Here is a 288,358-nt window from a genome sequence, read left to right as displayed (position 1 = left end):
CTTTTAAGGGTGAAACACCCCTTTGAAGAAAATCGGGTTTTTTCTTTCGAAGCGTGTATCGTCGAAACTATAAGAGATAAAGAAAAATGTTCTCAATGAAAGTTGAATGCATGTTTTTCTCGCATAAGATGACAAAAACATTTCGAGGACAGTCTGTGTCTAACATGAAAACGCAGATATTGAGAAAAACATTTACTACAAAATAAAACGACACTACACTAAAGAATAACAACAATTACGGTGTTGTAAGACATTAATTTCTTGTTTGGAAAATAATATGTAATTAATATAAGTTAAACATTTATTTACTGGTCTACATGATTCGACTAGAATATTTGTTCTCTTCAACATTTTATAAGTAAGGAGACTTGGATTACAAAAAATTATTACTCACACATTCCATACCTTCACTATCTAACGCCAGCTCATCAACTAACAACAAGAGAACTAACATAAAACTAATTAAAAAATTAGTTAGAAATTTCATTTTTCATACTGCATTTATACAATTCAATTAATGTGTTTATTAAATTCGATTAGTGTAGAAATATGCATAACCCCGCTACTGGTGCGTGCACTTAGGGTCATTTCCTATCTTGAAATAGAATGTTTACGTCTCGGCAGTATTGACATGTATAGATTCAAGAGTTACGTATGTAAGGAAATGACCCAAAGTACACGCGCTAGTAGCGTGGTTATGCATATTTCTACACTAATCAAATTTAATAAACACATTAATTGAATTGTATAAATGCAGTATAAAAGATGAAATTTCTAACTAATTTTTTAATTAGTTTTATGTTAGTTCTCTTGTTTTTAGTTGATGAGCTGGCGTTAGATAGTGAAGGTATGGAATGTGTGAGTAATAATTTTTTGTAATCCAAGTCTCCTTATTTATAAAATGTTGAAGAGAACAAATATTTTAGTCGAATCATGTAGACCAGTAAATAAATGTTTAACTTATATTAATTATATATTATTTTCTAAACAAGAAATTAATGTCTTACAACACCGTAATTGTTGTTATTCTTTAGTGTCGTTTTATTTTGTAGTAAATGTTTTTCTCAATATCTGCGTTTTCATGTTAGACACAGACTGTCCTCGAAATGTTTCTGTCATCTTATGCAAGAAAAACATGCATTCAACTTTCATTGAGAACATTTTTCTTTATCTCTTATAGTTTCGACGATACACGCTTCAAAAGAAAAAACCCGATTTTCTTCAAAAGGGTGTTTCACCCTTAAAAGTGTATTAGGACACGTGTAAAAAATACGTGTCCCTTATTTTAATCTGTACAACATATTAAAGGCACGTCGAAATCGAAGGGAGTCACTTCCGTAGCGCACGAACGCGCGGACGGGTGCGCGTACCGTGCGTAGAGAGAGGTTTTTAATTATTTTTGGAAAATGGGAATGTTGTATCGTAATTTTATCATATACTGTTGAATTCGTAATAAAATAAGCTTTATTTTGCTTATAAAAAAAATAAAAATTAAAAAAAAAATAGGTAAGTGGTGGGGGAAAGTATTAAAAAAAATTAAAAAAAAATTTTTTTCCGCTGTTATAAATTACTCTTCAAGCCATTCAACTTTTATTTAAAACGTTTTTTTTTATCTCTTATAGTTTCGACGGCATACGCTTCGAAAGAAAAAAACCGATTTTCTTCAAAGGAATGTTTCACCCCCTTAAAGTGCGTATGGGCATGTATAAAAAAATACGTGTCCCTTATTTTTATCTGTACTACAACATATTAAAAACTCGTTTTAATCTGAGGCGGACACTTCCCTGTGTTTCCTTGTAAGTTGAAAAAGGAGAGTTGAAGTCCATTTTTACAAATGTTTTAAAGTGATCTCATTATTATTGTTCTATCCAAAACAATAATAATGATTACTTAAAAATTCTTTTTATTTACAAATGACATGCAAGAAACTTTTACGTGTGATTTCTCGCTTGTGACGTCATGATTTCAATATGACCGCGGCAACTACTCAAGAGTTTTAATTTATTGTATATTTTATACACATAATATCACAATAATTTTTGTTAGATATGTATTATATAATTGCGTCTAGTCAATAATAGCAAATAAAAATTTTGTTATTGACAATTGTATCACAGAATCACTGAAATTACTTGAATAGTTTAATATATTTAATATAGTTTAATATGTTTAAGAAAAATATATATAATTCTAAAATCGTATAATTTATTTAGATATATAAGTAAAAAAAATTGTACTTATGAACAATTGAAATAAATGTATATTAAGAGCCTTAACTGATACTGAAATATGTGACTTTAATAAAGACAAAATACGTTTTTATTAATTTATAACTATATATTATTATTGTTATTGATATTTATTTACTTCAGCTTACAAAAAAGCCACTTGGTTTACAGTCTTTATCCTTAACTCACGCATCCATCCATACCTCGTTCCATTCCATATTAGCCTATCTCTGTTCCTACTCTTTATACGCATTTCTCTCTCTTCCTCGCGCTCGCGGTGCTAACTATACCTCCCTATACTTATTCTTTTACCTATCCTTGGTACAGCACGGCGCAACAGTCCGCCCAGGCCGACACACACCGTACCATATACAGCAAATCTGTCCACCCGAATGAACCCCAGCACCATACCGCACACATTCCTATATCTATATCTGTACCTATTCCTATGCCAATTCTGTTTCCATCTTAACTCCTAATTTACATTCTTCTTTCACGTTTCCTCACATTCTTCCTTCTTTGTACCTCCATTCCTTGGTTTCTCCTTTCCTTCTTTTTAGTTCTTCTTTCACCTTTCTTTTCTCTTCTCTCTCTTCTCTTTCCTGCTTCTTATACCAAATATCTTTAATAATTCTTATAGCTTCCCAGCCTTCCAGAGATTACTTATTGTCTCCACGCAGAAATGCAGAAATTACGCATCTTATGGAATCGTTCCAATACAACGTGACAAGAATTACCCACGGTATGAACTTGTTGCTGCAAAAGAGATCCACGGCGCACTTCCATCCCTTCTGCATCCACCTCTGCTGTCTTATTCCATACAATCCTTCTTCAACGTCTGTAAGCACAGTCTCCAAAGGCAAAAGATCCGGTTCCGTTTCTCTTTCTCCTTTAACAATCCAACAGTCTCCTTTTTTTTCCAATTCTTACTAAAATTCCGGCTCCTCTTTCCTTTCTGCTTACACCTCTGTCGCTTCCTTGTCCTATATATTTATTCTATTTCCTTTTTTTTCTTCCTGTACCTCTTTCTCTATCCTTTATGCTTCATAACTTCAAATTCCAACGGCCGGTGATCTGAGTTCTCTCGGTCTCCTTCTTCATATACCAAGCCACCCAGGATCCTTAATTAACCAATTACTTATACAATTCAACTATACCTTTACATTTCCATTTCCTTTACGTTTACTTTTACAATATCTATTTCTATACCTGGTCCTATTTCCTACCTTACATTCTAATTTTCTGTCGCTACTTCTTTCCTATAATATCACTCTTCTCACCGTCTTCGTACTTCTGTTCATTCTTTCCAATCTTCTTTCCTTTCATTCATTTCTTTTCTCATTTACAATATGTCACTCATTCTCCATAAACCATTCTGCCTGATTTCTTGCATTACCTATCGCCTTTTCTTTTCTATAGCTGTGTTGTGCCCCCGGTGATAGCTCCGGGCACGTCGGTAGGTATGTCGGGATCTTTTAGGCGCCTTAGGAGTTAGGATTCGTAGGAAGGGCCGCTCGGTGGTCGAAGATAAAAATACTTGCTTGTTCCAACGTTAAGATGATGTATTTTCTTCTGTATTGCCCTCGTTACACTTGTAATATGGTTATATATGTCACTCGTTCGCTTGCTTTTCGCTGGACGGCCCGGTATATATGGGTCGGCTGATATCTCCGGATTGTGTTACAAGCTCGACGTATAAGTCACGCACGGCGAGTAACACAACGGACAGCTGTTCGTCAAACTCTCCCGTCGCTTTCCGATTTTGTCGCGATATTTATGTGGAAATTCGTCGTTTGGTTCAGCCAATCGTGTTCCTGCAGCATGCAGCTCCCACGCTTAGCCGAAATCCGAATATCGGAAAGCGACTCAGCATTAGCTAGCTCAGCACGATGGTGTTTTGGGCCGGAAGCCCGACAAACCATCAGCGTCTTTCGATATTTCTCGTGTATGCGGAATTCAAGACTGCTACGCGTATGCATAGCAATAGAAATCTTAATTTCCTGTTGCTATGCGCGTATTTAACGTAGTTGTACAGGGTACAACACTCTTTCGCCGCCGGGAAATAAAAACGAGGAAAAGTTTTTTGCTTTTAACACCCCTTTCGCCGCCGGGAAAGAAAACGGAGGCACGTAGTTTTTTATAATTATTTATATGAAAAAAAATATATATATTAGGTTAATATTTTAATTTGTTAAGTATCTAGAAACGCGTGCTTTTTAAAATTGATCTTGGTAATGTATTGTAATGCTTGTTTTCGTATTCTAATGTTTCTCTCTTTTTGCTGCGTTTCCTTTTTACAGTATATAGTATTATCTTTATTGCTACGATTATTAACATAGTAACGCTGCTTGTTGCCATACGATAAATAAAAGTTTTCGATTGAAAATACGGAGTGTCAAGACCCTCATTTAATTTTTCTAACTTTGTTTCTAAATTTTTTAATTTTAGATGGTCTTGCACTATTTTTTCTATTTTTATTTGAGACATATTTATTTTTTCCTGTATTATTTCATTGGGTAGTGAAATATTGTAATCTGGCATGTATGCCTCAATTTTTGTCTCGTTTAATATTTTAGGTGATTGTAGTGTTACCTCGTGTGTTATTAATTTGTAATTATTTTTTAATGTGATTTTGCCTGTATTTCCAATCGTTTTCTTTATTTTTCCGTGGTCTTTACATTGGATGATTATTGATTGTTTCCTTGATGTTGAGTATAACCATGAATGCTGTTAATATTGATCGGTGCGAATTGATAGCTTGAATGATCTTTGTACGAACGATGCTTTATTCTCGCTAAAGTATACATGAGAGCACTGGGGAAGCGCGCGCGCTCTTCGTACGCAATCGCGCGTGGCAATACGAGTTTGTTCTTTCTTGTTAATGCGAACACTCCGGCCCCCTTGAAAGACTTGACTTTCAATAAAGTAATACATAATTGATATAATAACTGATACAATAAAATGGTGATTAAATGATACTGAAATTGCATACATTCGAATTGTGAATCTCTCGTGAGGGGCAGATATTAAAAAAATAAATAAATAAATAAAACGTTACTGGATGCTGGTCTTTTACATTTTCTCCTGATTGTCGTATATTGGGAGAGGACAAACATCTCTTGCAGCTCTTTTGAAGAATCCTCTTGCAGTGCGGATTGTGACTACTCTAACAAGTTCGTCTTTTCCATGGTGGATCTCGGTAATGCGAGCTATCGTCCAGTGAAGTGGTGGTACGTTTTTCTCTTTTAGCAGAACAAGTAGGCCTGGATAAAGATTGTCCGATGGATGAGCCCACTTATGTCGACGTTGCAGTTCCTGCAAGTACTCGATGTGCCAACGATTCCATATAGACTGTCTCAACTTTTGTAAAAGCTGCCATCTGGATAGTTTGTTATCTGGTGTGCCTAAAAAATTGTCCTCCACAGGTAGCAATAATGAATCCCCAACCAAGAAATGGGCGGGAGTTAGAACAGCTAGATCTTCTGGATCCTCGGTCATTGGACAAAGTGGACGCGAATTCATTATCGCCTCGATTTCAGTTAAGATGGAATAGAATTCCTCGAAAGTCAGAATCTGACCTTGAGTAACAGCGTAGAAGTGCTTCTTAACTACCTGCTGCTTCCCATAATCCGCCAAAATTTGGGGATCGTGGTGGGCATGAATTGCCACTGAATTCGCTGTTGCGCTAAATGCTGTGAAATTGCTTCGCTCTCCTTTTGAAGAAACGTATAGAGCTCTTGCAGCTGTCGGGCTGCTCCAACAAAGTTCGTCCCGTTGTCGGATAATATTTGATTGCAGAGTCCTCTTCTTGCCGTAAAACGCCGTAAAACAGCGATAAATGCCTCCGTTGACAAGTCCGTCACCAATTCTAGATGCACTGCCTTGGTAGCACAGCACACAAACACTGCTATCCATGCCTTCCTTGTGACCATCTTGCTTCTTCTGCGACTCTCTCGAATTAAGAAAGGTCCTGCGTAGTCAGTTCCGACATTTATAAAAGCTCGTAAGTTTTCGCAAACTCTCTCTTTGGGTAAATCACCCATTAGTACCTCTTTGCTCTCAGGCTTCAAACGGAAGCACTTTTTTTTTATACGACAGGCTGGCTAGACCTGACAGTGTTGGACTCGAGTCAGGACGGTGCTAACCCGGCCACGTAATTTCAGCGGCCGGGCTCGCCCTAACCCGCCTACCAACTAAAAACCTCACCGAGCCACCTCGCCCCAGATCGAAGGAAGGCCCCGGCCAGCAGTACGCTATTTCATCAGTAGCCTTCCCCCGGGGGTCGGAGCGTGAGCCCCCCGACGCGCCAGTTCGTCAGGTTGGGAGAGGACGTGCCAGGGCTGCGGCCGAGATACGTCAGCCGCCGCCTTGTCCACCCCGGGGTGGCGCCGTGAAAAACACCGCACGCCCCCCAGCGCTCCTTTAGGGCAGGAGGCGAGCGCCGAACTTACCCGTTCCGCGCCAACCCCCTACCCAAGGTCCAGTGGCCCCGAGGGGACCGACCGGGCCTACCTCCTATCCTCGCGCGGCCGGCACGCCGGATGAGCGGAGACCCCTACTCATCGGGCGGCCCAACAGCCAGGGTCCTCGCCTCCTGAGCATCCCCGAGCGCAGGGGCAGCCGGAAACGAGGCCCAGGATCGCGTGATGACCCCCCCCCTGGGGAGTCACCTCGCGGCCCTATCTCCGAGGATAGGCGACCCCGGGGGAGAGGGCGTCAACGACCTCTCCTCCCGGGGTCTCAACACCCTTCTGAGAGGCGTGCTCGAGTCTCGTCCCACCCGCTTCTCCCGTTGCGGGAGAGGGAGGGGCTCGAGCACCACCTTCGCCTGAGGGAGGTGCGTGGCGCTCGGACTGTCGAGCGCATCGCACCTCTTTTTAGTCGGCGGACTCGTCCGGAGCTCCGATGCTCCGGACGACTCCGACGATATCACTATCACTCCCGTGGTGAAGGCCTCGTCGGCTGAGGCCTCCGCCACGGGAGGGGTCTCCTCCATTTCGACATCGGCCACCGGTCCCTCCGTCACGCCACCATCCACGGCCTGAGCGCCGGGCGGGGTGGGAGGCAGAGGGGTCAGTCGCCGATCCTCCACGGCGTCTCCACCCTCCTCCCGCTGCGGAGGAGGGGGAGCCCTCTTCCCCGGTCGTGGAGCCGGGGGAACCCTGGTGCACTTTTCACCGCCTGGGCGGTGATTCGGCGCCTTGCCTTTGGAGGCACACTCCGGGCAGAACGGCCTACTCGCGCATTCTGCCTGGGTGTGCCTCTCCCCCCCACAATTGAAGCAGCACCGGGCCCTGTCGACACCGCCAGGACACCGGTGCTGCGTGTGCCCCTGGGCTAGACAGCGGAAGCATCGCTGCGGCGGTGCCTTTAGCACCTCCACGCGAGCCGCCACCCAGCCCAGGGTCACACTCCCCGCTCGAGCGAGCCTCGCAGCGGCGGCGACCGGGCACTGCACTATGACAGAGCCCAGCCCCCGCCGACTGCGCACCACTCGACCCACCTTGAGGTCCGCCACGAAGCATTCCCCGGAGTCCGCGACCGCTGTGGCCACCTCCTCCGGGGTCACCGAGTCGTCGAACCCGGAAATGCGGATCCCCACTCTCCGTAGAGGGCACGAGATCCGCACGTCCGGGCCCCCCGCGACGCGCCTCATCTCTGAGGCCAGCCTTTCCGCGGCTGGCCTGCTGTCTTCGCCGGGGATCTCCAGGAGGAGACCCCCGGTCTGGGCTCGACGGACCCGTAGCCCTTTCCCTCCTTGCGGCAGCACGTCCCCGAGGACAATCGCCTCGCGGGCCCGCCGCATCACTCCGGCGTAGGAGGCGTCGTCCCCCGTCACCGTCACCAGAATCGCCGTCGACTTGGGGACGCGCCTCCCAATCCTCTTCGCCGCGAGCGCTTGGCTTCGCGGCGGACCTCCTCCCTGTTTTCCTCCCTCCTTTTTCTTCCTGCTCGGCCCGGTCGCCGGGGGGCGGCAGATGCCACTACCCCCGACAGCCGGCCCGAGGCCGTGCCGAATCCCGGGGGGAACACCCCCTAACCACTCTCCACAGGCCGAGTGGGGGGGGCTTTACGGCCCCCTTTGTCCACCCTCCTCCTCTTCCGGGTGCCGACGACCTCGACCCAGCTCCGATCGCTCGCGGGCGTATCGGGGCCGGGCGCTGCCGCCGGCACTGCGGGGGGCGCGGGAGGCTCCTCCGGCGGAGCTCCCGTACCCCCTTTTCCCCCTTCCCCTTCTTCTTCTTTTTCCGCTCCTGGCGTCGGTGGGGACGGCGGCCGGGACAGCCCCCGTCTCCACCCGCGCCAGGCGCCTCTCCAGGCCCTCCACCGTCGCCGTCAGCCGCTCCAACGTCCCCAGCACTCGCTCCTCGAAAGGAGAAGAGCCGGGGGCAGAAGCGACCGCCGGGGGCGGCGGAGGGGAAGGAGACCTTCTCCTCGACGTCTGCGGAGCAGCCGCAGACGAGGAGGGGCCGCTCTGGAGCATGAGGGCCCTCTTGGCGACCCCCAGCTGGCCCCTCAGCTCGGCGACCTCGGCCCGGAGGGAGCGAACCTCCTCCTCCCGGGCCGCGGTCGTCACTTCCTCTTGTCCATCCTCTCGCCCGAGACGGCCCATGGCGCGGTACGCCAGCGTCATGAGCGCCTCCCGGGCGAGATGGGTGTTTAGTTTTATACGCCCCGAAAGGTTGCCCGACAGTGGGCAGCCCGTCGAGGCCTTGTTGCGCGCCCCCTCGACTTCGCGGAGCCAACCATCGGCCAAACCGGCCAGGTCCGTGGTTGTGCTCCGCGAGATCACCCCCAGTTGCCGGTCGACGTACCGGCGCTGATCCAGCGTGAACAGGGTCGGGGGGATCCTGATGCGCTGCCGAGGCCGCGCATCGTTCTCCCCCGTTCCCTCTCCCTCCGACTCAGAGCTCCGAATGACGTTAGCTCTGAGTCGGCGGGCCCTAAATCGCTCCAAGGGAACCCCCTGGAGCCGGTCTTCCGCGTCCGCCCCGTCGGACAATGGGGAGGGGGTTCCTGAAGGGTCCACTCCCGTCCAAACGGGGTCGGCCGCGGGCGCGCCTACTCCTAACGTGAGCCGGAAGGTCGGTCCCGTCCCCCGGAACATCCGGGACACGGACACGGCCCTCCGACTCCTCCAAATCGATGACCGGCTCCAGAGGGTTCCCGGCCATCGGCTCCTCCTCCTCCTCTCGCCGATCCACGTCCATGGGCTCGGCATCGAGCCGAGAAAGCCCCTGCCGCCTCCTTCGAGGCGGGTCAGCGAGGTCTTCCTCGTCCGAAGCCCCCCCACGGACGCGGATCGGCGTCGATCCCTCCCTTGCGTTTGGTGGTGGTGTGAAGACCACCAAATCAAAAAATCGGGTCCACGTGGACCCTGTGGTGCTACAATCCTGCCGACCGCCGCCCGCCTTGCGACGGCCGTCGGCCAGCAGGATCGAGTCCTCCCCCGCGGATTCGGTCAGGGCTCCGGCCCAGCGAACCCTCTCCTCCGGCGTTAATTCGCTGGGTGAGGCGTATCCCTCCCCCTGGTCTTCTGAGGAGGAAGAGGACCCCCCCGTGAATTCCCCCCCCTCCCATTCGGAGTCCTCTTCCTCGGACAGCTCTCCTTCGAGCTGCTCGAGGGCGAGGAACCGATCCATTGCGCCACGGGCCTCGGGCCCTAGGCGCTCCCGCATCCGCAGGAGCGTCACCCTACGTGATCTCCGCGGTTCGTTGGGACATTCACGAACACTTATCCCCACAGTAGCCCGTTCGTCGGCGGAGCCTGTGGGCACTCCGCGCGACAGCCCGTCGGTTGATATCGACAAGGGGGCACCCGGGACACTAGTCCCCCCTTGCCGGCCCTGGGGTATCCGACCCCCCCTGCGCGGTAAGTTGTCTTTATCATTGTCCATGCCTGTCATAATTGGGGTATTGTTTCGCGAGGGGAACCCCACCCTCGCCCCGAGGGGTACTACGGGTCGGCGTTCGGGGACCACCGACCCGAGGCGAACCTAATGGACAATACAAACATCACACACGCCGACCAGGGAAGAACAGAAAACAAAACCCAAGTGCACGCGGTTAAGCGCACACCCGGGATGACCCACGATCGACGCGCATCAGACAATGGACTGCGGCGGGCAGACGGGACCCCCGATCCCGGCAGGCACCCACAGCGATCCCCCGACCAGAGGCCTCGGCGGGAGCTAACACCCCCCACGACGATGCCCCCGCGCTAACGAGGAACATCCCCGAGAGGAAGCGCCAGTCTCACCGGTGTACGGGCTGATCCTAGGCCCGAGGGCCTGGTGCCAATGCGCCCGGGCTAGCCGGAGACATCGACAACCAGCGGGTCAACGCGCGGGATTTAACCGTCGACCGGAAGATAAAAACGGAAGCACTTCATACATCCCTTGATCACCTTTTTTATTTCTCGCCTTCCTCGAATGATCCAAAAACGTCGTCGTATGGTATACAGCAGTTGATTTATATCACTGTGCAATTGTCTCTCGTGTTCTCGCCTAATGATCAAAACAGTTAACGGATCTCCCGGCGGTATAAGTATCGGGTGCTTCTGCTCCGCAACAAGCTGTGCGTTGCGTGATCGTCCGCCGATCCTCAAAATTCCCTCATGGTCTAAGAATGGATTAAATGCCGCTAATTTGCTAGTTCTCGGAATAGATAGTCCCTTGACAAGAGTTGATATTTCCGTCATAAAATATTCTGCCTGTGTTAACTTAATAATTACAATTTCTGCTTGATTCAATTCTTGCACTGTCAATGGTCCAATTATTTTAACTTTTGATTGCTTGCAATTGTTTTTAAAACGTAGACAGTATGCACTGACTCGCAATAACTTGTCGTATGAGGAAAATCTTAAAATATCGTGTGATTGCATACTCACAGCCGCTAATGCCTTCTTCAACTCCAGCCGCTTCGTTTCTTCCTCTTGTTGCGGCAGCTGCGACCACTCTTCCGGATTAGCGATCCACCAAGGGCCATGCCATCAAAGCTTGTTGTGTTTCCATTCTTCAATTGATGACCCTCTTGACAGGACATCCGCAGGATTGATGGCACATGATGCCAAGTTGCTTTCTTCACTGCCTGTTGAATTTTCGTCACACGGTTCGCTGTATAAGTTTTCAACAAGTTGGGACTAGTGTTTATCTAATGTAACACAATGCTAGAGTCGCTCCACAAATGAATTTCTTTAATTCTGTTACCGAATGCACGTATAGCCGTAGTAGTTAACTTAGCTAGCATGAGCGCAGCATTCAATTCCAACCTTGGTAGTGAGATAGTTTTCAAAGGAGCTATTTTACTCCTTGAACAAATTAAAAAAGACTATGTATTACCTTCCTTATCTTTTGATACAGCATAGAGGCACGCTCCGTACGCTTTTTCGGAGGCATCTCCGAAACCCATGACATCAAACACCTGAGATTGGTTACCTGGATTTAAATTTAGCATGACCCTAAACTCATTGAGTTCTTGCAAAGCATCATAGAACTCTTGCCACTGCTCCTGCATCATATTAGGTAGAGGCTCATCCCATCCAACGGGAATTTGCCAGGTCTGCTGCATGATGTGTTTGCCCTTTATTAAAATTGGCCCAAGAAGACCCAACGGGTCAAAAATTTGTGCGACCTGAGATACAATGCTTCTTCGTGTTATAGTGGCTGGCCCTGATATGTTCACTGAGTACTGTATCGTATCTGTTGTTGCATCCCATAGTAATCCGAGAATCTTTAGTGCTTCTTCCTTGTCTAGTTTTAAAAACTTATCGTTTTCATCCTCTTCTTTAATATCTTCCAAAATTTTCTTATGATTCGTTTGCCACTTTCTTAGTCGAAATTGTCCTTTTTTCAATACTTCTGTCTCTTCTTTGCGTAGCTGGATAGCTTTTTCTTCTGTAGATGCTCCTGACAACATATCATTCATATAAAAATCGTGTCTTACAACGTTTGCTGCTTCTAACAAATCATCCTCTTGCTGTGCTAATTTGCGTAGACATCTTATCGCCAAGAAAGATGCGGCAGTTGTTCCATAAGTCGCGGTGTTTAAGCTGTAGGCTTGCATCGGTTGCGTTGATTCAGATCTCCACAATATTCTCTGGATGTGTCGATCTCTTTCTGTCACTAGAATTTGTCTGTACATGGCCTCAATATCTGCACTAAATACAAACTGATGTATTCTAAATCTTAAAAGGATGTCAAACATCTCATTCTGCAAGTTTGATCCTGCTTGAAGTTTATCATTCAATGACTTACCGTTTGACGTCTTGGATAATGCGTCGAAAACTACCCGAATTTTGGTAGTCAAGCCATCCGTCTTAAACACTGCCTGATGAAGCAACCAACATATCTCCTCCGGTTCCTTCGTTGATGCTAATATCCGTGACATATGCTCCTTGCTTTCATAATCTGCCATGAATTTTATGTATTCCTCTTTACAGTTTGAATCATTCTTGAATTTCCTCTCTACTGCTAACAATCTTCTTTCTGCTTGCTCTTTTGACTCTCCTAAGTAAACGTTCTGCTTCCTTGGTAAACTTACTATGAATCTTCCGGATGATGTTCTTTCTACTGTTTTCTTAAAATGCTCCTCGCATTCTGCTTCTTCTTCCGTAGGCTGACAAATTTCCGATATCTCTTCCACCTTCCAAAATCGTTCTAACTGCTCCTTCAGGGTAACATCCGCTAATATCCCACATACCCTATGATCAGAAAGTACCGGGAATTTTTAAATAAAACAAAATAGAGTTAAATTTCAGGCAAATTTATTTTATCTCCTTCAAAATATGATCCATCTGAAGCAACACACATGTGCCAACGCTTGACCCAGTCCTCCATGCATCCCTGGTAGGCCGAAGGGATGGCCTTTAGTTCCCTCGTCGCATTCTCTTTGATCTCCTCGATCGACTGAAATCTCTTTCCACGAAGTGGCAACTTTAACTTGGGGAACAAAAAAAAGTCGCACGGGGCCATATCAGGTGAATACGGTGCTTGCTTGATGGTATTTACTTGATGTTTGGTCAAATAATTCAGTACAATTCGGGCTCTGTGCGATGGTGCGTTATCATCATGCAAAATCCAAAAATTGTCGGCCCACATTTCCGGCCGTTTGCGACGTACAGCATCTCTCAAACGCTTCAAAACGGATAAATAATATTCTTTGTTGACTGTCTGGCCCGGTGGAAGGTACTCATAGTGCACAACGCCTTGGCAATCGAAGTAAACAGTCAACATCACCTTCACTTTTGAGCGGCTTTGACGCGGTTTTTTTCGGTTTCGGTTCGTCTTCGAAGCGCCACTCGGACGATTGTTGCTTTGTTTCCATGTCAAATTCATAGACTCATGTCTCGTCGCCCGTAATTATCCGTTTCATGAAGGTTGGATCACTTTGGGCTTCAGAAATCATCTCTTCAGCAACTGTCTTTCGGTGGTGTTTTTGCAAGAAATTCAGATCCTTCGGAACGAGCCTGGCTGCCACGCGTCTCATACCCAAAACATCAACCACAATATGCTGTGCCGTTCCATATGCAATGCCAAGTTCACTAGACATCTCTCTTAAGCTAGTATGACGATTTTCAAGCACCATTTCTTTCACTTTCTTCACGTTTTCATCGGTGTTCGACGTCGATGGACGTCCGGAACGAGGGAAATCTTCCACCACTGTACGACCACTTTTAAAGTCTTTATACCACTCGTATGCTCTTGTTTTTGATAGAGCAGATTCGCAAAATGCTTTTTGCAACATTTTCAGTGCATCGGCACACAAAATTTCGTTCGCAACACAAAATTTCAAACACTCTTTGTTCAACAAAATTATTCATGGTAAAATGCGGCAAAATGAAAAAAGTTGACTGATGTAAACAAACGCCAGGCAGACATTAATGATCGGATGGCACTAAAACCTGACAGATGTGCGTCTTAAGGTCGTACCAACATAAGAAAAAAAAATAAACCGGTTCCCGCATGCGCGGTACTTTTAAATAAAAAATTCCCGGTACTTTCTAATCATAGGGTACGTTCTCCGTTTTTGTAACTTTTCCTATCTGCAGCTTTCCTCCGATGATCCAACCAAACAATGTTTTCTGCAAGCTCGGTACCCCTGTTTGCTGTGGCATGGATTCTCTACAGAAGATGCGCCAAAATAAGCCAGCTCCGATGAGCAGATCGATGCTATTCGGCTCGTGAAACTCTGGATCTGCTAATTGCATGTTTTTAGCTATCGATATAAGTTTCTTGTCCAACTTAACTTGAGGTAGTTGTCCAACTGTTCAATAATCGTCGGCGTAATGACGCATTCAATTTCTGTTTCAAATTTGGTGTGTACTGATTTTATTTTGACTCTCGCCAATTCCGTATACTTAACTCTTTCACTGTTTATGCCGCTGATCATCTGGCTTGTTTTGATTGGCTTCAATCTCATTTTATTGAACAATGATTTTGTTATTACATTTGTCTGTGCTCCCGGATCCAATAGTGCTCTGCAGAGATGCCTTTCTCCATTTATGTCTTCTATTAACACTTGAGCCGTAGATAATATGACATGTGATTGTTCGCTCTTGGCAATGTGAATATTGAGCTTGTTCTCCGTACTTGCTTTGTCCTGAATGAGTTGATCTGAATTTTGTTCTATGTAGACTGTCACTGTGACTGCTGATGCATCCGATGTACCTTGAGACGTCTTCTTACCTTCGTCTGCCTTGGCACTGGTTTCTTCCCTATGCAGTAGCGTATTATGCTTTGCACCGCATTTCTTGCATGCTCCCGAATAGTATTCTTTTGAAAAATGCTTCTTACCAAAGCAATTTAAGCATAATCTTAATTGTCGTGCTTTGTCGGCTCTCATCGGTATTGATAACTTCAGAAATTCTTCACATTTAAATAAGCGATGTAGACCACTGCAATTGTCACATGTTTCCCTTGACGTTGTTGCCACGTTCACTCTCTTCTCCATCTTGATCATCCTCGCGTTCGCGGTAAGCTGCTTAGCTGCTTCCGGTTTGAATCTGCCATTATCGATTAACTCCATTGTTTGTGCATATTCGGATAAAAATCGAAGAAAATCCTCTAACGTAGGCCTACTTTCTTCTGCTCTTCGACTTGTCTCCTCTTCCCAGCTTTTCTGTGTTACATAATCTAGTTTGTCCATCAGATGAATCAACAATTCATCCCAATGCTCAACAGGTAATTCTAGCATGTTGAGGGCTTTTATATGTGTTCGAACATGAATTATTATTTGCTTAATAGTAGCATACTTGCTTTTCTCTACCGTTGGAAAAGTTAATAATCTGTTCATATGCGTATTTATCAACAATCTCTTATTGTCATACGTGCTAGTTAATAATTCCCACGCTGGTTCATAATTCTCTGACGAGATCTCAAATCCGCCAATAATCTGTAAGGCTTCGCCCTGCAATGAGCTTTTCAAATATTGAAATTTCTGTACGCTTGTTAACTTTCTGTTTTCGTGAAACATAGATTTGAATAAGTCTTTAAACGTTAACCACTGGTCATAGTCTCCTCTGAATTCCGGTATCTTGAGTATTGGCAATTTTACATTGTGTTCTTCTGCTCGAGGCTCAGCCGCCACTGCTACAGGTACCTGTCGTTCTTGTTCGTTCCGATTTTGAGCCATCTCCACAATTTCACGAATTTTCGCTGCTGCTTCATAGTACACAGCTTCAACAATTTCCCTTTCCGCGTAGTTTATCAGGTATATTTGCTCTTGCGTTCTGTCTTCTGACGGCTGCATTTTCATCTCGATCTCCAATTGAAGGTCCTCAAAATGTTTCCATAATTCTTCTAACTTGAGCTGTCGAGCTTCTGCTTCGTATTTAGATATTCCTTCTTCGCTCTGTACTCTATCTCTGTTTAGAGAAGTCTGAGATAATTATAGCAAGAAAAAGATGAGAGAGAGAAAACATGGAATGACGATAGAGAGTTAAAGCACTGACTTTATTAAATTGCAAATTTACAAAAGCGTGCTGAGATGCGAGAGGTAATAACTTTTACACAGAGCGATAGCGAGTGATTGTCTGCACGCCGAATAGCGATAGACTGGCGCGCTCCGGAATGCGAGCAGCGAGAATCTGCGATTTTGACGGCAGGCAGCAGCGCGCGGAACCCGCTGATTGGCTCTGTTTGAAGCAGATCACGCGAACATGAGCGTATTTGCGCGTGATGTTTTCGTGAAGCAACGCGGCAGGCAGGAATGCTCCGAGTCAATATTCTAACTAATAATACATGCTGAAATTGAGAAAAGACCGATTTTGCTCTGAACATTTCCGCCCGCCTCGGGATCTGCAAGACACCGAAACTAAGCACGATAAATGAATGAATGAGTTGCTCGTCCTGCGGCAGAGACAATGGCAAGCTCGAAGCGCGTTTAAACATTGCTGGAAGCTTCGGTCGGTATGGGTAACGGGCAGAGTTTTGCAATGGGTCGCTTGAAGATCGAAGTGGCTGTGCGCACGGTCACGACGCGGATGAGTCCATCGGCGCCAGCGTGCGTCTCAAGGACTCGTTCGAGTGGCCACTTGGCAGGTGGATAACGCTCGTCCCTAATCAAGACAAGGGATCCCACCTTGATCTGTCGGGAGGAATGTTGCCATTTAGCGATGTTTTGCAGCCGTTGAAGGTACTCGGTGGACCAACGCTGCCAAAATCGTTCGACCATAAGTCGAACCTGTTGCCACCGGGAGAGTCGACCGAGCGGGACGTCCGTTAGCGATGGTTCTGGAACTAGCGTAAGCGGGTCATCCGTCAAGAAATGAGCGGGCGTGAGCGCGTCGATGTCCGATGTTTCCTCAGACATTGGACAGATGGGGCGAGAGTTAAGCACGGCCTCGACTTGAACGAGAACGGTGGTGAACTCCTCGTAGGTGAGGAGAGTGTCACCGATAACTCGCTTCAGGTGGAACTTTGTCGATTTGACGGCCGCCTCCCACTTGCCGCCGAAATGCGGCGCGGCGGGAGGGTTGAAAATCCACGGAGTGCCGTCGGAGGCTAAGAGGTTAGCCAGTTCACCCACATCTTTGGAGGCGGAGAACATCCGTCGCAATTCCGCATCTGCCCCAACGAGGTTGGTGCCACAGTCGCCTGCTAGTGTGGCACAGATCCCACGACGAGAGCAGAATCTCTTGAAGGCGGCCAGGAATCCAGCTGTTGAATAGTCGGTGGCGAGCTCTAAATGCACGGCGGAGGTGGCCATGCAAACAAAAAGGACCAGGAAGGCCTTGTAGCGACGAGCACAGCGACCAGGCCACGATTTCAGCAGGAACGGTCCGGCGTAGTCCACCCCGGCGTTGGTAAAGGGCCGTGAAGGAGTAACTCGGGAAGGAGGAAGTTGACCCATAAGTTCCTCCGCGGCGGCGGCCCGATAACGAGCACATCGGACGCAACGCCGAATGACTTTGCTAATGGGAGCTCGACCGCCGAGGATCCAAAATTTACGCCTCAGAGTGGCGAGGACGAGTTGGACGCCCCCATGTAGTGTGCGGCTGTGGGTCTCCTCGATTATGAGGTGCGAGAGGAACGAATCGCGCGGCAAGAGGATGGGATGCTTAGCGTCGGGATCGAGCTGAGAATTCTGAAGCCGCCCGCCAAGCCGGAGGATGCCTTCAGGATCGAGGAATGGAGTAAGGCGCAGGAACGGATGTGAGCGAGAAAGAGCGGAGCCTTGAGAGAGAGAGTGGCAAGTTCAGCTGCGAAATGTGCCTTTTGAATGTGCAGCACCCAAAACTTCTCGGCGACTGCTATTTCCTGCGGTGTAAGCGCGAGGGCGTCGGAGTCTGGAAGGCGTCGTCGAAATCGAGCGGCAGCCCGAAACAGCCAGGCAGTGATACGGATCAAGCGCATGAATTTGGAATAGTGGAAGACGAGCTCCCAGAGAGCGCCCGGTCGAGTTACACTGGCATGGCACGGTCGAGCTGGTCGCTCCTCCAAATCGACTGTACCATCCGGAGGCGGAGCTGCGGTGTTCCAGGACGCAAGGTGAGAGAAAAGCCAAGGTGAGCCATCCCACCAGAGTCGATGCGTGAGGAACTCTCGAGGAGAGAGGCCCCGCGAGGCACAGTCCGTGGGGTTGTCTGTCCCGCTGACGTGATGCCAGGAAGCGAGATCGTGAATGGCGACGACTCTGTTCGCCACGAAGTCCTTCCATCTGGAGGGGTGGCCTTGCAGCCATGCCAGGACCACGCTGGAATCAGTCCAAAGATGCGCCGGCGTATTCGAGAGTTGAAGAGTCGTACGGACTCGAGACAGAAGGCGAGACAAAAGCAAGGCTGCACAAAGTTCGAGGCGCGGTATCGTCGGACGCTTGAGCGGAGCAACCTTACTTTTTCCGGTGATCAGTGACACCGTTGTTTGACCTTCGATCGTGGTACATCGAAGGTAGAGCACAGCTTCGAGGGCTGCGTTCGAAGCATCCGAAAACCCGTGGATTTCCATGGAGGCGGATGGATGGATGCCGAGCCAGCGAGAGAGAGAGATAGACGAGATGGCATTTAGTTCCGCCTCGAAATCCAGCCATCGTTGAGCCCACGGTGCAGAAAGTGGCTGGTCCCACGGCAGTTGAAGCTTCCACAGACCTTGGAGAAAGATCTTCGCCACGACGATGATGGGAGCGATCCACCCTAGAGGATCAAACAGTTAGGCGAATCGTGAGAGTACCACTCGCTTAGTCAACGTGTTGGACGCCCGCGGCAAGTTCAACTGAAAGACAAAGAAGTCATCACGAGGGTTCCAGGCGAGACCGAGAACCCGGGGCAATGCGTCGAGCGAGAACGCTCTTGGTGCAGTAGACTCAATGCGAGCATCCTCGACTTTGGTAAGGACGGCGGGATCGTTTGACACCCATTTGTGAAGGCGAAAGCCGCCCGCCATGAGCAGATTGTTCAACTGTTCAGCCTTGGATTGCGCGAGAGATAGCGTATCCGCTCCGGACAGGACGTCGTCGACGTACATCTCGCTTTGGAGAACTGGGGCAGCCAATGGAAATTGAGGGCCGTCATCGGCGGCGAGCTGCGACAATACGCGCAGGGCGAGGTACGGAGCGCACGACAACCCATAGGTCACCATACACAATTGATACTCCTGCGGTGGCCCGTCTCTGCTCCAGAGTATCCGCTGGAAATGGCGGTCGTTTGGATGGACCTCGATCTGTCGGTACATCTTTTCTACGTCGGCGAGAAACACGAAGTTGTACCGACGCCAGCGGAGCAAGACATCGGCGAGATCCTGTTGGAGCTTTGGGCCGACGTGCAGGCATTCGTTGAGGGAGACCCCGGACGAGGAAGGTGCTGAGCCGTTGAAAACGACGCGCAATTTGGACGATGAACTGCCGGGTCGCAGCACCCCGTGATGCGGCAAAAAGAACGACGCGTCAGAATGCGTGTCTGCTGGCGACGTCTTAACCATATGGCCGAGAGTTTCGTATTCCTGGAGAAAATCGGCGTAGAGTTGCACGAGTTCCTGATTGGACGCGAAGCGCTGTTGCAGTCGACGGAGAGCACGTTCCGCGCGTGAGAGAGAGCTACTGAGAGATGAGACAGAGGTTTTAAACGGTAGGCGGACAATGTATCGGCCTGATGCAGAGCGCCGGTGGGTGTCATGAAAATGCGCCTCGCAGTGAACTTCATCCTCCGTGAGTGCGGATTGGGACGCGGGTGCGACTTCCTCCTGCATCCAGAATTGGCAAAGTAGAGTCTCGAGCTCCCGTTCTGGGCAATTGCTAATGCCATGCGACGGCGATGCAGTGGGCGTAGACAGGCTCGGTACCACGCCAGACGGGCCGTATATTACCCACGGGTTGTCGCGGAGCATTCCAAGCTCGGCTGGGTAATATATGGCCCGTCTGGCGTGGTACCGAGCCTGTCTACGCCCACTGCATCGCCGTCGCATGGCATTAGCAATTGCCTAGAACGGGAGCTCGAGACTCTACTTTGCCAATTCTGGATGCAGGAGGAAGTCGCACCCGCGTCCCAATCCGCACTCACGGAGGAAAGTTTCGCCGAATAGATGGCCAAGGACGTCCGAGCCAAGGATGAGGTCCACTGGTCCAGGCTTATACCAGGTTGGATCAGCCAGAGGCAGATTGCCCAGATGGCTTCATGCAGTCGGATCCACCTCCTCTCCTGGCGCCCGGCTCATCACGCGAGGCATAACATAAGCAGCAGCGTCGAACTCAAACGTGGGATCGACGCAGGACTGCAATCGGAAAGCAAGTGCGCCACGCGTGGTGTACGATGGTAATGATCCGACTCCGAGTAAAGGAATACTCGCGCGATGACGAGGAGCGCAGGAGCTGCGCGAACGATTCACGGACAAGACTGAGCTCCGCGCCGAGATCAAGAAGAGCGCGCGCTTCAATTGCCTGTCCGGAGCGACTCAACACGCGGACGCGAGCGGTGGGCAGCAACGCGGGCGCATCCAGGCGACAATCGGACGCGTGGAGCGAGATAGCGCCCGAGCCCGTGGCGACAGCAAACGCTGCAGCGGAGGATGAGGCCTCGCTCGCGGCACTTTGACCGGGCTGCATTGCAGCACTCGAGGTCACGGACGCACGATGAATGAGAGTATGATGGTGCCCACCGCAGAGCCAACATCGTTTAGCGGATTTGCATTCGGTTAACCAGTGATTGCCGAGGCAGTTCGCACACAAGCGTTTTGATACAACGAACTCGCGTCGGTCTTCCGTCGGTTTGGCAGCGAATTCGTTACAGGAGGCTATGAAGTGAGAACCGTCACAGAAGGAGCACTTGAGCGAGTAAGCGTTGGCGGCGTTAACGCGCGAGGCGGGCTTCGTAGCGAGCGTTTTAGCGGCTCTGGCATTCTTGCTGGAATTCCCGGGAACGATCACCTCTAGAGCGCGAATGCGCCCATCCAGAAAGTCGTCGAGCTCGCGGAACGTTGCCGGATCCGTGGCTGTACCCTGACGCAGCTCCCACGCGCGTCTCGGGATCGAGTCGACGAATAATAAAGTGAACCAAGATGAAATTCCACGAATCAATAAACGCGCCGAGAGCTCCGAGCCCACCGAGAGCTTCCTTAACGGTAGATACCAAGCTTTTCAAATCATTGATCGATTTGCGCGCGATTTGGCCGATAGCGGAAAACTTGTCCAAATGAGCACTAACGATAGCACGTTTGTTCTCGTACCGAGCTACGAGAGCATCCCACGGTGGACCGAAATTGTCGGCGGTAACCGGGACGTTCGCGATATGCCGAGCGGCATCCCCGGTGAGGCTGCTCTTGAGATGATGGAATTTTTCCACCGCAGGGATGTCGTCGTTGGAGCCGACCATGGATTGAAAGAGATCGCGAAATGACGTCCACGACTGGTAATTGCCCGAGAATTTCGGGAGCGTGATTTTCGGGAGAGATCGCGCGGTGCTAGAGACAGAGCGAGAAGTGTCACTGTCGAGAGAAGTATTTAACGCACACGGCGAAGCCGCGCGATCGCGCATCCGAAGCACTTCCGCTTTGACGTCGATGTAGGCGGTCTCGCACTGATCATACAAGTCGTCTTGAAAATACTTGTGCGAATCGAGCTCTTTCGTTCGCTTACCGAGAAGAGTAGAATGAGCGTCAGCAAACTTTTTTCATTTGGAATCGAGAAGCTCGATCGTGGCGAGCTGCCGAGTCAGGTTGTCCTTCCCCCGCTTTTTGAGATTCTCCACCGTACGGTTGATTCGGTAGAAGATATCGTTCTGTTGCAGGACGGTGGACTCGAACTCGGCCATGACGCTTGCGTGGAGCGGAATGAAACAGTCGATTAGCACTCGGAGTCACAGTTCACGGAGATCACTCAGTCCGAAATTGGTCAGTCACACGATATGAGAGATTCTCGTCGAGTTTTGGAGTCAGAAGATAAGCGCAAACTCGCGAGTGTCTGAGCGGCGGCGAGATAGCAGTCACTGATACGGCCGCGCGCGAATACGCGATCGATCTCACTCGCGAATCCGGCTCGAAGGACCAGAAAATGTTTAGAGAAGTCTGAGATAATTGTAGCAAGAAAAGGATGAGAGAGAGAAAACATGGAATGACGATAGAGAATTAAAGCACTGACTTTATTAAATTGCGAATTTACAACAGCGTGATGAGATGCGAGAGGTAATAACTTTTACACAGAGCGATAGCGAGTGATTGTCTGCACGCCGAATAGCGATAGACTGGCGCGCTCCGGAATGCGAGCAGCGAGGATCCGCGATTTTGGCGGCAGGCAGCGGCGCGCGGAACACGCTGATTGGCTCTGTTTGAAGCAGATCACGCGAACATGAGCGTATTTGCGCGTGATGTTTTCGTGAAGCAACGCGGCAGGTAGGAATGCTCCGAGTCAATATTCTAACTAATAATACATGCTGAAATTGAGAAAAGACCGATTTTGCTCTGAACAATCTCTCATCCTTGTTATATTTCCCTTGGCTCTGGCACGCTTTTGTTTCAACGTCCTTATCTCTGACATCTTTTCCTTCAATCAAATTTTTGCTTAATGTGACTGTATATCTGACTCACCTGCTGTGAATGTCGCTAAAAGCTTGTTGCTGCTTATGATACTTAACGTCTCGATGCTTGCTTTCCTCTGCTGCCTCGACACGACCTGTTTGGAGGTTAGGTTAGGTTAGGTTACGCTTTCGTCGCTTCTAGCCGCTTGCACTGACCAATTCTATTTCCACTCTTGTCTTCCGAGCTTCACAACGTTGGGCGCCAAAATGTTAATGTTGATAGGTGCGAATTGATAGCTTGAATGATCTTTGTACAAACGATGCTTTATTCTCGCTAAGGTATACATGAGAGCACTGGGGAAGCGCGCGCGCTCTTCGTGCGCAGTCGCGCGTGGCAATACGAGTTTGTTCTTTCTTGTTAATGCGAACAAATGCGGATTACTTAGTGGTATCCAAATCGTATTATTGGAAGTTACGTATTCTATTTCGCAATTATCGTATTGTATTTTATTTTTCACGTACCCTATGATCAGAAAGTACCGGGAATTTTTTATTTAAAAGTACCGCGTATGCGGGAACCGGTTTATTTTTTTTTTCTTATGTTGGTACGACCTTAAGAGGATGCTATACTGACGGAAATTACCGACCATTACAGTATTCATTAATTTTTGAATTGGCTTTACACATCACAAAATCCTTTTGCAAAATAAAAGTACGCACCAAAACAAAGTCTGCTCTGGTAAATTTAATGAGAAAATCGAACAAAAAGTTAAAAATTCATTTATTTTCGACTCGTGGATCTGTCAACCAAGGTTAATTTTTGTTATTTACTGACGTTCTGTAGTTCGTATGTATAAAATGAGACCAGGGCGAACTTCAGAAAACTCTAACAAACAACACTGACTGTGTATCGTTTCAGTCGACAACCTAACAAAAAAGTTTAATAGGTGAACAGCTGTACGTGTTCAAATTTCGCTTAACGCACGTAAACGATGGCAAGAAGAGCAGTGGCTGTAGTTGATAGGTCTTTTTGCAGATGGCGAAATAATCGAAAAACAAAGACAGATCTATGCGTTGGACAAAGAGCGATAGCCTGGTCTCCCTCGAAAAATAATCTGCAATGCCGACGTCGAGGAAGTTCTTCGGTCACTATAGCATCCTCTTAAGACGCACATCTGTCAGGTTTTAGTGCCATCCGATCATTAGTGTCTGCCTGGCGTTTGTTTACATCAGTCAACTTTTTTCATTTTGCCGCATTTTACCATGAATAATTTTGTTGAACAAAGAGTTTGTTTGAAATTTTGTGTTGCGAACGAAATTTCGTGTGCCGATGCACTGAAAATGTTGCAAAAAGCATTTTGCGAATCTGCTCTATCAAAAACAAGAGCATACGAGTGGTATAAAGACTTTAAAAGTGGTCGTACAGTGGTGGAAGATTTCCCTCGTTCCGGACGTCCATCGAACACCGATAAAAACGTGAAGAAAGTGAAAGAAATCGTGCTTGAAAATCGTCATACCAGCTTAAGAGAGATGTCTAGTGAACTTGGCATTGCATATGGAACGGCACAGCATATTGTGGTTGATGTTTTGGGTATGAGACGCGTGGCAGCCAGGCTCGTTCCGAAGGATCTGAATTTCTTGCAAAAACACCACCGAAAGACAGTTGCTGAAGAGATGATTTCTGAAGCCCAAAGTGATCCAACCTTCATGAAACGGATAATTACGGGCGACGAGACATGGGTCTATGAATTTGACATGGAAACAAAGCAACAATCGTCCGAGTGGCGCTTCGAAGACGAGCCGAAACCGAAAAAACCGCGTCAAAGCCGCTCAAAAGTGAAGGTGATGTTGACTGTTTACTTCGATTGCCAAGGCGTTGTGCACTATGAGTACCTTCCACCGGGCCAGACAGTCAACAAAGAATATTATTTATCCGTTTTGAAGCGTTTGAGAGATGCTGTACGTCGCAAACGGCCGGAAATGTGGGCCGACAATTCTTGGATTTTGCATGATGATAACGCACCATCGCACCGAGCCCGAATTGTACTGAATTATTTGACCAAACATCAAGTAAATACCATCAAGCAAGCACCGTATTCACCTGATATGGCCCCGTGCGACTTTTTTTTGTTCCCCAAGTTGAAGTTGCCACTTCGTGGAAAGAGATTTCAGTCGATCGAAGAGATCAAAGAGAATGCGACGAGGGAACTAAAGGCCATCCCTTCGTCGGCCTACCAGGGATGCATGGAAGACTGAGTCAAGCGTTGGCACATGTGTGTTGCTTCAGATGGATCATATTTTGAAGGAGATAAAATAAATTTGCCTGAAATTTAACTCAATTTTGTTTTATTTAAAAATTCCCGGTACTTTCTGATCATAGGGTATATTTCTATTTCGCATGTTGGGTTTGTATTTATGCGTTGTATTGAGAAGTTTTCTTTGCATAAGTATTTTTTATCTATATTTTTACATGTGTTTAAATTGTTTCGCGAGATTGTAATATATGAGCGCTTTTCTGTGCTAATTGCTATTACCTGATTTTTTATTTTAATGATAGCAAATTGGTTTTTATTTCTTGATATAGGTAATGCAATTACGTTTAATATGCTATACTCTGCGTATGAGATTAACGGAAATTTTAATATCGTAAATATTTTACCGTTATTATAATATGCGTTTATTGTGGTTATTTTTTCGATTTCAAACCATTTATGTATATTAATTCAAAATGGAAAATAAAGTCCTTCTGGTAATTGCAAGTTTGCTTCCTTTAGACTATCCATTATACTTGTTACCGGCGTTAATTGTGGGTGTAGTATCCTTTGTTTTATTAATACTAAATAATCTGCTATATCTTTTGTGTCACGCTTTAAATTACCTAATATTGCGTTAATTACTAGAAAGTGTTCGTATATGTTGTTTTGTCTATCATTGAATTTTAATTGTTGTCTTAAGTTTTTCGTTACATTCCCGAGCAGGTCTTCATTTTTTTGTATTGTTTCCTCGGTTTTATCTATGTGGGCTATTGTTTCTTGTAATATCCTAATTTGGTTTTTTGTCGCGTGCTGTATCGTCTGTTGTTCATTTTGTAATAAAGTTAATTGTTTATTAATTAGTTTTTCGTCATTCGCGTCCATTGTACCAAATAGGAATTTCGCGATAGTTCCTATTCCGTCAATAATACCTCTTTTTTCTATTCGTGATGGTTGATACATTAATTTTATTTTTTCCATAGTTTTTATTTACTTCTTCGAAATCTCTTTTTGCTATTTCATAGAAGTTGTCGCATGTTTCTTTGTACGCAAATGCAAGTAGTTGGCATATATTTTTAGTTTTATGCATGTAATCCTGTAATTGCTCTTGTTGTTTTATCAGCGTGGTAAAATCTATTTTTATAACTATCTTCCATGTCGATTCTAATGGATATAATTCTCCTAATTTTTCATAATATATTCCTGGATGGTGGGTAAATTCTTCCACTTCGTACGGCTCGTTGCTCGTTAATTCTTTTACTTCTTCTGATAAAGTGGGATTTGATTTCGTTCTGTATGCTGGTCCATATAGAATATAACCTGTAATCATCCCGTTACATATTATCGTATTATATTCAGCGGATTCTCTTCTTGGCACTGGCTGTGCCATCTTTATGTTTTACTCGGTTTATCAGTCTTCTCGTCGCTTTTGTCGAGTGACTGGGAAAAAACAATGTCTCGTCTCCCGTATATTGAAGCAATTTCAGTCGTTGAAGAGTAATATCCCATTAATATATGGGATCGGTTTGCTCTTTCCGATATAGTTTATGACTGTTATGAGGAGCCTTTTGAGTTTGACGAGGTTCCTGGCTTGCTTCCGGAGCCAGGGCCGGAAGTGCTCTTAGATGACGATAGGTCATCTGATGATACTTGTTCTCTGCATTCTGCAGAGACAATTTTGCTGGATGACTTCGATTTTGGAGGAGCTCCTTCTGGCAGGTCCTGAAGAGGTTGTGGTGAGTTTCTCTGAAGTCTCTGAGCCCTCTCTTTTCGACTATCAGGTTCTTTTACCTGGTGTCGCTTTCTTCTGATAATTTGTATTCTGCTGGTTTAGCTTTTGATTATCTTTTCTCTCTGTGACTTCTATTCTTTATTTCTTCTCAGTCTCTTCTTGACTGTTTGTCGCTGTGTAAGGCTGTCTAAATATGTTATTTTTAGTGCCCGATTTCCCGGAGGTGGACGAGTCGGTGGCCACAGGGGATTTTGGTGATGACCTTGATGTTAACCCCGAGTTGCTTGAGATGCATTTTGGGGCTGATAAAATGGTTCCCCTCGCCGCTGCGGATGATGAGAATATCGTTTTTATCGATGGTGATCTTAATCCCCCCTCCGATGACGAGATCGAAGATGCGGATGATCCGCTCGAAGCCGCGCTTGAGGAAATGGCAGTTTCCGATGACGAGGGAGCGGGCAACTTGATAGACTTATTGATGGACCCTGATTTTCCTCTACTTTTCGTGTATCATAATGAGAATGCAATAGAGGAGCAGGAGGAGGAGGAGTACGATTAGTAGTTTAATAGTTATAGTGTTAATGTAGTTGTAGTTTTTAATTGTAGTATAATTTAGTGTTTGCTGACTATCTTGATCGTTTCTTTGGGATTACCTCACTTGGAGTTTTGGATTATGATTTTTCACGGTGAGTTTATAAATTTTATCTTATCTCTTACCTATACTTTTACTTTATTCTTTTTTCTGTTTTTGTTTATTCTATGTAGTGTGCGTATAATAGTATATATTTGTATATATGTATATAGTTGTATATATGATTATATAATTTTCCCCCTTTTCCCTATTATTATTATTATTATTATTATTATTATTATTATTATTATTATTATTATTATTATTACTATTATTCCGTATATTTTTTTTGTTGCTCACGTCGCGTTAATGATTTATAAATAATTTTAATCTGTTTGCGTGTACGCGTATTTTCTTTCGGTCTTTCTTTATCGTGAGGTTTACGTCACTGTGTTTCTTGATCACAGTGTACAGCCCTGTCCACTGGGACTGAAGTTTTTTCGATCTTCCCCGTCGTAGAGTTTCATCGAATAGCAAAACTTGGTCTCCTACTCGGAATTGTTCTTCGTTCGATTTTTATCGGACTGGATTTTTGCTTTTTGTTTCTTTTCTTTTAATTTTTTTTGCCACTTGGTTTGTGACTCGTATTCTCTCTCGCATTTTTTGCGCATAGTCGTCGTATGTATAACTTTGTTTAGGCGGTTTCGTTAATGCCGTAAGTATGGTTGCTTGATATCCGTATAGTAGCTCAAATGGCGTAAAATCTGTGGCTGTGTGAGGCGTGGTATTATACGTAAACATTGCGTATGGTAACCATTCGTCCCAATCTGTTTAATCTTCATCAATATAATGCCTTAGATATTCTGCTAAGGTTCTATGCGATCGCTCTAACGCTCCATTTGTCTCTGGGTGATAAGTGGTCGTCTGTATTTTCTCAATTTTCAATAGTTTACATGTGTTCTTAAAAATTTCGCTCGTAAAATTCGTACCCCCTGGTCTGTTAAAATTTTTTCGAGCATTCCGTGCTCCAGTACGATCTTTACTACGAATTTCTTCGCTATTGTATTTGCCTCTTGGTTTTCTATTGGGATTGCCTTGCTAAATTTTGTCAAGCTTGGAATGTCAGTGCGTATCTATGTCCTAATGTAGTGACTGTCAGAAGTCCTACTATGTATAACGCACATTTCTCAAATGGCTTTTTAGTCGTGTCCGTAATTACTAACGGCATTTTTGTTTTTGGTCGCAATTTATTTTTCTGGCAAAATTCGCATCTCTTAATATGTGTCTCGATATCCTTCTTCATTCCTCGCCAGTTATATTTTAATTTTATTCGGTTTAGAGTTCTTTTAATTCCTTGATGTCCTCCGAGGGGGGCATCGTGATACTCGTATATTTTTTCTTTCTCTTCTTTTGTGCACTCTTTTAGTTCTCCTTCTTGCTCTTCTTCGTCTTCCTCTTCTTTGTCTTCGTTGTCTTTTATCGTATTTATCTATCCGTCCGTATAGATCGGCTTTCGACTTAGGGCATCGGCATTCTTATTTATTTTTCTAGCCTTGTGAATTATTTCATAATCATATTCCTCGAGTTTAAGTCATCATCTTATCAATCGTGAGCCCGAATCATTTATATTAAATAGCCAAACCAATGCCTTGTGGTCCGTGATTATTTTGAATTTCGTGCCGTATATGTATGGCCTGAAATGTTTTACGGCCCATGCTATGGCTAACAACTCTTTTTCGGTTGTGTTATAATTTCTTTCTGCTTGTGTTCATACCCAACTCGCGTATGCAACCGGTTGATCTTGACCTACTATGCCTTCAGATAACACGGCTCCTATTGCAAAGTCTGACGCATTCGTTGTCACGATGAACTCTGCGTTGAAGTCCGGGTATTTTAATACAGGTGCAGTTATTAATTTATTTTTTAGCACGTCAAACGCATTCTGTTGCTCAGTAGTCCACACAAATTTTTCCCTCTTCTTTATTAACTTTGTGAGTGGTTTGGCGATCTTAGAGAAATTTTCGATAAATTTCCTGTAATAGCCCACTAGGCCTATAAAGGCTTGGATATCTTTCATTCTGCGGGTAGTCGGAAATTTACTTACTGCATCTAGTTTAGATGGATCTGGCAAGATTCCATTTTCTGTGATTATGTGTCCTAAATATATTACCTCTTTTCTGAAAAATTTACACTTATTTGGCTGTAATTTTAAATTGTTTTCTCGTAATTTTTTAAATATTTCTATGATTTTCTCTGAGCTGTTTGCTATGTTCTTCTAAGCTTAGCCTATATATTACTATATCGTCCAAGTATACGAGGCATTTGAACCTTTGCAGTCTGATCAAAATACTGTTCATCAAGCGTTGAAAAGTTGCCGGCGCGTTTTTTAGACCAAATGGCATTTGATTGAATTCGTAATGCCTATGGTCGAGAAAGCCGTTTTTTGCTTATGGTTTTCTGCCATCGGGATTTGATGGTATCCTGCTGCAAGATCTAATGTTGACAAGTATTTCGCGTTGCCTAATTGGTCTAAAATATCCGTAATATTGGGTATGGGGAATGAATCTCCGATTGTTAACTCGTTTAGTTTACGGAAGTCTACGACAAAGCGTAGTTTTGGCTTGCCCGATGCGTCCGCTTTCTTTGGGACAAGTAGCGGAGCGTTCCACTGGCTCACACTATGTTGTATGATCCCTTGATCCAGCATTTCCTTTATTTGTCTGCTTACTTCTACTTTATGTTTTTCGGGGAGATGGTATGGTCTCACATTTACGCTCGCTGCGTCTGAGTGAATATTGATTTCGTGCAATATTTTTTGAGTGCACGTCAATCGTTCTCCTTTTAAATGAAATACTACTGTGTCCAAAAAGTAAGGTGACATTGCATTTATTTCGAAAATTCTTTATTTATTCTTGCAAATCAATTTCGTCCCCTTCAAAGTAATCCCTCCCTGATATAATACACTTATTCCAACGGATTTTCCAATCTTCGAAACAGTTGTAATAATCGATTTCAGGAATGGCCTTTAGCTCCTTCTTCGCAGCGGCTTGAATCTCTTCTATCGACTTGCTTGAGTTTGCTGAATAGCCAGAAGTCGCATGGAGCCAAATCAGGTGAATACGGTGGTTGTGGAACGATATTAGTCGAATTTTTGGTTAAAAAATCACGAATCACCGTTTCGAGTCGATAAAAGAGATTCAAGCCGCTGCGAAGAAGGAGCTAAAGGCCATTCCTGAAATCGATTATTACAACTGTTTCGAAGATTGGAAAATCCGTTGGAATAAGTGTATTATATCAGGGGGGGATTACTTTGAAGGGGACGAAATTGATTTGCAAGAATAAAGAATTTTCGAAATAAATGCAATGTCACCTTACTTTTTGGACACAGTAGTATATCGCTGAAATTTTCACATATGCGGATCAAAGTTTTCTTTTCTTCATTTAAATGGCTCATCCTGAGCAGGTTTCGTATTTGTTCCTGTCATGAAGTTTTCAATGTATTCTCACCATTTTCCGCAATATTATTTATTGTTAGTTCCACTTCGTTTTCACTTGTCAATTTTTCTATAGTTACTTGCGGTGTTTGTATCTCGATTTCTTCCTCTGTGGTATTAATTATACTCGCAAGGCATGCAAACTCGTTAGGTTCCACAAGGCAGCATCCGATAAAGACTCCTGGTCTCAATTTTTCCGGTTTAACTATTCCGGTTTCATTTTTATTTGTTGCTACTTGAACAATAGTTTCGCTGCGAGGTTTTAATATTTTTCGGTAAGGGTAAGTCAATTTAAGTTCGGTAAGTCAATTTAAAGCTCGCCTTACCTATGGTTACTTTTCTGGATCCATAACTGCACGTGACGTTATTTTTCCTAACGAAGTCAGCTCCGAGTATCCCGTCGTACTCTAGAGGTTCGTCATCTTTTATCACATATACTGGGTGATTTATATTTCCATCTGGCAAGTACACATGAATGTCTGTCTTTCCCCGTATCGTAATTGAATGGCCTGTTATGCCAGTTAATTTAATTTTTTCTTCTTCCATTCTTACCTCGTCTCTCAATGTTCTGAGTTTTACGATAGAGATGGTCGCCCCTGTGTCAAACAGAAATGTTATTCGATTTTTCTGTGCCTCTTTTACGGGCAGAGTTATTATGTCCAGCCCAATATCTTTTCTCGGCGCGTGTCGCACGTGAGCCATCCAATACGACGCGACGGAGCGCGTTGCCTTTTTATTTCCCTTCTCTCTCTCTCTTCTTCGTCTTCGCTACTCCGTGCGTCCGAGCTCTTTAACGCTCGTTTTTTCTCCGGCCTTCCTTCGGTCTTGTTGTACTTATCATTTCGATAATTTTTTGCCTCTTTATTTAGCCACCAGCATTCTTGGCAAATATGGCTCCTTTTCTTACAATTATTACAGAATTTTTCGTACGTGCTTATGTGAGCGCGTCCCTCAGGCTTTGGTAGTGTGAAACGGTTTGCGTAACAACTACTACGGCAGTCTTGCCCGTAGTGTCCCATTTTTCTACATTTTTTACAGTACGGTATCCCTTGGGAGGGGGACCGTTTCTGGGTTCCCGTCCTGTTCCATTTTTCATATGTCGGACTTTGATAATTTGCCCTCTTTATTTTTTTTTCTGCAGTGGCACCCGTTATTGCCGCTGCTAGCGTTAAGTAACGCTGAGCGCGTACGAGGAGTTTAATATCCTCGCACAGCCCCGTTCGGTAATTATGCAGAGCCTGTTCCTTTATGCTTTCTAGGATGGCCTGCTGTTAAGCCTGGGTATGTTCCTTGCCCTTTGCTATCGATTCGTACAGGTCATTTGCCAAGATTTCTACTTGGCGACCAAAATCTTGTGCGCTCTCATTATACTTCTCTTCTAAAGAATTAAACTCTAGTTGTAAGTGTCCAGTATTCCGCTTCCCTAAATATTCTCTTTCTAATTCTCTTTTTAATTGCTCGTAATTCTGGATGTCTCGTGTTTGTAAGTCCGTCATGGCCTTTCCTTTGAATTTCGTGCAAAGTACTGCCTCGAGTAGTGTTCTTCCGCAGGATGCACGTTTTTCATTGCAAACAAACTTGCGTTTAAAAATTCTTTTACGCGGTCTCACGATGTCCTATCTATATCCGGAATCATATTACGAGCATTCTTTAGTGTGAGGAAGCTGACAGTCGACCCTCTCTGATTTCTAATATCATGCATCGATCGTCCGTAGGAATGATCGAGCGCATGATTGTGAAAGCTTACCGACTCTCGCGTCGGTTCTTTAGGCGGAGCTTCTAATTCTGGCGCATTCCCTGCGAGCGATACCCGCAGTTCTCTTATCTCGCGCAATAATTCATGCATTAGAAAATTTTCTGTTATGGACAAATTGTAATTTGTTCTTTGCGTTACTTCGGGCTCGGTGTATTATTGAAGTGTATTATTTTCTGCTACATTGGCAGTTAGATTTCTTGACATTCCGACGGGAGAGCGTGCCGTTGTGGCGTCGGTCTGTTGTGTCAAGGTACCGTGTCGTTGTCCGTCCATGTTTAGTAAACTAAAATCGTGCAATTTTATTGGGAATTCTCTAGTTGTTATAACGAAGTCTGTGTCGTTTGTTTCGCTCGCCGTTTCGTTTAATACTCTATTAACCGCGTCGCGAATGTTTTCTAACGCGGTTGCCGCGGTTTCTATCGAGGACGATGATGAGTCTGACCTAACGTCGTTTGTTTTTTCGTCGCTATGTGTCCCTTCAGGAGCGCGGCTCCTTCTGGGCATTTACAAGAAAATTTTCTAACTTACAATAGAATCACTGTGGTCGCTCGCATGTTGTCGAGTCGCGCTGCTTATCTGCCTCTCCTCAGCTGGCTCGGTTTACGGTGCGCTGGCTGTTGAGACAGGTCGGCGGTCCGATGTCTCGGTCTCGTTGACGTTCTCTGTGGTCCTGGGTCCTCTGCTTCTCGTTGTGGCCTTACAGGTGTTGTCTCCGTTGTTGGGCGTGCTGCTTCCTGGCGCTTCAGCTCGGTTGTCGTCGTCACGACTTGCGGATGTACCGTCTTCTTGAGCGTGATCCCACCGCTGCCACCAAAATAATGTGCTCCCGGTGATGGCTCCGGGTACGTCGGTAGGTATGTCGGGATCTTTTGGGCGCCTTAGGAGTTAGAACTCGTAGGAAGAGCCGCTCGATAGTCGAAGATAAAAACACTTGCTTGTTCCAACGTTAAGATGATGTATTTTCTTCTGTATTGCCCTCGTTACACTTGTAGTATGGTTATACAGGGTGTCCGTCCATAAATGTCCGAGCAAATATCTCGTAACTGGTTGAAGTTAGAAGAAAGTTTAATAAGGAAAATTTACATGGTTTTTAGTCGGCTACAAAATGCACGTAAAGAAATTTTTTTTACTCGTCACCTTTTTGAGTTATGAAGGTCAATGTAGGTTTTTTAAATGGGTACCTATAATTTTTTTTGCATATTTACATAGTAGAGGTAATTTTCAATCAAAATTATATTAGGAAAAAAATTGCTACGACGCATCGTTTACGAGATAATCGGCATGCAAAGTATTAAAGTAATAATTTGGATCGAGTATTGTTGAACAAATTTGGAATATCAAATAGGTTGAGAAAGTAAACATTGTTTTTTCATGAAATATTTATTAACAAATTAATTAAGAAATGGTTCGAAATTGTTACCATCATGATCGATACAGCATTCAACGCGTTTTATAATGTTTCTTATTGTTAACTGCAGCATTTCTGTTGTAATACTTTCAACAGCTCTAGTGATTTTATGTCGTAAATCTTCTTCATTTTCAGGAATAGTTGCATAAACAATATCCTTAATATACCCCCAAAGGAAAAAATCGCAAGGTGTCAAGTCCGGAGATCTCGGTGGCCATCGTACAGGACTATTAGTACCCATCCAACAATTAGGAAATCTATTATTTAAAAAGTTAATTACAGCACGTGTATTGTGTGCTGGAGCACCATCTTGTTGAAAAATAATATTTCGAAAAACTGATAATGGAAGATCGCGTAAATAATCTGAGAAAGTTGTTTGCAAGAATTCCAAGTATTTGTCACCATTAAGATGACCATGGAAAAAGAAAGGTCCAATAATTTTTGTTCCGATTATTCCGCACCATACGTTCACCGAAAATCTGCGTTGGAAACCTTTATCTCTTTTCGCATGTGGATTCACATCGGACCAAGTATGCACGTTATGTCGATTTTCCATACCACAATTGGAAAAACAAGATTCATCAGACCATAATATTTTATTAAGAAAACCAAAGTCAGTGCGATAATTAACTCGAAGCCAGTGGCAGAACATTAATCGGCGATCTGCATCTCCTTCATGTAAAGCTTGTACTAAATTATTACGAAACGGTTTGAATTTGAATTTTTTTAGTACAGCGTGTACGTAACTTTTCGATAATTCTAAATTACGTGCTACTGTTCTTATGGATGTACGTCTGTTTTCAATAAAACTTAATAGCACACTTGTCTCTTTTTCTTCATCTGTTTTGATTGTACGTCGTTGTCTTGTTAGCGATCCTGTTTGATGCAATTGATCTTCAATTCGTCGAAATGTACGATTATTTGATATTCTTCGTTCTGGATATTTTTGTTGATAAAGTAATCGTGCTTCATTTTCATTACGCATACTTAAATACCAGATCTCGAGCATATCACACTTTTCCGTAATTATAAACATTGTTCTCACGCGCTCGTATGTAGACGATTGACTAACAGACTCATACTACCCTGTAATTCATATTACATGCTATACAAATACTTTATTTACAAATCAAACAGTCGTGTATTTTGAAAAGTTGAAGGTCAGCGATCCTGTTCGATATAACAGACTTCATACGAGCGCGTGAGAACAATGTTTACAATTACGGAAAAGTGTGATATGCTCGAGATGTGGTATTACAACAGAAGTTGGAGGTATATTAAGGATATTGTTTATGCAACTATTCCTGAAAATGAAGAAGATTTACGACATAAAATCACTAGAGCTGTTGAAAGTATTACAACAGAAATGCTGCAGTTAACAATAAGAAACATTATAAAACGCGTTGAATGCTGTATCGATCATGATGGTAACAATTTCGAACCATTTCTTAATTAATTTGTTAATAAATATTTCATGAAAAAACAATGTTTACTTTCTCAACCTATTTGATATTCCAAATTTGTTCAACAATACTCGATCCAAATTATTACTTTAATACTTTGCATGCCGATTATCTCGTAAACGATGCGTCGTAGCAATTTTTTTCCTAATATAATTTTGATTGAAAATTACCTCTACTATGTAAATATGCAAAAAAAATTATAGGTACCCATTTAAAAAACCTACATTGACCTTCATAACTCAAAAAGGTGACGAGTAAAAAAAATTTCTTTACGTGCATTTTGTAGCCGACTAAAAACCATGTAAATTTTCCTTATTAAACTTTCTTCTAACTTCAACCAGTTACGAGATATTTGCTCGGACATTTATGGACGGACACCCTGTATATGTCACTCGTTCGCTTATTTTTCGCTGGACGACTCAGTATATTATGGGTTGGCTGTTATCTCCGGATTATGTTACAAGCTCGACGTATAAATCACGCACGACGAGTAACACAACGGACAGCTGTTCGTCAAACTCTCCCGTCGCTTTCCGATTTTGTCGCGGTATTTATGCGGAAATTCGTCGTTTAATTCGGCCAATCGTGTTCCTGCAGCATGCAGCTCCCACGCTTAACCGAAATCCGAATACCGGAAAGCGACTCAGCATTCGCTGGCGTAGCACGATAGTATTTCGGGCCGAAAGCCCGACAAATCATCAGCGTCTTTCGAAATTTCTCGCGTATGCGGAATTCAAGTCCGCTACGCGTAGCAATAAGAATCTTGCATAGCAATAAGAATCTTAATTTCCTGTTGCTGTGCGCGTATTTAACGTAGTTGTACAGGGTACAACAGCTGTTTCTGCCTTTATTTCTAACCTTTTATTCCTCTAACCTATTTTCCTAACACTCTTTCCGTTTTCCTTACCTTCCATGTTAAATTCCTACCTTACCAGCCCTTCCGGATTCTCCCGCCTCATTGTCCGCCCTAACCTATTCCTGTTCCTTCCACCTATGTCTTGCAATATCTTCTCAATTTCTTTTCCCCTACATCCGCCTCCAATTCCCCGTCTTCTCTACCTTCTTACCTCTCTAGTTCGTACCTCTTTACTTTCCAATAATTCCTAATATACCACAAACACTCATACTTAGCCTGACTCTATCTCCATCCACATCCATACATCATCGCGCCACCTTACCGAGTCCCGTTATTATTGTTACTGACAAAATATTATTAAAAACAACGCTCTTATGAAAGTTTGCGTGACTGTTAAAGTTACGTGATTAAGACTAAAAAATTAAGACTAAAACTGATGAAACAGTACTAATTTTATAACTTATTATTCGAATGTTTCGTAGACATGTATTTATTTAAAACTTAATAATATTCGATTTTTTCTATCTTATATAACAATGCACTTTAGTAATGCATCGTTCCCGATGATCATCAATCGAAAACCAGCCTAGCTAAAAAGTGTATAATGTGGGTACGGTGCGCCATTGTTAATTTCACTAATAAAAAATGCCGCTTAACGGTTGTCGATCGTTAGAAAAAGTACGCACCAAATGTAATAAGTCGGTGCATATGCACACTTCGTACGAGGAATAAAGCGCGGAACTAGATTCTTTGACCAAGAACTAAAACGGTTAAACAGTTTTGGTCGCAGCCCAGTGTTTTCAGGTCCTCGATCCGATCTTCGCAAATCCTTCGCTCCGTACAAGCCGGACGATTTGCTCTAAACATCTTAAGCCCTCGCAGCCGCAATCAAAGGGTAATCGCCATGTTCGAAATTACCCATTCAGGGTTCTGAGTGGCCGCTGTGAATCCTTACCTATTAATGTACTTCGCGCCATCAAAACGTTGAATGAACTGAACATGTCGGACTAGCCCGCGTTTCGCGTAACACGCCTACCAAAATGGGAGCTAAGTTTACGCCGCGATATTCTTGCATGCTGCGTATCATACCGATCCCGGAAGCTAATGCCGCGTTTACGAAACCACATTTACTAATCTACTAGATAACTACTTCAATTTCGCCCAACCCGCTCAATAGTCTGTTGTAAATCTTATTGTTTTTACACATTGTTTATTGTTATGAGAATGTAAGCATAGTTCTTACCAGATTTCTTTTATAATAAATTTATTTGGTTATTAATCGAATCACGTTCAAGTTGGCATAATTTTCCTCTCTTACGCAAACCACTTATCCGTTCCACGTCCAATGAATTAATCCACGCGCGGAAAATACGGTTGTTATATGGCGTCCAAATAGGGATACGACTAAAAAAAAATTCCTAATAGAAATTATGCAATTTTCCTATATACTCACCCAGTTACTAATATTATTGTATTCTCATTAATTGTAACAATAGTGCGTAGGAAATGAACAAGAATTAGATAAAATTTTATTCAATAGCTGAAATAGTTTTCCCAGTAAAAATATATGTAGATACCTTCCCAGTTATTATCTAATATTAATAGATAGCTTAGGTTGAGTTTTCCAATTGCTGTCATTAATTAATTGAATAATTCATTTATTGTCCAGTTTTTGTTCAGTACATATTGTAGATTCCAATTTGACACACTTTTTGTGCGTAACAGTCTAATTTCGTTTTTTCTGAAGACTGAAGAAACCAGCAGATGTATATGTGAGAGATGTTCTACAGCAGCGCTCGTTATATCAGTTAATATGCGTATCGAACAGACCACTTTATGACTATTTTTCATTCGACCCTTCCTTTCCCATTCGATATCTTCCTAGATACAGAAGGTGCGTTTAACACTCCACATGAAGTAGTGTGCAGTGCTGCCAGAACGTACAATTTGGGAACCCCCACTCCGTGACTAACTAGGCACTATCACATTAAATACAGCCTATGCATGCGGCAGTGACATATAACGCCAAGCCGCCGAAGCGGTGGTATGTACAGAAGTGTTGCACAAAGGTATACCAGAGAAACTCCGAAACATGTTTGGGCAATATAATCTCGCTAGGAGCAAAAACGGTTTGTAAATAGTTGAAGAGACCCTCTACCCACAAAGAGGAGTGTTCTCTTTACTCTTACATAGTGCTTGGTAGTAGATAGACTGCTAGAGGCATTAAATAATAGGAGTTTCTTTGTGTAAGTCTATGTCATCGATCTGGCTATGCTGCTACAATTTTTTCTTGAATTACTTTTAGGGCTCATGCAAAGTGCACTAAGAATAGTAGAGAAGTGATGTAGAGAGATCGGCTTGTCAGTGAATCTGCTGAAAACTGGACTTGTCATTATCATTTGCAACTACAAAGGAAGGAGCATTTGACAGTCATTGCAGGAGCGTATGTTTCTACTTCTGGGCGTGCAGAAAAATCTTTAGCCATGGGATTTAAAACCTAATATAATCCATTGACTCTACATGAATATTCCGGCTTAGGCTGACATACATAGCAATTGTGGTAACCTAAAGTACAGAAGCAAACTGCCAAACTGGCAACTCTAAAGCACATCAAAGCTCTAATTTTAAAAAGAGCTTTGGGTGCTATGCAAATTACGCCAATAGCAGCCGTTTTATATTGAATTGCTTCATCAAGAACTGACAGCTGCTGCGTACAGACTTGCATGTGAATTGAGAAACTGGGGATCAGTCACGAGGCTTCCTAAAAGCATTTTATTTAACCTCTTTTAAGATGAGACGAGACAGAATGTCAGCAATTCGAGCCTAGGATAAGCGTTTCAAAGTACATATCACAAGTCGCAAAAACTGGGAAAGATCGAAAGCACCAGTCTCGCACTCGGAGCAAAGACGTCTAGTTTATAGATGGTTCCAAGATGGATACGGGCTTTTGTACAGGTTAGATCTCTAATGTTGTCAAAAGGATGTAGGAGAGAGTCTAGTTCTTGACGTCTGCGTTACGGTCTTTCAAGCAAAGATCATAACGATTTTAAGATGTATCCAATCTGTTCTAGAAAGAAGAATAAGACCCTATTCTTGGGTGACAAATCGAGATTTACTCGGATAGCCAACCTGCGATAAAGAAACTTAGCGCATCAATTTTTAGTTTGAAACTGCAAATGTCTATTGAAAAAACTGGCGAGATACAACGATGTCATTTTGAGTTAAGTCTTCAGTTATTAGGGAAGCCATGCTAAGAAAATTGCCAATCAGTTCGCTAAAGCTGCATCGGGGATGAAGATGATTAGACTGGGATCGACGTAAAACCCTTTTTGTCTATGTAAAAGGAAAATTGGGGCCTAATTGCGGAACGAACATCTTAATTATTGAAAGAGTGAAACAAGTGCCAAGTGCCAGACGACAAGCCAAGGCTTTGATGGGGGAGACGCTATATAAGGACCTGGAGTAAAAGGTCTTTGAACAGGAGAAATGCTAGGCTAGCAATGCAGATACTGACTGGTCACACCGTTAATTACCACATGCACAGGCTGAAACAACAGAAGGATACGGCCGAGTATAGAGCATATAGGGGGGAGTGGGAAAAGATACAAGTCTTCATGTACTTGGCACTTGTTGAGCTGAAGCTAGAAATATTGGGTTCGGCTTTTTTCAAACCAGAGCAGATAGTTCCACAGATAGGCAAGCTATCGGTGGAACTTGATTTTCTTTTGGAGAATAAGACTCTGATAAGTAGTGAACAACTAGGGAGAAGGCATAATGGACGACAGACACCACAGGCGGATCTTCAGTAATGAAGACCGCCCCCTCTTGTTTATAATAATAAACAATAATCTTCTCTCTACTCTCTTCTTTTCTTTCCATCCCTAGATCTTTACACCATATCCTATGACTGTCGATACCAATTTGTTAAACCGCACGCACGCACGCACCCTTTTTTTCGAGTCCTTCTTATATCTCCTTTTTCCTACAATTACAATCAAAAATATAAGGGAATGCTGAAGTGACACTTGAACTTTCTCGACGTCGGTATTATAGATTCTTTTTTTCGAACAAGAGTCGAGCGGCACGTTGCCGCGCGGGGGAGGGGAAGTAAGGAGAATAGCGCTAAGGCTAGGCAAATAGGCTAATGCTCTTTGTCCAATGCACTCATAAATATATAATCTGTCCTTGTTTTTCTACTTTAGCACCATCCAATGCAATTAAGATCTGGCACCTACTGTGTCCCACAATAACTGCTCCATTTAGCATGATTCATCTTCGTTGCATGCACAAATGTTCAGGTACGCAACATAGCATGCACACGTACACAAATATTTTACGTTAATCTTTTATACAATAGTGTATAAGTCGAGAATTCTATTTTCTCACATCATTCGCAAACCACATTATCCGCATTTTGTAAATACAAGTTAAAACTTTTATGCAAAGTAGTTGGCCGTTAATATAAACGAGTCAAAACATCATAATGTCATATAGATGCTTAAGATTAAAAATTAATAAAAATCTAATTTTTTGAATTTTTTTCATCTTCGACATAAATCAATCTTTCTGTGTATGGATTTTAATGCATATATTTTAATTATAGGAAAAAATTTCTTAATTTGTATAAACAATAAAATAAACTACGCAAATAAAAAATTTTTGTCAGTAATACAAACAAGTTCAGCATCCTTTTAATACTTTTATGTGGTTTAAAAATCAGATGCAGTATAAAGGAAAAAGAGAAAGAGAAATAGAGAATTAAGCTAATCATAGTTTTTAGATCAATTCATTGGGATTATTGAATAAGTCATGTAGAAAATATATCGTATTTGCAAAAATTTATATATGTAAATAACAGATTTAAATACTGCTACATTTATTTTGTACCTGTAAACAAATTTTTTTTAAGTAATATATTAGGCATCAGACAATTTTCTTAAAAAATGTTAAAATTGAGATGCAGTTAACATTTATTTTCCAACTATAAGAAAGACTGTTACGAGAACTCATTTTTACTGAGGATTTTCTTCATAGTCTTTTCCAAGGTCGGCAGTAATTCGCAATAAGAATCTACACATTTAGTGGCACACTTTTCAAATTCTTCGCTATACCTGTCCACATCAGTCTGAGTTGGGCTTGGTCCCATTTTGTCTTTTATATTATCATTGCACTCCATTATACACCTTTGTAAGCGATTCTGTAAAATAATGTACTTTAAAAATTAAGTAAACATGTTTATTTGAAATTGAAATCTTTTGCCTAAAGTATGTCTATTAACCTGAATATTTAACACGTATATGTTGTTATAGGAAAAAGCCTATTTGGTCGAAATGGAGTTAGCATCAAATTCAATAATGAATTAGAGACCAGTATAAAATACCATTTAAATGCAGCATTTTTGAAAAAATCAAGTTGAAAGTTTAAACTCCTTTAAATCGCTGTAACATAAATCAAATCATCCGAATATGTTGAAATTTCTTACAATACATTTTTATAGTCAAATTAACATCAGATGAAACACACTCCAACCTTTTTTACCTGAAAACTATTTCGTAATATACGGTCTGGACTAAATGGGCCATTTTAAAAAAACAAGAATTTCAAGAAGTAATTCATCAGTAAATTATCAGTAAAACATTAAAATAAAGTTATTTGATGGAGACTGTTAATGAAGTGCACACAATAAAATAATTGTAAATTAGAATTAGAATTATAAAATTATTTAAAAAAAATTGGATTATAAGTACCGACTTGTATTGTAATTAATATCAAAAACAATTTTAGTAAAAAAAAAAATAATATATTTCAACAATTTACTTACAGCACACAAACGCGTTCGATCATGTCACATTATCATAACGACCAAATGAGTCCTTTTTGCTCAACAATAAATCGCATTTATCATCTTAATATAATTTATTTAATACAAAAGATTAACGTCAGAAGTTAGATCTCGGATTTCTTTATATGAATGATGAAACTTTTTTTCGATTATCTTAACCGAAATTGACAAAACAATGAATATCTTAGAAACTAGAATCGACCAAATGGGCCTTTTCCTATAATAACGGCACAGATAATCCTGATAATGTATGTACATGTTTGTATGTGCAAATACAACCATCTCTTTATATATCTGGTGGAAAAATTTTAATGTTTTGACCTTTACTACATGCTACTATGGTGGCTTTCCTCTAAATGATCATTTAGAATAAAGAGCCACTATAATGGTTTTTTTCCTATTTCGATATGTTTGTTGATTATGTATATACAAGGTAAATCATTATGATTGCCTCAAGGTTTTACCATAAAGGATGACTTATCGACTGCAACCGAGACCGTATACATATACATGCATACAGGGTGAATCTTATAGTTGCAGTCGATAAGTCATTTCTTATAGTAAAACGTTGGGACAATCATTATGATTCACTTTGTATACACAAGTTTATTTAGACACTATGTCTCTTAATAATAATAACCAAAGATGACAAATTCTCTTTCCTTGTCCATCTCTTTTTGCAGGTGTATTTAATATTGTTCCACGGTAGAGCTGTGTTCAGTTCATTTATAATAACATTTGATAAAATTTCAATATTTTGTTAAAATTTATGTTAAGGAAACGGTAGTAATATGGCACTCATTTACATTTTATTCAATAACTTTGTTAATAATCAATAGGGTAATTCCATTTTGATAGTAGCATTTTGAAGTAGCCGTATAAGATATTTCCAACATATTTGCGAAGAAATGCCTATGCAAAGAACTCAAGAGCTATGTACTTGTATTTTATTTATAAGGTACCCGAGCCGAATAAGGCCCCCCTAATTTATTTTATTTTTTATAAATTCTATTTACAAAGATATTGAAATAAACTAAATAAGAATGTTTATTTTAACCACTCGCCAAAATAAAATTATCTTCTATATAAAACATTTTTAAGTAAAAAAAAAAGAAATGTTTTTAAACTCTGATATTGGGCCTTATTAAATTCTTCTGCTTTTAATAAGGGCCAAATTAAAAATAAATTGAAAATAACAAAGGAATTAAATATTATTTTCCAACTCACTGTTAAAATGATTATTAATCACAAATACGAAATCCTTTAAAATCTATTTTACTAGTAAAACATCACAATTATTTTTAATTTTGTCTATAACTGATACTTTAACTTTAAGAAATTCTGGCTATTTTAGTGGCAAATTTAGCTTATGGAAAGTTAGTATCATTGAAAATCGTTATTCTGTTGCAAGTCACATACATAATAAACAAATGATAATGGCTATAACAATAAATGTACAAGTGAGCCTTATTTATTAATACATTATTTATAAAAAAGTATATTTATTCCAAAAAATTGATATACATATTTGTTTTTTCCTATAGTTAGAAAGTTGAATAATATTATAATATGTTGTAATAAACCATAAAATAATGTATACTTATTAAATTTACAACACATTTTTATAAAAACGACTAATTTACTCACTTTGTTACAAGCTTTCGTTGCACTGAATAAACGTGTTGCCACTGGTATTAATTTCCTATTCAGTTTTTATCTACTTCCTATGAAATATCTTTTAAGCATATATTTCAAACATAAAGCGGGTTTTTAAATGGTAAATTTAAAAGTGGGCCTTATTTAGTACTGGGCCTTATTCGGCTCAAGTACCTTACGAGGGTAGGCTAAAAAGTAATGCACACATGCTTGTAGAGCGAACAAAAACAAATAACAAGATTGGGCAAAAAGTACATTAAAGTACAATTCTAAGATTCAAAATCATATATTTATTTTTGTCATTCCGTTCATCCAGTATATTTCGAGAAGTAGAAGTATGGAGACGTGTTCTAGTGCTACATCAACGCGAATTAAACAGCGTGCTGTTATCTAACTTTTAACTGCTGAAAAAGTGACTCCTATTGAGATTCATCGTCGTTTAAAGGATGGTTATGGTGACGATACTATTGATAGGTCTACTGTAAATCGATGGATAATAAAATTTCTGGTTGACTGGAAAAGCCATGATTGTTGATGAAACATGCAGTAGACGTCCGATCACTGCCACAAACAATAATCATCGCAAACTCGTCAACGATATGATTCAAAATGACCGACGAATCACTCAAAAGCGTGTTAGAGGCAGCCTGGCCCCAATAATCTTGCAACATGACAACGCTCGTCCACACACCTTGCGCGCAACTGCAGAGACTCTGCAAAACCTGAAGTTTGAACCGATTCCACACCCTTCTTACTTCCCCGATCTTGCGCCTTGCGATTCTTATTTTTTTCCTCTACTTAAGAGACACCTCAAAGGTAATCATTACACCTCAGACGATGAGGTGAAGGCAGCTATGAAGTCCTGGATTCGAGAAAAATCGGAAGAATTTTTCAGTGACGGAATGAAAAAACTTGTTACACGTTGGGAGAAATGTGTTAGCCTTAACCGTGACTATGTTGAAAAATAAATATATGATTTTGAAGTTTAAGAAGTGTACTTTAATGTACTCTTTGCCCGATCTTGCTATTTATTTTTGTTCGCCCTGTACAAGCATGTGTGCATTATTTTTCAGCTTACCATCGTATTTAGATCTTTACTATCGCTCTACACTTACATATGAAATAATCATTAAACTTTTTACATTCCCTATAATAATCATTTTACGTAAGTTGTAATACATGATCGCGCTATTTAGTACATTAAAAAATCGATTCAACTTATGATATTTTCGTTAATTAAGAGTAAAGAACTGAAATCACAATACAATATTAATATAACATAAGGCATATAACAGAGTTGTGAACAAATTACCTTCACTCTTATTTTTTTCTAACTTTTGCGGAGTAAATCCTCGCGTGGTATAAATATCAGAGTTACCCTATTTATATTAAAACTTGAAGGATTACAATCGTTAAAATGCTGTTTAATAGATTCTGGATTCAAAGTTATGAAATATTCGTTGCTTAAATGATTTATAAAAATGCAACAGTACTGCCTAATAGGTGGAAGAGGAAACAGAGTGGTAATATGGTCACCTCAAAAATAAATTAAAAAAATTAATTTTGATATAAAAATATCACTTAAGTAGCCGTATTAATAAAATGCTATGCTATTGAATTATTTTGCATAACTCGAAATGTGTATAGCCAAATAACAAATTAAGTAACAAAAAAAACAATTATACAGTCGTTCGTATGATAATTTAACGTTCAAATTTAAAAATAATGAGGAAATAATTAAATGTTAAAATGTAACTCAAAAAAATTTTCGAAATGCTGAAAAATAAAATGTCTTATAATAATTATTGTCTATTGTGTATTGGCATATTAAACCCATTAATCAGGCTACTAAACAAATGATTCAATATATAAGCAATTAGAATTCGTTACTTAATAACAAAGATAATAAGGACAGCCATAATGCTTACAGTATAATAGTCATAATACTATTCCTTTTCTATATTTGAAATATTTTGTTCAATAATTTCATCAAAATTTCATCAAAAATTTATTAGTTTCTATAAAATATAATTAATTTACCACAGATTTTTTGTTGCAATTTTATAAAAAAATTCCTCACAATTTCAATAAAATGTAGTTAGTTTTTTATTACAGAATATCTGCATAATTATTGTAATTCATCAAAGATTTATTATACATTCAATTAAATTTCCTCACTGTTTCATTAAGCAGCATTAATAATTTTTATTAAAGTTTCATTACATTTTCATTGATTTTCATTAAATTAAGCGAACATCAAGTTTATCAAAATTTCATCAAAATAAAAATCAAGGATATTTCAATGTTTCTTAAACAAAATGTTACAACATGCATAAGCAGCCAGATTACAGAACTGAAATAAAATTATACAAGCTTGATTACCTGCACTCGTTCAAATTCTCCTTGAACATATTGTTGTGCTTTAATCAAAGAAGAATTACAATTCTCCACGCAGGTGTGTACTTTTTGTATGCTATATGATTCATTTTCACAACATTGTGCAGCACATTGATGCATATTTCTCTAAAATTAAATATGATATTATGTATAATAAGTATTGTATATAATGTAAAACTGTTACATACAGGATGGTTCCTAAGTAAGCACAAAAAATTTAAGAGTTCCTTGACTTTAAATATTCCATCACTTATTTTATTTTATAAAAAAAAATTCTAAAAAAAGTACGTCCTAAAGTGCTTTATTTTTAAAATATAGGATGAATATCAATTGAGAAAAAAATTATGAAAACTTTAAAAATATAGAAAACGCTTCAAGATATTTTATACAAATTTGATGTGATATTAAAAATCATTTCCAGTATCATGAAATATTTTTATATTCATCATCCACCAAATGCATCCGTAATCATATTAAGATTTTTTAGTAGAAGAATGGTACACCTTACAATTAGTCTTTTCCTAAGTTTAACAACGTTCTTTAAAATCCGGAATTAAAATTATACACAAATTGAAATTAAAACTAATAGTCACAAAATATTGACACAAACTTTTTATTGACTCGACTTTTTTATATACTTGTCGCGACGCTACTGTATCACTTGATAGTATTGCGTAAAAAAAAGCATTTGTGTTGAAAAAACTATAGAGAGTCTAAACGTCATCCCGTAGCTATTCAGCCATTTAATAGCAATCAAACGTAATTAGTTCTTAGTTTTAGAACTTATAGAACCAATAAATTAACGCGTCAAAAAACAGTCTAATAATATTGTCCAGCTGTTGAATTTATTGAATGCGACAACTTTCAACACGACTAGTAATATGACTAGTAACACATCCGTAAGCGAGCGCAGCTAATATCGAAACTGTGAACTAGACAAAGGCGAGGATAACGTATTATCTTACAGGAAAAGTTCGAGATTTAGATGAGCGATAATCTTCGCTCGTAAAGTATGGAGAGAAAAAATAAAAACACATTTCTAATACAATTCACTCAATCTATTGATTGAGCCTACTGAGACCTTGATCAATTCAACCGTTACTAAGATCCGATAATCTCAGGAAGTTGTTGACTCGCATAAAGAGACACGTGCGGTCTCGTGCTGCGCGTTCCCTTGACGCGACCACTACCGTATCTCTTGATATTTAAAAATATATCTTGTAAATTTATATCTAATTTGTTTACTTGTTTAATAATCTACCCATAATATAAAGACAAGAGTATGCGCATCCGATAGTAAGCCACTGCGTAGTCTAAAAGTATACGTAACGCTCAGACAGATTCGAATGTTTCCGGAGCGATTTGGGTCAATGAAATACGAGGTGTGTTCAAAAAGTATCGCGAATTTTGTGTTTTTTCAAAAATTATTTATTTATTCATGAATATCTATTTTGTCCCCTTCAAAGTAATCCCCATGAGATATTATACACTTGTGCCAACGGTTTTTCCAATCTTCGAAGCACTTCAAAAAATCATTTCTTTTTATCTTGTTCAGCTCCTCCTTCGATGCCGTCTTTATCTCGTCAAGCGTAGCGTAACGTCGTCCTTTCATGGGCCTCTTCAGTTTAGGGAACAAGAAAAAGTCACAGGGGGCCAGATCTGGGGAATACGGTGGCTGCGGCATCATTAGTGTGTTGTTTTTGGCCAAAAAGTCGCGCACAAGCAACGATGTGTGAGCAGGGGCGTTATCGTGGTGCAAAAGCCAATTTTTGTTCTTCCACAAATCCGGGCGTTTCTGGCGGATTGCTTCGCGCAAATTGCGCATAACTTGCAGGTAATATTCCTTATTGACCGTTCTACCCTGTGGCAAGAACTCATGATGCACCACGCCCCTGCAATCGAAGAAAACTGTCAGCAAAACTTTCACATTCGACCGAACTTGGCGCGCTTTTTTCGGTCTTGGTTCGTGCGGCAGCTTCCATTGAGATGATTGAGCTTTGGTTTCCACGTCATAACCATAAACCCACGATTCGTCACCAGTTATGACCCTCTGGAGCAAATTTGGGTCGTCGCGGACAGAGTCCAACATCTCATTAGCAATGTTCATGCGATGCTGTTTTTGGTCGCAATTGAGCAATTTTGGTACGAATTTCGCGGCGACCCGTCTCATGCCCAAATCATTGATAAAAATCGAATGGCACGAGCCAATCGATATGTTTAGGTCCTCAGCAACTTCTCTAACGGTGATTCGACGATTGGCCAATACCATTTTCTCCACTTCATTAATTTTTTCGTCTGTTGTTGAAGTGCTCGGGCGTCCGGCACGCTCTTCGTCGTTCACATCTTCTCGGCCTTCTGAGAACATTTTGTACCACCGATAAACGTTGCTTCGGTCCAAGGTAGCTTCTCCGTATGCCACAGTCAACATTCGGAATGCATCCGCGCACTTAATTTCGTTTTTCACACAAAATTTGATACAGGTTCTTTGATCCATTTTTTTGAATAGGTAAAAATCGAAGACGATCCAAAACACGTGCAAGCAAAGCAGCTGTCAACAATTAAGTGAACATTCAAAATGGCCGAGCTTGTCGGCATAAGTGAGAGACATGAGTACCAACATAACGCCACAAAAAGATCGAAATTCGAATATACGTAACCCGCGAAAATTCAAAATTCGCGATACTTTTTGAACACACCTCGTATGTAAGGTAAAATGCCACTGAAATGTTATTGTAACAAATTTTATTAACTACTCATGACTTTGAAATAAACTAATTTCTCGTACGCGCATCAACTCGCTGGCACGGGCGACGAGAATGGTTCGAGTGAAAAGAAGGAAAGGCATATAAATGACGACGCGAGTTTATGGTTTCAATTGCAACGACACAAGCTTTATTTTTTTAAATCGCGATGAATGTTTTAACAATGATCATAATGCAGAATTAGAAAAAATAGAGTATCACGAGTATGTACAGAAACGGATTTATATTCGAAATGCAAAAATAACGCGAGTATTTACAGGTAACGGAATCTATATACAAGTACGTGTTTACGCGATGATGTAGTGTATGCATGATACGCCGTGCTGGCGCGGTTTCGATCGTGCATTCACGAGCAGTGTGGTGGGCGAGGCCTATTACGCAATACGCGGGCTAGCCTGAGGGCCTATTCTCGAAAAATATCGTATACAAAACTATACGAAAATACTATAGTATACGTTACATATATTATAGAGTTCCCTAGTATTTTCGTATGCGATATTTTTCGAAAACAGGTTCGCTGGTCGCGTGATTTATAGACGAATCGATTCGCGAGCGCGGTTGCTTGCGATAATTTTCTTAAAAATTTTAATGTACAAAAACTTGGCGCTGCTAGATAAAAAAAGTAATAAAAAGAAAAGAAAGAAAAAAAAATGCGACAAATGTAACAAATAGCTTGAGCGTATGTGAGCAAATGAAATAAGTATGCGGCTTTGTTGATTAAGTACAAACTAAGTTTATTAATAAAAATGTAAACTTATCCTGTACTAAGCTGCATACTTATTTAAATCGTTCACATACGCTCAAGCTATTTGTTACATTTGTCGCATTCTTTTTTATTTCTATTCTTTTTATTGCTTTTTTTTAATCTAGCAGCGCCAAGTTTTTGTACATTAATAATTTTTTATTTCAATAAAATTTTCTCATTTTGTACTATTTCTTTCTTGATTCTTTAAGATTAAATGTTATATATTCCATTAAAACTTTTTTAAATTAAATACATCCACTTGGATTAATACAGAAAGATTTTTTAATATAAACAGAGTATCATTTCAGATTTGTAGAAAAAATAAAAATTTGATACACACATCCACACCTTTCATTAACCTTTTTTTTGAAAAGGTAATTTTGTGCTGATATCACGCGTTTTGCAGTGTTAAACAATATGTAAATTTTTATGATAAAAGTGACATGATTTCAACTTACAATTAACAAAATTGTAAAAAATTAATGATATGTATCAACATGCGAAGTAAAAATGTATCACTACCATTTCTATTTTCATTTAGAATTTACTTCGCTGTGACTGAAAAGTAAAAGATTAAATGAAATACATGTTATAATATACAAAGATCGCGTTCACATACGCATATAATTTTATGCAAGCAAAATCGTTTTTTCCAAGCTTTCGATCTAAGTTTCGATGATGTAGTGTTATTCTATCACGTTGTTTGAAGGGTGGCAATATTTCGTTTTACTCAGGAAACCTGTACAACTGTCAGATTAAATTGACATTGTCGTGGCTTGACAACTCTATGGTGTGGATGAGTGCAGATGTGAATGATTATTACCAGATTTCTAAACTACACTAGATTGCTAACTTAGGTAGGGGGAAGTGAAGTAATCACTAAGTATTCCACATTGCAAATGGCCGAACTTCCGTTCGTTCAATTAATATGTTTCGTATATTTCTGTCATCGTGTTATATTGTGTGTACTAAGAAACGTGTTAAAAAAAAAAAATAGAAGGATAATCTTTAAAATGCCACAAATTTGTTGTGTAAAATACTATAAAAATATTGACAACCAGATTTATATTTTTTTACGTAAGTATATATATATCACAAATTTCTGTTCTGTACGAAACTATGTTAGATAAATTATGTTATTTGACGTTAAATTATGTTATTTAAGTTTCAATATTTTATACTTATTTATTATTTTATGACTTATGTTGTAAATATTTTTAATATGATACGTTTAGATTCCCATTTAAGAAAGAAGTATTGGAGAAATGGAATGATACAGTTCAAAATAATTTTAAGCCTGTAAAATAGCGTAATCTGTAGTGATCATTTTACCTCAAAAGATTATGAGGTAAGACCAGGTGCCTATAAACTAAGGTTAAAAGAATACGCTGTGCCAATTTGCCATAACAACAATGACGATACATCTTCTGTGAAGAAGACATACATCTTTCAATACATCTTTCGTGAAGTTGGCGCGATTGTTCGTGTCACAAATGGCTGCATATCCATCCTATCCATGCTTCAATTTTGCTATACCCCCACTACCTAAGTTAGCGATCTAATGTAGTTTAGAAATCTGTGGATTATTACTGTATTTTTTAATTTTTTGTTATTAACATAAAATTGACGTTTCCACCCAAGATTAACATATATATGTATTTTAATTGTATAAAGCATTTTTAATTTTGTAAATTAAAAATGTTGAGATTATAACGTTTCAAATTATAAATTATTAAAATTGTCGAATTGTGCGCCTAAAATTTGCAGGCTCAGGCATAGCACATAGCACAGTATAATAGTGAAGATGTCCTTGCATATTGGTTGACTCTTTACATATTAACTTAATTCTTCACGTAATGATAAGAAGTCATTTTTAAACTTTGTCTTGTTCATCAGTGATTGTTTAGTTTAAATTATTCATAAAGATTAATGTCAACTTAATGGTACGAAATAATAAGCCATACATAAATCGAACTGTCAAAATTATCAAATAAAGTACATCAACGTAATTTATTTGACAGTTTACTACGGTGCTATATACTATCCCTGAGCGCGCGAATTTTAGATGCTACAATTGGACAACTTTAATAATTTATAATTAGAAAAATATTATAACCTTAACATTTTCGTATTAGAATTTTCGACTTAGAATATTCCGAAAAATTCGCTCATTAAAAAAGACCTTTGCTAATGCTGGGACACCCTGTGTCTATATATGTAATTATATATATTTAACTAATATTTAACTTCTCTCCCCCCTCTGTATGTATGTACGTAACTGTTATTGTAACCTACTGGAAACTTTAAAACTCTTTTCGAGAACTATAGAATTTCATCATGAAAATCAATTGTTTGGTAACTTGAGGTGCGAGCAATAATTTAAAAAAATTTTTTTCAATATTTAATGACCAGAACTACAGTTTATATCTATTAGAAACTCGAAAACTTTTCGAAAACTATAGAATTTCATAGTAAAAATTAATTTTTTTTTTAAAACCCAAGGTTAGGTTAGGTGCCATAAAAAGTTAGATTAGGTACCATGCAAAGTTGGCACCTCATATTTTCAAATCATCATTTTTATTCTTATTTTGATAAAACTATTGCTGCAAACTATCAGGAACTCTAGAACAATTGTCAGTGCAAATAGAACTTGCATGAAAACTTGCAGTGTAGAAAGATGAGGTGCTAACTTCACAAAGACAAATTGAGTGGGATTTCCCAAACCAGAAAATGTGTAATTTTCCGGATCAAATGTGTTTAAGGGTTAAAAATAATGACAAATAATGACTATTGGACAGAAAGCAGAGATATGCATAACCTTCAGAAACGATATTCACATTAGCCGTTCAAAGTGACTTTGCTAAACAAGCAAAAATCGATTGCTAAGAAATGATAGCTAACAATAAGTATGACTTGTGTGAGTATGAAGAGGGTCGCTTTTATGATCCTGGCCTGACTAATTAATAATGAGTAAAATTTTCTCCATATAAACAGTATACAAAACTTTAAACGTTTTTTTCTCACAACTATATTTTTGGAATTGGTGTCTATGATATCTCAAGATTGACATGATCAATTGAACTTTTGCATACATTTTCAGCACATGTGTGATTATCACCCCTTATCACGATTATGTAAAAATATTTTATTTTTCCATTTTCACAGCCATTTAAAGATTAAAGATTTGCAAAAATCAAAACTTAATTTTCAAAGTGACATCATTTTTTCAATTTTCAATATTTTTATTTCATCCTGATACTTGATATAACCGAAGGCATATGAATTAAGAATTATTTTGACTTTTTTGTTTCTGATGAACAGAATTGGCTTAAAGGAGGGAACTTCATGTAAACAACCGTTTCTTCTCGATTTTTTTTTAATGACAAAATTTATTAAATGCAGACAAAGTATACGCTAATATTCACTATTTAAACTAATTAAAAAAATTTTTTTATTGTTGAAAAATTTCAAAATGGCGGCACAGCAGCTGCTTGAAGTTGGTTCCTTGAATTTGCTCCGGCCTACGCCGAGGTCACAAAATTAATGTTAAACAAAAATTTCGAGAAAATTTCGTTAGTTTATATAAAAATGCACAGCATATACCTAAATTATTAAAAAAATTTTTTTGAAATTAACACAAAAGGAAACTTATAACTTTCTAATGTTTTTTTTCATATTTTTGAGATAATTTCCTAACAATTTCAGCAAAAAACAGGAAACGTAAAAAAAGATCGATTTTACACGAAGTTCCCCCTTAATCATGGGGCACTATGCTTAAACACTTTTTTGCATCAATGATTTTAAGATAGTCCATTGTAGTTAATTTTCATTTTTTTTTTTGTATCAAAAAATTTATAAGCACTCTTAAAATATGAATGAATATATAGAAAAATTTTGATATTAAAAAATTTTGATTTTATAAAAAATTCCCAAAAATGCAAAAAAACATCAGTTGCACTAGAATATCCCTATAAGATTACAATAAAGATGACATTGAATAATATTAAACAAAAAAAAAATCAAGATCTCATATCCTAAAATACAACTTGATCTGGAATATGTATACAACTATATCACATTTTGCAGAGTATCATAAATTTATTTATATTGAATAAGTATACAACCGTAATTTTTAATCTATGATTGCAATAATATAAATTGAGTAAACTATTATATATTTTGTACATATGTTTCTATTACAATACATTTCATTTCACTTAAAATGTAATGTATTAATTATAAGGTCCAATGTTTAAATCTTATTTGTTTATAACACAGTGTTTAGCTTTGTTCATTAGCCCTTAACAATTTATATTGATTTTAAATATTAAATTGCTATGTATTTTAATATTTCAAAATTTTAAGTATTGATATGAAATATTTGTAATATTCATAATATTCAATTTGTGTAACTCTAATTTAAAAAAATGAAACTTGCATATTTTGGTCGCAGCTAGATCTTAGTGCCTATATTTATTCATGTAATTTTATATACACTTCTTCGAATTCAACCAGAATGTTTGCCAAATTTTTTCTGGTCATAACACAGCATATCAAATAAGAATTAGTAATATCATGATTTTTATTAAATTAATTAATTTAATATAATAATTGCTACTGATTTGCATCTATATACCCATTCCCCCCTGAAAAAACTTATTGTAAAAAATAACACCCCACCCAGGGTTCGAATCTGGTACCTCTAGAATCTCCGATCCTGGCGTCTTACCATACCACCTCGACCACTTAGGCACAGTGATATTTCTCCCAATATTCGGCACTAAGATCTAGCTGTGACCGAAGAAGGCTTTCTTATTATCATTGTGTTGTTACACTACCAAAAACACCTCTCTACTTTGAAACTTGCATATATATTTTTTAATATTTTTCCACTTAATTTAGTTTATTAAATATATCTTTTTTAGGAATTATCCCTAACAGCACACTTCATCCATGGGACATCCCAGGGACATCTTTAGGACATACGGACGTCCTATGAATGTCCCTGGGAGATTTGTGCTGTTAGGGATAATTATTTAATGGTTTACATTGATATCAACAATCTTTTTAAATGTTTCTTCATTGGTTAAAAGCTTAAACAATCCATAATTACAAACTATCATTTCAATTAAAAAAAAAATTAATTTATATTGTTTTTCAGTTTTGACCACTTCAAATACATAGAAAACATATTACAAATATACATTTTACATGCGCAGCAATTCAATATATAATCTGATATTCAAAGCACCTGCATCTTCCGTAAATACGACTTGTCAATTTCTTCGACCATTCTCGTCATGTGATCTTCGACTCGTTTTCTCTGTTCTTCCATCCTTATTTTACTTGTTTATTACAATTTTATTATATCCGTAACACGAAATATGAAACACGTGCGTCAAAGATCTAAATCGAAGGACTCCAAAATCTAACCTAACCTAACCTAACCGGCGAAATTGAAATAAACGAGATTGAACGAGATTACTCAAGCCCATTCTACATGAAATTCTTCTTCTTAAGGCCAGTTTCACAACCTTCGGTCAACTTAGGATTGGTTTATAATAGCCGTTACCGTAAGAAATTTACCAATCATAGTCGACTATTCTTCTATAAATCGACCATGATTGGTCAATTTCTTACGATTACGGCTATTATAAACTTACTTTTATAGCGTTTTTGACTGCAGTGGGTTTTAACCATTGAACTATACTCTAACTGGAATGGGCACTGCCATATAATGTCCGTAAGCGGAAAACGTGATAGAAATAGCATGATGCGAGGGGCCACCTTTCTTTTTCTAAGCGTTCTCTGCGCATGCGTCAGCATTCATCTTACATTCCTACTCAAAAAATTTCTTCTTTGTTTAAATTTCTTCTTTGTTTTCATGTTGATACAGCATGTAACGGAATTCGTGGAAACGAGGAAGAAATTAACTTTTACTTAAAAGGTTACTTAAATACTTAAAAAAATATAATACAATTTTGCTTTTGTTTTATTTATGTATGTCACTCAAGTCACTCGTTTATCTATTCTCATGTGGCGGTACTGCAAAACTTTCTAACGTGACTGTACTGACAAAGAGAGGTGGCCCTTCGAAATGGCTCTCTCTCGTCACGTTTTTTGGCGGCTAATGCCCATTCCAGTTAGAGTATAGTTCAATGGTTTTAACCCAGGCTGTGTTCCGTTTTTACTGGCAGTGCAGTAAATGTGACGTCATGACAGTACACTGTCACAACTGTTCCAATATTACTGCATTACTGCCAGCACTGCTATAGCATCGTATTTCGGAACAGCATAGTAGCCATATTGCACTGTAGCTACCTCACCTTGGAAGCTGCAGTAATCACAGTGGCAATATGGCTACCATTCATGACGTCATTGATGTTACTAGATGCTGTCGCAGTGCGCTGCGTACCAATAACGGAACGAATTTTTCACCACTGCCAGTACTGGCAGTTATATCGGAACACAGCCCCAGTATAGTTCAATGGTTCGTTGCCATTTGCTGGAATCGTCCAATTAGAACGGACGGTCGTTCGACCAATCTCGGTTAAGGGAGGGTTTCGATAGCGCACATCCCGATAGCCCACCAACCAACACTGAACTGAATACATACAGGAAAGAGCCGTGGCCGGAAAAAAGCGGTCAGAGAGAGAGGGTTACGTTATGTTATCTCTTAAGTTGCCTCTTCCTTCATAGGCCTCTTTTTTAGCGGTACAAGCATCGTCAAAAGTATGCTAACTGATGAGTTCAGAAAACGATTCAAAGACACTTTAGGAGGCATTGAACTATACTCTAACTGGAATGGGCACTAGCCGCCAGAAAACGTGACGAGAGAGAGCCATTTCGAAGGGCCACCTCTCTTTGTCAGTACAGTCACGTTAGAAAGTTTTGCAGTACCGGCACATGAGAATAGATAAACGAGCGACTTGAATGATACATAAATAAAACAAAAGCAAAATTGTATTATATTTTTTTAAGTATTTAAGTAACTTTTTAAGTAAAAGTTAATTTCTTCTTCGTTTCCACGAATTCCGTTACATGTTGTATCAACATGAAAACAAAGAAGAAATTTAACTTTTGAGTAGGAATGTAAGGTGAATGCTAACGCATGCGCAGAGAACGCTTAGAAAAAGAGAGGTGGCCCCTCGCATCATGCTATTTCTATCACGTTTTCCGCTTACGGACGTTATATGGCAGTGCCCATTCCAGTTAGAGTACAGTTCAATGTTAGGAGGTTTGACTAACTTTTAGATATAATTGTACCATCAAAAATGACAGGTTTCAAGAGCTTAAGAAGAAGAGAAACAGTCAACATAATGGAAGCCTCTCTCTCTCTGACCGGCCTTTTACACACGATTTCTATAGGACGGCTCTTTCCTGTATGTATTGAGTTCAGTGCCAACCAATCATCTTGACTTATCTAACCCAACCTACGGAAAATCTCTAGGCATCTGCCATTGTGAGTGGGTGTTTACGATAACTAATCGGATCTCGGATTGGATTGAACAATGGTACTCAACGTAGGTATAGAAAATTTCCCTAGGCTAATCGGATTGACGATTACTGTCTCAAATGTAATCCGATTGATGACGAAAGCGTGGAGACCGAGAAGCATGCTTGAAAAGTCTCTTTATTTTTTTAAATAATAACACAAAAAATCAAAGATAAAGTTAAAAAGAATGATTTGAATTTAGATTTATTGTAATTTTTTTGTCTAAACACTGGATTTCGTTTAAATTTCTGTTTGTAAAAATTAATTAATCTATTCTTAAGTTTGTGGTTATATCGGAAACAAATCAAAATTAATAAAACAATTATTAATTATTAGGTACATATTAAAGCATATAATATTTCAAGCATATCATATAGAATTCCTGTTTATTATAAACTCAGTAAAAATAACTTTGAAATTATTCAACTACATTATACATTAATCAATATTAATTTATATGTTAAAAATCAATAATGTTTCTAAAAATGTTTTTTTTATTCTTTTCCAGATCGTAAATAAACTTCAACTCCAAGAATAAATAAAAATTACTGGAAAATGGATTGACATGAAAAGGGCATTATTGAACATTATCAATTTGTGCTAACTTAAAATTTGTAAAATCTGCTATTCTTTGTTAGTTGTTCATTAGAAAGTAATAATATAAGAACGGAATATACACAAATAAAATTAAAATAATTGTATGCATATATGATGTGTATATTACATTTTTATATTATTACTCTCTAATAAACAACTAATAAAGAAAAGTAGATTTTACAAATTTTAAGTTAGCACAAATTGATATTGTTCAATAATGCCCTCTTCATATAAATCCATTTTCCAGTAATTTTTATTTATTCATGGAATTGAAGTTTATTTACGATCTGGAAAAGAATAAAAAGAACATTTTTAGAAACATTATTGATTTTTAACATATAAATTAATATTGATTAATGTATAATGTAGTTGAATAATTTCAAAGTTATGTTTACTAAGTTTATAATAAACAGGAATTCTATATGATATGCTTGAAATATTATATGCTTTAATATGTACCTAATAATTAATAATTGTTTTATTAATTTTGATTTGTTTCCGATATAACCACAAACTTTAGAATAGATTAATTAATTTTTACAAACAGAAATTTAAACGAAATCCAGTGTTTAGACAAAAAAAATTACAATAAATCTAAATTCAAATCATTCTTTGTAACTTAATCTTTGATTTTTTGTGTTATTATTTAAAAAAATAAAGAGACTTTTCAAGCATGCTTCTCGGTCTCCATGCTTTCGTCATCAATCGGATTACATTTGAGACAGCAATCGTCAATCCGATTAGCCTAGGGAAATTTTCTATACTTACGTTGAGTACCATTGTTCAGTCCAATCCGAGATCCGATTAGTTATCGTAAACACCTAACATTTTCATTTCAAAATTATCGATACTTCCCTACGTTTTTTATGCCAAGTCTAATATACATTTTTTTATAGTTATACTATAGGCTTGTTTTCTATTCCTGCACTAAACTACACTGGAACGTTCCTTCTTGCTTTCACTAACTTTCAAATATATATCTATTTCATTTTAAGTGCACACTAATTCAGAGAGTTCAGGAACAGAAAACAAACGGTATGAGTGCAACCGTACACCCAAGGACTTTGATTCTGTCCATGGGGAAATTTTCCAAACTAAGAAGTCACGACTTTCTACATACTCGCAGTTCATAATTAATGAAACGACTAGAGCTTATTGGTCGTTACGTTAATCATGAACTGTAAGTATGTAGAAAGATAGCGACTTCTCAGTTTGGAAAATTTTCCCATGGACAGAATCAAAGGCTTTGGGTGTACATACAATACAAACATTCACGTATATGATAAAAAGAGACCAATAGAATATAATAGTGTTTTTCATTGGGAAAACTAGTGCGCACTGAATGTGCACTTGCTGCAGGTAATTGGGTGTTTCCGTTGGTGCACCGTCATCGCGCGAACCGAAACGTCCAATTGCCAGCGGCGAGTGCACACTCAGTGCGCACTAGTTTTCCCAATGAAAAACGCTATTAAGGCTGTGTTCCGTTTTTACTGTCAGTACTGAAAATTTATAGTTCACGTCACATATACTATACATTTTCAGTACTGGCAGTTAATATCGGAACACAACCTAGGGCCAGTTTCACAACTTAGTTTAACCGGAGTTTAAACCTTTAAACTTGGTTTACGGTAAATATTGTGTCCCACAACTGTCTTAAACCTCGGTTAACGTTGTTAAACTGCGGTTAAAGTTGAACGGCGAAATTCGGGCGTTTAAGGTAGATAACCGAGGTTTAATACTGCAGCGCCACTGCTTTCAGTAATCTTTCGAGTATTGTACTTCATGGCTGATATCTTCACGGAATTGTAAAAAGGTTATGTTGCAAGATATGGCTCTGGAATATATGTTATCGTCATCTGACGATGAAGATTTTGTGCAAATAATAAATCGACGCCCGAGAATAATTAGAAGACGACCGTCATATTTTGAAGAATTTGATGACATTGATTTTTATGCTCGATTTCGCTTAACCAAGGAATCTGTTACTGCAGTCTTAAGAAAAAATCAAAGAAGAAATTTCTTATAAAACAGAACAGTAAAAATAGTTTTGTAATATTATTAAATTAGTACTTATAGATTACATACTATAATTACGATGACCATATATGTGTTTTTCCAAAGAACAGTTTTTTTTTATTTCGAGTGGCTGTCTTTTAGATTTATTTATTTTTTTCAAAACTCAATTTTGTCTTTCGTTCTAATCTGTTGTTCTTTATTTTATGAGAAATTTTTTTCTAATTAGTGTTCCAATGTTTAATGTACTTAATAAAGTGTAAATTTTTACAGTAACAATTGAATTTAATTGTTTAGTTCAAACTGATTTGGAAACATGTAAGAAGAAAACTTCAAAACTTTTAAATTTGTTCATTATTTTTTGCCTTGGTGTATAGAACCTGTAATATCTCATTCCCTACTCTTCGATAACAACCAATCACACTACTTGTTCTAGAAGAAAGATAAGTCTGTTGAAGTTTCTTCGCATAGATTATAGGTTTACGTAACCTAGAGTTAAAATCTGGTTGTGAATCGCGATAGAAGTTTAACCGTGGCGTTAAACTTGACGGTAGTTCAACTAAGCTTGGGTTAAACCCAAAGTTGTGAAACTGGGCCCTAGGCTATGTTCCGATATTAACTGCCAGTACTGAAAATGTATAGTATATGTGACGTGAACTATAAATTTTCAGTACTACCAGTAAAAACGGAACACAGCCCTAAATGACGTGCGTGCAACGAAGGAAATCATATTCAGTTGTAACAACTGCACAGAGTTAAACAAAGTTGGTACGACAAGGTTTTCGCGACCGAAAATAAGCGGGAGGGTAAAGAATTAGACAGAGACGCTCGAATTTGCGCACATCATGCTTACTCCCACCACGATTTCTTCCACCATGCAGCAACACTGATGACAGTACTGGACAGTACGTTAGCGGCGTTCGTTTCGAGGAGAGAATAATCGCTCTCTCGCCGTTCATTACGTTCTGATAACAATGTGGAATGATGTCATTTATGTACTACTGCTGTTGCTTTCTATAGCGATCGGGCCGTTCTATCGAAAAATACAAGAACCTCATACAAAACAATGGATCGCGACCCTCATCGGCTTCGCGTTAGTGGTCTGTGTTTCAGGACCGGCTGTTTTACATCCAGTTATTACTGTTCTCGTCAACGCTGTTATCATAACCAACTTATCATGGAAGTATGACTATATAAAGATATGTATACATATGTGTGGGTTATTATAGGAAAGGGCCCATTAAAATAAAGTTAGCATCAGCTTTGATAATTGGAGATTAAGCTACCATTTAAATTATTTAAAATGTTATCGAACCTCCTAATCTGAAAATTAATCGAAAAAAATAAATTTAACTATTGAGATTGCAAACACAGTATTTTTAAAAAAGTCAAGTTGAAAGTCCAAAGTCCTTTAAATTACTTTAACGTAAACAAAATCATCCAGATATGCTGAAATCTACAATACATCTCTGTAGTTAAATTAACATATGAAACAATCTGATCGGTTTTTTTACTTGAGAACTATGTAATATATGGCCTGGACTATAGTTTTACAAAAACTTGCTTTTTTCAAATTGCTGGAAAAAACCAGAAAAATTTCAGTTTTCTTCTGAAAAATTGCTGTTTTGTTGAATTGCTAAGGATATGCTATCTAATTTTACAGTATAAGATATTAAAATGAGACTCGTATAAGCGCTGGAATTAATATTAAGTTAATTTTTATGTTTATATTTGTAATATTACATCACTTGAGGTTTAATAATTATTAATTATTAAACAAACTGTTGTAAGAACAAATGTAATCCTAAAGAGTATAAAGACTAAGTTAATATTTATGTTGTTAATTATTTTGTGAAGAATTTTGAATATTAGCAATTATCAAGAGGCATATGTTTTATTTTATTTAAAAAATACATTAAGTCTGTTTTTATTTATTTTTGTGGTTTGCTTTTTGTTTCTCTCATCCTTACATTATCATAAATAGAAAGAAAAAAACTTTAAGGATGGAAATTTAAAGACAGAAACTAACATTAGTCTAACTTTATACGGTTCATTTTCTAGTTATTTCTTTTAATACAGATTTTTAACTCTAGTTTGTCATATCCTGATTTAGTGAACTCCTGATGTGTAATCTTGTTTCAAAGTTTACTTTTTTTTGTATAGTATTATAAATTCAATTTTGTCAAATCATTCTTTCGACCTGCTATTATTATCTTATGAGGATAGTATTTAAACTATATATTTTTTAATTATTATTACAATATGAGCTTTAAAATATTAATTAGAATAAAAGTGACAAAAAATTGAGCTGTCTCATGATGGATCGGAGAATGGTGAACTTTGGACTCGAAAATAAATATGGCGAGCTAGAGTTAAGAAATCAGATTGTAAAACAGGTAACTTTGATATTGATGAGGTACAACATTTTTTGAATTTTTCCAAAGAATTGGTCTTCTACCTTTGAGAAAAAAATCCAAAAAATCCAAGAACAAATAAAAAAAAATGAGTTTTTTTCCCAAGTTTTTAAAACTGTAGCCTTGACTAAATTAGCCGTTTTTGAAAACAAAAAGAATTTAAAAAAATAACTTATTAGTAATATCAGTAAATTATCATTAAAAATATTAAAATGTCATTTAATGGAGATTTTTAATAAAGTGTGTGCACAATGGAATATTAGAAATAGAAATCATATAATTAGAATCAGAATTTTAAAATTATTTTTTAAAAATAAGAATACCGACTTATGACCAAACGACACGTTCAATCATATCAAATCATCGTGACCAAATGAGCCCTTTTCCACAATAAATCACGTTTATCTCCACAATGGAAATTATTTAGTACGAAAGATTAACGCCAGGAGTTACATCTTGGATTTCTATATACGAATTATAAAACAAATTTTTATTATAATTTGTCAATTAAAATCAATAAAACAATAAATATCTCGGAAATTAGAATCAATCAAATGGGCTTTTTCCTATGACAATGGCGCGCGCACGCACGCACGCACGCAAACAAACGCGCGCGCTTTATTTGTGGTATTATTTTGGAACTCTTTGTTCCTTTTCTGTGCTAAAGAAAAACCATCCAAACAAGTTGGATTTGTAAAATATGCACAGTTCCACTTTGTTTATCTTAATCTAAAAATTGCTTTATGTTTTATCATGTATAAAATTTACAAATTATTCCTTCGAAATAAAATAAAACATTAGAAAAATTATAGTAAAAATATAAAAAATTGAAAAAATGAAATTATAAATTATATTAAATTATATTAAATAAACATTTACCTAGAAATTTGCCGTTGTTAATTTCGAATTATGCTAAAAAAGTGAGATTTTTGTTAAAAAATACCAAAAATGTCTTCAACATTAAAGACATTTTTAGTATTTTTTAACGAAAATCTCATTCTTTTACCATAATTCGAGCTTTCAACTTTTGATTGCAGATTTAATATTAGGAGTCTAAAAAATTCTTATGTATAAAATGTACATAAATAAGTTAAATTAAATAAGACTTGATCTTTTTAATTTTATTGAATCTATTCTTTTTGATTTTATAAATTTTGATTTCAGATTTGTACACTGTAAAAATTTGTACACTGTTAAATTTAACACATTTTGCATGTCCCAAACGGTCCACCCAAATTTTTAAGTTAATTTTACACAAGGCAAATATGTTAGTCAATTACATAAATATTATGTAATAAATTAACACAAAAAATGTAACACTCACATATTTTGTAAACATATTTAATGTCACATAGTCACATTTATAACATAAAATTTAACTGAAATAGTATGTTGTAGATCTCAGTGATATTTAACATATGAAGTACATAGTAAAAAAATGTGTCACTTTAACACATTTTACGTGTGTAATCCTTGTAATCACTTTTTTCACATCTACATGCGTGTAAATGCACATTTTCACACATAAAGTGTGTAGATTTTCAAGAAAGGTATAAGTAAATTAAAAATAATAAATTTTTTTTTACAGATCTTATTCTTATAGCTTATATCTGTATTCACTGTTTCGCATATAAGATTCTTTTATTTTACTTAATTACAATTACGCATTGTTTTACAATTTTTAAAAACGCATCGGCACGGCGGGATTTGAACCTAAGATCTTTGGAACAATAACCTAATACGCTAACACTGAGCTAATCATACGCTTGTGCTACTGTTAATAAAAAGTTATATTTAAAGTAAAATTGATTTGAATATGAAGAAATTTGCGTCTTGAATACCGCGCGAACACTCTTACTAGCCCTTTGATTATTTAGTCTTATTGTTAGAGATTTTTAATATATAAATAATTAAAACCTGTTGCTACCCATGACCAGACCAATAAAGATAGTAAAAAAATAACAATTACCGGAAATAGTACTGGAGCATAAAAAACATTATTGTAAAAAGCACGTTGCAAAAATCGACTTTGCAATTAATTGTTATAAAGAAATTGTTATAAATTGACTGTAGAGGAAAACTGATTGCGCCAATCGATTGGAAGAAGAAATTCCTAGCAGAATAAATATAAAAATATACCAATAACAACTACTTATTCATTTTTTTCAATGTTGCAAAGCTTCATGTGTAATTTCTCTGTGTAATCTTAGTGATGTGTTGTTTTTTTCTAAATGTGTTATTCAACGATTCGTGCATTAATTATACACATATTTTATGCGTTCGATTTAATATAATACACTTAATAACACATCTGTTTTTATAGTGTATGTCTATTTAACAGATGGCAATTGCAGCAGAAAAAAATAACACAAATTATTTGTATAGTTTAACTTATAAAATGTGTAATTAATGGCACGGAACATATTTCTTCAGTAAAATTAACATTTATAATATTTTAAAATAACACGTACATGTTTTTCACTTATTTAAAAGAAAATTTCTTTTAAAACTACATTATTTTTATGTTATTCATTCATTTATCTATAAATTGTGTTATTTAAACACCAAGAAATGTTGAACATCAATTCAACACAAAATTTTCAAATAACATAATCATATTATGTTAAAAGAACACTTGGATATGTTACAAATTTAACACAAAATTTTAACTAGGATTCATTTTAACACAAATACACAAATTTTTTTACTGTGTAATTATAACTCTAAAAATACTCATATATTAAAATTTAGCAAAATATTAGGACATAAAACGTAAATATATTTATTAGATTTATTCAGTTTTATTTCTGACTTAAAGACGTTTTACTTTTAAAGATCTGTGTTAATTTATTATTTTACAATGTGACGTCAATTTAAAGGGCTTGATTTAACAGTGCTGGTGAGTTTTTTGATAATTTTATTTTATAACTTCCGAGGATTCATTCATTACCACTGTTCACCACAAATTACGACATAATCGCTCGTATGTCTTGGTTATCAACATGGATGGATCATTGTTTTTTGAACATGTGGGAGCGACTTCATGGCTTGTTAATTCTCGCTCTTAAGTTGGAGACAACATTCTGAATATGAAAAGTTTTGTCAGTCAACGCGATCACTACTCGATACAGCTTTTAATATAACGGTTTTGGTAATTTTGAAGCATCATTGAGAACGATTTCAAGGGAAGTCGAAACGCTTCCGATATTTGTATGCATATTGATGTACTAAAAGCGAAATATATGTACTATTATTATTGAGCACTAACTACCGTGTTTGACTCGCATTTCCTACGTTTTATGTCCTAATTTTAATATTGCCGAGTCTATCTTAAATATTTTTATTTAGCAAAATATGTTTAACAGAAAAACTCCGCATTATTCCTATGAGAAAATGTCTTTCTGCGGATTTGGTTGCAAATTTTGGAAATGTTGTAGTTTTCATTATTCTAAACAAATGGAAATAACTTGACTATTATAACTATTTGTATGCTACAAAACTCTAGGAGGTTTAATGTAGAATTATGGGTTTTTGTGTGCGGGCGAGGTGTGGAATTGTGTAGGCGTAGGTTTATATTGGAATTTTAACTATGGCCACGTCAATAAGGATATTCCACGTCTATACTCATACTACACTCTCAAATATGGATGTGTAAGATGAACATAGACGTGGAATATCCTTATTGACGTGGCCATAGTTAAAATCCCCATACGCGAAAAAAATAAATTTTCCTTCTGCAGAAAGACATTTTCCTACAAAAATTCTTTCTAATTATATTGTATATGAATTATTAATAAAAGACTTTAAAATTATAGTTTAGTTGGAATAATAGTTCTTTAAAAGAAATTTTTGAATTTATTTCATTTTCAAGTGCTCTAAACCAAAATCCCTTCTTAATATTTATTTTTATTGCACTTTCATAATAAATGGTAATCCGGAGTAGAAGAAAACCATGGCTAATGTATTTTCAGCATTTACTCCGCAAACTTTTAATTTACAAACATTTTTATGAGATGGGATTTTACAAATCAATTCATTGAAAAATGTAAGGAACAATGTAAGAAAATTCAAGTTCTCTTAAATCCGGAATATAATATGATCATGTTTGCTACAGAATAGATTTGATAGACTTTGATCTTGCAGAAAATGCCATCTGGTTAGCCTATATTTCTCCTTTTTCTACTTACTGGTGATCTTTCGATTGGGCGACTATTTCGGTTTACCGACTCCGCCGACTCACACAAATCTCGTTGTAATGATTCTCACTTTAAAACTACCCGGACTAGCATTTGAGATCAACTCGGCAGCTACAGCGCTAGATGATGACATTCAAGGAACAAATTCCGATGCGTTGAAGAAAATTGATTTCATGGACGTGATACATTATAGCTTCGGTTATATGGGCGTGTTGACAGGTAAAATACAATGGATAAATCCCACATAGCACATAATAGCTTAGAAATATAATAATACAGTAATATTACAAATTACAATGAAATATTACGGAAATCTTAGAGAAATATTACATTTTGTTATATATCACAATATTAATGTAATATCTATATTATATTACAATATGACACATATGATTTTGCAATATTACTGCAACATTGTATAAATATTACAATGAGGCGCCGACAAATAACGTTCTATTTTTTATAATTAAAACAGCGCATTGGATAGAATAAAGAACACAGTATTATAAGTTTTTTCAGCTATGTTCTAATAAGATGATGCAACAATGGCTTTTGAAGGTAAGCTTTAAAATTGAGCTTTGAGATAAAAGTAAATAAATTTATATATTATAATTGCGATATATTTGTAATATAAAAATATTAAAATGATTTAATTCCTTGTAATATTACATAAATCTAAATCTAAATATTTAAATATTATCTATATAATATCTAAATATCATATAAATTTTACAATAGAGGAGAGAAGGCGAACATGAGATAGATATGGTGAAATATATCTCGTATAAATTTGAATTCTAGGAGCAACTGTTAAAATTACTTCGTTCAAAATTTAAATATCGCAGGATGGTTACTAATTATTAGTATTCACTGTATTTTTATAAAAACTGAATTTCAGTTTTGCAGACAACAGAGATTTTTACAGTACCGGTAAAAAATTTGGACGCATCTATGTAAAACAGCTGTAATCTACAAAAAACATAAATATATGATTGGAAAATTTATAGCAAAGACTATATTTGAACATAATTTGAAAATAATTTAAAGTTTTCCCTAAAAAAACATGCAACAAAAATTAATATTTTGTAGTAATTTAATTTTTTAACACTGTTTTCGAGTGCAGTAAATTTAAATTCAACTCGAAATAAATTAATGACGTCATATGCTCTATTCTAGGTTTTAATTAGACAATTTCAGTATAGCATCATTAATCTGATTTGGATTAAGTTGAAACCTACTGCACTTGAAAACACTATGAGTTTTGACAGTCATAGTTTATTTTTATCGATATATCTTCTTCGGGCCTTTATTACAATACTTTTTGGCAGTCTTTTTATTAGTTTAAGGTAGTACACTTGTGAATTGAAAATAACGGGAATTTTTTGAAATTGAAACTATACATTGTGCTAGAAGACGACATGATATAATTACAATGAAATTGACCAATATTGAGATTTGATACTGAGATATAAGCAATTAAAAAAACTGTATATTTTATACTTGTTGCCTATACTATACTGAACGATATTAAATAAAAATTGTAATATATTTAAATTCTATAGATGAATGTTTATGATTTATGTTTAAATTTTCCTTATCGAGTTATTTAAAGTTTAATATATGAAATTATTTTATCTTTAATTATATTCATAATATAATTAAAGATAATATAATAATATAATTAATAAGTAATATAATTAAAGACAAAATATAATATAATAATAATATAATTATATCCATGTTTGGATCGCCGGCCAATTTATTTTTTATCCAACTATTAGCATAACCAATTGCACGTTAAAATACTCAGTTAAAATCTATGTCGTATCAGTCTAAAAAAAAAGAAATATAGGTAAATTTGGTTAATCGAATCGAGTCCTTACAATGCTTGTTTTTGTTACAAGATGTTTCCTGTCGACGCGTGTGTACTGTGTTTTTGACTAAGCTTGCCTGCACGAAGCGGACGAAAACTTATCCGAGTATTTCGCCTTCCCAATGAACAGAATTTATATACAATTATGTATAGTTATATAAAATTATGTATAATTTATGTGTTTTAATATACAGGGTGTTCAAAAAGTCCCGGACCGGCGAAATATCTCGAAAACTAAGCATTTTAGAAAAAATGTTTCAGATAAAAGTTGTAGGGTTTCAAAAGATCTATTTACTGATCTTATCAGTTTAACCTTGGATGGCGTCGCCAAGGTCAGATCGAAATCACATTAACTTTTTTAAATGGAACTGCTTACTTTTTATTGCATATTCTTGTAGCTTATCTCAAGTCCTTTCCAAAACACTATAAACAAATGTATTTTTGTTAAGTATTTTTCGAGGTGTGAAGCTTGAAAGTTACAGTACATTACAGCTTTCAAGCCTCACAACTCAGAAAATACTCAACGAAAATAAACTTTTTTGTAGTGTTTTGGAAAGGTCTCGAAATCGATTACAAGAAAATGCAATAAAAAATATGCAGGATGTTCAAAAAGTCCGGGACATTCAACCGGTCCGGGACTTTTTGAACACCCTGCATATTTTTTATTGCATTTTCTTGTAATCGATTTCGAGACCTTTCCGAAACACTACAAGAAAGTTTATTTTAGTTGAGTATTTTCCGAGTTGTGAGGCTTGAAAGCTGTAATGTACTGTAACTTTCAAGCTTCACAACTCGAAAAATACTTAACGAAAATACATTTGTTTATAGTGTTTTGGAAAGGTCTTGAGATAAGCTACAAGAATATGCAATAAAAAGTAGGCAGTTCCATTTAAAAAAGTTAATTGTGATTTCGATCTGACCTTGGCGACGCCATCCAAGGTCAAACTAATAAGATCAGTAAATAGATCTTTTGAAATCCTACAACTTTTATCTGAAACATTTTTTTCTAAAATGCTTAGTTTTCGAGATATTTTACCGGTCCGGGACTTTTTGAACCCCCTGTATATGGACATATATGATGTATAATTATATACAAAATTTGTTTACCGGGCATTAACCGGAGTGGAAGTATCGTTACCGAGCGCGCAATGAGACCTAACTTAGAGATGATATTGTCATGAGTATACTATATTAAGGGGATGCTGAACCTAAGGCCGAACTTTCTCAACGTTAGTATTACAGATTTTTTTTCGAGCAACAGTCGAGTAGCACGCAGTCGGGCGCAGGGCGCTAAGGCCAAGGCGAGACCGTGAGACTAGCGCTCTTTGTCCAACGAATTCAATATATCATGTAATCTTATTCTTCGATTTTAGCACCATCTAATGCAAAATCTGTCATCTACTGTGTCCCACAACTGCTTTGTTTATCGTGGTTCATCTTCGTTGCATGCACGAAGTTTCAGATACACTTATCTTTTATATTTAACTTCTAAACCAAATTGCAAATTCTATATTGTTTTTGTGTGTAATCTGCACCTCACAATGTATACCCGTTTTGTAAAAAAAACTGTCAAATATTTGTTTGAAACAAATATTGGCACCCGTTGATAGTTTCTAGATGCCATGTTCGATTAAGATTAAATAAAAGAAATATATAAATTTAATGTTCTCGGCATAAAGTCGATCATTATGAGGTACATTAACACTTTAATTGAGGCGAGAGGTTTTTAAATCTGTAAATGCAATTAGAAAAATGGCATGCATGAAAATTAATCGCTTTGAGTCGGTAAAAAAGGACATCTTTAGCATCCCCTTAAGTAGCGTTCCACTGCAATAGCAATTTTTAGAGCTTCAAAGAGCATTGTCTTATTCTTTGGTTGGTTTTGAATGAGCTTATTTAATTTATCTTACAAAAGTTATCTATTGGGTTTAGGTTTGGAGATTGAAAAGGTCAAATCGTGTTTTTAGTGTTTTCGAGTTTTTTTCTTGATACCGTCGACAATTTTAATCCTTAGTAGCATTTTCTGCAGGACAGAATCTGCGTGCAGTTAATTGCGATAGAATTGAGTCAGATGTGCAGAAGATTATTCCCAAAAGAGCTGGCAGATTGCTAGCAGACTGCTTCAATATTCGTGCACTGTACTTGTATATGAACTGTTTACAGAAACTTGGTACAAATATTGAGCTATCTTGAAGCAGATTCTTCCCGCAACTGCAGTCTGTAAACAGTCTAGCAAAGTTTTTCAGCAGAATGTCATAAGATTCTTTTAACAGAAGTAGCGTGCAGATCTTGTGCAAATATTGCACAAATATGATCAGCAGATTTCTGTAAGTTTCTTACAATGGAAATGACGCGCAGATCTTGTGCAGATATTGTACAGATTGTGCTTAATCAGCGGCAGAAAGATCTGCTACAAGGTTTATAACAATTTCGGAATAAAATGGATTTAACAAGTGAGTGCTGGTGCCACCGCTAGGTGGTCACGCCGCGGAAGATCTTCTCGTAAGTCGAGTGCGGCCACAGGCGTTATATCTAGGCGCCGCCGCGGGCAACTGTCCAGTTCATACTTCAGTGAGCTCTTATACATATATGAGCTACTTGAAACGAAAACTTGCTCTCATTTTTTTTAAATATGATGTTTGTATGGAACGCTGTTCCACATAACATTTTATATTTTTACATATAAATAATTTGTATTGTTATTTAATCTTGTACATAAATGAAATGTTTAATTCAAATTGAATCTTTTTTTAATCCATTTTAATACTATACTAAAATATTCTGGTGAAAGAATTTTACATATCTTGCAGCAGATATATATACAAATTTCTTGCAAGAATTTGACTGCAGAATCTTTCAGGAGAATTGAACAGAATGAGGAAGCAGATCATAACGTCTTGTTGACAGAATCTTTCAAGAATCTACTGCAAGATTTACAGCAGATACATTCAAGTTTCTTGCAAGAATCTGCCAACAGATACGTGCAAGTTTCTTGCAAGAATTTTACTGCAGAATCTTTCAGAAGAATTGAACAGAATGAGAAAGCAGATCATAACGTCCTGTTGGCAGAATCTGTCAAGAATCTGCTGCAAGATTTACAGCAGTCTTGCAGAAAATTGCTACTAGGGATGTATGTTTTATATGTTTACAAACATTGACCCATATTACACGGCATTAATCGGGTTTAGTAACATCCGTAGTTATGAAATTGGCCAATCATAAGTATTCTCCTGAAAAATCCCGAGAAAAAAGGATTATATCTGTCGAGATATGATTATATCTGATTTATCAGATCAAATATACAAATTGTCTCTATCTGACAATATTCTAACCTAACCTAACCAGATCTGAAAGATAAGACCAGATATAATTATTTGCTGAATTCAGATCTGCTGAGATATAATTAAAAACGAAAGGATAAATTATGAAGGAATGTTATAAGGAATCCCTGCCGAAAATGTGCGATTAAAACCGATTAAAAAAAAAAAGTAATCAGAATCGATCGGGATTTCTGCATCGAAAATACAGTATTAAAATCGATTGAAAATAAGATCGGAATCCAGATAGATTTATGAAAACAGAATTTACATTAATGTAAACGCAATAAATGTTTAGTTTACAAAAAAATATTTCTTGTATCCTTTTTATTAAAAGGATTAAAAGAAGATTAAATTTGAATTAAATATTTAATTCATGTACAAGATTAAATAACAATACAAATTGTTATTTTCATGTAAAAATATAAAATTTTATGTGGAACGTTCCACACATACGTCGCGTTTAGAAAAAAATGAGAGCGAGTATTCGTCTCGAGGTTACAACAAGTAGCTCCTAAAATTCTCACTGAAGTATGAGCTGGGGAGTCGGCCGCGGTGGTCGGTGGCACCTAGATATAACGCCTGTGGCCGCACTCGACTTACGTGAAGATCCCCCGTAGCATGGCCACCCAGTGGTGGCGCCAGTATTCACTTGTTAAATCCATTTCAATCCGAAATTACAGGATTTCATAAATTATAATTAAATAAATCGAATTTTAATGCGATGTAACACGCTCAGACGTTGACAATTCTTGTATGCCATTTTTAAATAAAGAGATATTTTGACAACACTATAAATCACGTTAACAAATTTGTAAAATTGTCCGAAAGCTATGCTTTTTTGGCAGTTAATAAACAATCGTCAAGAAAAAAAATAGTTTTCAAACAATTTTAAAAGTTAAAATGATTTATAATGTTATTTTATCAAAATAGCGTTTTATTTAAAAATAGCACGCAAGAATTCTCAGCGTCTCAGCGTATCATTTCTCGCTACTAATGTCAGGATATCTTAAATCTCAGTTTTACTTATAATATTTCGATATGCACAATTGACCATGGTCAGATGTAAAGTATTTTGAATTGCATTTGTTTAATATGATTATATCTGAACAGATCTGACAATATTTATGATTGATTTTCAGCGATATTACAGTCATCTGGACTATTCCCTGAAATTGAATGATAGATATTGTCAGATCTGAACAGATATGTCAGATCTGGGTTATTCCCGAAAATATAGAATCACTAATATTGTCAGATCTGAACAGATATGTCAGATTTGGGATATTCCGAAAAAATTGAATCGCAGATATTGTCAGATCTGAATAGATATGATCCGATTGAAGCCATCAAAGAGTATAATATGTGCCACATATGGTTACATATTGATATACAGGGTGTTCATTAATGGTTGTACCCATTTTTTACCATAGGAGCATGATTTACCGACGGATATGTATTTCTAACATATTAGAAATAACAAATGCGTGCTCCTATGATAAAACATGGGGACTACCATTAACGAACACTCTGTATATGATTAGATCTGCGTAGATAAGTCATATCTGAGTATATCTAATCGGATGTAATTTTATTTGTCGAGATATATCCGGTCAGATATAATTTTTTTTTCCCGGGGTGGAATAACTGTAAGTGATCAGTTTCATAACTACGGATGTTACTAAATCCGATTAAAGGTGCCGTATATCAGAGGACATTGTTGTAACATACAGCCCTTACTAACTCAACAAACTCTTTTGTTGAACGAAGTGATCCCATACAGTACAGAGAGATTACAGGAACATTGCAGAATGATTTCATTGAAACATTATAATATTGCATTTTGATTGCGAAACATTGCTGCAACATTGCTGGAAGATTGCAGCAACATTAAGATGTCCACTTTTTGAAATATTGCATTGAAACATCCCATTTTTCCAAAATATTCACATAAATATTATTACATCACATAATTCCAATAAACGAAACAATATTTGTGTAACGTTTTAGAAAACATTTTTCGCAAAAAACATCTTGGGAATATTTTTTCGGAAATTTCCAAGCGGTTACCCATCCAAGTCGCGACTCCGGTGAACGATGCTTGACCTCTGTGATCGCTGCAAACTGATCCCTCATGATGACCTGTGAACACTTTATGCTGATATGTATATGTAACTGGTAGATCAGGTCAATATACGTTATCGAAAAAATGAAATATGTATAATTAAAGCACAATATTTATATAAACAAATATAAAATTATAGTTTTTTTACTAATTTTGCAAATGCAGAATAGCATCTGGAATAACTTTTCTGTTATTTGTTTAAATAAGATGCAATTAGAAAATATATATCAATATAATACAATAATTAAATTAAATATAAAAAAATTTGTATTAAAAAAACAATTAAAAAATATTGTTTGTTCATTGGGCTGTAGATCGAGGTTTCTTCATATATGGACCTATTTCATCTATTGATATAAATATTTATGTTTCTTAACAATACTATGATGCACACAGCACCACGGAACCGCATGCCTTTTTCTAGACGTCTTAGAGTCAACATTTGAAGGATGTCTGCAGACGTCTATGCAAAGTCGATTTGCAGTCAACTTTGAAAGCCTGACTTGGATGAGTCGACTTACAGTCGATATATGGACGTTATATTCTTAGGGAATGTAGAGATTCAGCGGAAAATTTAGTAACGTCGCCCGACCTTAGTTTGCTAAATGCAGATGAATAATTATGGATGAGTTAAATTAATATATTATTATACGCGAATATTCTGCTTTGGCTCTTTATTGCCACTACTTTATTAAAAAATTATGATACTGCAATGTTTTCGGAATATTACTGGCATATGCTATGCGATGTTGCAGGCATATTGTTAATTTATGTTTCTGCAATGTCTCCGTAATATTGCATTGCAATCTGCAACATTGCAACGTTGCTGCAATGTTGCTGGAATTTTCTGTGCTGTATGGGATGTATGCGAACTTTTGACCGATACTGTATCAGTGATACGCAACTTTTTATAAACTAAGAGTCATTGTCAAAAATAAACAGTCTTGTGAGCCGCATAAACACACTCGCGCACACACACGCACACACACACCCACACACATACACACACACACACACACGTGTGTGGGCGTGCGCCCACGTATGTTTATGTTTACATGAATATACAAAGTAAGTTATTTTAATCAGCACACGCAAATAATTTTTTTAGAACGCATTGTATATAAAAATGTTTCCTACAAAAGTTGTAGGATTTTAAATGATCTATTTACTGATTTTATCAATTTGACCATGGATGACGTTGCCAAGGTTAGATCAAAATCACATTAACTTTTTTAAAGGGAACACACTATTTTTGATTCCAAAATCTAAGCCTGTATCAAGAGCTTTTCAAAATACTTAAATAAATTTATTTTTGTTAAGTTTCCGAGTTTCCGAATTATGAGGCTTGAAAGTTACAGTACACTTTCAAGCCTTACAACTTGGAAAGTACTTAATGAAAAATAACTTTTTTATAGTGTTTTGAAAAATTCTCGAAATTGACTATAAGAAAATGCAATAAAAGATATAGAATGTTAGAGTATTGGTAGTTCCCTAATTAAGGGGTATCGGTACTTCCTTAACATTCCATATCTTATTACATTTCCTTGTAGTCGATTTCGAGAACTTTTCAAAATACTATAAAGAAGTTAATTTTCATTAAATACTTTCCGAGTTGTGAAGTTTGAAAGTGTACTGTAACTTTTAAACCTCATAACTCGGAAAGTACTTAACAATAATGAAATTATTTATAGTGTTTTGGAAAGCTCTTGACACTAGCTATTAAATCCTGGAATAAAAAATAGGGTGTTCCATTTAAAAAAGTTAATGTGATTTTGATCTGACCTTGGCGACGCTATCCAAGGTCAAATTTGAAAAAGTTAGTAAATAGATCTTTTGAAATCCTACAACTTTTTAAGAAACATTTTTATGTACAATGCATTCTAAAAAAGTTATTTGGGTGCGCTGATTAAAATAACTCACCCTGTATATTTGTGTATAATAGAGAAATAAAAAATGTCAACACAATTTATAAAAATTAAATTTTATAAACATATTTATTTATGAAATAAACTACATTTTCAAGTTTAAATTAAAAAAAAAAAATATTAAAAAATGCAAGAATAAAATTGTGAACATGTATTACATATTAATATGATTTTTGATATGTGACTTCATATTTTCGACTATGAGTCAGCGAGTCGCAAAAAATTCATAGACAGGCTACATACAGCCCGCGGATTGCGTATCACTATAACTGTATACTCTTTACGTAATTTTGAGAAGTACGTTAGATATTAATTTTTTAACTTGAAAGTTTTAAATATGGCTTTCAAATAATGTAATTGTGAATAATTAAAGATCATAAACGAACTATCTTAGTTATATGAATTATAACAATTTATTTTAATTTTACAATCAAAATGATTAACGGAACGTTTCGTTCTTTTGATCTTCTTTAGCCGTACATTAGTTTAACATTTCTTCTGAGAATTACATTTTTTTCTAAGCTTCTACCTATTGTGCCTATTAATTGCAATATTTCGCACGATTATGAATTCTACCCGTGTTATCAATACGTATGAGAGTGTGCATAGTTGATTCGTCGTTGCCACGCGAGAACAGTCTAAGTCCATGATGTAGAGTTGATTGTCAATAATTAAAAAGACAGTCCGTGTAAATTGTCAATTATGAGACATCCTCTCGCCATGTCGTGTTTAGATAGATTAACGTGCATATAACGTGATATGAAACAGATACACAAACGAACTCACAGTATTTATACAAGTTTCAGAGATAGAAATTTTTCTTTTCCCCATCAATCTCGCGCCTCCGTGCTTCATATGTAGTTTAAAGTTTGAAGAATTATCAAATAAAGATTACTATGAGCGCTAGGATTAGGAAAAGCAGAATTTTCTTTGATGAGATCGTCTCGAACGAGACCTTTCGTATAATTACAATCGAACTTCTTTCCTTGATATCGTTTGAGATCGTTCAATTATATTACATGCCTTGTTGTTAACGATCAATGTGTACAGTGGTGGATAGAATAGTTACACTTTTTTCCAAATGTTTTCGGAATGCAGCCTGTTCACCGAGTAATTGAACATAATTTATTCTTATCTATAGATCCAAGCAGTCACGTTCATCGCTTGATGAGCAAGACTGTGTTCTAAAATTTATTGAAAAAAAGTATTGCAACTATTCTTTCTATTACTATAGAGGTTCAAAAAAAGTAAAGTTCTTTTGTCAAATGTAGTTAGTCGTCAATCAAACTAAAAAAATAAAATTTTTTTAATTAAAATTAAAATCTTAACAGTCTCACTCATGTTTTTAAAAATAATAACATAATTGCACCTTATTATGGAAAACCAATTTGCATTTAAATTATTTTTTTACAAGAATAAATATGTTTGCAAAAATATATTTTATAAAATATGGATAATTTTATCTTATAAAACATTTTCAAAACACTACTTTTGCACAAATTATTATCGATCGAGATGTGAGGTTTCAAAGTTTACATACCACCGGCATTCGCTTTAAGTAACGTACGTACATACATTATGGAGGTTAAAATATTCTACTGTCTTATTTGTAAGAAGACAAAATCGACAAGTAATCCGATCAAAAGCAAGATCGGAGAATAATCCAATCATGTATATAATTTTAAAGCCTCATATCTTGGTAATGACTTGTGCAACAGACATAAGTGGATAGTATTTTGAAAACGTTTTGACGTCACCTAAAGGAACACATGTAATAAAAAGTATAAGTTCTTACTTTAAAAAATGGCGAAGATTATGTGAAAAGTCGATTTTTAAAAATTTATTTTAGCATTATTTGTCTCCTTTCAGATCGTACTTTGTCTTAAATTTTTGTTTAAACACTTTTCCGTATTATTTTTTTTGAGATATTTTGATGCGAAAGTTAAAATAGGATACCTGTAGATGCAAAATTAAAAATAAATGAAAGAATCAATGTACAAGTTGTATCTTAATGTTTACAGGTCCATATTATCGTTACAGAACGTATTGGGATTCTCTGCATAGACCATTCTCCAGCTACGCTGATCCGTGGCCGCTCACCTATTACAAACTTAAACAAACTGCTGCTTTCATCATACTGTTTCTAACGATAAACCATCTCTTCTCCAGCGAAGTAATGTTCATTTTATATCATAAAAAGCAAAATATATGTATAACTTCTTGTGAAAAAATTCTTGAAATATTTTATTTTTTAAGAATTTTTTGTATTTTAAATTACAATATAAAGATTTCTTTTAAAAAATTGCTTAAACTTCATCAAATATTATTAGTTTTTAGAAATTATAATAGAATGACAAATCTTGAAATACTTATACATACACTACCATCAGAATGTTTAGGACTAAAGATCTATTTTCAAAGTAGATATTGTCTAAGATAAAGAGAAGAAGAGAGAGACGCCATCCCTTCTTTTTGCGTGGGACCGTCAAAATCTTCATATACTACCGTTTTTTACAACTTGTGAAAAAATTATACCCCTACCACATGGTTTTAGCATAGACTTAAACCATTTTTATTGGCAGTGTTGTAAAATAGATGTGCCATGTAGTTCCACTTTCGAAAATGGACGTACTTGCAGTAGTATGCGGAGATACAGACAAAAAAAGCCAGGATAATCGCTCTTTGGGTCTAAAACAATATCCACTTTGAAAATAATGTCTAAAACAGCTCGGCAAAAAGTGCACATTTCAACTAATTTTCAGATCGGTTATGCTTACTGCTGTTCCTCTTACCTCGCCACCTTGCGAGCGTCTAAGTGTCGATTAATTGATACTTAGGATCGTATAACGCTTGTACAGTATGTTAATTAAAGGTTGCAACACTTTCGAGGGTTTTTAGTACGTAAAAAATTTTGATAATTTGAACCATCATCTCCAGATGCACATAGTGATCGATCATGACAGCTATCAAAATAAACATGAATTATACAAGATGAAATGTATTCCTGTTCCGTAAAAACATTCTCAAGGTATGTAGATATTGTAAGGTAAAGCTCGGTAAAAAATGCACATTTCGTCTGATTTTCAGCTAGCACTATTCTCTTTATCTCACCAACTTGCACGTAGTCTAAATGTCAACCAGCATTTGGATTGCGAGAAGTAGTGAGGTAAGGGGAAAGCTTTAAACTGAAAATTGACTAAAATGTCCATTTTTTGCCGATCCCTGTTGTAAAATAATAGTAAATTAATGAAGCAAGCTATTTTTTAATCAATTTATAATGTAAATACTGTAATGAAATATAAATGATGTAATGTTTATTATACGTATGTATATTTTTTATAAAAACTTTTATAAAATATATTTTATAAAAGTTTTTATAAAAAATATTTTGATAAAAATTTAAAAATATTTTTATAAAATATTTTTATAAAATATATTTTTTATAAGTTATTTTATATAAAAATATTTTTTTTTAACGAAAATTTGTCACGAAAATTAAATCTGGTGTTGATATGAAGGCTAAGTTTAAGAAAAATCGCATTTTTTAAGCATTTTATTACTGCAGTGCTATCTATCAATAAATGTTAAAGTTTCTATATATCATAGTAGATACTCCATTGAACAAGGAAACCAATACCATAAACGATTTTGGACTGCAATTGGTCAAAATAGGTTTTTTAAGCCTTTAACTGTTCATTTTCATGAAAATTCAAATTTTGAAGGATTAAATAAATGACTTACTGTCAGTATTTTTGGCCACAAAAATTCATGCTTATATATTTAAATCTTGGCAACAATAGCTCAATGATCAGCTCAACAGGATATGCCTCAATATAATTTTAAAAAATTAACTTACCATGTTACGTCGATTTTCCTGTTTAAACGACTACAGCGACCTCTAAAACATTTTTTAAAAATCTGAACAAAAAACGAAATTTACTTTTGCAACATATACTTTCGATTTCCGGTGAAGCACATGAAGAAAAAAAAGTCGATTTTTTTGGACCATCCTAACGTATATATACACATGCATGCGCGTACTCACACACGCATGCACGCACAATAAATATGTATATGTATACAAGGAGAGTCTTATATCAACGTTTTTTTTTATCATAAGATAGCATAAGAGATGACTTACTGACTGTAACTGTAAGATTCACCTGCATGTGTGAACATGTATAGATTCATACAGAGGTTCCAATATGCACTGCCAGTACTGAAAATTTATAGTTCACTTACATATATTATAAGTTTTCAGTAAATTTTGGAACATAGCTAGAGTAAATCTTACAGTTGCATTCGATAAGTCATCTTTTATGTAGGTAAAACGTTAACATAGAAATTAAGATTTACCCTGTATATATTTGAGACACTTTTACGTCAATCGGGTCATCAGCGTGCCCAAAAATCAGTACAACAAAAATAAATGGTCTTAAATTATTTGTATATGCATGTACTTTTGAAAGAAACATGTCTTTTTGAAAAATCCAATGTGGCGGATCCAACATGGCATTGAGAAGTAATGAACATTACATGGAAATTTAACGCTTTCTTAAACCAACTCGTGATCCCTCGTTTGAGCCCACTACTGTCACGCCTTGATTTGTTTGTTGTTAAGGTGATGCTGGAGTCGTCTGTATACGCGGATCGACAAATCTTTTTACCGAAAACATGGATTGAAAAATCCTCTTACGGAATGAAAGTACAGACAATATTAACGAAGTACGATGGCTACAATTTAATATGAAAAACGAAAAAAAAAAAGATAAAAATACAGTTATATTGGTTAACATTTGTTACGCATAGAAATTTGAGACTTTGTACGTATAAAATAAGCATGGTCCAATCTTGGAATTACAACAAGGAATAATACTGTGCTTTTCGAATGAGCCTAGAAGCTTTAGTATAAGAGAATTTCCATTTCGAAAATTTCATGTGTAAATTGGCGTGCGGAAGCAGTTTGAATAGTAACAGCAGTAATTATGTAACATGGTAATTGAGAGATCTTGCATTAGATAGCGCTAAAATCGAGAACAAGGACAGATGAGTGCGCTTGACAAAGAGCGCTATTCCTTTTACTCTTCGCCCCGCTCGCAATCATGAGTCGCTTGACTTTTCATCAGAGAAAAATCTACAGTACCGACGTCGAGTGAGTTTCACAGTCATTCCAGCATCGCTCTAAATAAGAAAACAGTTTTTTAAGTACTTAATATTCTTAAATATTTATATCTGTATCATAATTTTGTTTCATTTTTATAAATTATACAAGAATTTGATAAAATCTACAACTTTGATATAAAAGAAACAACGAAAAGCTTATCGTATGTTACAAAAATGTACGTTAAAATTCGTTAACAAAAGATATTTACATTCTATCCTAAGGGTGTATACGAAAAATATTAGAATGCTCTATACATTTTTTTGTGAAGCGTTTAAGAAACGTAAACAAAAAATCAATCAATGAAGTGTATACGAAGCATTTCGAGATGCTCTATAAATTCTTTGTGGAACGTTTGGGAAGCGTAGACGAAGCGATCAATGAAGTGTTCACGAAACATTTTGAACTGCTTTGTACATGGTTCGTGGGTTGTTCAGGGAACGTAAATGGATGTTGAAAATTAGAGTCAATAAAATATCAAGAAAACGTTAAAACTATTCATTTATACTTTGATTTATACATTTCAAGGAGCATTTAATTTTCACCAGGGAACAGTCTTGTATGGTGTTCGCATTGTATATGAAATATCACGGGAAAGTTAAAAGTTGTTCATGCGGATGATCATGTGGATGTAGCCTTCTCCTGAGCCTTCGCTAGATACGCCGATTTCCGGTTTGACGCAGGCGCGAACCCGCGTCTCGTGACATCGACGAAACGCTGTTCCGCTGCAGCGTCACAGTATAGGTATACAGGGTCATCGAAAAGTATTGGACCTTTTGATTATTTTGAAAACTAAGCATTTTAGAAAAGTGTTTTAGATAAATTTGTAGGGTTTTAAAAGATCTATTTACTGACCTTATCAGTTTGACCTTGGATGGCGTCGCCAACGTCATATCGAAATCGCATTAATTTTTTTAAATGGAACGCCCTATTTTTGATTCCAGAATCTAATAGCTGGTGTCAAGAGCTTTCCAAAACCCTACAAAAACGTTTATTTTTGTTGAGTACTTTTCGGATTGTGGGGCTTGAAAGTTACAGTGTAGTGTAACTTTTAAGCGTTATAACTCGGAAAGTATTTAACAAAAATAAACTTATTTATATTGTTTTGAAAAGTTTTCAAAATTGACAACAAGAAAATGCAATAAAAAAGTATAGAATGTTAAAGTAATATCGATACCCTTTAATTAGGAAACTACCGATAGTCTAACATTATATCTTTTATTGCATTTTCTTATAGTCGATTTTGAGAACTTTTCAAAACACTATAAATAAGTTTATTTTCGTTAAGTACTTTCCGAGTTATGACGCTTGAAAATACAGTACACTGTAGATCGGAAAGTACTCAACGAAAATAAACTTTTTTGTAGGGTTTTGGAAAGCTCTTGACCCGAGCTATTAGATTCTGGAATCAAAAATAAGGTGTTTTCTTTAAAAAAGTTAATGTGATTTTGATGTAACCTGGTGACGTCATCCAAGGTCAAACTGATACAATCAGTAAACAGATCTTTTGAAACCCTACAACTTTGATCGGAAACGCTTTTTTCTAAAATGCTTAGTTTTCAAAATAATGAAGGGGTCCGATATTTTTTGATGACCTTGTATAATAAATATTATATCATTTATATTTTTTTATAGTATTTACGTTAGAAATTAATTAAACAATGGCTTACTCCATTATATTTACTATTATCTTACAATATCCAGAGTCTACCTTGAGAATTTTTTACGGAATACATTTCTTCATTTCACCTTGTATGATTCATGTCTGTATTATTTTGACAGCTATCATAACCGCTCACGTATGTATTCAGAGATAATGGTTTGCATTATCAAAATTTTTCTAAGGTATTTGAGCCGAATAAGACCCAGTACTAAATAAGGCCTACTTTTAAATTTACCATTTAAAAATACGCTTTATGTTTAAAAGATGTGTCATAGGAAATAGATAAAAAGGGACTAGGGAATTAATACCAGTAGCAACACGTTTATTTAGTGCAACAAAAGCTTGTAACAAGGTGGGGAAATCAGCCGTTTTTATAAAAATTTGTTGTAAATTTAATAAGTATACATTATTTTATGATTTATTACAACATATTATAATATTATTTAACTTTCTAACTATAGAAAAAAAACAAATATATATATATATATATTGATTTTTTGGAATAAGTGTACTTTTTTCTAAATATTGTATTATTAAATAAGGCCCACTTATGCATTTATTGTTATAGCCATTACCATTTGTTTATTATGTATGTGGCTTGCAACAGAGAATAATGATTTTCAATAACGCTAACTTTTCATAATCTAAAATTGCACTAAAATAGCCAGAATTTCTTAAAGTTGAAATATTTATTATAGACAAAATTAAAAATAATTGTGATGTTTTACAGTAAAATAGATCTTAAAGGATTTCATATTTGTGATTAATAATCATTTTAACAGTGAGTTGGAAAATATGTTTAATTCCTTTGTCATTTTCAATTTATTTTTAATTCGGGCCTTATTAAAAGCACAAGAATTTAATAAGGGCCAATGTTAGAGTTTTATAACATTTTTTTTTGTTTATTTAAAAATGTTTTATATAGATGATAATTTTATTTTGGCAAGTGATTGAAATAAACATTTTATTCTCATTTAGTTCATTTCAATATCTTTGTAAATAAAATTTATAAAAAATAAAATAAGTTAGGTGAGCCTTATTCGGCTCAGGTACCTTATATTCTAAAAATCATTTGAAAAAAAATGTTGCCCTTTTCTTGACCGACTCTATATATGTACATATACGTTTATATTATAATAATAGAGAAAAGGGTATTATGGCTACTGTCGACAATATGGTTACCCCTTTTGACTATATAACTATGGGTTATCAATTGGCCATTTCACACTGCTTTCAACATAATATGCGCCTTTGACGGTTAAATAACAGAAAATTGAAACACGAAGTCGCATTTTGTTGGTAAAATAGAAAGAGAGAGATGGAATATGACGTGACATTGCATTATTTTATTATACTTAGCAGAGTTCAAAACCATTGCATTTGTAATACATAAATAAAATGTGCAAAAAAAAGAAATGCGACATTGTGTTTCAATTTTCTACCATTTAACCGTCGAAGACGCGCGTTATGTTGAAAACACAGCAAAGCATTGTGAAAACAGGAAAACTGGGAGTAACTGGCAGTCCATAGTTATATAGTCAAAGGTTACCTCTATTATCTTTGTTATTAGGTGACGTATTCTAACAATTGCTTATGGAGTTATTCGTTTAGTAGTCCACTGTTTTAGTGGTGCTAATATGCCAATTCATAATACAGTAGAGTCTACTTAAATTTGGCCCCTCTAATCTTTGCATTCTTTCACACGTACTTTCACAAACACTAATACCATACCCCTTCCTTAACAGAATACCCTTACCACAGCACGAGTTTACCAATCACCGTGTACTTTGCTCGCGCAAGTATAACGTTGGTATTCCGTTCTTATTGCACCATCAGTCAAAATTAAGGAAACTCTACTGTAACTGACAATTGTTATAAGGCATTTTTACTTTTGAGCACTTCTAAACTTTTTCAAGGTACATTTTTAACTTTTAATTACACATGTTTCCTCATTATTTTTAAACTTGAGTGTATTATCACACGAACGTATATACGCTCGAATATTTTTTTTATATTTAACTTTTTATTTGGTTGTACACATTTCGAGTTATACAAAGTTAAAGCAATAACATGGAATTTTGTTAATATGATTTTTTAAGCAAAATTTTTATATCAAAATATCTCTTCGATAAATCGATTGTCATTGTAAAGGGCGCTGTTCAGAAACATTGGAGACATCATTTCATGCTTTTTGTTTAATATTAAACAGGGTTGATATTTCTAATGAAATTTCTAATGGTATTTCTAAAGCTTCTGAATGCAGGAAAATTCAAAATCAAGAAAATTCTAAATAATGGAAAATAAAAAATATATAATTTTGTAACAAGGTATTGCGTTTCTTTTAAACTAATTTTTTTAAATTATTTTTATGGATAGCCATATTACAACCACTTTCTTTTTTCCACCGATTATGCAGTGCATTAGATTTTTATAAATCACGTCCTAAATAATAAATATTTCATTACTTTCAGTTTAGAATCTATCAAACAACACTTTGACGAATATAATTGTTCAAGTTTCAATAGAAAATATTAATTATAAACAAAATTATTCAATAAAATGCAAATGGGTGCCATATTACCCTCTTCTCCTCTAGAGTTCCACATTACTTATAAGGTATTATTATTGACGTGTTTGTTTTTAAGTAGTATCCCCAGTAGGCCTAATCCATGATGAATTAAGCTAGGTACACATTATTGCACAGGAATCTTTGATGTACCACACGCCTCATGAGGGTATCAAACCGAACACGAATTGAACGTTCTGTTCTGTATTGTTTGGGGGTATGCATCTGCTGAATAAGAACAACGAATGATCATTTAGTGTTCGTTCGCTAATTGTATATCCATTGCAGCTTTATATGATCCTTTCAATACTCAGATAGCAACATATTTATGTCGTTACTGATAATTATGATATATAAAAAAGAAAGTAATAAACTTATATAGTTAAAAAACAAATGCAATAGGTTAGATTTGAATTATATAATAAAAATGTTTTTATGTTTTTCTATATGCTTTATGAGTAAAGATATATTTCACTTAAAACGGTTTAAAAAACCGGTGTCAATTTTTACAAAAATAAAAAACAAAGTCTAATAAGTGAAACCTCATTTTAGGCAATATTATCCACTTTGCAAATAATAACATAAATCTTTGATCCTAAACTTTCTGATGATAGTGTATGTACAAAGAATTCTGAAAAAATCTAGATTTTCTCTACATTTCTGAAAAGTATTCCATTTTGTTTAAAAAATCTGGAAAATTTTTTAAATTATGAAATTATGAAAAATAATGTGAAGAATTTTTAAAACTTCATGAATTTTCATCCAGTTTATGATAAAAGGAAACAGTTTTTTACTCATATTATTATTAAATTAGTACACAATATTATTGATCCGAAGGCTATTTTGAGAGTTTGTGTAATATATTGAATTGATCAAAAATTCTTTGAAATGCATCATTGTCTATATTGGAATAACTTATGATTAAATATGAATCTATTTGAGGTACTATTATACAATAAGGTACCAACTCATATTGATGCTAGATGCTTATTTTCGTTTAATATTTTAGGATTAACTAAATTATTGCTTGGTTTGATTAAAAATTATATTGAATATTTAGAAGAGGCATCAGTAATGTACAATGTTTTTCGTCTAGAGACTTTTAAAATTTTTTAGGCTTCATATATTCTGTTATTATTCACAGAGCAAAAACATATCAAAAATTTCCTAATTGCATTTTTTGATTGCACCACGACAACAACAACATAATAATTCTTCCAATAATTCTAATTATGCGTCCTTTTCGATTTCAGTACACACAAACGATAGCATTCGAAGAACACTGTTTCATCTATAGATTTTTCTATATGTACCCAACATTTGCTGGTTTTCGATTGAGAATGTTTATCGGTATGGCACTGGCCGAATGTGTCTGTCAAATGTCAGGACTAGGAGCTTATCCGATTTGCTGCCAACCCACACCCGGTCTGGGCCCGCACGATTACAAAACAATCGAAAAATTGTAAGACAATTTCTTATATCTCATAACATTAAAAAAATTTACATTTTAAATTTATGAAAATTTCTGATAAAATGCTTAAACTTCTTTAGATTTTATAAATTTTCTTTGGAAATGTTTAGAAAGAAAAATCATAAAATATTTCAAATGTCACATTTATATATAAAGAATTCTAGAAAATATAGACTTTCTTAGCACTTCTGAAAAGTGTTCTGTATAAAAAATCTAAAAAAATGTTCTAAAGTTAAAAAATCACAGAATTACAGAAATTCTAAAAAATTCTGAAATGTATATTATATTTTAGATCACATATATATAGAATTTTAAAAAAGATGTAAAAACTTCCTTAATTACTAGTTTGAAAAATATTTTAATTCATGAAAATTTGAAAACTTTCTAAAAAATTATAAAATTGTACAGAAATTTTGAAAAGAATGTGAAGAATTCTAAGAAAAAATTTTACGTAAAAGAATTCATATTACAATTCATTGTACTATTGGCGCCGAAAATACAGATGTTCAAATCTTGATACAGTATTTGTCTAAAGTCAATCGGAAGAATTTGAAGCAACATATGATAAATATGTAAAAATATCTCATCTTTGAAGAATTAAAAGAACTAGTTTTTATAATTGTAATACTACAAATAATTAAAACTATGTAAAAAATGCCTCATAATATCTCAAACATTAAAAATGAATGGAATAAATCACTTTTAACCTCTTGAAGACCGACATATCTGGTTTTGGACTTTCATAGTTTTAAACTTAGACTTTTGTTCACTGTCATTGCATCAATTTACGAAAAAGATGACGTTACTCCAGAATCCCTATTCTGCACACACGCTTCTTGTTCTTAATGTTATTGGTGTCTTTGCGCAGATATCGTTAAGAACGCGTGTACAGAAAGGACCCAGCAGCGGGAGTCTGTAATTCTTAACGACAGTGTCGGTATCATTATCGTTATATTGTTGTTGCGCAAATATTATACAGTATTATATAATTGGGTTCGTAAATAAATTTTTGAATTGGAAAATTTAATTGTTTTATCAAAATATAAGTACTATGATAACGATTTATTAAAATAAAATCAGTTAATTTGGTTATATTTTTTTAATAATAAAGTTCAAATATTCATAGAAATTCAAATGGATGAAAACGCATCGCTATTGGTGTGACGTCACGATGTTGTTCCTTTTCCGCGTGCTTCGAGCCTTCTGCTGTGTGATAGTTTCGCATAATTATTATTATCAAATTATAAACAAAAAGTAGTTTCAAATATAGCAAATATTTTAGAATCAGGTTTTATTAAAGCCGATTTAACAAATTTGTTTAAAATAGACGTATTTATGGTTTGTGAGTTTATTAAGGAAAATGACAAATTCAACGCTGCTGAAGTTAGAAAATGCAAAAGCTGCAATGTAAGTTCATTTATTTCTAACATCAAACGAAGAGTATCCTGCAGCCAAAATATCAGTAACCTCTTTCGTATCTCATTGTCAGTAAGATGAAAGGAATAATTTGCAGTTCGTTCTCTATCGAGTTGACAGGAAAAAATATGTGGCATAACTCCAGATTTCATTTTTATAGGCTCACCCATTGAAGAAAAACAAATATAATTTTCCATGTCATCTTTTAGTTAGAAAATATCAACTAAAGAATTATTTGTATAACATATCATTCTTAGATATTATTCTCATAACCTAGTCTCAAAACTTTAGAAATATAGATACTAATGGAAATAATGGTTTGATATTGAATATTTACAACAAAATGATCATCACAACAAAAATAATTCGATTTTTTTGATTCATGCGGACGTCGAGCCAATCGAAACCACAACTACCTTATTACTTCTTCGCGTAGTACTGTCACAAATACTTTAGCGGGTGCACTTTTCGTAATATTTTTGCACAAGAACACCATCGATAATTCATGTTTATTTGTTGTAATAACAATACAGCAGTTCAAATTAAATAAAAATTGAGCATACAGCTGTACTAAGTACTATGTGCATACATATTATGTTTTCGGCAACAACATCGTGACGTCATTTTTGAGTTCGGATAATCTCGGGCAATTCCGGAGCGTTCAAATGATCAGACGCTCGACTGTGTTTTAAAATTGCTATAACTTTATAAATAAAGAGTAGATTGCAAAAATAAAAAAGTTACAAATATATTTAAATATATTCTATCGATTGACAATGTTACTAAAAATTGACTTAAGAACCGAATTATACATGGTAAAAAAGCTACACAATGATACTGTAACAATACTAATACTATCGTTGCCATGAATTACAGAACCTTGCTATAGACTGATATATCGGTTTCAGATTCGGAAGGGTATAACAATTTTTCCGTATTTGAGCTTTATGTTATTATATTTCTAGAATAATTATTTAATGCATTTGCAGTAAAAATTTTATTAAAAAACTATTATAAGAACATTATTATATCGAAATTGACTTAAATCATCAAAAATCGATATATCGATTTCCGACCTTCTAAAATTTATTTCCAAAAATTAATTTTGAAAATTTTATTTATTGTCAATATAAATGCAAATAAAATAGATTTTTAACAGAAAATTGTGTAATGTAATAACAGACTCTATTAAGGATGTTATAAAATAACAGATTATATCCTAAAAAAGATATTTAATTTTATTGTTGAAAAACATACAATTTATATAAAAAAAAGCATATTCGTAATCTTGAGTTCCAGTGTGCTAAAGTAATTCATTTTTGTAGTTTTATAGAATATAAAGGAAATAAATTACTGAAGTATTATTAAAGACAAAGAAGATCAAGTCGAGCAAGATAAATAGAGAAAAATATATAATGTTAATCTAAAAAACTTTTATTTAAAATTTCATAAAACGCAAATATAAAGAAAATATAGTCACTGACTTATAGTGTTTCTTACATGAATGATATAAGTTTTGTAGACTCGATATATCTAAGAAAGGTATGTATTTATTCTTTTTGATTCTGAATCTCCCCAGATAGCAAGTTGACGTGATTTGTCGTCTTTGACGACATTTTGATATCAAAATAAAGTCAGTTTGTTACCTGGATTTTACATTAATAATTTCGACAAAAATTGACTCTTATTAAAATGATTATTCAAATGATCCATTGTGAAAAATGTAAAAGCAAGCAATGTTTTTAATAATTTTTCAGATCGCTTGATTGTGAGAGAATTAAAAAAGAAGAACAGGATTTCGAAACGGTTCACAACATGAACGTGTGGGAAGTGGAAATGAATCCATTCGTCAGGCACACGATGAAAATGTGGAATACATGTGTACAATATTGGATGGCTGTATGTATCTACAAAAGATTCCCTCATAAAGGTTTAAGAACCGTCGCCACGTTGACTTTATCCGCCTTGTGGCATGGTTACGCTGCAGGCTACTACTTTTGTATCTGTCAAGTCCCGCTGTACTTACCTTTCGAGAACATTTGTACCAAATTCTACAATCAGTGTGAAGAAAATGGATTTGTAAGTTGTCCATATATAAATTTAATAATACAGAGATATAAAAATCATTTTTGGAAATTCAACAGTACAAATAGGAGAGATTCTTTCTTTCTCTATTTATTTATTTTACTAAAGATATGTATAAAAGATTTTCGCGTTTTATATCTAATCAAATACTTAACTAATTATATGACCTAATATTAGGTTTTAAACAGTCAATTTAAAAGAAAAATATTTTTTAGAATTAATTTTTTATTTAAACTGTTAAAAAAATTTTTTTAATTTAAGGTTTAGGTTTAGGTTCGGTTTTAACTCCACGTTGACAGTGGCGACGTAGTATCGCAGGAAAAATTAAAATAAGTGTGAAACGTGACATAATATTGACAATAAAATTTTGTCTTCCATGTCATTTGTTTATGTGTTTCATTGTGAAACTGTGACTGTCTCATATTTACTGAATTTGTAAAAAAATGAACCACAAGTAAAGTTATCTTTGAATTTCATACATAAAGCTTTTTCACTCCTTTCAACAATTGTTCGTGTATTTTTTTGAATAAACTTTACTTTATGTGTTTTTTACGACTATTTACTGATTGTTAGGCGGAAAAAGGAGTTAAGATCCATTTCTACAAGTGTTTTGAAGCGATCCCATTATTCTGTTTTATCCAAATTCTCTTTATTTACAAGTGCCACAGTTCAAACTTTTATATATTATTTCTCGCTTATGACGTCATAACAATATGACTACGGCGACTACTTAGAACCTATCCAAACAAACTTGCATAGCTGTATAATCATATGTATAAAGAAATAGATTCGTTCATTTTCTTATGCATATGCTAATGGACCAATCAATTTTCTTATGCATATAGTTATGCAGCTATACAAATTTGTCTGGATAGACAAACTTGTATAGTCCCTCAAGAAATGCTTCACAGCGGTACCGGGGAGCTCCCCCTTTCTATTGGAATAGATCTAAGTCTTCTGAGCTGGTTTTTAGCAGGTAGTGGAAAGTAAACGGACTTCTCCTTGGGCCAGGTGGATCCAGGAGGGTTCGGAATTCCTGCATAGCCCCTGAACAATTGGCAGGGTCTAGGGCAGTACATCAATGTATTTTCCCCTCATTAAAAAAAAAGATAAACTTGTATAGATGCATAACTAAAGCCTTGTGTACACGATGCTAGAAATCAGTTCTAGTTCTCGATCCGAGAAAAAGTTACTAAAACTCGAATTATGGACACAGGCAACTCGGATGAAAATCTCGAATAAAAACCTCGTACAAAAAAATGCATCCTATCCCATTTTTCCGTAGAGGAGAAGAGGGTAATATGGCACCCATTTGCATTTTATTGAATAACTTTATTTATAATCAATATTTTCTATTGAAACTTGAACGATTATATTTGTCGAAGTGTTGTTTGACAGATTCTATTATTTTATCCCTATTTAACATTAAACAACAAGCAAAATGATGTCTCTAATGCTTCTAAACACCGCTTTTTAGAATAACAATCGATTTATCAAAGAAATATTTCGATATAAAAATTTTGCTTAAAAAACCATATTAACAAAATTCCATGTTATTGTTTTAAACTTTGTATAACTCGAAATGTATATGGTCGAATAAAAAGTTAAATAAAAAAAAACACTCGAGTGTGTTACCTTCGTGTACGTACCTTCGTATGATAATACACTCAAATTTAAGAATAATGAGGAAGTGTATGCAATTAAAGGTTAAAAGTGTACCTTGAAAAAGTTTAGAAGGGCTCAAAAGTAAAAATGCTTTATAACAATTGTCAGTTTATTATCTATTGGCATATTAGCATCACTAAAAAATGGCGGGCTACTAAACGAATAACTCCATAAGCAATTGTTAGAATACGTCACTTAATAACGAAAATAATAGGGGTAGCCATATTGTCGAGTAGCCATAATACCCTTTTCTCCTCTACTAATTGCTATTAGATTCAGTTTATAGTGCCAATATTATTTCCTTATAAATAGTTGACGAATGTTGGTTAATGTAGCGTTGGACATCGAAAATTGTAATTTTTAAAACATTTAATAAATAAAAATCATAATATTTCAATATTAATATAAAAATCAGTAGCTAACTTCAAATATTCGACTATAACGCTATCTAAAGTCATCAAAATACAACTATTTCAATTCGAGAACTTCAATCGAGATCTCAGACCGATTTCTAGCATTGTGTACACAAGGCTTTAGAAGCTTTAATTTTACTAAAGATCAAGTTAAAGATACACTTCAGAATGAATAAAATATCAATTAATTTAAATAAAAAAAGACTTCTATAGATTTTGTATTACATAAAATAATCTTTGGATCTATATTCAATTGACATAGGCAAAGTCGCGTGGTGTAAATTAAATCACCAGATGATTTAGGGTTCCAGTTTCTTACATTTATCGTACTGTTGGTTGACTGCAAAATAAAGAAGTTTTCGAGTTTCTAGATATTTTTTATCCTGCCGCTAATCAAAATTCTTGTAAAATTTGTCATACGACAAATGTAATAGTATCCTAAGACATAACAAAAAAGTTTATTTTTAATTTTGACTTTATCGGTCACTTGATAATACTTTCTACTTGCAGTCTTGATTTAACCCTAAAACACACAAGTGGGTCTGAGAGATCTTTTCGAAAAAACTTTACTTCTGTGCTATTTTATTTTAGTTAAACAATGAAGTTGGTCAATCATAGCGGTCGATAGAGGAAACTTCAAACTTTTTTCCACCTAGCCCACATCTTCTTTCTCATTCCATATTCACACAGTAAGCGATCGGAACTTTAGGAGAATTTCCAGTAATGTGTTTAAAGGTTAAAAATTGCAATCGCTTTAGCGCTCATAGCACTGTAAGCATTATTTCATTTTAGTTATTTACTAAATATTGAGACTCCTAAGTAGTATCTCCGCTATATTGAAATCGCGATGTCATAAATGAGAAATGACACGTTAAAGTTTCTTGCGTGTCATTTGTAAATAAAGAGAATTTGGATAAAACAAAATAATCTAATGGATCTAAATTATGTCTTTCTCCCTTGAGTCAGCTAATAGTTGTAAAGGCTCATCTACAATAATGGAGTTAAGCATAAAGGCTGCAGTTAGAGTAAGAAATAAAATAAAGGGTACAGCAGAATAAGAAGAGTGATTTTGAGCCTCGCGCGTAATCAACCGTTATATAGGGCCAAATATCCATCTAGATAAAAGAAAATTTTGTGCCAAGTTTCATTTCAAAAGACCCCCACAATTTCAAGATATTGCAAGAAATGTGATTTTTCATTAACATTTTTTTCTCCGTTAAATCTAAATTAATCTTTACAAAAAAATTTATGGTTATAAAGGATATCCATATACATGAACTTTTTTTTGTCGTTCTGTGCTAAGAATTCTGTTTTTAAAAAAATCCAAAATTTTTAAAATCGCATTATCTTTTGATCTAAAATAGTGGCTATTTTTAAAAAAATTCAGTGGATGAGTCATGTGATATATTATCAAGATTTTTTTCAGATTTTTGAATTTGGTGTTGAAAAAAAAAATTAAAACCGAATTTTTAAATTATTTTTTGGTCTTAAGTACATCCAATTGACATGTATTACGTTGTTTTTAAATACAATTACCTCCGATTACACATTTGCAAACAGTAATATAAAATTATAGACTTTACGTAATTTAAACTATAAGATTTCAATTTTTTTAATCAGAAAAATTAATTCAACTGATTTTAGCAGTTTTTTCATTTTCTTTAAATGTATATTTTCTTCAATTTTTAACTTTAACATGCACATAATACATATGATAAACTTATCTACTTATGATAATGCTGAAGTTAGCGGTCATTTCCAGCGGCTAGATCCAAAAAGCGAGAAGCGAATAGCAGTGCGGGGTTCCAGATAATAAAATGCATTTTACGACGTGTTTCCATAAAAAATTCAATGAGAATAATGACACGTAATGATGAACGGAAAAAGATTTAGTTAAAATTATAGAAAATAATAACAATACATTATAAAATGTATATATAATATGTATATAAACAAAAACGATAACATTATTCTCATACGCATGATGACACCGAAATACTTTGAATTTTTCAATATCACACACGCATTGTTTATTTAAAAATTATTAACAATTAACGGATCGTGCAAAAGTCTCACACATGGTGATAGAGTTTCAGAAAAAATTCTGAAATGTGTGGGGCATAAGGAAACCGAAAAACTTTGTACTTTTCAATATCGCGCACTTATTTATTTAAAATATAATTAACAATTAGCGGTCAGATAGTGCACAAGCTATGGTACACGCATGGCAGTAGTGTTTCAGAAAAAATTCTAAAATATAATCTGGGGCATGAGGAAACCGAAACAATTTAAATTTTCAGTATCGCGCACTTATTGTTTATTTAAAAAATTATTCACAATTAGCGGCCAGATGGTGCACGCATGAAAAAAATGTATTTATGTATTAATGTACGTATGTTTAAACTTTTTTTTTACATTAATACTGCCGGCATTTACGTTACCCGAAGTGCACCACGGAGGTTACACGGTCGGATTTGGCACATCATATGTGTCTTTAACAGACATGATGTCCTTTGCAGACACAATGTTTCTTGTGAACATAATATCTCTTATAAACACAATGTCTCCTATCAGTGGTGGGTAAAAACCTGGTTTTTTTAAAAAAAACCAAAACAAATTTTGTTGGTTTAAACCAGATATTTTTGGTTTAAACCTGGTTTTCGGGGTTTTTTAAATTTAAAACTTGTTTTATATGTTAATGCAATTTTAATATTTATAATTACAAATAATATAATATTTAGCACTTTTAATATTTAATATTAAAGCTATTTTAATATTTATATAAGAATTTTAAAACATAAACAAATGTTTTTGCTACACACACATATACACACACACAATTAACAATTTTTCATTTTTTATCTTTTTGACATTGAAATGAAATGGAATGAAACGATATTGTACATTATTTTAAATTGCTAAATAAAATAGAATCAACCATTAAATAGTAGGAACTAATAAAAATTTATTATTTGTAAATTTTAATTACAAATAAAAAGTTTGTGTATCAGTTTTTATTGTATAATATGAAGATGTTTTTTTTACTCTTAGTTGTGACTTTTATTAAAAAAAAAAGAGAGATTGGAGAAGACTGTAAAAACTAGTAAGCTCGTTTTTTTATATAAATTACTAAATACTTATTAATTACGAAAATTATATAATTTTTATGTAATTAATATAATATTTATGTATTAATATATTACGTAATACATGAATAATATAAAATTTTTTGTAATTGTATTTTTATAAATATTGTTCATATAATAAAAAAGTTTCTTCATTAAATTTAAAATTATTATTATTATTATAGAAATGAGGACTTCACACATTTCACTCATTTTGGGCGCAGAACTTCTCCAGAAAGTTTTATATATTTAAAAATGCAATTTAAAAAACCAAAATAATGAGAAACCATGGTTTTAATTAAAAAAAAAAACACGTGATTTAAACCGTGGTTTAAATCGTGGTTTAAACCATGCCAACCTTGTTTTCTATAGACATGATGTCTCTCATAGACTCAATGAATCTTACAGACATGGTGTCTCTTACAGACATGATGTCTTTTATAGACAAAGTTTTTTGTTACATACTCCTTTTGACGAGTATGACGTCTCTCAGCCGTGATGTCTTTTACAAACATAAAAAAATTACATAACTTAAGGCTCCTGATTCCTCAGCCGAGAATTCCGCGCTGACGGTAGCGACATTCCGTCGCGGACAAAATTAGAACTAAAACACATGAAACGTGAAAGATTGACGATGAGATGTTGTCGTGCATGTCATTTTGTTATGTGTTTTATTGTAAAAATATAAATTGTCTCGTATTTACCAAATTTGTAAAAATGGACCGCGAGTAAAGTTTCTTTGAATTTTATACATAAAAGTACATTTTTCACTCCTTTCAATAGCTTCCGTGTGTTTTCCTGTCTGAATAGGCGTCACTTTATGTGCATTTTACGATTATTTACTGACTGCTAGGCGAAAAAAAGATAGTGACCGATATTTAGAAGTGTTTTAAAGCCATCTGCTTAGCCTGTTTTATCTAAATTGGCTTTATTTACAAATGGCATGTTTGACAAAATTACGTGTCATTTCACGCAATTTCTCGCTTCTGACGTCACGACTTCAATATGGCCGCGGCGAGTACTCAGGAGCCTTAAATTATAACTTACATAACTTTTGTATTATAAATTATAGACTTTTATTCTTTTTTTTAACTTAAACACGTCGTTATATGCATTTTACTATCTGGGGCCCTGCACTGCTATTCGCTTCTGGCCACTGGAAGTGACCGCTAACTTTAGTGTCATCATAAGTAGATAAGTTTATCATGTGTATTATGTGCTTGATAAAGTTAAAAATTGAAGAAAATATACATTTAAAGAAAATAAAAAAACTGCTAAAAGTGCAGTTGATTTTTCTGACTAAAAAAAATTGAAATCTCATAGTTTAAATTACATGAACTATATAATTTTATACTACTGTTTGCAGATGTGTAATGGAAGGTAATTGTATTTAAAAACAACGTAATATATGTCAATCAGATGTACTTAAGACCAAAAAATAATTTTAAAAATCGGTTTTTATTTTTTTTCGTTCCACCAAATTCAAAAATCTGAAAAAATCTTGAATATAATATGTCATATAACTCATCCACTAAATTTAAAAAAAAGGCCACTATTTTAGATCAAAAAATAATACAATTTTAAAAATTCTAGATTTTTTAGAAATAGAATTTTTAACACAGAACGACAAAAAAATTAGAGTTTATGTATATAGATACCCTTTATAACCATGAATTTTTTTGTAAAAATTAATTTAGATTTAACAGAGAAAAAATTATTAATAAAAAATCACATTTTTTGCGATTAAGGTAGAAAAATACAGATAGCTGCTGAAAGAAGTGAAAAATATACTTTTACGTATAAAATTTAAAGAAAACTTTACTTGCGGCTTATTTTTGAATTTATTAAGTACAAAATTAGTTACATTTTCACAATGAAACATAATAACGTATGATATACAAGATATAATTTTATAATTAACGCATTACTTTTCAAACCTATTACTGCTAAAACTAATATTTTATCATTCATGTGTCATGCGACAAACTTGTCGGACGTTATAGATTATTGGCTATAAGATAGAACATTTCTGCAAACTTGATAACTTCTCTATTCTGTAGTCAATTAATAACATTCAATTAACAAGTTCATACAGCACATGAAATATCAACCCAATTTTTTCCGCGATACTACATTGCCATCGTGAACGCGGAGTTTTCAGTCGACTACTCAGGATGTGTTCCATTTAAAATGCTGGCAACGCTTCTGAAATTATTTCATCTTTGTTGTTTATCAAATATTAAACAAGGGCAAATAATCGTGAATTGCGAGTTATTCCTTAATTCTTCTATAGTAATATTTTATGCACATTTTATGAATATTTTTATAATATTATTTAAAGTAGTAAAGAGATATTTTGACCGTTGCTGTATCAATACAAATTGAACAAGAATGCCTTTTACGGTCGCAGCTAGGTCTTCGTGCTTGTATTGCTTGTGTGATTTTTATAATATTTGTAATAAATATGATTTGTTCAATCTAATATTATAAAAATATTTATAAAATATCTTGGTAAATATTTATAAGATATTCGAATAATTATTATACATACTTTTTAAATATTTCATGAGTAATTGTGTACTGTTTGGGCTAAATCATATAGTGCTCAGTCAAAGACAGTGTAAGAAATTCAGTACTCCTTGTAATGTGCTCTACTGATATTATATTTAAGAAATTTAATATTTCATCATAAATTTTGCGTGCCACATAACAGTTATTTAAATTTATGTTACACGTTATGTACACCCAGCAAAATTGATTCTGTCCCTCGGAAAATTTTCCAAACTGAGAAGTCATCATCTTTCTACATACTCGCAGTTCATGATTAATGTAACGACTAGAGCTTATTAGTCGTTACGTTAATCATGAACTATAAGTATGTAGAAAGATAGATTCTTAGTTTGTAAAATTTTCCGATTGACAGAATCAATTTTGCTAGGTGTACGCGAGTTTGACAGTTTCGCAATTATTTATTACGCATGAGCAAAGACAGTGATTCGCATTCCCAAATTTATTTAAAAAAATGTTGCAACCTCAGTGTCCACAACTTGTATGTATGAGTGGTGGACAGAATAATTGCGACACTTTTTTCGTTGGTTTTCAGAATGTAGCCTGCTCATCGAATGATTAAACATAATTGATTCTTACTTGTGGATCCAAGCAGTTCGCCGCTCGATGAACAAGGCTGTTTTTAAAATTCATAGAAAAATTGTCGCAACTATTCCATCACTGTACGCATATATTGTAAATGACTACTTTGGTTCTGATATACACCAGTACTAAAAAACTGTAGTTCTCGTTACGTATACTATAGTATTTTTCAGTAGTAGCAGTAAATTTCGGAACACGACCCTTTAACATTCCTTCAAGGGAATAACGTTTATATGTCAGAGAACTTCACTTAAAGATATACTTTTTTGAAACAATTGATTAATTAATCACATTATTGATCGATTATTCAGAAAATTTTGTCAATCTTAAACTTTGAATCTTCTACATTGTGGAAAGAATTCAATATATAAATCCGATTTATATACGTATAACGTTTTTATCAATTTAGACTGAATCTATAAATATGTCCAAAAATATATATATCTCTAAGTAAAACGAACTTTTTAGAGCAATGTTCTCGTATATTATTGCAAATATTGATTTACGTTATTTATTTATATATTTTTATAATGAAATACAGGGTAGGAAGGCCTGGGGACTCTTGCTCTGGTGGGCAAAACTCACATGCATGGCGTACCTCGGTGTGCCCTTTCAATTGCTGCGCTTCCAAGAGATAATACACTTTTACAAGAGTCTATACTTCTCCGGACATATCTTAGGACTTGTGGCCTATTTGATCGTACGAGTTCTAAAAACTCACTTTCTTAAACGACACCCAACAGAGGAACACAAGAAGAAATAATTTCCTCACGAATGCGTCAGTTTTAAAGTAGAGGTTCCTGTATTGCGAGAACAAAAAAATATGTCTCGATTTAACCATTTTTTAAACTGTTAATTAACAGAAATCTATATCTTCTGGTCCATAAATTAAGAGCTTAGAGAGATTTATCAATTTTATAATTTTTTGTTTTATTGTTAATATCGCATCACTGATAATTTTTTTTAATTATTAATTATTAAAGTCTAAGATTTTAAATGTGTTTATACAGGGTGTCCGGAAAATCGCTACGAATATTTCGGAACGTGATTTGGGATCCCAAAAGAAGGAAAAAAAAGCTATATAAACATAAGTCCGGAAATAAGTCGTTTCCGAGTTATAGCCACTTTTATGTTTAAAAAAATCGTATTTTATAATAGTTCGCGTGGCATCCCTTCTTAATTTTTTTTATTAAATTCCTAATTTTTTTATTTTTATTTCTAATTTTTTCAGTTTTCGAATTTTATTTTTTATTTAATAATTTTAATTTTTTTTTAATTTTTCGATATTTGTAATTACATTATTTTTTAAATATTTTATTTAATTAAATAAGAAAAAAATAAAATTCGAAAATTAAAACAATAAAGAAATGAAAATGAAAAAAATTAGAAATTTAACAAAAAAATTTAAGAAGGGATGCCACGCGGATTATAAAATACGATTTTTTTTAACATAAAAGTGGCTATAACTCGGAAACGACTTATTTCCAGACCTATGTTTATATAGCTTTTTTTCCTTCTTTTGGGGTCCCAAATCTCCCGAAATATTCGTAGCGATTTTCCGGACATCCTGTATATTGTTATATACATATACATACATTCAAAAGCTTTAACAAGTTCAAAATTTTCTTTTATCTCGTGAAAAGTATCTCGATTGATTAAAAAAACTGTAGTTTTTAAAAATACATCTCAATAAGAAAAGAATTTTCAATTCATCTTTTAGTTTTGTCTCTATTATATTTTGCTGTTCTTAAATTACATAAAATAAATTTAAGAAAAAAAATGTTTGAAGCATTGCAACTTGATAAAATATCTCTCTTTTACAAAAATTAAATTTAGACTTTCTAAACTTTAAAATACTTTTTTTTTAAATCAATGCAATAATTTTTCGCAACGATATCGAACTTCTTATGTAAACTCATTTATTGTAAAAAATATTTTTTAAATTTTGAAATTAAAACATTCACAAAAAAAGAAAAAATAATAGAAAAAAACATTTACAATAATTTTGTCAATCTTAAAACTTGTTTCACCTAAATTTAAAAAAAATTTTTAAAAACTTTTCATATTTATCTTTTCATGAAGTACGAAATGCTTAAAAGCGTGCTAAAACTTTTGAACAATAATATACTCAGAGATCATACATATGTAAAATCGAGAAGACGCTTTAAATGTTTTTCAGCGTGACATTATTTGAAGATATCTCAAAATCATTTTGAAAACGTTTAATATCTCGATTTTGTGATGTGCTGTGCGAGTATGATTTGTGTCATTTTTCTTGCGGAAGTGCGATGTATATAACAGTGATCATATTTTAATTGAAATTCAGTATTTAAGTAATCGATTAAATTATAGACTGGTCCTATATTGTGTTTACAGATGCAGCAAACAATAATTTGATGATAATCTTCATCAAATGTAAAACTTTAATACAAAAGATGATAAGTCTTCCCATCTCTGCCGATGTTTAACGACTTATTTTACTTTTTTATAACCAGTATGATCATTTTCTTAATTTTAATTTGTTGATACACTTCTCGATCATAATATGGGGAAGGAGGGAATTTTAGAGATGCTTGTTTGCATCAAAAATTATTAAATTAATTAGCAATTTAATTTCGTAATATTACATTTCTGGTTCTACTTAACAAATATATTAAAGTACAGATACTTTAAAGTCCGGACACACAACGCACAGTTTAGGGAAATTTCAAAATGAATATAAATTCATTTTCTTCTTTGCGTGCAATACGATTGTCAACACATAGATGACCTCTTCTGCATATATTGGTAGATATATGGGACCTAGTTTTAACGCCGGTTCCGAACGGTCTATTAGAAGAGACTTACCTGGGCAGAGTTACTCTCAATGGTTTACCTTTACCTTCTGAGCTGTGGCGATCGCTTCTAAATTAATTAAAAACTGATTTAGAGTTATATCGTTTTGGATGGATTTGAACCCGGATTTTTGGTACGGAGAGCAAACTCGCGACTCCTTACACCATGCACACACACACACACACGCACACACATCTTCATCTAGGAAATTATTATTGAGCACTAAGGGCCATTTTTTTTATTTAAATTTGTTGACTTTCTGATCACAACATGTCGATTATATTGTTTTTTTATATTCCATTACACAATTCATAGATTAAGGGAGACCGAGTATTTGGTACCTACAAGGAAATCGGGAGTAGTGGTAATCGACATAAGGGAGTCATGAGTGTCACGTGACTTGTCACATGACCACGTTAGAGCACTCCATTACTTTTTGGAAATATTCGATAATATTCGGCTGTGGCTAGCAGCGTCGTATAACCATCGACATAGGATACTTAGAGTGTGCGAAATTAATTAAAGTTCAGATAAAAAAAGGACAGTTTTGTGTAAAAGTTTAATATAGAGATCTTATAATATAGAGCTTTACACGAAACAGAATGTGTCCTTTTATATCTGAACTTTAACCCCTACTTCTTGATAGTGCAGTTTAAATATACTGCGGCAGATGTGAATCGAATATTATCGAATATATCCAAAAAGTGTTCCAACGAAGTCACGTATAGTTAGACTGTGCTTTTACATCGATTATCACTTTTCCCTCGCAAAAACTCGGTATCCCCTAATCTATGTCACTATTTTTTACAGATATTTTGAATATCAAACAACTATATTATTAGAGTCTATTACTTATAATATATAGAATATTACTTATAATATATATATATATATATATATATATATATATATATATATATAGAGAGAGAGAGAGAGAGAGAGAGAGAGAGAGAGAGAGAGAAAAGGAAGAGATTGTGAAATATCATTTTGTTTTTTGGCAACAACTCAATAAATATTAACGCGAAATAATTCTAATGTTAGCTTATTAGTCATAGAATTCTACCAATTACCCTATAGGTAGAAATTCATCACGAACATAATTTACAATTTATTGAGAAAAAAGCCTCTGCATTTGGAATAGCAGAGGGATTGTGGAATACAAATCATTATATTCATGAAACATACTTAAAAAATTTTTTCTTAAATAATTTTTTTGGCTTAAAACTTTTTAAAATAAATTTTTTGCTTCTAATAATTATATGCCTGCAATAAGATCGTAACGTACATCTTAGAAAAGAGATGCACATGGCGGATGACCATGGTTCACAACCACAGCTTGCATATAACATGATTTTATTTTCCGATTTCATACACACATTACGACATACATTAAATTCAATAATATTTGAATTTTACATTCAAAGCCTTCAAGTTAGACTAAAAGTTAAAAAATTAATATGTAACATACTTCTCATATTTATGTAGAGGCACACTTGTAAAACTTTCTGCTACTTGCAAAACTAAAATTCAACTTTTATAAAAACACAGCGAACACTACTTGCCAGTAACAATTTTACAATGTCTAAATAGATTGTAACGAAGTAATTTTGACGGTTGCTTTTAAAATTCGACGCGAATTATACGAGATCACTGAACTCTACGTACGTACTGAAAAGAGTCGTGGCTGGAAAAAGGCGGTCAGAAAGAGAGGTTACGTTATGTTGGTTGTCTCTTTCTGTCGTAGGCCTCTTTTTATAGCGATATAAGCATCGTCAAAAGTATGCTGAATGATGAGTTCAAAGAACGATTCAGAGGCACTTTAGGAGGTTTGACTAACTTTTAGATATGATTGTACCATGAAAAATGACGGGTTTCAAGAGCTTAAAAAGAAAAGAGACAGCCAACATAATGGTAACCTCTCTCTTTGACCGGCCTTTTATACACGATTTCTATAGGACAGATCTTTCTAGTATGTATAGAGTTCAGTGTACGAGATATTATACGCAATCTTTCCTCTAATATTTTCAAATATTTAAAATATAAAGTTTAAAATAAAAATAATTCTGTTTTATAAAAATATTAAGTGAAGATGACTATATTAAAATAGTATGAGAGAACATCAATTTTTAAACATAAAACAAGAACCTCTGCTTTAGAGTTTCGAAAGATTTGTTTTCAAAAGTCTAAACAATTTATTATTCTTCGTATAATTTTTATGAAGCGAAATAAAAAAAATAACGATCAGTGTTAATATTTTTTTTACTTAACTGATATTTGATGTTAAAATCCAGATAACAAAGTGTATTTAAACAAAATCTATGATTGGTTATGATACTAACAACTTACCATACTATACAACATATTTTTATGTTCAATTATTTTAAATATATCAACATTGAAGCAACACGCAGATAACAATGTATGTACACACACACACACGCACACACGCACGCGCGCGCGCGCGCGCGTTAATATATTACCAGTAGTTTAACGAGAAGGTAACAACATCAAAGTTACCTCGCATTGGCAACATGACATTGTAAAATTTTATAAAATACGATCTATTAAAAAAAATAACGGAACTTACAAAATGTGCCAATGTTACCTACGTGTTAATTGAGTTAATTCACTAATGAACCTGCTTAATGGGAACTCTTTATGATTAACATGCTATTTAGAGCATTATTTTGTTACATTTAGTTTACAGACTACAGCTATTTAAGTTGTAATCAGTACGCACGGGGATTTTGTTGACTCTCTTCTATCAATCGAAAAGAACTTTGTGAATAGATTTCATCCTCAGAAATAAAAAGAAATTTATATCGTATAAAAAAAGACCTGAGGAATAATGATTGCTTCAAAATGTTAAAATAAAAAAATGACAAATAACTTATTTACATATACTTTAGACCTCTTCTTTCTCTCTGTCTCCGTTAAACGATGCATCATTGTTAGAGTATTGATTATTTTAGCACATAAAAAGAAAAAAGAAAAAAAAATCTAAAAAAAACTGCAATGAGCACTGACCACAATTTCACTTAAATCGCTGTAGATTCTCAACTAAGCAACAGAGTGATGTTCTAAATGGCATATTAATATTAGAGTTCCCATTAACCCTTTGCGTCACGGTGTGCCCTGGGAGCTACACCTACTGTTCAAGGCTATTTTATCAATAAATCAATTGTTTCACGTATTCCTTTAGCATATTTAGTATTGCTGGATTGCTAAAGGTTTTCTCTAAGTAATAAAATAAGTTTTAGAATATTTTAAATAAATAATTTGTTGTTAATGAATATATATCGAAAAATTGCCGTTTTTGCAGATTAAATTTGTATAAAATATTGCCCTATAATCTATACCTCAAAATCTTTATTGGGGGGGGGGGGGTTTCACGTCGCTGATTATGAATCCGATGTCAAAAAATTAAAATTCAAAATGGCGGATCCAATATGGCGGACAAAATTATCAAAATCAACTAAATTTGTTTGAAATTTGCTATTTAGGGGTTTTCGAGGTCGCTGATTACGAATCCGATGACAGAAATTCAAATTCAAAATTCAAATTCAAAATGGCGAATTGACATAGCGAACAAAATTATCAAAATTAACTGGATTCGATTAAAATTTATTATTTACAGGTTTTCGAGGTCGCTGATTACGAATCTGATGTTAAAAATTTATATTTCAAAATGGCTGATGCAATATGACTGACAAAATTATCAAAAGCGATCGAATTTGCATGAACTTGTTATTCAAATGTTTTTGAAGTCTTTGATTAAAAATTCAATGTTTAAAATACAAAATTTGAAACGCCAGATGTAATTACAGACCACTATGATAAGCGTAATGTTTAAAGTTTCAAGCGAATTTGGCCGATTTAAAAAATTTTGTCCGCCATATTGGATCCGCCCTTTTAAATTTTAATTTTTAACATCAGATTCGTAATCAGTGACCCCAAAAACCCCCGGATATTAAATTTCATAAAATTATATTCACTAGAAAAAAGTGACGCAAAGGGTTAAAGCAGTCATTAGTGAAGTAATACATATAAATCATGTTGGCACGCTATTTAAAAAATTTCGTTACTTTTTGAACAGGTTACATATTGTAATAATATGATAAAAACATGAATTTTGAATCAAACGATTTCAGAGCATAACATAAGTGGTCAGCAAGTTGCTGGCAAGTTGCCATCCAAAATTATCATATTACGAAGACATCAATTTGTCAATAAACGGATTCAAGTGTACCAATTCTGGTAGCAATACATGATTGCAACATGTCAGCAACGATATAAACACGTTGCTATCTGGAAAAATATCGCAAGTACAAATCCAAGTGCCACTTGTTAATTGATGTTACACACTCCAGGATTTATCGTAGGATTTTCTTGTGGATAAAGGAAAGCGTCACATATATATTAGAATGTAAAAAATCAGCAATGTCTGTAAATTACCGAGAAGAGCAATAAAAAGTCCATTTCTTTATTTGATAAACAAAATTTTATTAAATACCTTACACACATATTTGCACATCTCCGCAATCCACCGTTGTAAACGTTGTCTATAGAATTAAATTTTATACATTACTTCTAAAAAAATTTATATGGAAATACTTACATTAACTCGTAACCTACCTACAGGTAGATTTTTATACCTGAAAAACATTTTTACACCTGAAAAAAAAAAAAACAAATATCGAAAGAGCAAATTTTCGAAAATCTCTGTATCTTTTACATTATTTTTTGGCTGATGTGGCGCCGCCGAGTTCTAAACTTTTTTCAGTCAGCCGATGTGTGCCGATTGTCCAAGACTGAGAGACAAGGTGACAACGTCTCGCTAGAAAACTATTTCAATTTGATTGAAATTAAATACCTTGAAACTATTTTTACATGATCTTGAATCTATAATAAATGATATTCAATTGTTGATCTTTCCTTAGTATATAAAATGCATTGAAATATGACAACTTAATGATTAAAAGATTGGAAAATACAAAACAAAACTTTTATAAGATGTGTATGAAATGATTTATTTATACTTAATTGTTTGCAATTTATTCTTTGTCGAGATCAAGATATGCACTACTAAAAAAAGGGAAAGGGAGACACTACCCAGACAACAAAAATTAAACTATTTTCAAATGGCTGTAACTCGACGAAAAATCATCGTAGATAAAAATATGAAAAAAGCACTTTGAAGCTTGAAATTTCAACTTTAATGCTGTATCAATAGATTTTCAAAGTTCTTTTAACTTCCTTGTCTTATGCACTAAAGAAGCACACCTTGTTTTGTCTCTTAAAATTTCGTATCTTTGACACTTTGCAGCTCAACAAATGAATTTTTTTCAAACAATTCAAGTAAAACTTCATAAACTACAACATTTTGCCTACAAAATGCTTTTTTTTTTAATTTCTCTACGATTTTTTTTGAGCGAGTTACACAACTTTGAAGCTAAACCTGCATTTTTTACAAATGATGTCTGTACTCCGTGAAAAATCATCGTAGACAAAAACATGAAAAAAGCATTTTAAAGCTCGAAGTTTCAGTTTTAATATGCTATTAATAGTTTTCAAAAATTTTCTTAATTTCTCAGAGCGATGTCCTAAAAAAATACACTGTTTTTTCCTTAAAATTACGTATTTTTGACAGCCTGTTCAATAAAAAAATTTTTTCTCGACAAATGCAATGCAAGTACCGTAAAGTGACATATTCTCTTATAATCGTTGACACAGCATTCGGTCATAAATGTAAAAATAACAAAAAAAGAAACGTGGTCCCTAAAATCGTCCCCAAGCATCAATGCAACGCACTGTACCATGCGTTATAGAGTGGTTTTTAATTATTTTTGGAAAATGGAAAGGTCGGATCATAACTTTGTCATATACCATTGAATTCATAATAAAATAAGCTCTATTTTGCTTATAAAAAAAATAAAAATTTTGAAAAAATAGGTAAATGGTGGAAGAAACTGTAAAAAAATATAAAAAAAATTTTTATCATTATTATAAAGTACTCTTTAAGCCATTTAACTTGCAATTAAAACATTCTTCTCTATTTCTTATAGTTTCGACGATATACGACGCTTCGAAAGAAAAAAACTGATTTTATTCAAAGAAATGTTTCACCCTTAAAAGAGCATTGAGGCATAAAAAAATACGTATAAAAAAAGACGTGTTCCTTATTTTTATCTGTACAGCATATTAAAGGCACATCAAAATCGGAGGGCGTCACTTTCGTAACGCACAAACGCGCGGACGGGTGCGCGTACCATGCGTATAAAGATTTTAAATTATTTTTGGAAAATGGGAATGTCGCATCGTAACTTTATCATATACCGTTGAATTTGTAATAAAATAAGCTTTATTTTGCTTATAAAAAAAATAAAAATTTTGAAAAAAATAGTTAAGTTATGGGGAAAAATATGAAAAAAAATTAAAAAATTTTTTTTTCGTTGTTATAAAGTATTCTTCGAGCCATTCAACTTTTATTTAAAACATTTTTCTATATTTTATAGTTTCGACAATATACGTTTCGGAAAAAAATCGATTTTCTTCAAAGAGGTGTTTCACCTCCTAAAAGTGCCAACGGGCACATATAAAAAAATACGTGTCCCTTATTTTTATCTGTATTAAAACATATTAAAAGCTCGTTTTAATCTGAGGCGGACACTTCCATTAGTTTACTTGTTAAAGAAATTTAAAAAAAAAGCATTTTGTAAGCAAAATATTGTAGTTTATGAAGTTTTTCTTGAATTGTTCAAAAAAAATTCGTTTCTCAAGCTGCAAAATGTCAAAGATACGAAATTTTAAGAAACAAAACAAGGTGTGCTTCTTTAGTGCATAATACAAGGAAGTTAAAAGAACTTTGAAAATCTGTTGATACAGCGTTAAAGTTGAAACTTCAAGCTTCAAAATGCTTTTTATTTTTTATCTACGATGATTTTTCGCCGAATTACAGCCATTTAAAATTGGCCTAATTTTTGGTGTGTGGAAAGTGCCCCCCCCCCCTGTTTTTTGATGCATTGCTGCGTTTATGAAAAAAAATCAATAATAAAATATATATCATTTTTACCATTAAATTTTTAGTAACAAATAACAAAAACAGGAAATGTGAAGGTGCGGAAATGATTACGTAAACATAATCAATAAACAAACTGTAATGTCATTTAGATTCGCAAAAAATAGTACATTATGCAACATGGGGCCGAGCTTTGCCATTCTCAACTGAGGACGATGTTTCGGAGAACGTGCGTAGTGCAGCCGAGTGCTAAAAACAGCGTCCGAAGTCGAGAACGCGTTCAGCCCCCTGTTGCATACGGTATTTTATGCAAAGGAAGTACGTTTTTTGCGGCATTCGAAGAAAAACAAGCGTGTGGCGTTTTTCTGTCACTGCTTGTCTTGGTTATAGGTTGAGAGATCAGTATACTATAAGAGATCAGTATACTACCTTCGGTTATGCATTCGACCCTGCGCTCAGCGCATGCACCACAAAACGTTCACAGTTTCTTGACAAAAGTGCGCATGCGAACCGTACGGGAATATTGATTTTGCCGTCCACGGACGGCAATATCCCCCACCCCAAAGATTGCCCATTTACGGCCATGTTACCAACTGTCCCAGCATGTCGCAAAAAACGTGCTTTCTTTGTAGAAACAAATTTACAATTAGATTGCACTGCTTAAATATGATGATAATTGCATCGGATACATTTCAACTTATTTTCGAGTCATCTTCAATGGTAATAAATTTGTTATAATTCTATAGTCAGCGAGATAATATTGATCAAAGTCAGCAGTTACGAATAATGCTGCAGGTGTAAAAGTTGTCCAATTGGTTTAGGCCCGTAGATAAATTTTAACTACAAACTAGCATGTGACAAATTTGTATAAACAGAGCCAAACGAAAAAATACTCGACCAAATTGGCTACTTATCCAGAAACCGTCAACTTCTGCAAATTATGCAACACACATTAAACTAATTGTGGAAAGTTAACAATGTATAAGTCAAAAAATTAAAATCAAAAGTGGTATAATAATTCAAACCAAAATGCGATAAAAACTGTTAAGGTACAAGAAAATTAATGTTCACTGTCTAACGGTAGACTGAGAATGTTCTATGTGATTGTCGCCATGGTAACAAATATGATACAATGGATTAAACTTTAAAAATAAATAAAAAATAAAAATTTCGAGAGAAATTTTTATAAGCGTGTGACGGTGCAGGAATGTATATATTAAATATAATATACAGGGTGAGACGAAAGTCTGGATACACGTAAATAACTCAGAAAATATAAGTTTTACAGAAAAGTGTTTCAGACAAAAGTTGTATGGCTCAAAAAGATTTACTGATGTTATCAATTTAACTTTGAGTGCCATTGCCAAGGTCAGGTCAAGATCAAGTCGATATTTTTAAATGGAACATCCTATTTTTGATTCCAAAATCTAATAGCTGGTGTCAAGACCTTTCCAAAACCTTACAAGAAAGTTTCTTAAGTACTCTTCGAGTTCTGATGTTTAAAAGTTACAGTGTACTATAACTTTTGTGTAGGATAGCATCCCCCAGTCTTACTATTGGATAATGAAAATTAGTTAGTTTTCCCATTACTAAATAATAGATACTACCTTTCCCATTACTAAATAATAGATTTTATCGTATTTTGGTTTTAATTATTATATCGCTTAACTTATTTTGATTTTCCTCTTGAACACACGTTAACTTTCCATGATTATTTTAATGTCTGTTATAAAATTTGGAGAAGTTGACGATTTCTAGATGAGCAAATTTAATTGTTGCTTTGTTTTGATGTTTTTACAAATTTGTTACATGCTGGTTCACAGCTAAAGGATTATTGTATAACAGGCCTATCAATCTAATTGGACACTTTTTACATCTGCAACATTATTCGTAATTGTTGACTTATCATTATCTTAGACTCATCATTATCTCACTGACTATGGAATTATGATAAAATCACTACTGTTATTTCGATAACATTTAAAATATGACAAATTTATTACCATTAAAAATGACTCAAAATTGAGTTAAAACGCGTCCGGTGTTATTATCATTATTTACTAAGCAGTGCGATCTAAGTTCGTTTTTTGACAAAAATCTGAATAACATATTAAAGTTTGTTTATTGATTATAATGTTTGCGCAATAATTTCCGCTAACTAACTCACATTTCCCGTTTTTATTACTTATTTTTAACGCGGTGAATCCTATATGAATCTTATTGCACTCAATTTTTGCCTGTATTACTTCTTTTTGTTTTCAATGAAACGTATTAGAATTTGTCAACAAATGTCATTATTTTTTTAATCCTTAAACACACAAATGAATCTGAGAGACCATATAGTTTCGAACGCTTATGAAGACGAAATAAGGTTCGAAACAGGACATGAAAAAAGTTTGAAATCTCTTCATTTGATTGATATAGTTGATCAACTTTTTTTAGTCAACTAGAATTCGATTGGCACGGCAGCAAAGTTTTGTTACGGTCTACTTGGAACTACCCTTGTGTCTCAATGAAACTTTTATGTGAGTAATCCTATATATATATAAAAAAAACTGAACAAAACACGTTCGAACAGGTCCATTCGCATATGTTACTCTAAAGTTAAAATACTATATTGCCATAGAAAAGGGGACTTCTGCGCAAGGTCCGAAATATATCATAAAACACATCAATTTTCAATTTTAGACATCTTGAGTTAATAAAAAATACCTCATATTTGCCTTATGTAAGTATATTTTTTAATAGAAATGACAGTAACATAATTTTTTTTCAAGTATGACTCTTTAACTTTAAAACGCCGTATTGTAAGTTCTTAAAAGTTTTTTGTTGCAAAGATATTTTTTTTAATTAAAAAAATGGATTTTTAGACACCCCAAAATACTTTATATTCTTTTTGTTATATAATTATGCTTTTTAAAAGGAATAACAATGCCATAATTTTTTTTAAGTATGACCCTTTAGCTTAAAAATGCCGCATTTTAAAATCCTTAAGTTTTTTGTTGCGGAGACATAATTTTTTAAAGGAAAAGTAGATTTTTGAACAATTTCTCATTTGCTTAATGATTTTTCTTTCATACTTCACAATAAACTATTTTTCGGCAATGTTGATTATGTAGTCACATTTCTGAGATTCAGAACTTTCATTAAAAAAAAAAAAAAAAAAAAAATTGTAGAAAAATATCGATTATAATCAAAGTTATAACTTCTCAAAGTTGAAAAAGTTTCCCAGACCCGAAAATGTGTTCCCGTATTTTACAGGATCGGTGTGTTTAAGGGTTAAGAACAATTTTTGTGATATGAAAAATACATTTTCTAATGGCACTGAATAGAAATCATTTGAAGCAATCAGAATAAATGAAAACGTTCTTCTTAACGGCCTTCTTCGATAAATATGGAAATAAAATAGAGAAGGATGGATCACGAATTACGCGATAGGCATGGTCAAGGGCAGCTCCATGATGAGGGAAAGTTGGATCAAATCAAATTCAAAATTAGCTAACAAAATAAAACACGAATCACGATATTGATTTCCGAACAAGCCATAACTTGTATGTAAAGCGTAAAAACCTTAAAGAGGTTTAAGTAAATAGGTTTTCATTTACAAAATTATAATAAGAGAGCTGAAGTTGTGCTGCATATAAGGAAAGACTTAACACCCTCTGAAAGACTTAACACTATGAAAGCGGCGTAGTTGAGAAAATTAAGGCTCTCGTTACAATGTTTTTAACGCCACTGGCGAACGTTTAAATTCCGCCGACAACTTTTACATTTAACTTTTAGACCGCCGGAAAATCTAAATATAGACTGTTTGGAATAATTCATCTAAACACTTAAAAACGTGTACAGAAGGTTCAATATATACTCTTGCCCTCCCCCGCCCCCTGCCCAAATATAAAAAAATAAAAAAAAAATTAAAAATGGAGCCACACTGTCTCTCTCTGTCCTCGTCGTTGGCTTTGGATAATGCTAAAGGAGTCATATCACATACTTATAAACCTCATGCAATTTTGGCGCACAGGAATAAGGATCGAATATTTTCAAAAACTTCGCCATCATATTCAACGATACCAAAAACCTATGCAAACGACCTTTTTGGTCGAATTTAAAATCTTGAATTTTTTCCTTACCGTTAGCCGCCGGAATCTATATATAGACGTTATGTCAGATCTCCTATTATTATGGGTTATATCCAAGATATAAGTATAATATTTCGGGAATTTTCTAAGGGAATTACAATAAATCCAATGCCGGCGGTCTAAAGATTAATGTTCATTTTTTTCTAAAGAATATGTAACTAATATTTTGTATTTTTTCAATTTATTAATTTTTTTTGTATATTGGAGCAAATTTCAGACTTTTAGATAATAATTATATAAAAACATAATTTACAATTATGTAAACTGAATAATTTTTATATTCTATAAATTTTATTTTATATTTTACAATTTTTATTAAAAAAGTTAAACTTTTTTTTACAGTAATATGACTTATAAAAATTTATCAGTGTCGTAATATTGTGGATAAAAATTGGTATAAAAGCAATACATAAAAATTTAGCAAACTAAAAATATTTAATAAATGAAATTATATCGTCCATAAACACATATGAATATTGTTTGGGACAATTAATATTCGAGTTGTGATTCGAATACATCACTTATTATTTATTATTAGAAAGATTTAAATGTGTGCTTAGTATGCATCAAAATTAAAAGATAAGCAATATTTTTTATAATGTTAACCAATCAATTTTTTCCCAAATATTTATAATATAAAATGTATTTGTAGATAATATAATTCATTTATTAAATGATCATAGTGTGTCAAATTTTTGTTTCAATTGTTTTTATACACAATTTTAATTAATAAAATTTGTAAAATGTATAAAAACATATTTTGTTTAAATGATAGCAAATTATATTTTCATATTATATTTCAGAAAAGCCTGAAATTTCCCTAACTATTTACATAAAAATAGAATAAATTAAAAAGAATAACGTATAATAATGTATTAATTATCTGCCCTTAAAAAAAAACATTAAGCAAAAAAGTTGTCCTCGGGATTTAAACGCTCGCTAGTGACAAAAAGTATTGGAATAGAAGATAAATTTTTTCAGCTACACGGTTTTTATGGAAAAGGGCGTTAATTTTCTTTTCATGTGAGGCACAGTTTCGTCAATCTAACTTTATGTTGTAATTTTTCATAAACAAAGGCCCATTCATTCACCTATTAAAGTTTTCATGTTCTATATTCAAACTTGAACAAGTTATGGCTCGTCCGGAAATCTATTTGATTACCTCCTAAATATAAATTTTTAGGATTTCTGCATAATCTCCTGCCGGTCTTATATAGCAATCAAGCTTAATTATTGATAATGTTACAGTTAACATATAATAATTGTAATAAAAAATTAATAGATATTTTTTGTGAAAAATTGTATCGTGAAGAATATTCACAACACAAGATATCTCAAAACCAAATATTCTTTTAATGACAGAATCTTTAATCAATTTAGATTCGATTTTTTCTTAGTTCTGATGTTGAAATCTTAATAATTTTTCAATTATAAGAGTTACAAAAATTTATCGTAAACTAAACTTCAGGAAATAAAGAATATAACAAAATCATGTTATTTCAATTAGCTTTGTAAAAACTAGATGAAAAAAATTAACATGGCAACCATATAGAGTATCTCATAAGCGCATGCTATCAATGCTATACTTTACCAAATATTTTTGTCTAATTCATTACGACAATATTTCCGACTGTTATAATAATTCTTGTCCTTTAAAGTATAAAAATAAACCAAAATAATAAAAAGAAAAACTCATCTTTTACAAGAAAACCAAAAAATAAAAAATAAAGTTACAAGTTTAAATTTTGTCGAGGTGTTACCCCATCTAATCTACCAAAAATTAACTTCATATCGCAATATACTTTAAGAATGTATTACAGTTTTCAAAATAATTAAAAAATTATGAAAAAAACTAAAGATTGTTCTATATGCATTTAAAAATATAAAAAATTTAAGAGGGCAATTTTTTATTTAAATAAAAAATTATTTCAATAAGAAATAAAAATAAATTTTAATGAAAATATAAATTACGAAATAAAAAATCTGATTTTTTTTTAATATAAGAGCTTTAGTATTCAAGATAATTTATGTTAAGTTTTATTGCAATGCAGAGTTGTTCTGTAAATAAACAAAATTTATTTATTTATTTATAGAAAATAATTAAGCTCAAAATTGCAATAAAACTTTGCATAGAGGATTTTAAATAAAATACTTGTACAAAGAATCGAGATTTGTCATTTTTTAAAAATAAGTTAATTTTCAATAATAAACAAATTAAATATAAAAATATATTATATTAAGCAAAAGTATGTTATTTTCATGACTTTCATATGTATATAGTTTATTTACAAAATAAATACACATTTCCATCTTTAATTTACTTTGCAGGGACTGTATATGTAATACATCCTAAAAAGAAATTTCAAATTTAGTTATAAAAATACATAAATAAAAATTTGAAAGCAACTTATACAAGTAAAGAAATGTAAAAATACAAGAAATAACAATTCTTTTGGATAATTTTATTAAGAAAAAATCGAGACTAAAGTTCGCGAAAGTCTATCTGACCGATAGTTTTCAAATATTCCGTTTAATACTTTTCGTGAATTCAATAATAATTAATTTTTTTGCAAATTAGCAAGTTCTCTTTCATCCAAATTATTTAGGCTAGATTGAATAAAAATATTCATCTAATTTTACTCGTTTTAGAGCTGTCATACTTCGCACACAATGTGCGCATTGTGATCTACCATAATTTACCGTGAACACGTGACTCCGTTTATCGATGATCGAGTGATGAATACGACGTTCTATGAATCAGTCGCCTCTGTTCGCGAGGTCTGGTGACGGTCAAAGCCGCGCGATGTTAGAATTCGGACACACTGCACTTCCGACGAAGTCGCCCGAGAAAGCTGGCAGTGAATTCGCGATGGCTCTTAACTTGCAGATGAACTGGCATCCATTCTCCCCCCCCCCTCTCTCAACATCATTCTCTATTTGCCCCCCCCCCCTCTCTCTCCCTCTCTCTTTCGTCCCTGATTTTTTGTAAACCCGCCTTCAACGAACCACCGGATCACCAGACCGTCGCACCGGAACGGACCGCACCGCACCGCATCGCACCGCATCGCACCGCACCACCAACACCGCTCTCTCTCGCTACTGCAACTGCTTACAGCCCCCTGCTACTCGGCTTACTGCTTACTCTCAGCTACCCCATCATCGGCTACACCCGCGCCACGCCACTCCTTTCCACCGCCTGTGGCACCATAAAATCACAACTTAGTTATCAGAGAATATGGATGTTGCATCCGTGTGTGAGAGTAATTTTCTCTATTTTTTTTTATGGGGCTGTAGGGGTACAAGTGCGAATAAGCCGAAAGGGACATGTTACAATCAAAATCTACAATAAGCATTTAGGTCGACTTTACATTTATCGATTTACAACATGGAATACTCAGCAAGAAATTCATACAAAAGATTATTAATATATAAAACACATTTCGTGTATGCATGATATTCACATTCGATTTTTATACTACTAGTGCAAGTGTTCAAATATTAATATAAGTAAATTGCTTTCAAATAAAAACTTTGTTATTTAAAAATATTTCAATATAAATATTAGATATGTAGAGTTTTATGAAATGTGTAACTATATATTGTACAACAAACACATTTTGATTGTAACAATTGTATAAAATATACACGATTGAGCCCGCGAGAGACTAATTCAATACCTCGCAGCAAACCGCTTCTGAATCCAAGGATCTACACACAATCTTCGTGCCTCCTAGATTTCTAAAAAATGCGAAATCCCAAGAGCCAATTGCCAGCAAATAGTTTTATGCTCCCACATTAATATAGTATATACTAATTTTATACTATTATATGTATATACGTATACTAGTATGTAATATATGCGCGCGCGTATAAATGGTATTATTTTACATTAAATACAAAAAAATAATGCAATAAGTAAAATACAGTATATTTTATCCAAGATATCACCTTATGAGAAACGTTTCTTAAACGTCTTCAACATGTTCCTTGGAGATTTGTACTGTGTGAGAAGTGTATATTTATGCAAGGTTTTGCAACAAATAAAAAATTTTTAAAGAGTGATTCTAGATAAAATAAAATAAAAACCAAGTATAATAAAATTGTTTAAAGCTCCCGTTTTTTTAATTATAAATACTTAAATATTTATATAAAAAATGCCTAAAGCACGTAAATATTTAAACATTTATAATTAAAAATAAAGTAATTATATTAATGAATTGTGTTATTCATGATTTTTATCTTACTTTAGATCTAGATTTATTTTTAAATCTTCTCCCATTTGTTGTCGAATATCTTATACATACATAGATATATACACGCACGCACGCACAAGGTGTCCTCGTATAAGCGCCCACCTACTTTTACCTCGTAAACTAACAGAGATAGACTCAATAAATGTAATATCAAATTAAATGGCTTGAACTAAATTTTATTGTGAGTACAATGGTTACTTTAAGAAATTATTTATGTTAAAAAACGGAGAGACATGCATAACTTTTTGGTAAAGTGAATATTTCTATGTGACAAAAGTTGTAACGTTCTTTTTAATGAGTACAACACATGTATGATATATCAAGATTATTTTACAAATTATACAAGTTATGTAGGTTTAAAGTTACACGCGGAAATAGTACCATTTCAGTTTCGTCCCAGCGATATAGCTAATTTCCGACTCTCGCTTTGACGATTGATATGTAACAGTTGACATATAATTATAATATTCAATGTACGTAAAATATAAGTAATAAAAATGTAAGTAAAATATAAGTAATGAAAATTTACAGATTTATAAAATTATTAAAATATATATTTAATAAAATTATGAATGATATAGAAAAAACGCACGCGCTACAACTTTTCATATAGAAATATTCACTTTACCATGCAAAAGTTATGCATATCTCTCCGTTCTTTAACATAAATAATTTTTTCAAGTAATCACTTTGCTCACATTAAAGTTTAGCTCAAGCCACTTAATTTGATATTACATTATTGGAACTATCTTCGTTAGTTTACGAGATAAAAAGAAGTAGCCACTTATACGGGGACACCCTATATACGTATGTATAAAACAAAAATATTTTATATATACATGTAATATAAAATAACACCACTATTCATATATACATATATATGTACAGGGTGTCTAAAAAGTTCCGGGACGGTAAAATATCTCAAAAACTAAGCATTTTAGAAAAGTGTTTCAGATAAAAGTTGTAAGGTTTCAAAAGATCTATTTACTGATCTTATCAGTTTGACCTTGGATGGCGTCGCCAAGGTTAGATCAAAATCACATTAACTTTTTAAAGAAAACACCCTATTTTTAATTCCACAATCTAATAGCTGGTGTCAAGAAGTTATGAGGCTTGAAAGCTACAGTGTACTGTAACTTTCAAGCATCATAACTCGGAAAGTACTTAACGAAAATAAACTTTCTTGTAGAGTTTTGGAAAGCTCTCAAAATCGACTACAAAAAAATGCAATAAAAATATAATGTTAGAGTATCGGCAGTTCCCTAATTAAAGTATATCGGTACTTTCCTAACATTTTATATTTTTTATTGCATTTTCTTGTAGGGTATCCCAAGCCACTCGCATGATCACTCGTCGATTTCGAGAGCTTTCCAAAACCCTAAAAAAGTTTATTTTCGTTAAGTACTTTCCGAGTTATAACGCTTGAAAGTTACAGTTCACTGTAGCTTTCAAGCCTCACAACTCGGAAAGTACTCAACAAAAATAAACTTTCTTATAGGGTTTTGGAAAGGTCTTGACACCAACTATTAGATTTTGAAATAAAAAATAGTATGTTTCATTTAAAAAAATTGATGTGACCTTAACCTGAGTTTGACAGCGCCATCCAAGGTCAAACCAATAGTACCTTCTTATGTCTCCCTCAAAACCAACCATACAACTTTTGTCTAAAACATTTTCTTGTAAAATGCAAGGAAACGGAAATATTTGGAGTGCTCACTTAAAATGAGACACCTTGGGTGTGGGTGTGTGTACGCGCGCACGCACACGCGCACGCACACACACACACACACACACACACACACACACACACACACACACACACATACAGGGTGTCCCAGAAATAAGGTATGAACCGTATTGGGGAAGCGGTCAAGAAAAACAAAAGTCTTGTAACCATTTTGGAATATTTGCTATAATTATCAATTTAAAAAATCATACGTCTGAATCAATGTGATACTGCGCCTGACGATATCGTATGCATGTATACATGTGTATATGTATGTATATATGTTTGTATGTATACATCCATGTATGTATATATAAAGGTATTATTTTACATTGAATACATATGCAGGGTGTCCAAAAAGTTCAAAGACGGTGAAATATATCAAAGATTAAGCATTTTAAGAAAAAGTGTTTCAGATAAAAGTTGTAGAGTTTCAAAAGATTTATTTACTGATCTTATTAGTTTGACCTTAGATAGCCAAGGTCACAATCACATTAACTTTGTTAAATGGAACACCCTATTTTTGATTCCAGAATCTAATAGCTGGTGTCAATAGCTTTCCAAAACCCTACAAGAAAATTTATTTTTGTTGAGTACTTTCCGAGTTGTGAGGCTTGAAAGCTACAATGTACCGTAACTTTCAAGCGTCATAACACGGAAAGTATTTACCAAAATAAACTTATTTATCGGGTTTTGGAAAGCTCTCAAAATCGACTACAAGAAAATGCAATAAAAAAAATATAGAATGTTAGGAAAGTACCGATACTCTTTAATTAAGAAACTATCAATACTCTACCATTATATTTTTTATTGCATTTTCTTGTAGTCGGTTTCAAGAGCTTTCAAAAATACTATAAATAAGTTTATTTTCGTTAAATACTTTCCGAGTTATGACACTTGAAAGTTACAGTACACTGTACTCAACAAAAATGAACTTTCTTATAGTGTTTTGGAAAGCTCTTGACACCAGCTATTAGATTCTAGAATCAAATAAGATGTTCCATTTAACAAAGTTAATGTGATTTCGATCTGACCTTAACAACGCCATCCAAGGTCAAACTGATAAATAGATCTTTTGAAACCCTACAACTTTTATCTAAAACACTTTTTTCTAAAATGCTTAATTTTCAAGATATTTCGCCGTTCTGGAACTTTTTGGACACCCTGTATACACGGGTGTCTCAAACCACTTGCATGATCACTAGTGAGGAAGTACAAGAAATCGAGATAAACCAAAATATATTATACTATTTTATGACATTTGCAATCATTTTCGACTTATTAAAGTCGTTCGAATAAGAGCGCGCAGCGAAATGAAGGATAACATGCCGGGTTGACAATGTTGATGCGTTGAGCCATCTTCCGGCTTAAACGTGAGCGTTTTTTTTTTATGCGCTTTTATTTGTACAATTTTAATACTTAATAACATGAAAATTATTACAAATATCGTAAAATGGTGCAAGACATTTTAGTTTATCACTTCTACCTCCTCACGAGTGATCATACGAGTGGCTTGGAATATCCTACATAAAATTATAAATTATATATATATATATATATATATATATATAATTTATTTATAACAAAATAATGTAGCAATCGTGCGTTTGCTCTCTGTGACGAAAATTCCACTAATCAGAAACATTTTATTTGATCGCTACCTCTAGGAAGACATTGGCAAACCACTGAAAGTATCTTGCCAAAAGAACCCCGCTAAACTGGGCCGTTCGGAATCGCGGCATTTAAACTGTAGGTCCCATATAACTGTGTAATAAATTATACAAAAGCGCACAGAAATACGTTAAGGGATCACTATGCTCTGACAAGAGCTAAAATCAAATATAAAATAATACCTTTATGCACGCACGCATGCATGTATGCACCCACGCACGTATGCACCCATGTATAATATGTAGACAAAATAAAATGTTCAACATTTTTTTCTACAAATATTTCTTCCTGAATACGTGATATATATACAAGTTGTAACTAAAAAAACATATATGGAGAACCATAAAATAGAGAACAAATATCCAAATCCAAAAGTTCCAAGTTATTTATTGATCTGAGCGTTTTGTTTGTAATTATACGGTATTAAAGTTTGCAAATCAGCACCCGTTTATAGACGGAAAGCAGAGACGAGAGAGTAGCAACTCTTCGCTTCTGCTTTCCATCTACAGACGGATGCTGATTCGCAAACTTTAATACTGCATAACTATGGACAGAAAGCTCAGATCGAAAAATAACTCGAGACTTTTCGACTTGGATTCGTCTTGTATCTCGTGGTAAATTCCATTTACTTTTTTAGTTTATATATACAGGGTGATTATTAATGGTTGGAACAACTATTTGGTTGGAACATAAGAGATGATTGCGTTCCATGTAATTTATATAGAGTAAAGTCATTTCTTATGGTAAATAGTTGTTACAATCATTAATAATCACCCTATATATGCACATATATACATGTACATATATAAACACAGGGTGTTTATATATGTACATGTATATATGTGTATAATAATTAATAATTGATGAAATTCTCGCATAGAAATAGAATGGACTGAGTTGAAAAGTCCTGTACTATTTTGCAATTTTCGTAATGAGTTATTAATTTGTAAAGCTATCCGAATTTGCTCGAACTACTGTCAAATGTAAAACGCGTTGAGGCGGTCCAGCAGTCATCGTTGCACGAAAAAATGTTGTGAAGTGTGTTCTACGAATCGCTCCAATGCCGCTTATAAACAACTATTTCAGGAATCCTAGTAACCTTGATTGCTGAACGGCTACATTTCGCCGCGTTTAGATAGGCCAAATTCAGCTATCTTTATCAATGAATAACTCATTATTCTCATTAACTATTGCAAGAATTTTATCATTAATTATCAAATTATTCTGTATGTATGACGTATTCAGGAAATTTTTGTAGAAAATATGTTGAACATTTTTGTGATCTTATAAATTGTCTCTTGCTTATACACTGTACATATACATATTAAATTGTACGTACTAAAGAAAAAATATTTTTTTTTCCCTATATCACTCAATTATGCCCAGTACAAAAAAAAAAAATTTATTACTTTTCGTTTTACCTAAAAATATTGTGCAACTAATTTGCACAAGACTAATAAGAGTATGTAATTATTTTCGTTGTTAGAGCAAAGCTGAATAAGCAACGGCAGCTATTTTAATAGCACCTAAAAGAAATTTGCGTTTTAGTAAAAACTACTTTATAATATACTTTGTTCCTAATAGTTATTACATTTTAATTAAAAAATTATTTCAATGGTTCCTAATAATATTTTAATTAAAAAATTATTTCAATAATTCCTAAAATAGATCTGTTTATATTATTAAAATCCATAAAGGAAAAACAAGGGATACATAGACAGTTTTGTCTTCTCAGCAATTCACTGCGCTTTATTACAAATGAATCTACGATGTGCAAACTTACATGAACTGCCTATCAACGCAAAACTTATTTCTAGAAATATATTGTCGTGCGTGAAAATAAACCTAAAACTTTAAATTCATTCTCAGTTAAAAGATTTCCCTCAAGTTTAGTACGCACACCTAAAGAAATTGTTGACAAACATTATTTGTGAGTTATTTATAAGACAGGAGAATCAGAACACTTTCAATTCTTGATCAAATTATTGTGTTTTAAGTTTTCAAGAAAAATTATACTTTTATTTTATATAGAAATTATCATGTTATTAATTTTTGTAAATGTCGCATCAATGTTTCTTTTATCTTTTTTTTTAATAAAAACTTCAGAAGAACATAGTCATATAAACATTTTTTCATCATATTCGGAATTCTTCATCTAATTGATATCAGTTGATTAAAATATTATTAAATTTCGATGAATACCGATTGTCTGAAGGCTTATCTATAATATCTTCTTTTCTTCCTGTTTCTTACTTTTTGTTAATTACCTTATTGCTTATTTGCACAATTTTATCGAGATTAGTGAAATAAAAGTTGATTCCGAAAAAGACAAAAACATGTGACAAAAAATACAATTATTGATAAAATAGTGCGCCAAAAAAACAAGAAACTATAAACAAAGAGAATATTGTAGATTAACCTACATTGATGTCAATAAAGTAACAATCTTATTGATATTAGATTAATGAAAGTATTATTAACCCTCAGCTGACACAGTAGGTGTTGTACACCCAGGCTATTTACAAAAATGCTTGGCATTCATAAATCGTTCGCTCCTCTTTTGAATATTTCGATATATATTTAACTTCTCAATTTTGGTATTTATTTAGTCTTCTTCTTGACCTCCTGACATATCAATTAAAAAAAATTATTCAAAATCTATGCATTATGTACCAAAATATATACAATTAAAAATGGTCGGGCGACGTACACCCATATATGGCAAAATATCAAATCCAATATAGTGTCAGCTAAAGGTTGATAAAGTATTATTAATGTAATCGGATTTTAACTGCGAAGTTTATATCTACATAGCAACATTTACACTTCTAAGTTTTGAGTTTTATTTAATAATAAACTTTATTCGCAAACAATGTTTGTCAATATTATTTGAAAGTGTGTATTAGCGTAACACTATAACATACGGTAAGAATAGATGATATAGAAAATAGAAGAATAAAACATTGTAATGACCTCTTCGCTACCAGTTTGTAATATTAATCTCCATCGATGAAAAATATAGCGAATGATACATGTAGGTTCATAGTTTTTTTTTATGAAACGTAATACATAAAGTCTTATATCGTAAAATGTACCAACTAGAATTCCTTATTGGGATATGAAGAACAATCCAAAGCCAGATTGTTACGCGAATGGTGATAATTGTTACAACAAAACTGTATATAGCGCGAATAAAAGAGAAGCACATAAGAAAAAAAGGAATATTTATATTATAGAGAAACTAATCACGTATTTAAACCGACGAAATACGTAGTATTAATACGAAATACATATATATACATACACACACATACATACACACATTCACATATATACATATGTATGTATGCACATATACATATATATGTATATGCATATATATATATATACATATCCGTTTAACATGTATGTATTTAAATGATAGAAGAACGTGAAGAAGCGTGCGAGTGTTGCTATAGAGGGTAATGGAATACCTTTTTCTTTTTCAATCTCAACATAGATTATTCGGCACTCGTTGGATACGCGCGCACTCATTCTTATCCTCTCGCACACTCTTCAATCAGCTCAGTCTCTGGAAACATACAAAAACAGTTGATCAGTCGTGAGAGAAGAACGATTCGATACTAAAGAAGCTCGTTTCGTCATCCGAAATTGAGCAAGTTCTACAATCTTTTTATAAAAATTGATTAAATGTTAAGAATTCTCAAATACAAAATTAATACATAAGCATTCTTGAATTTTCTTCAAATTTTTCAAACCGTACATTTTTCTTTAAATAACTTTCTAAAACATCTTATTAAATCTTATGGAAAGAAAAGTTTTAAGTAAATTAAGGCTCCTGACTCAGCCAAGAACTCCGCGTTGACGGTAGCGACATTCCGTCACGGACGAAATTAGAACTAATAAACGTGAAACATGACAGATTGACGATGAGATGTTGTCGTGCATGTCATTTTGTTCTTATGTGTTTCATTGTGAAAATATGTTTAATGGTTACCAAATTTGTAAAAATAGATCGCGAGTAAAGTTTCTTTGAATTTTATACATAAAAGCACATTTTTCATTCCTTTCAATACCAATCAATAGCGTGTATTTTCCTGTCTGAATAGGCGTTACTTTACGTGCTTTTTACGACTATTTACTGACTGTTAGGCGGAAAAAGGATAGTTTTGACCCATATTTAGAAGGGTTTTAAAGCTATCTAATTAGTCTATTCTATCCAAATTAACTTTATTTATAAATAGCACGTTAGACAAAATTACATGTCATTTCACGCAATTTCTTGCTTCTGATGTCACGACTTCAATACGGTCGCGGCGAGTACTCAGGAGCCTTAATCAAAAATATATGAATTATAATTAAATGATAATGAAATCGATAGGCTCTGATTGAATAAATTCAACAATTGGAAAGAAGAGTTAATGAGTCACGACAGGTGTTGTTGTCAAAAATAATATGTCAGATAAATTTCTGTATTTTGAATATATTAAAACATAATAATCGTTTTAATAAATAACAATTAACCAGAGGAATGATTGTGAACACTACTTAGATACAAAATATATAATTCCACATGCGTAGAACTGTTGCAAGATTGTTACAACTGTTGCTTATACACTGAAGAAGACCGTCTGTACAAAGTCGAAACGTTTGTTATTATGTTCTAATATATTCAAAATACAGAAATTTATCTGACATATTATTTTCGACAACAGCACCTGTCGCGGCTCATTAGATCTTCTTTTCAATTGTTAAAAATATATAAATTTTGAAAAAATAGAATTTAAATAATATTTTGAAATAAAAAAATGTTTTACATCATTTTCGTATAACAATATAAAATAAATGTTTATAAATTGTCTTTACTGTTATGAATTATGTCTTTAAATGATGTAAAAAAAAAATTGACACCCTTTGTTACATTTAAAACATAATTTAACTCTTTCATGTTTGATAGCACATGTAATAAACTTTCAAAAATTTATCTTCTATAAAAATTAAATTAGCAAGCTCTTTCTGGGTTCATTTTAATTGAAAGTTAACGTAAGAGCTATTTATTTAAAAAATCTTTATTTACTTTCAAAATGAATCCAATATGACCGCCTAAAATATAAAAATTTTCGTTGAATAAATTCATACTTCAAAGGTTTTTGGGATCACTGATATAAATCTGAAATTAAACTTTCAAAATTTAATATAACGGATAAAAATACTAAATTTTGTTGGATTTGAGTGATATTTTAGTCCGTTATATTGGATTCGCTATTATAAATTTTAAAATTTTGATTACAAATTTGTAATCAGCGACCTTAGAAACCTCAAAGATGTAAATTAGATGCTAATTATTTGCAGAAAAGTCAAGCATGAAAGAATTAAAACATTTTCTTCAATTTTTCCATATTAATATTTATCGATGTTCTAAAAAAAATTTATTTTTAAATAACAAATTTTTATTTTTATTGTAAAAATTTTGTTCATTATTTATCATTTTGAAGATGGCAATGCCGACTTTTGTATTAAGATATATGTACATGAATGAAGTCACGTTAATTTCCTCCATCTTTTTAAACTGAGAAACCTTCATCAAGCCAATTCATACCTGGATTTAGAACGACTGTCTTTCTGCCTGTCCTGAGACTTGCTGCGCGAACGTGATTTGCCACGTGAACTCTTACTGTCCGAACGTGAACGACTACGGCTGCGGCTGTAGGAGCGCCTGCGATCTCTATCGCGACTACGCGATCTACTACGGGATCGGGATCGCGAACGCCTGCGGTCTCTACTTCTGCTTCGTGATCTGTGAACATGTTCCAATAAGTAGTGATAATTATAACAAAATTGTATATAGCCTAAATAAAGGAGAAGTATATTAAAAAAATAATATTCATACTAAATTGTCAAAAACGTTCTGAATCATCTTCCAAAAATAATTATTATATGTGAGTTTTACTGTTAACAATTGAATCTATGATGTACGTTATTCAGAAAGTAAGGTCCGATTTCTTATAAAACATAAACCATCACAGATTTTTTCAGAAAACTTTTTTTATTTAATTCCTTACATGTTTCTCTATTTTTCTACATAGTTTCCATATTTGTTTTCGGACTTTACTTTCCAAATAACCCTCGTATAAACGCAAAAATATCTGATATTGGCCCGAAAATGTGCTCTTTACTAATACTCTCTACCAATAATAAAATGCTTCACTCCATTGTGCCATTTTGACCAAGAACAAAATAGAAAAGCTAGATGATATCAAGATCCTATAACACCGGACATATTGATGTTACATCGTTCAATGTAAGTCCGGTTTATTATATAAAATAAGCCGTAATCGAACCTCTCGTTCCATTAACTTTACTTATCTTTATTCTATTTTTAAAATAAAAACAACGAGAATTCACCTTCCTCGACGACGACTTCCGCGGCTACGATGCGGAGACGTCGGACGTCCGTATCGTGCCATTTGGACACGAAGTTCCCTGCCGTCCAACAGTCTTCCATCCATAGCATCTAATGCATCTTCCGCGTCACGCTTATCATAAAATCTGTAAAAAAAAGTACACACATTTATATACATAGAGATCGAGGCTATTCAAAAAACGAGACCGTTCAAAAAATGGAGATATCTTTTTATAGGTACATATTATAAATTTATTTTAAATACTGTAAACGCGTCCTAATGTAACGACGCTGCTAACAAAGTTTCGTTGGCAACGGCGTCATATTAAAGTAGTAGCAGTGAAAAATATGTTTTGCAACAATCAAAGTAATTTCTGACAGTCAGTATTTCTTCGAAATTTAAGTAAGATATATAAGATTCTTTTTAAAAACTTTGAATATATCGTGTCCAGTTAAATGTATTTGAAACATTTCGTGTTTATTTTTTGTTGTGTGATGTTTATTTTTGTAGATCATACGCAATAATACGCACAGTTGACATCGGGGTCATTCGAAACACCAAACGTCAAATCGTCGTTCAAATGATTTTTTTCTTTCATATTCGCATTCTGTACCAAAAGACACAATTTAATACCCAACAGATGTAATTACATAAAATACAAATAGTCCCTGACTTGTCCCAAAAACGCTAAAGCAATAAAATTTTCTATTGTGCGTTTGTATTTTTTTATTGTACAGAGGTTAGACAAAATAATATGAACACCTATTCTGACTCCAAAAAATAGGCGTAATTCAAGAGAGTGTAACTTTGTCAAAAATGATCGTAAACAAATTTTTAAAAAAGCATTTTGAAGCTTAAAATCTCTAGTTTTAAAATTGATAAGTCATTAAACGATTTACAGATTGTTTACGAAATTACGCGGATTTAAATAGGAATGCGTCAAATCTCAAAATATTTTAGAAACTTTGCAAAGCTCCACGACGCAAAATAAAAATTGCACGCAAATGCGGTTTACAGCATTCGAAAGCGTGGATCTTTACTTTTAATTTTCGTTTTTGAGCATTGTACAATTTTTTTTCACTGAGTTAGGCAACACTAAAGCAAAAATGGCCTCTTTTACTTCAATGTTATATAATTCAGTGAATAAAAACAACGTACAATGCTCAAAAAAACGCAACTTAAAGGTAAAGATTCACGCTTTCGAATGCTGTAAACCGCATTTGTGTGCGATTTTTAATTCACGTCAAATAAACTCGCAAAATACATAATAAATTTTGCCGCATCTTTATTTTTATCCGTATAGCTCCGTAAAAAATAAGTATACATTTTCAAAGTCGATATTACAATTGTATATAGAAATTGTGTAAGCTGTAAAATGCGTTTTAAAACATTTGATTTATCATTTTTGTTGATTTATCATGTTACACATTTTTTTGGAGTAACTGTAAATAATCTTTTAATTTTGCTGTTAAACGCTCACTTAATTTTTGCTGAAGTCGATATTTAAACTTTGTAAAAAAGAAAAAGTATAAAACAATCTTCCAGGGCTCATTTTAAAAGGCGAAACCTTTCGATTATTTAACTTGATTTTTTTCGAAAATTTTTTATACTAGAAAGTGAAGGAAAAAATTCAAGAGAACATTTTTGCTTCAGTGTTGCCTAAGTCGTGACAAAAAATCGTACAACGCTCATCAAAAACGCAAATTAAAGATAAAGATCCACGCTTTCAAATGCTGTAAACCGCATTTGCGTGCAATTTTTATTTCGCGTCATGGAGCTTAGCAAAGTTTGTAAAATATTTTGAGATTTGACGCATCCTCATTTAAATCCGCGTAACTTCGTAAACAATCTGTAAATCGTCTGTAAATCGCGTAAACAACTTATCAATTTCAAAACTAGAGATTTCAAATTTTAAAATGCTTTTTTTTTTAATTTTTTACGATCATTTTTGACAAAGTTACACTCTCTTAAATTACGCCTATTTTTCGGAGTCAGAATAGGTGTTCATATTATTTTGTCCAACCCCTGTATGAAACATTTTTTCATAACACTATATATCCTTTTCTGAATAAAACAAAGTCTTAACAATAACTTGTTACAACAAAGCATGTACAATTGCTTACAAGTTATAAATAAATAGAAGTTAATAAAAGTATAAATTACATAGGAAAAACTTTATACAATTATTTATAATTATATATAAAAAGTTAATCCCAGATAAAAAATATTTTTATCATCTTTTATTTATTTGTATCGTACCTTTCCAGAATTATTCAATACAAAACGCAGATACTATTGTATACAAATTACAGATTATATTTGTTGTTTAAAATAATGCACATTATGTATAATTATATATATTTTAATATATGTGGGTATATTTTGTATGTAATCATATATAATTATATATAAATATATATATATGAAAACTATGATAGTTATAATAATTGTACATAATTTTCTGTAGTCATTATACATATACAATTGTTAAAAATGTAAAAGGTAAAATATTTAAACTGTATAGAGATGTATATAGGTAGACAACAGGGAGATAAAGAATGAGTAAAGTACGTTGCTATTGTTATGCTTCATATACGTCAATGATTTAATTTAATTAGTTTCATCTTTTATGTCGTCGTCAGTATACATATAATATTGTCGTGCTTAAATAATTGAAAACTATGTAAAATGTATGTTAATAATAATTAAATACCTGTTTAAACCATTTAAATAATAAAGTTACTGAACAGACTTTAAATATTCGATGAATTATACTGATTTTTCTTTCATTTATAAAAGATATCACAAAATATGATTATGAAAAATGTAAAAAAAGGTGTGAAAATTTTCATATAAATTTATAAAGAATAAAAATTCAATTTTAAGGGTTGGTGACAGAGGTAACTTGAACCCTAATGAAGGAATCGCGTATGGCTGGCCGGGCGCGATCGACCGTTCAATAAGAAAACGCACGAGGAGAGGTATTTAAGAGGTAGGCAATGTGTGATGGAATCGGACCGATGTATCTATATCAATCCTCCACACTGCGTACGGGCCTCAGAACGACTTCTCTTCTTCATCAGGCGATCAGGGTTGGGTAAAAACCTGGTTTTTAAAAAAAAAACCAAAAAGCCAGGTTTTTTTGGTTTAAACCAGATTTTTTTGGTTTAAACCTGGTTTTGGGGGTTTTTTTTTATTTAAAATTTGTTTTATATGTTAATGCAATTTTAATTATAATTACAATATATAATATAATATTTAACTCTTTTAATATTTAATATTAAAGCTATTTTAATATTTATATTAAAATTTTAAAACATAAACAAATGTTTTTGTTACACACACAATTAACAATATTCTAAAATTATATATGTACATTTTCATTTGGACTGTAAGAGATCCCTGCATCTGTCTGTTTTTTAATGATTTATTTTATTTTTTATCTTTTATCTTTTCGACATTGAAACAAAATGGAATGAAACGATATTGTACATTATTTTAAATAAAATAGATTCAACCATTAAATAGTAGAAACTAATAAAAATTTATTATTTGTAAATTGTAATTTTAATTACAAATAAGAAGTTTGTGTATCAGTTTTTATTATATAATATTAAGATGTTTTTTTACTCTTAGTTTGGGTGACTTTCATTTTTTTTCAAATAACAAAAAGAGATTGAAGAAGACTTTTTGTGAAAGCTGAAAATATTTTTCAATTTTTAAATTTTCGCGGTTTTAATATCAAATTGTCAAAAGCCTCGTTCAGTCGTGTAGATGTCGCGACTCTATAAGACAATTGAACGCGCGAAAATCACAATTTATTTGTTTGATTGCGATGTCTTATTGAAGACGTCTTGTGCTGCAAGAAAGGTTAACACTATTTTGCTAGACGATTTAAAATAATGACTGGTCGTAAAAAAGATAAAATATGGGATCAGTTTATTGAAAAGAAAGGAGAGAAATGCCTTAGAGCTCTTTGTAAAAAATGTGGCAAAGATATTCGCGGTTTGGTGGCACGTATGAAATCTCATTTTGAGCAGTGCAAATCAGAAGATTACCCAAATGATGATGCTAATTTAAAAGGTACGTTAATCAATAATCTGATATTTTTTTACTGTCATTGTTGAACATTCCTATATTCTTCTGTGAAATTTCGAAAGACAGACTTTATATGAAGACTTGAAAAGTTTATATATATAATATGCTAAATGCCAAAACCAACATTCCGAGATAATTGATATTTTATGTATAAAAACTTTATTCTTTCGATAAAATCAATAATGTTGAAGTTTACTTTAAAAAATGCACATCAGAAGAGACACATTAGCAACGATATAGAATATATATTGTTGCTAATGTGTTCTTTCTGACAAGTAATAAGTAATCTTAAGTAATTCCTAATTCAAAAAATTAATTTGGCATTTAGCGTATTATTTACTTCAAATCTTTATATTTTTTTATTAAATTTAAATTAAAAATTTAAAATAATAGCTGTCATTATTTTAAATAAATATATTTTAATTGAAACAATCAGAATCGGATACATTGATCGATATTTCATTATTTATTCTCTATAGATGAAACAATATCGTCATCTCCAATTTGTGATCCATCAACATCGTCTCTTCCCACTAAACGGGCTACTTCACCGTCGCATATCGTAACAAAAAAATCTAAACCTGACTTTTCAAAATTTTTTTATAAAACAACAACATATGAAAAACAAAAACTAGATATTCAAGTAGCTCGATACATATTTGTGACAAACAGTGCATTTAGATGCGTAGAACACAAAGAATTTAAGGCATTATGTGAATCCTTACGCCCAGGATATAAACCTCCAGATAGGAAATTAATAGCTAACGATTTGTTCGAAACAGTTTATAAAAATGAATCAAAGAAAGCAATTAAATTATTAGCAGGAAAAGTAGTATGTTTAGCAATCGATGGTTGGTCTAACGTCCACAGTCTAACGAACCAATTATATGTGCATCCGTCACAACTTTTGAAGGAGAAGTATATTTAGTTGATACTATAGATACATCCGGTCATCAACATGATGGTGAATATTTAACGTCGCTACTGATGGATACAGTAAATAAAATTGAAGACACTTTCTGCCTAATTGGCAGTGTAGTAACGGATAATGCCGCCAATATGAGCGTTATGCGTAGAAACATTGAGCGATTAGTCATGGAAAATGCATCTAATGACAGATGTATTATTACTTATGGATGCTCAGCCCATATGTTAAATTTGCTAGCTCATGATCTAGAAATATCATCAGTAACAGGTCATATTATAAAAGTAACGAAATATTTTCGAAATAATCATTTTGCTAGAGCCAAATTTAACGAAGCTAAAACCAGCAATCTTGTGATGCCACAAGAAGTCAGATGGAATACAATGTGTGAATGTTTAGAACGCTATGTACAAAACTGGATTACACTCTTAGATATATGTGAAAATTTCAAAGAAAATATTGATCATGAAATACGTGCAATTATTTCTAACATTGCGATTAAACGAAATTCTGAAGATTTACTAACGATATTAAAGCCAATTTCAATTGCATTAGATGAGATACAATCCAATACTTGTCATCTTGCTGATGCAGTTGTAATATGGAAACAATTAGAAGAAAAATTAGATGTTCTCTGTTCCGAAAAACGAAAGCTTTTTCGCAAACGTTATAAAAAAGCCTTAACACCAGCCCACTTTGCAGCTTACATAATAACACCCAAATATGCACTAAATAAATCTCCGCCGATCGTTCTTTCTATCGAAGAGAAAGAAATAGCACTGAACTTTCTAGCAGAGAATTTCGGAACAGAGGGACAACTACTTTTGCCAAAACTTGTAAAATTTCAATTGCAATCAGATCCGTTCTGCGGATCTCTAATATTAGACAGCATGGTTGACCAGCTAAATTCTGTTGAATGGTGGTCCGCTGTACAAAAAATGAAAGAATACTTATCTAATAATCAAATGCATATTATTTTACAACTTCTTTGCACTACTGCGTCCTCAGCCGGCATAGAAATAGTTTTCTCGACATTTGGTTTTGTGCAGTCAAAACTTCGAAACCAGCTAGGAACTGAAAAAGCTAGTAAATTCGTTTTTCTGTATAAATTATTAAATACTCATTAATTAATAAAATTATATAATTTTTATGTAATTAATATAATATTTACATATTAATATAATATTAGGTAATACATAAATAATATAAAATTTTGTGTAATTGTATTTTTATCAATAGTTCATGTAATAAAAAAGTTTCTTTATTAAATTTAAAATTATTATTATAAAAATAAGGACTTCACACATTTCACTCATTTTGGGCGCAGAACTTCTCCAGAAAGTTTTATATATTTAAAAATGCAATTTAAAAAAAACCAAAATAATGAAAAACCATGGTTTTAATTTTAAAAAATCACGTGATTTAAACCGTGGTTTAAATCGTGGTTTAAACCATTTGATTTAAACCATGCCAACCCTGCAGGCGATGGCTATCAGAATGGCTGGTCGATAGATTAGTACGCTCGATCAGCACGGTAGCCTTTTGCCAGTCGTAGAAAGAGTGAAGATTTTCTCCAATAAACAAAAAAAAAATGGCAACTTGAACAACACAAATATTTTCAATCTTATCTATACGCAGTTGCATAAAGCAAAAAAACACGAGATGCAACTTACATTTAAACATTTTTTTATACGTGTCACCATTCTCGATAGTTTTTCACCAAAAAAAAATGTACATTTTCTTCAAGGAGTGATTCTATCCCCTAAAGCTGTAATTTGGTACAAGCAAGATATAATTTTGTGAACTATTCTACTTGCACACGATAGTTTTAAGTTTACTAAATTTTCGGGTTGCTCAACATTCGTCAATAAAATACATTGACCATTGGAATCAACTGTTCTACGGTCAAAATGAAATAAACGATATTTTGCAAAAATAATAATTTATCTATTCATAACTCGTTTTTAATTGTACAAAATATTAGATACATATTTTGACATCGCCAACAATATTTGACTGATTTTAACAGTCAAGTTAAAAAAATTCGTTATTATTTTATTATTTCAATTATTATTACTATTATTATTATTAAAAAACTCTTATTTTAATATTCATTGTATTATACTAATTTGTCTTTAACGCTCTTTCGCGTAATACACGATTAGCGATACGTATGAGACAAATCCGTTCCAGCGCGGAAAAATCGAGCGCTCAAACAAGTACGCATAGCGTGCATACACAAGGAATTTGTTATTATTTTTCAAGAATGATACATCGGAAAGACACTTTATTATATATGATTAGATTCGTATAAAAATAAGCTTTAATTCTGTCATTAAAATATTAAAAAATTTTTAAAAACAAATGTAAAGTTGTGAGAAAAATATATAAAATAATTTAAAAAAATTTTTTTGTAATTATTGTTGTAAAGTACTTTTCGAGCCATTCAACTTTTATTCAGAACATTTTTCTATATCTGTTATAGTTTCGACGATACACTTCAAAAGAAAAAAATCTTTTTTTCAAAAAGGTGTTTCACCCCCTAAAAGTGAAATTGAGCACGTATAAAAAAATACACGTCTCTTATTTTGATCTGTACTGCAACGTATTAAACGCTCGTCAAAATCGAAAGAAAACACTTCCAGTCTCTCCAATATCATCCCGAAGTGTGCAAAGTTTAAAAAAAAGGGCCCTCGTAGAAACAGAGAAATAAACATATTTCCGGAAATTTATTTCCGAATGCAGTCTTTAATTCTCAGAACATCATATATATTGTTTTTAGCATGTTTTTCTTTGTGAAACCTAAAATATCACTTTACACGACTGTTCTGTAGTGGTATATAATGCATGCTGTAAAATTATCTGCTTAGAACAATTTTTAACGCAGCAGACGCTGTGAGCAAAGACTTGAGAACCGCTGAGCTGAGCGTGGCGCGCGGCGGCCGTCTGCTAGCTTCATCATCATAAAATAGATAAGTGGTGTGGGAAAGTATAAAAAAATTTTTTTTAATTTCTTTTCGCTGTTATAAAGTACTCTTCAAACCATTCAACTTTCATTTAGAACATTTTTCTCTATCTCTTAAAGTTTCGACGATATACGCTTCGAAAGAAAAAAAACCGATTTTCTTCAAAAGGTGTTTCACCCCCTTAAACTGAAATTGGGCACAAACAAAAAATATTTTTGTGTTATGGATGAACTCCTCTATGCGTACACAAAATGTACCATTTTTCAAAATTCACAACAGTTACTAAAATAAAAATTAGTAAAGTCGGTAAATAAGCGCATACTTTCCCTACCGTGCACGGAGACCGCCTAGGAGTCGTCTAGCAAGGAGCAAGCGACGCGGCGAGGGAACGAGGGAACAAGCAGCTCAAAGCGGGAATTTTACGCTGCTGACCGGTATACAATGCTGCTTCTCCCATCTCACTCTTTTTATAAGCAAAATCTTAGAACATTTTTTTCTATCTCTTAAAATTTTGACGATATAAGCTTCGAATGAAAAAAATCGATTTTCTTCAAAAGAGTGTTTCATCCCCTAATAGTAAGATTAAGCACGTATAAAAAATGTATTCCTTATTTTTATCTGTACTACAACATATTAAAAGCTCATCAAAATTAGAGGGGGACACTTCCGTAGCGCACGGACGGGTGCACGTACCATACATGAAGAGACGTTTCTAATTATTTTTAGAAAATGACGGAACATAATTTTATCCATACATCGTTGAATTTGTAATAAATTAAGCTTTGCTTTGCTTATAAAAAGAAATGAGTTTTGAAAAAAAAAAAAAAAAACGGGTAGGAAGTGAGGGAAAGTATTAAAAAATGTAAAAAAAATTCTTTTTATAACAGTTATAAAGTGCTCTTCAAGCCATTTAATTTTCAATTAGAACATATTTATCTATTCTATCTCTTATAGCTTCAACTAGAGACTCTCTAATAAGAGTCACAACACAAGGGAACCATTTTTGATTGGTCCGAAATATTTGATCGAGAAATGTAAATACAATATATTTCCCTCTCTGTCTTGGAGATCGATCATACTAATAGCCAGTCTACAAAAGTCGGTTCGTGTTACGACTCTTATTAGAGGGTCTCTAGTTTCAACAATATATGCTTTGACAGAAAAAACCAATTTTTTTCAAAGTAATGTTTCACTAAAAGTGCATTAGGGTATATATAAAAAAATATGTGTCCCTTATTTTGATCTGTACTACAACATATTAAAACTCATCTAAATCTGAGGACACTTCTAAAAGGTTTCTTGTTAGCACTAAGTTTCTATCATTACTTTACATTACATCATTCAAAAATATATTAGAGATGTGTTAAAATGTGCAGCATCTCTCAATAGAGAGATTCTATAACTCTTAGGCACAAATTTTTTATTATCTAGTTAACTTGTGCATTGACTTTTTTTATCTAATGGACTTCATCCACAAAATTGTTAGATATAAAAGTTAGGTCTTAACCATAATTCAATCATTACATTGTTGCACAACTTATTTGCCATATATATAATATGTGTACAACAATATCAACAGTTATTAAGAGCAAAATTGGTAGATTGAAACATTTCTTTCCAAATTTAAGTTTTGTTATCATAGAGGATTTTTTGAGAAGATAAAAAATTTGGAATTTTGAAAGAGAGTATAAAAATCTAGTCTATTTATTCTCTCAAAAATTCCTTATATTAACAATTAACAAAATCCAAATTTAAAAAAAAATCCCTCAAACTTTAGTAACTCTAGTTAAAGATCTATCTCATCATCTCTAATTAACTTTATCGGTCTATTAAATTTAAGAATAGCAAATTACAAAATCTAAAACTAGTCTTTTTTTTATTCATTTTATGCAAATGATATTTATGTAAAAAAAAATATCTATATACCTATATGTGCATGTGTGTGTGCGTGCGTGTGTAATAAATTGATAATTAATTTTTAATTAAAAGTTACAATATAATATATAAAACTACTGCTCTCAAGATTTGAAATCAATAATTTATAAAACATGGGCTAATAAACAAGCTAGGTCAAAATGCTAATCATAAACAAAATAAAATAAACATAAATATCAAACATTTTGATTTAATGCTGCATTTTCAGTGACAAACAAGATTCAAAATAACAATTTCAAACGCAATATATAAAAAATAAAAATTAGTTCTTGCAACGTCAATTCTTAATTAAAATAATTAAGAAATTAGGTTAGAAATAATTTAAAATTTAGAAATTGACAATTCATAATTTTAATCTGTTGATTAAGTTAATCGGAATTGATGCAGATCATGTAAATTACGAGAATTTCGCTTTAAATGCCGAAGCGCTGAATTGCGAACTGGCGCGCTCGTAATGACGTCAGCATCACCGTTTATCGACGCATCCGCGATATCATGCGTAAGAAAATATGCTCGTAGCGAAATATAGCGATGGTCACTCTCGCGAAGTAGGAAAACTCACCTGACAAACGCAAAGCCACGGCTCTCGCGCGTAAAGCGATCCCTGGGGATGTAAATGTCGCCGACCTCGCCGCATCGTTCAAATACACGCCGCAGATCCTCCGGTGTTGTCCTGTACGTGAGATTGTCGACTTTCAGGGAAACCATCCCGTCGATGCGGGGCGGAGGCCTACCGTAACTCATCTTTTTCTTTATGCGTTACGTTCCTAGTTCTTGTGGTAGAACACGCGGAATCCCTTGTTGACAAATTGTAACGGGAAGATCACTCCAATACTTAAGACTGAAACCCAAATGCGAGTGACAAGAGGAAAATGGCGGACGAAACCGAACGACGATGTAGGCGATGGCGGAAGATCCGCTATAACGAAGACTAGCAAACTTCTATCGAAAGGGCCCATATGAAATGCATAACAGAGCATAAGCGTAGCATGAGGCTTCTGAACCAATGGCAATCTTATGTAAATCAATATGGCGACTTTATGTTGGATGCTCATTGGTCCATCGGTCTTATGTTGTGCTTATGTAATGTTAAGGCCACGACACAAGCTTTTGCATAGCTGCATAACCATAAGCATGATGAAATTGATTCGTCCATTTCCTTATGCATGTGCTAACGGACCAATCAACTTCCTTATGCATACGGTATGCAGCTATGCAAAAACCTCTGCTGTGGCCTTTATAGGCTTTCTACAACAAGCTATGGCCGGTATTCATAGTCAATTCTTATATTTAAGATCATCTTAAGTATCACCTTAAGATGCTATCAACCAATCAGAGAGCCGTATTAGCATCTTAAGACGTTACTTAAGACGATCTTAATATAAAAATCGACTATGAATACCGGCCTATAAATCACTACACATATGACACTGATGTAAGTTAAAATTATAAGTCATAATTCTTAAGAAATTTGCATCTACAATAAAGCCTGTTCTACAATAGCATAAACACAAGACCGTAAGGTTGTAAGGCATGGTTTTAAGAGCTCGTAAGCAAATGAAAAATTTTCATTTCTTACGTTACAACCTTACGGTCTTGTGTTTACTGCTATTGTAGAACAGGCTTAAAGGTTGGTTTATGCAGACCGTAACCGTTAACTTATGCCGGAATCTATAAGAAATTGACCATCTAAGAAAAAGTGTCGCAACTATAATGAACACGACTGTACAGTCGTTTTCATTATAGTTGCGACACTTTTTTTTGGATGCATTTCTGAACGCGCAACTATAACAAGAGCTGAGAACATGATTGGTTCTTACTTATGGATCCAACCAATTACGTTCGCCGCTCGATGAGCAAGGCTACATTCCAAAAACCATCGAAAAAAAAGTGTCGCAACTATAATGAACACGACTGTACATTAGTAGATATGTCCGTGTTGCTTGAATTTCTTGCATGTAAAATGCTTTCTTTTTCTTAAGTGCCCAACATATATTTATTTTGTTTTAAATATATAAATTTTTGAATATTACAAGGAACAGGAATATATGCCCGCACAGGTTAGATTTGCACATAGATAATTCACACATACTAGTATGCAGAGTATCAGTTCCACATGAGGCGTACACCCATGGAATTTGATTCTGTCCCTGGGGAAATTTTCCAAACTAAGAAGTCGCTATCTTTCTATATACTTACGCTATATACTTACAGTTTATGATTAATAGCGTTTTTCATTGAGAAAACTAGTGCGCACTGAATGTGCACTTGCTGCAGGTAATTGGGCGTTTCCGTTGGCACCGTCATCGCGCGAACCGAAACGTCCAATTGCCAGCGGCGAGTGCACACTCAGTGCGCACTAGTTTTCCTAATAAAAAACGCTATAACCTAATGACCAATAAAATCTAGTCGTTACATTAATCATAAACTGTGAGTATGTAGAAAGTGGTGACTTCTCAATTTATAAAATTTCCCCATGGATATAATCAAATTCCATGGGTGTACTTTCCGAGACGCGTAAATTACAAAAACCAATCGTAAATTTGTTTAGCATTTCTGTTAGAGAGTACACCCAAGGACTTTGATTCTGTCCATGGGGAAATTTTCCAAACTCGATGAGCAAGGCTACATTCCAAAAACCATCAAAGAAAAAGTGTCGCAACTATAATGAACACGACTGTACACCTATGGAATTTAATTCTGTCCATGGGGAAATTTTCTAAACTAAGAAGTCACCACTTTCTACATACTCGCAGTTCATGATTAATGTAACGACTAAAGCTTATTGGTCGTTACGTTAATCATGAACTGTAAGTATGTAGAAAGATAGCGATTTCTTAGTTTGGAAAATTTCCCCATGGAAAGAATCAAATTCCATGGGTGTACACCATTGAACTATACTCTAACTGGAATGGGCACTGCCATATAACATCTGTAAGCGGAAAACGTGATAAAAATAGCATGATGCAAGGGGCCACCTCTCTTTTTCTAAGCGTCCTCTGCGCATGCGTCAGCATTCACCTTACATTTCTACTCAAAAATTAAATTTCTTCTTTGTTTTCATGTTGATACAGCATGTAACGGAATCCGTGGAAACGAGGAAGAAATTAACTTTTACTTAAAAAGTTACTTAAATACTTAAAAAAATACAATACAATTTTGCTTTTGTTTTTGTTTTATTTATGTATGTCACTCAAGTCGCTCGTTTATCTATTCTTATGTGCCGGTACTGCAAAACTTTCTAACGTGACTGTACTGATAAAGAGAGGTGGCCCTTCAAAATGGCTCTCTCTCGTCACGTTTTCTGGCGGTTAGTGCCCATTTCAGTTAGAGTATAGTTCAATGGTTAAGATAGACTAATCTATGGCCGTTTTCCAGCTAAAACACATTGTGGGTGCTTTCCAACAAGAGACACAGGCGACACTGTTAGCGTTTTTCATTGAGAAAACTAGTGCGCACTGAATGTGCACTTGCTGCAGGTAATTGGGCGTTTTCGTTGGCACCGTCATCGCGCGAACCGAAACGTCCAATTGCCAGCGGCGAGTGCACACTCAGTACGCACTAGTTTTCCCAATGAAAAACGCTATGTGTAACACACCGTTTGTTTTCTGTTCCTGAACTCTCTAAATAAGTGTACACTTAAAATGAAATAGATAGATGTTTCAAAGTTAGCGAAAGCAAGAAGGAATGTTCCAGTGCAGTCTAGTGCAGGAATAGAAAACAAGCCTACAGTGTCTACATAGGTGCTTTCCAACTATGACACAGAGAGACACAGAGCGACACTGCAAAACACAGCTCAATCTTAAGTTTGGACGTGTCAGCCATCAATAGTGCCAACACATCGGGCAAATAAATTATTTTTTCAAGTGTGGTACTGATACATTTTAGTCATGTTTAGTTACGTTTTGTCGCCTTAACATATAAAATTAAAATTATAGTTTGAATCTTTCGTTTCTTTACATGCTACATTTTTAAATTAGCACAATAGACTTATATTTTTACTAAAAATGTCTCGTATTCAAAAATTATGTACCGGACCCAAAATTCTTAAATAGTAATCAATATTCATTATTTTTATTTAAAGAATTGTATAAGCCTAAGAAACAATGCATTCGTTGATTATTCATTATTCATACGTATTTCATCGGATTAAATTGCAAGTTTATTCTTTTGTCGGCATTGTAAAGAAGTTATTCCTACGTTGGATAATGTAAAATTCCTTCTTTAACGGGTCTGGATTTTCTACGGATAGATTTCTGATTCAATTCGAATCTGTGTTTTTTACTAAGTCAGTCTTTTACGCACTTTAGTGACCGTGTTTGGTAACTTATCTGTTCCAATTAGACTACACAACTGTGTTACACTGTGTCTCTCTGTGTGACACTGTGTCACACTGTGGCACTCTTGTTGGAAAGCACCCTGTGTTACACTGTGTTATATTGTAAAGTACTTGTTGGAACGCAATTTAGTTTCATAGTGTAACACAAAAGTGCATTATAGTCTTTCATTCTTATTTTTACAAGTATTTAGCTCATCTATAATAGATTTATCTGCCAGGATAGACTAATCTTCCAGAGTTGAAATTTTTGGCATTAGATTTCAGTAATTTAATACAAGTATCCTTCTACTGACTCGCCGCGATAATACATAATGCGCTAATTTTATCGCCGTAATACAATAAATTTACATATTTGATTAATAGTTTGGGAGGGTTCCAGTTGTGCACAGACCCAATTGGACACCACCAATTATAGCGGCCGATGCCTAGAGTATTTCCGTTGGTTGGGTTAGATTAGATTACGTGATTGATAGTGTCCGATCGGGTCTGTGCGCATCTGGGACCTTCCCAATAGTTTCATGGATCTATCAGCCATGGTTATCAATTTTTTAAATGTTGGCAGTACTGATGTGCAATACTTGCTGAAACTTTTTTTGTTGTGGGCAGGGTTAGGTATGCATAGAGTCCTAAAGAGAGAAGCGGGTGACACTCTTTTGGACACAGCACGATTGGACACCAACCAATCATCTTGACTTATCTAACCAAACCAACGAAAAAACTCTAGGCATCGAACGCTGTGAGTGGTGGTGTCCAATCGTGCGGTGTCCAATCGTGCGCACCCCGAGAGAAGCGACTTTGATGTCCAAAACTCTGATTGGTAATCTGATTGATACTTGATTGGTTAAGCGAGCAGCCATATTGTGACCACAGCTGTTTGCAGAACATTGAACTATACTCTAACTGGAATGGGCACTAACCGCCAGAAAACGTGACGAGAGAGAGCCATTTCGAAGGGCCACCTCTCTTTATCAGTACAATTACGTTAGAAAGTTTTGCAGTACCAGCACATAAGAATAGATAAACGAGCGACTTGAGTGACATACATAAATAAAACAAAAGCAAAATTGTATTGTATTTTTTTAAGTATTTAAGTAACTTTTTAAGTAAAAGTTAATTTCTTCCTTGTTTCCACGGATTCCGTTACATGCTGTATCAACATGAAAACAAAGAAGAAATTTAACTTTTGAGTAGAAATGTAAGGTGAATGCTGACGCATGCGCAGAGGACGCTTAGAAAAAGAGAGGTGCCATCATGCTATTTCTATCATGTTTTCCGCTTATGGATGTTATATGGCAGTGCCCATTCCAGTTAGAGTATAGTTCAATGTTGCAGAATGATACGAATGGTGTTTGATGACGTTGAGCGGTCCCAAAATGGCGGTGGAGGACTCAATTGGATACTGAAGGTTGTGGTGGGGGTTCGATGTTGCTTCTCTCTTTATATAGGACTCTATTGTCAACGATCACCGCAGCATTCAGTTATGAACATAAAAATAATCAAAAAAGAAACGTGGTCCCTAAAATCGGTACCCCAGGCATCAATGCAATGCACTGTACAGTCGTGTTCATTATAGTTGCGACAAGCTACATTCCAAAAACCATCGAAGAAAAAGTGTCGCAACTATAATCAACATGACTGTACAGTCGTGAGCTAAAAGGTTGCAACACATTTTCTTCGATGGTTTTTGGAATGTAGACTTGTTCATCGAACGGCGAACATAATTGGGTCTTACCTATAGATCCAACCAATTACGACTGTACATACAGTCAGAATACACGACAGATTAGAAGTTGATAGCAGACAGATCTGTTGTATGTATGATTGATAAATTGATGGCAGATAATAAGCAAGCTTGCTATTACGAAAATGTCAGCATTCATCACACAAGAATGCAACATTGACTGCGTTCAGCAGACTCAACATGTTGAGATATTTTTCTAAATCATCCAATCAGACTTTCAGATTTAGAAGAATACACCAATAACAGCAAGTGCTCACTAAACTGTTGAGTCTGCTGAACGCAGCCATTAGTTGAGTTTCGTAAAGCGCATAATGCGCATGACACAATACTTGTTGATCACCAAAAGTTAAACAAGAATAAAATGTTATATTACGCACATCATGCTCTCTTTACAAAATTCGGCTATTATCTTTTTGTCAAAACAATTATGCAACTAATTTCTCTATAATAATTATAACTATAACAATTAAGAAAGCGTCATATATGTTTCTTTAGTAATTTTTCCCGGTAAATCAATTGGTGCAATTAGTTTTCCTCTAGTCATTTTTAACAATTTGTTTATAACAATTAATTGCAAAATTGACTTTTGCAACGTGCTCTTTACATCAATGTTTTATTACGCTTCGATACTACCCAGATAACATTTCTTGCTGGCAAATTTTGCGCGCGATGTGCATGCGAACTTTGTAACAGATTTGCATGCGTTTTGTTCGTAGAACGTGTTACATCGTGTATATTGCTTACAGTGGCTAGCTCATGTATTGTCCCATATACTGGCAAATTACATGCAGATGGCTAACATATTGCTAGTCGTTTGCTCCCCAGATAACATTTTTTGCGCGACTTATGGATGTAAACTGTGTACGCGGTCTGCGTGAGTATTGTCCGCAAGTTGAAATTCTGTAATTTCAGATTGAAATGGATTTAACAAGTGAGTGCTAACGCCACCGCTAGGCGGCCATGCCGCAGAAGATTTTCTTGTGAGTTGAGTGCGGCCACAGGCGTTATATCTAGGTGCCACCGCCGCCGACTTGCCAGCTCATACTTTAGTGACACTTTTAGGAGCTGTTTTTTGTAACCTCGAGACGAATACTCGCTCTCATTCTTTTTAAACATGGCGTGTGTGTAAAAGACTGTTCCATATAAAATTTTATATGTTTACATGTAAATAATAATTTGTATTGTTATTTAATTTTGTACATAAATTAAATGTTTAATTCAAATTTAATTTTTTTAAAAATCTTTTTTAACAAAAAGAATACAAAAAATATTTTTTTGTAAACTAAACATTTATTACGTTTACATTAATGTATTCTGTTTTAATAAATCTATCTAAGTTTGGATCTTATTTTTTAATTGGTCTTAATACCAGTATTTTTGGTGCAGAAATCCCGATCGATTCGGATTACCTTTTCTTAAATCGGTTTTAATAGCACATTTTCGGCAGGGTATCGCTTATTGAAATCGCACGCAGTGTGCTAGCGTTTTGCGTGCATATTGCTTATTGAGATCGCGCGCAAAATGTGCTAGCGTTTTGCGTGCATATCGCTTATTGAAATTGCGCACGAAGTGTGCTAGTGTTTTGCTAGCGCTATGACGACGCAGTTGGATAAGGTTTTGCTTGTGTTGTAGGAATCCCTTTTGCGCGTGATTTGCTGGACGTTTACCCGCAAAATGTTTTCTGGGTACTTCTAATTGTTATTTTTTGACTGATCTGACCATGGATAGGAAAAGATTTTAATTATTTATATAGTTTATATTAAAAATATCTAAGGCTAAATCATAGGGTTACTAGTGTTCACGCAATATTCAAAACGCAAGTTCAATTCAGCTTTATTTCAAATATAACTTTTTATTAATGATATCACGTGTACGATTAGCTTAGTGTTAGCGTAATAGGTTGTTATTCCAAAATCTTAGGTTTGAATCCCGTCGGCGCCAACATGCGTTTTTAAAAATTTACAAAATAATACGTAATTGTAATAAGTGAATTAAAATGTTATATGTAAAAAAGTGGATACAGATTAAGCTAGAAGAATAATAAAATTTGTTAAAAAAAAAAAATTTTTTTTTGTTGGTTCGGAAACATCAGATTTGATCTGTATTTGTTATTCTGTCAGCACGTTTGAAAACAGATTTGGTTTGTATTTGGCATTATTTTGTCAATGCATTTGATAACCAGATTTGGTTTGTGTTTGATGCCATTTTGTCATTACATTATTATTATCAAATTTGTTCTGGTATTTGTTTCAATTTGACTTCAGATATGTTCGTTAGATTTGGGTTACATTGGGCATTTTAATACGGACACAGTAAGATACGATTTTGATACAAAATTCCGCTGAAATTTGGTGCCAATTTGATATCCTTTTGCGTACAAAATGTTTACTGGGCCTATTCTCGATCATATTTCTCCTCCTTAACATCCGATCCTCCGTCCACCCCCCTCCCCCTTTCCTACTCATATCGTTCTGTTTCGACAATTCTCTCACCTTATTATTCGTTTCACAACACTCTGTGATGTACATTCGTACCAGCATCATATAGAATATAGTTTTCGGGACTCATAGGTATGATCTATACTATTCTTTTCATGTTATCTATTCCATTTTACAATTTTATTATTAGACTTGTACAGCTTTTTATTTATTATTTTTTGTTATATTTTGACTTTATGTTAGTTTTTTCCTTCTTACAATTTCGTTATCTTGACTTGTACAGCTCTTTATCTATTATATTTATTATTATTTTTATCTGTATTTATTTTTTACATTCTGGCGTTGAATATTGTTTTTTTTTCTTTTTTTGTACGGGCTTACTTAAACTCATGTTGCGAAAACAATGTCCCTTCGCTCGTTTCTCGAGGATACATCTTGAACTAAGACGCTTTTCGACACTTTTTGTTAAGCACGTTTTAATGTGGTACGTTTGCGTAAGCTGATATCGCAGATATATCCAATAAAATCGTAATTTATTAATTAATGTTGCATTAAGTTTGTGATGTGTTTTTCTATTTAATTGTTTTGATTTTATAGATTCAAACATTTTGTACTGAAGATGACTAGTTATTAAATAATCGAAACGTTTACTTTATTTACATTGGTATTTATTTTGTATTGGCGCACAACACCCTGCACGGCCCTGAAACTCTTTTTGTCTCATTTGAATAAAAAAAAATATTTTTTTATAATAAAAATTTTTGAATAAAAATGCTTGATTTATGCTGCCAGCGTGAGATCTTGGCTACGTTCCGTTTCACGCATAATGCATATGGCACATCATTTTATCCTTGTAATTCCCTAAATGTTAAACAAGGACGAAATGATACATCATGCGCATCATACGTGAAACGGAACGTAGCCCTTGTTAGCACGGGGTGCTCGATTTGTGCTAGTAGTCTGCTGTCAGATTGTGTTGCGCATGTCATGTTCAAATTCTGTCGCCTATCTGGCGTCATGTGTTGGCAGCACAGCATGCTCGCCTGGTGCTGTCATTTCACTGACATAAGTTATCAACAGGTTCTGTCAACAGAACGTAAACATGAAATCGGTTGAGTTCAGTAAATTTGAAATCGGTTGAGTTCAGTCTGCCAGTACATCTTGATTGAATCTGCCGCCAGCCTGCCGACACAGTGCTAACATTTTGTTGACTGGGAAACTCCAATAACAATAATGGAAAATGAATAACCATCATTTTGTTAACGCATTATTTTTTTTATTCAAGTTTCAATGAAGCTGCATCTGTGGTATCACAACAATGCCCTTGCAAGTACAAGATGCCTCGAGAGTCATTTTATCCGGGCTGCGGATAAAGGAGACTCTTTGATGCTTATTAATGCGTCACATATAAAAATGGATGTGAATACGCCAATCATAAAGAGAAGGTTTTCGATCGGCGAATACGAATTACGTTTTGGTCCTTTGCCCCTCGCTCCGGTCTGTTGCCACACGCTGTTGTACAAATTTAATCTCGCAAAATAGCCGCATTAAATACAAATGCGTGTGCACAACAAACGTTCGCATCAAATCATGTCATATTGTATCATATCATATCATCGTATCGTATCATATCGCATCGCATTATTTCTAAGGCCGCCAGCGTTGCAGCTGCACCTCCGGGCACTTCCGCTCTCCAAATTAAAAAAGTTCTCTCAAAATAATTTCCAACAAATCACATAGCAGCCCAATAAATATACCTTAAAATATCTAACAGCGTTATCGCCTACCGTTACAATATATAAAAACCCGGGAAGAGAGGAAAATTGAAAGAAAAAAAGAGGGAAAGACAAAGTAATATTTATTACGCGCTCTAGACTTGAGCTATAACTTAAAGAATTAGCTAGATAATAAAGGAAGAAAAAAGAAAGAAAGGAAAGGAAGAAAAGGAAGGAGGCAGAAGGGAAGAAAACGCGATTTGATAATTTTTTAAACCCGTAAGTAAATAATTACACTTGTCATGGAAGAGAGATCGCAAGCGCGCTACTGATATACATAAATTAAACAAGTGTCTATAATGCAAAAAATACATATATACATATACGTACGTATGTATGTATGTATGTGAGTGTGTAAGATCTGCGTATATATGGTGAAGCCAAATTTGAACGATAAACTTTTATGAGAAATATAAATGGCATTTGCATCAGAAGTTTAATCGGTTAGTAAATTTCTACGTGATACAAAAGATACTACTAGCGGGATAGCCTAAATAAATAAAAAAACGTTTATTATTTACAACTGCATAAATGATAACATTCACTTTCTTTGTTATTTGTTAATCGTACGTGACGTAGAATTATCTTGTACAGTCACCCATACATGGACGGCATAATATATGCCCATTTAATTTCACATCAGCGGAACATTCGGATTTTGATCGACACAACCTTTACATCTTTCTATCTTTATTCATTTGGACTTTAGATCTTTCCAATACATGAGATCTTAGTTCTTAGATCTTAGTTTATGTTTCACTTGCTATTATTTTAAAACACGATATATTTCCCTGATATTATTCACAAAATAGAATAGCAAATTTACAATTCCAACAATTAAACAAGTCTATTGCATTTATTTCGCAACAGGTAGCTACTATCAGCCATAATTTTCGCTTTGTCTATGTTTACCCTAATATATTTTGTAAATATTGTTCTTTGAAGATTATCGAAGGAAAATTCAGCTTCGCCCTACATACGCTCTTACAATTAGAGTCCTAGATTTAGAGAGAAGTAAAATCAATATAATGATTTTTCATTAATTCTGCCATTTTGTCTTCAAATATTAATCGGATCAATAGGCAGCTGTTATATAGGCACTTATCTCCATTTTTTTTTAATAGACTGGTATTCGTAGTCAATTCTTATTTCAAGGTCATCTTAAATAATGTCTTAATACGGCTCTGTGATTAGTTGATACATCTTAAGATGGTACTTAAAATGCTCTTAAATATAAGAATCGACTATAAATACCGTCCGTAGATAAAAGAGGAAGAATATGAGGCAGTCATTTTTTTCTTTGAATAATACCTATATATACGCTTAGTTTCGCGTCTGTTTAAATTTAGGACTCTACTTGCAATCTCTTAAAAAGTGCATATCGATAACAGGCATTCTTTCGATTTCTAGCGCTGATATACGTTTTTTACGAATAGTTCGTGTATTTCAGGCTGGCGAGTACGTCTGCGCAAAAAGGCCAGTCCATTTAAAAACCACAAAGCCGGCAAAAATTAAGTCGATCGTACAAGATAATACCGTGATAAGAAATAGGAGTCTGATTTGAATATTCGGGAGAAAGCGAAGTAGCCGCGCCAAAAGTAACGGCGGCACTTTCACAGGCATCTCCGCTTCTCCCGGCGCGGCCGCTTCGTGCAACGCTTATAATGTCCATTTACACTATTACTATTCAACAAGTCAAAATACTTATGATACACACAACCTTGAATAATCTCAACAGCTGCTGGTCTTAGCCCGAATTAACTTACGCATACATCATAAATACAAAAGTAATTTCTCGCTATTGCTACGTTTCGCACGCTTCTACGTTGGCTTTCTTGATTGAATCCTTTAATCGGATTGCCGCGGAATCCCCGCGTGTGCCACTCGCTCTTTCCAGTGTAAAAAAATGTTACGTTTTTCTTGTATGTAATTAAAAATGCGAATGAACGATTATGGGAATATTTACAAAGTGTTCCATTATTATAATAATACAACTGAAAGATGATTTTAGATGAAAGAATAAATCAAATGAAATTATCTCACGAGATATTCTGCTTTAGAAATATTGGTTTTAAAAATCGGAAAGTTAATAACCGTTTTATTATTTCGAGATTTGTGTAGTGTACTCAAATTGATATAAATTATTCATTTCTCGGAAAGTCACCTGAGGCGATTTTTACACCTTAACAAAGAAAAAAATGTCAAGTTCAGCTACAATAAATTTTCTATATTAATCAAGAATCGATTTTTTTTACCTTTTTTAAAGAAAATATTGAATAAATTTATCTACATAATGATCTCAAATACATTGTAGAACAATCGACGAATTATTTGTAGAACATCACAAATTCAATTTTGTTTATATTGCTTACATTTTAGAATTTTTGCTCTCTCTCTCTCTCTTTCTCTCTCTCTCTCTCACTCTAACGCAGAAATACTTTAAATTTTGTAAAGTGATATATTACTCAAAACAAGTAGACTATAAATAAAACAAAGAGTAAAAACTGAACTTCTGCATTTTGAATGACTCGCCACTTTAAGAATAAAAGTGAATTATGTTACTCTACATTTTCGAATAAAAAATTTCATTCTGCTAGAGCCATTTATCAGTCAAAAAAATTTAAATTTATCAGTCAAGTAAATCGTGATTTACTTTATAGCTTTAAGGTGAGATTGTTTTATTTTGATACAATGGACTGATTCGTTCTTTGCGAAGTAAACTTCTTGATGCAAGACTTTCAAAAAGCATTTTATTTATTTTTATCTTGGAGTTTTTCATGCGCTTTCAAAAAATCATTCTATTAGAATATGAACGAAAAATTTTATAATGCTCTATCTTTTATTCCATTTTATTTACCACGTTTATCTAGTGTCACGTATCTGGGTTATTTCAACATTCCATCTCTTCACTGTAGAGTGGATTTTTCCCTTGCTTTGCTTTGCACAAGAATGAAATAAAATTTATAGGTTCTCCACCAGGTTGTACATTGACTTTTCTAAAGATTTGAGTGAACAATTTATTTCTAATTTATGAGTACCCACATTAAATTAAAGTTGACAACTTTTTTTTTTAAAGTAATTATTGCAATTCGAAGATATTAATGGCAAAAAATCACTCTAAGAGATTTAGAGAGTATTTACGTTAGAGATTTAAAGAGTATTTAGTCCTAAATATAAAAATTTTTGAAGATTTTAAGTAACACGAACAAATGTCATGATAAACCAAGAAAATTGTCATTGAAAAAGATGTTACTAATTTTCCGATTTTCAAATTTCTTTCTCAAAAACAAAATGATATAATAAACAACGGTATATTTTACATAAAAAATTATTCGCTTTAATCATTAATTGATAAGTGACAAATATTTCTGAATGACAATAACAGAAAAGATATCCTATTTAACATAAAAAGTACATTAAAACTTGTTCCGCGTTTTTGTTTAATTCACATCCAATGACCTTTCGCAAAGAATGTGCGAATACAAAAAAAAACAAGTCAAATCTTAATTCTTTGCATCTATAAAGTATTTAGATAAATTCTTTTCATCTTTCTTTTTGGCACATATTATTTGAGCCTAGCTACTCCAATTACACTTGTACGTCCATTTTCAATATGTGGGACACGCGAGAATGTCGCGATATATAAGAGTTCACAATAAAATATAGTTACTTTTCGAATGATCAAAGCCTTGCGATTCATCACTGCGTTTTGTGCAAAATATACATTCGCGCGGTTTTTCTTGCAATTTCATTGCCATTTGTCAATATCATTTTATCGTACTACACATCTCATGATAAAAAAATATTCAATCAATCGGTCTGGATTCATCCAATGAGCATTGCGTTATCAGAGTTCTTCAAGAATTCTTCAAGAGCACATATTTGAAAACGTTATGTCCAATCCGACAATACAGTTTTGAAAATAACATAATGATATCGATAAGTTTTTCAAGCGTCGATTTTAGAGGAAATAAAATGTTATTTAAAATTTTTTCAAAGAATTCTAAATCTAATCTAAAATTGCGCTCTTTTAGAAAATATTTTATAGAAAGATAACTTTTTGACATCATTTTGAAGGCATTTTATAACGACTTGAAAAAAAATCTTAACAATACTTATTGGGAATACTCATGTTTAACAGGAAGGAAGAGCTTCTGGCGAGTGCCCGAAGAAACAAGTGGCTACGCGAGCATGACAATGCCAAAGCTAAACCCAGCTGAACGGTGAATGATGGTGATTATTATACGATGCAATCATTTTTCTATCGCAACGACTAATTATTAATCTCCGTTTTGCATAGATTAAGACTTTACTTCTTTTATAAGTTTTCGATTTGTTGAATTTTCTTCCCCTTTATTTTTATATACAGACAATTATTGCTCGAGCATTTTGTTATAATATCATAATAATTTATTATCGCTACCAATTTTACGCTTATTTATTCCACGTGATGTCGATAGATTTTCATAACATACTTAAATAATGCAAGAGGGTATTCTACTTTGTTAGAAATTAAAATTAAAATAATCTTTGAAAAAAACCACTGTAAATTTTCCAATATTGATCGTATTTCAACGAATTCACAGTGGTGTAATAAGGGAAGACAACTATCCGGGTGATTTCTCTCACTTCTTATGCTTTTTTTACTATGCTACTGATTAATATGAGAGCAGATAAATTAACAGATAGCTTTTTCAATTAATTAAAAATAAAATTTGTATACTTGCTTGTTACAAGCAACAACATTTCTGTTTTTCATCCAAGCAGCCAAGATAATTTAAAGTCTTTTGCCTTTTGTTACAAATTTTTAATGCTTGTAACAAGAAAGTAGAAAGTATAATACTGTTAAATTAGAACCCGAGACAAATTGCTTCCTCCGCTCCTCCCGTCCTTATTATGCTACTGCGAACTCATATAAATTAAGGAAACTTTTATTTTTAGATTAATCAATAACTCCCAATCACTTCCATGGATTTATTGTCGCTAATTTAACGTCATGTGTACATCATCCACTGGATAATCGATAATAATACTAATAAAAATACCATAATAATCCACAAATATTTCTATAAAAGTTTTATGTTAATTGGTTCAATGGTTTTCTTTAAAATTCTTGAAAACAAGCTTTCTTCCGATCCAACAAAGTAAAATATTTCTTTAAATAATATCTAGATTTTTGTGCTATTGTAATAAAGTCAATTTAGATACAATAAAAACATTTAAACTTGTTTTAATCCTATTGAGATCAAATCATCAATACATACAATCAAACCATCGTCCATTCAATCCAGGTCAATTTTACGAGCTCTTCCTTTAATGTGTATAAAATTACACGTCTTTTGCAAAAATGTATCATATCGACAATGAAATTTACCCTTTTGTCAATACATATATACTACACGCACGCATGTACGCACACACGCGCGTGCGCGCGCACATATATATACACACACACACACACACATCTATATACATATACATATACATATATATATATATATATATATATATATATAGAGAGAGAGAGAGAGAGAGAGAGAGAGAGGGAGAGAGAGAAATACTATTCGACATCGCGTGAATTCGTAAAGGCGGCAAAGGCACCCAAAGCGCCGACAACATGCTCTTAACGCGAGTTAAGGCAAATTATAAACACACAGATACGAATAAACGAGCATAGAGAGGCATGTAACAAGCGCCTGGTTATTAGAAAAACTAAATTTTTTCAATCCTTCCGTTTCCATTCGAAATTGTGTCACGTGCTGTGAACACTAAACGTATGTCTACGATGGAAAGGGAAGGGTTGCACAGGCGATGGAGGTCTGCGCGTTGCATGTTATATATGCGGTAGAGTGTCTCACGTCCATACAATGTTAATAGTAGTAATAAATTATTAAACCAGTCGTCGCCAAAATTCGCACGAAAGATGTTATGTATACAATTTGTATGTGTGTATGTGTATGTCTGTATATTACGTATGTATGTATGTGTGACATAATAAATTAGCATTTAAATAATATTCCAAAGGAGACGCGAAAAGGGAGATGATAGGAAGGAGTAAAGAAAAGAATAAGAAGAAAACTACATTAATAGACATACAATACAAGGAAGAGATCAGGCGAGCGAGTGTGTGAGATAGAGAAAGAGAAAGAGAGAGAAAGAGAGAAAGAAGGAAGAGAGGGGCAAGAGGAAAAGAGAGAGAGAGGGGGGGGATTCAATAATTTAATAATTAAGTAAATGTAAATCTCGCCGTCGCATGGTCGGGGGGGGTTAAGTAGCGTGTGTCGGTTAAACAATCGCTTATCCACTAAAAAAATCAAACGCGTAGAATACTGATACATAAAAAAAACACGTATATAAAAAGCCTCGGCCTTACCATTGTCGAAACAAACTCATGGCGCTTATTCACGAAGTAATTATGTATATATTCGACAGAAAGAATAGATCTCAAGTTAAAGTAGAAGACAAGATAAGAGAGCAGCGTCGTCGGATTGATCGGATATATTCAACCAACGGTCGCCGACAATGATATTAGCAATAGCGCTAATAATAATAATAATAATGATAATAATAATAATAGCAATACTCAGATCGTAATGATTATAAAAAATATTTTCTAATTCCACATTTAGTAGAGAGCTCAAACCTACCCTATGCTTTAGTAATGATGTAAATAATTGAATTAATAATAATAATAATATCTAGATGCGTGTACGTGTATATGTGTATATGTGTACAATCAATGATAATAAAAAATCTACAACGTACCAATCACGATCTGGGAAGAGAGAACCCAGCGAAATTATATATTGTTCTTAATGTTAATACACTCGCGAACGAACATTGAGTCTCTTCCTTTTCTTACTGTACAAAGTGGCATATTTTTATAGCGTAGATCTCGACTGACACATTTCGAGAACCGACCCGGAACGCAGCGAGGTCGTCAGTTCTCAACCAGATATTGAAGAATTGTTATATACCATATACATAAATGTAATTGTTATACATCTATGTTATATATAGCAAATGTATTCGTGATTTAATGAACATACAGCACAGAACATTAACATTTTAGCAGCGTTGTAACATTTTATACTGCAAAAACCATGGTAGAAGAAAAAATAAGACGTATTCATATCAAGAACACGTTTTCATATCGTTTTCAAGAATTAAAAAATGAAAGCATTGTACCAGCCGCTTCTATTTTTAATTCTTGAGTAATATGTTTCGCTTCGTAGGGAAAAACGACGTTTTTAACTGCTTGATTTTTTTTGTACAAAAACATATCGTAGTGAGCATAATTTTATTAATATTGCAGCTGATATAGTTAAACTAAATAATAATCAGTTAATTTGTTGCTACGATATGCTACGAATGGAACAAAATCTTATGTTCCTCTGAACATCTCTATGCGTAGTAGCACACCTTACTTTCTTTCCACCATGGCAGAAACGTTAATGTGTAACATTGCTAAAATGTTCTGTACTGTATGGGTCTCCATTCGAGAGATCCGTCAGAAGATGAAGTTGGAAGGACCAATAATGCCAAGGGTTAGGATGAAGTAATACTATGACATATAATACTAAATTCGCATAGTGCTTTCTCGCGAAAAGTTGGACGGACGCTAAATTTGCTACGCGATTTGCACAGTAATCCTCTCTTTTCGGCACTAACCGGTGAAAGAAATTTCTAAAATTTCAAAAACAATCACGCAGGCGTTTATAGTGCCTAAACGTTGGCAATGCTGCTTTCGTAAATATAAATATTTTCCATATAGCACAGAACATTCTAGCAATGTTGTAGCAACTGTGCAATGTTTCTGCAATATTGCTTGTATGTTGTAATATGTTATATTGTCTTCTGTGCTGTATGGGTTTTGGCCTTCCCTTTTAGCTTTAACGTTTTATTCTGTCATTTCAAATTTTATCGATTTAACGAGAACGCTTTAACTGACGTATGTCACGGCTCCGTATCTCTCACAGATGATCTAGCTCCAAACTTATAAAAAAAATCCACATTTCAACCAATTTTCAGATCGGCTCCGTCTACCGCTATTCCTCTTACCGCTCAACAAGTGTCCAAGTGCCAACACTCGGGATTATAGCACTCGTATACGTATCTAATAGATTTATGTACACACGTTACCTATGAGATATGATATATATATATATATATATATATATATATATATATATATATATCTTTAATATATCTTTATTCGTAGAAAAAAAATAGAAATATTTTTTTAATTATATAATTCAAATTCAAGCTGTCGTGTCAATTATGGATTATCTCTATTAGAGATATCACTTTAAAAAACACGTCAATAATAATATCTCATAGATATCATAAAAATCTATTATAAACGTATGCATATGTACGAGCGTCATATGATTCTGAGTGTTGATCGGTATTTGGATCGGGTCGCAGATCGGTGAGATAAGAGAAAAAGTGATAGGCGGAGTGATTTGAAAATCGGTTAAAACATGCATTTTTGGCCGAGTTCTGACCTAGCTTTCAACATTTTTAGGATTGATTTCTTTCTCTGTTTAATATTTACAGTATAAATAAAACTTTTCGCACATCGAAAGTTACGCTACGATACTTCTAAACGATTTGTTTGCGTCTCGTATCAAAGGTAGAAAAAACGAAAAGAGCTACGGAGGGGAATGGGGGCTTTAATTAATGCGACACGGTTATAATTAAAGCTGCATGCTAATTTATCTCATCTATTTCTCATCCACTGTGCGACGAGCCGTATTTTGTAAAAAAGAGAGGGAAAAAGGGAGAGAAGAGAGAGAGAGAGAGAGGGGGGGGGGTATGTATATTGAGCACGTATCATAATGGAAAGATGGCCATTAAAAATGTATGAAACCAGAAACTAAAATGTGGTACTGTAGCTCGTATAGAGCCGGAAATCCATAGGTTCATTAAGAAGACCAGAAACTCTATTCCGCTGCATTTTTTTGTACGTTTCGTCAATGTCAGTCACGAATTCGTCGCAATGATTCAACACGGTACTACTGTCCTTAATGCATGCATACATGTATATATACACATGTTATGATAGATGGTTGCAAAAGTTTTCGTGTCCAATTTGCATAAATAACTAAAAATATTTTATTGCATGGCGGTGTTCGAGTTTATTTTATGGTATTGCTAACAAAAGATAATCCCATGAGTAAATTTACCGTCAGAAAAGCTGTTGAGTTGAGTTTATTTGTGCGTGAAAGAAATTTTTCAACATAAAAAACGAAAAGTTACATATTTGCCATGTTATTTTATACAAATTTCGGAAATGAGTGAGTGTTGGCAACAAAAAACATTTGGAACGATTATTTGAACCATGCTACTGCTTTAAGAACAATTAAAAAGCAGTTTAATAGATTTCAAAATGGTGATTTTAACCAGAACGATCAAACTTGCTCTGGATGGCTCTTCTGGAATTGATGACGATGTTTGTACGTACCTTAATAGAAAACAATTCTTTTTTTCTTTTATTCTGTAAGCAATGCCATAAAACAAATTTGAGCGCCGTCATGCGACAAAATATTTCTGGTCATTTATGAAAATCAGATACAAAAATTTTTGCAATCATCTAAAATAAACATGCACGCACGCACGCACGCACGCTCATTTATGTAAATATATATGCATGCATGAATATATGTATATGTACATTCAATAATATACAACAGTGGTCAGTCGATGTTCATTGTTCTACTCATTGCCAATTACGTGGTAGCAACGACTTCCCGATCACGTGTAAGGCCTATGACACTTTTGTCTCCATCATAAGTCATAATTCATACTTTTAAACTGTCATTAAAAATTTTTCTTTTTCAGTAATTCTATTTTCAAATAATTAAACATTACATTTTTAATACAAATTGAATAAACCATGCCTTCTACGATCGTTGCTAGATCTTCGTGCTATTTTTGTTTGTGTGAATTTTTAAACACATTCAAACTTAGCGAAACTGCGCGCTGATTCCTTTTCAGATATAACACAGTCCTAAGTTAAAAAAGAATAAGTAATATCACGTAATTTATTAAATTAAAATTAATTTAATATAATAATAATAATTGATGCTAATTTGCATCTATATATTAAACCTATTCTCCCCTAAAAAAACTGTAAAGAAATTTATTGCGAAAAATAACACCCCACCCAGGGTTTGAACCTGGCACCTTACATTTTTAATCCTTAAACACACCGATCCTGTAAAATACGGAAACACATTTTTGGGTCTGGGAAACTTTTTCAACTTTGAGAAGTTGTAATTTTGATTACAATCAATATTTTTTTACGATTTTTTTTTAAACAAAAGTTTAAAATCTCAGGAGTATAACTGGACAATCGGCATTGCAGAAAAATAATTTATTGTGAAGTTATAAAAGTAAAACCATTAAGTAAAAATGAGAAATTGGTTAAAAATCTACTTTTCCTTCAAAAAATTATATCTTCGCAACAAAAAACGTTTAAGGACTTTCAAATACAGCGTTTTGAAGTTAAAGAGTCACACTTTCAAAATAAAATTTGGCAAAGTCATTCCTTTTAAAAAGTATAATTATGTAACATGGAGAATATGAGGTATTTTTGGGCATCTAAAAATCCACTTTTTAAAAAAAATCATATCTTTGCAACAAAAAACTTTGAAAAACTTTACAATACGGCGTTTTAAAGCTAAAGATTCATACTTTCAAAAAAAAAATTATATTATTGTCATTTCTATTAAAAAATGTACTTATGTAACAAGACGAATATGAGGTATTTTTGATTAAATCGTGTCTAAAATTGAAAATTGATGTGTTTCATGATATATTTTGGAAAAACTCCCTTTTCTACAGCATTTTATAGTATTCCAACTTTAGACAGAGTATATGCGAGTAACATCTGCAAACCGACCTGTTCGAACGTATTTTGTCCATCTTATTTATGTAAAATACTCACAAAAAAAGTTTCACTTACACACTATATGGGTCGCATTGACCCTAATAAAACTTTGCTGCCGTGCCGTTCGAATTCTAGTTGACCAAAAAAGTTGATCAATCATATCAATCAAAAGAGGAGATTTCAAACTTTTTTTACGTTTTCGTAAAGACCTTCTATCTCATTCTGTCTTCACATAGCAAGCGTTCAAAACTTCATATGGGGTCTCTCAGACCCACTTACGTGTTTAAGGGTTAATTATTATTATAATGTGTACCTTTCGTAATAATTTATATAATTCTTACTTACTGTTTTACTTAAAGTTTTTGTGTTGTAATCGTATTAGAATTGGTAATTTATTTTAATCATTATAGAATTATAATTTTATAATTCTATGATAGATATTATCAATTTGCATGATAACGCTCTTGCGATGATTGAAATAAACATCGCAGACCTTAGGCTGTGTTCCAAAATTCAATGCTTGTATTGAAATATACAGTTACGTGAATTATAGATTTTTAATATTGACAGTGTATATCGGAACGCAGCCCTAATTATGCGCAATTAGCAAGCCATTACTACCATGTGACTTACAAAGAGTGGGGCAAATGGGCATCGACTCAGGTTGCATTTCGGTTAGATATATGTTGCTAATACTAAAAATCTATAATTTACGTTATGTATACTATAGATTTTCAGTACTGATAGTAAATTTTGGAATGCAGCGTCTCGTTGAAATCTGGCCAAAAGTTGCCGAAACTGTGTCAACCACTGTACAATAAAGCTTGTTCTACAATAGCATAAACACATGACCGTAAGGTTGTAAGGCATGGTTTTAAGAGCTCGTAAGCAAATGAAAAATTTCTTACGTTACAACCTTATGGTCTTGTGTTTACTGCTATTGTAGAACAGGCTTAAGAGTGCCGTCCCATTACAATCGAAACTTCGATTAAAGTCTTTCCTAACTTATCATTTACTGACGTTCGAACTAGCTACTGAGTTCAGTGCTTTAACATCTATAAAAATCGTAGTAGTGCGATTCAAGCAAATCAGAAATCTGAAGGAAATTTATTTAAGAAGTACAGCTTCAGAGTTTTAAAAAAGTGATAGAGTGGAGAAGAGGGCTGCTAATCAGATTTTTTTTTAGTATGCTGAAAGCTATTGTAAGTTATTTTGCTTGTTTATTGCGTTTTAGTTAAAGAATTATCGAGATTGAATTTTAATGTGTGTAAAAAAAATTTTTAATAATTTCCAAACGCCAAGTTACAGTTATATAATTGTTAGTCACAACTTCCTACTTAATAATATAATTGTTATATAACAATTACATTGTTGAGTGCAAAATTATAACAGTTATATAACTGTAATTTGGTATTTGCTGGATTGTTCGGTAAGAATTTATTAATATATAAATATTCATTTTTTTCCGTATAAATAGTTATCGTATTGTCGGAGATAAAAATTTCGTGCTTATTAGTCCAAAATTTTTGTAGCTGAATTTTCCATGGACTAATACCTTCGGAATTTTTAAAAATCGAAAAATTTATTTTTATTATTTTATGATAAAAATTAATTTTTATACTAGAAAGAATCCGTAAAAATGATTTTTAAATATATTTTTTTATGAGATAAAGAAATTTCTAAATTAAAATCTAAATCAAAGTTAAAATAATATCTCCATAAAAATCATTTCATGAGAAATCTAGCATTAAACATTCGAAACGGTAAAAAAAGCAAACACTTCCAAAATCCCATTTTTTAAAGTTTCGATTGTCTTGAGACAGCAGAATCCTAATATAAAACATTTCTCGTATGCGCATGTGTATACATGTGATTGCATATCATCTAGAGAACTGTTTGTCTAAACTGTTTGTCTAAATTAATATACATTAATAGTGGTACTTGAAAATGATTTATCCAATTTTAATGATGAGTGTTTCCGTGCAATTTAAAAGTTCACATTAATACAGTTAAATTGTTAAATCTTTCAGGTAAGTTCGTTACATTAAAATACCGTATCTTATAAGTATTATTTTATTTTCACTGGGTGTTGTAAAATACTTTTCATCAAAACTATAACTGCGCTATAATTACATACTAAATCTTTTGCATTTTTTGTATCTTCTGCATCAAGATCTTAAAATAATTTTTTTAAAGATATTGTAATATGTTATAATATATTACAAAATATAGTACAAGAGCCGTACAAGTTACAAGTTGTGTGTCAATGTATTATAATATTACATATTTAAAAACATAAAATAAAAAAAATAATGTTTAAAAATCATTAATAATACGTATAACATACAATTAATTACATTTTCCATTTTTTTTATATAAAACATAATAAGCAATAAAAAATTTAAATAAATTGAAAAATTTATGCAAAAAGCATTATATAATTAAAGATCTATCCATGTCCCATTCTATAATCATATCATCATGTTATATAAATTATACGATCATTCGCGAGTTTACTTGGCCTTCATTTGTCTTTTGAGGTATAATTATATTGAAAAAATGATATAGCAATATTTTGTTTATAATACTGTCATTAAAGTATATAAAATACTTTTTTAAATTCTACATTATATATTAATAGAGGCTACAATGCCAATTTATGTTAGCAATATATAATTAAAACAATTTTTAATCCGTAATGACTAATGTACAGAATGCACCATTGATTGATATTTAATAAATTGTACGGAAACACTCAATTTTAAGAATAGTTTTTGTGAAATATTTAAAGAAATTACAAACTCTACTCTCTCTCAACATAGTATATACTCTCACAAGTATATACCTACAGAATATTTCCCAAATATTAACGCCGTTCCAATCTGTTATATTAAAAGCTATGTAAAAAAAAAAAAAAAAAAAAAAACTCGAGAAAATTTCACAATGACATTTTGCAACGCAGTTTTCTTTTTGTTTTTAAATTAAATACATTTATAAATCAAGTTTCTAAAACCCTTTGCTATAAATTTTGCGTTTGTTATCATGTCAATTATACACATTTTTAGAGGTAAAATAGTCTTTTATTACTTAAAAAAAAAACGGCGTTCCTAACAAAAAAAAGTACTTTAAGGCTCTTTTAATAGTAACTAATGCTAAGATACTCCGCGGGCTGCTGCGAGCTGTTTTTGAAATCTCAAGAGAATGTTCCGAAGGTCTCCGCGACAGGAAAAGGAGGAAGAGAATGAGGAAAAGAACGAAGAGGAAGAAGAAGAGGAGGAGGAGGAGGAGGAGGAGGAGGGGGAGGAGAGGGAGGAGGAGGAGGAGAAGAAGGAGGAGGAGAAGAAGGAGGAAGAGAAGGGGGGGAGGAGGAGGAGAAAGAAGAGGAAAAAGAGGAGGAGGATTAAGTGGAGACAATAATAAAGTTCTTTGATTTTAAAAAAAAAGGAAAAATGGACGATTATATACGTGTGTACATGGAGAAGAGCAGAAAAAAAAATAAGAAAAATAATAAAGGATAGAGAAATAAGTGTGTGGGAAATGGATGGGAGATAGTTGAATATGGACTGTTAAATTTTTTATGTACGTGCTTAACTATCCTACGTACGTAGACTAAATCTATTTTTGGCAATTGATTAGGTATACGACATGTTAAATATTACAAGTACCATGAGTAGATGCACTGGCCATAGTATTATGCGCTATGTAAGGTCGCTTTACCCGTCCCTTGAACGCGTTATCTGTACAATTCTGGAGAAACGGCGGAGACCCCGGCTTTCATTATTTCATTACGCGCGCGGACTCGGATTAGAAGAATAAAAAAAGGAGAGAAGTTAAAATCTACGCACAGTGTCCTAGAAAATACTACACTTGAGATGTATACGTAATTTTCAATTATTAACCCCGTTGGTCTGTTCAAATTCACTCTATAGTCATCTCTATTGTATTGGATAAAAAAACTCTAAAAAATAAAAAAATTTACAGAAAAGAAATAGATAGAAATTATCAAAAGTTTTTAAATAAAATTATTAATGAAAAATAAAATGCATTTTGGATCAGATAGATCCGAACGAAACGGCAGGTGTTAAACCATGCAGCCTCTATGGTCCATTTTCATAATATATAGTTAACTATTATATATAAAAAATGTAATTTAAGTTAAAAATTAACACTTTCATAAGCTTATGGTTAAATAAATTAAAAGTTATGTGTATACATATACTTGTACCATGCTCAAAGAGCATGTTATCAGCACGCTATTGCATTATTCTTGTTTTACATCTAATGAATGATAAAGATAGAATAATGTAACAGTGTTGATAATGCATTCTCCGAACGCAGTCTTAATCTTTAGTTTATTTAATCATAAGTGTATATTAGTTAATTTTCAATTTATAATTAACTAAACCTTTTTGTTACTACATATTATGAAAATAGGCCTACACTCCAATATTGTTTTCCTATATCTTGATGGTTAAAGACTAAAATCTTTTATCCAGATCTATCTCAACTTTGAAAAATGAATAAATTTACGCTCATTACACGTGACATGTAAATATACAGGAGGTAGATATAGAACCTTATTAGGTTTCCGTTTACTCTATTAAAGCGAAGCCTCTCTCATCGATCGATTCTAAAACCGACTACGCAGCAGCAGTGGAGCTATAAAATTTGTCACTTTTAATATATCTGGCGTATGAATAAACGTTATCTAAGTATTACTTTCTTAAGTTCTCGCACGTATCTCATTCACTAATCAAGATAGATAGAAAAGGAAGAAAAGAGAGCGTGCAACTGAGTATCCGATAATATGAACTTGATGACAATAACGGCGGTTATACATACATTACGCCGCATTACTTATTGCTTTCAGAATCTTAGCTTAGATATAATTGCGTGCGAGTATTCGCGCGGTCTGAGAAATTAAGTACAAGTCTTTACCGAGAGGGTAGAAATTTAGAAATATTAATCTTCGCATACGGTTTTCCAGCAGTCTCGTAAATACAATAGCATCTACAGGTCTCTAATTAAGGCTTCGCGAATGTCACCTCCAAGCAACGTAGACGAGAGAGGTGGCATTATCGTATTGTGACATAGTTGCTAGCATTTCGCGTTTTATTCAGGCCCCGATGTGTCCCCTGTTTCGCCAATCTTTTTCTAATATCTTTTATTGTCAATCGCTCAAAATTTCTCGTCATTAAAATGTTGCGTATAAAATGTAGAATCTTTCACCAAATTTCTAATCCTTTGTCACAAAATAATTAAGTTGCAATACAATTCCTCACGTTAAAAAAAACGTGAAATAAAAATTATAATGTTAAATTATAATTATAAGCAATGTCGAAACTGAAGAGTTACGGTATAATTATTATAATTATAAGTTATAATTTAAGTTATATTAAATATGATTACATCTAATTAAAATAAAATCTAATCAATAATTAATTTTGCTAATAGTATTCATCATTTTTTTCTGTGTTTTAAGAGCAGTTTATATATCACTTATCTTAATATAAATTCTCTTTATAATTACTCAATATTGTAAAATAATTTTTTTAATATTTATTTTAGGCACTTAAATCTATTTTGCTGACCAAGTAATTTTTAATTTTCCTATTTAAAATAAAAATAAGTATATAACTTATTAACAAAGTTATAATAAATACTGTTTTGATAACGTTTTTCTACAGAATTTAATACAAAATTTTAATTTAATTATATTAAATAATGAATCATTGTCAATTTGTTTCCTAACCAGATATATTTAAAGTTAATAATCAAGTTCAAATAACACAATTAGTTTCAAAGATACAAATGTTTCTTCATTCATGAGATTATGTCTATCAAATACCGACCATGTATCTACCAAATACAGAATGTCTTATTTGTAATATTTGATATTATTTTCATATTTCGTACTTTTATTTTAATTTCTATTCAAATAAAGTGAAAAATCCAACATTTATCACGCAACGTATAAAAGTTTTCTGTAAGGACTTTAAAATTTAGAGCGTAACACAATTGAATGTCGAAAGCCATAACGACGTTGCAGGTACGCCATTGGAGATGCTGTCATTGTCACCGTCACCGTAAGATAAATCCAATCAAAAGATACATACAATATGAAATAAGATGGTGATGACGATGACAACGAGTATTTCCAAATGGCACCACGGTTGGATCCGCGGCACGTTTATGTACAACGGGCGAGCACATATAAAATTTTGTATAAAAATATTTTCTCATATGCGTGTTTTTATGTGTGTTTGTGTACGTGTGTGTGTTTCCCCGTATGTATGTGTATATTTATATATGTACATCTTGAATAATTAATACTGAGTAATTAATATCATCTCGTTCCATCGTGCGCATTACGCCGTGGCGTGAGCCTGATTCCAACTCTCTACGGAACGTCATCCTCGGTGCAAATGATCTCTTAGAGAAAAACACTGAGAGTTTTCCAGAAGAGATATTAAAAATCCATCTCAGGATAAATATCACCGAACGTACCATGCCGGTCGAGAAAGCATACCTAGGCGTCAAACCAGATTTTTCTAATGCTCCTCGGAGAGCGAAGTTGCTACCAGGTTGAGGGGAACGTCGGAGACGTTTTCTTCATCGCCTTCGTCTGCTTCCTCATCCACGGATAAGTGTCGTTGCATACGCTCCTCGTTTTTCACATGTTGCTGCAAATTCGATAAATTATGTCTGACAAAAATAAATGTCCAACAAAAAAAAAATAGAAATAAAGTTTTAGTATAAAATATGATTGAGATTTTCTCATCTCACAAAAAATTGAGTTTCTCGGTGAAAAAAAATCGTAGAAAATTTTTCAAAAATGCATTTTATAGAAAAAAAATAGAACTTTAAACTTTTTAGTCTTATTTGTATTTCAATCCTAAATTACATAAAATTGAAATTCGCATTTTTTCAATATTTTTTTTACTTTAAAGCGTTTTAGCTTAATAAATATCATGTAAAAATAAACAAAAAATTATTTTCAAATAATTTTTTTAAACTTTAAAAATACATTTTTTAAATAAATTGGTACGATAATTTCTCTAAACTCTGATATTAAACTTTTTATACAAAAACTCATTTCTTATAAAACGTTTTTTAAATTAAGCATTTACGAAATTAAAGAGTTTACAAAAAAGAAAAAAAATATATGTTTAATTTGCATATATTTTGTCAAAATTTTTAAACTTTTTTTATATTTAATTTTTCACGAAATACAGAAAAATTTTAAATGTATTGAAACTTTTAAGCAAAAGTAAGAAATATTTAAATAAGTTTTGTTAAATATAAAAAATAGCTTTAGCTCTTTACAACTAATTCTTATTAGATTCATTAAATGTGAATATAGAAATAATTCTTATTTCAATATTTGAGCATATTACGCAGCTTACATGAATCATGTAATTAGATAAAGGTATTGAGTAAGCAACTGGCGGAGGTGGATGGCCACCGGGTATGCGCGTAGGCGTCAATGCTGCATGCATCATCAGCTGAGGATGAATTTGTTGTCGAAGAGCATTTAGCATATCCGCACTCTCGGCATCCATTTGATCTCTTGCCGACTGAGACGCTAAGACTGTGTCTCCTTTTTCTAAAAACATTAACAGTTTTATAAGATTATTTTTTTTTCATAAGAGATCGATATGTTTCAAAGAATTGGGACAACTTAATTTTTTATTTGCGGCACTTTATTACTGTAAAACTATTTAAAATCGCAAATGATTGTATTTCAATGTTGAGAATATTATTAAAGTTGCTAAAATATTTACAATAAGGATATATAAGTTAATCCTTGTGTCACATATTTTTTGGACCAATAATTCAAAAATTTAATTCTTATAAAAATTAATACATGGAGTTTTTTTTAAACATCAGATTAAAATTTAGTGATATTAAAAACTCCAAAACACTATTATAAAAAATATTAAAATCGTTTATTTAGATTAAAAATAAAAAATATATTGATTTTTCCTATATTTTTCAAAGATTATTAATTTATAATAAAAAAATAACAAAAAATCTGACATTTGGAAAAATACTTTAAGATGTCCTAAATAATTGGCTAAGTTACCGTTTTGATCAATACCTTAGAAAATTAATTCTTTCCAAAAAGTACAAATTTTATTTATTTATAGTAATTAGTTAAATAAAAATTTATGGTTGGTGTTCATTTCTTTTACGCTTATTTATGTACTAAAAACTGTAAAAAAAAGTTAAAGTCAAGTTTATCAACATAATTAAAAATTGAACAGAAAAAGATGAATCGCTAAACAATAATTCCGCAAAAGATTAAAAAATAAAATAAAAACGGCGTTACTTAAAACTGCAATAGCAATGAATTCAATCAATATTCAGTATTTCAGCATTATTCAGTGTAATTTTTAAAATTGCGAAACATGTCAGTCTTAATTTATTTTTAAAACATCATAAATAAGTTTAAAAAAGAGATTGAAGTACTAATAAAAAAAATAAAAAACCACTAGCTTTTTTTAAAAAACTCAAAACTTGTCAAGTTAAAGTACAAATATATATATATGACACAATCAGTATTAACGAATAGCCCCGGTGCTCGATATTACGAATAGTAATACCCAACATCAACTATGCGCATTATTGCGTATGATCGACAAAAATAGACATCACACAGCAAAAAGTAAACACAAAATATTTCAAATATATTCAACTGGACACGATATATTCAAAGTTTTTAAAAAAAACCTTATTCATCTTACTTAAATTTCGAAGAAATGCTGATTCAAAAATTACTTCGACTATCACAAACCACTTTTTTACTACTACGACTTCAATATAACGCCGTTTATATATATATATATAGTGTAGAATAAAAAGTATTATACTATAAAATAAATAATTCAGTAGGGTAGTGGTAAAATTTTGAACATGGTGTAATGGTTCTGAACAAAATGAGATTTTCGAGGTTCAAGTTTGTGTATAATTTCGTTGTGTATAATATCAATAATTATTTGCTTCTCACCATGTTAAAGTTATATGTAAAGCTTTCCTTTCAGAAAGAAAAGAGGATGTTAGACGGAGGCCTATTATATAAAAAATAGCCTATTTTTAGCCTAGAACCAACACCTAAGTTATTTATTAGAAACTGTTATACTTCTAAAAGCAGAAAAAAATTATTATTTTTTTACCAGGTCCAGGGAAAGTTACAAAAAAATTATAATTTGTTATTGATTGCTGAAGTAGCCATGTGAGTGTTTTTTTAAGCTTCATACTATTAAAATAAAATTAATTGTGCATTTATGTGCACAAAACAATGAGTAGTAAATGAAGAGAGTATGAGATTTTGGTTCGCATAAAATAGCGGGCGTCCAAAAATTCCAAGATCCCTTAAATAATACTAGCCTGCGAAAATAGACAATTTTATTACGGGTTAATAAGACGTAATTTTTATAGATTTTTGAGTGTTGAACACGAATCCATTGTCAAAATTTGGTTATCATATTACAATTTTGAGAAAAATGATATCAAAGAGGTAAAAAATAACGATATCGAAGGTTTTCATAGTATTGTAGCACTCAAGACAAAGTTTTTTTTTTAATTCCGTTTATGTCACGGGAAAGTATAAATTTTTAGCTTTAAAATCTATTTTTATTTTGCTGAAATCTTTCGTTTCCTAGAGATAGTTGGAAGAAGAAATATTAGTTGTGCATGCGTATCACCAATATGATTGCTCAATACACTGCTCTGATTGACTGAGGTTACTGACTACTAACTACACTGTAGAAGAATCACATTAATGTACACCTCATTGTACGAGCTGTTCATAACCCGAGTATTGTGAAAGAGCATTTTAATTTTATCCCATACAGTTTTGATAATAATATATAATAATATGTAAAAAAAATCAATCGATGGTGCTTCGTTCTACACTCTCGTATTATAAGGTATAATATGAGTCATAACGTCATAATAAAAACACGTCTCGGATTGATGTTAGGAATTCAAATTTTTCTTTTTTTCTTAATAAATGTATTTCATGTTTAAATAATATAAAATTCAAAAATTACTAATTTTTAGAAAGTCTATGGGTTTAAAGGGTTTATTTACCTGATAAAATAAAAAAATAAAAATTTAGAAAAAAAATAGTGAAACTGAATGAGTACATTCTTAATCACAAAAAATTATCAAAAATTAAAAAAAAAAACGATTATTTTTGTTTCAAAAAGTTTAAAAATTTTTTTCACATTTAAGAGCTCTAGCAATTTATCAATAAAAGCCGCTGTCATTATCACAGTCATATTTTTCCATATTTTTCAGACAAAATTTAAAAAATCTAGTTTTTTTCATAGATTTTATTTTTCTAAAAAATGAAATGTTTGAATGTTTGTTTGTACTTTGTGTTGAAATAATAAAAATATATGTTAAGAGGAAATGGTACTACCTTACCCTATACACATAATTTTCAGCAATCATTACAAAAAAATGCACTGTTTATTAAATGCATAATCGTCAGAAACTTCTCTTACTTCTATGCCTCATTGGTTTCTCGCCTTTGGGTCTACGCCTGCGCGTGTGTATAGTGTCCCTTCGCATAGTAACTGGGCGATTAACACCGTGCAGCTTGTAGTACAATCCACAAGCGTTACACACCATCTCACCCTTCATGTTCCTTCTCCAGATGGTTGTTGTCATGGTGCCGCAATTTGTACAAGACATATCTATCTTTTTTGCCACATTACCACTCTGCTGATCAAACTGTTGCTTCTGATCATCCATCTAAAATACCCAATTAATTATTGCGAACAAATGACATATGAGCATGAGATGGGCTGTTCCGTACCAGAAACAATACCTTATTTTTTATTTTGCTTGACCACGTGGTAAAATCATGTGCTTGCTCCTCGTTGTTTTGTTCGTGTTGGTAACTAGCAACAATATCCGGACTTGCTGGAGCTTTACTGGGATAGCTCTGTTTTCTGCGACCTTTTGTCGTCGTCGCCATCTCTTTACGACCAATGCTGGCAGGGCTAGATGGATTGCTGTCTATCGAAGCACGCTGTACAGACTGCATATGACAATATTTTACTTTAATTTTACATTATATTTTTTCAAAATTTTTTATGGATTTAATTGTAATATTTGATTATATATTGTAATATTTTAAAAATCTTATATTAATTAATCGTAATATAACAGCTAGTATGAAAAAGATAAATACGTTTTTTTTTTAAATAAATAAACTTTTTATGATATAATTTCAGTTGTATATACAAATAATTTTAGAGATTCTGAGATTACCATCTTAATAACGTTAGTATCAGATTCAATGTAAACCATTGCAAAAAATTAATATGTGTTTGCATTAATTTTTAAAAATAATGTATTTCAAGAAAAGGATGCATTTTACTTTAATGGGCAAAAAAAAGTTTTTCAATAGTAAAACAGTCATTTTTTAAATGGACACAAATAAAAACAATTTACGATCTACCTATTAGTATATATTAAAAGGTTATATTACCAATCACTTTGAAATCAGATACCTGTATTGACAAAATATCAAAATTAAATAATTTTTAATAAACATGTATACATTTATTATAGCTTTTGGTATTTTGTCAATATATACATTAACCAGAAAAAAACCTATTTCTTTTGCTCTTAATAGTACAATACAATCTTTTTAAACATTCATTATCATAAATTTGCAATTTATTAAAAAAAAATTATCATATGAAAAAGATTGTTATGATTATAAAGCTATATGGTGCGATTAGTTAGAAGAGATATAAAAATAATAAAAAAATGAAAAAAAATTTTTTAATACTTTATTTTACCGTTAAAACGCATGTGGAATATTTCTTATACATCCGTGTGTGTGTGTACACATGTATAAGAAATATTCCACATGCGTTTTAACTGTAGAATAAAATATTTAAAAATTTGTTCTCATCCTTTTATTATTTTTATATCTCTATCAAGAAATACATACATACATACATACATACATACATACATACATACATACATACATACATACATACATACATACATACATATATATATATTTCTTGATATCCGTTAACCGAAAGCGAGCAGAGTCTCCCAAGAACCCCGATTATCTATTATTTACGGAATTCTACCTGAAATATGTCTTGAATAGGTTTAAAAGAATTTCCCAATGGACCAATAGGTTGAGTGACGGTTTAACTGATGGCCTGAGTTTTCCTACCATCACTACCTGGGCCTTTTTTTCTCTATTTACCAAATGTACAGATGTTCGCATTTGACGAGGCAGTTTCAAGAAATGTTTTGTCTGCTTAGTTCGAGGCAGAACAAGGTTACTACTATTACGCGAAAAGGAATCACAAAAACTGTTTCACAAAATGCAAACATGTTTACAGACTTTTCTCTAATCCAAATTTGCAAATTTCCTCTTTTCCTTTTTACATTTTTTTCGCTATATATATATAAATAATTAAAATGTATTCATAAATTTTTCTTTCTCTGTTCTATCTCTATTTATATACGATACCAGCCAAAGTTTGAACACTGTTGCTTAATGAAACATCATTAGACAAAATTAACAAGTTATTTTAAAATAGATTTTTTAAATATTAAAATGCTTTTAAAAAAATTGTGGGATTGCTCATAATGATACTTAACTTTTTGTAAAACATAGTTTTTTATATAAATTTTTTTTTTTAATTATATCATGTTTCATTCATATAAATGTTAAAAAATGTTTAAATCCTTTTAATATTTAACTATTTATTAAATGCTAGATAATCTCAAGTGTTCAAACTTTTGATTGGTAGATTTTTTACAAAAATATTCAATGTTGCATAGTTCTATTTTTACTCACCTTATTTTCTAAGCTTCCTATATTGGTACGATTACCGAGCACAGGAAAATCGGTCGACAAACGCTCGCTAACTGTCCCTTGGGTATCCTTATAAAATCTGATTTGTGGGGATATTTTGTCCGAATCAATGGCAGTAATACCGATCTGCCTATTGTTGATCAAAGAACGCAGCAGATTGGTCGCTTCACCGGTGAATCCATTGTTTAGTTTATCACCATTTGTCCGCGTAATTTCCAAGCTTCTGTTGCTGCGGTAACAAAATGCAAATAGACGAGTGTAATTATGTAACTTTGATATTAATTGCAAAAATCTAGCTGCTCATAATATTCATCATCAATTTGATTTGTGATCATAAATGGAAATCTTTATGCATTTACGATGGCGATACTCAATCATAATTTTCTCGTCAGATATCACAATAATAGACAGTAATTAAATCAAACTTGAAATAACTTATTAATTAAAATTTGAAAAAAATTATTAGTGTAAAAATAACGATAATAGAACTTCTTCAGATAAGCAATAATAAAACTAAAGTGGTTAAATTTAATTAGTTTATTATTCAAGTAACTTAATTTGTCCTTTAACTCTTTGTTGCACAAATTTTTTCTGTTGAACATATTTTGTTTTGGATATATACTTTCCGGTATAGTCATAATAGGTCATTGTACATTTTGCTGAATTTTAATATATAATATGAAGGTTTCCAGAATCGCTAGTTTTGTAAATATAAAGTCAAAATATATAAAGTTTTATTACAATTAGAATTCAACATTCCTTTTGATAGTCATTTCGACTTCTATTATTTTAAAATTTTTAATTATGAGTGCAGATTAAAAATCAACAACCTCAAACATTAATATAAAGATTTACAAGATTTTTATTACGTTTATTTTCTAATACGATTATTTTTAGAAAAAAAATTTAATTTTTGATTGATCTTTTGTTTATAATTTACTGTTAATGCAAAATAATTACATGCTACTTCTATGAATAGAGGAAGGTAGGGTAAGATGTAAGACGAGGTAATTAAGATTTGATGACAAATAAAAGCTAGGTTTTCATAATCAATGAAACATCTTTACTTCTTCAATATTCTTTGGATATATCTTAAAATATAACTATCATTAAATAAAATTTTCAAAAAATTATAAACTTTATTTGGAAGAAAAGTATTTCTGTCATTCTTTCCCCTAGTGGAGTATCTCCGTGGGCAAGATGGAATATACTTAAAAATACTATTATGTAATAATGTCACAAATAAAAAGAGAAAATTGTAAGGTAATTGCAAAACAATACATATTATGGTCTAAATCAATAATGCAGATGCCTATTTCACTAGCTCATGGGTAACTTTCAATGGGCTACATTTAACGTGTATGTTCGATTGAGCATTTAAATCGGGCGATACAGGGAACACCTCATCTCACCCTGCCATCCTGTCTTACTCTAACTTTCCCTACATGTTATTCATGTGTACATAAAAATTTTAGAAACATAACAATCATATGGTACACTCTGGAAAAAATTAACATATAAGTTGAGAATATGAAACATATCGCTCATTTGTTACAATGACATAATTTAAAAATAAAAAATTTTCCAGATTAAAATCATCAAAATTTTATAATATAATTTTTAAATGTGACTTTAGTGTAATAATTTATTGATTATAGAGAAATAAAAAAGCATTAATATTTTTTTATTCAATATATTAAATTTTCATCAGAGAATTCTCTTTTCTTTGGAAATATTAAAGATAATAGATTTTTAGTGATATCTTGTTAACAAATAAGTGATATAGTACATCACAAGTAATAATAAACTAATGTAAAAATACTTTCATTATTGATTAAAAACATTAAGTACACAATGTTACCTATCTCATCTGTATGCAATTTATACGGGATATATTTTCAATACCAACCAGAGATCAAGCGAACAAATATTTGTCGAATAAACGAATTTGGCTTACTTACTTGGCTAAAGCTTGCCACAGTTTCGTGGTTTCCTGATCAATGTTAGTGTCAGAGCAGTTGCTCTCCGGGGTGTCCATTCTATTAACTGGACTACAATTCGCCGTGTTAGACTCGGAGCCATCGTAGTTGCTCTCGATTCTGATCCTCTTACTGACGGTCATATCGTAACCATTTTCTTCGCCATCGATTTCCTGCACGTCACGATCTTCAATCTCCAATCGTTCTGGATCGGAACTGTTGGAACTATCGTCATCGTCTGGCTCGCACTTAATATTATCATGTTCTCGCATATCGCTGCTCTGTAACTCTAGATGATGCGTTTGAGTTTGAGGTATTATGTTTTGATTAATGCTGGCCGGCTCGGAGTTAGGCTCCTCGTTGAACAGTTTCCTATTCAACACAAGGACCGATTGCAGAGGGCTACTTTCGCCCGCTACTTTGGCAGTGGAGAAAGACTCTTGCTAAAATCATCAAGAAAAAAATGTTCATGTATAATTTCTTCTTACTCTATTTCAACTGTAGATTTGTAAAACAGTGCGCAATTGTTGTTCCTTAATCTGAAAACAATTCAAATCCAATACCTGCTCGTCATGAGATGACTGTTGCTTGGTATATTCCAGGTACTGTTTGAGTAAGACGTCAGACTGTTGCGATACTTCACGAAATTTGTCCAACGTATTCAACTTGTATACGCACCGCTGGCAGATAATTGGTGGTAAAGAATCACCATCTTTTACCTATCAAAGAATATATTATATAACAAATTGGATAATAAAAGCGTCAAAGATACGTTAAAGATAGATTAATTACAATACACTTATTAATTTCTGTAATAAGAAATCACTTGGTCAATTATATATTTAAAGTTTATTCTTTTAAGCTGGATTTTTTGTACAGTTCAACTTTTTTTTCTCTACGTTGAAGAGAAAAAAAAAGATAAATTGTGCAAGCTGAAAAGAACAGATTTTGCATTGATCAAATTTTGTATTGATCAGAAGGCCAAAAACAAATCATAAAAAAGTAGGTAAATTTAAAAAATTGGTTTTATTTAAATACGTAGTATTTTATTACATGCATTTTATTTTTGCTCAACATTCGATAAATAATAAAGACAAAATAATATCTCAAATGTTTTTAAACGCAGTCCTCTAGAATAATAATCAATTTTTTAAAGAAATATTTCAATATTGTATCGTGTGTTAATAGTTAGTTATTAAAAAAACTTGGTATTCCATCACCCTCTTCCTTTCTCTAATAATAATAGAATTAAAATTTTTATTAGTAATATACGAGGGTCGTTCAATAAGTCTTTAAAAAAAAATAGAGAAACAAATTATTTTGAGTAGATTTTTTTTTTAACATAATCTCCTTTTAACTCGGTACATTTTTCTCAGCGTTTCTCCAACTTTTTTAAGCCATCCAAAAAATAGAATTTTGAAAGCTTCTCAAAATAGGAGCCTGTTTGAGCAATGACCTCGTTCGACGTGAATCGTTTTTTGCCAAACCATTTTTTCAAGTTTGAAAATAAAAAAAAGTTACTGAGCGCCAAATCTAGTGAATACAGTGAATGTTGTAATAATTCGAACTTTAATTACTACATTAATCATCGTCCAAACAAATGCCTATTTTAAGGACATTCCAAAATCCTATTTTTTGAACGGCTTAAAAAAGTTGGAAAAACGCTGAGAAAAGTGTATTGAGCTAAAAGGAGATTATGTTAAAAAAAAAAAAAAAAAAAAATTTACTCAAAATAATTTGTTTTTCTATCTTTTTCTTAGAAGTTATTGAACAACGCTCGTAAATCTGATCCGTGTTTATCATTCAACATCTTATAACAAAACTAATTTATTTATACAGGAGAAGAAGGAATTATGGCTACTGTCAACAATATGGCTACACTTATTATTTCCGTTATTAGTTGACGTAATCTAACAATTGCTTATGGAGTTATTCGTTTAGTAGCCCGCCGTTTCTTACAATTAGTAAAGCTAATATGCCAATACATAAAAAATGACAATTGTTATAAGACATTTACTTTTGAGCACTTCTAAACTTTTTCAAGATACACTTTTAATTTTTAATTACACATACTTCCTCATTATTCTTAAACTTGAGTGTGTTATCACACGAATATACATACACTTGAGTGTTTTTTTGTTATTTACCTTTTTATTCGGCTATACACATTTCGAGTTATATAAAGTTAAAACAATAACATGGAATTTTATTAATATGCCTTTTTAGTCAAAATTTTTAATCAAGATATTTCTTCCATAAATCGATTATCATTCTAGAGAGTGGTGCCTAGAAACTGTAGAGACATTTTACGTTTAATGTTAAACAGGAATAAAATATTTCTAATAAAATTTCTAATGGTATTTTTAAAGTTTCTAAACGCAGAAAAATTCTAAATCAGGAAAATTTTAAACAATGGAAAATTAAAAATATATGATTTTGTAACAAGGTACTGTGTTTCTTTTAAACTAAACTAATTTTTTTAAATTATTTGTATAGATAGCCATATTACAACTACTTTTTTTTCTTCCACCGATTATGCAGAACATTAGATTTTTATAAATCACGTACTAAATAATAAATATTTCATTACTTTGAGCCTAGAATCTGTCAAACAACACTTTTACAAATGTTATCGTTCCAGTTGTAATAAAAAATATTAATTATAAAAAAATATTGAATAAAATAAAAATAAGTGCCATATTACCCTCTTCTCCTCTACACATAATATGCGTGTGAAATGCAAATAATGAAATTTGAGAATTGTTATATTTTCAATAAATACAATACTTTTTCTTAGTTTTCTCGTATCAAATACGTCCGCTATGCATTAACCAATTGTGGGAAGATTATGACTTTTTTTTAGCTATTTCGTTGTTAATTGATTACTCTTCATTGCCAAGTTGATACTTTCAGCTACTCCACGCTAGCACAACACTTCAAATTGTTAACTTTTTGAGTATCTATACATATAAATTATATATATATATGGTACTTGAGCCAGATACAGCCCAGTACTAAATAAGGTCCACCTTTTAAAACCGCGCTTTATGTTGGAAATATATGCTTAAAAAATATGTCATAAGAAGTAGATAAAGAAGGACTAAGGAATTAATACCGGTAGCACGTTTATTCAGTGCAACAGAAGCTTGTAACAAAATGGGTAAATCAGCCGTTTTTATAAAAATTTGTTTTTAATTTAATAAATACACATTATTTTATGATTTATTACAACATATTATAATATTATTCAACTTTCTAACTATAGAAAAAGAACAAACATATACACACACACGCACGCATACGCACGCGCGCGCGCGCGCGCGCACACACACACACACACACACACACACACACACACACACACACAATACATGTGTGTGTGTGTGTGTAGTTTTTTAAAATATACTTTTTTATAAATAATGTATTATTAAATAAGGCCCACTTATACATTTATTATATCTATTGCCATTTGTTTATTATGTATGTGACTTGCAACAGAGAATAAGATTTTCAATGACGCTAACTTTCCATAAGCTAAAATTGTACTAAAATAGCCAGAATTTCTTAAAGTTAAAATATTAATTATACAAAATTAAAAATAATTGTGATATTTTACAGTAAAATCGATCTTAAAGAATTTCATATTTGTGATTAATAATCATTTTAACAATGAGTTGGAAAATATTTAATTTTTTTGTTATTTTCAATTTATTTTTAATTCGGGCCTTATTAAAAGCACAAGAATTTAATAAGGCCCAACATCAAAGTTTAAAAACACTTCTTTTTTGTTTATTTAAAAATGTTTTATACAGATGATAATTTTATTTTGGCGAGTGGTTAAAATAAACATTTTATTCTCATTTAGTTTATTCCAATATCTTTGTAAATAAAATTTATAAAAAATAAAATAAGCAAGTGGGTACACAGCATGTGTACTGCAATTTCTTACGCATGAAATTCGTCGTAACGATAATAACGTAAAAAGCGTAAAGTAATTAGGCGGAAGCTGATGTTCCAGCAAAACAATATCATTGGTTGGCACAAGTTACGCTTACGCAAGTTACGCCCCATGTGACGGCACCGTCACACCTTAACACCTTCAAAGCATTTAATAAAAATTTTACGAAACAAACTTGAGAAAACAATCATATAAATATAATCTAGAAAGTTGTAAGTAAAAAGTCAAAAAGTTTCATGGTCAAATTTTATGCCACGTTTATGCAATTAACAAAATTAGATGTGACCTGAGCGTCCGCCTCATACGGGAGCAATGGAGGGTTAAGTCGATTCTTATTTTAAAACCGTCTTAAGTAATGACTTCAGAATGTTAATATGATTGACGATATCTCAAGACAATCTTAAATATAAGAATCGACTATGAATATCGACCATAGTCTGGCTGTTTCCATTTACTGATTTTTAGTACAGAATCCAGTAACCGTCATGTTGCACTAAATGTTGTTACTGGATAAGCGTTTCCTTTCTTCAATAAAAAGTTTCAGTAAAAAACCTAAAATAACGACCAAAGTACGATGATTCGAGATTATGTTTTTACTGGAACTATTTTACTGGAATTATTTACTAAACAAAACGCTCATCCAGTAACAGTACGTTCCGAATTTGCGCATCAAATGCATAGGTCATTACTTGTCCTTATTTATCATTCAATGAACAATAAGGACCAGGGATAGGCATTATTAAATAATTTTTTAGTTAAATAATAAAAAATTGATAAATAAAAATTTATTCGTTATTCGGTCTCTTGTAAATAATGAATAAAAATTTATTCATTATTCAGCCTCTTGTAAATAATGAATAAAAATGTATTCATTATTCAGCTACTTGTGAACGATAAATAAAAATTTATTCGTTATTCGGCCTCTTATAAATGTTGAATAAAAATTTATTCGTTATTCAGCCTCTCGTAAATAATGAATAAAAATTTATTTGTCATTCAGCCACTTGTAAATGCTAAATAAAAATTTATTCGGCCTCTTATAAATAATAAATAAAAATTTATTCGTTATTCAGCCACTTGTAAATGATGAATAAAAATCTATTCGTTTTTCGGCCTTTTGTAAATAATAAATAAAAATTTATTCGTTATTCAGTTTTTTATAAATAATAAATAAAAATTTATTTATTATTCAGCCACTTGTGAATGATGACTAAAGATTTAATCATTGTTCAGTTACTTGAAAATAACGAATAAAAATTTAAACGTTATTTAGTTATTCTTGAATAATAAATAAGCATTTGTCCTTTATTTAATACATCTTAAATAAAGAACAAAAATTTATTTTCTTATTCAATTCTCTTTGAATAACAAAATAAACGACTGAAATTATTATTTTTATTCTATAAATTCTGAGTAACAAATAAAGATTAATTTCTAATTTTGTTCGTAACAAATAATTACCTTAGCATTAACTGACCATACATATTTTAATAATTGTTTTACTGATAATTAAAGAATGTAAAGAAGCATTTGAAAAAAATATTATCGATTAACATAATTTAAAAAATTTTTAATATAATACATCTATTACATTTATTACAGAATTTGTAGAATAAAAATAACCCGTAATGGTTACACTTCCAAATAATAACATAATGGTCACATGGGGTCTACTGGACCCTCTTACACAAAATCAGTCGCCATTTGCCAGCGGAAGCGGTTCACTTGCACACTACCACTAACAGTAGCCGATGCTTAGAGATTTTCCACTGGTCAAGCGTGTGAGTGATCTGTGGGCAAGTGAATGGTGTGCAAGTAAAATACCCTTGCCAGCTTTTTGAAATTTCGTCGCAAAAATTTTACTGGACATATCTTAAGGTCTGTTCTTTATCATCCAATAATTTGTTTTCTAAATTAGAATTTAACATAATGAAAAAATTCAAAATAAATAAAAAACTGCAAAATTTGACTTTTTTACAAAAATATTCATAAAATTTTGAATTTTTAAGATAATTCAACAAAAATTGGTTTCATAGAAGATTGTTTGATTTTGAATGGTCTGTGCACTTTTAAAGTTGGCATGGAGTCCAAAAGACACCTGGTGACCATTACGGGATAACAATAATTTCAGTCGTTTATTTCGTTATTCAAAGAGAAATAAATAAGAAAATAAATTTTTGTTCCTTATTCAAGATGTATTAAATAAAGAATAAGTGCTTATTCATTCAAGAATGACTAAATAACGTTTAAATTTTTATTCGATATTTTCAAGTAGCTGAATAACAAATAAATTTTTATTCATTATTTATAAAAGACTGAATAACGAATAAATTTGTATTCATTATTTACAAGAGGCCAAATAACAAATAAATTTTTATTCATCATTCACACGTGGCTGAATAACAAATCAATTTTTATTCATTATTTACGAGAGACTAAATAATAAGTAAATTTTTATTCATTATTTATAAGAAGCCAAATAACGAATAAATTTTTATTCATCATTGACAAGTAGATAAATAACGAATAAATTTTTATTCATCATTGACAAGTAGATAAATAACGAATAAACTTTTATTCATCATTTACAAGAGGCCGAATAACGAATAAATTTTTATTCATCATTTACAAGAGGCCAAATAACGAATGAATTTTTATTCATCAATCATCAATCATTAAACGTCAATCATGCCAATCACTAATAAGGACAAATTATGCTTTATGCGTTTAAGAATTGGTTTATAATATCCGTTACCGTAAGAAATTCTCCAATTATAGCCGATTATTCTTCTATAAATCTATGATTAGACAATTTCTTATCGCTACGAATATTATAAATAAATTTTAAGGTTCCTGGCTCCGCAGCCGCGTTGACGGTAGCGACATTTCATCGAGGACAAAATTAAAACTAATAGGCGTAAAATATGACAGACTGACGATGAGATGTTGTCGTGCATGTCATTTTGTTATTACGTGTTTCATTGTACAAATATGATTTGTCTCGTATGTACCAAATTCGTAAAAATGACCGCAAATAAAGTTCCTTTGAATTTTATACATAAAAGCATATTTTTCACTCTTTTCAACAGCTATCCGTATATTTTTCTGTCTGAATAGGCGTCACTTTTTGTGTTTTTTTTTAAGACTATTTACTGACTGTTAGGCAAAAAAAGGATAGTCTTGACCTATTTTGACAAGTGTTTTAAAGTCATCTGATTAGTCAGTTTTATCCAAATTGTCTCTATTTACAAATGGCACGTCAGACAAAATTACGTGTCATTTCACGCAATTTCACGCTTCTGACGTCACGACTTCAATATGGCCGCGGCGAGTAGACGGGAGCCAGGCTGTGTTCTCGTATTGACTGCCAGTACTTGTACCAGAGAGGAACCTGAGAGATGCCACGCCGACTTTTTTCTTATAACGTTAAAATTCCCGGCCCACTAACAACGCACATCCATTTAGGTCGGAATATAAACTAAAATTACATCCATTTTGCAACACTGTCGATAAAAATGGTTCAAGTCTGTGCTAAAATCACGTAGTAGGGGTATTCCTACAACATGATTTTATCACAGACTTGAACCATATTTATCGACAGTGTTGCAAAATGGATATAATTTTAGTTCATATTCCGGCCTAAATGGATGTGCGTCGTTAGTGGGACGGGAAATTTAGCATTATAAAAAAAAGGTCGGCGTGGCACCTCTCAGGTTCACCCAAGGACTTTGATTCTGTCCATGGGGAAATTTTTCAAACTGAAAAGTCGCTATCTTTCTACATACTTAATGTTCATGATTAATGTAACAACCAATAAGCTCTAGTTGTTTCATTAATCATGAAACGCGAGTATGTAGAAAGTGGTGACTTCTCAGTTTGGAAAATTTCCCCATGGACAGAATCAAAGTCCTTGGGTGTTCCTCTTTGGCAGTACTGAAAATTCATTCCGTTATTGGCGCGCAGTGCATTATAACAACATCTAGTAACATTAAGAACGTCATAGGCCTAGTTTACACCGAGCACTTGATACGCGTACTAACTCGTAACTTTTTATTAATTTATCTTACTTTCGACAATGCGCGTATACATAATACATATATTTAATTATCTCGATTCATATTGTACCAACTTAATATACTATTTTTTAAATTTATTTCCAAAATTAAGATAATTTAATAAAAAATTACTAGTTAGTACGCGTATCAAGTGCTCGGTATAAACTAGGACATAAATGGTAGCCATATTGCCGCTGTGACTACTGCAGCTTCCAAGGTGAGGTAGCTACAGTGCAATATGGCTACTGCAATCACTGCAATGCTGTTCCAAAATATGACATCATGATGATACTGGCAGTACAAAAGTAATTTCGGAACAGCAAAGACAGTAACCTAGTTTACATCGTTAAGACTTTGGTACGCGTATTAAATTTGGTGCGCACCAATACTCTAATACAGACTCGTTTATATCGAACGTACTAAACGTTTTTTACAAAACATTTTTCAATATATTATCGTTTCAGAAAGACCAAATAAGATTACTTATCATAAGACCGATCAATTAAGGTTATACTCAATAGGTCTAATCCCCTACAAAATACGATTCAGTGTTTACATTGTCATTTGTATCATTTGGTACGCGCATCAGTTTAGTACAATACTCCTGCTTGATACGTTCGTACCAAGTTGATCCGGCAGCGTTTACATCGTAAGTACTAAAAATTTAGTACGAATTTGATACGAATATAGTGCTTAATACGCTTATCAAGTGTACAATGGCCTAGTTTACATCGTGCACTTGATACACGTATTAAGCATTATATTCGTATCAAATTTGTACTAAATTTTTAGTACTCACGATGTAAACGATGCCGGATCAAATTGGTACGAACGTATCAAGCAAGAGTATCGTACCAAACAGATACGCGTACCAAATGATACAAATGACGATGTAAACACTGAAACGTATTTTGTAGCGGATTAGGCCTATTAAATATAACCTTAATTGACCGGTCTTATGATAAGTAATCTTATTTGGTCTCTCTGAAACGATAACATATTAAAAAATGTCGTGTAAAAAACGTTACTACGTTCGATGTAAACGAGCCTGTATTAAAGCATTCGTGCGTACCAAATTTAATACGAGTACCAAAGTTTTAACGATGTAAACTAGGTCAATGTAAACTAAGTCAGTACACTATTTTGACGCCATAATGGTTGCACTGCCAGTGAAAAAGGAACGGAAACGCAATTCGGAACGGATTCACAATATTCAGTACAATATGGCGGATGCTAAATACTGTACTAAAAATCAGCAAATGAGAACACAGCCTCTCTCTACATAAAACTGGTGTCTCTAGAAGATAGAAAATACATTCAGAGAAACCGCTATTAACGCTATTTGTGTTTTTTATCTTTATCATTCATTAGATGTAAACAACAATAAAATGATGCAAATAGCGCTAATCTCCCCGAATACACTCAGAGTCTGGTCATATAATGTAATTTTTTAAATTGATCAATAAAAAAATGTCTTATAAATGGCGTCCCAGATCACACAGTACGGAAATTGTATATGTTTCACTTAAGGGGGCAGAATCCTTTGGAGGGTAAAAAAAGTCTACTTTTATGAATTTTTTTAACGGAAACTATATGAACGATTAATTTGAAATTTTGCACACATATTTATTTATATTTGCTTATTAATTTGGATTTTTTACAAGTAAAAATAACAAAAATTGTAATAATTATAACATTTTTCGCGCGATGTGTCCAAACACGCATTGTCTCATAGTGACCATAAAATCTCGACACTCAGTTATCTATAATAAGAAATCCAAAAAGATTCTTAATCTACAGGTGTTTGTTTATCGTCGGGAGCAGAATTATTAAAATCAAACTATTTTTAAAATAATTATTATGCATGTAAAAATAAATTTTAAAAAATTACTCAAAATTTTGAAAATTTAACATAAAAAAAAATAAACTAAGTAATATAATTTAATTTCGCTGGTTCCAATGATAGAGAGAAGTGTTTTGAATATAATATAAGCCATATAATATAAGCCTAAGATTGCTGATTAGAATGATAGTACTTACTTAAGTACTAAAAATATACGAGTAAATTGTACTCAAAACTTTAAATGCATTTTTCTCGAAACTATATTTTTCAAACTGGTGACCACGATTTCAGACAAACTAATAAATCGATTGAATTCGCGTTTTACCTACAAATTCAAAACACTTCTCTCTATCGTTGGAACTAGCAAAATTAAATTATATTACTGGGTTAATTTTTTTTGTACGTTAAACTTTCAAAATTTTAAGTGACTTTATAATTTATTTTTACATGCATAATAATTTTAAAAATAGTTCGATTTTAATCATTCTAGTCCCGATAATAGCCAAACATCTGTAGATTAAGAACCTTTTTGAATTTCTTGTTTCGGGTAAGTGAGGGTCGAGATTTTATGGTCACCATGAGACGATGCGCGCTCGGACACGTCGCGCGAAAATGTTATAATTATTTAAATTTTTGTTATTTTTACTTGTAAAAAATCCTAATTAACAACCAAATATAGATAAATATGTCTGTAAAATTTCAAATTAATCGTTCATATAGTTTCCGTTAAAAAAATTCATAAAAATAGATATTTTCTTGACCCTTCAAAGGGTCTTGCCTCTTAAGTTATTTATGTTTTAGGAAAATAGAGAAATTATTCTACAAATTAGTTTTCTGTACTTTCTGGATATAAGCAAAGTGCTAATCAAACATTTTGAAGTAAAGTGTATTTATTACAATAAAAAATAATAAAATATTGTAAAATCCAAAAGAAATACTCGTACATGTAAAAATTTTTACCGCTTTGAATAAAATGTTATAACTTCCGCAATTTTTCATATTTTTTAAATAAAAATTTAAAGATTGATTCTTAAAAGTATGTACTTTCATAAAAAGCAATTAAAATAAATCTATTTTTTTTTTACCCTTCAAAGGGTCCTACCCCCTTAAGGGGATGCTAGAGCGTATACGCGGATCGACAAATCTTTTTATTGAAAACACGGGTTAAAAAATCCTCTTACCGAATAAAAGTACAAACAATAACAAAAGGTGGTGGCTACAATTCGATATAAAAAAACAAAAAAAATTAGAAAAATATAATTATGTTAGTCAACATTTGCTATGCATAGAAATTTGAAACTTTGTACGTATAAAATAAACAATTGGCACCTTGAAAATTCCAACAAAAAACAATACTGTGTCTTTAGAGTAAGCTTTAGCATAAGAAAAATTCTTCTTCGGGAATTTCATGTGAAAATTGGCGTGTAGAATCAGTTTGAAGAGTAAAGGCGCAGGTACAATAGAGATTTGTAACTATAACCTAAACGTAAGAGCGCTTCTCATAAGAGTTGAATTATTTGAACTCTTATGAAAGCGCTCTTACGGTCAAATCAAAACAAGTCAAACGAGGTTAGGTTTCGAGTGAAATAACAATGAATTCCATAGATCGACGATTAACTAATTGAGAAATGTACATACACATTTATACGACAAAAGCTATCATGATTACAAAGATAAAATAAAATACTTTTTTTTGTTAAAAGCTGTTCCACTAATTTTAATAGTTTGTTAAATTGCAGAACAGTCATTCTAGTAAACTTGAAAAATTGTTTTGAATTTGTTTTTATAAAATTAAAAGGAGTATAGTAATGACTCTTTTCTTTTCGTTGTAATAAGTGACCGAACCTAATATTTTCTTTTTATTAATTTTTTTTATGTAATTGAATAATAATTTTAATTAAGTTGAGATACAAGTATTTTTTTACAACGCTGAATATTCATAATCCATATAGTGAAGTTTTTACACTTTGTAAAAACTCTGTGTTTTATAGTTGGAATCGATTCAAATAAATTTACAAAACAAATTTATCAATTCTTTACGTAACGTTATGTAAAACGTTATGAGCTGCCATTGTAAACGATAGGAAACGATTTTGAATAAGGATAAGGATACAATTATGATTACGGTTACATGGATTTTCATTAGATCTGCGCTTTAACAAAGCAATAATTGTGTAACATAGTAGTTGAGAAATCTTGCATTAGATGGCGCTAAAGTTGAAGAATAAGAACAGATGAGTGCGTTTGACAAAGAGCACTAGCCTATTCGCCTATAGGCCTATTTTGTAACTCTTAGCGACAATTCGGTATCGTTACCAGCGTCGTTGTGCAGATATTATATATGGTAGAAAAGCTGCGTAACGACGTATAACGATACATATTCTTAACATAACATATTCCTAACTGGTGATATTGTCGTTATAAAGTTACAGAATAGGCCTACTGCCCTTTGAGCGATTTCCTTTTTTCTTCGCGCAACCGCGAGTCGCTCGACTTTCCGTCAAAGAAAAATCTGCAGTACCGAGTTCCAGTTACTCCAGTATTGCCTTAAGTGCTAACATGTTGCCTCCTCGCCAAGCCATTTTTAGGTGCGTGGCCAGACTCTATCTTCTAGAGACATTACATAAAACAAAGAGCGCCGCCATGCGACGAAATGTTTCCAGTCACTTGTAAAAATTGAGCACCAACTTTTGTAATCATTTTTTTGCAATATAATATTATGTCACTTTCTAAATCATTACTGGCTTTAAACAATCACATTATTTAAGTGATACTCATATTTTGTGTTTTTATACTTAAAAAGTACTAATAATTGAAATTTATTTGATCATTTAAAGTGTCTGTATTTATTAGGTAGGTAGATAGGTTTGTTTTTTTATTCCTGCATTGGTTGCATCAGTTTAAGAAGTATACACTAAAGCGTTTTTTGTTCCTAAAATAACGTCAATTACATTATTTTTTATTCCAGTACAAATAAACTCACAAAGGGAGAACGCGGTGACTCACCCTGGGATTTCAACCCCAATTTTTTTAATTATTTTAGAAATAAAGAAAAAGTTTATGTCTCCCGGCGTTTGATTGAATAGGCCTTAGTTTTGAAGTAATAAATTTGAAAATTGGCCATACCGCAGCGCGCTGTATGAGCCTTCCCGGTAACTCTCCTTCCAACCAGTGCAGTTGACTCCGAGTTAGGTGCTTACTTCACAATCATAAAATCCAAGTTCGCTCCGGGGGTGACAATAATTTTTCTTTTTTTAATTAGTGTTTTTATTTGTGTTTATTTATTTTGATGATATTGATAATATGCAAATTTTTGTAATTTAACATTCTAAACATTAATTTAAATTTAATTTTAAGGAAATTTTAATTCAAGTAATATTTGAAATAATAAATAAGTAATAATAATAAATTATTTGTAATGACTGAATGATGAATGAATGATGATGAATAACATATAAAGGCAACGTATCTATATTATTTATTATTTTAAATATTACTTGAATTAAAATTCCCTTAAAATTAAACTTAAATTAATGTTTAGAATGTGATATTAAATTAAATTTTCTATTTCAAAAATTTGTATATTATATTAATATCATCAAAATAAATAAACATAAATAAAAACACTCATTAAAAAAAAAAAAATTATTGCTCACCTCCGGGAACGAACCCAGATCTTATGATTGTGAAGCAAGCACCTAATTCACGGAGCCAACTGTACTGGTTGGAAGGAGAGTTAGCGGGAAGGCTCATACAGCGCGCCGCGGCACGCGGCATAGCCAATTTTCACAAATTTATTACTCTGAAACTAAGGCCTATTCAATCAAACGCCGAGAGACGTAAACTTTTTTTTCACCTCTAGAATAATTTGGGATCGAAAATATTGGGATCGAAATTCCAGGGTGAGTCACCGCGTCCTCCCCTTGTCAGTGTACGAATTCAACTGACTGCACTAGGTCTAGAGTCAGTGCAAACAGTGTAGTGTAGATAGATTTTATATGTATCGATATAAATAATACTAAGCCTACAGGCAAAAAAATTACGTATTATTATCATCAAATAAATATGATCCTAACAATGGAATTGTATTAACATTTTCATCTTCATCGGATGAATCTATTATCTCCAAGTAAAGATACATAAGAGACGCCATTTTTACTTGCACTAGAACGTTTTCTATTCTTTGTCTGCACGCTTACATTCAGTTCTGACTTGCACCAGTTCAGTTCAGTTCAGTTCTAGCGCAATTCTCGTGCAGGAATAGAAAACCTATTGTTTAATTTGAAAATTATGAATTTATTAGTCAAAATGCTACATAAAGAATTACTTTTAAAAATAGATTTTTTCATTTCTAAATGTTTGTAAATTATTTCATGTTTAAAACGTGTTAATTTATAATCGCTTCATTCTGTATATTATGTAATTGTTTAAAATATGAATCACACGCAAATAGTGATAAAAATATATTTATTCGATATGTTTTAATACGAAACAATAGAATCTGACCGAAAAAAGGCGCATTTTGCCTCGTGAAACAAATCATTAAGATTTACAAATAAGCTATTTAAAAATTAGTTAAATTAACGAAATACAGCATACGTAAGCGATAAAGGGATCTCAATTTTAATTTCAAATTAGAAATTAGGACGTAATCAATTTTAATTGGAATTAAAATTGGATTTAGATTAGGTTATATTTTTCGAATACAGCTTTAGAGTGCGTTTGGACTCTCCCTCAAATGTCATTTTATTTTTGTTTGCTAAATGTTAGGATAAAGGTAAAATAATATCTAAAAGACACTTGGGAGAGAATCTGAATGCGTCTTTGGTAGAAAGGGAGGAGAAACTCTGTGCTCACGCATGTACTTAGCAAAATTACGAACTTACATGATTTTTTAATACTTTATTTCATTTCGTTTCGTATCAAAACACATCAAATAAAATATATTTTCATCAATATTTACAGTGAGATCTTACAAATAATTACCTTACCAAAAAAAAAAAAAAAAATATACCAAATAAAAATAATTATCTTATCATATAAAATATTAATATAAATAGAAAGTGTGGTCTCGATACAAAAAAATCATGCATTTTTATTTCTTACATATAAGAATTACAAATCATGTCAATTGTTTCTATAGTTTTAAGATATACTATATTATTAATATTATGAATATATTTATAGAAATGTAATTAATGTGCTCAGAAAATCTCAAGTTTTTGCTTCATTATGATTCTGTTGGACATTTTAAGTCACTTTAATTCTGTATTTTGATAGATAATTATAATTGAATAAAAAAACAATGTATTCGTTAAATTATTACTGTTCTTTTGAATGTATTAAATATTTACTGCACTTTAAGATTTTAGTTATAAAGTGTATAAAATACTTGTGTTTTCTCTAATTAAATATTTGGCTATGGTTTAATATTTGTTTTTGAACGGTTTTAATAGATATTTTTTAGAAAATACAATACTAATCCTAACAAGACCAGAAATTATGATAACAAATTAAAATAATGAACACGACATTACCGGTCAAAAGCAGTTTTTAGTCCTAAATAATTTTTTCCAAGTAAATTTATAAACGTTTACAAGATTCCCTCAAACTGCGCGCTGAAATTTTGCCGAACTTAAAATACAACTTTAAAGAAAAATCTGAATATATCACGAAATCAAATTGCTAATCAATTTAATTATTTATTTGATGCTTGATGATGCATCTCTACTATCTTGAGCAATCCTAAAAAACTGTAAAGAAATTAAATATTACCAAGTGCCATTTATTATTTCAATTTGTTTTTTAGAAGTTTTTTTTACAGGATACATTTTTTTCAGAAAGATTTTTTAGAGTTAATGTTATATTTAAACTATATATTAAAAAAATATTTTTTTGGTTTAGAACAAATTCAACATTCCATGAGTTTATGTTTCTCATTTATGTAAGAATTGTAAATCTTATCCATTATTTCTATTTACATTTTCATTTTTTTATATTTTTATAATATAGGTTTTTGATATTATATTTATAGAAATGCAAATCAGAAAACATCAAGTTTTTGCTTCACTATGATTCCATTGGTCATATTTTAGTGACTTTAAGGAGCAGTTTTCAACTTCCAGTTACTCTAACCAATCGGTTAAGTGTCAATCGATTATTTCTACTTGATTGATTGTTTCTGGTCAATTCTACTTAATAACAAATGCGATTAGTTAATTCAAATAGAAAAATCAGCCAATTAAGTTGATCGGAGATTGTGAAACCAACCTAATACTGCTTTATGGTAGACTAATAATAAATAATTGTATAAAAAAACAATGTTTTTATTGTCACGTTAAACTTTATTCGTTATTATTGCATATTCGGAATGTATTAAACATTTTTTGCGCTTAAAGATCTTATAAAATATTTGTATATTTTATGTCTAACCAAATTCTTGGCTGATTATATGCTCTAATATTTGTTTTTCAACAAACTTAATACACGCTTTTGAAAAGTTTTTTTGATTAAAATATGTGTTTTTTCAGAAAGATTTTTTAGAATCAATGTTATATTTAAATTATATATATATATATATATATATATATATATATAAGAATTTTTTTAGGAGAAATGTAATATTTGATGAATTTAAGTTTCTCGCTATGAAGGAATTACGAATGGAAGGATCTCATATAATTTTATAAAAAAAAAAAAAAAATTTGCAGCCGCAAATACAATCAAGATCATGGCCTCCTAATTGGTGTCTCAGCCGAATGGACGCGTTTGAATGAAAGATTATAAAGGTGCGCACCGATAAGTGACGCGGATAACGCACGACGTGACAACGGAGTTCGCGTGTGAAACATGATAACAGGCCACCCAAATAAGGAGCCGCAACTCCCCCCTCCCCCTCCTAGCGCGTTCGTTCTCTCTCTCTCATCGCGATTCGCGCGACCGTAGTTCCGCCTGCCACACTCACGCGCGGGGCTTATCACTGCCATTTTAAATGCCGTTGCTGCTCGTCGGCTTATCTTGCGGACACATCTCTTGCCAAACTTTCTCTCGTGGCACGCGCACGTACACACACATACACGCACACTCGCACACGCGGTGACGCGGTCAGCCGAATGCGCGAGTGCGAGCGCGATCGCGAATACGAGAACGAGAGCGCTGAAGAGAAACGGCAAGTAGGAGCGACTCCGAGTCTTGCGATAGAGCGCGCGCGAGAGCGCGCTCTAAAGCTGAGCGAGCGAGCGAGCAAAGAGCGAGAGAAAGGGCGATAGCGCGGTGACGATGAGACCGACGCAGACGGAGAGACGCATACACAGGCCGCGCAACAGAGTAACTACAGATGGTCGCAAATTTGTAAAATGCGAAATAATTCGCGAATCGCCAACACGCACTCACCGTGATTGACAGGCACGCCGATATCTTCTCGGCGAAATTATGCTGATCGTCGCCCACCTCGAATATGTGATACTTGGCACCTTCCAGGGATAAACAAAGGCGACACAGCTCGTAGAATTTCTGCGGTACATCGAACATAATTGCGAGCTCCGGCTTGCCTGCGGCTCACGTAAAGCGCGAGTCATCAAGAGGTATGCTCTAACGGCGGTCGACGTGCGATCTTTCTCCACTGCCACTGCTCGCGTTCGGCGACGAGGATGGATTTATACGGATCACTTATCACAGTCACCGTCGCGGCTCATTGTCAGCGGCACAGTACACGCATCGCCATGAATCTTGAGGTGCACAGAGGGTGAACTGGCGTGAAACACGCTTGATAAAACTTGAGACTTCCTAATGTAGGTTTCACACTGCAGGGTTGCGTTCAGAATGAACATCTAGCACCCAGGTATCATTGTATCCTTGTTTAACATTCGGTAAACAACAAAGATAAAACGACATCTGGGCCTCTGGGCGCACCCGAACGTTCATTCTGAACGCACCCCAGTAGATGCACGATGAAGGCTGTGTTCCCAAATTCACTGCCAGTATTAGGATGTATTCCGAAAGTTCTATCGAAAATATTCCTTTTAATAATAAAGTTGGTAACACTGTAACTAACTACGCTGTGTTCCATAATAAAAGTTGAGTTTGTGATTTCGTTAGCTTGCAGAAACCATCAGAGAAGTTAGTTTAATTTCTTGTAAATTAATTATTTATAAAATAATTTTAATGACGTATTATTTAATAAAATAATTTTAATCATGTATAATTAAAATAATAATTACTAACAATAATTTTTATTTTAAAATAGGAATTAAGCAAAAAATGGATTTTTACAAAAATTCCGTAAAGCTAAAAATCGCAAATTCTGATTAATTTTAAATTATTAATTGTAAGTAAATTAGATTATATCCGTTTGTGTGCACTAATAATGCGTGATAAAATTTCTGTTTAAGTAGTTAGAGAAGCTACAGTAGCTTCCCAAGTAGCACATATACGTTTCAAAAATGTTTTATAAATGTTTTTCCGAAACGTTTTATTACCAATTTTTAGAAACGTTTGTTATGCGTTAAAATGTCCACTCAGTTAAATGTTAACTGAAACGTTTCTTTTTCGATAAAATAACGTTTAAGAATCCATTATAGAAAAGTGTTTTTTACGGATAAAGAAATTTTAAAATTTCTACTTTTTAGAATTTCTAATTAATTGTCAAAAACAGTTTTCTTAATGTTAAATAAAATAAAAATGTTATTTAAATTTAAAAAAAATTCGGAAATCTTTCTCAAGAATTTTTTTTGGAATTTTTAAGCGATTATCCCCATATTCAAGTTGTAACCTTATCGAACATTGCTTGACCTGTAAGACTGGCGGATCCGTGCGCGATAGCCATTGAACTATACTCTAACTGGAATTGGCACTGCCATATAACGTCCGTAAGCGGAAAAAGAAATAGCATGATGCAAGGGGCCACCTCTCTTTTTTTGAGCGTTTTCTGCGCCTGCGTCACCATTCACCTTACATTCCTACAACAAAAGTTAAATTTCTTCTTTGTTTTCATGTTGATACAGCATGTAACGGAATTCGTGGAAACAAGGCAGAAATTAACTTTTACTTAAAAAGTTACTTAAATACTTAAAAAAATATAATACAATTTTGCTTTTGTTTTATTTATGTATGTCACTTAAGTCGCTCGTTTATCTATTCTCATGTGCCGGTACTGCAAAACTTTTCAACGTGACTGTACTAACAAAGAGAGGTGGCCCTTCGAAATGGCTCTCTCTCGTCACGTTTTCTGGCGGCAAGTGCCCATTCCAGTTAGAGTATAGTTCAATGGCGATAGCGCACGGGACCGATAGCCCACCACCACTCACAACGGCCGATGCCTAGAATTTTTCCGTTGTTTGGGTTAGATAAGTTAAGATGATTGGTTTGTGAGCTATCGCACCGTGCGCTATCGGATCCCGTCTATAAAGCCCGTATAGCCCGTATCAGACTACGTATTGAAAATTGAGATTGAAGATTAAAGATTGAAATTTGACCAATCAAAACAAGGAAATTTTAACTCCTTTTATTTTGATTGGCCAAAGCTCAATCTTTAATCTTCAATCTTCAATTTTCAATGCGCAGTCTGATACGGGTTTTATCCTACTTCATGCCTATGCCTATTACACACCTTGAAGAAACGCACAGACCGCATGAACGCATCAAACGCATGAACTGCCTCAAGTCGAAGGAGAAGCAGTCTATGCACTAGGAGGAATGCTAATAGCGTTTTTCATTGGGAAAACTAGTGCGCACTGAGTGTGCACTTGCCGCTGGCAATTGGACGTTTCGGTTCGCGCGATGACGGTGCCAACGGAAACGCCCAATTACCTGCAGCAAGTGCACATTCAGTGCGCACTAGTTTTCCCAATGAAAAACGCTAACAGTCACTAGAGTGCGTAAAAGATTGACTTATTGTTAGTAAAAAACACAGATTCGAATTGAATCAGAAATTTATCCGTAGAAAATCCAAACCCGTTAAAGAAGGAATTTTACATTATCTAACGTAGGAATAACTTCTTTACAATGCCGATAAAAGAATAGACTTGCAAATTAATCCAATAAAATAAGTATGAATAATGAATAATCAACGAATGCATTGTTTCTTAGGTTTATACAATTCTTTAAATAAAAATAATAAATATTGATTACCATCTAAGAATTCTGGGTCTGGTACGTTATTTTCGAACACGAGACATTTTTAGTAAAAATATAAGTCCATTGTGCTAATTTTAAAATGTAGCGTGTTAAGAAACGAAAGGTTCAAACTATAATTTTAATTTGGTTTGTTAAGGCGACAAAACATAACTGAACATGACTAAAATGTACCAGTACCACACTTGAAAAAATAATTTATTTGCCCGATGTGTTGGCACTATTGATGGCTGACACGGCCAAACTTATAGCGTTTTTCATTGGGAAAACTAGTGCGCACTGAGTGTGCACTCGCCGCTGGCAATTGGACGTTTCGGTTTGTGCGATGACGGTGCCAACGGAAATGCCCAATTACCTGTAGCAAGTGCATTTTCAGTGCGCACTAGTTTTCCCAATGAAAAACGCTATTAAGATTGAGCTATGTTTTGCAGTGTCGCTCTGTGTCTCTCTGTGTCATAGTTGGAAAGCACCAATGTAGACACGGTGTTAAGAGCCTCGCACATGAAATGCATAACATAACATAAGCACAACATAAGACCGATGGACCAATGAACATCCAGCATAAAGTCGCCATATTGATTTACATAAGATTCTCATTGGTCCAGAGACCGTATGCTACGCTTATGCTCTGTTATGCATTTCATGTGCGAGGCCCTTTACACATAGCGTTTTTCATTGGGAAAACTAGTGCGCACTGAATGTGCACTTACTGCAGGTAATTGGGCGTTTCCGTTGGCACCGTCATCGCGCGAACCAAAACGTCCAATTGCCAGCGGTGAGTGCACACTCAGTGCGCACTAAATTTCCCAATGAAAAACACTAACAGTGTCGCCTGTGTCTCTTGTTGGAAAGCACCCAATTTGTATCTTTGTGAGATTAATGCCCATTTTCACCAATATAGATTAACTTTGATCTCAGTTTAAATTACTCCTTATCTTTTTCCAATTCTTAGAACTGAAAAGAGATAAAGAATAAGTTAAACTGAGATCAAAGTTAATCTGTGTTGGTGGAAATAAACATAAGTAGCATATTTGTTATGTCAAAATCATAAGAGAACATTAAATACAAAAATTATGTCAACATATATTATTTAGATTAATATGCAAAACAAGTTTGTAGTAGTTGAAGTTTCTTATAATATTTATTGATAAACATTACGTATATTTAAAAAAAAAGAGTAATTACAGTTTGAATTTAAACGGGAGTTGACGAAAAATTCTCCAATCAAAGTGACGAAAAATGCTCCAATCAAAAGTGGCTCCCTTGCTTGCTAGTCTCTAGAGTCCCTAGAAGTAGAGAGTCTAGACATCTGCCCCTAGGGCTGCGTTCAGATTCTCCACCCGGTGAGTGATCTCTGGGTGACTGGGTAAATGGGCGGAGCTAATGAAAAGCTCCCTAGTGGTTTATGGAATCTGAACGCACTCTCAAACATTGGGTGTGTTTAGCAAATAACGCTGAGAAATAGTAACATGAATATCTCAGATTCAGAATAAATTACATAATAAATTAAGATAAACAATAAAGATAATACATAAATATTTTACTATGAATATTTTTATCAATATAACTAAAGTAGATGAAAATTAAATGTTAGTAGAATAGAACGAATCAATTTAAACAATGAAAATAAATTTTTATTTTAACAAATTAGATGAAGATATATATTGCGCATATCATCTATTATATGTATAGGCTTGTTTTCTATTCCTGCACTAGACTGCACTGGAACGTTCCTTCTTGTTTTCACTAACTTTCAAATATATATCTATTTCACTTTAAGTGCACACTAATTCAGGGAGTTCAGGAACAGAAAACAAACAGTATATTTTATTAGTATCAGAAAATATTTAATAATACTAAAAATCTTTAACATACTAATCTCAAATATAAATATTTATATAACGATTTTGTGAGACTGTAGACCAAGAAACCTTACATTAATAGAATAAAAGATTAATATTTATTAATCTGTAATTACATAAACAGAATAATAAACAAAACGTTTAAACTTTACTTGGTTATTAACGTTTTTCTTTATTATATTTATACATTTTAATTTTTATTTACTATAATATTTTAAATTAAATTTATTTTTTTATTTTAAATTTGTTTTAAATATACGAGCTTTATCACAAATATATAGAAATTTTTATAGCGATACATTTTGGAACGCACCTTTACGTCACCCACCAGTTTCACCCGGCTCAAGGACCCATGTGGTTTTTCCACTCTCTCGGGATAGACAGACCGTTTGTTTTCTGTTCCTGAACTCTCTAAATAAATGTACACTTAAAATGAAATAGATAGATGTTTCAAAGTTAGCGAAAGCAAGAAGGAACGTTCCAGTGCAGTCTAGTGCAGGAATAGAAAACAAGCCTAGAGTGATAAAGTGAACGACCCACCTAATGTCCGGTAGGGGCACTCTAAAGGAATCTGAACGCTCTTTAGGTGCCTGGGTGCACTCGGGTGGGGAATCTGAACGCAGCCTAAAATGTCGGTGATGAATATGTTAGTGTGTGTAAGTGAGTTTTATGTGTGTGTATGTTTATCATTGTGTGCACTTGAACGTGTTGTATGCTGTTATCGCATTGACTAAAGAGGATTAAACAGGGATCTGCATTGGTGCTGCCATTTTAGGTGCACAATCACGTGCATCCAATCACGTGGAATTCCGAGATGTCCAGGGTGTTTACGATAACTAATCGGATCTCGGATTGGATTGAACAATGGTACTCATCGTAGGTATAGAAAAGTTCCCTAGGCTAATCGGATTGACGATTGCTGTCTCAAATGTAATCCGATTGATGACGAAAGCGTGAAGACCGAGAAGCATGCTTGAAAAGTCTCTTTATTTTTTTAAATAATAACACAAAAAATCAAAGATTAAGTTAAAAAGAATGATTTGAATTTAGATTTATTGTAATTTTTTTGTCTAAACACTGGATTTCGTTTAAATTTCTGTTTGTAAAAATTAATTAATCTATTCTAAAGTTTGTGGTTATATCGGAAACAAATCAAAATTAATAAAACAATTATTAATTATTAGGTACATATTAAAGCATATAATATTTCAAGCATATCATATAGAATTCCTGTTTATTATAAACTCAGTAAAAATAACTTTGAAATTATTCAACTACATTATACATTAATCAATATTAATTTATATGTTAAAAATCAATAATGTATCTGAAAATGTTTTTTTTATTCTTTTCCAGATCGTAAATAAACTTCAACTCCAAGAATAAATAAAAATTACTGGAAAATGGATTGAAAGGGCATTATTGAACATTATCAATTTGTGCTAACTTAAATTTTTGTAAAATCTGCTATTCTTTGTTAGTTGTTCATTAGAGAGTAATAATATAAGAACGGAATATACATAAATAAAATTAAAATAATTGTATGCATATATGATGCGTATATTACATTTTTATATTATTACTCTCTAATAAACAACTAATAAAGAAAAGTAGATTTTACAAATTTCAAGTTAGCACAAATTGATATATTGTTCAATAATGCCCTCTTCATATAAATCCATTTTCCAGTAATTTTTATTTATTCATAGAATTGAAGTTTATTTACGATCTGGAAAAGAATAAAAAGAACATTTTTAGAAACATTATTGATTTTTAACATATAAATTAATATTGATTAATGTATAATGTAGTTGAATAATTTCAAAGTTATGTTTACTGAGTTTATAATAAACAGGAATTCTATATGATATGCTTGAAATATTATATGCTTTAATATGTACCTAATAATTAATAATTGTTTTATTAATTTTGATTTGTTTCCGATATAACCACAAACTTTAGAATAGATTAATTAATTTTTACAAACAGAAATTTAAACGAAATCCAGTGTTTAGACAAAAAAATTACAATAAATCTAAATTCAAATCATTCTTTTTAACTTAATCTTTGATTTTTTGTGTTATTATTTAAAAAAATAAAGAGACTTACTTTTCAATCATGCTTCTCGCTTTCGTCATCAATCGGATTACATTTGAGACAGCAATCGTCAATCCGATTAGCCTAGGGAAATTTTCTATACCTACGTTGAGTACCATTGTTCAATCCAATCCGAGATCCGATTAGTTATCGTAAACACCCCCAGACTCTCTACTTCTAGGGACTCTACTAGTCTCTTATTATAGGGTCTTTATTTTTGCCTTAATTCGGAATGTACCCCTACATTCATGTTGCTATCAAAGAGAGGTTGCCACATTTCGTCGGTATTGGTCGGTATGACAGATTTCCTAACCTGAATAATCAACTTTAATAATTGTTAATAATTAATATTTTACTTTGCGAGGCAGATTGCCGTGTTTTTTTTACCGAATTCTTTCGTTTTGAATGAAAACGCATCGAATGAGTATATTTTTTAAATTAAAATTTAAGATGAAAAAGTTATTGTAAATAATTATTAAATTAATATTATAACGAGAGAAAAAAAATTTTTTGTGCCATTATAATAAAATACATATTCGTTGAGTACTCATCAAGAGGGTAAGTCAAAAATCAATAATTGCAATGTGTCTGCTACACATTTTTCCATCAAAACTATAATATGACACGAAATATGCAATACTATAGCAGAACATTGGCAGAAATACAGTGATTTACCAATAAAATATGATAGCAAATAATCAAACGGATTTGCAAGTCATCTAATATATAGATTATCAGCAAAAATGAACAAAATTTATTAAACACAAATCTATGATTTCTATTGAAATCTGTATGAATTCAATACATTTGTGTGGAAATTTACAATTGTTGCAACATAATTCATCTGTTCTTTGTATCTGAACTAGTATACATTTGTTGTAGAACCCTAAATACTTAGAGAAGTGAAACTATACATCCTTGGCTATTGCAAATGCCAATGATTACATTTCAAAAATTGCTATCAGTACTAACATTTTATAGTATTTTATAGTATTTATAATGTGAACTATATATTTTTAATATTGATAATATATATATTAGAACACAGACTATGTAATTGATTTGGCAGCTATTTGTAATATTAATGGGCAATATTGGGCACTACTAAAAATCTATAATTTATATTAATTTGTTATAGATTTTCAGTACTGGTAGTGTACGTCAAAACACTAATATTATTCAAACGAAATAAGGAAGAAACTTGACCAGTACTGTATAATACAATGGAATGAACAAAGCCTTACATGGTTGTAGCTGGATCTTTGTGTTATTTTTGTTTTTGTATGAATTTTTATACACATTCAAACTTAGCAAAACTGTGTGCTGATTATATATTTTTAGACGTAACACAATCTTAACTTAAATAAGAAAGAGTAATATCACATAATTTATTAAATTAAATAATAATTAATGCTAATTTGCATCTATATATTAACCCTCTACCCCCCTGAAAAAATTATAATAAATTTTATTGCAAAAAATGAGACCCCAAGACCAGAGATTCCAGAGGTGCCAGGTTTGCCCAAGGTGGGGTGTTATTTTTTCTAATAAAATTTATTACAGTTTTTTTAGGGGGGGGGTTAATATATAAATGCAAGTTAGTATCAATTATTATTATAATTTAATTTAATAAATTACGTGATATTACTCTTTCTTATTTAACTTAAGATTGTGTTATGTCTGAAATGTAATCAGCACACAGTTTCGCTAAGTTTCAATGTGTCAAGAAATTCACACAAAAACAAAAATAGCACGAAGATCCAGCTACGACCGTGTAAAGCTTTGTTTATTTCATTGTACTAATATTATTGTTTATATTTCACTGACATCTATGCTATTCTGGCTTTATCGCCTCCATGTGTGGAACTGGGACTATTGTTTGAGAGAAGAAGGAAAAGAACTATACTATGTATTGTGTGTTCTTTACCTCTCATTTATTTAACCAATATAATGTGCTTTTCTATGTATTTCATTTTTTATTACCTCCTCAAAAGGTGGTTTTCATAATTCAACGCCATTTTGAATATTTTCTAGAACTTTTGCAATACTGTATAAGTTGATTTTGCTTCTCTAGTAATATAGGACTTTAATTTATTGTACTTAAAATGACATAGATACACATTTGACAAAAGCAAGAAGGCAGATTTAAGCATAGCTTAAACTAAAGCAACATATAGTCAAAATATAGTCTTAAAGTCAGCAAAATAATGTATAAGCTTGCGTATAAGCTTGATACAGATGCAATTGATGCTAATCTGTTACATTATACTTATTGGAAGTAAGTCTGTATAGTCTCTGATGGAAACTATAATCATTAATTTATGTCATCTGTAGAGTTTAAATAAAAGTTAAGGATTTCACTGTTTTTGTTCAGCAAGTTATTATGAATAAAAACATTGAAATCTTAGTGTTGAACTTTGTCAGTCCTGGTATAAGTTAATATTTTTACAGCCTCCATAAATCAGGTTTTAATTTGAAGTTGGATTGTTGATCATTTGCTTTTTAAATACAAGTATACTTATAGGTTTTGTTAAGTTCGAGGGGAAATTCACAGCCGGCATTGGTGTACAAAATTTCGGCAGTGGACTGAAAAAAGTAAGCAGTGACCTATAATATTGACGGCATTGTCATCAGGTTGGGGAGTGGTGAGCTCACTTCAGAGTCGGCTTTTTGATCATGGGGTTGAGCACAAAAATTTTTTCTTGCATATTCCAAAAGCACATAAATAAGAGAATATTTTAAGCCTACAATCAATTTCATAATTGCTTTCTTTCTGGTAGTTTACTCTTGTACCTGAACAGTGGGGTGCTCACTTCAGGGTCGGTTTTTCGATCAAGGGGTTGAGCACAAAAATCTGGTCTTGCATATTTCGAAAGCACATAAATAGGAAAATATTTTAAGCCTATATTCAGTTTCAGAATTGCTTTCTTTCTGGTACTTTACGCTTGTACCGTTAATGTGTATTCGTACTTTCGGGACGATTTTCTGGTCGAAGAGATTGAGTACAAACATTTATTTATATATCGTTGGAAAACACATAAAAAGCACTTAATTCTAGTGTATTTATTTTTTTATTTTATTAATAATTTATATGAGTTGGTGCTGGCTTAACGTTAAGCTGGCACCCCCACCTTCAATCTCATTTTTTTGCTAAACCGCTCGAGCACAAAAATTTCAAATAGGATACATAATTAGCACATAATTTGCACAAAAAAGCATTTAATTTTGGCATAAATGGCGTTTGATTTTTTGTGGTGGGGGTGCTAACTTAACAGACATTATTATTTTTAGTATTCTATTGTTTGAAGTTAGGTATACCTATGCATAAGACATCACATAATAATGTGCAATTACAGTAAAATGTATAGAATTTTTAAAGAAGAATGTTTAAAATTTATTTTGATTACAAACAAATACAATATCAAGGTCATTATTTTGATTATTTTGATTATTTTTAGTGTTCCATTGTTTGAAGTTATATGCATAAGACATCACATAATAATGTGCAATTACATTAAAATGTATAGATACAGTTCGTAAATAAAATTTTTGGAAGTTTTTTGTATAATTGTGTAGAATACTTCGGGAAAGCTTTAGAATTCTTGTGCAGGCATTGGCGTATGATAATGGGCGCGGTAGTGTTCATAATTGCATGGCATTGCCTTAATTTTAATATAGGATTGACGGCATTGTAGGCATTGACTAATTGTAAGCACTGTCGGCAGTGTACGAAAATGTCGGCAGTGTTTTACGGCAATGCCAAAAATCGGCATTGGTGTACAAAATTTTGGGTTGTGAATTCCCCCTCGGTTAAGTTATCAAAAATGATAAAGAAAGTTTAGTCTTTTCACATAATAGAACTTATGAAATTTTTGAGAAATTTACGATGAATATGTAGGAATTGACACATAGATATCTTGAATTTTTTGACTATATAAGAAATTATTGTGCCTTGTCCTTTTTGCATGATTTGTTATTGTATTATAATAACGAGCAGGATATTAATATTCAATGAAATGTTATTTTACAACAGAATCTTATGTTATAGAAACCTTTGGTAATCTGTACAGAATATTCATTTTTAATATAAAGTAGAATCATTATTTTAGTAAAGTGAAATATTTCTGAAATTAAAAAAAACGGAACTTGAGCGATTTTGTTGTTCAGAATATATTCCACACAAATTTACAAAATTGCAAGAAAGTTAGATGTGAAGGCGTTATACTGCATATTTATCAATATTTTAAATATACAAATGTATTTTATATAATTGAAGTACGCTATATATAATTTTGTGTACTTTTCCTAGTGATACATGTACAGCGCATGCTCATATTGTTGCTTTTAGTCGGTATAACAGATAAGCCTGTTCTACTATACGTCGTATGTCGGTTGCATAAGCTGTGAGCCGTAAGAATTGACCAATCACAATCGAATGTGAGGAGAGTATTTATCTGTGGCTGGTTAATTTTTGCAGCTTATGCAACCGACATACGACATATTGTAGAACAGGCTATATCTTAAGTCTATTTTACTGACAAGGGGAATCCTTGAAAAATGCTTCACCGATTTTAAGAAAATTTTATGAGTGTGTAGTATTTACTCACACCTTTACTATAATCAGAGAGGAACCTGAGAGCGGCCACGCCGGCCTTTTTCTTATGACGCTAAAATTCCCGGCGCACTAACGACGCACATCTATTTTGGTCGGAATATGAACTAAAATTACATCCATTTTGCGACTCTGTCGATAAAAATGGTTCAAGTCTGTGCTAAAATCATGTAGTGGGGGTATCCCCACCATATGATTTTAGCACAGACTTGAACCATTTTTATCGACAAAGTCGCAAAATGGATGTAATTTTAGTTCATATTCCGACCAGAATGGATGTGCGTCGTTAGTGTGCCGGGAATTTTAGCATTATAAGAAAAAGGCCGGCGTGGCCGCTCTCAGGTTCCTCTCTGCTATAATAAAGCCGTTTGTTGCACAACTTAAACATTCTCGAGAAAATGACGATTAAATATTTTCAGCATCTAAAGTAGAACGTTACAGAAGAACGATTGTCGAGTAAGCGACGTAGCGTAGGGCGTTAGGACGTCGACTTGTATGTTTGGGGTCTCAGGTTCGATCCCCGCGGATGAGACTTTTTTTAAATTTAAATTTCGTATTTTTAAATTGTAATACATAATTTTTAAACCGTTGTTAACTATTTAATATAAAATATATATATTTTTTTAATCAAGGAACTTAAAAACTTGGTCTTTCATTATTAATTAAATTAAAATTTCTCTTGAACACAAAAAATATAAAACACAAAAATAGAAGGCCTAAAAAATAAAAAAAAAATAATTGCAATAAAAATTTATAATGACTATTTTACAATAAATTTACAGCTTTTGAGTGGTACTTATCATAAAAGCAATTAAAAGTTAATGGCTTATTGTAGATTGTAGGTATAACGATATATAGAAACATTTATTTTAACATTCTTAAAACAGTCGTTGTAAATTTTTATTGCAAATATATTTTATGTGTTTATGAGAAATTTTAATTTATTTAATAATAGAAAAGCATTTTTAAATTCCTTGATATTTTTAAAAATAACATTTTATATCAAATAATTGAAAACAGTTTAAAATTTATATACATAATAATTTAAAAATATAAGAATTAAATAAAAAAGTCTTAGCGGGGATCGAACCTGGTACTCCAAGCGTACGAGTCGACGTCCTAACGCCCCACGCTACGTTGTTTACTCAACAATTGTTCTTCTGCAATGGTACATACTATAGATGTTGGAAATATTTAATCGTCATTTTCTCGAGAATGCCTAAGTTGTGCAACGATCAACGGCTTTACTACAGTAAAGGTGTAAATGAATACTACACACTCATAAAATTTTCTTAAAATTGGTGAAGCACTTCTCAAGGGTTCACCTTGTGAGTTTTCTACAATAAGATATTAGTCACTACACATATGACACTAATTGTAAGTCAGAATAAGTAGTCATACTTCTTAAGAAATTTGCATCCACAATAAGTCGTATTGGATCATTGCGTAGCAACATTTTTTAATCGACGGCAAACGGATGATCTTCGCTCCTGGACTTGTCGTCGACGGCCGATTCCTTTGCGGGAATCTTCTTGTCGTCCAACGACACTCGACTCAAGTCCGCCGTTGATATTTTAGGTTACGGTTCTCTATACGTTAAAAATGGCAGACCTATATCTTTGATTGGTCAGTCATAACATAATTTAAGTTTTAGGTCGTAAGATGTGGAATTTGGCCATCTTTATTCTGTCATTGACTACTGACTTATTATCTTATGACGCACTATTAACTCGTTACAACTAGTTTCTGACTTCTGATTTATTACTAATAACATATTGTAAAATGACCTTTAACCTCGGAAGTCGCAAATTTCAACGATTAATATCTCACTTCGCGATGCAGGGTGACACTTATTTCTGCCAAATTGTTTTATTTTGTGCAAGAATGCGTTGAATAAGCCTAATTTTATAGAAATCGCAGCGGTCTAAACTAAACATTTACCAAAAAGTTAAAAAATTGCTCTGTTACTTATTTTTAAAAATGGTGTTTCTCTTAAAGAAGATTATGGTCGATATTCATAGTCGATTTTTATTTAAGATCGTCTTAAGGGGATGCTACACATGTCCTTTTTTACCGATTAAAAGCGATTAATTTTTATGCACGCCGTTTTTTCTAATTATATTTATAGATTCAAAAATCCTTCTCTTCACTTAACATATAGGCGTTAATATACTTGATAGTGATCGACTTTATGCCGATAATGTTAAATTTACATCTTTTTTTATCTAATCTTAATCTAATATGGCATCTAGAGCTGTCAATGGGTGCCAATATTTGTTTCATCCAAATATTTTCCTATAAAATAAGATTACTATGAAGTGCAAGTTACACGTAAAAACAACGTAGAATTTCCGAAATTTGGCTTACAAGGGGAGCACCAGACATTGTCCCCTCCGATTTCGTTGAACTTTATATATGTTATAAATCTATCCTCCCACTAATTCATCCTAAAGTAATAGGACCCGCCTCTCAAGCATTCGCGAGAAAAACGCATTTAAAGATTTACGTGTGCGTAAATGTACCGTGTAGTAAGAACAGATTGACACCTAAGTTGTTAGAAGTCTAATATAAAAGATTTTCGTGCCTAAATTTATGCATGTAACGAAGATGAACCATGATAAATAGAGCACTTATTGTGGAACATAGTAGGTAACAGGTTTTGCATTAGATGGAGCTAAAGTCGAAGAACAAGGACAGATGAGTACGTTGGATAAAGAGCACTAACCTATTCGTCTGGTCTTAGCGCTTTCTTCTTATCCTTTCCACCGCGCGCGATCGCGTGTCACTCGACTCTCGTTCGAAAAAAAAAATCTGTACCTACGTTGAATGAGTTCAAGTGTCACTTTAGTATCTCTTTAAGTACTATCTTAAAGCGATGCTGGAGTCGTCTGTATTACCGACAAAAATACTATTTTATTAAACAGTATTTCAAAACTTCAAAGTTATAACTTCGTACTAATTTTACAGTAATATAATTTCTTTTATAGAATTAAAATATTTGTACTAACATCTCAATAAAAAAAACTTTCATATATGATTATATATAGTTATACATAATTATACAGGGTGTACGAAAAGTGTGGAAATCTCTAAATATTTCTGTTTTCTTGCATTTTACAAGAAAATGTTTCAGACAAAAGTTGTAGAGTTTTAAAAGATCTATTTACTGATCTTGTTAGTTTGATCTTGAATGGCGTCGCCAAGGTCAGATCGAAATCACATTAACTTTTTTAAACGGAACACTATTTTTGATTCCAGAATCTAATAGCTGGTTTCAAGAGCTTTCCAAAACAGTATAAAAAAATTTATTTTTTTAAGTACTTTTCTAGTTATGAGGCTTAAAAGCTACAGTGTACTGTAACTTTCAAACGTCATAACTTGGAAAGTACTTAACAAAAATAAACTTATTTATAGTGTTTTGGAAAGCTCTCGAAATGGACTACAAGAAAATGCAATAAAAGATATAATGTTAGAGTATCGGTAGTTTCCTAGTTAAAAGGTATCGGTATTTAAATGGAAAAGTCTAATACTATTTTGCGATATTTGCAATAATTTTTGAGTAATAAAATATTAAGGTCAGCCGAATAAGAGCGCGTGGAGAGACAAGCGGTCGCTTGTCTGAACCGTAGAACCGCCCACTGCGGCCTGATTGTAGGCGACGGTAAGTGGCGCGCGGCGAGGGAAAGCATAACTTGGCACCGCATCGCGTCGAGCCGGGCGGTCTTACGGCTCAGGCGATCAATCGTTTGCCTCTCCGCGCGCTCTTATTTGGCTGACTTTAATATTTTATTACACGAAAATTATTGCAAATATCGCAAACTGTTATTAGACTTTTTGATTTATCTGAATTCCTTCTACCTCATCGTAGTAATCTTTATACATTGGTCTGGGACACCCTGTATAGCGAAAATATTGGTTATATCTCGGAAAATATTGATTTCCTAGAAAAAAGTGTCAAATAAAAAATAAAGCTCTTGAAATTATCTACAATAAAGCTTCTATGCATAATTTCCGTAATTGCAACGGTATACGCGTAATCATACTTTTAAATAACGCATGTTCGTAATTATGCAAAATAAAGCACGCACGCACGCTCATTTTTTAAATAGATTTTTTTATTTCTTTGCACATTATTTTAATGCATGTCGAAACGTTTTGAAATACTGGTTACAAACATTTTTTCGATGAGAACTTTTTGAATTACAAATTCTTAAATTTAACAAGTATCGTCGGCGTTAGCATGTGTATGTGTGTTCACGCTTGGATGGGGAAGCGGACTCCACGGCTCGTCACTTCCGCGGTGTTTTTTTGACTCCAAACCGCTTTCTATTCATGCATTTTATAAAAGTTACTATGTTTAATGCTCTATTTAATAAAACATAAATTGTGTTTATTTTATTTTAAAAGCAAAAACAAAAGCAAAGAGAAGAAAAAGAAAACCGAAAAACTAAGGCTAATGGTAACGTTAGAAAAAGCAATCGTAACAAAGAGATTTACTGCAGAATTCGTATGAACATTTGATACATGTAGGATTTTGATAACAAATTTGTTCTTCAAATGAAAAATTTATATCCTTTAACCCTTTAAATTCTACATGTGGAACATCAAATCCGCTTTTGAACCAAGCATATCTAAACATCGGTTAATATAATGCAGATTGAAATTGATTCAAAATCAAGCTATGGATTTTCAATATATTTTTGCGCCTATGTAAAAATATTTGATTTCCTGTAAGAAAAGCATGTTCCGTGAACCGTTTGATGAAATCTTTCCATTGATGAAAATAGATTGAGTGATTGCATGAAACCTGTTGAACCTTCTGGCAAAATTTTTAATAAAACAGCTACATTATCATCTTGATAAAGTTCGTCTGATTTTTGAGCGCCCCGCGAATCTAGAATCAAAACTACCTTCTTTTTTGAATTTTGTTCAATGATGGGTTTAAAGACATTTTGAAAGAAATCCCTTACAAGACTCTTGTCTAGTTTGCCAGATTTGGAACATGGAATTACAAGGTTTTCGTAATTGGGAAGTTGTATGGTCGTAGGAAATTTATTACTAACTTCTTGGAGGCAAATTATCATTGGTGATATCAATTTTCCTTCCATAGAAAGAATCGGTTGGATAGTGTAGGAATGAGTTCGGGCGTTTAATTGAGGGATACAACTATTGTAATATTTTCACCTGTAAATGACAGTGTGCGATTGGAAAGTGGCGTGTAATTAAATCCCGATTGATCAGTATTAAATATTTCACCTGCATCAAATTTTGAATAAATATCAACAAGATCGAGATGAAATTCAACACCTTTATTCATAGTTTCCTCGGCTTCACGTTGTTTTTTGACAGAAATAAATTTTTCTTAACGAAAAAGTAAAACTTTTCTTAAATTTGTTGACCCATTGCAACGACGCTTTGAGATCTATCAATCCAATACATACATTTTGCATGATATAGAGCCCACCTCCGAATAGTTGATTATGAACAGGAATTCCTTCCAAGCGGGCTTGCATGATTTGCTTCAGACAATATTTTCTTACGGATTGCCATTTTTCCCGACATGTGCCTTGTTGTTCAACATATTTTTTATATCTATTTAAATATGCAGGATGTTTTATTTTAGAGAATCGAGTTTTAATTGTATTAAAAGATCATTGTGGATGCTTTTGCATGCTTCTACAACACGTTGCGCATATTCAAGTGATACAAAAGCTTCATTAGAAGTTAAACATTCTTCCTCTTTATAAATTGATTCATTATCAACTTCATCAGGATCAAAAATGGCATTAGTATGTATATCTTCAACTACGTCAAACTCAAATTGGTCTTCGTTATTCATCGAATTGATCATGAATATGATTTTTTCTGCTAGCTGAATCTCTACGAGATGGGTTGCCCTTAACAGTAGCGTAATTCTCAAGCTTTTGCTTGAGAAGCTCAAAAACTTTTACTGCCCTAATAGCCATTCTTGTGCCAAAAAAAAAAAAAAAAAAAATAGGCGCTTAATATATTAATTTCAAAAAAATAATACAGGGATAAAATAAAAATGCAAAAATAGCACAAGAAAGAAAAAGATATCTGTCCAAGAATCTGCAGTTGGGTACTGAAAAAAGCTTTTCTATTTCGTAAGATGTTTGCTTGTTTGTATATGTACAAACATTGCTCACAGAGAAAAGCGATAAGTGACGCTATAGAAATGGTATTGTTTACTTGGCCGCTAACAAGCGGTGCTCCCTACTCCGAAATATCGAGTAGCGGCCAAGCGCCGAAGATACCGGGAACAAAAACAAATGCATACGTATACAAGAGAGGTGTAAATCCGACCATGCAACCTCCTGTATGTGGTATAACTGGAATAATGCTAATGCTGACGATACTTGTTAAATTTGAGGATTAATAATTCATAAAGTTCTCATCGAAAAAATGTTTGTAACCAGTATTTTAAAAATATTTCCACATGCGTTAAAATAATGTGCAAAGAAATAGAGAAATCCATTAAAAAAATGAACGTGCGTGTGTGTTTTATTTTGCATAATTACGAGCATGCATTATTTAAAATTATGATTACGTGTATACCGTTGCGATTACGGAAATTATGTATACAAGCTTTATTGTAGACAATTTTATTTTTTATTTGACTTTTTTTTGGGAAATCAATATTTTTCAAGATATAACCAATATTTTCACTATATAACTTTAACTTCCATTGCGCACAACGCCCTCTAGAGGCTATTCAGGCGAAATATTGTACAGCTAAACTCTACTCGGTAAGACCTTTCTAATGATATATAATTCGTACCCATTGGCGATTATTACTTTGTGCACTTTCTTAGACACATTTGCATTCCTAATAGTGATTTCGGCTGGGGCGCACCGGTGTACCACCTATGTCGAGCTGGTGGAAGCGTGTGCAGTGCGTACCCCCATACGTTACCGATTACACTAACTGGCTCCAACTATTTTGTCAGAGCCACTTTGTGTACACGCACCGGCAAAACTTGTGTCCCTTTGTGTTGACGCTCGGTTGTCGCACACACGCGAAGCCGCGCACGTACATATGTGTTTCGTGGCAGCGTGGCAGATTGGAGTGCGAGCAGAAAGTAGTGGGGGGCGTTTTGATAGTGCATCTTCCACGCTGGGGCTCGAGAGAGAAAACACAAATCGACGTGCTCGAGAAACTCGGCAGAAATAGTGTTCCTTGCGCCTATACGGGCGATATACGGGATACCACGGTTGGTTGCGCGCTGTTTTAATTTTTAATTGCATAAAGAAATTTACTCGGATACAAAAATTTGTTTGAACAATAATGTAAATAGAATTACGATTTTTAATAATAAATTAAAATTATGTCATCACGGCAATACAGCTTCAATTCTTAGGACTGTTACTTTATGTCGAGACATAATTTTAATTAATTAATGAAACATGTAAATATCTTAAAACAATTATTAAAATAATTTGTATTAGAAAATAATTTTAATTCGATAAATTTATAAAAATGTTAACATTATGTAGCAAGCCAGTTTACTTTGTAATTGGCGTAAAACAATACTCTGAGAGAGGACCCGAATAAACGTCTGATTCTGATTTTTCTTAAAAAATCTTTCTTCTCGTCAAGCGAGAAGAACGTGGGGCATTCGGAAAAGTGACAGACTTCTTCATATTTTGACATTACAAATTACTGTACAAAATTTAAGAAAAATCAGAATTAGACGTTTATTCGGATCCTTTCTCAGAGTATTGTTTTACACCAATTTCAAAGTAAACCGGCTTGCTACATAATGTTAACATTTTTATAAATTTATCGAATTAAAATTATTTTCTAATACAGATTATTTTAATAAGTAACTGTTTAAAGAGATTAACAAGTCTCATTAATTAATTAAAATTATGTCTCGACATAAAGTAACAGTCCTAAGAATTGAAGCTGTATTGCCGTGATGACATAATTTTAATTTATTATTAAAAATCGTAATTCTATTTACATTATTGTTCAAACAAATTTTTGTATCCGAGTAAATTTCTTTATGCAATTAAAAATTAAAACAGCGCGCGACCAACCGTGGTATTCCATATACCGCCCGTATAGGCGCAAGGGACATCATTTCTGCCGAGTTTCTCGAGCGTCTCAATTCGTGTCTTCTCTTTCGACCCAGCGTCGAGCGAGGAAGATGCGCTATCAACCCCCCCCCCACTACTTTCTGCCGGCATCCCGACCTCCGCCGCGCTGCCACAAAACACGTACGTGTGCGGCAGCCGAGCATCAGCGCGGAGGGATACCATTTCTGCCGGTGCGTATACACCTAATATGCATTTGTGCGGTATACCGAATCCAGAAAAACACGCGGCACTGGTGAAGGAGAATGCATTATTTGACCAGCCAAACACAAAAGTTGCACTGACACCTGAAATGTGCAATCGGTGCGCCCCAGTCGAAATCGCTATAATATAATATAATATTAGAAATTACATATACGTCGGTAAATCATGCTTCTATAGTAAAAAGTGAGTACAACCATTAATAATCACCCTGTATATAACTATATATAATTATATATGAAATATTTTTTACTGGAATATACTGGAAATGGCTCTAATCCATTTTTTGTCAAAAATAAAAAAAAATTTTTAATGACAGATTCTCTTGTTGACTTTTACTTTAATATGACGACTAAAATTGTCAATTTACAAACTCACTTCATAGAGACGTTATGCAGATTTGTGCAAAATAAAGACAGAGCCAGGTGTCAAATTAACCCTTAAACACGTAAGTGGGTCTGAGAGACTCCATATGAAGTTTCGAACGCTTCCTGTGTGAAGACGGAATGAGATAGGAGGTTCAGACCAAGACATAAAAAAAGTTTGAAACCTCCTCTTTTGATTGATTTGGTTGATCAACTTTTTTGGTCAACTAGAATTTGAACGGCACGGCAGCAAAGTTTTGTTAGGGTCAATGCGGCTCATATAGTGTGTAAGTGAAACTTTTTTTGTGAGTATTTTACATAAAAAAGTTGGATAAAATACGTTTGAACAGCTCGGTTTGCAGATGTTACTCGCATATACTCTGTTAAAAGTTGGAATACTAGAAAATGCTGTAAAAAAAGAGAGTTTTTCCGGAATATATCATAAAGCACATCAATTTTCAATTTTAGACACGATTTAATCAAAAATACTTCATATTCCCCTTGTTACATAAGTATATTTTTTAATAGAAATGACAATGATATAATTTTTTTTTAAAGTATTAATCTTTAGCTTTAAAACGCCGTATTGTAAAGTCTTTAAAAGTTTTTTGTTGCAAAGATATGATTTTTTTTTAAAGTGTATTTTTAGATGCTCAAAAATATCTCATATTCTCCATCCTACATAATTATACTTTTTAAAAGAAATGACTTTGCCAAATTTTTTTTTGAAAATGTGACTCTTTAGCTTTAAAACGCCGTATTTGAAAGTTCTTAAAAGTTTTTTGTTGCGAAAATATGATTTTTTGAAGGAAAAGTGGATTTTGACCAATTTCTTATTTTTGCCCAATGGTTTTTCCTTTATAACTTCACAATAAATTATTTTTTGGCAATGCCGATTGTGCAATCACGCTTCTGAGATTCTGAACTTTCATTGAAAAAAAAAAATTGTAGAAAAATATTGATTGTAATCAAAGTTACAGCTTCGTAAAGTTGAAAAAGTCTCCTAGACCCGAAAATGTGTTTCCGTATTTTACAGGATCGGTGTGTTTAAGGGTTAATGAATGAATAATGTTGAATCATTAAAATTAAGTCAGGGTGTTTAATTTACGAGAATAGAATGCTTGACAAACTGTGTATATGTGAGATCTCAATGTAGAGATATGATATATGTGTACAAATCTGTTGATGATTCATAAATCGTATGTATGTATTGTATTATAAATCGTATCCGTGTAAGTCGAGTTTATCAGTAAAACTGACGATTCCAGCCTTGCCTTAAGATATCATCAATCAAACAAAGAGTCGTATTAGCATCTTAAGACATTACTTAAATTAATATATTAAGTAGAGGAGAAGAGGGTATTATGGCTACTATCGACAATATGGTTACCTCTACAATCTCCGTCATTACGTGACGTATTCTAACAATTGCTTATGAAGTTATTCTACTATATTTAGTAGCCCGCCGTTTTTTAGTGATGCTAATATGACAATACATAATAAGTGACAATTTTTATAAGGCATTTTTAATTTTAAACACTTCTAAACATTTTCAAGGTACACTTTTAACCTTTAATTACTCATATTTCCTTATTATTCTTAAACTTTAGTGTATTATCATACGAACGTATTTACACTTGAGTGTTTTTTTTTTGTTATTTACCTTTTTATTCAGTTATACACATTCCGAGTTATACAAAGTTAAAACAACAAGGAATTTCATTAATATGGCTTTTTAAGTGAAATTTTTATATCGAAATATTTCTTTGATAAATCGATCGTCATTCTAGTGATGTCTAGAAACATTAAAGACATCATTATGCTTGTTGTTTCATGTTAAACAGGGATAAAATGATATTTCTAATTAAATTTATAAGGCTGTTTCTAAAGTCTCTGAACGCAGGAAAATTCTGAATCAAAAAAATTCTAAACAATGGAAAATTAAAAATATATAATTTTGTAACAAGCCACTGTTTCTTTTAAACCAAATTAATTTTTTTTTAATTATTTTTATAGATAGCCATATTACAACCACTTTTTTTCTGCCACCGATTATACAGTGCATTAGATTTTTATAAATCCCGTCTTAAGTAATAAATATCTCATTACTTGGAGCCTAGAATTTGTCAAATAACATTTTGACGAATGTAATCGTTCAAGTTTCGATAGAAAATATTAATTATAAACAAAATTATTTAATAAAATGAAAATGGATGCCATATTACCTTCTTCTCTACCAATAATTAATATTGTTTATTATATTTTACATATTGTCAAAAAATATGTTTTATTACTATGGGGCACTTTTTTATCTTTTGCTACGAGCACCAAAATGTCTAGTTCTAGTTCGAAGGAATTATATAAATATAAATTATTTATATTTATTATTTCAGAATGTATGTTCTTATTCATACTTTGTAATGGATAAGAGTGAAACGCAAGTACAAATAACAATCTTATTTTTTGCTAAAGCACGTGAATTAACTGGATGTAAGGAATGTAAGCTTTATATACCAAGAGAATTGTCTTCCGCTGATCTCTTTGACAAGATTGTTCATACTTTTAAATTGCACAGTCTGCAAAGTCAGTTAATACTAGCTGTGAACGAAGAATTTATCGTTCCAAATAGTATTCTCGCATTATCAGAAAAGGACAAAATTGCAGTCATTCCGCCGCTCAGTGGAGGTTTGTTCAATAATAAATTAATATAAAAAATGGTTATTGCATCTACGTTCTTAGTATTAGGGTTATTAGTGTATCCTGGAAAGCTAAATCCGGGAAAACTTATGGAATTTAAAAATGAGCCATAAAGTTCTTGAAAACTCGGAAAAGTCATGGCAAAAAAAAACACAAACATTATATATGAAATTTTGTGTTTTTAAAACTGAGATCTATAATTGTACTGTTCTATACGGGTTTACGACTTTCTACGCGAAGCGAGATTTTCCGTACATCTTCTCCTGCTTATGAGGTAAAACGAGGTGTATAATTGTACTGTTCCACATGGGTTTTTGACTTTTCACACAATTCTCTTTTTTTCAAATAATCAAGAAAGTCAAAGCTCCAAAGATCCAAGTCATTAATTTTCAACAAGTCAATAAGAGCCAACACCGGGTGTTCGTGTGCAGATTCAATTTATTGATTCAAACGATTACCAAACGTTTCGATCTTGATTTGGGTCATCTTCAGTGTCCGCAAAATTAATTAACTGTGGGTACAAAGATCATAAATTACAAAATTACAAAAAATAAAAAATAAAAACAGAAAAACTTACAAAAATTTGGTGATAAAGAATGAAACAAAGGTTGGAAATTTCATAATTGGTGCTTTGTCAAATAAATTTGCCGCGAGGTAATGTGCAGCTGTATTGTACGAAACGTGTATCCGCACCGCAGAGCGACGATCTTGTGAGAATAGAGCGTAAGCGATTCTGACTAGACAGAGAGAGGGGGAAGCGTCAAGAGCTTACCAGCAATTCGGAGTACACATTACCTAACCGTTCTGTGTCTTGCTGTAAATTCAAATCTTGTTTCTGTTTTCGAATATGTATCATCTCAGATATCAGTCTCTTGCTCAAGGATCTTTCCTCGTCTAATATTTTTACATTCTCTTAATTAAATTCATGCAGAGATTTCACGCGGTGATCGGTAATTACCGAGTGTTATTCGGTATTTCTAAAAATGTGTTCCGCAATTTTTGTCTTTAGCAATCTTTTGGTCTGTCTCATGTATGAAGCATCGCAATTCCTACAGTTAATTCAATATACCATGTTGGAATGAGAGAGGGGAGGACGTTTGTCCTTGTGTATCTTAATATATTTTTGTAATTTGTGTAATCCAGAGCATGCTATATGAGTCGGAGGTTTACTCCTGACAAGGTAGCTAAATCTCTCAGACAAGCCCGTTACAAAAGGGATGGTAAAAAAATCTTCATCCGGGTTGGATGTATTATTCAAATTATTAATAGTGGTCGTCTTATTCAAAAGGTCAAATCTAGAGGGCATTTTTTTCTTGGTTATTTGAAAAATGAGATCAAGAGGATAATCATTGTCCAAGAGAATGTGAACCACCTTATCAAAATTCTATTAGTGAAAAAATGGATGTGTTAATCGAAGAACTTTGCTTATCAGACTCACTATGGTATTGGTTTTTTGACATAGAGGATGGCAGGAAAAGTAATTGAGATAGCGTTCTGAGTATGTAGATCTGTTCACAAGACTTAGGTCGAGGCTTGCTTGAAAATTTTCAATTTATACCATCCAAGATTCAGATTCACGTTGGAGGTTGGAGATGATTCCTTAAACTTTTTAGATGTGACGTTAATCAAAAAAGGCAGACATCTCATTAGCAACTGGTATCAGAAACCTGGTATATCGATTTAACTGCAGGGATTGCGATGCTTCATATGTGGGGCAGACCAAAAGATTGCTAAAGACAAGAATTGCGGAACACAGAAATCACATTTTTAAAAATAGCGAACAACACTCGGTTATTACCGTTCACCGCGTGGAATCTCTCCATGAATTTAATTGGGAGAATGTAAAAATATTGGACCTGGAAAGATCCTTGAGCAGAAGACTAATATCTAAGATGATACTTATTCAAAAACAGAAACAAGGTTTGAATTTATAGCAAGACACGGAACGGTTAAATAATGTGTACTCCGAGTTGCTGGTGAGCTCTCGACGTTTCCCCCTCTCTCTGCCTAGTCAGAATCGCTTACGCTCTATTCTCACAAAATCGTCGCTCTGCGGTGCGGATACACGTTTCGTGCGATACAGCTGCACTCTACTTCGCGACATATTTATTTGACGAAGCATCAATTATGAAATTTGCGATCTTTGTTTCATTCTTTATCACCAAATTTTTGTAAGTTTTTCTGTTTTTATTTTTTGTAATTTTATAATTTATGATCTCTGTACCCACAGTTAATTAATTTTGCGGACATTGAAGATGACCCAAATCAGAGTCAAAACGTTTAGTAATTGTTTGAATCAATAAATTGAATCTGCACCCGGTGTTGGCTCTTATTGGCTTGCTGAGAATTGATGTTTCTTTTTGTAATATTTATATTGGTTAGTTTTGGTATTCATTCTGGTAAAAGTTTCGAATAGGATTTTAATACGAACTTTTTAAAATTTTTACAAATAGTTCCGAAATCTGTATCTCGTTCTAAACCGAATCAAATTTGTAATTCTTTACAATCCTTGCATCAATTCCAAGTTCTATCTGAACGAATCCGAAACAGTCATTCAATTCTTTTTAATCCAGGAGTCTAATCCGAATGAGTCGAAAACTTATCCTGATAATCATTTCAATCCTTCTCAATCCGTGAGTCCAATCCAAACGAATCCAAGACTCGTCCGGATAAGATTTTCAAACCTTACTCTCGAGTTGTAATTGGAATGAATAATCAGATAACAATCTAAAAAAAACTCTAACTATATTTCTTTCTATTTTTTTTCTCTTTTTCTGTCTGCCTGAATCTATTTTTGTTTGAAATCTATATCCGAATCTTTCCAACACTTTCACCAGGGTGCTGGTTGGAAAAATTTTTTACTATTTTTGTCGTATTTCTCGCTAAAAATGCCTCTGAAAATTACTTTTATTTTGAAGAGCCACAGTTATTGTAATCGTTTGCAAGTGGCTGTAGTCACGTAGCCAAACAGGATGCACACACTCTCGCTGTGTACGCTCTGTTTTCCTCTATCCCATCTTGTCTAATCAAAATAATATTATTTTTCAAATGCTGTTTACAAAAGTAAAAAATAACATTCTTATCTTATAATTTATTAAATTTGATTTCAGAAACATATGCATTCACAAGGGAACTTATAATTTAATATTAATGTTACAGATGAAAAAAAAATGAAAATTATATTAGGTGTTGGAATTAAGTCGTAGCGTTTTACGAGAGATGGCGGGGATACTACAGTTTTCTGTTTTTACCGTCAGAAGCAAATTTATCTTAAATCAGTTGTTAGGTTAGGTGTTATTTTTACGACATCTTACTTTCACTTGTTAATAACATCAAGTTATAATTATTTAAATATGTCTAAATTTATACCAAATAAAGTGTTTTTGCGGGGAGTTTTATTACATTACTTTCATATGAATAAAACTGCTGCGGAAAGCCATAGGATTTTAGAAGAAGTTTACGGTGAGCAAGCTTTAGCTGAACAAACGTGTCGGAAGTGGTTTGCACGATTCAAGAGCGGTGATTTCGACTTAGAAGACAAAGAATGACCTGGACAGCCAAAAAAGTTTGAAGACAAAGAATTGGAGACATTACTTGAGGAGAACTCAACTCAAACGCTCGAAGAGTTGTCCACATCGTTGGGGGTTGACTTTTCAACAGTGGGAAAACGACTTAAAGCGTTAAGGATGATCCAAAAGGAAGGACATTGGATCCCATACGAATTAAAGCCGAGGGACGTTGAAAGGCGTTTTTTGACTTGCGAGTTACTGCTTCAACGGTACAAAAGAAAAAGTTTTTTACATCGGATTGTTACGGGTGATGAAAAGTGGATATATTACGATAACCCCAAGCGCAAAAAATCATGGGTTAAGCCTGGACAACCATCATCATCAGTACCAAAACGTAATATTCATGGATCTAAGCTTCTTCTTTGCATTTGGTGGGATCAACGGGGTGTGGTTTACTACAAACTGCTAAATCCGAATGAAACCATCACTGGGGATCGTTACCGATTGCAATTGATGCGCTTGAGTCGGGCATTGAAGGAGAAACGGCCGGAATGGAGCGAAAGGCACGACAAAATTATTTTGCTGCACGACAATGCTAGACCGCACGTCGCAAAGCCAGTGCAAACGTACCTGCAAACACTGAAATGGGAAGTCCTAACCCACCCGCCGTATTCTCCAGATATTGCTCCTTCGGATTATCACTTGTTCCGGTCGATGGCCCATGGTTTGTCCGCGGAGAAATTTACTTCTTATGAAGAATGCAAAACTTGGATTGATTCATGGATCGCCTCTAAGGACGAAGCGTTTTTTCGACGAGGTATCCGTCTCTTACCCGAAAGATGGGAAAAAGTTGTGGCAAGCGATGGAAAATATTTTTAGTAATGTATTTTTATATTTAAACTTAGAATAAATCGTTGTTCCCCCCCAAAAAAACGCTACGAATTAATTCCAACACCTAATATGAAAATTGCAAAAAATATAAATTATGGTTAAACTCAATAACGCGGCTACTTACCACATGTATTAACAAAATATTTACTCTGCATCAACAATTTTGATCTCCAACATTTCCATTATTTTCAAAATAGCTCTGTATTTTAAAAATTCCGACAGAAATAAAGGCAGCAATTTCGATGATTTTTCTACTGAAATTTATATTTTCCAGATTTATACGTTAAATCATGGAATTAAAACTTTTATTTGCATTATGTATCCACCTAACCATCATTTTAATATATATCTGAGAATTCCCGATAAAACATTTGCCTTTATTATTACCGTCAATTGGACCGAATAAAGAGTCTGCGCACACATCCCCGTGCGCTCGTATACCTATGCGTAATATGGTAGCTTTATTAAATTTTCGAATTTCGTATTGTAATGTTAAGAATATATTCTTTACTACTATCGATTAAAGCAAAAAAATTTTTTTATTTTGTGAACCGGTTACACGAGACAATTCTCTTTATAAGTGACTTCGCGTTGACGGTAGCGACGTATCGTTGCGAACAAAATTCGAACTAATAGGCATGAAAACGTGACGGATTAATGAAATTTTGTCATGCGTGTCATTTCATTATTATGTGTTTCATTGCGAAAATGTGACTTGTATTTACCAAATTTATAAAAACGAACCGCAAGTAAAGTTTCTTTAAATTTTATACATAAAAGTATATTTTTCACTCCTTTCAAAAGCTATTTGTTTTTCTGTCTAAATAGGCTTCTCTTTACGTGCTTTTTACGACAGTTTATTCACTGTTAGACGGAAAAAAGATAGTCAAGGTTTATTTTTACAAATGTTTTAAAGCGATTTTGTTGTTCTATTTTATCCAAATTCTCTTTATTTACAAATGCCACGGCTGAAACTTTTGTAATTTCTCGCTTATGACGTCACGACTTCAATATGGCTGCGACGAGTAGACAGAAGTCTTAATAATTGTTAAAAAGTATGTCAAATAATAAATAAAATTAATACTGTATTTTATTATTTGTATTTTAGGATAATATGGAGGCACCAAAGAATTTTATCAAGTTGCAACAAGGAGAACTGAACATTTCAGAAATCATAAGTTTGGTGACATTTTCTAACTGCGGAGCAATATCTAACTTTATTGGAATCACTCGCGATAATTTTGAAGATAAAAAGGTACGGATTTATTATAGAAATAAATTCAAAGCTTTAACCCTTAAACACACTATTGGAAATCTCCCATTTCAATCGCCTATTGTATGAAGACGGAATGAAAAAGAAGATTTAGGTTAGGTGGAAAAAAAGTTTGAAGTTTCTTTTGTCGACACATCCCGAGCATAAGCTTGTGGGGATAGTGATAAACATGGCAAAGGGAAGCATAAAACAAACTCGGCTGTTTCCGGTACGGTTCGGCATTACCGAACACATTCATTCAATTCAATTTAATTTTTTTTTATACAATTTGTAAAACTTTTTAAATATAATATAATAAATTAATTAAATATTAACTGCCATATATATATATATATATATATATATATACCGGGTGACCCATTTTAAAGTATCCCCTAGAATATTTCGAAAACTAAGCATTTTCAGCAAAAATGTTTCAGATAAAAGTTGTATGGTTTTGAGGGGGACATAAGTTGGTGTTATTAATTTGACCTTGAATAGTTGCTTGAAAGCTACGTGAAGGTCACTTTCAATTTTTTAAATGGAACGGCCTACTTTTTATTACATATTCTTGTAGCTTATCTCGAGACGTTTCCAAAACACTATAAACAAATGTTTTTTTGTTAAGTATTTTTTGAGTTGTGAAGCTTGAAAGTTAATTTTTCAAGAAATACACTTTAGATCAAAAAATAAAAAAAAACAGGTGTTTGATATTTTTTTAAATGCTATGTAATAATGGCTATATTTTTTCATTATACCGCCGGCTTTAGCGTTACCCGATGTACATCGCGAGGAGGTAGCACGGTCAGATTTTGTACATCATGTAGCCCTTAAAAGAGCTGATGTTATAATTGATCTTTTTAAGCAATAAGGTGCTTAAAAGTGGCACCGTTAGTCTGTTGACAAAGCTGGATTCGGCGTTGAAAATGAGTAACAGTATGCAGAAGAGTATCGCGTGTGATATTATTACACGCTATTCAAATTCTTTCTATCATATCGGCTCTGGTGGTTGGTCTTTCTCGATAGACATAATCTTTGAGGAAGCCTCACAAGTAAAAGTCAGGAGCAGTTAAATCTGGTGACCTTGATGGCCACTTAACTGGACCTCCTCTGCCTATCCACTTTTCAGGATACATTTCATTAAGGTAGTTCCTCACGACGTGTGCAAAATGTGGAGGAGCACCATCTTGCTGAAACCACATTCTCATTCTTGTATGCAGATCAACGTTTTCTAGCAAAAATGGAAGATCGTCTCTTAGCAGTCGCAAGTAACTTTCAGCGTTGACAGTGTTATCAAAACAATAGGGACCAATGAGGTAGCCATTTACAATTCCGCACCACACATTGACGGTTCAGCGGTGTTGATGATTTATTTGCTGCATCCATGTGGGTTCTCGGGGGCCCAGTAGTGGCTGTTGTGTCGATTCAATAATCCATCACTGTAAAATGTGGCTTCGTCAGAGAACATTACGAACTTGAAAAAGTTTTCATCGTTTTGAATTTGCTGTACTGCTCACTGACAAAACAATAGCCGTTCTTCGTGATCCTGCTTATTTAACGCTTGATTCAAGGACAAATGGTATGGGTGGTACTTCACGACTTTCAAGTATCTTCGCGCAGTCTCTCTTGGGATACCAATTTGAATTTGAATTTGGCGCGTTGATATGTTAGGGTTTAAATGAACTGCCGCCAAAACTGTAAGAAAGCACGCATTCATACGATAATCGTTGATCATACGTCGTTTTCGTTGTCGCCGAATATTTCCTCTTCGAATTCTTGATTCAATTTTGCGAATTGCGGAAGCATATGCAGTCGCATAGGATATCGTCTACGATACAATACTGCTGCTCTTTTATAAAAACGGTGGCATTCTCCTAGAACAAGGAGAATATCCACGATTTCATTCGGAGAGTAATCACCCATTCCGCCCAATTCTCAGATGATGTAAATCTAACAATTTGTTCAGAAATTGAAGTAACAGATAATGAAAATTTTCACACACAAGGAAGACACAAAACAAAAAACTTTATTAACTTTAAGGTTCAGATGTAACTACTTGGATGTAACGTGGATACAGTGTGGATACAATGTAAACACTCATGTGTCCTTGAACCAAGCGTTAAATGAGCAGGATCACGAAGAACGGCAATTGTTTTGTCAGTGGGCAGTACAGCAAATTCAAAACGATGAAAACTTTTTGAAGTCTGTTCCTGACTTTTGAGTATTTCTGCATACTGTTATTCATTTACAACGCCGAATTCAGCTTTGTCAACAGGTTAACGGTGCTACTTTTGAGCACCTTATTGCTTTAAAAAATCAATTATAACATTAGCTCTTTTAAGGGCTACATGATGTACAAAATCCGACCGTGCTACCTCCTCGCGATGTACATCGGGTAACGCTAAAGTCGGCGGTATGATAAAAAAATATAACCATTATTACATAGCATTTAAAAAAATAATAAACACCTGTTTTTTTTTTATTTATTAATCTAAAGTGTATTTCTTGAAAAATTAACTTTTAAGCCTCACAACTCAAAAAATACTTAACAAAAAAACATTTGTTTATAGTGTTTTGAAAACGTCTCGAGATAAGCTACAAGAATATGTAATAAAAAGTAGGCCGTTCCATTTAAAAAATTGAAAGTGAATACCTCATATTCGCCTTGTTACATAAGTACATTTTTTAATAGAAATGATATAATTTTTTTTTGAAAGTATGAATCTTTAGCTTTAAAACGCCGTATCGTAAAGTTTTTCAAAGTTTTTTGTTGCAAAGATATGATTTTTTTTTAAGTGGATTCTTAGATGCCCAAAAATACCTCATATTCTCCATGTTACATAATTATACTTTTTAAAAGGAATGACTTTGCCAAATTTTATTTTGAAAATGTGATTCTTTAGCTTTAAAACGCTGTATTTGAAAGTCTTTAAACGTTTTTTGTTGAGAAAATATGATTTTTTGAAGGAAAAGTGGATTTTTGATCAATTTCTCATTTTTGCTTAATGGTTTTTCCTTTGTAACTTCACAATAAATTATTTTTCGGCAATGCCGATTGTCACACTCCTGAGATTTTGAACTTTCGTTTTAAAAAAAAATTGTAGAAAAATATTGATTGTAATCAAAGTTATAGCTTCTCAAAGTTAAAAAAGTCTCCAAGACCTAAAAATGTGTTTCCGTATTTTACAGGATCGGTGTGTTTAAGGGTTAAATTAATTAATTTAATATATGTACAGGGTATATGTACATTTTAGTCTATGGACCCGAATGTCTTCCAAATAACGGTATCTACAAAAAAATGGTTTAGATAAAAGCTGACCAGGACAAAGAGGGTCATTCAATTGTACCATTGGTTTTGACCTTGAGGTCAATTTTGAAGGTTATTTCAAGGTCACGATGGTTTTTTTAAATGGGACACCCTATTTTTGACTGCGGATTTCGAAAGAGCGGAAAATTTTACATCAAACTTGTCTTATGAAAAAATTGTTTTTGCGACCTTGGAAAGGTCAAAAATGAAGGTGAAATGCCTGAAAAACGATCTGGTGTACTTTTTCTGAAATGACGTGGTTTTCTGGGTAACACAAATGTGTATAATGCTTAAACAAAGTCAATGAATTGTAAAAGTGTTAATCACTTTGACTAGCTTGACCTTGAGGTCAATTTTCAAGGTTGTTTGAGGCTCATAACGCATTTCTTGATTACTAAACCCTATTTTTGACCGCAGAACCTGTTTCTTGACAATGGGCTCTTAAACAATGGCACTTTTTACATGAGCATAGGGATTTTTTAGTTTTTCGACCTGATCTTTTGAAGGTCATATCAAGGTCATATCAAGGTAAAAAGCACTTTTATCTTACTTTTACTCGGAAACAACGACGTGGACGCCGAAAGTTGCAAGTAGTAATGTTTAAGCATTATGTACATTTGTGTTATCCAGAAAACCACGTCATTTCAGAAAAAGTACACCAGATCGTTTTTCAGGCATTTCACCTTCATTTTTGACCTTTCCAAGGTCGCAAAAACAATTTTTTCATAAGACAAGTTTGATGTAAAATTTTCCGCTCTTTCGAAATCCGTAGTCAAAAATAGAGTGTCCCATTTAAAAAAACCATCGTAACCTTGAAATAACCTTCAAAATTGATCTCAAGGTCAAAACCAATGGTACAATTGAATGACCCCCTCTGTCCTGGTCAACTTTTATCTAAATCAATTTTTTGTAGATACCGTTATTTGGAAGATATTCGGGTCCATAGATTAAAATGACTCACCTTGTGTGTGTATATATATATATATATATATATATACAGGGTGTTCGTTAATGGTTGTCCAGCCTTTTACCGTACGTAGATGCCGTACCGACTGAGCTTGCTAATTTGCTAAACGTTTCCTAGACAGCTGCTTCGGTTGAGCGCGCGAACGCGATCTCGCAGGACCGAGTGACACGTACAGGCCCCTGGTGAAAATTTTTCTCATATTTTTTTCGTATAATTTTTACGAACATCTGTATAATTTTTTATGAAACGTTATAAAATGTAAAAAAGTTAAAAGTATTTTTTTAAAACTGTGAGATGAGAAATCTCAGAATACTTCAGAATGTACGTGTATGAAAAGTTCTAACAATAAGAGATGTAGACTTTCTAAGTATTATTTCTACGTATTTCTGAAAAATGTTCCTATTCGTATAAAAATTATGAGAAAGACTCCAGTAACCAGGAATGTTAAATTCTATAAACGAGAAATTTTATAAAAAATTATTAGAATAGTTTTTAACGGGGAAAGCTGTGCATACTTTGTTATATTACATTTGTTACTAAGATTACTATTTCTATTTATTAATCAAATTAATAAATAAAGTAGTAAATAGAAACGTAGAATACTGAATACATTTAATAATATATCCACACAATTTTTATCACAAATTTATCACAAATACTTGTAATCTTTTGAATTTAAATATTATCTTTGAAGTACTTTTAATTTAAAGAACTTCAGAAATAATATTGTAATGTGATATCAAGTAATGAAAGCTAAATGGTAACGTGGACTTCCACACCACCTTTGAGGTTCCACGATTGGCGCGTTAGGTTTTTTGAAGTGGACCTTCGCCTAGAGCCATATTATACCACATTAAAGACCTATTTTTTTGGTACATAAAGCTTAAATAGATATTTTGAAGTCATATTGCGTAAGAACACACGTAGATGAAAAGTTACATCTACGTATGATCGTGCGTAATATGACAACAAATTATCATATTTTTAGAGCAAGTGCTCGAAGTGTCTCCCTTCCTCCTGCTCACAACGTAAAGCCCGACTCACGATTGCTTCACGTACCCGCTCCAAGACCTGTGGACTTATTGCACGGCAAGCTCGTACAATTCTATCTTTCAGGTCTTGAACGTTTTCGGGTCGTGTTGCATACACCTGCTGTTTAAGATGACCCCACAGAAAGAAATCTAGTGGTGTAAGGTCTGGTGAACGCGGTGGCCATTCATGAGGACCGTGAAGACCGATCCAATGAGCACCGAACTTTCGATTCAATAATTCTCTTGTCGCCCTGGCGGTGTGTGCAGGATGGCCGTCCTGCTGGAACCACATGTTAATACGTGATTCCAGTGGCACCTCACCCATCAGGTCGACAAATTGATTTTCAAGAAATGTTCGGTATGCATTGCCATCGACCTTACCATCAAAAAAATATGACCCAATGATGTGGTCTCCAAGAATACCTGCCCAAACGTTCACCGACGACCACCTCATTTGGGTATGTGCTTGCTGCATCCAGTGAGGATTCTCAGTGGCCCAGTAATGCATGTTATGGCGGTTGACGGTGCCATTATTATGGAAAACGCATTCATCCGAAAATTCAATGCGTTTGGGAAAATTATAATCTTCCTCACATTCATTACAGAACCACTGACAATATCTCAATCTGCGAGCTTCATCGTTAATATGCAGCTCTTGAGTCAAGGTTACTTTGTAGGGATGGAAGCGAGCCGCTTTTAAAGCTTTATGTACCGTACTCACGCTAACGCCTTGATTCCGCGCTATGGTTCGGATACTGATGGTTGGCTCATCCGTAACCATTTGTCGTATTTGCGCGGTATCTATGCGCTGCGGTCGCCCTGTACGGAGTATAAAAATAACGATAAAAGAATAGAATATTTAAAATTGCATTATTAAAAAATTTTATTAATATGTACCTGCAGGCTTAATAGGTCTAAATTGACCATATCTTCGCAGCCTCGACTCCAGCCTCGCAAACATTCTTCGATAAGGCTGTCGCCGCTCCGGATATCTACGTATGTAGAGCAACGCAGCTTCTCGCGCATCCCTGTTGCACACTGCATACACCATTATCATATCACACATTTCGTCATACGTGAAATTGTGAGCCATGGTTGCACGCACGTTCTCTCACACGGGATCGAGACGAGACGACAAAAACAGTTGCAAGAAACAACGATGAAACAGCAACAATTGAAAATCGACAGATATTTCTTTTCCGCGGGAGACTTTGAAAGTTTACTCTAAAATTCTCAGAATAGAAGCAAGCAAGCCATATCTTTCTTTACAAGGCTACAGTTGTAGTTGCGAAAAAACGATCAATTTCTTTAAAATTATGTTCCAATACATATTTATTTATAAAATTGTATGATAAAGTATTCATTATTGTGCTTTTTATCATTACTTGTATTACTTTTTCTGTATACCACACATAAAAATGGTATAAATTGAAAAAAATTATTAAAAATGTGAGAGAACGTGCATGCAATATGGCTCACAATTTTACGTTTGATGAAATGTGTGACATGATCATGATTTATGCAGTGTGCGACAGAGATTCGTGAGAAGCTACGTTGCTCTATACGCGCAGATATCCGTAGCGACGACAGCCATATCGAAATATGTTTGCAAGGCTGGAGTCGAGGCAGCGAACATACGGTCAATTTAAACCTATTAAGCCTGCAGGTACATATTTATAAAATTTTTTGATAATACAATTTTAAATATTCTATTGTTTTATCATTATTTTTATACTCCGTACAGGGCGACCACAGCGCATACATACCGCGCAAATACGACAAATGGTTACTGATGATCCAACCATCAGTATACGAACCATAGCGCGGAATCTAGGAGTTCGTTTGAGTACGGTACATAAAGCTTTGAAATCGGCTCGCTTCCATCTTGAGCAAGCAATCTTGAGTCGGGCTTTACGTTGTGAGCAGGAAGAAGGGAGACACTTCGAGCACTTGCTCTAAAAATATGATAATTTGTTGTCATATTACGCACGATCATACGTAGATGTAACTTTTCATCTACGTGTGTTCTTACGCAATATGACTTCAAAATATCTATTTAAGCTTTATGTACCAAAAAAATAGGTCTTTAATGTGGTATAATATGGCTCTAGGCGAAGGTCCACTTCAAAAAACCTAACGCGCCAATCGTGGAACCTCAAAGGTGGTGTGGAAGTCCACGTTACCATTTAGCTTTCATTACTTGATATCACATTACAATATTATTTCTGAAGTTCTTTAAATTAAAAGTACTTCAAAGATAATATTTAAATTCAAAAGATTACAAGTATTTGTGATAAATTTGTGATAAAAATTGTGTGGATATATTATTAAATGTATTCAGTATTCTACGTTTCTATTTACTACTTTATTTATTAATTTGATTAATAAATAGAAATAGTAATCTTAGTAACAAATGTAATATAACAAAGTATGCACAGCTTTCCCCGGTAAAAACTATTCTAATAATTTTTTATAAAATTTCTCGTTTATAGAATTTAACATTCCTGGTTACAGTTTTTCTCATAATTTTTATACGAATAGGAACATTTTTCAGAAATACGTAGAAATAATACTTAGAAAGTCTACATCTCTTATTGTTAAAATTTTTCATACACGTACATTCTGAAGTATTCTGAGATTTCTCATCTCACAGTTTTAAAAAAATACTTTTAACTTTTTTACATTTTATAACGTTTCATAAAAAATTATACAGATGTTCGGAAAAATTATACGAAAAAAATATGAGAAAAATTTTCACCAGGGGCCTGTACGTGTCACTCGGTCCTGCGAGATCGCGTTTGTGCGCTCAACCGAAGCAGCTGTCATCTAGGAAACGTTTAGCAAATTAGCAAGCTCAGTCGGTACGGCATCTACGTACGGTAAAAGGCTGGACAACCATTAACGAACACCCTGTTATATATATATATATATATATATATATATATATATATGTAGAAATAAATACAAAATTTGTTTTGTAAGAAATAGCAGTACCCAGTAAAAAATGGTATATTAATTGATTCATCATTGATTTTGTTATGTTTTATTATCAGTTTTCAGTAGGTAATTCTAATATTTTAAACGTTAAGATTATAATTTGATAATTGTGCACTATAGGGGACCCAGCTCCAATTATGTTGACCTTGATATATGTTATAGAGGCAAGGATACTGAACAACTTTTCCTTATAAACTAATTGACGTTCTCGTCAAGTTTTCGAGATATACTTAGAGAAAGAAAAAACAGTTTTTCTTAATTATTTCAGAAAATATTTATTTTACAAAAATGTGTCAAACAAAAAATGAAGTTTGTAATAAACTATAAAAAAGGTTATATACATATTTTACCTAACTTCAATACTGTAGTTGTTATAGTAGAAAAACTGTTTTAAAATATTTTTTTTTATTTTAAGTAGTTTTGCGTGAAATGTAAATGCTTGGGCTCGGGAGGGGCTCCGCCCTTCCCCCGCATTCCCTCCCTGTATTTTTTCTAACCTAACCTAACTTTATCATATTTTAGTTGTAATTTGGTCAAGGATATCTAATTGAACATGTTGCGATATAGATTTAAAATTTATAGTCCACCCTCTCCCGCACCCACCATGTCATTAGTGGACCGACTGAGACGAGGTAGGTTAGAAAAAATACGGAGAGGCGGAGCCCCTCCCTCGCCCATGCTTTGTACGACATGTAAAAATTTGAATTTGTCAGTTTTTTTAAAATGGTTTTTTTATTATATCTCCTAAAGTATTGAAGTTAAATAAAATATGTATAAAATCTTATTTGTAAAGCTTATCACAAGCTTCATTTTTTGTTTAAGGGATATTTTTTTGTTAAATGGATATTTTCTGAAATAATTAAGAAAAACTTTTTTTCTAAGTATATCTCGAAATCTATAGGAGAGCGCCAATTAATTTATAAAGAAAAATCAGTATTTTTACCTTTATAACATATGTCAAGGTCAACATGATTGGAGCTGGGTCCCCTATAATGCACAATTACCTATAATTTTAATTAAATATTATTGCAATACAAAAAAAATCGAGAACTTTTATTAGTTAATTTTAATATCATTAAGCTATATATTTAAATTGTTTATTATATTATTTATGTGCGTATATAGTAAAATTTAATAAAATAAACTAAAAAGTCCAAATTAATCTAAATCTATTGGTTTCATTTAAATTTTTGGTTTTTGCAAAACGGACACAACACAAAAGCTCATTTTACTTCGTCTCAGCGGCCGATTGTAATGCAATCGACACTATTTGACAGGCACAAAAATATAAATGATAACAAGCGATAACGTCTAACCTTAACAGCCACTAACGGATTTAAACGGACTGACAGTGATAGACTGCAACGGACTCTCATTTATGAGCCAAATATTTCCGAGTTTGATCGAAATTTATCGACTTTGTCCTATGCTTCCCCTTACGATTATCACACCTTCCCTCGCCTAAAATAGCAGTTTACGCTCGATCTATAGTTTCCTAAGTCTATGCTTGTCGATTGCTATGATTGATCAACTTCATTGCTCAACTAAAATAAAATAGCATGGTAAAGAATAATGAGAAGAAGAATGGAAGGTTTGCGACCTGTTTAACTGCGTGTCATCTAACATTTCAGATGTTAACTATTTGATCGGCCATCTTAGATATGAGACGTAAGAGGTGAGAGTTGCTAACTTCTTTCTTTCTTCTTTTTAACTTCTTTCTTTTTTCTTTATTTTAATGCATTATTGTAAATTTGTTTTGATCATCCTTTATGATGTTATTAATTCTTATTAATGTTATTAATTCTTTACTTTAATGCATTATTGTAAATTTGTGTTTTGATTATCCGTTATGATGTTATTAATTCTTATTAATGTTATTAATTCTTTATTTTAATGATAATTATAACTATTTTATATCAATTGTATGCATGTATAAGTTAAATTTTCATTGAAATTTATAAATTACAAATTTGTATAATAATGTTGTGACAGTTATGTTTATCAGTTGAATACCCTAGTAGCAATTTTCTGCAAGACTCCTGTAAATTTTGCAGTAGATTCTTGAAAGATTCTGTCAACAGTACGTTATGATCTGCTTCCTCATTCTGTTCAATTCTCCTGAAAGATTCTGCAGTCAAATTCTTGCAAGAAATTTGTGTGTATATATATATATATATATGGGGCATTCTCCGTCAAAAAGGCCACCCCTGCTGCCCATTTCAATTTTTGAGATAAAATGTTCGAAAAGGGCTTAAAATTTTCGTTGAAATGTCTATTTTTCGATGCCGTTTGGCCTTTTGGAAAATTCAAAATGGCGGACCTAATATCACGGCTAGAATGAAAAAAGCCTTTGAAAAAATACATAATAACGTGAATAAATGTGCAAGATATGACGTAGCAGAGGTCTAATCCTTATGTGTAAGTGTGTGAGTGTGTGTGAGTGTGTGTGTGTGGGGGGAGGTGGGGGGAGGGGGGATACGCGCGCTCATATGCGTGCGTGTATAAATGAATCACGTAAAAATCCTTGCTCAACATGGTCTGGCTATCAAGACATTTGCATACAAAATTTCGAATCATTTCATTATCCTTGTCCTGAAAAAGTACGTCACAAGAAACCTACAGTACAGAAAATATTGTTCTTTAAAAAACATTTTCTCCACAGAATAATAGTAAGATTACTTAAAATTACTTTGAAACTTATACTATACTTATATTCCTCTTTTTGAGATAGTTGATCTATATTAGTCACTTTAACTCTTATGTTTGAAATGCTTGATTTACGCGAATCCCTTAGCCTCTCACATTCGGGATGCTTGATTTACGTGAGTCCTCTTGCCTCTCACATTCGAGGTGCTTGATTTAAGTGAGTCCCCTTGCCTCTCACATTTGGGGTGCTTAATTTACGTAAGTCCCCTTGCCTCTCACATTCGAGGTGCTTGATTTACGTGAGTCCCCTTGCCTCTCACATTTGGGGTGCTTGATTTACGTGAGTTCCCTTGCCTCTCACGTGTGTACGTGTGTGCGTGTATGTGTATGTGTGTCTGTATATGTAGATAGATGTTTCATGAAATATTTTTTTATTTTTATCCTATATTTCTTACTTTTGTTCTCATAACTGCCATAGTATTCCATTTGTATCATTGGAATACCTTTTGATTAGTACTTTATTCTCGTCCACAACTATAAACCCATGATTTTTAAGAATTTGCGGTACAGGCGGTGCAGTTTCAAATCTCTTCTTAAGTTTTCTTTTTACCTTCTCATGGTCAGTTTTTTTTAAATAAAAAATCTTTATGTTCTTGAAATGTTTTTTAGCCCAATTAAAAAGAACTTGAGATGTTAGTATTGCATCCTGTGGTGTAGCAACAAGACTTGCTTTATATGCCTCTCTTTTGAAAGTAGCACCAATGCCATCATAAGCACTTTTACCGTGAGCAGTCGCACTGTAATGCCATTCTGCTTGAATATTGAAATCATGTTTATGATGCACTAAGTTAGCAATCTGAAATTTATTTTTAAAATGCTGTTTCGCCCCATCCGTCATGTATAATACTCTTTTAAGATTTTTGACATTTTTTAAAATCTCTGGAATTAATAATGTTTGTACAGTGTAAACGGCAGCGGTATCGTGTTTCATACTCTCTAATAAAAATACATTACTCTTGTGCTTCAATTCAGAATTTTCTTTATAATAGTAAATAACAGGAAACACAGTACACTGATCATTGTTGAAGTGAAATGCTTGTGAGGCATTTTGACAAACATATGAATAGTTTTCAGAAAAATCAAACATGACAATTACTTCATCTTCACAAAGATTCTCTTTTTTTCTGAAATGAAAAGCATTTGTTGTTTGGCGATAAATGAATGAGATTTCAGAATTTGTAATTTGTTGCATAACTCGTTTATGAACTCATCTTTTAACTGTTGCGTTAATAGAGTTGATCGATCAGTTCCCGTCCATAAAGAACATTGAACATGGGAAATGCATGAATCGTCCAATAGTTTAGAAAGCTTTGTAGAAAGCTCGGTAGTACCTGGGCATTGATCACATTTATTAAGATAGTAATCAGGATTCGATTCCTTACATATAATTTCATTCAAACAATCTTTATAATTGGAAAGTGGCTTGTCTATATTTTCTGTTAGTTTCCGTACATCAATTGCATCAATCATTAACTTGACATTTTCATGGATTGTGCAAACACAAACGGAATGTGTTCCAGAAGCCCCAGGGAGTATGCAATTTTTAGGTCTAAGTTTAGCAAATGTACTAAAGCTAACATCATATTTTGGGTTGGATTCTTTAAATAAGGCATGCAGTTCTTTTAAATTTAATAGTAAAAAACGTTTTTGCACTATTATCCGTTTATTATTATTTATTAAGGAAATGGCATTCTTCATTCCAGGCATTATCCTGCTGTTTATATCACTATTATAAAACTCAATTACTTTTTCAACAGTAGTTTGCGGTAAAACTTTCCCAACTCTTTTAGTAGTATCAGCTAATACGCCATGGTTGAATTTCAATTCCTTAGATTTTTTTGCTAAATATCGTGATGCACCAAATTCTTTTACTATTTTTCTCACACTCCAAGACGACGGAGCTATAGTGAGAATTCGCACCCTTAAAGGATCATTGTGTTTCAAGGTGGAAAATTTTTGTTTAAGACCATTAAGCATTTCTTCCAGTTCAATTTCTCTAGGTGATCGAATGTTATCTTCATTATAAGAAATCTCTGAGTTATCAATATCCATTGTTAATGAGCTTCCATCACATTCCATATTTGTGACACAATCATTAGATTCATCTAAAGACATATCAACATATTCAGTCCTACTTTTTTTCCTACATGCACAACAAATTTTAGAATTAGTCGGTATCTCAGGAAATTTGTCCCGAATGAATTTTGGTATCACTTGTAAATCTTTACCACAATGTCCTTTTTCACCAAGTTTCTTGAATGGATTCATACATCTATCTGTACGAGATTTAGCCGACATTTTTTATTTTGGATGTGGTACAGGTAAGAGATAATTGGAATAATTGTAGAAAAAGTAAAAGTCGATAAAGAAGAGACAAAAACGTGAGTTGAATATTCTATTTAACATAAAAAAACTTATTGATTGACTGAATTGCAAACTATAATTAATTAACTCGATAAATTCTGTGACTAATAAATGTATTGTGATGAGGTTCTCTAATCCAAAACAAGACGAGAAAATTTGAAAAATGAAAAAATATTGCTGTGCCTTTTATTCCATATGTGTAGTTTTTTATGTACGAGATATAAGCACTGCCACATCCATCTAGCGGCGATACCGCGTACTACTCGCAGGTGTACGACTTTAAAGATAGATCTTTTGGGTTCATGCAGTGAACATGTCGTCAATATATTCGATTGACTTGTTCGCTATCGACTGTCAATCTTATGTATTTTGATCAACAGATGCTGCTGCATTTTTACGTGATGTTTGCTAACACTATTTGCAATAAAAAAACTGCTTGGCGTTTGTTAACAGTCTGTCATCAATATGTTCGACATTTGCTTACTGTTAACCACTCTGTCATATATTTTACCAAGATTATTGCATATTAACAAAAGTGTGCTACCATAATTGACTATAACAAAGTATGTTTTCTGTTTGCGGTTTTTCTACTAACTAATCTGTTGCAAACATTTGCAATTGTAAAAAATGTTATGAGGGATAATATAAGTTTCAAAGTAATTTTAAGTAATCTTACTATTATTCTGTGGAGAAAATGTTTTTTAAAGAACAATATTTTCTGTACCGTAGGTTTTTTGTGACGTACTTTTTCAGGACAAGGATAATGAAATGATTCGAAATTTTGTATGCAAATGTCTTGATAGCCAGACCATGTTGAGCAAGGATTTTTACATGATTCATTTATACACGCACGCGTATGAGCGCGCGTATCCCCCCTCCCCCACTTCCCCCCACACACACTCACACACACTCACACACTTACACATAAGGATTAGACCTCTGCTACGTCATATCTTGCACATTTATTCACGTTATTATGTATTTTTTCAAAGGCTTTTTTCATTCTAGCCGTGATATTAGGTCCGCCATTTTGAATTTTCCAAAAGGCCAAACGGCATCGAAAAATAGACATTTCAACAAAAATTTTAAGTTTTCGAACATTTTATCTCAAAAATTGAAATGGGCAGCAGGAGTGGCTTTTTTGACGGAGAATGCCCCATATATATATATATATATATATATATATATATATATATATATATATATATACAGGGTGATTCAAAATAACCTATTGGTCCCGAAGCTGGCATATTTGTAATCGAATTCTGAGACGATTTTTCCTTTTGCAAAAATTTGTCCGGAGTTTAATTTTCAAGTTACAATAAGAATTAGCGTATGACGGGTCAGGTACAAGTGGTAGACAGGGGCGGCGTGACTCATTGTTACACGCGGGTGTTTCCGTGGGGCACCTCCTGTGCTCAAATGACTGTCAAAAGTACATGGACAGCACATTTCTATTTAAACTTTCTTTCTCTCTCTCGCTCTCTCTCTCTCTCTCTCTCTCTCTCTCTCTGTCACTTTAATTATGCTATATTTAACTTGTCGAATTTCGATCTGTCATCCGGCCGTCAAATATCGGGATGACCGTAAAATCTTCAAGTAAGTTTACATTATTATAATAAATGTACGCCCGAGAATAATAAAATTTAATGCAAATTAGATTACTTAAATGTGCAAGTTAAAAGTAGCACTTTTAAAACGCACAAAAGGAAAGGAGAGAGAGAGAGAGAGTGAGAGAGACGGGGGAGAAGGGGGCTTTAAATAAGTTTAAGCACGTTCACTCACGCACACGGCAATCAGCTTATTGTTTCCACGATGCGACAGTTCAATTTAAATTTGTCCTTTATCCATATCTATCCCTCGAAGTTGTTTCATATTTTACCACATTTACACTATTTACTCTGCACTTGATTGCGGAACTACGCGACGAACCGATCGATCAACTTTATTAATTACTACTCTAATCACTACAATCATTTGATGCGTTAAAATTACTCGAAGAAACACGTGTTTACGTTACGATCACACAACACGTGTTCACTCGACGATACGAAGCAGTCGACTAGATGTTATTGGTTATGTTGTTATAAGAGTGTCGAACGATTGGTTAAAGCCATAAGTCAAAACGCGGCAATTTAAAATAAAAATATTGGTTAATACAATTTACATCAATACAATTTATTAGAAAAATGTTGCAAATGCATGTTTATCAATATTTGTTAAAAATTATATGATAGTGACTTTATCAAGATAATTATTATTCATTCTAAATATTCAAGAAATAATTTTATCAAAATCAATTTTTTCTAAACATTTTTTTTTATTTCTTATTTTTGAATATTTGCGAAAACTGTGAAAATATTTCTCGAAATAAAATATTTGGTTGCCCTAAAAAGGGCAGATTATCCGTTGCTGCAAGGAGATTTCAAGAATTATATCCTTGAAGTTTTTTTTATAATAAATATTCGAAATAATTATCTTGATAAAGTCACTTACAATTTTTTACAAGTAATAATAAACATACATTTGCCACATTTTTCTAACAAATTGTATCGATGGAAATCGTATTAATCAATATTTTCATTTTGAATTACCGCGTTTTGACTTATGGCTTTAACCAATCGTTCGACACTCTTATAACGACATAACCAATAACATTCAGTCGACTGCTTCATATCGTCGAGTGAACACGTGTTGTGTGATCGTAACGTAAATATGTATTTCTTCGAGTAATTTTAACGCATCAAATGATTGTAGTGTTTATAGTAGTGATTAATAGTAGTTAATAAAGTCGATCGATCGGTTCGTCGCGTAGTTCCGCGTTTATCAATCAAATGCAGAGTAAATAGTGTAAATGTGGTGAAACAACTTCGAGGGATAGATCTGGATAAAGGATAAATTTAAATTGAACTGTCGCATCGTGGAAACAATAAGCTGATCGCCGTGTGCGTAAGTAAACGTGCTTAAACTTGTTCAAAGCCCCCCCCGTCTCTCTCTCTCTCTTCTTTCTATCCCTTTTTGTGCGTTTTAAAAGTGCTACTTTTAACTTGCAAGTGCACATTTAAGTAATCTAATTTGCATTAATTTTTATTATTCGCGAGCGTACATTTATTATAATAATGTAAACTTACTTGAAGATTTCACGGTTATCCCGATATTTGACGGCTGGATGACAGATCGAAATTTGACAAGTTAAATGTAGCATAATTAAAGTGACAAAAAAAGAGAGAGAGAGAGAGAGAGAGAAAGTTTAAATAGGAATGTGCTGTCCATGTACTTTTGTCAGTCATTTGAACGCAGGAAGTGCCCCACGGAAACACCCACGTAACAGTGAGTCGCGCCGCCCCTGTCTACCACTTGTACCTGACCTGACCCGTCATACGCTAACTAATTCTTATTGTAACTTAAAAACTAAGCTCCGGACAAATTTTTGCAAAAGGAAAAATCGTCCCAGAATTCGATTACGACAGCTTCGGGACCAATAGGTTATTTTGAATCACCCTGTATATATATATATATATATATATATATATATATATATATATATATATACAGGGTATATATATATATATATATATATATACACAGGGTATATATATATGTGTATATATATATATACATATATATATATGTATATATATATATATATATTTATATTTATATATGAGCTCACTGAAGCATGAACTGGACAGTCGCCCGCGGCGGCGTCTAGATGTAATGCCTGTGGCCGCACTCGATTCACGAGATCTTTCGCAGCGTGGCCACCTAGCGGTGGCACCAGCACTCACTTGTTAAAACCATTTCATTTCGAAATTGTTATAAATCTTGCAGCAGATCTTTCTGCCGCTGATTAAGCAGAATCTGTACAATATCTGCACAAGATCTGCGCGTCATTTCTGTTGTAAGAAACTTGCAGAAATCTGCAGATCATATTCGTGCAATATCTGCACAAGATCTGCGCGCTATTTCTGTTGTAAGAAACTTACAGAAATCTGCTGATCATATTTGTGCAATATTTGCACAAGATCTGCGCGCTACTTCTGTTAAAAGAATCTTATGTCATTCTGCTGAAGAACTTTGCTAGACTGCTTACAGACTGCAGTTGCGGGAAGAATCTGCTTCAAGATAGCTCAATATCTGTATCAAGTTTCTGCAAACAGTTCATATACAAGTACAGTGCACGAATATTGAAGTAGTCTGCTAGCAATTTGCCAGCATGGCTTTTTTGGGAATAATCTTCTGCACATCTGACTCAATTCTACTGCAATTAACTGCACGCAGATTCTGTCCTGCAGAAAATTGCAGAAAATGCTACTAGGGTATAATGTTTAACTATGTTGTTTTAAAATATATATTTATTTAAATTCATCTTTATTTTAATTCATTGTGTTACGTTGTATCTTGGTGAAAAACATCTTTTAATTATGCGTCCGCGTGTGTGCATTTGCATGGTAGCAGCTATCTGCGCGCGCTATCAAGGCGCCATATGACTTAGATGTTAAGCTTTAGTCTAAAATGAGGGTTGTTTGTTAACATATGTTTTATATGGAGCCTTCCATGGTGTAAAAATACAAGGTAAAACGCTACGCATAATGGTGGCTCAACGCATTAAAAACCAATCAAAAATTTGCCCAAAAATTAGCGCGAAATTCAAACAGTATTGGACACAATATTGAAAATGTATAATAAAAATATAGATAAATTTATTAATATGTAAAGTTTATATAAAAAACTTGATAACTAATAAACATTTGTAACATAAATATAAAGTAATAAAGAATTACGTTAATTAACACGTAGCACAACTGGAATACGCCATGATCCATATTTTCAGTTAATTTTATTGAAATGTGCTTTTAAGCATATACTACCCTAAAGTAATGTAACATCTACAACATCACTTATATTTTTGAAAGCACATTTATTGATAAAAGTGAGCTGAAAATATTCTCAGATAGCACAGAGAATTAAAAAAAAAAAAAAATTAAAAAGAGTTCATGTTAGGTTTATGTAAAAAAAGAAACATATGACATATGCATCAATGTAACTAACTTAACTCTACAGTTTGGGGCAAACATCTGATTGGTCAAAGCCCCCACCATTACTTTAGACGACTACGCATCCACGGGAACATTTCACCTTGTATTTTTACACCATAGAGCCTTCCATTCTTCTTCTTCGGTTCCAACTCTTCTCCGGTTTCACTACACGTTGCAATTCATCAATCTTGAAACACAGTTCTTTATTTTCTTTTTGTTTTTATTTGAAAGCTTTTATAAGATAGTTCCTTGGACTTGGTTAGGTGGCGCGATGGTGGATGGATGTGGATGGAGATAGAGTGAGGCTGAGTATGAGTGTTTATATTATATTAGGAAGTATTAGAAAATAAAGAGATACGAACTAGAGAGGTAAGAAGGTAGAGAAGACGGGTAATTGGAGGCGGAAGTAGGGGAAAAGGAGATGGATTGAAGAGATATTGTAAGACATAGGTGGAAAGAACAAGAATAGTTTAGGGCGGACAATGAGGCGGGAGAATCCGAGAGGTCCGGTAAGGTAGGAATTAAACATGGAAGGTAAGGAAAACGAAAAGGGCAAAGAGAAAGAGTGTTGGGAGAATAGGTTAGAGGAATAAAAGATTAGAAATAAAGGCAGAAACAGCTATAGGAAAGAAAAGGCGATAGGTAATGCAAGAAATCAGGCAAAATAGTTTATGGAAAATGAGTAACATATGGTAAATGAGAGAAGGAATGAATGAAAGGAAAGGAGATTGAAAGGAATGTATAGAAGTAAGGAGACGGTGAGAAGAGTGATATTATAGGAAAGAAGTAGCAAAAGAAAATTAGAACCTAAGGTAGGAAATAGGACCAGGTATAGACATAAGTATAGATATAAATATTGTAAAAGTAAACGTAAAGGAAATGGAAATGTAAAGGTATAGTTAAATTGTATAAATAATTAGTTAATTAAGGATCCTGGGTGGCTTGGTATATGAAGAAGGAGACCGAGGGAACTCAGATCACCGACCGTTGGAGATTAAGGTTACGAAGCATAAAGGATGGAGAAAGAGGTATAGAAGATTGAGGTTATGAAGCATAAAGGATAGAGGAAGAGATATAGGAAGAAAAAAAAAAGAAAATAGAATAAATATATAAGACAAGGAGGTGACAGAGGTGTAAGCAGAAAGGAAAGAGGAATCGGAATTTTAGTAAGAATTAAAAAAAAGGAGGCTGGATTGTTAAAGGAGAAGAAGAAACGGAGTTGGATCTGTTGCTTTTGGAGACTGTGCTTACAGAGGTTGAAGAAGGATTGTATGGAATAAGACAGCAGAGATGGATGCAGAAAGGACGGAAGTGCGCTGTGGATCTCCTTTGCAGCAACAAGTTCATACTGTGGGTAATTCTTGTCACATTGTATTGGAACGATTCTATAAGATGCGTAATTTCTGCATTTCTGCGTGGAGATAATAAGTAATCTCTGGAAGGTTGGGTGAAAAGGAGGCTATAAGGATTATTAAAGATATTTGGTATAAGAAGTAGGAAAGAGAAGAGAGAGGAGAGAAAAGAAAGGTAAAAGAAGAACCGAGAAGAAGGAAAGGAGAAACCAAGGAAGGGAGGTACAAAGAAAGAAGCATGTGAGGACGCAAAAGAAGAATGTAAATTAGGAGTTAAGATAGAATTAGGCATAGGCATAGGTATAGATATAGGAATATGTGAGGTGTGGTGCTGGAGTTCGTTCGGGTGGACAGATTTGCTGTATATGGTACGATGTTTGTTTGCCTGGGCGGACTGTTGCGCCGTACTGTACCAAGGATAGGTAAAAGAATAAGTATAGAGAGGTATAATTAGCACCGCGAGCGCGAGGAAAAGAGAAACAAATGCGTATAAAGAGTTAGAACAGAGATAGGCTAATATGGAATGGAACAAGGTATGGATGGATGCGTGAGTTAAGGATAAAGATTGTAAACCAAGTCCCTTTATGGCTTTTTTATAAGTTGAAGTAAATAAATATCTATCTATAAGATAGTTCCTTATTAACTTTCTCTTTTTTTTTTACTCATAAAAGTAAATATTCTGGTTTGTTATGCTCTTAATTTGGAATACTACTTCCAAAAAAATGATTGTGAAATAGATTTTAAGTTCGACCATAATCAACCATTGGATACGATAAAAATATAAGAAAATATATGAAGATAATAAATTTATGTCTTTTATATTACAAAATATACAAATAAAACTTGTAACTTTTTTTTGTGCAATTATGATTTATATTAAGTAAAAGAAAGATGTAGAAGACACACAGAAATAAAAATAGCACTGTCTGTTGCTCTAATTGTTAATCGCAAATTGTTTTTTTTTTTTTAATAGTTATAGAAAAATATTCATGAATTATTTATGAATAAATCAACATTATCTAAATTAAAAACTCTTCCTATTAATATTTTTGTAAATCTTAAGATTAATTATTGAACATTTTCAGGTAATCATGTTAGAATATGAAGCCTATGAATCGATGGCTTTAAAAGAGATGGCTAATATCTGTGATAAAATTCGTTCACAATGGGATGTAGAAGGCATCGCTATATTTCATCGTATTGGAAAAGTGCCGATATCTGAAGCAAGCGTTGTAATCGCGATTTCCTCTCCCCACAGAAAGGAATCATTGAATGCAGTAGAATATGCTATTAATACATTAAAAGCATCAGTCCCTATTTGGAAAAAAGAAGTGTACGAAACAGGAGAACCACAATGGAAAGAAAACAAAGAATGTAAATGGACAAATAGTAAATAATTTTTTTGATTATTAACTCTGAACATTTTCTAATACATATCTTCCCAAATAATACAATAGCTGTATTTCTTTCGTAACATTTGTATTTCTTCTATTATTTACAATATTATTGGTTCTGTATTGTTGCATGGATCTTGCTGACTGTTGATTTGTTTACTTTAAATCTTTTTTTAACAAATTTTTTTTATTTTATATGTCAATTTATTTTATTTAGAAATTGTCATAGGTTTTTATTGACATTTTTTCATTTAATACTTATTTTTTAATATAAATTTTGTGCGGTATTTTTTATTTTGTGTTTTATTTTTTAATAAATTCTACATAGATATATAAATTCTATATACAGGGTGTACCAGTAGAATCCGGATAAATTCATTGTGAGTTTTCAGAATCATTTATTTTAATAAAAAATAACAATTGTATGAAAAACATTTTATGATAGTAAGAAAGCCTTTTTCGGTTGCAGCTAGATATCAGTGCCTATATTCGTATGATTTTATATACTTCTTTGAATTCAACCAGAATGTGCGCCGAATTTTTTCCGGTCATAACACAGCATGTCGAATAAGAATTAGTAATATCACTATTTTTATTAAATTAAATAATTTAATATAATAATTGATGCTGATTTGCATCTATATACCTATTCCCCCTTGAAAAAACTGTAAGAAATTTATTGCGAAATATAACACCCCACTCAGGGTTCGAACCTGGCACCTCCGGAATCACCGGTCCCGGTGTCTTACCATCTCGATCACTGGGGCACAGTGATATTTCTCGCAATATTCGTATATGAGTGACAACGCATTTGAGGCGCGTGATTCAAATTACAAATATGTTTTTGGATCGATAGTGTAACAACACAATGATGATAAGAAGGCGTTCTTCGGTTGTAACTAGATCTTAATGCCTATATTTGTTCATGTGATTTTAATAGATTTTAATAGGTTCGAACCCTGGGTGAGGTGTTATTTTTCGCAATAAATTTCTTACAATTTTTTCAGGGGGAAATGGGTATATAGATGCAAATTAGCATCAATTATTATATTATATTAAATTAATTAATTTAACCCTTAAACACACCGATCCTGTAAAATATGAAAACACATTTTTGGGTCTTGGAGACTTTTTTAACTTTGAGAAGCTATAACTTTGATTACAATCAATATTTTTCTACAATTTTTTTTTAAAACGAAAGTCCAAAATCTCAGGAGTGTGACTGCACAATCGGCATTGTGAAAAATAATTTATTGTGAAGTTATAAAAGAAAAACCATTAAGCAAAAATGAGAAATTGGTCAAAAATTCACTTTTCCTTCAAAAAATCATATTTTCTCAACAAAAAACATTTAAAGACTTTCAAATACGGCGTTTTAAAGCTAAAGAATCACATTTTCAAAATAAAATTTGGCAAAGTCATTTTTTTTGAAAAGTTAATTATGTAACATGGAGAATATGAGGTATTTTTGGGCATTTAAGAATCCACTTAAAAAAAAAAATCATATCTTTGCAACAAAAAACTTTACAATACGGCGTTTTAAAGCTAAAGATTCATACTTTCAAAAAAAATTATATCATTGTCATTTCTATTAAAAAATGTACTTATGTAACAAGGCGAATATGAAGTATTTTTGATTAAATCTGTCTAAAAGTGTCTAATTGAAAATTGATATGTTTCATGATATATTTCGGAAAAACTTTTTTTTCTACAGCATTTTATAGTATTCCAACTTTAGACAGAGTATATGCGAGTAACATCCGCAAACCGACCTGTTCAAACGTATTTTGTCCAGCTCTTTTATGTAAAATATTCATAAAAAAAGTTTCACTTACATACCATATAGGTCGCATTGACCCTAACAAGACTTTGCTGCCGTGCCGTTCGAATTCTAGTTGACCAAAAAAGTTGATCAACCATATCAATCGAAAGAGATTTTAAATTTTTTTTACGTCTTGGTCCGAACCTCCTATCTCATTCCGTCTTCACATAGCAAGCGTTCAAAACTTCATATGGGGTCTCTCAGACCCACTTACGTGTTTAAGGGTTAATAAAAATAGTGATATTACTAATTCTTATTCGACGTGTTATGACCGGAAAAAATTCGGCGCACATTCTGGTTGAATTCAAAGAAATATATGAAATCACACGAATAAATGTAGGTACCAAGATCTAGCTGCGATCGAAGAAGGCTTTCTTACTATCATTGTGTTGTTACACTATCGGTCCAAAAACATATTTGTACTTTAAATATTTTTATATTTGTGCTAGGGTATCTTTAAAAAACAATTTTATTCTATATAACCTTCTTCTACTTCGATGACCGCTTCAATTTTGGGCCGAAAACGTGCGCAGGCCTTTGTCAAAAACTCTTTTACTCTTTTACTCGCGAACGATGCTTCAGTAGCGGCTTTCAGCGACACAACGTTAGGATGTTGAGTTTTGTTGGAGTGTCGCTCAATCACACACCACGCGGAATAATTCAGCGGATAAAGTTCGGGCTGTTAGCAGGCCAAAATTCCTTACTCCGACACATACTCATGTTTTTGAAGAGCCGATTCTGCACTAAGTGGTCGTCTTAGAACCTTCTTTGGACTCTTTGGAAGCCGCATGGCGATAAGTAATGTTGTAAATCATCGATTTGGGGTAATCGAAGAACTTTATTATTTCGGTTACGATACGTCCCGCGCGAAGATTTTTAACAAGCACGGTTCTCCGGTTATACTCTGGACACTACTTAACCAGCTCGGCCATGACAAAGTTATGTTTTTGTTCCCAATAGATGAGGCTTACTTGAATGCTATCTAGTTGCCGGCTTACAAGTTATTATATGGCAAAAATTTTAATTTGAAAATTGTCCGGATTCTACTGGTACATCCTATATATATTTCAATTTAGAATACTATATTTTTAATAGAGGAGAGAAGAGAGTAGTGGAATATCATGTTGTTTTCTTAAAATAACTGTATAAATATTAATGATACACATAATTTTTATGAACAGCAGTCTATTAGCTATAATCTATTTATAGATAGAAGTTTATCAAATATATAGAACGATCGTAATTTATAATTTACTGAAGAAAAAAAAGGATGTTTGAAAGTTTATTAGATAGGATGGAAAGTCATGACATATTAACAACTAATGTCATAAAAGGCATTTTTAATTATAAAAAAATCACAAAATAATTTTTCATAAATTTTACACCCTACAATAAGTGTCACAAAACAAAGTTTTATGAACATTTTATAAAATATATTTTATTTAAAAAAATTTTTAAATAATATATTATACATAAATTATATATACAGAGTATCCGGTAATGATCGGATTACCTTTTGTGGGGTGATAGGACAAATTAAAGATAGCTGAATCTGCCTGTTTTATTGGCAAATGTTAGTGTCCCTAGAAGATAGAGTCTGGCTTCGTGGAATACTATTCCTGAGATATCTGTGATTATTGTTATTGCAATAAAACTTTGATTGTAAGTGCAACTATATTTTGAAAGTATATTAGACATGGTTATAATAGCTACTTGAGCTAATTTTTCTCAAAATGCGATTTTAAATACATAAAATTGTAATGCAATGACAATAGAACAGACCTGGGACCTGGAACCTCCCGATCTCCGGTCTTTACCACTTTAAAGTCACGCTGTCTTGGAAAGCGTTCTAACTCATAGTTGATTATTGGGAGAAATATCATCACAGCCTCAGTGGTCTAGTTGGCTAAGACACCTGTACCGGAGATTCGGGAGGTCCAAGGTTCGAACCCTGAGGTGATATTTTTCGCAATAATTTCTTTACAGTTTTTTCAAGGGAGAAAAGGGTTAATATTTAATAATACGTGATATTACTTAATTTTGTTTAATTTAGAATTGTGTTATGACTGAAAATTAATTCGGCGCGCAGTTCATTGAACTTGAGGAAAATATATAAAATCACACAAGCAATACAAGCACGAAGACCTAGTTGCGACTGTAGAAGGCATTCTTATTCAATTTGTATTGATACAGCAACGGTCAAAATATCTCTCTCTACTATTTTAATAAGAAATGTTTTACATTGAAGTGAAAGGAATCCTCATATATAACTTGTAAATATTTTGTATAAATTCATATAAAAGGAAAAAGAAAGGAAAATGTAGCATACTGTGTCGGTTTTGAGATTTATTTTGATGGATGCTTAATTTTATTCATTTTACAAAATAATTATTACAAAATTTAAAACAATACTATGAAAATTATATCATCTAATAGAAGACACTTTTTAGTTTCTATTTATGCTCCCAAAGTTTATTTTTAATTTTAAAACCCACACAGCAATGAAGATCCGCGGGATATAGATAGGATAGTTAAGGTTTGATGATGAATAAAAGCTAAGTTTTTATTAGTTGAAATAAGAATTGACTATAAGTACCGGCTTATGTCTGCAATGTAATAATAGTTGTTGACATTGTCACTGCTGGATGGACAATGTTAACTTTCCCTATACCATATTTGCTAATAAACTATTTTAGAGCATGTTATTGCCTGAGGTTTTTTACGCGTTTCTAATCGCGTTGTACAATACGGCTCGGACAATGCCGACATTGCACATACGAACTTGCACACATACGCTTGCACGCACGCATATATGTATATTTACGTATATTTTGCATTGAAATTTAAATATTTATATTTAGAAATAAAATAATAAAAATATCTAAGTTAGAAACATCTTCACGCATTGGTATTTTTATCATATGCCTTAGTAACTAAAGTTATAATTTTAATAATAAAATCATTCATTTTTTCAGGAAAAATAAAAGTTTGAAATTAATTTCTATTGATAAGTAAACGAATCAAAGTACATCTTCCGAAAATGTGTAGCAATACTATATCATCTGTTTAAAAAATATGTAACTTTAACGCAACGTTTTATTTTTATCTAATAACTTGTAGTCGTAAAAAGATATACGTGGAGAATAATCATAACAAGTTTGTACTTACAAATATGATTTTTTGCTTTGTATTATTATATAGAACACAGAATAATCATGAAGAGTTTGTGATTACAGATGTGCTATATTATTTTCGATTCATTCTTATTACATAATTTATCATTATTATATTATATTTCGTTTACAAAATACAAATATTTTCATTTTGTGTATGTAATATGTTTTATTGTATATTTTATTTTATATGCAAAACGAATGTCTACTACTAATACGATCATTTAATATGAATATCAATAACCGTAAATATTCAATACTTTCACAACCAAATGAGAAACATGCAACTTGCATTACTAAATAGGGTTTAAATTCTCTAGGCCTATGAAGCTAAATATTTTTACCTTTATTTAGATAAACAACTTAACTGGAGAAAACACGTATTCACCAAGAGAAAAGGCCTGCAATTTAGAAAGGTTTACTGGCTTATTTTTTGCGAAAATCCTAATTCTCTATGGAAAATAAATAATATTACTGTACAAGTGCATACTCAAACCCATTTGGACTTATGGTGTGCAATTATGGGGCGCACCTGCACATTCTAATATAGAAATCCTCCAACGATTCCAATCAAAAATACTTTGTTAAGTGTTGATTCTGGTATATAACCAACGTTTAAGGCTTCATTGCGAATTGAACATTCCTACTATAAAAACCGAAATTAAAACCATAACTGAAAGGTACAACGAGCGAGTTCAAAGCCATCCAAGTAAATTAGCAATAAATCTAATAAAACCAGGGAGGACCTTCCTTAAATTGAAGAGAAGAGCCCCACAAAACCTAATCACAACATAGATGTGATAATATAATATGGAAGAGTTAATGGACTTTTTCCATGCAAGACTCTACACGTACAACAAATTGCTGAATGTCAAAGCCAGATAGATTGCAGTAATTAAATTACAAAAAAATGTTATATTTTTATCTTTATTTGGCTAATTTATGTTGTAAATTGAACCAATAATTCGCGAAAACATATTCCAAGTTTGTAAATTTTATAAATTGCAACATATTACGCAAGAAGATAATTACTGATTGGCCGCATATTTGACGTAAATAGTCGGAAAATTGTACTTTGTTACGACTGATTTTTAAATAATGGTACTGAAGAGGATTCAAAACTCGAGTATGAAACGTATGTGCTTTTGATTTCATAATAAGTGTAAATGCACTGTAATTCACGCAAGAAAAATTGATAAGCATCTTTGTTAATTTTCAATTAGTTAACCCATATTAAATAATCTGTGCAAATTAAGCCATTATTATTAAAAACATTCTCCAAAATACTTTTCGATTAACTATCATAAACATCTTTAATATATCTTTAAAATATACTTGTGATAAACAATTAAGGTTTTACCGTAGCAGCCAGATATCTCAGAAATAATATTAAAATAAGTTTTATATAAACTTGTGATATCTCTGTCTTGTTAAGTGTGAACATTAATATATCATATTCATATATTTCTCGTATCCAGATCTTTTTTAGAATATTTGTGAGATATTGCAATATCTCATTATGATAACTTAATGAAATTACGCAGATTTCTTTTATTGTGCGAAGAAATGTAATCTAAAAATATTATAAAGTGGTATGTCAGCGACCTTCCCCTATCTTTATTCAATTATTATAGTACTGTATACATCACGTAAATTAGTAATAATTAACAAATAAAAGATCAGAAATACAAAATATTATTAAATCTATAGCTTTGAAGAGGGAAGATATTCAAACAGCTGCAGATGTAAATGAAAAAGTATCAAATAAAGATATTATTGATTTAAATCTTATACAAGTTCGAGCGAATTCAGAAGAATTAAATCGTAGGATAGAATCATTCATTGAAAGAAAACGTCAGCAAGTAAATACTGTGAATGTACAAGAATTTTGCCGCCACAGGTCAGTTCATTATTAATACTAAAATAGATGTATACATGATTTTGTATGTGTAAACTGTATTAAATATATTCGTTTCCATTATATAGTTATTTCATTACATATTATATATAGAATGTTCCAGAAATGGAGTATGGGCCGCATTGGGGACGTGAAAGCGGTCAAGAAAAATAAAAAAGTCCTATATCATTTTGGAATGTTCATTATAATTATCAACTTAAAAAATGAAATGTTTGAACCAATGCGCGATGATGCGCCTCGCGAACTCGTAGCACGACCCATCGCACCTCGCTCGATGGCGATGGCGCGCGGCAAGAGGAAGGTGATGGATCATGCTACGAGTTCGCGAGGTGCGACATCACCGCACATTGGTTAAGACATTTTAATTTTTAAGTCAATAATTATAACGAATATCCTAAAATGATATAAGACTTTTGTTCCTCTTAATCATTTCCACGTTCCTAATACGGCTCATATCCTATTTCTGAGATACTCGTACATATAATCAGAGTTGGGAAGTAACGCATTATTTATAACGTCATTATCATTACATTCGATGGCGATCCTTACCTTTTGCAGTTTGTAATGATAACGAATTTAGCCATTATTTTTATTGCTGCTTTAGTTTTTTATTATTTTTATACTTATTCAGTAGATTTGTGCACTTTTTCAATGCGTAAATATATACAGTAAATTAGCTTGCCAGAAAGGTTACATGCATTAAATGTAATTATAAGTATTATTTAAATGTAACGCAAGCATTTACCTTCTCAATCACTACTTTTTTAGTTACCGATTCAAGATTCTAGTACTTAACGTACAGCTGTCCCGATGCCAAAATTAATTGTAATTTTCTCAGAAACTAAGGCCTATGCATGCTAATCTTTTTACATTTTTATACTTGATCTCTCTTTTCGAACGAGCTATGACTTTTTTAGATCATTTGGTATTTTACAATTTTTGATTTCTTTGTTACAAACTGCACAAGTACATTTATAACTATATCCAGAGTTTTGTTTGGAATATAAACTAATTAACCAACTTGATTTTATGTAATCTATCTTTGTTTACCAACAGCTCTTTTGATTTGTTTGCTCTGAGATAACTCATTAGCTATTTGGATTGTTGGCAGCTGCGTGCTGTGGAATGATAAAAAATAAAGATTGTAAGATAATACTGTTATAAAAAGTAAAGATATTAAGATAATAAAATAAAATTAAACATATAAAAATTAGAAAAATTATTAGATAAATTTAATTTAAAGAAAAGCTTACTATAATATGCAGAAATTAGTTAATAAAGTAAATATAGATATTAAAGTAAATTTTAATATTGATTATTACATTTAATTTGATTATTAAATAAAACCAATCAAAACTTTCATCAATTAGAACCTATATAATGTCCTTAATTTTTAGTATTACAAAAGAATAACGAAAAAAATAACGAATCATTACTTTCTAAGTAATCGTAACGCAATAACGGTAACGCAACTTTTTTTATGAAGTAATGTTCCCAACTCTGGTCACATATTGATATAATTATACAACCTGCAATTATTGCAATTAATTAATTGTTATAAATAATATATCCACAGTGAAAAAAATGATGATAATGAAAATTCTTGTGCAAGAGTAGACGCCATTCTTATTCGACGCAAAGATTCTAAAAGTCATGTAAAAGGTAATAACAAAAAATATGCAATTTAATCTTAAGTTATTTGCATGAATTTACATTTTGTAGTAATAAAATTCGGCGTCGTATGGACATCCAAAAGCGTTCTTCATGGATATTTATTTATTCCTGAATACTCGGCCGAGAACTCTGCATTGACGGTGGCGACATAACATCGTGGACAAAATTACAACCAATAAGCGCGAAATATGAAAAAGCGACATGCAAACCATCTAATTTGTGTCTAAATGATGGAACTTTTCTGAAGCATGTTTTTTTATATTTTTTAATGCGCTGAATCATTCGCAAATATTTATTTAAAAATGGATTGATGGCAAAAGATTGAAAATCAAATTCAAAATAGCGAAGTTTCGTTGATCTGAACAAAAACTTGAGAATACATGACATTCTTACTTTCTTGTTATTTTTATCATTTCTTATCTCATCCCTCTACTAGCACGCGCGCGTGTGTGTGAGTGTATGGTACGCGCGTGGATGTTCGTGTCAGGGTCCTTTAACGAAAAGCGTTTCCGAAAGAAATGTTTCAGATAAAAGTTATAGGGTTTAAAAAGATCTATTTACTGATCCTATTAGTTCGCTTTTTGATGACGTCGCCAAAGTCAAATCAATTTTTTAAATAGAATACCCTATTTTTTATTTCAAACTTTAATAGTGGAATCAAGAGCTTTTCAAAGCACTATAATGAAGTTATTTTTCATTAAGTACTTTCCGAGTTATGAGATTTGAAAGTTACAGAGGAGTGTAACACGAATGCAATCTGCAATTATGGTGTGGCTTAATCAGTTGGCTTCTATATCGGAATGCAAAATTATGACTATAACACTACATTAATAATTTTATGTACAGAATAATTAAGAAAATTATATTGTGTGAAAGAATCATAATTTTACTTAAAAATTGAAAATAATCTTTATGTAATCTTGAAATATTAATTTTTAAAAAATTTTTTGTTTTATTGTTATTTGTAATTTCTCTTCAGTGCTGTAGACTATACAATTTTTATTTGAAATATTTTTTCTTAAAAAAGTTATTTTTAAGTTATTTATTTTTAAGTTATTTTTAAGTTACCATATATATTTCTGAGATTTGTAATTACAATAGTTTACTTAACCGAGTTTTTAATTATGATATCTCGTATGTACAGGGACTACGGCGCATTTGACAAATGCTTCGAAGCATCTTTGTGTAGTCAATTCATAAAATTTTTTGTTCCGATTGATCGAATTGAACACCTCTGAATATTTACAGCATTAAATCGCTGTTAAAGATACTTATTACTTAGGGTTATTTTTTCTCTTTTTTTTTACGTATAGAAATATGCAAGAGAATCATTAATTCTAATATATTTGTAACTATTTTTAGTTCACAGAGTAGCAAATATGTGGGGACCTCAAACTATCGATCAATCAGTTTTACGCAAGTCAGTTACGAATAATATAAGCTTTAATGCTTCGAGTTCTTTTTCTATATTGGATGACAGAATTTCCGCAACAGAACATACGATAGGAATTAACAAACCAGTGCCTAAAGATATTTACAAAAGATTGAAAAATATTGAAGACAGAATATTATATTTAGAAAGCGTATCGCCGGAATACAAGGAATTTTGGGTATAACAATTTTATTTCCTACTTTAATTTATAATAGTATTGAGCTTCAATGCTACTATTTTATATAAATTTGGTAAAAATTTGATAATTATAAGAACAAGAGAGAATATTTTATTTTTATTGTAATAAGAGTTAATAGTTCGATTTTAAATTAAATAGAACTGTGATTCAATTCGATTCCGTTAAATTCGATTTGAATTCCAAAAGTATTAATATATCTCTATCGTAAAATATATTTGATTTTATATGTTTAAATTAATTCAGTTTTATTTTTGGAGTTGTATACATAAGTTATGATGTACAATTTTACATTTATTGTAGATGACAGAGGATACAAATAATTTAACGGGCATTTCAAAATCTACCCGAAAAAGAGTAAGTGTTATAAAATATTTCATGCGTTATATGTGAGTTATAATTACATTTTAAATTATGTTTATTATTTTAATTGTAAAATTTGGGTTTTGTAACTGCATTTTCTGTATTTCTGATTTTTCTTTTTTCTTTTCTTCATTATTTATATGTCTTATTTCGTGTGTGTTAGATGCAACATAACACACTCAAAATTACAAAATCGAATCTTGTATTTATTAATATAATAACATATTTTAGACATATTCCATAGCAGAACTCGATTTGAAGTTATACGAACTGGAAGATAAATATACCAAGAAGATGAAATAACAATTGTTATAAAAGTACAATTGTTATTATATTTGTATAAACAATGCAATACCAGGCGATTATATAAATATTTAATACATAATTTAAATATATAAATGTCAAACGATCAAAGATGAGTGCCCAACAAACAAAAATAAATTCGAATAAATTGAAAATTGCAATTTATTTAAATTTATTCGCGCTTTAGAGTCTTCGAGTATTTTTGGATTCAAATAAACTCAAATATGGATTGAAATACGAAATGCGCTATTTATAATTTCAATTCAGTTGGATTCATGTCCCCATTATATTATTTTTGGAATTAAATGAAATTGGAATTGAAATATAAAATAAGCTATTCACTATGTTGAATTTATATTATTTTTGGATTAAACTGGATTCAAAAAACCTGGGAGTCAATCATGTACATTTTTCCCTATGGCGGAAACGTGAAAAGTGAAAATCTTTACCATTGAAGTTAATGGAGAAATTTTTCACTTTTTATGTTTTTGCTGTAGGGAAAAACTTTACATGATCTCTGAAGCGAGATTTCAAAAATGTCAAAATAAATTTATTTTTATTATTTAAATTCATTTTCGTTTGCTGGGTGCTTAATATTCCTGCTGTAAATTCATATACGTCACAAGTTTTTGCTTATATACGCCGGCGCCAATAGAGTTTTCATTATCCATTAAATATCCGTCATTATAGATAATAACATGTTCTTGTCAACAAAATCTTTCTTCCAATTCTTTAAAGCGCATTCTTTCTTGTCAACTAAATCTTTTTTCCAACTCTTTAAAACGCACATTCTTACAAAGCGCTTAATATTACAGTAATATTATTTTTTCATTGTAATATGTTATTATATAGCAGAAATGTTGTTGAAATATTAACGATTACAGTAATGTTACAATGTCCGTTAAAATGAATCACAATAATATTACAGTCATATTATGTTATGTCCCAGTCAGAAATAGTCCCTCGAAACGATGTCGTTTCGATGTTAAAAATGCAAGTCGAAAATTTTCGAAATTTTTGTTAATTTCGATGGATTTTTGACTTCAATTTTGAGTAATTTTCGACTTTTATTCGAAACGACATCGTTTCAAGAAGCTACTTTTATGTTTTTCGAGAACATTCCGTCAAGAAAGAAAAAATAATTTATTTTTTCTCTTTTTAAAAAATTATTCTTGATTAGGTAAAATGATTTAAAAATTGAGATAGCTTCGATATTGGTTCATATTAGAATTATTATTGAGGGTATTCTTTTTAACTTTTGTTTATTTAAGATAACATTTTCGATTCAATTTATTTTTTTCAAAAATTGCTTTATTTTCATGTTTAAAAATGAAAACAATTTTCACTTTTTAAAATAATTGAAAAGTATTAATTTTTTAACAAATAAAGAATAAATAAAGAAAACTTTTTTTTGGATTTTTTTTCTTTTTGATATAACATATAGTTTTTAGAATATTTCTCAGATTTTTTAATGTAAATCTTAGAATATTTTGAAATACACGTATATATATGAACAATTCTAAGAAAAAATATAAATTTCTCAATATTTTTGAAGTATTCCAATGTGTAAAAATTCTGAAAAAATTTTTCAGATATGCAATAATTATAATTATTGCGTATCTGAAACAATATATTGTTTAAATCGATGTCGAATAATGTCGATTCTACAAATCATTCTACTTGTTTTCATGTAATAAATAATAAAAGTAAATGATGCAAAAGTAGAAATGCAGTTGGTTAATTTTCTTCTCACATCATCGCATCGTCGAATCGATATCGATTTGATCTTTGAACGTAAGTTACGAATCGGTCTTAATGATGTCTAAACGATCGTTTCGAGGAATTATTTCTGACTGGGGTAATGTTATATAATATTGCGAGGAATTAAATAAATTTTCTTAATAAGTTCTTTACTTTTATTGGATTGCTATTCTTAATTGTTATGTATAATATTATTAGATATGTATTAGAAGAAAATAACATCTCATACAGCATAAAATATTTTTAAAATATTTCAATATCTGCTAGATCCTGTCCAAAAAATATTTCATGCATGTACAACCATTGACAAAATTATTAGGCACCTTTGCTTTTTCTAAATTTCTTATAATTATATATGCGTAAGCTAAAAAATAAGTCATAAAAAATAATAGTGGACCAAGCAAATATTAGTTTACGTGGTTACTTAAGAAATAAATGATAACATTTATAAAGATAGTGTTGTGTATTTTTTTATAAATTGAAGAAATTGTTAAATAAATAAGGTGCCTAATAATTTTATCAATGGCTATATACTGAATATATTCAATAATATTTATAATATCTCTTGGTAATGTTACTTTGAAAGATATATTTAAAAGATAATAAAAATATTTTATAGAATATTTTTAAAATATTTTTATGTCTACTAGATTCTATCAAAAAAATATTTTCAAAAATATTAAATAATTTTAATGAAACTGCTAAAATTTGTTTTTCCAATCTGGAGTCCAGTATTGGGGACTCGTTTTCAAAAAATTCTTATTAAGATGAGAGTAAAAAATCACACAATGCTACGCTTTTTATTCTATCCTGAGATTTTTTTTATTTACAAGATACAAAACTTTCGTGTCTATCTAGCAACAGTGTCGCGTACTGCTCAGAAAATTAAATTATTTTAATATTTTTTGGGCGATATAAAAAATAGTTTTGAAAATATTTCTAATATAATTTCAAAGTTCTTTTAAAAATATTACCAGATCGTAGGTTTAAAGAAGAGGAATTGATTATGATTGGTTAAAATTTCTTACAGTAATGACTAATATAAACCAATCTTTAGACGTACTCGATCTCCCACGGGGAAATAATAACGATGAAACAATATTTTGATTAAGGATTAGAAAACTTTCTGTCATGATAGTTTCGCATTTCAAATCGAACATGACTCGACTTGACTTGGAGTCAGATCGAGTTGGCAAATCGAATACGCTATTACTCCACCCTTAGTGAATGAGTGAATTTTCGAACACACCCCTGTACCTTTGCCCACCCACTCCCAGTGCTCCTCGTTTACTCTATCCCATGGTGGAAGTATAACATGGTGTGCTCAATTTGGCTAAACCACGCCCCTTTTCACGGCAAAGTGTCTCTTATTCCTGAAGGCTGCCAACTGTGAAAAAATGAAATATTTAATGTCGGAAAGTTGCTGAACCTAGATGATCGCATCTTTGTCACATGTACGAATGCGTGCATTGCGTCTTTTTCTGTCATACCAGCGGCGCCAGCGTCATTGCTCCAATTTCAGCGCCTTTGCTTCATAGCGTCCATAGCGTCCATAGTAACAACACGTATTTTTAGGTTATTTTTTAAACTTTATTGTAAAATAAAGTGAAAATGGTACGTTGTGTAGTGAAATCGTGTAAAAATTGCAACGAAACGTGCTTGCCGGCGCAAGTAAGCTTTTTCCGATTTCCGGAAAATGCAGTAATGCGTGAAGGCTGAATTCAGAGAATCGGAGAGAGTTTTATGCCGAAAAATATTAAGAATGGTAAGTCTTATTAAATATTATTAGCCAATTTTTTGTAATGACATTATTTCCATTACAATTTGTATTACACACACACAGGCACACACACAACATTCCAATACTGTTCCAATAGAAAATATTGTAAATATTCGTATCTTAATAGAGCAACCTAACCTAACACCAATTACTTGATATACATACTAACCAACAACTTTCTATTTAATTATCTTAACTTTTGCAATAATTTTAAAGAATAGTACATTAAACTGATGCAATATGTTTCAAGATAATTTAAATGTACCATGTATCATGTATACATTTATACATATTGTCGAAATTAAAATAATTTAATAGGAAGTTACATAGCACACATCAAGTGCTTGATGTAAACTAGGACAATTGTTAACTTATTAATTGTTAGTTAACTTAACTATTATTCTGTCATTTGAATTTTCAGTAAATATACGCTTAGCACACTTCACAGAAGATTTGTTTGTGAGAAGTAAGAAGATTTGACCTCCTATGGACATTCGAAGACGGTCGCTTTTGCCGAGTGCAGTTCCAACATTATTGTTACCAAAAACGGAAAATAGGTAAACATGAATAAATAATAATTGATGTATTAATTACTGAAAAATACATTCCTTTTTTTGCATAACATTATCAAAGTAACATTTATGTTTTCTATTTTAGTGACAATGAAAGTAATATGGACTTCAAAGTCATAGCCGAAGATTTTCCGCTTCCCGTCACGAAAATGTACATGCAGTCTTCCGAGTTACTCGTCAGCCCTGATGATCCATCGAATATACAGGAATGTATGATAGATGTAGAATCACCAGGGTCGATTTAGAAGGTAAGAACAACATTGAACGATTACTGATGATAGTAATTTGCTATCTTAATGTGCCACGAAATTCTTGGTATATACAATAAACAATAATGTTTTGTTGCATTATTACAGTAATTGAAAGCTGGAGGAAACATATGCAATGTGTCGAACGCCACCAAAAACAAGAAAAAAATGAAAAAAATCAAATAGAACTTTTAGCTCTTAGCTTTTTAACTTTAAAATGTATAAAATAATAAATAATTATGTGTATCTAAAAACTGTATAATATAAGAATTGTGTATAATAAATTATTATATTTATCATGAAACCTGCATAAAAAATAATGACTTATTTCTACACATTTTGTCGGTAGAGATTGTCTTAGTCAGTTCATTCGAAAACAGCAACATATACCTCAAGCATAAAATCAATGAATATTATTTTATTTTATTTAATTTAACTATCTCAACTATTTTTTTCTTTTTATTCTTAATGAAACAATATCTTCAATTTTCAATAATTTCTTATTTACAAAAAATTGATATTCTGTAACAATTTGTGGACTTAATAATTCTATTTATTTCTTGTTTTGGAAAAAATTCTTGTATATCAATGGTTGTTTTTAAAATTTTTAAGAACTTTATTTTTTATTATTAAAATTATCGTAAAATTTATTACGATATTTATATTTGTAGTGTTATTTCAAATATTATTTTATTATTAAATACTATTAATCTTTATATTTTACACAAACTGTTTAATTTTTATTAATTTTTTACAATGAGCGCAGTTAGTCTTTCGTGTCGTGTTGTATTTAATAACATTTATTTACAGCGGTAACTATCTACAAGAAAAGAGACAGAGTGAAAATAGAAAACGTCCGACAAAGACAGTTATATCAGGTGTACAGACTTTAGAAAGTGAAATACTTCAACTTTTCACAGTTGGCAGCCCTCTGGAATAAGAGGCAGAAAAACGACAGAGAGCGCAGATTTTAGAGAAAGAAGGCTGCAAATTGAGCACACCATGCTATCCCTTCCACCATGACTCTATCCTCACGTCCTTACCCGCCGGGAGAGAAATCTGAACGTATGTATTCCTGGGTGGAGAATCTGAACGCAGCCTAGACTGGACTATAATATTGCTTGTGTCGATTTGTGTCATTAAATAAAAAGCATTCGGAATATACACTCGACAAGCTTGTCCGTAATACTCGCGTGAGCTGCGGGTCCGTTCGTTTCGCACAAAGTTGTCCGCCCGACCAATGTCGTCCGACCGATGAGTGGAATGGGAGAAAAGATGGATGCCTTGACGTTGGGCTCGCACAGGTAAAGTAGCTGACTGATAGATACAAATCTTCGCATATCTCTCGACGAACGAAGTGTCGTGACTCGGCAAATTGTTCTTTCTTTTTCAGGCTGGTCCATCTTGATCTGAAGGGCGCGCCGCCGCGAACCTGTTATTTTGAAAAGGTACACGCCATTTGTAAACGCTCGAAAGGTTAATAATAGTCTTCTTATTTTGCATCAACGCATTCGGAAGTTTGCATGTACTGCTTTTCATTTTCCTTTCATTCAGAATTTACGTGATAAATGCACATAGATGCATTTTGTTTTTATTTTAATTATTCATAACCTAACCCTAACCTGATTTCTTTCATTTACTATGTATTGCGTGTTTTGAACATTTGGTCTGTTCTTTAGTTGTACTTCTTGGCCAGTTAATCTTTTTTGTTTACCAACAAAAAAAAAGAAAAAGATAAACCGTACAAGAAGTTCAGTTAAAAAGAACAAGCTTTCGATTGTTTACATTCAAGAGAGATGGAGCAAGAGAGACAGAGAGAGAAAACAAAAAGAACTAGCAAATGTATGTTAAGCTGTGTTACCGAAACTTATAGTTTGTTAACTTGCTTAAGCCGGATTAATCGTAACCCAAGCAGAACAGGGAATTATCATGACGTCAAAATGATGTCAAAGTGACTGCAAAATGATCATTAAAAGTCACTTTTTAATCAATTACGATTCATTTTGATGTCATTTTGACTTGTTGTTCTGCTTGGGAACATATAAAGTGTCTATTATTATGGCAGTTTGAGTCAAATCGTGTTTGGGTATCATTATGCCTCCTTCCCAGCAAATGGAAATGGATTAAAAAAAAAAAAGAATTTGGATTCAGCAATGATCACACAAATCCATTTCTATCCAATTAAAGTTTAGGAATTCTTTGAATTTATTTTAATCCATGAAGTGAGATTAAAATTAAGGATTTTTTTTTAATCCAAAAAAGTTATACAGGCCAATGGATTATATAATCCATTTTAATCCAAACACGAAATAAAGTAATTTTTATTTTTTCTATTTAAAAGGAGTTTTTGCAAGTTATCCAATCCATTTTAATCTACAACATAGGATTGAAATGACTTAATTGCTGTTATTTAATTCAAAATGTATTCAAACGAATTAAAATGGATTACAAATTTTTAATCCATTTCTTTACTGGGTTGTTTATGTGTAATGAATTATAAAGATGAATGATGTCAATAGCCAATGTATTACTACGTTTATACGTGACTATCGAGGGGTTGGTCATTGAGGTAATTTTTGTACAAACAAGAGCCAGGTAATTCAGTGGTAATCCAAACAAAATTTTGGGCAATTTAATGTAATTTTTGGCAAATCTAAATAATCTTTAGCGTTCTCAGGTAATCTTGTGTAATCTAATAGGAAATCCTAAGTAATCTAAGGATAATATAAAATAATTTGTAGGTAATTCTAGATAGGTATTCCTAAAGTAATCTCAATTAATCTGAAGTAATATAAAATAATTCTTGATTTTTTAGTAAGCGTTATTGATGAGCATGTTGCATTTCTTTGCAATAATATACATTTTCAATCAGTTTTTAGAGTTTATGAAAAAGAATTGCTTTTTTATGCTCTCAGAATTGTCATTGTTACATCAATGCTTACTTCTTATTTTTATGCTTTTTTAAAAAATTTTATCTGATTAACTTGAATTCTAGTATGTACGTTCTATGATTGATGACTAACCAATTATGCAAACAAATTTTTTGTTCAACAAGAAGCTTGACTTCTACTTTTTCCACAATGGTCAGTTTTAGTTTAAATGATATTATGAATAGAATTAAAAAAATTTTAATTATACAAAACATCAAAAATGATTTAAAAGATCAGTTTGTTTTCCTAAGGGAAATACATCTAGCGAAAATGATTCTGTCCCTCGAAAAATTTTCCAAACTAAGAAGTTGCTATTTTTCTACAAACTTACAGTTTATGATTAACGTAACAACCAATAAGTTCTAGTTGTTACATTAATTATGAAGTACGAGTATGTAGAAAGATGACTTCTCAGTTTAGAAAATTTTCCGAGGGACAGAATCATTTTTGCTGGGTATACATAATTGTTTAGGTATTGGAAGTAATGAAAATTTAGTTGATATTCCAGATGATATAGAAATTGAAAACATTATTATGTCAGCTCTTACAAAAGCTAAATCGGATCTTCATGAAATTGGCATAAACAACATTCCTGAATCATTGGAAAAATATTTTTTCCTAAAATTTTTGGAAGAAAGTCTTGTGGAAGAGATTGATTTAAATAATGATGAGGATAATAATTTAATTTCGAATTTTATATCAGAATTAGATATTACAACACAAGTTGAATCAATGTTAGAAATAAGATTACAAACTGATTTGGTCTTTGAAACTGATAATTTTGATGATCAATTGGACGATGACTTTTGTCTAAAAGATTATGTTGATAATCCAGAATTTTTTAAGAAAAAAGATGATATAGAAAAGTCGCCGTTTATAGAAGTAGTTCTAGCAAACCAAACAAAAACAGTTAAAAAATCATCTCTTTGTTGGTTATTTAATAATAAAAAAATTAAGCAATGACAGATTAGTGCGTGTCAGACAAAATTCTACAAGTTCTCACAATCTAAGTCGTCAAGAAGACACTGAAAATGACAATTTGGAAGTTGTAGTAAATACTGAAATGTATTACGCCGTTTATTAAAACATTAGATGATATATAGAGAGGGTCTTGGAAAAATTAACTAATTGAATGTTTAAAATAAAATTTTTGTTTCAAAATTTAGAAGTTTTTAAGTGATCGCGAAAAGATGCCATTCAAGAAGATGAGAGTAGATAAATATTTTATGGCCCTGTTAATATGCAGGGTGTTAATCCTTTAACTATTTCTCAATCTGATAGAAAACTGATTATAAAACAATTCAAAAAATTTTTAAAAAGTTTTAGGTACATCAGGACTTTAATAATTTTTATACATACACATAAAAGTTTTAAGATATTTGTTTCACAACTGTGCCTTTTTATTTATATTTAATTTGATTAGTCGCAAAATTTTTAATTTTTAATTTTAACATTAAGTTGTGATATTGTTTAACAAAGAGTCTGCATTACTATTGGTGTTTTTTTTAATACTTTTTATTTTATAAAATACCTATTAATATTTATTATGTGCTAACTTCATAGAGGTTTAATATTTATATTTAATTGGATATTGTTTTGTTAGTATTAAAAAATCTTAAACGTTATGAGTAGTCGAACTTCTTGCTATGTATATGTATAATACATATTCTGTTTGCAAAATTTTTATATTTTTATGTAAATAAATATTTGTTTGTGTTTATGTAAATAAATATTTGTTTTGTAAAATTGCGTTTTTTCTTAAATAGTGAAAATCTAAAATAGATCTGAAGAAATAATATTTTTGCTACTCGTATAAGGTAATCTTAGATGAGCAAAGTAAATTTGAAAAAATCTTGGCTAATTTCAGAAAATATGATGTAATTTTTAATACTTTATGGTAATCTTGGGTAATATGAAGTAGTATTTCATAATCTGAGGTAGTATTAGGTAAACTTAAGTAATCCAAGGTAATTTAAAGGTAATCTTTATCAAGGGTAATTTTTGTATACCATAACCGCTAGCGATTAATTCCTCGGTGACTATTAATCAGGTTTAATAACATCCTTAGGTATGAAATTGGCTAATTATAATCATTCCATTTTCCAAAACTTAATATTTTTTATACAGCATTTTGCAAAAGCATTGCAAAATATTTTTTCAATGTTTTAGTAATATTGCAGTAGTTGTAGACTGTCCATTTTAGAAATATTAATATGTTATGTTGCAACAGAATATGTATAATATTCTTTTAATGCGATGCAACTATATATTTGAAGTGGACATTTAGCAAACGGAAATGAAATGGATCGTATTCATTTTGATATTTTTGAATTTGCACTTTAGAATTTTTGAATCTATTTGAATTCAAAAATAATATGAATTGAAACATGACGACTAGTTCATTTTGTATTTAATTCATTTGAATTCAAGTATAATATAATGGAGACATAAATCCATCGAATTCAAAATGATGAATAGTGTATTTTATATTTTAATCTATTTGAATCTATTGGAATTCAAAAATAATCGAAAATTCTAAAGCGCGAATTTGGATAAATTATAATAAATTGCAATTTTTAATTTATTAAAATTTTTTTTGTTTACTGGGCATTTTATCATTGCTGCAATGTTGCTGAAACATTGCAGCAATATTTTGCAATAAGTTTGTTTTGTGTTCTTGAACTTTCTAAATGTGTATACTTAAAGTAAAATAGGAATATGTTTGAAAGTTAGAAAAAGCGAGAAGAGACGTTCCAGTGCTACCTAGTGCAGAAATAGAAAACGAACCTAACGTTTTTGCAATGCTGTGCTGTATAGATTATAATTGGCCAGTTTTATAATATCGATGTTATAACTTTAGCATAAATCAAACCGTGTAAACGTAGTTTATTCGTTGAACGTGAATCAAGACTGTGGCCTTAATAAGAAAAGGCCCTTAAATCGGAAATTTAAAAAATGTTTGAAATATCTCCAACGAGAGACATATTGTTAATAATACATAAAAGGCATGTTCTGTTTAATGCTTGCAACACTCACAAGTATTACTTGTTCTTGTTTAATTAATAAACAGTGATGAAATGATTCCAAAAGCGTTGTGAGCGTGGAACACTTATAAAATATCTCTTGATATCTTATTAACTATTTTTTTGCTGTCTGAATTTACTCTAAAAGGGGATAAAATTAATTTCTAAAAAATGATTTTCTATTTTGGTTTTAATATTGAACAAGTTTTGATATGTTTTTTCTTCAATAAATCTCATTGATAAAATTAAATTTTCTATATGAAATTTTTGTTTTATCTCTTTTTGATGAGTAATAAAACAGTAGTTGCTAAGACATAGGTCCGGATTTAAAATATGCTGACGATATTAATGCTAGAATTATCCAGCAAATGAAAATTGAAATAGTTTATTTCTACATTTTCAAATTTGTTTTATTTTTTGAATTTATTTGAATCTAAAGATAATATAATATTGATACGAATACATCCGAATTTATTATGAATAGTTTATTTTATATTTTAATTCATTTGAATCCAAAAATATTCTAGGACTTTAAAAAGCAAACTCGAATAAATTAAAATAAATTGCAATTTTTATTTGAATTTATTTTTGTTTGCTGGGTATCAGTCTGATTTCGACTTGGATTGTCAGTTTTTCAGAAGCTTTATCCGATGTCTAGATGACAAGTCAAACTTTCATATGTTCAGTTTTTTAAGTAAACAGAAAATAAAATTACATTATGATGATTATATTACGAAAGAAAATTTATAATTAGAGTTTGGATTTCAGTGATGTTTCCTCATTTGCTAACGCTTAAGCGTCATAAGAAGCAACGTTTCCTCATGAAAAATACTCTCAAGTTGGAGGTTTATTTGAGAGTTAACACTTATGTAAGTGTTATTTCAAACACTAGTTGCATGTATTTTTCATGAGGGTTAGCAGATCGTCTGCTTATGCTCGTGGTGCTATATGTAAAATGATGTAAATGATTTTGTGTTTAATAATAAAATATATTTTAATTTAATAATAGTTTATTTAATTAAACTTTGGTTCTGAAACTGTTGGAAAACAATATTGTATATAATTTCTTATTAAAGGAGTGTACATGAAATTAGCTAAATTTCCCCCCGAGCAGAAACCTAAAAAACTAATTCCAGTGTTTCTTGATATATATGAAACAGAAAAATAATATTTATATTACTGTGGAAAGTGCAGGGAAAATTGTTGATAACAATAAAATATTCAAAATACTTAATGCATACGTGACATTATGTTTCAATTTTCTTTATTTCTTTATGATCAGATTTGTATATATTTTAATATATGTATTTACGCTCATTTTTAGATCTATTTTGCATATAGATTTATATATAACAACAATTTTTAGTAAAGAAATATTAAATTTTTAAAAATTGTTTTTTGCCTGATTCAATACCAGCGACGAGAACCTGGCGATTACTGGTTCTATTTTTGTTTTTTTTGTACTTTGTTTTTTTGTTTTTTTTTTATTTTTTACTGTAGACTGTTTTCTAGCTAGTATACACTGGTATTACATTGAGTTTAGCTGTTTTTGTTGGAACATAATTAGAGTTTTAGATACAATTTTTGATAAATGATTGAAGCACTCTTCTTTCTCTATATTCTTTTTTTTCTATACAATTTAGATTATATTCATTATAAAACATGCAGTAATTACACAGTATGTCGGAAAAGAAATGGAACTTTTGGAATTAAAAAAAAACAAGTTATTTTGTTAAAATTTTTCTTGTTTATTCAAAATACACCCCTTCTGCATCAATATACCACTGGGCATGCGTAAACAATGCTAGCATAGATTTTTTGATGTTATCTTTCGGAATCGCCTCAATAACCTTGGTCACGGCCTGTTAGACATGTGTAACGCTTTCATAAAAGTGTCCTTTCATGGCCACTTTCAGTTTTGGAAATAGGAAATAGTCACATGTCGATAAATCAGGCGAATACGGAGGATGTTTCAATAAAACTTTTACCAAGCTTAAAACAAAATTTAATGTTAGCTTTTTGTTCCATTGTGTTTTTGTGACAAGATAACAAAACATACTGTCACTTTAAGCGCCATAACTTAGTAACGCGTTGATCTATTGCAGTGAAGTTGATCTCGTAGATTTTTTGTAGATGAGATACGTAGGTTTTAGGATGTATATTGTTTCAAGAGATGGTGTTACTAGTTTTTTTTTAATTTAAAAAGTTTTGTTTTTTTTCCGACATACTGTGTATGAATATAATCACCGTATATTATACATAAAATATTTTAGAAAGTTGATGATATACATTTTGTATAAAATCAACTTATTGTTATTTTTTTACATTATCAAACAGTGTAACAATGTCACAGTTGGAATATTTTGTGTTGGACACAGCGTTACAATGTATCATCTCTTTACTTTGTTGGAAAACAGGCAGTCTAAGTTATATACAGGGTGCGGCGCCAAAATCCGGACAAATTTTATACATTTTTTCCAAACATTTTTTATTGCAAAAATGAAAAGGTTTACAAAATTTTTTTAACCACATATTTTGTAAGGCCATAAAGAACCCATTTACTCAATATATCCCCTGCTTGCTTGAATGACCGCCTCCAGTCTCTGTCTAAAGCGCAAGCGCGTTTTAATGCGTCACGGTCCATATCGGCGAATCCCGCTTCAATAGCGGTTCTCAGTGATGCGACGTTTGGATATCTGAACTTGTTCGTGACTCTTTCAATTACGCTCCATACATAGAAGTCCAAAGGATTTAAATCTGGGCTGTTGGGAGGCCAGAATTCTTTCGACCAAAACATGCCGATGTTTTCCGACAACCAATTTTGCACCTCGTGTTGTAAAACCTTTGGACTTTTCCGACTTACCCTATGATCAGAAAGTACCGGGAATTTTTAAATAAAACAAAATAGAGTTAAATTTCAGGCAAATTTATTTTATCTCCTTCAAAATATGATCCATCTGAAGCAACACACATGTGCCAACGCTTGACCCAGTCCTCCATGCATCCCTGGTAGGCTGCGTTCAGATTCCCCACCCGAGTGCACCCAGGCACCTAAAGAGCCTTCAGATTCCTTTAGAGTGCCCCTACCGGACATTAGGTGGGTCGTTCACTTTATCAGAGTGATTTAGTACATGTGTCAAGCTATTGGAACGCTAATCGCGATAACTACCAATGGTATAGAACGGCGGAAATTTCAAATTGAATTTTGTCCGGATTTTGGCGCCGCATCCTGTAGAGGAAGAAAATTATTGTTCAGTCATTAGTGTATTAAAAATTGAGTCTAGAGCTCTAATTGTGTTCCAATAAAAACTTTACACAGCAATGTAACATTATGTCCTAGCTGGAAAACAGTTATAAGAGCTAACATCGTTATTTTGAATATTAACCCTAATGTTGACTGACAATAGTCATCATTAACATTTTGTCTTTATTCTCGTCTGCGCTTATTTTTATTCTTATGACCCAATAGAAAATTTACAGCTCTTTCCGCTATTACGAACATGGGGAGCTACCGGATTGCTACTGGAGTGGGAAGACACGTTCCCTTACAACCGGGATCTCTCTCCAATAGGAAGCAATGGTCCGAGCAGCTTAACGAGTGGATACACTATCCAGGAGGCTAGACATATTCTGCAAATAGCAGGTGACTGCGGTTTAGCAGTTATCCCATTGGTACAAACGTTCGGTCATATGGAGGTATAGCAAAAATTGCTTTATTAATTTTTTTATATTAAATTATTTTCTACAAAACTATATTTCTTTGATAAAAGTAGTTTTTATCTTATATTTTTTTATTTTTTGAATTTATGAAGATTTCTAAAAAAAATATCTTAAATTTCTTCAAATTTTGAGTTTTTCTTTCAAAAATTGTGAGAAAGAATGAAAAATTTTGATATTTTAGAATTCATATATGTATATAAAAAGAATTCTAGAAAACATACAGACTTTGTCAATACTTCTTAAAAGTGTTCCAAAATTTTGTGTAAAAATTTTTAGAAAAATTATAAAATTATATAATTTTGAAAAATTATATGAAGAATTATATTATCATATGAAAAAAATATTCACAAAAAAGTTTATTGAGTTGCTATATGTAATCTTACAATGTTTTTTGCTTAAAATTCAAAGATGTCAACAAGAAAATATAGATCGATATGAAAACATAATTAATTTAAGATGAACCTTATTTGATTATAGCTAGGTTTTAATGCCTGTTTCTTGTGTGATTTTATATACACTCGTCAACAAAAAATAGGGAACACTTTCTAGACACCAAAAATTAGGCTATTTTCAAATAGCTTGGCGAAAAATTATCGCAGATAAAAAATAAAAAAAAACATTTTGAAGCTTGAAGTTTCAACTTTAATGCTGAATCGACAGAATACTTGAGCGAGTGACTTCCGAGCACTGAAGGCCGGTTTCTCCCAGAGAGAGGGAGAGAGAGAGCGCGGGAGTGATGATTTCGAATTCGTGCGATGCTGCTTGCGAGCGTCGAGAGCGCGAGAGACGACAGTACCGCGAGCGACAAAGAGAGAGAGAGAGAGAGAGAGAGCGAGGGCGAGAGAGAACGAACGAGAAAGGATGAACTCGGCGTTCGGTGTGGGAAACGGACGGCAGAAGCGGACTAAAATGCACTGAATTGTCACAGTTTTGTAGTTCCGCAATAATGTTTATTTTAAATTGTCAACACAAAAATTGCTTTATGCCGAGAATTTGGAACGATTACAATAGAAGTGTCCGATGTCTATTCGTATAAAGTCCGATTCCGGTCAAAATACGTGCGTGATTACTTTCGCAAAGTGGTTGTATCGGTCGCGTCGCTCAGGATTTCTGACGCGTCGGACTCTCGAACGAGAGCACGAACCCCGGAAAATCTTCCTTCCGGGAAAATCTTCCGTCGCTACGCGAAGGAGAGTCGGGAAGAGCGATTCTTACCCGGAATGAAGATTATTGGCCAAATGATCCTTCCGATGGGTGTTACCGATTTAAACGAGCGAGCACGTACCGTTCAAATCGGTGTTTGGGAATTATCGATGCTCGTTGACTCTTCTTTGCTACCCTGATGCGAAATTTGTTTTCTTCGGAGATGAGCAAATTAACGGACTCGTTAGAATAATAACAGAATAACTATCGGATTTGATCGTGACATGAGACAAATAGAGATGAAATACAAATTCAAAGATATTTACAAGTATAAGGATAAATGTTGCCTTAATAATTATCGCGAGAAACCAAAATACAATATTTAATAGAATAGTTTATAATTACGAAAATAATGTAATAAATGTGTAACAAACCGCCTTTTCGCGCCCCCCCTTGGACCGTCCACCGTTCCAGGCTGTCCGGCCGAACAACCGCCGGACAGCGAGAAACCGGCGCACAGCGCCAATAAGAATTGTAAAACCGGCGTAGCGCGCGTATACGCATCCGCGCGTCGAAAGATCTCCGCGCGCACGCGCTCGACCGGAGTGGCAGCCACTGGACCGATCTCGAGCGGCAGGGATTCCCCCTTCGATATCGTATCGTTCCGTACCCCCGCACCGTCCCTGCCCACGAGACTCGACTATATAAGCGCCGCCGCTCCTATAGTCGAGGCTTCTTCTCCGTCCGCCTTCCGAGAACGAAGTGTATCCTGAACGCTCAGTGGAGTTAAGCGAACTTAGCTTCAGTCAAGTGATCTTGACACGAGCCATCCGCTTCCTAGACCGCCGGTTCACGGGCTCAAGTCTATCTTGGGCTTCACCAGGAGATCCTGGTAGCTGGCGCTTTCCCGATCCGCCGTCCTATCTCGGTATCGACTCACGACTCGGGGTGTAGAGTTCCGCGCCTCCACTAAGTGATCTTGGCGTCGATTACCACCGTCGCATAACATCGCGGTACTAACCGCAGCGTGTCGCGATCGAGATTTAAACGTACAGCTGTACCGCGCGCGCCACGTCTCCGGCCGTGGCCACGGCCTTTGGAAGGCCACGGCACCAGCGCGTTAACAGGGATTCCGAATTCCGAGAATCTCGGTTCGGAATCCCGCGCCTGTAAATAAACACCGCTTGTAAATACCGCGTTTAAATCCTGCCGTTCCGACTATCACGTCATACGTTCCGTTTTTTTGTCCGCGCGTTCTGGTTCTTTGTTTGTCCGCCCGCGCGTAATTCTAAGCTTTTGTTACGTCCGTCCGAGCGTCATCGTCATTCGTCCGTCTGCGCGCCGCGTCCAGAACGCTACGATCTTGTACAGTACCGAAGATACGCGAAATAAAGTCTCGCTTATTTACCAACCATCCAAGTCTAGTTCTCTTGGCGACCTCATCCGCGTGCTCGCCAGCCCGTGCGCGGAAAAGCCAGGTCGTTACAAATGAAATATAGTTTAGTTCTGAACAGACAGATTTTTGAAGTTTTTTTAACTTCTTTGTCTTATGCAGTAAAAAAAGCACACTTTGTTTCGTTCCATAAAATTTCGTATTTTTGACACTTTGCAGCTCGACAAAAGAATTTTTTTCGAAATTTTTCGCAATAATTTCTTTACAGTTTTTTCAGGGGGAAAAAAAGGTTAATATTTAATAATACGTGATATTACTTAATCTTGTTCAATTTAGAATTGTGTTATGATTGAAAATTAATTCGGCGCACAATTGAACTTGAGGAAAGTATATAAAATCACACAAACAATACAAGCACGAAGACCTAGCTGCGACCGTAGAAGGCATTCTTGTTCAATTTGTTTGAATTATTCGAAAAAAATTTTTTTGTTGAGCTGCAAAGTGTCAAAAATACGAAATTTTAAGGAATAAAACAAGGTGTGCTTTTTTACTGCATAAGGAAGTTAAAAGAATTTTAAAAATCTATCGATTCAGCGTTAAAGTTGAAACTTCAAGCTTTAAAATGCTTTTTTTATTTTTTATCTGCGATGATTTTTTGCCGAGCCATTTGAAAATAGCCTAATTTTTGGTGTCTGGAAAGTGTTCCCTATTTTTTGTTAACGAATGTATATTTTTTAAGTTTATTGAATTATACGAGGTGCGGCAGAAACGTAATGAGACTGATTTTTTTTGCAACAATTTTATTTTATTTTTATGTATCAATGTTATCCGTCTCAAAGTAGTTCCCTTGGGCAGCTATACATCGGCGGAGGCGTTATTTCCACTTTCCGTGGCACTGCTGGAAGATCTCAACAGTCTCAACTTATTATCTTCAGCTCCTTAGTTAGGCTCTTTTGAATGTTATCGATAGTATCAAGATGACATCCTTTTTAAGTGTTTTTTGATCTTGGGGAATAAAAAAAAGTCACATAGACTGAGATTCGGCGAATAGAGGAAATAGAAGATTTGACGAGGAAAGCACAGAAATCCATTTTTTCGTTAAAAAAAACGGGAAAGAATGGATTTCGAAAAAAAAGAGAAAAAAATTAGGATTTCTGTGGTTCCCCAATCCCTCTATTCGTTGGATCTCAGTCCGTGTGACTTTTTTTATTCTCCAAGATCAAAAACCACTTAAAAGATTGTCATCTTAGTACTATCAATAACGAAAGGAACATAACCGAGGAACTGAACGTGATTCCAGTTGAGATCTTCCTGCAGTGCTACGAAGACTGGAAACAATGCCTCCGCCGATATATAGCTGCCCAAGAGAACTACTTTGAGAGGGATAACATTAATGTATAAAAATAAAATAAAATTATTGCAAAACAATCATTCTCATTACTTTTCTGCCACATCTCGTATGCTGAATAAATTTTCGGTCTTAAATTATAATTCTAAGTTGAACGAGAATAGTAATATCACAATATTAAATTGATAACCAATTTAACAATAATGATGCTCTTAAGCATTTGTTATATTATAGCGCGTAGTTTGATGAACTTATATTACATAAGAAATATCAACACTAACAATAAGATCCAATTATGCCTGAATAAAGCTCATTTTTAATTAGTTTTGAAAAGTGATGTGTATCAGTTTAAGTTTTCTCATTAACCTTTATTTCACGCGCCTTTAATATGCATTCTTCTAAATATGATCAGTTGTTGCAATGAATATTACCACATCTTAGTGATCAAATTGGTTAAGACACTCGTTCTGGAAAGATATAGGGAGATCCAGATTTAATTTGTACACTCGACGAACGTTATATAACTTTTTTCACCGAGTTGTTCAACATTGAAGCAAAAAGGTTCTTTTTACGATTAATAAGTAGAAAACTATGATTTTGGTTAAAATTGTAGGTACTGCATGTAAAGATCGCAGGCTACTTTAGCACTATCTAGGATGCATCACGTAAAGGTATAGTTCATCTAGCATCACTTGGCAAAGATCGGGACTCTACAGTTACATTCCTGTGATATTTTGTAACTTTAAATCCTCTCTGCCATGTGTGTGCGAATGTATAATGTAAAAATAAGCGAGTTTACAGTTTGTGCACTTTTGCACTTTTAGAATTTGATGATTCTTTATTAAAGTAATCATTTTATATATTTACTCGTTGATAAAACAAAAGATAGAAGTGATATTATTGTTGAGCATACTTGTGGATGAAGGGTGGGTAACGTGTTTTTGAATGTTGTTCTTAACACTTGTGTTTTTTGGTAAAGCCCGATTAAAAAAAAAAAAAAAAACATTTCAATATTTGCTCAATACTTTGATGATTGTTTCAATGAAGAATCATTATCATCAGATTCTGAAAATGCAAACGAAGTGTGAATTTGCATATCTTTATATTATATAGTACATTCGAGCATTATATTATACACACGCATACACAGAGAGATAATTGCACGCAGAGAGAGAGAAAGAGAGAGGAGGAGGGAGGGTCTTGATCTCTGATCAAAGGATGCTAAATGACTTCACATGGTGCATTCCAGATAGTATTGAAGTAGTCTGCGATCTTTTATGTAGTATGTACGCACAATTTTAGCTAAAATCATAGTTTTCTAATTATTAACCGTACATGTGGTTAATGTCATTTTTTACTGTATTTAAACTATTCTTGCAATGTTCCTACCATTTCATGGACAAATGACTATTTTTTTTCTTGTTATTTAAGGACCCAAACATTTTTAGACAATAGAAACAGATCTTTTTCAAGACCTATTTAGGAGTGTCTTGGGAGGCAAAATTGACACTTTTTAACAACCTCCGTTGTTTGGTGAACAGTGTAATAAACATAAAACTGTATAAAATCACATAATAAATATTAATATTAAGTTCTAGTCCTGATCGACGCCTTGATTAAGGCTATCTTAATCAAATGTTATTAATTGTTTTTAAATTATTTGATAAGTAGTTTACATTCTAGAAAAGATGTAGTATATTAAAGACGAGATAAACAAGATTTTTGAATACTTCTGATAGGTGTTCTAAAATTTCATATAAAACAAATCTGAAAACTTTTCTGAATAGTTATAAAATTTTACAAAAATTTTGGAAAGTTAAAAATGTTATGAAAAATTCTAAGAAAAGTGTTTATAGAAAGATTTGCTAGAATTATTATGCAATCTTGTATCTTTCTTATATTTATAATTAAAAAATATCAATTATTTTTAAATTTTAGTTAATTGATACTTAATTTATATTTGATACTTAATATAAATGCTAGAAAAAATATAAACTTCTTGAGTTTTTCTGAAAAATCAATAATTTTCTAAAAAGTTATAAAATTATAGAGCTTTTGAAAAAATTTTGAAACTTATATGTATTTAGAATTATTTAAAAAATTGTAAGAAAAAATGTTTATAGAGGAAAGTGTTTAGGATTATTAGATAATTTTACATTTTTTATGTTAAAATTAATACTATGTTTAAAATTAATAATGATTATTTTTAAATTTAGGTTATTGTGTTATTTGATAAGTGATTTAAATTCCAGTTTCTTTTGAAGCACGATGAATGGAGATCGCTGCGCGAAGTGGAACCCTTTCCAAGTTCTATTTGTCCATCAAATCCGAGAACTCTTCCAGTGGTGAAATCGCTAATACGTCAGATTGTTAGTTTTCACCCTGATATACAGTATTTACATATAGGCTGCGATGAAGTATGGCACTTGGGCCTTTGCTCGGTCTGCACTAAACGAGCTGCAGCCAGTAAATATGGCAAATCATCATTATATCTAGAACACATCCTGGCAATAGCGCAATATATTCAGGAAACCTATCCCTATTTGAAGATCATTATCTGGGATGACATGCTGAGATCGATAGACTTACAGGTTTTGAACGGTACCTTGATAACGCTTTGTATGATTTAGTTATCCAAATTCCTTCACATGACTGACCTTCCTTTCTTCTTTTTACAGAACATTACATTGGCAAATATGTGGAACCCATGGTGTGGCACTATAATCCCAGAGACAATTTTGCATTACCTGATGGTATTTTTTCCTTTTTTAATATTTATATACTGAGAGAGAGGCAGAGAAATTGAAAAATGATTGTTAGATTCCACTATATTAAATTATTAGGATTGTGGGATAAGTACAGTGTGGTCTTTCCCAATATTTGGGCAGCAACCGCGTTCAAAGGAGCTACTGGCTCTGTGCAGCATATACCTATAATTCGACATCATATAAGTAATCATGAAAAGTGGTTGGAAGAATTGGGAGTTCACGTGAGTAAGGTGCACGAATTTCGTGGTACAGCATTCACCGGTTGGTCAAGGTAAGAAGGATCAGACTACTTATGGCGTAGAACTTTGCAGCTATAATTTTGCATATTGCAATAAACTGTTTTTTGATTAATTGTTTTCTCTTATTTCATTTAATTAATATATTTAAATTTATTATTAATTATCTCTTAAATAATAGCTGAACTTGCTTATTTTTTGAAGGATTGATATGTATTATTCGTATATATGTATATAATTTTCTATAAACTTTTTTTGTAAATTATAAATTATACATTTTTTCTCCGTTTACTTTTGACTTCTTTGTTTATTATACAGAATGAGAAAAAAAGGTACTGAATAACTCAGAAAATATTTATTAGAAATTTTATAGAAAAATATTTCAAACAGAAGTAGTATGGTGTAAAAAGATTTATTTACTGATATTATTACTTTGGGTAACATTACCAAAGACTGAAGAAGTTACTTTGATTTTTTTTTAATGGAATTTTTTAAAATTAATTGATTATTTTTGTTTAATTCAAAAGCTTTTGAAAACACCATAATAAAGTTTATTTTTATTAAATACTTTTTGAGTTATAAGAATTGAATGTTAGGATACCGCTATTATTAATATTACCCAAAATCTATCACGTGAAGGTTGTTCAGTCGGATTTATACCTCTTTTGTGTCAAATTTACACACATAACATGGCGGTAGTCTAACATTCAAACCTCATAACCCAAAAAGCACTTAATAAAAATAAACTTTATTATAGTGTTTTAGAAAGTTCTTAAATTAAGTTACAAGAATATGCAATAAAATTTAGGATGTTCCTTTTCTTTTTAAAAAAAGGCATGTAAAGAATACATCGAATATATCGAAATTATTGTTGTCACTTTTCCGCGATGCCGATTGGTTCTCTCGCTGCACTTCATGAGCGGCTGCGGATATCGTATATTTTGACTGATGTGTATTGAGAAGTTAATAGTGGGGGGTGTCGAGGTAATAGTGTAGTATTACAATTGTAATTTGTATGAAATCATGTAATATCAAAAGCTCTGTAGCGCGCGCTTATTTTGTCTAGTTTATTAAAAAAATTCCTTGATCTAATCTTAGCAACACCACTCAAGGTCAAATTGATAATATCAGTGAATGAATTTTTTTCACTCTACAACTTTTATCTGAAATATTTTTCTGAAAACTTATATTTTCCGAATTATTCATAAGTTATACCGACTTTTTGTCCCCACCCTGCATATGAATTATAACCAACAAGAAAAGGTACAGAAGTATTATCTTCCGATTTTGACGAGCCTTTAATATGTCATAGTACTGATTAAAATAAGGGACACGTCTTTTTTATATGTGCCCGTTTTCACTTTGAGGGGGTGAAATAAATGTCCCCTTTGAAGAAAATCGATATTTTTCTTTTAAAGCGAATATTGCTGAAACTATAAGAGATAAGAAAAATGTCTTAAATAAAAGTTGAATGCCTTGAAGAGTAATTTATAACATATAACATGATAAAAAAATTTTTTTAATTTTTTTTGAAAGTTTAAAAAATATTAAACTTTTTTTATCTTATAAAGTATTCCTCAAGCCATTCAACTTTCATTCAGAACCTTTTTCCTATCTCTTATAATTTCGACGATATACGCTTCAAAAGAAAAATACTGATTTTCTTCAAAGAGGTGTTTCTTTCCCTAAAAATGAAAATTGTCATGTATAAAAAAGAACATGTCTTATTTTGATTCATATACAATATATTAAAGACTCGTCAAAATTGGAAGACAACACTTTTGTAGCTTTCCTTATAAGTTCAATTTTAAGAAGAAAAAGAAATATCTAGGTCCAAAAAAGCTTCTTTTGAATTATCTCATAAAGAAGATTTAGATATTCATTCTAAAAGACGTAAATTATCTCTAAAGAAGTAAAACTTCCCTCTTCTCTTCAACCTTTACAAATCTTCCTTTAAGAAGGAAATGGATTCTCAAAGTATGAATTTTAATTTTTGTACTAATATTGATGTTATTAAATCGGATAAGATGTCTATGGAATCTTCTATTAATGTAAATACTTCTATTAGAATTTATTCGTATTCTGCTATAACATCAATTGAAAATTCTGATAAATCTATTTCTAATATTCCTTCTAATAGAATCCTTCTAATAGAACTTGATATTGGAACAACAAAACATAATAGATATTCTAAAAATATGCCCAAAATTAGTACATGTGAAGTCAATTAAAAATAATAAAAATGTTGGTAATTTTCATCCTCTTAGTTTGGGAAGAAAACTGTTTAGGAAATGTAATACTATTATGTCTATTAGGAGATTTAGTTACAATATTATTGGAACTAATTTTAAATTTAATTTTAAAACTAATTAATTTTACGTTTTTTGTTGACGAGTAATAAGTAATAACCCTTATCCTTGTTAATTTAAATTTAAATCATGTGTTTTATTACTTTTCGAATTCTATATTTCCTGTGAGCTAGATCAGTGTATTGTGAATATTATTTTATGCAATGGCATTAGTTCATATTATTTGTTTTTAGCACTTTTTCAAATTTAAAATTCAAATTTAAATCGAAGAAGGGTCATGTGGTCATAGCAAGATTTTTGATGCTGAAATAATAGATTTGTTTGATTTGTCTGTCCTGGGTCTATTTTAGAGCAGACTTAAGCAGACCTGGGTATCTTTAGGTTAAGATACAGAAAGTCCGGAAGTGGATCGTAGAACAGGAAGTGAACTACTGATATTACTCTAAACGACTTTGAAGTGAATTCGGTTCCACTCAGACGGTGGTAAAAAATACACGATAATATAACTTAATCTGAAAGAATATAATCTCCATGGTGAAAATTTTTCCCAGATTTTTTCATAAAATTTTTTCAGATTTGTATAATTTTATAACTTACTCAAATTTTTTATACAAATTAGAACACTTTTTATACTAGAAAGTTTATATTTTTTTCAGAATTTTTTATATATACTAATTATAAAATATTCTAAAATTTTTCTAAAGATTTTTTGTTCTATAATTTTTGACAAAATGTTATAAAATCTTAGAGTTAAAAGTATTTCTTTTAAATTATAGGATAAGAAATTTTAAAATTTACATGTATAAAGAATTCTGAGAGATGTAAATTTTCTGAGTATTTCTGGAAAATGTTCCAATTCATATAAAAATTATGAGAAAAATTTTCATTTGCAGGGCTGTGCATCCTATCATGTGACATTTCTTCATTTCATTTAACTTTTTGACATATGTTTTGTTTATAAGTTAATCATGAGTTCTTCGGCATCGTTATCATCATCTGATTCATCGGAAATATCATCTATTAGCCAGGAAATGTTTTTCGATTCTTTATCTTTTGAAAATGAAGACAATAATAGACATTGCATAGAAAATTATGAAGTTGTTATTTCTGAAAATAGAATTTGTAAAGCATTTTAGATTAGGAAGAGATGTTGTTAATCAACTTATTTTACAATTTTCTCAATCGGTATATTACACGTCTACTCTCTAGCCATGTCCACTTATTTCATTTTGCATTTTCGCGTGATACATTTTTCAAAACATGCGAGTTGTCTTATGTAACCCAAATGGACCCGACTGAAACTGTCGTTTCGCGAGGGAGCGTTACACTCTGAGTGGACCTGAATGGTTCTCAACTGCTCTAACAGTAGGTAATAAAACAGAACCAAGTTTTCACCCCGATTGTCTTCTATATAACTTTCGCCTAAAAGAACACTAGCAAGTTCGCTGGGTTCGTTCGGAGCGACTCTGAGCAGCTCCCGAGAGACGAAACGAACAATACTAATATTTTATATGTGATTTTACATGCAAGTTCCAATTTTTTTGAACTCTGCATCGTTACTTTTGGTTTTAAACACATCTCTTGAAAAATCTGTTACAAAAAATCTGTTTTTACTTTCTCCAGGTGGGAGAATTTTAGAGATGTTAGTTAGTACGTTATTTTAAATGGATTGTTAATTTTAATTTTGTGATATTACTTTTTTAATTTAGTTTAAAAGCTGTATTTGAAACTGAAAGTAATGGCACACAGTTTGAAAGACTTGGAAACTGTATGTAAAATTACATATAAAATATTATTTTATCACCAAATCTTGCTATGATGGTAGCCCTCTTTGATTTAAATTGTTATGCACAAATTACAGTCTTGAATCTAATAAGTTAATTTTCAAAACTTAACATTTTTTTGTAATTGTATGAAAAGTCACGTACAATAAAATCATTTTAAAACTATATTAAAAAATTCTCCAATTTTATCTGAAATTTTAATTAAAAACAAAAAAATTCTAGAAGAATCCAAGAATTTTCAGAGAATTTACAAAATTTATTTGAGGAAATAACTTGAATGAAATATTTCTGCAATCTTTTTATGCTGTATGGAGAAAAATTTGCATAAACTGCTTCGAAATATTAATATCATTGGTCAATTGTAATTTTAGGTATGATCATTATGCCACGATGTGTGAATTGTTGCCCACAGCGATACCGTCATTAGCTCTGTGTCTGAAAGTTTGGCTCTATGGTTACTCGGAACAAACGCATATGCAGGTTGCAAAGAGCTTGGGATATATCGATCACCCATTGCACATAACTCCACAACCCAGGCCAGTCCCGATTCCTAGTAATTTGCTCTTTCCTGGTTGGCAAGTAGCTGTGGGCATGGAATGGTTTCTTAACTTCAAGACGAAATTTCACAATATCATCACCAGCGATCAGTAAGCATAGACAAGATTTAATATATATTGTTCAAAATATTTTACGCTTGAGATTTTATCGTATTTCGTAAAAAGTTAAATTTTTTGATGAAAAAATCATAAAAGTCTGTAAAAATGCATTTTAAAGAGAAAAGAAAATAGCTTTAAATCTCTTGAATTTTAATCTTGTTTCTATGATATTTTGTTTTTAAATTACATAAAATTAAAAACTGTTGGTTTTTTTTAATTTTTTAATTTTGTTAAGCTATATCTTGAAACATCATCTGATAAAAGTTAAGAAAATATTTTAAAGTAAACCTCCTTAATAGCACAGAAGATTATATTGCAGAATTTTAGCTATATTGCAGAAATTTTTCAACATCTCAATTGTGTATCATTACGCTTATATTGTTTCTGAGATTCTCATTCTTTTGGAACATTACAATTTCAACATTTCTGCAATCATTTGTATTGAAATCTTGTGTATGAAATCTTTCCGTAATGTAATTTTTGTAACAATATGTAAAGATTCTAAGATATTTCAACTAATAAATGCATATTGTGTTATTAACGTTTACAAAAATTGTAGTTTTACAAGTTCTTTTTATTCAAATCTTTTTACATAAAATCGAGTAGTAATCGTCTTATACGCAAGCTAATTCGCGCTTAGCTAACTATTGAGAGTACCCCCTTACTCAATGTTCGCGTACCCCTCAGATCTCAACATCCTCTGCTTATTTACGTATATCTACGAGTTACCGATACTACACATATCGAAGTGTTTATCGGGTACTCATCAGCATGTGTACAAACATCATCAAAAAAGTTGTGACATTTTTTATTTGATGGGTTTAGGAATCCAAAAATCTTATTTAAAAAATTGCAACCAAGATAGACATAAAGGAAGAATAACGATTTTATTAAAACCAACCTGCAATTGATGCAATCTTTATCCTACGTCAAGAAATTGAAAAATTGATAGAATATGACAAATCACTGTTCCTGGGCTTTATAAATTTTGCCATGGTTTTTGATCGAGCAAAATTAAGACACTCTAACCATTTTAAAACAAAAAGGAGTCAACTCAGATATTATTAAGATTATTCAAGAACTATAAAATACGAACAATTGCACAAAGATCAGAATGCAACAAACTATGACAAATAAAATTTCTATAAACATGGGTACTAAATAAGTGACATCCCAAGCCCCATGTTATTCATTCTTATTATATGGATGAGATCAAAAGTACCAACATAAGATATAACATAGGCAGTCAATCTATCCCAATACTCTGCTTTGTGGATGATGTGCTAATAGCGAAGGACGGAGATGGCCTGCAAAGACTGCTCTTTAAGACTCCTGAGTACTCGCTGCGGCCATATTGAAGTCGTAACGTCAGAAGCGAGAAATTGCGTGAAATGACACGTAATTTTGTCCGACATGTCATTTGTAAATAAAGCCAATTTGGATAAAACAGACTAAGCAGATGACTTTAAAACACTTTTAAATATCGGTCACGACTATCCTTTTTTCGCCTAGCAGTCAGTAAATAGTCGTAAAAAGCATGTAAAGTGACGTCTATTCAGACAGGAAAACACGGATAGCTATTGAAAGGAGTGAAAAATGTACTTTTATGTATAAAATTCAAAGAAACTTTACTCGCGGTCCATTTTTACGAATTTGGTAAATACGAGACAAGTTATATTTTCACAATGAAACACAAAACAAAATGATATGCACATTTTATCGTCAATCTGTCACGTTTCACGTGTATTAGTTCTAATTTTGTCCGCGACGGAATGTCGCTACCGTCAATGCGGAGTTCTCGGCTGAGGAGTCAGGAGCCTTAAATTAAAAACAACCGCGTAGAGTTACAACATAAAAATCTTATTAGAGAAAACACAATCCATGGGTAGTGTCCAGAATTCTAACAAAATGCAAAAACAGATAACAAAACGATATAACAGATCACAAAGTTCAAATATCTGAGCGTCAACGTAACTTATGATAAGAACATTTAAAACGAAACCCAAGTATTGAAAGTCGCAATAATATCGAGCTGTTTGCGTGACATAATAATATGGTGCAATAACAAATGCATATCCATAAAAGTAAAAGTTAAGATTTATAAAACATGTGTCAGATCCATTATTACCTATGCAGTGAAGATCAGAGCGGAAACAGCAAGAATAAAAGCAATAATGCGGACAATCGAGATGAAAACGTCCTGGGTGATAACAGAAATTAGGATCCAAGATAGGATCAGAAATAGCAGTATCAGAGAAATTTGCGATGTACAGGAAATAGTGAGATAAACGAGAGCTTGGAGGAGAAATTGACGAGAGACCTACGTAGGAAGAATAGATAAGAACAGTTTGGCTAAGATAAATCACAAAGGCCAAACATTTAAGGACCATAAGGCAGAGCTCCGAAGCGCTGGCATGAGAGCTGGACGTTAGCGTCTCAAGGTGAATAGAAGCAAAAATGAAAAACAAAACACATGTTTTAACGTTGGAAGAAGAAGGAAATGAAGGATTTGGAAATGCAACTTGCTCACCGAGCAAGGACCCAAGTTGGGTCTTATTTATGGATCTAATTTACGTTCATCTGTTTTACGAACAAGGCTGAGTTCTGAAACCCATCGAAAAAAATATTGCAACCTTTTTGCTGACAACAGTATAGAAATCATATTTAATATTGAATCTGAAACGGATGAACATATTTATTTTAAAAGATATGTATAATATTTATAATTCAATAAAATATACACATGTATAAAAATACATGAAGAAGTTATGCAAAGTACCAATGGTTTATTATTTATAATAAAAACATTATTATAGTCTACTAATCGTTACGATAAAAAAATACACTTTTATTTTTTGGATACAGAAAATACGTGTATACTTTTTTACCGTACAACTATATGAATTTTTTATTAAAAATAACAAGCCATTGTTACTTTATGTGACTTTTATATTTGTATTTTTAAATGTTAATTATAAATATTGTACATATCTCTTACATGAGACAATAATATATCGCAAATGAAATAAAAAACAATATTGCGACAACATCACCTAAACATTTGCGTAATATTTTAGAAACATTCCTTGTGGACCAAAGTGAACATTTCGATATTGCTACAACTTTACGGAGACATTTTAGAAATATTACGCAATATAAGTGTAACAGTTTCAATATTTTAATTTTATATTCCTACAATATTGCAGAAACTTTTCTGTGTTATCAAAACTTTCAAGCTTTAAAATATTTTTTTTATTGCTGCGATGATTTCTCGTGATGATATGTCGAACTTCTTGTATAAAAGTTCATTTTTTATAAAATATTTTTTAAATAAAAATTTTATGAAAAGAAAAGAGAAAAGAGATAAAAGTTTGTTATAATTTGTTTGAATACATTAAAAAAAATTTGTTATACTTTTTGCAAAATGCAAGAAAATCTTAAACGTGCTGAAACTTTTGAAGTGTTACGATAGTGTATTTGAAAATTTTACATTGAGCTTGCCAAAAATTTGTGACAGCTTATTATGATGATTTGTTTGAAAAACATTGAAAAAAGAAATTAATTACATATATAATATAAATGTAAGATAGAACAATAATTATTTTTAAATATATAAAAAACGAAAGAATTTTTTTCTGTAATATTATAAATCTGAATAAGTTACGAGATTGTCGAATGTCAACTATATTCATAAAGTAAATATTCTTGAACAGGATCATGACGTGGATGAATCCGTGGCAAGTGGCAAACAATTACACAAATCCCATGCAATTGGAAAACTTAGTACCTGCTTTTACGGAGTGAGTTTTTATAGTAGTCGGATACTTGGTGAACATTTTTCTTAGAATTTTTTATAAATTCTTTAGAATTTTTCTATACATCTTAGGAGTTTCTACACTTTTTGTTTACACTTTATAATTTTCTAATTTTTTGGAATTTCTTAAATTTTTATATACTGAAACACTTTAAAAGTGTTGCACAAGTCTACGTCTTTTTTTTCTAGTAAATTCTAAAATATTCTAAAATTTTTAGAATTTGTTCTATAATTTCGCAAACGTATCTACGTTTAGACTATATGGAATCTTTTTCAGTACAAATATAATTTTATTTACATAAAAAATTCGGAGAAATACATAATAACGGAATACCTTTTTCTCAAATAACAGAAAACAATTATGACTATATACTATAATATTATATACTATAATTTACATTGCTTTAATATATGTACTTGCAAAAGGATTTCGCTTTATATACAATGCGTTTTAATGTTTTTTTGTGTGTTCAAATTTATTTACTTGAGAAAAAAGTTTATATCATTATGTGTTTCTCCGAATTTTTAACATGAATAAAATTATATTCGTGCTAAAGAAGAGACTCCATAGAGTCAAAACGTTCCGTAGATACTTATACGAAATTAAAAATATTTTATTTTAACACCAATTTATTTGCTCATTTATTTGACCTTTATACAAATTTTTTTAAAATTTACTAGCTGTTTACAATATTTTGTTTATTCTAAAATTTCTGAAAAAGTTTAATGAGACTCTCCAAATAAAAAAATGAAATCTTTTGTGATTTTTTATTCATATATGTACAGGGTAATTCAAAACAAAACCATTTGCTCTCCCTTCTCTCTCCGCTCTAAGTATTGCATTTTTGATGCAATTTTAAAATGATTGTATCTGTCAAAATTTTGTTAAAAATTAGTTTTTTAATTATAAGCAGAATAACGAATTACGGAATACTTACAAAAGATAGACAGGGGTGGCACGATTCATTCGATGCGGGCGAAGCATTTGCTCTTTGCTATAATCAAAGGTACAGAGCATATACATTCATGACATCACTCTATTACACGTGTACACACATACACATACCTCTTTCTCTCTTTCTCGTTTACTTTATTAGATATACTTACAAGATAGACTATTATATTGTAAAAGCTCAATGTTTTCACATTGTGTGTTGTAACTTGACGGGCGAATAATTTCACAACCGTGGATTAGCAATAAGATCACACGTATTACGTTTTTATGTGACAATTTTTCAACGAGTAATAATTCAAAATTTTTATCTTCTATAAATTATATCAACACATTCTCGAATTTACTCACGTACCTGATTGATTTACAAACAAATCTATCTGTTTATATATCAGATAACAAAGCGTGTCTAAGCAAAATTGTTCAAATCTGTAATTGTAAATAATGTTGGCAATTGGTTTTATATTTGCGTTCAATTTCGAATATATTGACATTGAAGCAACATGCAGGTAATGTACATATGTACATATGCACAATCAAAGTTAGCTCATGTTGTTAATAATATAATAACATTGTATGAAATTATTATGGGTAACGTAATACAAACACAAATTTTGATGATTATTTCGAAGTCGCTAGCATGTTGCTATCCAAAATTGTCGTATCACGAAGGCATCAATTTTCCAACAAATGTAGATTTAGTTAAATCAATTTTAATAGTAAAACATGATATGATTGTAACATGCCATCAACAATATAAACATGGAATTCTATAAATCACTGATTTATCATTCACTGAAAATTATTTGACGAAAAAAACATTACGCGCAATTACAATAATCAATCAGAAGTTTTCCTTCTTTTATAAATTGTATCACATATTGACGCTTTCACGGATTTATTTCACACATAATATGTGGCACTTACAAACGAATTAATCTATCATCACTATTAATCATTACCGATTAATTTTTCGATGATTTGAAATCATTTGAAGAGAGAAACGCGTTGCATATACAGGATATAAACTAAATAAGATAAGGGGTATAACTAAAATAAGATAACAAAATTTCGGGTTTGAGCTTCCTACACCAAAAAAATTTACATGAAAAAAAGTTCACATGAATATATGTGTGAGGAGCCTCGAAGTTTATTACCTTATTTTAGTTAAACCCTGTATGTAACACGTTTCTTTCTTCAAATGATTGTACACAATACACGTTACTCGACATGAAAACTGCAATGATAACAATCAAGCGGGTTATGTTGTTACAGTGAACTACATTTTTTATAATATCAATAAATTTCGAGAGATGCGACTATTGATTTAACATGGACTTTTTCAGATAGGATTGATGTGGAAATATTAATGAGGAAAAAATTGAAGAAGAAAAACTTCTCATAATATTCAAAACTATTTTAGAAAGTTGTTTTCAAATTAAAGAAAACGATACAGTCAAAAATTCGAAAAAAGTTCAGGAATGCCTATACATTAATCATGAATTTATTATTAAAATTTGATTGAATTCTTTGAATTATATTATATTAATAGATTGGAAAACCTCCTTAAAATTATTTTGTTCAGAAATCTTTATAAAGGAGGATATGTAAAAGTGATCGATTTTTTATCCCAAACGGCAAGTAAAATTTGTATATTTTTTTTAATAGTTTGTAGGCTGCAGAATTACATGATGTAATTAGTTTTTTATAAACATGAAGGGAGTATATATAAATACTTCAGATACAGATACTTCAATCGTACGTTTAAATTGTAGAGAATAGAGTATAGAGTCATACTCACGCGCGAATGGCGGCTTGGCTTGATCGTTAAGCCGTGAACCGTGGGTGGGGCAATAGGCGTCGCCTCAGAAATCAATCCGAAATGTGTAATTAATACAGAGCATTGAATTAAATTGTCATTAAGAGTTCAAGGATTATGGATCTAGACTCTAAAATGATGAATACTGACATTTTCAATATATATTATTGGATTTTTGTGAGATATTTGTTAACACTATTTGCAATAGCAAAATTGCTTAGCTTTACCATCAATATTTACCATTAATATGTTCGAAATCTGTTTACTGTTAGTCACCACTCTGTCATATATTTTGCCAAAATTGTTGCATATTGATGAAAGTATGCTAACAGAATTGGCAGTAACAAAGTTTGTTAACAATTTAATAATAATGCTTCCCATTATGGCTTTTTGGCTAACATAATCTGTTGCTAATATTCGTTCGTTTGTTTCCCTCTCATTTTCAACTCTATTATAACAAAATGTCATCTATCTGATGATTTTCAAGGGTTAGAACTTTCCATAAAATAGTTCATTATGTATTATGACTTATTTTATCAGCACATACGTACTTATTTACTCACTTCTTTTTTTACATGTATTCCCTTCATGTTTATGGAAAATATTAATTATGCCGTGTGATTGCAGCCTAAAAAACTATCAAAGAACTATTAAACAAAAGTTTTACTTAGCGGCCGAGCATAAATCACTTTTTCACATCCTCCTTTAAAGTATGAAAAATTCTTCCACAGTATTACGAAATATATAAGAACTTTTGTTACTATTTCATATAAAAATCTGCTACATTTTGCGGATTTTGAATACATGGTATATTATTCCAGATTGTTATTGGAATTGTCTTCTTTGGAAGGTTACCTGCGAGTTCAAATGGAAACAATTTTTTTCTCGTCAACTAGCGAAGAATGGATTGGCACCAATATTCAGCCGATGAAAGCAAAGTTAATGGAGCTGAAACAAACTACAGAGAATCAGTTGAAGATAAATAGTCGTGTGTAATAGTTTTCTTGTTTGAAAAAATCGGCAATTAGTTCCAAACATATAATTAACCAACGATCTTGAAAAGCAATCACAATTACTAATGATTGAACGGTCAACTGTTTCTAGTATGTAGGATGAAATTTATTTTTGTATATAGTAAGTCGCTATATTTGTCAGATGTATCTTGACGTTAACTTACTTATAAAAAAAGAAATATCACTGAAAAAAATAAAAGGAGTATATATAGTTTTCTAAAAAAGAAATGAATTATTTTAATACTACGTACAAGAAGTAAGAAAACTTTTGTCGATATACGAGATGCTCTGTGATATCTTGGCTATGAAAGGGTAACTTCGGTTAAATCACAAACAATTTTTAATAGTTAAGAGACAAACGATATTCAACCCCTTATTTTTATTTCAAATGCATGCAAATATCAATTTTAATGAGCAGATATCTTTTCTAGCTTAGATTAATGAGATTGTGATATTAATAGATTTAAAATAAAAAAAAAGATACATATACTATGAAAAATACATTTATGCTTATATATACAGGGTATCCCAGACTTCGCTGATATCCTGTTAATAGCAAACTTCTGTGATCATTTCAAAAAATTTTAGTATCAAAATGTCGAGACTACAATAGTTTTTAAATGAGAAGGGTTTATAGTTGGTAAATCAAACTGTTCGAAATTCGTGCCCTTAGGTATGGCACATTGCACAATAGTGAAGGTATTACTAAATATTAATTTTGCATATATTTTTACGATACGAGGTTTCATACCTGAGCGAATTTCGGACAGTTTGATTTGCCAACTTTAAACTCTTCTTCTTTAAAAACCACTGTAGCCTTGATATTTTAATACTAAGATTTTCATTTTGAAATGATTTCATGAGTCTACCATTAACGGGTGTCACGCGAAGTCTGGGACATCTTATCGTTTGTCGCCTTTTTTATGTAAATAGATGCGCAATATGTAATTTATATATTTACTTGTATTAGAAAATATTAATAACATATTAATTAGCCTGTGCCGTATAAATGTCTTTCATATCTCATCATACTAAATTAGCGACGGTAAACTTTTAACTATATTAGTTTTAATATATATCGCCTATTTTGTATAAAATGTCTCTATTTTTTGTGAAAAACGATAGTCATTGGTCTATGAACGTATTGTTTAGTATACGTATAAAAAAGCATATGTAATAACATGTATAAAATGAAGTAATTAAAAATGAGATAAAAGTAAATTAAATTGAGTAGCGATATATGTATCTTGTGATGTGGCAGCTTCACTGCCTCGGAACGACATTCCTTTGCTATCGCGGAGCGTAAATTTACGCCTAAGGCCGGTCATTCTCTAGAAGCGAGTAAAACTCCTGGCGAGGCTGTGTCTACTGCGAGAATTATGTTTAATCGCGAGCATATTCTTTTTTTGATGTACTTTTGACGAGCCACCCAGTATGGAATGTAGCAGAAGAGCGAAGACATTGAATTTATATGTTAATTTTTTAGAAGTAGGATTGGGTAAGTTAATATTGTGTTCAATTAAATTATAGTTATTAAAGTTAATAATTTATAAAGTCGAACCTCGATAACTCGAACCTCTATAACTCGAAAATCTTTATAAGACGAAAATTTTGTTCATTTTCTTCCGTTCTGCTGCGGAAAATCTCTATAAGTCGAAATAAAACCTACTTTAACTCGAATTATTTGTCAGATATTTAGAAATATTATTTTACCTCTATAACTCGAATTTAAAGTAGCCAAACCTCTACATGTCAAATTTCTATTGTCGCTGCGTCAAAATTGTAACCTTTCATAGAGGAGACTCTCTAGTCGGCTAAGCAAGTCAGAACAGCGGTAACATTTTATGAAGTTTTATAGAAAGATGTAATAATATTGAGGACAATGTATTCTCTACTTTGATTACTATTGAAAACATCATTCATAATCAATAATGTATTAATTTATTAACACAGTAAAATTACAGATTTTTTATATAATTATGAGTAACAGCCTAGTATTTGTTTTATCATTACATTTATTATATGTACGCAATAAACAGTACACTGTCAAAAATTAAATTTTTTCCTGTAAAAATTATTATTCTACATGTCTTAAAGTATATAAAAAATTTATTTAGTTTTTAAAAACAATATGGCAGCATTGGGGGTCTTCCACACTTACTATTTTTCTGATCCTCTCCTCAATAGAACTTATAGTAGACTTGCAGTAGCCGCGGCGTACGCTTTGACCTATAACAAAAAACCAAACTTTCATTATCTATATGACATTTACTACTGAATTATATATGAATTTTGCAATTCATTGAAATATTTTTGCTACAATTTCAGATGAATTTTTCGACCAAAAAATATTTTTGAAATGTTCACTATTTTTATAAAAACCTATTTTGTCATTCATATGTGCTACTGTTGTAAATATATTCTTCGCGTGCCATACGTTTGTTAGCGCGTAGACTTGCTTCTTCATATATTCGTAAATGTATGGCACTTACAGTTTTAATATCGGTTTCAAACGGTCTATTAGAAAAGACTTTCCTGAGCAGAGTTATACTCTCAGTGGTTTGCCTTTGCCTTCCGAGAGATGGCGATTGGTTCTAAATCGATTAAAAATTTAGAGTTATATTGTTCTGGGTGAATTTGAACCCGATGATCTTTGGCACGGAAAGTAAACTCGCAACTCCTTATGCCACATCGCCACCATAAATATGTAGATAATAAAAATTTTTGGTTTTTTGTCCTAAATCAAAGTATACGGCACTTCCTATTGCAAGCAATAGGATCAAAAGGGTTTTCTGAAAAATAGCAAGCATGAAAAGACTCTACAGCTGCTATTTTATTAAAAATAGATAAAATATTTTTTGTGTACTTTAAAATATGTAGAATAAAGGCCTGAAGTAGATTTTTTATTTATTTCATTATTTCACAAAAAAATTTAGAAGCTTACGTATGATTTTTGGATCTCTAAAATAATAATCTAATCATTTAAGTCAAAAGTTAATTTTGAAAAGCATTATTTATATTAAAAATGTCTTAAGTTTTTAAGATTACTCTAACGTTTAGAATATGAATCAAATAAATTTATTTCATTTATAAATTGAGTTAATACAAAACAAAGATATAATTTTTTATGAGAATGTATTTTTTTCTTTTTTATAAAAGTATAAATTTTTAACTTAGGAAAAAAGTTAATGAAGTTGAATTTCATGTGTTTCAAAAATAATTATAATAGTTGTAGAAAATGAGGTTACAAAACAAAAATAACCATTACGCATTAAGTTATATTAAATATTGATTTTAAACTTTAATCTGTATGTAACAATAAACTTATGTTAACGCACAAAGCAAATTGTAATGCTAAAGATTTTCTTTGTGCGTTAAAATAGATTTACTCCGTTATGTATGTACATGTGTATAGATTTTTTAGTACTGGTAGTAAATTTTGAAATACAGACTCAATTTCTGCTGCCAATCTTGGCACAAAAATTTTATGCTAAAAACTTGGCAGCAGAATATCAACAGATTTAAACAGATTCTATTAGATTTCTAACAGCAGTTTTCCGATATCATCAGATATTATGAAATCTATGTGAAATTTGTTGCTTTACTAATGTCAGAAATTTATAGCAAACTCTGCGCTTGGAAAAGGAATAAAATGTTATTAATTTTGTAACGATAATATATAGTTATTACCCTGTTTAGAAATAACTATTAACGGCATGATGCATCATTTTTCATGTGTTTCTCGCATGTTTGTAGTTTGTAGTAACATTTGATAGTCATTGTATTTATATTTTTATCTTGAATGCTTGCATGGTCATGTCAAACTGTCAAAGTCGTGTAATCTACTAGACTTCAGGTAGTTTATAACAAGGTTAAGTAAGTTAATATCTGTTTCCCAATTAATGAATAAAAAATCAACTCAGTTAAAAAAGTTTACATTAAATTAATAAGTTAAATGGAAAGTTAATTTTGAAAAGCATTATATGTATTAAATTTGAGTCTTAATCTTTGAAAGTTAGATTATTTAAAACATAATATGGATCATCAAATAAATTTAATATTTTACTTGTTACTTAAGTTTATGAAATAACAAAAGTATTTTTTATGTAGGAATATATTTTTTATAAATATTTTTTTTTATTTATATAAATAATTTTTTAATTTAATAAAAGTTAATAAGTTAAAGTTTTATGAGTTTTAAAAATAATTTGTTGAAATTAAAAATTTAATCATTCAAAATTAACTAACGAGTTAAGTTGAAAGTTATTAACTTTTCATGTTTTTATTAAATTTTTTAACTAGCTACTACTTTCTTTCAACTCTTTGTATTATACAATATTTTGAAAATGACTAGTTGAAATTAAAAATCAATGTATTTAAAATTAATTACAAGTTAAAAGTTATTAATTTTTAATTTTATTATTATAATTTTTTAACGCGTTACTATCCCATCATAGCTTATAATACCAAAAAGAAGCTTATAAATATCATGTCGAGAGTCGAAGAACGCGACGAGCAGGAGGCCTTAAAATTGGACGAACATTTTAAGCGAACTTTGACGCATATTAGAACGTATGTATTGAACCTGAACTCTGTGGAAGAAACTCATTTATGCGGGATCTGGCTCGAAAAGTTAAACTCGACTATTTTACAACGTAATTTGAGAAATGAGTATTTATTAGAACTCTCTCGACAATTAAAAGCAGGCACGCTTGCAGGAATATTCAAAACTAAACCGCCTAATGACCTTTTGATGCCGCTACCATCATTTTATCACGCGGTATTTTACTATTATTTTCATTTTACTTGTGCGGTTTTTTAGACAGAAAATTTTCATACATTTGTGAAAATGCATTGAAAACGTTTCGAAAATTATTTCACGAAATGTCTACTACAATGTAAAATTCCCTAGTAGATTAGTTTTAATGAAATTTTGATAATTTTTTTGAACTTCCTTAAATTTTGCAAAATTTTAATAAATATGCAATAAAATTTTAATTATATTTAATAATTATAATTTAAAACAAAACTAAAGGTTAATTTTTAGATTTTTTAAAATTAATTTTTATTTTTGTCAGGTTTGCATTAGTTCATCTTTGAACGAGTTATCTGAACATGATAGAAGTCATCAGAATTGTGTAACATCAAGTCGGAAATTAGACCAAAGAAGCGGTCTGCGAAATA

General features: G+C 32.8%; 7 protein-coding genes across 18 annotated transcripts in view; 4 read left to right on the top strand and 3 right to left on the bottom strand.

Moving 5' to 3' along the window:
* Positions 1-40,971: 40,971 nt before the first annotated feature.
* LOC105199500 (protein FAM136A) lies at positions 40,972-55,078 on the bottom strand. Its single transcript, XM_026139662.2, has 3 exons — positions 54,854-55,078; positions 46,081-46,221; positions 40,972-41,397 (listed from the first exon to the last, which is right to left on the bottom strand). Exons 1-3 carry the CDS (start codon positions 54,935-54,937, stop codon positions 41,197-41,199), a joined length of 426 nt encoding a protein of 141 aa, XP_025995447.1. The 5' UTR covers positions 54,938-55,078; the 3' UTR covers positions 40,972-41,196.
* Positions 55,079-60,681: 5,603 nt separating this feature from the next.
* Positions 60,682-99,406, top strand: LOC105199501 (lysophospholipid acyltransferase 7). The gene is made up of 6 exons (XM_011166639.3): positions 60,682-60,890; positions 66,265-66,536; positions 77,579-77,730; positions 86,201-86,409; positions 89,592-89,913; positions 98,814-99,406. Exons 1-6 carry the CDS (start codon positions 60,682-60,684, stop codon positions 99,033-99,035), a joined length of 1,386 nt encoding a protein of 461 aa, XP_011164941.2. The 3' UTR covers positions 99,036-99,406.
* A 15,825-nt stretch (positions 99,407-115,231) lies between these two features.
* LOC105199502 (serine/arginine-rich splicing factor 2) lies at positions 115,232-137,174 on the bottom strand. Of its 2 annotated transcripts, XR_005576108.1 has the most exons (5): positions 136,805-137,174; positions 126,320-126,463; positions 125,514-125,711; positions 123,388-123,485; positions 115,232-115,460 (listed from the first exon to the last, which is right to left on the bottom strand). XR_005576108.1 is itself a non-coding variant. In XM_011166640.3 (4 exons), exons 1-4 carry the CDS (start codon positions 136,984-136,986, stop codon positions 123,479-123,481), a joined length of 531 nt encoding a protein of 176 aa, XP_011164942.1. In that variant the 5' UTR covers positions 136,987-137,174; the 3' UTR covers positions 121,636-123,478. The 2 variants fall into 2 exon arrangements, 1 of the variants encoding a protein (XP_011164942.1); XM_011166640.3 differs by lacking the exon at positions 115,232-115,460 and having other exon boundaries at positions 121,636-123,485.
* A 23,585-nt stretch (positions 137,175-160,759) lies between these two features.
* On the bottom strand, positions 160,760-189,958 carry LOC105199503 (transcription factor gaf1). 2 transcript variants are annotated; one of them, XM_011166641.3, is made up of 8 exons: positions 189,525-189,950; positions 172,840-172,995; positions 172,259-172,719; positions 170,280-170,526; positions 168,270-168,482; positions 167,944-168,193; positions 164,836-165,035; positions 160,760-164,112 (listed from the first exon to the last, which is right to left on the bottom strand). In XM_011166641.3, exons 1-8 carry the CDS (start codon positions 189,660-189,662, stop codon positions 163,981-163,983), a joined length of 1,797 nt encoding a protein of 598 aa, XP_011164943.1. In that variant the 5' UTR covers positions 189,663-189,950; the 3' UTR covers positions 160,760-163,980. The 2 variants fall into 2 exon arrangements, with proteins under 2 accessions (XP_011164943.1, XP_039312355.1); XM_039456421.1 differs by having other exon boundaries at positions 163,999-164,134; positions 189,525-189,958.
* Positions 189,959-196,470: 6,512 nt separating this feature from the next.
* On the top strand, positions 196,471-250,522 carry LOC105202942 (molybdopterin synthase catalytic subunit). Of its 7 annotated transcripts, none has more exons than XM_039456876.1 (10): positions 196,523-196,780; positions 199,605-199,607; positions 211,991-212,203; positions 217,724-217,870; positions 238,716-239,004; positions 245,730-245,919; positions 247,514-247,599; positions 248,974-249,221; positions 249,543-249,596; positions 249,834-250,522. In XM_039456876.1, the coding sequence occupies exons 4-10, from the start codon at positions 217,730-217,732 to the stop codon at positions 249,903-249,905; spliced, it is 1,080 nt and encodes a 359-aa protein (XP_039312810.1). In that variant the 5' UTR covers positions 196,523-196,780; positions 199,605-199,607; positions 211,991-212,203; positions 217,724-217,729; the 3' UTR covers positions 249,906-250,522. The 7 variants fall into 7 exon arrangements, with proteins under 7 accessions (XP_039312808.1, XP_039312809.1, XP_039312807.1 ...); XM_039456871.1 differs by having other exon boundaries at positions 238,716-239,019; XM_039456872.1 differs by lacking the exon at positions 199,605-199,607 and having other exon boundaries at positions 238,716-239,019.
* Positions 250,523-255,241: 4,719 nt separating this feature from the next.
* On the top strand, positions 255,242-284,854 carry LOC105202946 (hexosaminidase D). Of its 4 annotated transcripts, XM_026140408.2 has the most exons (10): positions 255,554-255,570; positions 255,660-255,714; positions 260,988-261,088; positions 263,700-263,915; positions 270,076-270,424; positions 270,502-270,576; positions 270,667-270,862; positions 275,292-275,567; positions 279,290-279,376; positions 282,983-284,854. In XM_026140408.2, exons 3-10 carry the CDS (start codon positions 260,990-260,992, stop codon positions 283,155-283,157), a joined length of 1,473 nt encoding a protein of 490 aa, XP_025996193.1. In that variant the 5' UTR covers positions 255,554-255,570; positions 255,660-255,714; positions 260,988-260,989; the 3' UTR covers positions 283,158-284,854. The 4 variants fall into 4 exon arrangements, with proteins under 4 accessions (XP_039312803.1, XP_025996191.2, XP_025996192.2 ...); XM_026140406.2 differs by lacking the exon at positions 260,988-261,088 and having other exon boundaries at positions 255,250-255,570; positions 255,660-255,742; positions 263,689-263,915; XM_026140407.2 differs by lacking the exon at positions 260,988-261,088 and having other exon boundaries at positions 255,253-255,570.
* Positions 284,855-287,362: 2,508 nt separating this feature from the next.
* The window catches only part of LOC105202939, a 3,086-nt gene continuing 2,090 nt past the window's right edge, over positions 287,363-288,358 (top strand). The window contains exons 1-2 of the mRNA XM_039456870.1: positions 287,363-287,954; positions 288,253-288,358. The exon at positions 288,253-288,358 is cut by the window's right edge and continues 824 nt beyond it. Of these exons, the coding sequence (XP_039312804.1) occupies positions 287,664-287,954; positions 288,253-288,358 (397 nt within the window). The 5' untranslated portion in view covers positions 287,363-287,663. The remainder of the gene's footprint in view (positions 287,955-288,252) is intronic.

The sequence above is a fragment of the Solenopsis invicta genome, chromosome 13 (assembly GCF_016802725.1).
Source record: "Solenopsis invicta isolate M01_SB chromosome 13, UNIL_Sinv_3.0, whole genome shotgun sequence".
NCBI lineage: Eukaryota > Metazoa > Arthropoda > Insecta > Hymenoptera > Formicidae > Solenopsis > Solenopsis invicta.
Note: the sequence above shows the minus strand (reverse complement) of the source record. Positions and strands in the feature narration are given on the sequence as shown.

What these genes read in the sequence shown, in the direction of transcription:
- LOC105199500 (XM_026139662.2), bottom strand. Translation starts at nt 54,937, where the DNA reads ATGGAAGAACAGAGAAAACGAGTCGAAGATCACATGACGAGAATGGTC. An exon ending in CGTATTTACGGAAGATGCAG is followed by an intron (nt 46,222 to 54,853) that starts GTGCTTTGAATA and finishes ATTTAATTTTAG; the next exon opens with AGAAATATGCATCAATGTGC. An exon ending in GAGAATTTGAACGAGTGCAG is followed by an intron (nt 41,398 to 46,080) that starts GTAATCAAGCTT and finishes ATTATTTTACAG; the next exon opens with AATCGCTTACAAAGGTGTAT.
- LOC105199501 (XM_011166639.3), top strand. Translation starts at nt 60,682, where the DNA reads ATGTGGAATGATGTCATTTATGTACTACTGCTGTTGCTTTCTATAGCG. An exon ending in ATAACCAACTTATCATGGAA is followed by an intron (nt 60,891 to 66,264) that starts GTATGACTATAT and finishes TTGATCTTGCAG; the next exon opens with AAAATGCCATCTGGTTAGCC. An exon ending in ACCATCTCTTCTCCAGCGAA is followed by an intron (nt 77,731 to 86,200) that starts GTAATGTTCATT and finishes TTTCGATTTCAG; the next exon opens with TACACACAAACGATAGCATT.
- LOC105199503 (XM_011166641.3), bottom strand. Translation starts at nt 189,662, where the DNA reads ATGTTCGATGTACCGCAGAAATTCTACGAGCTGTGTCGCCTTTGTTTA. An exon ending in CGGCGTGCCTGTCAATCACG is followed by an intron (nt 172,996 to 189,524) that starts GTGAGTGCGTGT and finishes ATTCTTTGATAG; the next exon opens with GTAAAAGATGGTGATTCTTT. An exon ending in GAAACCAATGAGGCATAGAA is followed by an intron (nt 165,036 to 167,943) that starts GTAAGAGAAGTT and finishes TAATGTTTTTAG; the next exon opens with AAAAAGGAGACACAGTCTTA.
- LOC105199502 (XM_011166640.3), bottom strand. Translation starts at nt 136,986, where the DNA reads ATGAGTTACGGTAGGCCTCCGCCCCGCATCGACGGGATGGTTTCCCTG. An exon ending in CGTGGCTTTGCGTTTGTCAG is followed by an intron (nt 126,464 to 136,804) that starts GTGAGTTTTCCT and finishes TTTTTTTTACAG; the next exon opens with ATTTTATGATAAGCGTGACG. An exon ending in GGAAGTCGTCGTCGAGGAAG is followed by an intron (nt 125,712 to 126,319) that starts GTGAATTCTCGT and finishes ACATGTTCACAG; the next exon opens with ATCACGAAGCAGAAGTAGAG.
- LOC105202942 (XM_039456874.1), top strand. Translation starts at nt 217,730, where the DNA reads ATGGAGGCACCAAAGAATTTTATCAAGTTGCAACAAGGAGAACTGAAC. An exon ending in CAAGAATTTTGCCGCCACAG is followed by an intron (nt 245,920 to 247,513) that starts GTCAGTTCATTA and finishes ATATATCCACAG; the next exon opens with TGAAAAAAATGATGATAATG. An exon ending in CAAAATCTACCCGAAAAAGA is followed by an intron (nt 249,597 to 249,833) that starts GTAAGTGTTATA and finishes AACATATTTTAG; the next exon opens with ACATATTCCATAGCAGAACT.
- LOC105202946 (XM_026140406.2), top strand. Translation starts at nt 255,521, where the DNA reads ATGAGTGGAATGGGAGAAAAGATGGATGCCTTGACGTTGGGCTCGCAC. An exon ending in AAACGTTCGGTCATATGGAG is followed by an intron (nt 263,916 to 270,075) that starts GTATAGCAAAAA and finishes TTTAAATTCCAG; the next exon opens with TTTCTTTTGAAGCACGATGA. An exon ending in CAATTTTGCATTACCTGATG is followed by an intron (nt 270,577 to 270,666) that starts GTATTTTTTCCT and finishes TTAAATTATTAG; the next exon opens with GATTGTGGGATAAGTACAGT.